The sequence below is a fragment of the Schistocerca piceifrons genome, chromosome 2 (assembly GCF_021461385.2).
Source record: "Schistocerca piceifrons isolate TAMUIC-IGC-003096 chromosome 2, iqSchPice1.1, whole genome shotgun sequence".
NCBI lineage: Eukaryota > Metazoa > Arthropoda > Insecta > Orthoptera > Acrididae > Schistocerca > Schistocerca piceifrons.
Genome location: NC_060139.1, coordinates 475,635,228 through 475,923,585, shown reverse-complemented (window position 1 = coordinate 475,923,585; position 288,358 = coordinate 475,635,228). Strand labels below are relative to the sequence as shown.

Here is a 288,358-nt window from a genome sequence, read left to right as displayed (position 1 = left end):
CAGGTGTAGATGCATACATGTTGCCATTGTGTAACAAAACAGCCTGTAAATTAGTTTTAGATGACAATAAACAGCCTCCAGTTTTCCTTTTTGTATTCAATACCAAACTCAGCATATACATGCCTAGCATGTCTGGGAATGTCTGAGCAGTACACTAAATCACCTTCTTGTTGAAAAAACTTGTAAAACTGCTGCTCACTCTTGCTAGGCATGTATATGCTGGTTCCAGCTGCCTATAAGTTCTTTTCTTTTAATCTAGAGCCAAGCAATTCAGCTTTTTCTTTCGTTAAGTCCAGATCCCTAACTAAATCGTTAAGCTCGGTCTGAGTAAACAATTTGGGCTCTAGACTTTCTGTATTACAATGGAATTCATCATCATCTGGCTCGTCTAAATCACATTGTACATCAGAAAATATTTCTGTTGGAATAAATCGTCTGGTGGTTCAGGAACCGGCAAATCTACACCCTAGTGGTCGGATGGCGGACGGAAGGTTAGGGTAGCTTATTACCTTCTTGTTTTTCGAATTATGACCAGTAATGTCAACGCTAAAGAAAGTAGCAATCATCAGAATGATTTCTTGGCTCCCTCCATATCATCGGAACAGCAAATCTAAAGGCTTTTTTTTTCCTTTTTGGACCATTTTCTCAGATCTCCAACACACACATAACATACCTTATGCGGTGCCCAAGATTTATCTTGATCATCAAGTTTAGTTCCACAGTATGATAGATAAACTTTTTTCACAAAATCTGTAATGTTTCTTTGGTGTTTTTAAGCACAAATTCACCACAACTATAACAAATTATCTGTCAGCAGAGTTTTTTCAACCACGATTAGACATTGTACTGAGCACATGTACAGGAAACGGGAACGTGAGGTTAGGTTGACAGTAAACAAAACCCCATCTGTTAACACAAAAGTTGAATCGACTTTTTTGCCAGAAAACGTTTTCCAGCAGTGCTACCAACGTCATCTACATTCACTACACCTCCTTTTTAAATATATAAAATGTGTTAAATTCTTTAAAAAATCGCTAAAATGTGAAGAAATGGTGGGTGACACAGTTTTTTTAAGTATCATATTTGGATTTCCCACCCTAAAAAACATAATAATATGGTATTTTCAGCAAAAAAGTTTTCCATCGTTGGTCTGTGTTATTATTACAACAGAAGGTTGGTTCAAATAGCTCTGAGCACTATGGGCCTTAACTTCTGAGGTCATCAGTGCCTAGAACTTAGAACTACTTAAACCTAACTAAGGACATCACACACATCCATGCCCGAGGCAGGATTCGAACCTGCGACCGTAGCGGTCGCGCGGTTCCAGACCGTAGCGCCTAGAACCGATCGGCCACGATAGAAAGTATTCATACAATCTGTTAATGCTGCAGAACAGCAGACACAAGAAACCTTACAATATGTGTTAAGATACTTAATGTGGGCCTGTTTGGTAGCATACATGCAGTCGATTTCCCCTCGCTACATTTGCTAGTGGAACAGGCAAGGGAATGAGTAGTAGTGGTACAAGGTACCCTCGCCCATGTACCGTATGGTGGCAAGTGGCGTATGTATGTGGATGTACTGCTGTCACTTTGCTTCATGGTTTTTAGGAAGGATAACTGTTGCTAAGCCTTCAAATGAGTTCGTATCTCCGTAAATCTACCTTCATGTAATTTTTACGATATATGTTGTGAGAAATCAATATATTATCAGGCGCATTTAGGAACGTACGCGCACGGAATTTTAACAGCACCTCTCTTGGAGTGTCTGCCTCTGGAGTTGGATATTTTCATTACTCTTTCGCGCTCCCTCTATTTCTCTTTCAGTCCTACCTGGTAATGGCCCCAGACTGAATAGTAATTTTCAAATATTTATCGAACACTAAGCTACGTTCTTTGCAGGGTGAGTTATAGCGAACACAGCGAGGGGCAGCGGAGGGCGGTTACCCCTCTCGGCCACCATCATCCAACCCCTAGAAAATTCATCGTCTTCGAAAACTGAAGACCTACGAGGGCTATCCACAAAGTACATTACGTTTTGGTTCAAAATGGCTCTGAGCACTATGGGGCTTAACATCTGTGGTCATCAGTCCCCTAGAACTTAGAACTACTTAAACCTAACTAAGGACAGCACACACATCAATGCCCGAGGCAGGATTCGAACCTGCGACCGTAGCGGTCACGCGGTTCCACACTGAAGCGCCTAGAACCGCACGGCCACACCGGCCGGCCATTACGTTTTGGAATTAAAAATAAATAAAGTATTGGAAATTTTTTTTATTATATACAGATGAAAGCCACACTCAAATACTACTTTTCTACATAGTTGCCATTTAAATTAAGGCACTTATCGTAGCGATGGACGAGCTTGGAAATTCCTTCGTCGTAAAATTCGGCCGCCTACGCCTTCAACCACGTGGTTACCCCTTCTTGAAGCTGTGCGTCGTCATCGAAACGCTGCATAGCCAACCACTTCTTCATTGCTGGGAATAAGTGGAAGTCGCTCGGTGCCAGGTCGGTACTGTACGGCGGATGAGGAAACAACACCCACTTAAAAGATTCGAGAACTTCACGAGTGGCATTTGCCGTGTGAGCCCGTGCGTTGTCGTGAATCAGCAAGATCTTTGAACCCAACTTTCCCCTGCGCTTGTTTTGTATTGCTCTTCTGAGGTTGTGCAGAGTTTGGCAATACCTTTGAGAGTTTATTGTAGTGCCTCTTTCCAGGAAATCCCCAAAAATCGCACATTTTCTGTCCCAAAAGACAGTCGTATTATTTAAGTATCGGTTTGAAGAAAGTCAGAACAGGTAACATATGTTGATTTTGATAACTGAAGAAAACTTCATAAGCTGCCGAATTGACTGTCGCAGTTGAAAACGCTGTCAGCACCAAAACTAAACGAAGGCAGCTCAGGAGCAGGGAATTTCAGGGCGAGCTGGAATTCCAAAACTACTCATTGGTGATGCAAATCCCCGTACGAGGGAAATTCTTAAAACCTGGACCATGGAGCAATGAAAAAGTGTCATATGGTCGGGTGAGTCTTGTTTCACATCGTTTCCAACTTCTGACCGAATTTACTTTCGTAGAATGAAACACGACAGGAGTTCGGTGATGATTTGGGCAGCCATATACTGGTATACCATGGGCACGAGGTTGCTCTGCAAAGCCGCATTACTGCCAGGTATTACGTGGCCGTGCAGGCAAATCAGGTCGTACGTTGTTTGTTTTTCACACAGCTCGCATCGCCCCGACTTGTTTGGTCAGCACGAGGATGAATTGTCGCATCTCTTCTGGCCACAACAGTCACCATATCCCAAAATCATTGACACTTTGTCGTCTATTTTGAAAAGAAGTACCGTGATCGCTACCCACCTTCATCATTGTTACCGGGGCTTCCCACTATTTTGCAAGAGGAGTGGTATAAGATTCCCTTGGAAACTATACAGGACCTGTTCATTCCGAGACGACTGGAACCCGTTTTAAATGTCAACGGTTTGCCTACACTGCGTAAGGTATGGTAGTGTGTTGTGTTTCTGCTGTTCAGATATTTTTCTCTACCCCTGCATCTGAATTTTATTTTGTCTTACACACTGTGTGGCTGAACATAACTTGTTGTATGTAAAAAGGGTTTGTCACACTTTGAAGGGGAGATGTGTAGGACATACCAGATAGCACTGCGATACAGGTAATTCCTGGAAAAAGAGTTTTGCTTCCTGGGACAGCTTTTGTGTTCATAAGCGTGAGTGTTTCGCTTTATGTAGATCTTTCATACAAATGTCCTCCAGATTGCGACCCACGCAAAATTGTTTATGAACTTCCTGCGTTTGGAGCGACAATATTCTGGAACTTATAAAAGTCAATAAAAATGAATAAAGAGGATTTGGTGTTAGATGATCTTTATTATTATTATTACTTTTCTTATGGTAGTGTAAATTTGCGCTCACTTTCATGCAAAAATGACATTCACCTTTTGCATTATGGTGATGTATCGCGTGAGGTGGAACGTGCTCACATCTACGTTTTGCCTGTGCAATTGACGGTTAGCAGAGAAAATACTAACTTTAAAGTTGTAAGCTGTCATTCTGTATTAACTGAAAACTGATTCAACAGTTGCTCGTTCTGAGCGATAATTGAGAGATTACCATCCCGGAACCAAACCGTCAATCAGGCAAACAATTTCCATACCATGCAGTCGTAATGATATGCCCAACATGTAACAACAAGTATTGGTATTAAATATTGATTCTTCATCTAAAATAATGAAAATACATTCATTTTCTCATGAATGTTTCCGTCGTATATTAAGTAAAGAAACATGCATGTGCCATAGTCTGATTGAGCTGTACCTACAAAGTTTCACTTTAGCAGCTGCACAAGTTGGCTGACTAAGTCGTGTTAGAACAATTATGTGTGATATCAGATTCGCGACTAGAGAGAGTGTGCTCTTTTACACAGACATTATTCAGATAAAGGAGTCGCGGAAAGGACTGCTGATGCATCGGATGCAGGTTGTGTAAGAGAGACAGCCTTGCAGAGGTGTTAGAATTTCTCCTCTCTGTGTTAAGTATTCTTCACGTCAAATTAGGACAGCTTTAACGATGAGTAAACCTGACAATTTACAAAAGAAAGAAGACAATGAGCACTTGAAGTCCACGGCGTTCTTCCCATGTGTGAGCAGCATTTCATCTGAACTAGGCAGGATCCTTAAGAAACTTGATGTTAAGGTAACCTTCCGGCCACCTACAGAAACCTGTGCTGTTATCGGCTTGGCAAAAGACGATCTACGTTTGGAAAAGCCCGTAGTCTACAGAATATCATGTCAATTTACCAAAGCCTACATTGGTCAGACTATGTGCACATACGTGAGAGATGCATGGAATAAGATCAGCACACTCGCCATTTGCACCCGAGTAAAGCAGCCATAGCCGAAAATTGTATCTCCACAGGACATTCTATGCATTATTCTTGGCCACGACGAGATCCTGCTGGGATTCGATTATCTGTGAAATTATGTTTGGCCGAAAATCTTATTAATCGTGGCGGTGGTTTTCTACTTGATATGGCTTGGGACCCGTTGATTCAGAAAGGTAAAAGTTTACGCGTATTGACATGCAGTGGCAAATAATTTTCTTTTACGGCTGCTTGAAAACCTATCTGCATGTGCCATCGCGTCAGTTTTCCAGTACAAAGTAGTGCAAAACACTCACCTCAAAATGGCTGAATGGTTGTCAGCCAAAATATCGTGGCAAGATGACGTCATCCGGTTACAAACCCGAAACATCGTGGAACGAGGTTGGGAAATATTGCACCCTGGGTGACTATTATTGCACGGTTCTGCACCTTTCGGTCACGTCTTGCGGGAACCCAGAGAAAACCACAAACGGAGCCTTCATCCTTGATCGATTATGTGTGTTGCTGGTTTTATGCCCTGTATAAATACTGAACAGTGAAAATCGTTTGAAGTTTTTTTACACAGTTCTGTTTTTCAGATCGGAAATTTTGAATTCCGGTGCTACTCACATAGCGTACATCCATACAATGTTGCCTTCGGGCTGATTCACATAAGGACTACAATTTCGTATGAATAATGCACATTTTCAATTTCGTTGATTTGCATAAATACATATATGTGAGATTCACCCTTGAAAAGTTCGTAGGCAATTATTTGTTCAGGTCTTATGAGTGAAGGACGAGAATTTACTTTTACAAAATTTTGCAAGTGACACTGGTTTTGTAGAATGTTGGTTTTTCACAATTCAATCATTCTCCGTCATAACTGTTACCATTGATATTATCGGAATCATCTGTTCTGTCATCGGCGAATAATTTTCTTGTTTAACCAGTCAAAGGTATGATATCTTGCTGTCTCAAAAAGCTTCAGGATGGTTACGGGGAAACAGCTATCGAAAAATGCCACCCAGCACAGCCGACTACGGTTTTACCTGAAACACTCGAATGACAAGTGCTAGAAAGTAATCAAGGTAAAAACTTCCTTAAAGTTAAATATGGGTTTTAGTATGACGTTACTGGAGACAGGACTACTGTCTCTCCAAAATTCCTTACTCTAACTTCAACTGGAATCGGGGGATTTTTGATATAGGAGCCTGTGACGTAAACCTTATGATACAGTTACTGCCACGCTTTGTACACTGTTTATTTGCCCTCTGCTCTCCTTCAAATGACGACTCTCAGCTTAACTTGTACATGATAGACTACTCGTACTTCCACAAGTGCAGTTATTGAGCTTCCTTGCAGTGTCTTAATCGCAATGCTACACAGAATATTTTCAAAAGAAGGTGACGAGCTCAAACAGTTCAAGCACCATTGCGGTTGTCGTCTCCCTGTTCTGTTGTGCACAGTAGTTTGCGTGGTCACAGTGGTTGAATGTGGAAAATTTTAGCATAACTTTCATGACACTTTAGTATTGGTGTTCATGGTTAAATGTCACACTGAAGATTCGTGAGTTTACAAGATCATGGCACTAGTGTAACGTAAGTGAACATTCACGGTTTTAAGCATGAGTAGCCGAAGTTCTCCCATTTGCTGGTTCAGTCAATCCACAGTTTATTCACAAGTGTTTGACTCAGTTAATGCACATATGTGTATACTGTCAATCAGCGTATAAGTCAAAACGATTCACACCGCATCTCCACAATACAACATTTGACTGCCTCCCAGGTCGCATGCGATTTTATTCCTTACATATGAAACAGTAGTACGAAAAGCAGTAAATAGTAGTAAATCAACGTAATCATTAGCATCTCTGCTTCGCGAACTTGATTCCATGGGCATTTTCCTTCCCACGATTTTGATACTCCGCAGTTTGCAATATCTACCACAGTATAACACCAAAGGGAACATACCGAGTACACAACAGGTAGCTACCACTTTGCTTATGAGTGGTCAACGGCATGAAAAGTGCTAAAACAACTTACCCCATCTGTGGAGAGGAGCCTGGCCAGTGCGTGTGATTGTGTGTGGTCTGTTGCAGTGTCGCTCACGGCCGGTTCTGGCGTCAGGGTGGAAGGTAGCCAGCCGTGCGCGGCGCGCTGGTACAACTACTCGAGCTTCGTGTGCGTCTGCAACGCCACCTACTGCGACGCTTCGCCGCCCAGGCCAGCGCTCGCCGTCGGTGGCATCGCACACTACACCTCCTCTCGCTGTGGCCAGCGGCTGACACTGCGCTTGCACAACTTCACGGATGCAACCGGTGAGTACTGAGATGCGTTGCGAATGTGTCTCATGTATAGGGACGTTGGAGTACATTAGGTATCGATACTAATAGTGCGGGCACAAAATAACTTTACCGGCACCGGCACAGATGCTGCAGTAGTGGAGAGAACAGCATGCGGCCGGTTCTCGCTAGGAGCAGCCGTGCAGGAGAGTTAGAACCAGTGGCAGGATTTCGGTACACGTGACCTTTTTTGGGCCTTGCAGCAAAACACGGTTTTATCATGTGGAACCGTTTCCACACGGCGCGCCGTAGGTTCTTGCCATCGGTCATAGATAGTCTGAGCACAACTTCAGGTGTGTCCACAGCGGCTATGCGCATTCTCGGCGAAGAGCTGTAGCAGATGTGCTGGTCATGTGAATTATTTAGCATTCATTTTGAAGAAAAAACTGTGATTCTTTCCCGCCATACAGCCTGATATGTTCACTCGATAGAGGTCTGAATTTCTTTTCATTATTCATCACAGTTACAGTGGTGCACGAAATGAAGTAAATCACTGCACGAAATTTTAAGAGTTAGCAGAGCTAAAAACGCATTGCATAGACTTTTCATCTGGTACATTTTAGGCCATACATTGCTGCATAAGAAATGTTGCCAATATATTTAAATTATATTTGAAGTTGAGAGCAAAACAATACCCCCCTCCATTCTCAAGATTTTGGACTGCATATTTGTAAGATGGGTCACGTGTGGTGGGCCCATTACCCTCTCTTGTTTATCGGGAATCATTTAGTCATAGAACTCGACTTATTTCTTAAACAGTTAGAGATTCCGAAATAAGATTTTTATGCAAATGATACCACTCAAAGAGATATGTATGATTAATACTCGACAATATTTTATTCAACGGGATGTGAACGTGACTATAGGTTTTCTTCTGTTGAACAATGTACATTTCTTAACAGCTTTTAGTACCTCATCAAAGAATAATGCAGTAGCATGGGACACATTAATATTTACAATATTCTATGTTGGCTACTCAGCTTTAAAAGAAACCTGTTTGTTGTTATTGCTCAAGATATAATCGCTCTGTAATTACAATTTTCAACTATTTCAGTTTGCATTGAGACCTTTTCTTTATTTACAACCTTCTACAGTTTCCTTCCAAATTCCAGCTTACCCTTCTTCATTTATTTCTGGCTTACCACCTCCGATCTTGATATTCAAAAAAATGTTCAAATGTGTGTGAGATATTATGGGACTTAACTGCTAAGGTCATCAGTCCCTAAGCTTACACGCTACTTAACCTAAATTATCCTAAGGACAAACACACACACACCCATGCCCGAGGGAGGACTCGAACCTCCGCCGGAACCAGCCACACAGTCCATGACTGCAGCGCCCTAGACCGCTGGGATAATCCCGCGCGGCATTGATATTCATACAACTGCTTCTCTTTACTCCAAAAGTATTTCTAATTTTATTTTCCCGTCTACGACATCTATCTTTGCCAAGCATGCTTTCACATCCTTGTATTTATCCTTCGCAATTATTACATTGTCATTTTGCTCTTTCTGATAATCTCAGTTTTTAAACGTCTGTATTCCCTTTTGCCTATTTCATTTGCTGGTCATTTAAATTCAATACCTCATGCGTTATTGAAGGATTTCTACACTACCTTTTCCCACTTTCATTCTCTACTGCCTTAAATATTACAATCTCAAAACTACTCATTCATCTTCATCCCCGATTTTAGTCAATTGTTGCCTAAAGATCTATTTGAGATCCCCGATCACCTCTAGGTTCTTAACTTTTCCAAGGTCACATCTCTTTTATTTCCAACGAACGGCATATTTCGCTTTAAGTACAAGTTATTTGCTGCACTATTTATTTATTTACTCGTATTGGTACAATTTTCACGACAAGCTCGTTTCGGCGATTTGTCGTTATAAAGTGTAGGTCCTAGCTGGTATGACGTGGTTATATGGCGTTACAGAGAGTAAATGTCGATTTCTTTTTGTTATGATACGATCTTGTTATTTATATGATTATTTTTAATTGCGTGACCTTGTAGAGTTATTTTTTTACAGCTTTTCTGACAACTTCATCTCCAAGCCGTCAAAAATAGCTTTACGAGACCACACAGATTAAAACTAAGTGTAGTAAGCTTCCACGTACGCAATCTTTTTCACTGATTTGAAACGAAATGTCAGCGATGATTAAATTAGGTTCTTTGCAAAATGCTATCAGGTGGCTTCCCCATTAATTCGTTTCCCCGAGCCCACGTTCTCGTAATGTTTTTCCTTCTCTACATTTTCCCACTACCGAATTCCAGGCTCACATCGCATTTTAATTTTTGTCTATTACGTGAATAACTTCTTTTATCTCACTATAAAAGCTTTCACTCTCTTCATCATCTGTGGTGTTAGTAGGTATGTAAACTTATACTCCTGTGTTTGGTGTTGGCTCTGTGTGTGCCATGGGCTATGATAATATTAATGGCAGTTTAAAGATGGAGTACAGTTTTGTAGTACTGCTTTAGTGACTGTTTCAATAACTAACACTTGCAGAGTTGTTAAAGTACGTGGTCCTAATAAAGGAAATACTGAGAAGCAACTTTCAGGCATTTAGAATTAAAAAAAAAGCACCGCTTGAAAAGTATGTTGTATCATTACAGTAAAATTCATTTAGAGACTGTAAAGTGCAGCATTGGAAACTGTTATGTCAAAGCAAGCTGTTGTTCTGGAGTGATCGGTTTTCTAAATATTGTCTAGTTCCTGTCGCACTGTTTCGTTTTCTATACGGTCTGTTCTTGGGTTGCCTTTCGTTCATAGAAATTTCATTTCTGCATTTTGTGTTTTACCAAATGTTGTTTTTGTACGTAGGTACCCAGCATTATGTACTATGAAGAGGCGCTGGAAGAACTAGTTGTATAAAATTCTACTCTAATTTCTCGTCTTATCTTATTTTTAAATACATCATAAATGATGCCACATATATTTCCAAATCGTCAATTTTACATCTCGATTTTAATTACTGTAGAGGCAAATTTGACATCCTAAATAAATGAAGGACTACACTCATTTTAAGATTTTTGATGAGGCCGGACCTTTTTTCCCAGAAAGCCATCACTTACTCTTGATTTTAGAAACCTCAACGTCACGTTGTTTACAAAGCTGTCCAAGTGGTTCAGTGCTGTGAAAATTGTGAATTGCAAAAGCGCTCAAGGCAATACTGACTCTGCATCGCGTCTTAGAAGGCAATTTGAAAAAAGGTAAACCCACATTTATAACATTGTGGTTTCTGATAATGTTTGAAATTTTGAAGTAACGAAGGTGGTTTATAACTACTATAGAAACCAACGTAAACCATTTCCTGTGTTATTCGTCCTCCGCAAGGAGCGTAGAATAAAACTAAGCAGGGGAAATTCGGAAAAGAAATTGATGTTCGCGGATAATTAATAAAAACGTTAAGGTTTGTCAATTGCGATGGTATAAGTCTTGCAAATTGGAGGTTTGAATTCCTGTTGTCGTAGTGTCCTTGCACTTGCACATTTCGTAACCTGCGGAAAGCAGCGGACTGGTACTGCCAACCACAGTCGACTTCCGGTCCTACCTACACCTCTGTGCCTCATCACAGAGTGCATGCGCCTACAAGGTGCATACGGCAGCCAGAACAATACCACCACGAACAAATATAAACACCGAGGTCGCCACCATGTTCTCAACCCGGCATGAACAAAGATAAGCCGAGATAACTTAACTTTGTGTTTTGCCTTACGGCAGGTCTTGTCATGGAGGAAGCCTCGTCAGAGATCCACCGCATGAGCGTCTAGGGAAGTGATGCCAGTGGTGGGTTCCCGTTGCCTTCCACTGATGATGATGAAACTATAGCGGAGAAAATCTCCGACCCAGCCGTGAATCGAACCCGGGCCCCTTGGCATGACAGACCGCCGCGCTGACCACTCAGCTATCGGGGCGGACAGCCGAGATAAGATTGTTTTTTATTATGACTGTTACACCCTATCTGCCTCAGACTGGAATGCATACCGCAGAGACAGGCTGGACAGTGAAGGGGGAAGCGTGTTTATAGCGATAAAAAGTGCAATAGTATCGAAGGAAATTGACGGAGATCCGAAATGTGAAATAATTTGGGTGAAGGTCACGGTTAAAGCAGGCTCAAACATGGTAATTCGATGTCTCTATAGACCTCCTGGCTCAGAAGCTGTGGTGGCAGGGCACCTGAAGGAAAATTTGGAAAATATTTCGAGTAGATTTCCAGACCATGTTATAGTTCTGGGTGGAGATTTTAATTTTCCAGATATAGACTGGGAGACTCAAACGTTTATAATGGGTGGCAGGGACAAAGAATCCAGTGAAATTTTTTTAAGTGCATTATCTGAAAACTACCTTGAGCAGTTAAACAGATAACTTACTAGACCTTCTGGTGACAAACAGACCCGAACTATTTGAAACAGTTAACGCAGAACAGGGAATCAGCGATCATAAAGCGGTTACTGCATCGATGATTTCAGCCGGAAATATAAATATTAAAAAAGGTAGGAAGATTTTTCTGTTTATCAAAAGTGACAAAAAGTAGATTTCAGAGTTCTTGACAGCTCAACACAAAAATTTTGTCTCAAGTACAGATACTGCTGAGAATCAGTGGACGAAGTTCAAAACCATCGTACAATATGCATTAGATGAGTATGCGCCAAGCAAGATCGTAAGAGATGGAAAAGAGCCACCGTGGTATAACAACCGAGTTAGAAAACTGCTGCGGAAGCAAAGGGAACTTCACAGAAAACATAAACATAGCCAAAGCCTTGCAGACAAACAAAAATTACACGAAGCGAAATGTAGTGCGAGGAGGCCTATGCGAGAGGCGTTCAATGAATTCGAAAGTAAAGTTCTATGTACTGATCTGGCAGAAAATCCTAAGAAATTTTGGTCATATGTCAAAGCCGTAGGCGGATCAAAACAAAATGTCCAGACACTCTGTGACCAAACTGAAACAGACGATGACAGACTAAAGGCCGAAATACTAAATGTCTTTTTCCGAAGCTGTTTCGCAGAGGAAGACTGCACTGAATTTCTTCTCTAGACTGTCGCACAAATGAAAAAATGGTAGATATAGAAATAGATGACAGAAGGATAGAAAAACAATCAAAATCGCTCAAAAGCGGAAAGGCCGCTGGACCTGATGGCATACCAGTTCGATTTTACACAGAGAACGCGAAGGAACTTGCCCCCTTTCTTGCAGCGGTGTACCGTAGATCTCTAGAAGAGCGTAGCGTTCCAAAGGATTGGAAAAGGGCACAGATCATCCCCGTTTTCAAGAAGGGACGTCGAACAGATGTGCAGAATTATAGACCTATTTCTCTAACGTCGACCAGTTGTAGAATTTTGGAACTCGTATTATGTTCGAGTATAATGACTTTTTGAAGACTAGAAATCTACTCTGTAGGAATCAGCATGGGTTTCGAAAAAGACGATCGTGTGAAACAAAGCTCGCGCTATTCGTCCACGAGACTCAGAGGGCCATAGACACGGGTTCCCAGGTAGATGCCGTGTTTCTTGACTTCCGCAAGGCGTTTCATACAGTTCCCCACAGTCGTTTAATGAACAAAGTAAGAGCATATGGACTATCAGAGCAATTGTGTGATTGGACTGAGGAGTTTCTAGATAACAGAACTCAGCATGTCATTCTCAATGGAGAGAAGTCTTCCGAAATAAGAGTGCCGCAGGGGAGTGTCGTAGGACCGTTGCTATTCACAATACACATAAATGACCTTGTGGATAACATCGGAAGTTCACTGAGGCCTTTAGTGGATGATGCTGTAGTATATCGAGGGGTTGTAACAATGGAAAATTGTACTGAAATGCAGGAGGATCTGTAACGAATTGACGCATGGTGCAGGGAATAGGAATTGAATCTCAATGTAGACAAGCGTAATGTGCTGCGAATACATAGAAAGAAAGATCCTTTATCATTTAGCTACAATATAGCAGGTCAGCAACTGGAAGCAATTAATTCCATAAATTATCTGGGAGTAGGCATTAGGAGTGATTTAAAATGGAATGACCATATAAAATTAATCGTCGGTAAAGTAGATGCCAGACTGAGATTCATTGGAAGAATTTTATGGAAATGCAAACCGAAAGCAGAGGAAGTGGGTTACTGTACACTTGTTCGTCCACTGCTTGAATAATGCTCAGCAGTGTGGGATCCGCACCAGACAGGGTTGATAGAAGAAATAGAGAAGATCCAACAGAGAGCAAGACGCTTCGTTACAGGATCATTTAGTAATCGCGAAAGCGTTACGGAGATGATAGATATACTCCAGTGGCAGACTCTGCAGGGGAGACGCTCAGTAGCTCGGTACGGGCTTTTGTTGGAGTTTCGAGAACATACCTTCACCGAGGTGCCAAGCAGTATATTTGCTCCCTCCTACGTATATCTTGCGAAGAGACCACGAGGATAAAATCAGAGAGATTAGAGCCCACACAGAGGCATACCGACAATCTTTCTTTCCACGAACAATACGAGACTGGAATAGAAGGGAGAACCGATAGAGGTACTCAAAGTACTCTCCGCCACACACCATCAGGTGGGTTGCGGAGTGGGGATGTACATGTAGATGAAATGATAATGAGGACAACACAACACCCAGCCCCTGAGCGGAGAAAATCTCCGACCTAGCCGGGAATCGAACCCGGGCCTCTTGGCATGACAGTCCGCCGCGCTGACCACTCAGCTATGGGGGCGATAGCCGAGATAATATTGTTTTTTTATTATAATTGTCACACGCTATCTGCCTACAATGCGTTTTTTTAACTTTGAGAAAGTACTGTTCATCTCATACACTACCATATTTACTCTAGAGCAGCTAGGGCTTAAATTGTTCCTGGGTAGGAAAAACCAGAACTAGTGTGAGTTAATTGATACACAATATCTCACCTATGTTGATCAATTCTGTAGTCAAACTTACTCACGAACTTGCACATGCCAAGGAAGAACCTATGCGCATGCACATGAGTGCCAATAACAAAGTGCTTTCGCGAGAAGTATCCTCTTCCGAACGGCCCGTCCTACAAATGTTTGGGCCAGCCAATCAGGGGCTGGTACCCCATTAAACGCTACTCTAGCTTTTAATATAATTTTGGATTATCTGTGTCTTTTAAGAGCAATTAACCTTTCCATATGACTCAGGAGTTTGGTTTCCTTTGCCTATATGTCTCGAATTTAAGAAATAGTTTTTATATTCGGTAGGACATATACAATTTAAATGCAGGGCTGCTATTAGTTTTGGTGGACTCTGGTATTCCTTAGGCATGCACGGCCACCCAGACCGTTGCTTCCCTACTGCCATGCAATCAACGGCTGGGCCTGGCGCTATCCCATCCATCAGCTTTCCTTGGTTCACACTCCACCTGTCCATTCACAAAGAGCTACTGTTGCTCTTGAAATTCTCGGGCAGTTTGCCTGGCCGACAGTTTCCACTTTTGGCCCCACTTTCATATCATTTTTGAGTATAACCACAGTGGCTGACACTAAACTTGTTATCATTATAAATACGTGTTCCATTCCATTACACAATAACATTGTCGTTATGATGGAGACAACAAAGAACTTAAAGGATCAGTTAAACAGTATGGATAGTAGCTTGAAAAGAGGTTGTAGGGTTAATATCAATAGGAGTAAAACAAAATAGATGAATGACCTCAGACATTCAGGCTGAGTTAAACAAGGCCATGGGAGATCTTGACAGGTTAAGGAGGGAGAAGGGTAAAGAGAGGTGGGAAGTGTCAAGAGTCAACAGGAGGAACAGGCCAAGAACTTTGTCTGACACCTTCGAGGTGAATGTGGAAAATAGATTTGACCTGTTGCTTCAGTTAGAAGCTGGTGAGTCTCAAGCAGTTGCAGGTGTAGACAGGGCACAACAAACTTTCAGCAACAAATTGAAAAGTAAGAATGTAGGGAAATCAGTAAGGAGAAAGAAAGTGTTGTTGTTAGGTAGTTCCCATGGAAGATGTGCTGGCCAACTTTTGCAGGATGAACTGGGATCAGAATACCAGGTCACAAATTTTTTTAAACCTAGTGTTGGTCTGGAGCAGGTGAGAGAGGATTTAGGATCATATTGCAGAGATTTCACTAAGGAAGACACCGTGGTTATAGTGGGTGGAGCAGGTAATAGTATTGACAGAGATCCTGGGTACAGTATAGAGTGTGACCTGGCAAAGATTGAATTAGGATCGAAGCATACCAGTGTTGAGTTTGTACCTGTTCTTTGGCGCCATGACCGACCTCATTTGAACTCTTCAGTCAAGAGAGTTAATTTGGAGTTAGAACAGCTGCTAATGTCGGATGCAGGGTCAAACATTGGTGTGGTTCCTGTTGATTCTCACAATAAGTGTGATTATATTAGGCATGGCCTTCACATCAACAGAAGAGGGAAGGGTAAACTGGCTGGGAAAATAGCAGGAAAGTTAAAGGGAGGAGACACTGTCATGAGTGATAAAATACCAGAGGTTATAGGGTTCAGGAAAGACCCTTTTTAAGGGTAGGGAGGACACAAAGAAACCAAATTGTAAGAGAGGTTAGGACTGAGACAAACCTTCAGTTTGAGAAAGAAACCAAAAAACAATTCTAGCTTATTAGATCAGCATAAACAGCTATTGGTTAAGAATTTTCAACAGTCAGCAGATATTTCAACTCTAACCAATTTTAATTAAGTCAATGTGAAATGTCAGCTATCTTTACTGCATCAAAATATTCGAGGACTGCGAAATAAAATTAATGAATTAATTATCTGCATAGATGAATTAGAGCCCTCAAACCCAGCAGACACAATTGGCCTCCCTGAACATAATGTGACCACTGATATAGAACTTTTAAGTGTCACAGAGTTTAGGTTAGCATCTCAGTTTTGTAGAGTGGAAATGGAGAAAGCAGGAGTTGCCACATTCATCAGGAACTGTCACAAATTTAAGAACATAGACATTCATAAATTTTGCCTAGAACAGCATTTGGAAGCATGTGCAACAGAAGTAGAATTTCACAAAAAATTCATAATATTAAGTGTATATCAAACACCTGCAGGTAACTTTGATCTGTTCATAAACCACCTTGTAGCTGTACTGGCCCATTTAACAACCAAAAACAAAGAAATAGTGGTTGCTGGTGATTTCAGTGTAGATTTCCTTAAAGACTCTCCCAATAAGAACTTATTTGAGTTATTAACACTATCATTCAACTTAATTCCCACTGTAAAGCTCCCCACTAGGGTAACCAATTGCTCACAAACAGCCATTGACAATATCGTTATAGAAAAGTCCAATGAACAAAATTATTTAACAAAACAAATAGTCAATGGCCTCTATGACCATGACATGCAGTTTCTTCTGTTAAATATTAATACTGAACAGGATATAAAATCTGTTAAATCTGAGCTCAACAGGGTAATGAATAAGCCAAAAATTGATTATTTTAGGACACTCCTCAGAGACATTCACTGGACTGATGTTTGCAGTGCTGATGGCATGAATGAAAAATATTACATTTTTGCTAATAAAGCGCTTACCTTATTTGAACACTGTTTTCCCCCAAAACTAACCAAGGTTAGAGCATATTCTACAAAGAAGCCATGGATTACTCAAGGAATAGGCGTATTTTGTAAAACAAAAAGAAAACTATATCAGTCAATCCGAAACAGTTCTGATGTTGATGCTATAGCACATTACAAGAAATACTGCAAAATATTAAAGACTGTAATACGGACATCAAAGCAAGTATACTACAAGGAAAAGATAGTCATATCAGACAACAAAATAAAGACAATATGAGCTATAGTGAAGGAGGAGACTGGTAGAAACAGACATGAAGAGGGACAAATAGCATTAAAAGTAAATGATACATTGGTGCCAGATGTGTATAGTGTTGCAGAACTTTTTAACAAACATTTGATAACTGTTAGTGAAAAGATGGGGTTGTCAGGTTTTGTAGATGCTGTTATGGAATATCTCAGACCAGACAGTGAAGTAACTTCCATAATATGAATTTGACCCTCACTATCCCAGTATAAATATTGTCCATGATAAAATCATTAAAATCAAAAACATCTAGTGGGTATGATGAAATATCAACAAAGTTAATTAAAGAATGTGATTCTGAGTGAAGTAACATATTAAGCTATCAGTGTAACCTGTCGTTTATAAGTGGAACATTTCCTGAATTGGTGAAATATGCTGAAGTTAAGCCACTGTTTAAGAAAGGAGATAAAGAAACAGCATCAAATTTCTGTCCAATTTCACTTTTGCCAGCATTCTCAAAAATTTTAGAAACAGTAATGTACAATCAGCTTTATAACTATCTTATCTCAAATAACATACTGTCAAAGTCGCAGTTCGGATTTCTAAAGGGTTCTGATATTGAGAAGGCTATCTACACTTATAGTGAAAATGTGCTTAATTTATTAGACAAAAAATTGCAGGCAACTGGTATATTTTGTTATCTGTCAAAGACATTTGACTGTGTGAATAACAATATCCTTTTAAGTGAATTAGAATATTATGGTGTAACAGAAAATGCTGTAAAATGGTTCAAATCTTATATCTCTGGCATGAAACAAATGGTGTTATTAGGAAAGAGACATGTATTAAGCTATCAGGCATCATCCAGCTGGGAACAAATTACATGTGGGGTCCCACAAGGTTCCATTTTAGGGCCCCTACTTTTTCTTTTGTATATCAATGACTTTGTGTCGGTAACACTACGAGATACCAATTTCGTTTTGTTTGCCGATGATACAAACATTGCAATAAATAGCAAATCAAGTGAAGTCTTAGAAAGATCGCCTAATAAAATATTTGTGGACATTAATCACTGGTTCCTAGCCAATTCTTTGTCGCTAAACTTTGAAAAACACATTACATGCAGTTCATAACTTGTAAGGGGTGTCCCATGAGTATATGCCTAACATACAATGAGAAGCAGAGAGAAGAAGTGGACAGTGTTAAATTATTGGGATTACAGCTTGATAATAAATTCAACTGGGAGGAGCACACCATAGAACTGCTGAAGTGTCTTAACAAATCTCTATTTGCAATGCGAATTGTATCAGCCATAGGGGATATAAAAATGAAAAAGCTGGCATACTATGCTTACTTTCTTCCATAATGTCCTATGGGATTATTTCTTGGGGTAATTCATCAAGCCAAGATAAAGTTTTCTTGGCACAAAAACGTGCAGTAAGAGTTATATGCAGTGTGAACTCAAGAACATCCTGCAGAAGCCTGTTTAGGGAACTTGGGATACTAACTACTGCTTCCAAATACCTTTATTCCTTATTGATATTTGTCATTAAAAATATCTTTTTCAAACCAACTGCTCAATGCATGGAATCAATACCATAAATAAGAATAATATTCACAACGATTTAAAATCACTTACTCTTGTACAAAAAGGTGTGCATTATTCAGGAACACACATTTTCAATAACTTGCCAGCAGCCATAGAAAGCTTAACAACCAATGAAATTCAGTTTAAGAGAAGCCTAAAGGATTTATTGATGGCCAACTCCTTCTACTCCATTGGTGAATTTCAAAACTTCTGCACAGTTTTAGTGCAGTAATGTGTTCATTGTAAATAAGTGTGTGTGTGTGTTTATGTGTGTAAGTACAATCTAACTTCTGCACCATTTCAGCGCAGTAATGTGATCATTGTAAATAAGTATTATAGTAGTTCTATTACATGCTTATTACCTTATAAATAAAAAGACTTTTTTTTAATTTTAAATTCAGTGCATTAGTGTTTATAAAATGCTTCTTTCATATAGTTTTCATTAAAAAAATGGCGATCATTCCACTTGGGACCAGTGGAAGGTACATCAGTTTATTTGTTTCAGTTGTAAATATTTGTCATGTATTATTGTTTTTCTGACGTGTTCTACATCCTGGAGGACCTCCTCACTACAGATCAATTGGAATGAAAGTAAATCTAATCTCATCTAATCTAATATGATAATACTAGAGACATCAGATTAGTAAGTATGAATAGTAAACAAACTGACAATGGCAGAAACAAAAAGCATGTAAAATGCTGGCTTGCTACAGTAAGAAAATATTTTATGAACAGAAAAACATGTGAAACTTGTGAAATGTGGAGTTACAGAAGAATACTGAAGATTAGACTGGGTGCATTGGATGGCAAATGAAATAACACTGAATCGAATCAGGAAGAAGAAGTTGTGTGGCATGACTTGACTAATAGAAGGTATAGTGTTTACAGGACAAATCTTGAGTAATCAAGTTCAGTAATGGAGACACATACATATCGGGTAGTTACAATTAAAGTGCAGTTACTCACAGAGGACCAGTGTTGGCTATAATTACCATATGGCAACCAAACTTGGCAGTTATTCTAGAGCGTTAATGTAGAACCGATTTACGCCAAGGAAAAAATTGTTCCAATTTTGGCCAGCATGTGCTATTCTGGAGCTGTGACTGCAAGAATAATGTATAGAAATGTTTCCATTAGGAATGGGACGTCGGAAGGTCAAACAAGTGAGAAAAGGAAAATTTTGATTTTATTGTTGTCCGCTTCTTACACAATTATCTTAATGTGAGCATGGAAGATGTCGACGAGATACTGTACAGGGCCAGTATTGCACCTGGTGGCCAAAATTGGAACTTTTTTTCGGTTTAAATCGGTTCCACATTAGCTTATGTACACGTTTTAGTTCCGTACAATACGTACAGCCCACACTGGACCTCAGTTAATAGCTGTACTTTAATCATAACTTACTATGTAGGAATCAACATGGATTCCGGAAACAGCGATCGTGTGAGACCCAACTCGCCTTATTTGTTCATGAGACCCAGAAAATACTAGATACAGGCTCCCAGGTAGATGCTATTTTTCTTGACTTCCGGAAGGCGTTCGATACAGTTCCACACTGTCGCCTGATAAACAAAGTAAGAGCCTACGGAATATCAGACCAGCTGTGTGGCTGGATTGAAGATTTTTTAGCAAACAGAACACAGCATGTTGTTATCAATGGAGAGACGTCTACAGACGTTACAGTAACCTCTGGCGTGCCACAGGGGAGTGTTATGGGACCATTGCTTTTCACAATATATATAAATGACCTAGTAGATAGTGTCGGAAGTTCCATGCGGCTTTTCGCGGATGATGCTGTAGTATACAGAGAAGTTGCAGCATTAGAAAATTGTAGCGAAATGCAGGAAGATCTGCAGCGGATAGGCACTTGGTGCAGGGAGTGGCAACTGACCCTTAACATAGACAAATGTAATGTATTGCGAATACATAGAATGAAGGATCCTTTATTGTATGATTATATGATAGCGGAACAAACACTGGTAGCAGTTACTTCTGTAAAATATCTGGGAGTATGCGTGCGGAACGACTTGAAGTGGATGATCATATCAAATTAATTGTTGGTAAGGCGGGTACCAGGTTGAGATTCATTGGGAGAGTGCTTAGAAAATGTAGTCCATCAACAAAGGAGGTGGCTTACAAAACACTCGTTCGACCTATAATTGAGTATTGCTCATCAGTGTGGGATCCGTACCAGATCAGTTTGACGGAGGAGATAGAGAAGATCCAAAGAAGAGCAGCGCGTTTCGTCACAGGGTTATTTGGTAACCGTGTTAGCGTTACGGAGATGTTTAATAAACTCAAGTGGCAGACTCTGCAAGAGAGGCGTTCTGCATCGCGGTGTAGCTTGCTGTCCAGGTTTCGAGAGGGTGCGTTTCTGGATGAGGTATCGAATATATTGCTTCCCCCTACTTATACCTCCCGAGGAGATCACGAATGTAAAATTAGAGAGATTAGAGCGCGCACGGAGGCTTTCAGACAGTCGTTCTTCCCGCGAACCATACGCGACTGGAACAGGAAAGGGAGGTAATGACAGTGGCACGCAAAGTGCCCTCCGCCACACACCGTTGGGTGGCTTGCGGAGTATCAATGTAGATGTAGATGTATGTGTGTATGTGTGTGTGTGTGTGTGTGTGTGTGTGTGTGTGTGTGTGTGTGTGTGTGTGTGTTGGGTGGGGGGGAGGAAGGGAGTTTGTAAAAATTGTAGAGGGACGAAGAGCAGAGCTTGACTTCAGCGAACAGATTCAAAAAGGTGTTGCTTGCACTTGTTACACAGAGACGAAGAGGCTTAAACAGGCTAGACTAGCGCGAAAAGGAGTATCGAGCCAGTCTCCGGATGGAGACAACAAATCCGTACTGCTGATCATCCAGATAGAGATAACAAATCTTTACCGCTGATCACATGCAGCATGCCGGTCTTGCTGTAGTCCTGTTGTGTGGTTGCAGAGCTGCGGTCTGGAGCGGCGCGCCTACGGGTGGACACGAGCCAGCAGTTCCAGCAGATGCTGGGCTTTGGCGGCGGCATGACGGACTCCACAGCCTTCAACATCAGGGCGCTCAGCTCGACCACCCAGCAGCACCTGCTCAGGTAGGGCCAACCTCACTTAACAGGACTGCTCGTCTCGCATGTAACACACGCTGTGTGTCCCAGTTCCGTTAGGAGTGCTTGTGTGAGGTTCCAAACTGCAATGCCATCTCGTGGCGAGATGTGGCATTACGATCCTTGGAGTCTCGAAAACAAATGTGCGGAAGTCTACTGCAGCTGGCATCCTGGCCGCGAATGTAACAGTGAATCACTGATACCCGTCGGAAAATGGCAGTGGAGCACTGAGACAACATCAGGTTTTTTGAGTTCTCCAGCGTTTGAGGCCGAGGATTCGTCGAATGCAACACGAACACCGAGAGGCACGTTCCTGTGTACGAGATTTTGGCCAGCAAATGGACACACTTCTGGATTACCGGATCTGGCCCCAGCCGACTTCTGGTTGCTCCACAATTTGATGTTGGAAATGAAGCGATACCATTACGACGCAATTAAAGACTTCCAAGAACATTCTATTGCAGTACTAAATGCAACTCCAAAAAACGACCACAGTGACAGTTTCAAAACACTTTTAAAACGATCTCAGCTATGTTTTGACTCAAGGGGAGACTATCTTCAATAAATACGGCAATTTTGCAAAAATAATGCATAGCTTTTATTTTTCAGAGCCACAGTCCTAACGGAACTGTGACACACTGTGTTTTACGCAACAGCATACGCTCAGGTTCCAGTTAGAATGACAGAACAATCATATTTACACCAGCAATTAAAAGAAACATAGGTGTGCCGACGCAAATCATGGCACACTGTCGCTTCATCTCCATTTATTCACAGCGTAATACGTAAGAATCCATATTCTTATCTTAGCATTGATATATCTGTAAGGACAGGTGGAGATGCGGAACATAATAGTCACATCCCTCGCAGAACGTAAGGATAGTCTTACGACTTATTCAGTTCAGTCAAAATGGCAAACTCATTCATTGTACAAATATGGAACCGACATCGGCGTGATCTGAAAGAACTACACTATGATTTCATTTTAGTTTTATTTGCGGCGATAAATTATTAATACGTTACAGGGACAGTTTACGAAAATGCATTTTTTGACAACGTTACCGAATTTCCGACGTGTCGAAAACTTTTATGTTATTGAAGTTGAGTGTACACATCATGCAAACTAAATCTCATCACATTTTCATCTACTACAACTCGAACACTGTCAGAATTTCCTAATACGAGATAATTTCAGTAAAACGTGACGCTAAACGGTCCACTCTTACGTCACGTGCTAAGTGGCCGCCGTTTGGTCTCGTTACAAGAAACAGATGGTTAGGTTTACAAATTCTGATCCGGCTGCTTATTTCTAACAGAATAAAAAATATTTATTTGTTTTTATTATGATGAGAAAAGGTATCTTATTAAGAACGATACGAGAAACCGTATCTCGTTACTGCAGCTATTACATTGTTAAGAGCGATATTTGTGAGTAATATTTTCGTCTCGGCTGACCTCCTGGCTAACAGAACGACGAGGAATTTTTCCACTCGTAATTTTCAACGACCTTCCTTCTGACATTGTTTTGTACCACACAACAAATACTACTAACAACAAGTGAAATAATTCCTGAGAGCATAAAAAAGACATGAAGCAAAATCCTCCGTCAACTTCCCCTTCCACTGATTCCTTCGTACCTGTCAATCCTAAAGTAACTTTAAACAGATTATACGTTCGGCGTCTTTTGTAATCTGTAGCTTCACTTTTTCGTGGAGGTCTAAAATAGTCTGCCCTATGCAACCATTATTTTTTTCGGACACACATAATAGTTTAAGCTGGTACCTTTCATATGACAGTACTGTAGATAAGATGATTTCCTGTGAGTTTCTTCTCTTACCTCTAATAGACCAGGAAAATTGGGAATAATGGGGGAAAAAATTTATAAAGTTTTGAAACTTTGGGAAAACACTCTTCGGGGATAAGAAGTAGAAAACAGGAAAGTTCCCTTCCCTATCGGGGGAGCTTCCCTTTCCCCTACCCCCAATTGTAATTTATTTTACTTTTTCCAAACTTCAAGAAAAACGGTTCATTTACTACGACAGAAAATATTTCTGGTGAAATCTACTGAGAGATGGTCAAATGCATGTTTAAGCAAAGTTTATGAGTGCTAAAATTCGTAGGTAAAAGAAAGTGAATTTTCTTTTAAAACAGACGTTTATTTATGCAGAACAATTTTGCTTCATAGTCTTTTACTTTACATATATGCAACTTAAATTATTGGAATGAAAATCGTTTTTCGTGAGCATTACGAATTACTGTAAAACTAATCAACATTTACTTTTGTTGTAGTATATTTACAATCATATGTACAGCATGTTGACAGCGAAAATACCAGAATATCTATCAAACAAATAAATTCGTAAATATTTTTTTTACATAAAACAATCATCCAAATCTTCTGGCAAACCACTGCGAGGCACATTAGTCCAGCTTTGTCCACTTCAGTTTTTCCACATTGTTGTGCAATGTAGGTCAGCCTTCACTCTTCCGCACTTCCCTCCGCAGCCTTGAGTGCAGCCGCATGAAATCAGTAGCAGGCGGACGTTTCATGTGAATGGGGGAGAGGGACGAGTTTGATTCCCTCCAGCCTCAGTTTCTGGGATCCTAGCTGTTCCTCAGCCATTGCTGGACTTGTAGGTAAACTCGATAAGAATGGAGGCGTCGTGCATCAGTGGTGGGTGGCAAACGAGAGACTATGACAGCATTGTTTGTCTGACCCACAAGCACATTAAAACATTTAAATTGAATGGCTTTTAAGTTATCATCAAGACTCTCTACTATTTTTGTGTAGTGAGAGAGTATAAATTTCTCTCCTGCTTTTGCAATGGTATCAGGAGAGGAAGCAGGATCTTCGAATTCCTGTGGAATATTGTGAAGTTCTGAATACCGGTTGACTAAAGTGCTGTCGCAATCACTTACAGCATGAAGAAACAGTATTGAATTCTTGCATTCATGAACGAGTGAGGACTTACACGTCTCTTTAGAACTGTAACACCCTGTTGTGATGCTACCTTTACCTTTCTTCATCAGGTTTATGTCTCTGTCATCTGGAGCAAGAGCGATAAGTAGCACAAGGAGGTATACATCTTGACCCACTGTAACCACTTGCTAGTAAAATTTTGAGGCGTTTATTGCTTTTGTAACAATTTCGACATCTGCATTGTCGTCCGCAATCCTGGCTTCTGAACCAAAACGTGGTGGATAAGATACCCTCCGTCTATAACACAGAGTCCGCCCCCGGTAGCTGAGTGGTCAGCGCGACAGAATGTCAATCCTAAGGGCCCGCTGAGGGACTGGGTATTGTGTTGTCCTAATCATCATCATTTCATCCCCATTGACGCGCAAGTCGCCGAAGTGGCGTCAAATCAAAAGACTTGCACCCAGTGAACGGTCCACCCGACGGGGGGCCCTAGTCACACGACATCATATTACAAAGAACTTCGATTGATTATTGTCAACATTCCTTTCAGATGCTTGATTGAAAAGATTGTACAGCGACGACTGTGTTTTTGTTTTCCTCATCAATCCACTGCTGTCAAACAGAGACACTGGTACATCCGATAATTCGTAAGAGAAGGAATCCTTTAAATCATCAGTACAATGAAACGTGCACAGTATTCTCTGAAATAACTGCATTGTATTTACTTCAGTTATATTTTTTTCAAGCCTAACAGTTAACATGTACATTGTCCTAACCATGCTGGATCGCTTAAGCTTCATAGAACGAAATTTTGGCGAGACATTAACTATCATTCGAAGAGCTTCTTCACCGACAGACATAGATTTGTAGCAGTTTACATCCTGAGAAGCTACTAATCCAGATCCTAATGAATACAATTGCTCCTTATAAGCAAATGGAGTATGTAGTTGCAACCATAGCGGAAATGTTCTGCAAATTTTGTCGACAATTTCTATTCTCCCACTCCTCAGTTCGACATGTTGATCACTCGAAACCCAGTGTAAATTGCAGAACTGTTCTATAGCTTCACATATGTCATGGGCTATTGGTATACCGCAAAATCCATCGGTTCAACACACTAACGATGAAACCTCTTCCGTGTGAAACACCACCAACACTCTTCAGGTTCTTCATAAGCGTTTGTTCTATCGTCATGTCGGTCCATAGTTCACACCAATACTTATCAGAGCGTCGAACCTTGAAGAAACTGTCCATGGTGAATTTATCGAACTCTGCGGGTTTCATGGTTTCTTTCAGTTTTTCCATGTCCTGGAGGCACAAAAGATCCTTAGCATAAGGAAAGCGTCCAGTAGCAAGGAATATTGGGAGCATAGCTCTCACACATTCTATATGGAGCTCCCAATTCCCCATACGCTCTGCTTGGATGAAACGCAATGACAAGATGACAGGATGAATGTATTGTATCCATAACTGGGAAGTTTTCCCTCTTTGCTTAATAGCATCCATTGTGTAGAACAATTTATTTTTCAGCTTTTCAATCACTTGAACTTTTTCCAAATCGCCGATAGATGCACCGTTTCCACTCTTATCAGCAATACAGTCTTTAATGTGTAGCTTCTCCTTCTCTATGGCCGCCAATTCCTCCAGTATTATGACGGAAAGAGCACACATGAATTCAGACTGAGCCTGAATCGCCCTCGTGTATGTTCGACCAGAAAGTACGTGGGGAACAGAAACTGCAGCATATACAGTCTCCAAAAGTTGAGAGAGTCCACTGTCTCTCATTAAGGACCCTATGACTCCTAGAAAAGACATTATCAAGTGAAAACCTCGTAATCGAATGACTACATTAGTGAATAGCTCATTCCCTCCAATATCCTTCGCTGCAAATATATCTTTAGCTTTCGTGTGGAGTGGTTGATCAAATGTCACGATACATGTTTGCTGTGTGGTCTTCTTACTCTCCGTGATGTCATTAGTAAAAGCAATTAAAATAGTGTTATAATCTGTGGGCGGGTTGTTAATGATTGGAAGCGCTAATACATTTGATTTCGTATAAAGTTCTCCAATTGTGATTTTCTCCATAAAACGTTGCCACGCAGGATTAGAAAGCTGTAAAAACTTTCCCATCATTCAAGTAAAGTCGTGATTGGTAGGTACTGTTGCTTTAGTGAATGACTGTTCTGAGTAGACATTTTGCAAACAATTTCTTCAATTCCAGCTCTATTCTGCCTCCGGAATGTTGGCAGACTAATTTTTTGGGCAGTAGATCTTGCCGTGACAGAGAGTTTCGTCACTTTCTGATGTTCGATCACTCTCCCTGGAGACATACACCTGATTCCACCCATAGCATGGAATGTACCTTTGCCCGTCATTGTTGCAATATTGAAGTCAGAATTATAGAAAACGAACTGTGAGAACGAATTATTTGAAATATTTGATTTCCAGAATTCAACGGCAGAAGCCTCAAATAAAGCCACAGTGCTATATGAAGAGCAGAAACCCACATTCGGGACAATTTCAACAACGTTTTTTGATCCTACTTACAAAACAAGTACTCTGAAAGACCAAGTTGCAGTGGTGAGATAAAATGAACGAGGCCTGGTAGCTGACACAATCGCATGGGATATTGCTGTACATTTTTTTTTATAGCGGACTGTTCACTACCTTTCTTTTTTCGACAAAACCACACCATTCACAAATTCGTGAAAGGTGCCAGAAACCATAACTGCAGCATTCTCTGTCAGGTCATTGATATCTGGATAATTGGCAATACTATAAGGAGTCAATCTTATATCTTCATAGATGATAGGTGCTGCTGCTTCTACTATTCTCTTTCTCCCATCTTTTTCATTAACAGCTCGTTCATTGTACCATCAATTCAAAAGTTTGTGGCCACTGCCACGAAAACATACAACGGGGGTATTTTTGGCGTTGTGGCAAACAAGACTCCATCAACGAAGTATTCAGTCCCTTTATTTTTCAGAGCTTTTATAATCATTGTCTCTCCTTCTGGGGGACATTCATTAACTTTCTGCAACAAATCAAGCAGTGAAAATTGACATTCGTCTGAACTATTTATAAATTTTCATAATTCTTGAATAGCGGCATCAAAGTAGGTATCTTGAGGGCGGTCTCTCTTTCGAACAGAGGAGGGGTTCGAAGCTAATTTAGCACAGCAATCTTGGTGATAACGGGCTTCTGCAGCTACTAAAAACAAAACGCTGTTGATGCGATCGGCAACCTTTCTACCGAAATCATCAATGCTTTTCTCTGTTTTCTCAAGCAGCGAATGTTTCACAGTTAAAGAGCGAAGTTCAAACACTCCACGTGTTTTTTTTTCCCGCACATATGAAACAGTCTTTTTAGAAACCGAATGGATAAGAGGAAGCGAATCTCAAACTTTTATCATCTGCTTGTGCAACATTCTGATTAATTAGTTTTCTTATATTACGTTCCTTAATATATCACGTCGACATACCTTATGAACTTCAATCAGTCCAGCGTTCTGTAGAAGATTATGAGTCCCATCCTTCTGTTCCTCGCTGACGCGTATCAGAATTTTCGAGCCCTTCATCACTATTGATATCTCTCCTTCCGAAACAGATTTACCACTAATAAAACAGATAGTAGGGTACAGCATCATTGTTTTCTCAGTCCAGAGAAAAGAAATGAGACTAAGAACAAGCACTTCATAGCACCACAAACTGACGAATAATGTCACAAAAACAGGACTCTCTGGCACTACTTTGATAGTTCACAACATTAACTCAACTGAACTGGACACTGGGTAAGGAGAAATGCCACCGACAGTAGTGGTACGGGAGCGCTGAGTGAAGGGGAACGGGAACGAGAACTTGACGTTTTCACTGTTGGCACTTGCTCCTCATACAACAGTACTGATCGCAAATGGAATATCATCAAGTAGAATATACAGGGTGTTACAAAAAGGTAAGGCCAAACTTTCAGGAAACATTCCTCGCACACAAATAAAGAAAAGATGTTATGTGGACATGTTTCCATGTTAGAGCTCATTTTAGTTTCATCAGTATGTACTGTACTTCCCCGATTCACCGCCATGATTTCATACGGGATACACTACCTGTGCTGCTAGAACATGTGCCTTTACAAGTACGACACAACATGTGGTTCATGCACGATGGAGCTCCTGCACATTTCAGTCGAAGTGTTCGTACGCTTCTCAACAACAGATTCGGTGACCGATGGATTGATAGAGGCGTACCAATTCCATGGCCTCCACGCTCCCCTGTCCTCAACCCTCTTGACTTTCATTTATGGGGGCATTTGAAAGCTCTTGTCTACGCAACCCCGGCGCCAAATGTACTCTTCGTGCTCGTATTGTGGACGGCTGTGATACAATACGCCATTCTCCAGGGCTGCATCAGCGCATCAGGGATTCCATGCGACGGAGGGTGGCTGAGTGTATCCTCGCTAACGGAGGACATTTTGAACATTTCCTGTAACAAAGTGTTTGAAGTCACGCTGGTACTTTCTGTTGCTGTGTGTTTCCATTCCATGATTAATGTGATTTGAGAGAAGTAATGAAATGAGCTCTAACATGGAAAGTAAACGTTTCCGGACACATGTCCACATAACGTATTTTCTTTCTTTGTGTGTGAGTAATGTTTCCTGAAAGTTTGGCCGTACCTTTTTGTAACACCCTGTATAGGCTACGAAATATTTCCATACACTTGATTACGGTTTTCATTTAAATATTTTGCTAAGCAACAAAAACTGCGAACCATTAGGCCTAAATTAACAGAATTCTATTCCAATTGTTATACCTCAAATACCATTCGTATAAATGAAAAGATCTTTTATGTGTACAATTTAGCGAGAAATGTATTTAGTCTACTAATAAGAGCTCTGTTCGAAAACGGAGCGTTTTTGCGTATAAATTTAAAAAACCGTACAAATTGACTTTAGGAGGGGATAAAAGGGGGACGCGCCTTCCCGATCAAGGGGAACTTTTCTGTTTCTTATTACTGTACCCCACATGAGTATTTTCTCGAAGTTTCAAAACATTATAAATTTTTCCCCCATTTGCTGATTTTCTTACTAATTTGTCTGGGGTATAAGTCCACCCAGCGCGCCAGCGCTCCTGTAATTCTATTGTGTGATTACAGAGCTGCAGTCCAGGACATAGTTGACATTTCCTTTAACTATTCTAAAATTGCTACCAAATAGGAGAGAATGTCATAAATGGAAGAGTAAAGATAGGATGCAGCAGCTTTCATGAACCATAAAGTTTGCAGAACCTAGCTTCTGATGTGCCTGCATAGGAAAATTTGTGTATATTACAAGTTATGCGTTGAGACATTGAGTCAGGAACTTAACATACAGCTATCATACAAAACAGAGGGCTACTCAGTGAAAAACAGCAAGATGCACGATTTCATTCACCTTGGTGACACAGGAGAAAAAAAGCAAATAGATGAGGGAACAAACTGGAGTGGAAGAGATAGTTCTGAGTGTAATGCAAATTAAATGAAGATGGACAGGACAACTAGTCAGGTGAATCGGTGGCAGATGGACCAAGGAAATGGTTTACTGCTTTGATGAAGATAAAAATTGGAACGGCAACCTAATGGAAGCTGCGTGTATCACATCACAAAGATACGGGAGCCACATGCATTCATATCGCTGACGATGATAACGCGTGGAGAAGACTAGAAGCGACCCTTATCCAGCAGTGTATGTCATCTAGCTGGTGATCATGATGATGATGGAGTCGAGAAATATCGGAGCGTAAAAAATGAAACTTATCTAGTCATGACCAAACCATAATCAAACCATTTTTTGTTTCACCCTTCAGAAATTTAAGTTTTACCACAGACGATAGTTATTGCCTGGTTGTGAACCTCAGCTGTAGCATGGAACGCAGCAGAAATGTTGCTCTACATTTAAAATGTGGGTAGCGGCTGGTCGTCATAAATATTTGAGGACGCCATTTAAAACATAGTTTGATGAAATTACAATGACCCTGATGAACTAAAACATTATGGGCACCTACTTAATGGCGTGTTTGTTCACTTTTGGAACGCAATACAGCAGCGATTCTGCCCGATGTGGATTCGACAAGTCGTTAGTAGATTTTTCGGAGGTATGTGGCACCAGCTGTCTATACGCCATTACTGTAAATTACGTGCTCGTGGTTTGAAGATATGGAACTAGGGTCCGACTGTGTCTCCGATATGTTCATTCGGGTTCTTATAAGGCGCATTTGCTGGCCAGGACATCAACGTGGATTCAGTTTCATGTATCTCGAACACTGTAGGACTGTTCTGCGCGTGTAGCACCTAGAGCTATTCTGCTGAGTCATGACATCGCCGTTGGGAAACACATCAAGCGTGAAGGCACGCAGGTGGTCCGCAGTAATTTACACGTAGTCCTCATCTGTCATGCTGCCTTCGATTACTATCATGGAAGCACAGGTGAGTGTCTCCCACAGTATAACACCGCCCCCACTGCGTATCCTGTTAGGACCAACGACCTGGTGTAACGAAATTCATCCGTCCAAGCGACACATTTCCCGGGCCGCAGTTCAATCTCTATGATTACGTGCTCACGGGAATCGTTATTGACGATGTCCTTGAATCACCTGTTGCTGAACCACATGTTTAACAATGTGCGCTGAACGATGTATTCCGAAACACGTAACGCCTGGAACAGTGTTGTTCTCTATCGTCAGATCTGCCAAAGAACGGCGCCTATTCAGCTTTACCCATCGGCACACATCTGTGATGACACATGGTGATCCGCAACGCAGTCGCCTAGTCGTGGTTTCACCGACCTTCAGTCACTTTCCTTAGATGTCCACGACGGTAACAAGCGAACAACGGATCAGCTTCGCCGTTCCCGAAATGTTCGTTACCATGTGTGGGGCCGTAACAATCTGCCCTTTGTCAGCGTCGTTAACGTCAGTGGTTTATCTCGAATTGTGACTCATATCGCCGCTAGAAAAATTCACCGTTCCTCTTTCCTCAGGTTATACGACTTATATATTTTTCTTACCTTGTCACTTGCTCGCTGCATTGATCATATAACCAATCAAACTGAGACACCCTTCGCTTTTTAGCCTCTTGGGTTGCTGCTGAAGTATCACGTGCCTTTGCGGGTTCAGTCAAATCTGAGGTCGTTCACAATGTTAACATGCTTTAATTGTTGCATACAGGGTGCTTTTTCCCACCGTGTACAAACTCTGAGAGGATATGGAACAAAAAAGGCCTATGAACTTATGTCCGAAAATGGATGATTTCCATGGTAGAGATCGTTTATTCAATCCCTCACTGTTACAGAGACTGCAGTCTAATATGTACTCTACCATGCAGCCAAGGTTACAATATATGTTGAAAATGGTTTCGATGCTCCTCCACCCATGAGTGTACACACTGTAGCACTTTCTGTCTCACACGAATCGGCCAGGCTGCATCCGAATAGTATCTAACACAGCATGAATACGCTGCTGCAGAGTCTCAACATCTGGAATGGGCTCTGCATGCACGATACTTTTGAGATGGCCCCATAACCAGAAATCGCACGGGTTGAGATTCAGAGAAAGAGCAGGCCATGAAACTGGACCCTCTCCTCCGATCCACTGACCATGGGAAGACACGATTCGGGTGCATCCGGACGTTAATGGCGAAGTGGGCTGGAGCACCATCATGTACTAGCTACATAACCCTTCGAATCGTCAGTGGCACGTATTCTAGCATGGGAGGCAAAGTCACTTGCAAGAGATGCCGATAATTCCGGCCTGTTAGGCGATGTAGAAGGAAGACTGGTTCCAAAATATGGTCGTCAATTATACCTGCCCAGACATCAGACGTCTACCGATGCTGATGATTCGCTGTCACCATACCATGGGGGTTCTGCATACTATCCCTCAGATGACTGTTAGGAAAGTTGAAGATACCACTCCGTGTAAAGGTACATTGCATTGCGTTGTGACTTGTTAGCCAGCTCAAAATGGTTCAAATGGCTCTGAGCGCTATGGGACTTAAACATCTGAGGTCATCAGTCCCCTAGAACTTAGAACTACTCAAACCTAACTAACCTAAGGACATCACACACATCCATGCCCGAGGCAGGATTCGAACCTGCGACCGTAGCGGTCACGCGGCTCCAGACTGTAGCGCCTAGAACCGCTCGGTCACTCTGGCCGACTAACCTCTATGTGTGTCAAAGGCAGGGTAGCGAGTAACGCGTCTTCATTGTGAGTTATGTCTATGGCAAAACTAGACCTCACGCCCCTCAATTTTTGTCACTGTGTACACCAGAATTATGCATTGTGGTGTACACAGTGACAAAAATTGAGGGGCGTGAGGTCAAGTTTTGCAAAAGAATACTTTATTGTTTGAAAGTAATCAGGGTAACAAAGAAAAAATTAATTACTGATGTCAGAGAAAACTGAAATGTTTTACGAACAGCTGCTGCTATTTATATGAATGAACTGTCAAAAACATCAAATCACAGCATAAATTTAGACTAATATGCTTTGTCTTTATCTGTATACTCATACGAGTAACACAATACCGGTCCATATTTAATTACATTATACGAGGTGCGGCTGGAAAAAAACCGGACTGATGCTGGAAAAAACATTTATTTACAATTATTTACAATTTCATGTTATCTCCTTCAATGTACTCTCCTCCTCGGTCTCTACACCGCTCCATACGAATTTTCCACTGTTCATAGCAATGCTGCAGATCATTTTCGGTAAGTCCATACATTACTTCCGTCGCTTTTTCTTTTACTGCTTCAACAGTGTCAAATCTAGTTCCTTTCAAAGCTGATTTGACTTTAGGGAAAAGAAAAAAGTCACAGGGGGCCAAATCAGGTGAGTAGGGTGGATGATCTAAGATGGGAATGTTGTGTTTTGCCAAAAACGTCTTCACTGACAACGCACTGTGAGCTGGGGCATTGTCTTGGTGAAGGATCCATGACTTTTTTCTCCACAAATCGTTCCGTTTTCTCCGTTCTCGGTCACGTAGGGTAGCCAGGACGCTAATGTAGTAATGCTGATTCACTGTTTGTCCCTCTGGTACCCAATCAATGTGCACAATCCCTTTGATGTCAAAAAAAAAAAACAATCATCATTGCCTTGAATTTCGATTTTGACATTCGTGCTTTTTTTGTCGTGGAGAACCAGGAGTTTTCCAATGCATCGATTGGCGTTTAGTTTCGGGATCGTAAGTAAAAAAGCACGATTCATCGCAAGTAATAACATTTTGTAAGAAGGTGGGATCACTTTCAATGTTTTCCAGGATGTCAGAACAAATCATTCTTCGGCGTTCCTTCTGTTCAATTGCCCGCATCTCGTGGTCGTGCGGTAGCGTTCTCGCTTCCCACGCCCGGGTTCCCGGGTTCGATTCCCGGCGGGGTCAGGGATTTTCTCTGCCTCGTGATGGCTGGGTGTTGTGTGCTGTCCATAGGTTAGTTAGGTTTAAGTAGTTCTAAGTTCTAGGGGACTGATGACCATAGCTGTTAAGTCCCATATTGCTCAGAGCCATTTGAACCATTTTTTTCTGTTCAATTGTGAGACACATTGGAACCATTTTTGAACACACTTTGTTCATGTTGAAACTTTCATGAAGAATCTGCCTAACACTTTCCTTGTCAACTCCTGTTAACTCAGACACTGCTCTGATTGTTAAACGGCGATCTTGTCGAACAAGTTTACCGATTTTTTCAATGTTTGCATCAGTTTTTGCTGACAATGGTCTGCCAGTGCGAATGTCATCACTGGTGTCTTCGCGGCCATCTTTAAATCGTTTAAACCACTCAAACACTTGTGTTCGCGATAAACAATCATCGCCGTACACTTGTTGTAACATTACAAACGTTTCACTTGCAGATTTTCCTAGTTTGAAACAAAATTTGATGTTAACACGCTGTTCTTTCTGTACACTCAACATTTTCCGACGCACAGACAAAACGTCAACTACTTAAAACAGACGCCACGGGCAGACTGAGTGCAGGAGGCAGGTGAAACTCGAGCAGTAGGCGGAGCGAGAGTCACGTGACAGGCCACGTGACTTTCAGCGTTATTGTACTCGTTTTATTGTTTCACCAGTACTAGTCCGGTTTTTTTCTAGCCACACCTCGTATTTAATGCTTTCTGAGCGAAACATAAAAACAAAGGAGAATACTTAAGAGAAGCTGTCAAATCTTTTGCGAAATGATTTACCTAAGGCTGCAGTCTCAGTAGAGCGGCACGACACAGCAACGGCAGCGCGGTACGGTGATCACAGCAGCACTGGCGAGGCGAAGCGGTGCTGCGCAGTGCATGTGATTATGCACTGAAGCGCCAAAGAAACTGGTCTAGGCATGTGTATTCAAACACAGAGATATGTAAACAGGCAGAATACGGCGCTGCGGTCGGCAACGCCTATATGAGACAATAAGTTCAAAATTGGCTCTGAGCGCTATGGGACTTAACACCTGAGGTCATCAGTCCCCTAGAACGTAGAAGTACTTAAAGCTAACTAACCTAAGAACATCATCCACATGCATGCCCGAGGCAGGATTCGCACCTGCGACCGTAGCGGTGGCGCGGTTCCGGACTGAAGCGCCTAGAACCGCCCGGCTACCGCGGCCGGCAGACAATAAGAGTCTGGCTCAATTGCTAGATCGGTTACTGCTGCTACAATGGCAGGTTATCAAGATTTAAGTGAGTTTGAACGTGGTGTTATAGTCGGCGCACGAGCGATGGGACTCAGCATCTCCGAGATAGCGAGGAAGTGGGGATTTTCCTGTACGACCATTTCACGAGTGTACCGTGAATATCAGGAACCCGGTAAAACATCAAATCTCCGACATCGCTGCGGCAGGAAAAAGATCCTGCAAGAACGGGACCAACGACGACTGAAGAGAATCGTTCAAAGTGACAGAAGTGCACAAAGTGCTGCCGATTTCAGTGCTGGGCCATCAACAAGTGTCGCCGTGCAAACCATTCAACGAAACATCATCGATATGGGCTTTCGGAGCCGAAGGTCCACTCGTGTACCCTTGATGACTGCACGACACAAAGCTTTACGCTTTATTCCTCGCCTGGATCTGTCAACACCGACAATGGACTGTTGATGACTGCAAACATCTTGTCTGGTCAGACGAGCCTCGTTTCAAATTGTATTGAGCGGGTGGACGTGTACATGTATGGAGACGACCTCATGAATCCATGGGTCCTGCATATCAGCAGGGGACCGTTGAAGCCGGTGGAGGCCCTGTAACGCTGTGGGGCGTGTGCAGTTGGAGCGATGTGACACCCCACACGTCCAGAACTGCTACAGAGTGGCTCCAGGAACACTCTTCTGAGTTTAACACTTCCGCTAGCCATCAAACTCCCCAGACATGAGCATTATTGAGCATATCTAGGAGATCTCCACCGACTCGTACTCTTACGGATGTATGGAGAGACCTGCAGGATTCATGATATCAATCCCCTCCAGCACTACTTCAGACATTAGTCGAGTCCATGTCGTGTCGTGCTGCGGCACTTCTGCGTGCTCGCGTGGGCCCTAAACGATATTCGGAGGTTCTACCGGTTTCTTTGGCGCTTCAGTGCAGCACCGCTGCAAGCGGCGTGGCGCGGCACAGAGCGGCGCCGAGCGAATCAGGCACGGCTGTTTCTCGGAGCGGTGACCAGAGCGTTCGAGTGACTTCGGGTACGTTCGGGCAAAGCCGGCAGCATTCGGCCGTTGTTGTGGGTAGCAGAGTGAGCACTGTTGCTGGCGCTTGTGTTGCTTTTTTTGTACTGCTGAGAAAATAATATCAGCAGAAGCTTTGATAGCAGCTATTTTTACTTGGCGTCCTTTATGGGACCAGCGGAACAACTATCATCCCAACTGATTTGTTTTGGATAAGTTATGAGATGAGGTGATAGCAGAATTACAGATTGGAAGTACAGAATACATTTCATTAATCTCTCATTCCTTCCATTATCTTAAAACGAGAGGCGACAAAAAAGTTGAAGTAGCACACATGAGAATCACATGAAAATCCTGTTTCATTACCTGAGAAAAGGCTTACAGAACTGTCTCATTTGAACAGCTCCATTTGAAGGTCTGTTGAAGTTTCGTCCTGTCTGATAAATGACTTGAATAGGACGCCCAATGTATACTGAATGTTGCTCGTCAACACTAAGGGATCTTTGTAGGTCAATGACACCGTTATGGAGAACATTTACATTTCAAAATATCGTCCGCAAATTGTGGGGAAGTTTCTATTGGCTTCCAAAATACGCTCCATTTAGCACTTATTGTTCCAAAAGCACATTCTATTAATCACCGTGGCCAGGAAAAGCGTTTGTTGAAATACTAATTCCATGGATCTAAGAGACCTTGACTGTAATATTTGATAAAATACCTCTACAGTGGATATGCCTAATCCCCAGCGAATACAAAAGGCAAAACAACTGATTCTTTGGTATTGGAGAGTCTGGCAGTATATTAGGCTCCCCTTCTTGCTACAAGCGAAATTCCACAGCATCGATTATAATAAATTTCCCCTGATAACTTGAATGAAAACTTTTATAACTATAAAACATTCACCAGAAATTTATGGGCATTTTTCTGTTAACATCGCTAAGTACCGCTGGAAAGTACTGTATGTTATATAAATCATTTACAGTAACTAACTAGCTCTTTATTTACATGAAGTGTTGAGTGCTATTGACAAGGGATTTCAGATCGATTGCGTATTTATGGATTTCCGGAAGGCTTTTGACACTGTACCACACAAGCGGCTCGTAGTGAAATTGCGTGCTTACGGAAAATCGTCTCAGTTATGTGACTGGATTTGTAATTTCCTGTCAGAGAGGTCACAGTTCGTAGTAATTGACCGAAAGGCATCGAGTAAAACAGAAGTTATTTCTAGCGTTCCCCAAGGTAGTGTTATAGGCCCTTTGCTCTTCCTTATCTATATAAACGAGATAATCTCATCAGAAGACCAAAACAAACTGTAAAACGATTTAGAAAAGATATCTGAATGGTGCGAAAAGTGGCAGTTGACCCTAAATAATGAAAAGTGTGAGGTCATCCACATGAATGCTAAAAGGAACTCGTTAAACTTCGGTTACACGATAAATAAGTCTAATCTAAAAGCCGTAAATTCAACTATCCTATCTGGTACGGATCCCACACTGGTGAGCGGTATTCAAGTGGGCGAACAAGTGTACTGTAACCTACTTCCTTTCTTTTCGGACTGCATTTCCTTAGGATTCTTCCAATGAATCTCAGTCTGGCATCTTCTTTACCGACGATTAATTTTATATGGCCATTCCATTTTAAATCACTCCTAATGCCTACTCCCAGATAATTTATGGAATTAACTGCTTCCAGTCTGGACCCGCATGACCGCTACGGTCGCAGGTTCGAATCCTGCCTCGGGCATGGAGGTGTGTGATGTCCTTAGGTTAGTTAGGTTTAAGTAGTTCTAAGTTCTAGGGGACTGATGACCTCAGAAGTTAAGTCCCATAGTGCTCAGAGCCATTTGAACCAAGTGAGACGCCAATAGAGAGTTAAAAGTTCACTGTTTAACTTAGAATCGTGGATGTCACTCAGTAGCCTCCTTGTATCACTAACGCAAGAGCTTCTCAGCCGCTGTACATGATTTCGAGCGTCATTTAAAGGCACGTCAAATGTTTCGCTAATCTGCTATAACTCTTACTTTTAGACCGATCAGTTCATAAAAAATTTGAACGTTCCTTTTTCAATTTCATTTTTAAATTTTTGTTATTAATTTGTCTATCGACTATTTACGCAGGTTTTCAACGCTACTACAGCCATAGCACCTGGTAGCACTTGTTGGTAACAGTAATATCAAGCTATGTGTTGAGGCTTTTTATGTAGCATGTGAACTGAAGTTTGTTTACTCTTAATATCACATATACGTTGTGATTGTACTCTCATCACAAATCCATTTTGACAGACGTTCTGGAGATGGATTACACCCAAAATGCGTCAGTAAATATAATTTTTAACAATAAATCTGTTGATTTTGGCCACCCAACGAAACAGTGATACAAGGTCGGCTCTGAGTCCCGTCCTTAGCGAGTGTAACACAACTCTCCGAGGAGACTTTGAGTTCAGTCACAGAAACTGCCAAGGATTTGTCTCAGAGAGAGGACTGAAGTGTCATGGACTCGGCTGCATTAGGGAACACGAACAGCCATTTGAAAGAGGGGTGGTGTCCGTTCTTTGAAAAGACGACGTCAAGTATCAGAACGTAGGTGTGCTGACCATATGCCACTCCAGCACTGACAGCAAAGATGCCTGAGGCATTGCTGTAGGGAGGGTCTGACGGAACGTCAAAGTTATAGATAGACTGGTTGTTACTACAGTGGGTTCATGGAAGTGGGCTGATGGCTGAACAGTTTTACCACTGTTTGCGATTTATGCTCCGCTTCCCTGTCAGTCATGCGATGCAGTACATTGCTGGTTAGGATTGGTTGATTTGGGGGAAGGGACCAGACATCGGGGTCATCGGTCCTAGGCGGGTAGCACTGCTTTCTGCCAGGTGCGTTGACAGGCGGCGCTGTGTTGCAGGAGTTACTTCGGAAACAGCGATGGCAGCTCGCGGTACTCGCTGGTGCGCGTGCCCATGGGTGGCACCGACTTCTCGGTGCGCAACTACACGTACGACGACAGCAAGACTCCTGACCCGTCCCTAAAGAACTTTAGTCTCCAGCCGGAAGACATCGAATACAAGGTAATTTATACGATTATATGTACCTGCTTTACACTTAAGAATCAAGACTTCAGTTCCACGATCATCATAGCTTGTACACACTCGTGCTCATAAATTAAGGATAATAGCAGAATGTGGTGCCACACAACATGGCACTACACAAAACTGGGGCTAATAGCATAGGCACATAGGGAACACACACGCACAGATCTGTAAGTAAACGGTATTAGTGATGAGTTGAGAGAAACGTCCCGAAACACATGTGCTACAAAACGCCACTGTTTCCTGCGCATGTACCCGACATCAATATGGGATATGATCACCATGCACACGAACACAGGTCGCACAACGGGCTGGTATATTCTGGATCAGGTGGTCGAGCAGCTACTGGGGTATAGCCTCCCATTCTTGCACCAGTGCCTGTCGGAGCTCCAGAAGTCTCGTAGAGGTTTACAAATGTGCAGCGATACGTAGACCGAGAGCATCCCAGACGTGCTCGATGGGGTTTAGGTCTGGAGAAAAGGCAGGCCACTCCATTCGCCTGATATCTTCTATTTCAAGGTACTCCTCCACGATGGCAGCTCGGTGGGGCCGTGCATTAACATCCATCACGAGGAAGGCCCGACCCACTGTACCCCTGAAAAGGCGGACATACTGATGAAAAATGATGTCTCGATACACCTGACCTGTTACAGCTCCTCTTTCAAAGACATGTAGCGGTGCACGTGCACCAATTATAATCACACCCCACACCATCAAACCACGACCTCCATACAGATCCCTTTCAAGGACATTAAGGGGTTTTTATCTGGTTCCTGGTTCACGCCAGATGAAAACCCGGCGAGAATCACTGTTCACACTATACCTGGACTCGTCCGTGAACATAACCTGGGACCACTGTTCCAACGACCACGTACTGTGTTCCTGACACCAGGCTTTACGGGCTCTCCTGTGATCAGGGGCCAGTGGAATGCACCTTGCAGGTCTCTGGCCGAATAAACCATCTATGTTCAGTCCTCTGTGCACTGTGTGTCTGGAGACAACTGTTCCAGTTCCAGGTCCCGAGAAAAGCTACCTGCAGTACTCTCTGGCCGTCTGCGGTGGTGTTGTACACTGTAGACGTCCCGCATGTAGCGCCTGGACACGTTTCCTGAGTGCTGGAATCGTTGAGCTATTTTCAACACACAATCACCATCAGCACGTCTGAAAACGTCTGCACACTTACTCGCTGCACCGTACTCTGACATGCACCAACACACCTCTGCATATGTGGACTGCTGCCAGCGCCACCGTGCGACGACAAATGCACCACATGGTCATACCCCGATGTGATTTAAACCCCTAAAACCGCCCACCAGAGCGTTATTTCACCATGTATCAGCAGTATCTTAATTTATGATTTCTGAACGAATCATAAGTTGACTTTTGAATGCGTGCATAGCGCACATGACGCCTTTGCCAGGGGAATCTCTGCAGCATCTAGAAAAAAAAAAAAAAAAAACTTTACCGCAGACAGAAGAGGACGGGGCCATAAGAGCTGAACCGAATAAACTCGAAAGCGTCATTGCAAATTGTTGTTATTTATGTGGTTGATTGGGTGTGCGAATGATAAAGACTTACTGTAATTATTAGCGAAATCCACAGATTCACACCACCAGATTGGAAATAAACGACTAACAGGAATAACAGGTAAGAAAGATTACATAATATTTTCTCCGTGTATCGAAGAAAATGAAATTTTGACAGAAACGTTTTGCCAGATGGCTACACTACTAAGGGCCAATTGTACCGACCCAGTTAGGAGACGGTTAGTTCTGTTCTCGGAACAATGTGGATAATGTGTCGTATGAACACGTAATAACGCCTAAATGGAGAATAAACGCGGGATAACTGATCCGGTGATCCTAACAGCGTTAGTAAAGTTAGCCAGAGAGTGAATTTTGACAGTGGCAGGAATAGTTAAAGAATTAGTGATAACAAGATTGGTTTTTAGAACCAGGAAGGGGAAGAAACGGGGACATCACATAAATTATATGGAAGAATACAACAATTCCTAATTTACGAGGGTCGTTCAATAAGTAACGTCCCACTTTTTTTTTCTCAGAACGTATTTATTGTTAAGAGTCAGAATATGGTGGCATTATACATCAACATGTCTTGTACATGTCCTATTTTTCTACGTAGTCTGCATCACGTTCTATGGCCGTACGCCAACGTTGAGGAAAAGCATGTATTCCCTGCTGGTAAAAGCTCCTGCCCTGGAGGTGTAGCCATGTTTTCAATACAGGACTGATACTCTCCTCATCTTCGAAGTGTGTTCCCCGTAGAGAATCTTTAAGCGGTTCAAAGAGGCGGAATTCCGAGACCCATGAAAAACAGAAGATAGATGATAGACGAAATGAATTAGCAATTTAATACCTAGCAAAGGACTATCGGAGAAGGAAACGAACCGTAGAAAGTCTGATCTAGGAATAAAAGGAAAAGTGCTGGTAAAACTTTACTACAAGGATAGAGGAACATTGTCATGGAAGTAGTAAAATACTATACAAAGCACTACAGAATAAACGAAATGAATATGCAAATGTCCTTGCGCTAGAAACAGAAGACAGTAACGTAATATGAACAGAGGAAACCATCAGGATGAAATGAGAAAAGTACTTCAACATGCTGCTACATGGAAGGCGGACAACAAAACCATCAATGACTGTAGAGTAATTAATGAGGTCCAACCAAAGGACATCCATTAACATGGCGTGAGGTTGGAACAGTATTTCGGAGCATGCAGAATGAAAAGTCGACCGGCTTTGATGATCTCAGCTCAGACATGATAAAGGCAGCTGGAATATTAGGCTTAAATTGGCTGTATAGAGTGTTATCAGTGTTTGGAAAGAAAACAAAATCCCAGAAGATTGGAGTGAAGGAGTCATCATCCTTCTGTTAAGAAAGGGCAATCGACGAAAATGTGGAAATTACAGAGGCGTCACGCTGCTGTCACACACCCTGAGTTCACCACCGGCAATGGAGGGTGAGGCTTGGACAATGCCAGCCACTCATGCTGGTGAAACGTCAGTAAAATCATTAGATGAACGTCGGCCCAGGAACCCGAGACAGAAGCCAATAGGCAGTTTGCCTATGAATTATCTTAGAAGACAGGCTAAAGGAAGAGAAAGCTACGATTACAGCATCTGTGGATTTAGATAAAGCTTTCAACACTACTGATTAGATTACCGTCTTCCAAATTCTTAAGTTCGCAAGCGTAAAATATAGGGAGCGAAATCTTATCTACAACTCGTACAGAAACCAGTGTACAGTTTTATGAGCCAGAGGACATGAAAATAAAGCAGCAGTAGAGAAAGAAATGAGAAAGGGTTGAGGTCTGCTTCTGATGTTATTCAAATTGTACATAGAGCAATCAGTAAAGTAAAGCAAGGTGGAGTTTGGAAAGGAAGTTAGTGTTCAAGGAAAATAAATAAGAATGACCCTGTAATTCTGTCAGGGAAGGCAAATGATTTGGAAAGGCAGCTGAACGGAATGGATAGTATCTCGAAAAGAGGGTGTAAACTGGGCATTAAGATAAGCAAGACAAGGATAATGGAGTAATGTCCAATTAAATCAGGCGTTGCTAAGAGAGTGAGATTAGAAAATGAAATAGTAAAACTAATAAGTTTTGCTGTTTTAGCAGCAAAATAACTGATGATGGTTGAAGTAGGGAAGATATAAAATGCAGCTTGACAATAGCAAGGAAAGAATTCCTGAAAAAGAGAAGTTTGTTAACACAGAATGTAAATTTAAGTATTAGGAAGTCTTCATTGAAGGCTGCGGTGTAACCTTGCGCAGAAGTGAAACTTGGACGGTGAACACTTCAAACAAAAAGACAAGAAAATTTTGAAATGCAGCATTACAGAAAAATGCGGAAGATTAGATGGCTCGAATAACTGACGAAGAAGTACTGTATCGAACTGAAGAAGAAAGAAATTTATAGCACACTTCAACTAAATGAAGGGACTATTTGATAGGAAATATCCAGGATATCAAGGAATAGTCAGTTTGATAATGGAGCGAAGTGTGGGGATAGAAACTGTAGCCTCAGATACACTAAACGGGTTCAAATGGATGTTTGTGTCAGTAGTTATGCAGATATGAAGGGGCTTGGACAGTACAGACTAGCGGGGTGAGGTGCATCAAACAAGTCGTCAGACTGAAGACTACAACAACAACACTGAGTATGTGACACGACGTATCATATCTGGGTACGAGTGACGGATCTTTATCTGGAGCGGGTTTTGGTTTTCACGCACTGTGTTGTGAAAGTGAGGCGAGGGGAAGGTGTGGGGGTATAAGCGGTCCGCAAAGGCGGCGTGGCCGTGTACTTCCGTCAACTTTCAAACGCGGCGGACGTGACGTCAGTTCCGACGTCAGCACACAAAGGCTAGATTTATATTATTTGCATCTGCAGACCTGCAGAACAGACCACTGTAGGTAGAGAGATGCACGATATATCGTCTTAAAGAGGAAGTAAAAACGATTCTGCTGATATATGTATATGCTCTGTAATTAATATGCGAGGGAACTTTCAACTGAGAATATGTATCTAACTGAAATTTAATAAATAATTAATAACTTTTAAAATTTTGTGGTAACAAAGAGATCGTATCATGCTAAAGAGGGAGTAAAAATGATTCTGCTTATATGTAGGTGTTGTTGTGGTCTTCAGTCCTGAGACTGGTTTGATGCAGCTCTCCATGCTACTCTATCCTGTGCAAGCTTCTTCATCACCCAGTATCTACTGCAACCTACATCCTTCTGAATCTGTTTAGCGTATTCATCTCTTGGTCTCCCTCTACGATTTTTACCCTCCACACTGCCCTCCAATGCTAAATTTGTGATCCCTTGATGTCTCAGAACATGTCCTACCAACCGATCCCTTCTTCTTGTCAAGTTGTGCAACAAGCTCCTCTTCTCCCCAATCCTATTCAATACCTCCTTATTAGTTATATGATCTACCCATCTAATCTTCAGCATTCTTCTGTAGCACCACATTTCGAAAGCTTCTATTCTCTTCTTGTCCAAACTAGTTATCGTCCATGTTTCACTTCCATACATGGCTACGCTCCATACAAATACTTTCAGAAACGACTTCCTGACACTTAAATCAATACTCGATGTTAACAAATTTCTCTTCTTCAGAAACGTTTTCCTTGCCATTGCCAGTCTACATTTTATATCCTCTCTACTTCGACCATCATCAGTTATTTTGCTCCCCAAATAGCAAAACTCCTTTACTACTTTAAGTGTCTCATTTCCTAATCTAATTCCCTCAGCATCACCCGACTTAATTCGACTACATTCCATTATCCTTGTTTTGATTTTATTGATGTTCATCTTATACCCTAGTTGCAAGACACTGTCCATTCCGTTCAACTGCTCTTCCAAGTCCTTTGCTGTCTCTGACAGAATTACAATGCCATCGGCAAACCTCAAAGTTTTTATTTCTTCTCCCTGGATTTTAATACCTACTTCAAATTTTTCTTTTGTTTCCTTCACTGCTTGCTCAATATACAGATTAAATAACATCGGGGATAGGCTACAACCCTGTCTCACTCCCTTCCCAACCACTGCTTCCCTTTCATGCCCCTCAACTCTTATAACTGCCATCTGGTTTCTGTACAAATTGTAAATAGCCTTTCGCTCCCTGTAGTTTACCCCTGCCACCTTCAGAATTTGAAAAAGAGTATTCCAGTCAACATTGTGAAAAGCTTTCTCTAAGTCTACAAATGCTAGAAACGTAGGTTTGCCTTTCCTTATTGTAGCTTCTAAGATAAGTCGTAGTGTCAGTATTGCCTCACGTGTTCCAATATTTCTACGGAATCCAAACTGATCTTCCCCGAGGTCGGCTTCTACCAGTTTTTCCATTCGTCTGTAGAGAATACGCGTCACTATTTTGCATCCGTGACTTATTAAACTGATTGTTCGGTAATTTTCACATATGTCAGCACCTGCTTTCTTTGGGATCGGAATTATTATATTCTTCTTGAAGTCTGAGGGTATTTCGCCTGTCTCATACATCTTGCTCACCAGATGGTAGAGTTTTGTCAGGACTGGCTCTCCCAAGGCCGTCAGTAGTTCTAATGGAATGTTGTCTACTCCCGGGGCCTTGTTTCGACTCAGGTCTTTCAGTGCTCTGTCAAACTCTTCACGCAGTATCGTATCTCCCATTTCATCTTCATCTACATCCTCTTCCATTTCCATAATATTGTCCTCAAGTACATTGCCCTTGTATAGGCCCTCTATATACTCCCTCCACTTTTCTGCTTTCCCTTCTTTGCTTAGAACTGGGCTTCCATCTGAACTCTTGATATTCATACACGTGGTTCTCTGTTCTCCAAAGATCTCTTTAATTTTCCTGTAGGCAGTATCTATCTTACCCCTCATGAGATAACCCTCCACATCCTTACATTTGTCCTCTAGCCATCCCTGCTTAGCCATTTTGCACTTCCTGTCGATCTCGTTTTTGAGACGTTTGTATTCCTTTCTGCCTGCTTCATTTACTGCATTTTTTATTTTCTCCTTTCATCAATTAAATTCAGTATTTCTTCTGTTACCCAAGGATTTCTACTAGCCCACGTCTTTTTACCTACTAGGTCCTCTGCTGCCTTCACTACTTCATCTCTCAAAGCTACCCATTCTTCTTCTATTGTATTTCTTTCTCCCATTCCTGTCAATTGTTCCCTTATGCTCTCCCTGAAACTCTGTACAACCCGTGGTTCTTGCAGTTTATCCAGGTCCCATCTCCTTAATTTCCCACCTTTTTGCAGTTTCTTCAGTTTTAATCTACAGTTCATAACCAATAGATTGTGATCAGAGTCCACATCTGCCCCTGTAAATGTCTTACAATTTAAAACCTGGTTCCTAAATCTCTGTCTTACCATTATGTAATCTATCTGAAACCTGTCAGTATCTCCAGGCTTCTTCCATGTATACAACCCTCTTTTATGATTCTTGAACCAAGTGTTAGCTATGATTAAGTTGTGCTCTGTGCAAAATTCTATCAGGGGGCTTCCTCTTTCATTTCTTAGCCCCAATCCATATTCACCTACTACGTTTCCTTCTCTCCCTTTTCCTACTACTGAATTCCAGTCACCCATGACCATTAAATTTTCGTCTCCCTTCACTATCTGAATAATTTCTTTTATTTCATCATACATTTCTTCAATTTCTTCGTCATCTGCAGAGCTAGTTGGCATATAAACTTGTACTACTGTAGTAGACATGGGCTTCGTGTCTATCTTGGCCACAATAATGCGTTCGCTATGCTGTTTGTAGTAGCTTACCCGCACTCCTATTTTTTTATTCATCATTAAACCGACTCCTGCATTACCCCTATTTGATTTTGTATTTATAAACCTGTATTCACCTGACCAGAAATCTTGTTCCTCCTGCCACCGAACTTCACTAATTCCCACTATATCTAACTTTAACCTATCCATTTCCCTTTTTAAATTTTCTAACCTACCTGCCCGATTAATGGATCTAACATTGCACGCTCCGATCCGTAGAACGCCAGTTTTCTTTCTCCTGATAACAACGTCCTCTTGAGTAGTCCCTGCCCAGAGATCCGAATGGGGGACTATTTTACCTCCGGAATATTTTACCCAAGAGGACGCCATCATCATTTAAACCTACAGTAAAGCTGCATGCCCTCGGGAAAAATTACGGCCGTAGTTTCCCCTTGCTTTCAGCCGTTCGCAGTACCAGCACAGCAAGGCTGCTTTAGTTAGTGTTATAAGGCCAGATCAGTCAATCATCCAGACTGTTGCCCCTGCAACTACTGAAAAGGCTGCTGCCCCTCTTCAGGAACCACACGTTTGTCTGGCCTCTCAACAGATACCCCTCCGTTGTGGTTGCACCTACGGTACGGCTATCTGTATCACTGAGGCACGCAAGCCTCCCCACCAACGGCAAGGTCCATGGTTCTTGGGGGGGGGGGGGGGTATGTAGGTATGCTTTGTAATTAATATATGTGGGAACTTACAGTGCCGAGAATGTGTATTTAATAAATAATTAATAAATTCTAAAATTTTTGTGGTAATAAAGAGATCGACTTATCAAGCTGTAGCGGTCTTCAGTACACATCAACTGTGCAGTAGCTTAAATAATTAGCCTGCAAGATACGTGTTATTTAACTTTTGATTTAACTCGCCAGATAATTTAATACAGGACACGTAAACGATTGGCAAGGCACTATGTATTGGCAGACTTGATTACACATCATATATTATATGTTGTTTGTAAGATTTATATTTACAATTGTTCTTTTTAATTGTTTATTAATTTTCATAGTTTTGCCCATAATTACTAAAGTAAGACAGCTATGTCAGTTATGACTGCAGCAGTGGAAAGAACAGGAAAATTCTTATTAGAAAGTAATGCTATGTATGTTTGTACTGTAATAACATAGTGGAGAGATCATAAATTGTGTGTGTTTGTGTCTGCGTGTAGTTTGGATTAAAAGTGTGGCAGCCACCTTGCTCGTTCATACTGTCATACTGTTCAGATTTGAGTTGAAGAACCTGTGCTTGTCTAAGTGGTGATCCAGCCACACACTTTTCTCTAGGTGAAATTTTTGCCTCGTCGTTCGTTAAACTCTGAAATATTTCGTGTGGGTTCAGTGGCCTCTTGGCGTTTTTTACTGTGGTCAGGATTCTGTTTTATTTCTGCTGGTTGTTCTGTAGAACTTGTATGTTAGCATGAGAAGTTGATTTGCGCTTTGAAGTAGTTGGACAGAGCCTGATTTTTAATTCATTTAGCCAGTGCGGATTTAACTCGTTACTGATATGCACGTAGGGTCATAGCGTTTTGTGTCCATTAGACTTTTATTTATTTGAGTTAATGCGGGGTTTGGCTTCGATAAAATTTAGCTGTGAACACTGTCTTTCTTTCCTAGGTACCTCATTTATTTTCATGGAGTTTGTTTGCTAATTACTGTAATTGCGGTTTGAGCTGATTTTAGTGCATGTAATTATGTAGTAGCTTATCATAAACTATGAATAATTGTATGAGTTATGAACAGTAAAATTTATTTGATAAACTTAACCAACTGTGACTGGGAAACAGTATTATCGATTGGATGTATCTACACTCAACCTAAAATAAATTTACGATAATGATGTTGGCCGAAGCAATGAGTATAATTTTTACTGGCGCCATCATTCGATCCTGAGTCACCCGCACACTGTATGCGTCTCAGGAACATCAACTGTATATGGCAAAAATTAATTTGTTTTCCGATTAAGACGTCACAGACAAGTTTACTTTATTCTTATTAAAATATCGACCAAGAACTGTGAGAGAATCAATTAACCCCATAGCAGACAACGAGGAACCGATTCGCTGCTGTCGTTCACAGTTCTTATTGTCACAAGTACTTAACAGTGTGCCTACCAGCCAGTTTCTGTGCTCACAGCGCTTCCAGAAATGCATAAGATGAAGTTTACTCTCGAATTTAATCCTCATTTTGTGGATGAGACGCAAATCACGTACAATAGAAGCAGGTAAATATTTCTGGCCAGGCCAACTTAGCACTAGCAATAATGGTAATAACGAAAAACAAATGCTTAGCACTGGCTTGTAAGAAATGCTAAAGGGTACTGAAGAAACGTGTTGGAGAGTATAGCAAGGTATTTAACCAATATCTGTCTCCATAAAGTATGTGAGTTTGTTTTCTATGTTGTTCTCATTGAGTGTATGCTGTTGTTGCCGTTGTCGTATTCTGAACCGCGAAGCTTACAAATGAGCAGGTGTTCTGCGTTGTCAGTGTTGGAATACCCAGCGTGTTAAACATGACAGGTGCGCCACTTACAGTTTGGATTGTGGCTGAAACAAACTGTCAGACACAGTACTACAGCAGTTATCTCTGATTGCAGATTCCACTGATACTGGCGGCTCAGAGGCTAGCGGGCAACGGATTGAAGGTACACGCGTTGCCCTGGTCGGCACCCAGATGGATGAAAGTCTACAACGGAACGAACGGCGTCAGCTGGCTACAGTCCAAATACTACCAGACCTGGGCAGACTACTTCGCCAAGTAAGATTTACCAGGATGCAGTGGAGTGCACGTTGCGTTGCTGTAATTCCGTAGCAATCAAAATGGGGATGTACTCTGCTTAAACTGTCGAGTCATACGGATGTTTTCACCTCCTGACTTTTACCTGTACGATGTAGGCAGCTTATGACGTATATAACATCACGTGTGCTGTTAACATTTGAGTTTAAGAAGACTTATTCGCAACCTCTACGCGTGTCACTCATTGTTGTTATGGTAAATGTATGGCCGGTGAATAACAATAACAACACTCAATAACCATTCGAATTATCATAAAAATTACAACAGTGGAAAAGTCAAGAATTTCCAAAAGCCGCATAGCTGTTTGAAGGTTCTTCATTCGCAACTACCGGTTTCACGGCAGTATAGAGGAAGCTTCAGGTTTACAGTGGCTATATTTCCCTATATTTCCCACCTCTTGGGACGTTATCCTCGTTAAAAGTCAAACCACAATTGTGGGTGGTCGTAAGAAAATTGAGTGCAAAAATGGTTCAAATGGCTCTGAGCACTATGGGACTTAACATCTGAGGTCATCAGTCCCCTAGAACTTAGAACTACTTAAACCTAATTAACCTAAGGACATCACACAAATCCGTGCCCGAGGAAGGATTCGAACCTGCGACCGTAGCAGTTGCGCGGTTCCGGACTGAAGCTCAGGCACCGCGGCCGGCAAAATTGAGTGCATCCAAAAGGTATACAAAGCATGACTGCCGAATGAGCCAGGCTGGATGACACGAAGTAGGATATAGTATTATAAGATCCGGAAGACACCAACTGTATAAAACCAGTGAAATAAAACTTAAAATCCCGTGTAATGCGCGTACTTCCGCCGTATTGCTAACAGGCCGATGAGGTGTAAGAAGCCCGTGGAGGCCAGCAGTACGCTGGAAGGCGGAAGGGCACAGTGCCGACGAGGATGTGATGACACAGGATTTCGAGAAGAAGGGGTAGTATGTCTGGAACGCTGAAGTTTACCAACAGTTCACCTGTCTCTACGGCCAGAATTTGCCGTAGGTGGTCTACCGATACAGTTGCAAATAACTACATTGAGAAATGGGGAGTAGCGACTACCACCGATGTCCGACGTGGAGGCCGAGTATGATGGTATGTGGTGGCGATTCAGTAGACACAGATGGACAATTAAATTACAGTTGCCAACCTGGTAATATGTAACGCACACTATCGCTTTCGTGACGGATTCAAATATATGTTCCTCAACAATCGTAACACAGTTGTGGAGAACTGTTTTGATGTATTGGTTTCCCGGAGGTATGAGTGGCCGGAGGAGAGCTGGAGACAAGCTGACGGATGCCCAAGACTGGACAGTAGGATCTCATTTGGTTCACTGGCGAGATACGATGGCGAACATCTGAAGGGGCCCTCACTTCATCGCATGTAAATATCGCCAGCATGAGCACACCTCTAAGAGCCACCTGCTTGGTGCCATATTTCAAAGTGTGATGCATCACGTCATGTACTCGTACCCTGACGGTGGTGTGTACCCACGTGTACCCATCGGTCAGATGTTCAAAGATCCAATGGTGCTATTCCTGCGTCCATGGTAGTGCTCATGGCTTGCGGTGTGCAGTGAGCTGGGGTGGAGTGCATGCAGAGTAACTTCGCTGGAGCTCCACAGAAGGTGCATCCAAGGATAGGGCAGTGTTAGTGATGGGGCTCCGTTACAAACGAAAACCAAGCTGTAGCGGAGGTGCAGTTGCCATTCGACGCCTGTGCCTCGCATACCTTGCAAGTTACAGTTAGCATGAGCATTAATAAGTTGTCAGTACGACCAATAATTCGACAAATATGTGTAAAATACAGGCAGCGAAACGTTACATACAACTTGTACAGAAATCAGACGGCATTTATAAGAGTCTAAGAGCATGAAAGCGAAGCAGTGGTTGAGATGGGAATTATACAGGATTGTCGTCTATCCTCAATGTTATTCAATCTCTACATTGACCAAGCCATAAAGGAAACAAAAAGAAAAATTTGGAACATAAATTAAAGTTTAAGGAGAAGAAATAAAAACTTTGATGTTTGTTGATGACACTGTACTTCTGAATGAGTAGCAAAGGACTTGGAAGACCAGTTCAACAGAACACACCGTGTCTTGAAAGGAGTATAGAAGATGAATATCGATTAAAGAGAAACAAAAATAATGGAATGTAGTCGAATTAAATCAGGCGGTGCTGAGGGAATTAGATTAGGAAATGAGACACTAAAAGTTTTTGATGAGTTTTGCTATTCGGGTTGTAAAATAAATGGTGACGGCCAAAATAGAGACGGTATAAAATGTAGACTGGAAATGGCAAGAAGAGTGTATATGAAGAAGAGAAATTTGTTTAACATCGAATATAAATTTAAGTGTTAGCACAACTTTTCTGAAGGTACTTATCTGGAGTCTAGCATTGTATGGAGGTAAGACGTGAACGATTAGCAGTTCAGACAAGGAGGGACTAGAAACTTTTGAAATATGGTGCTCTAGAATAATTCCGAAGATGAGATGGGTAGATCGCGTAGATATGAGAAAGTACAGAACAGTAAAGCAAAGAAATGTGTTTCATAAGTTGACTAAAATTATACTTTATTTCGAAACGATGAATCACATGAAAATAAACTCACTTTCTACATGCATTATGTGAATGTAGGCATTTTACTGAAATGAGTCAAAAACTTTCTCAGGATCCACAGGTCCTAGACCAAGCAGTAATTTATACTGATTTCTCCATTCTCTGTGCTTTTGGTGACAATTTAGTGAATATCTTGTACACTGAACGGCTTGTACATCTTAGAGTCGAGGATGATAGCTCTGAGTTTTTTAATGCCTGGTCTGTCTCCATTTCTAGAGAGAGGAATGCTTATACTAATATACAATTTTCTTACAATAAATTTCCTCCTCATAGACCCTGTAAAGGATTTCGCAAGTTCCTTTTTGTGATACTTTACTCACAAGTTTTGGTAATTTTGTTGAAGCAGCACCGCCTCCAGTTTCTTTCCGTTTCTTAATACCTTGGATAGCTCTCATTGTTCACTGTCTGTGTACAGGACATATTACTATTATTCATGCAAAACCTGTGATTATTAAGCATTCTTCATGCCGAATTGTGTGTTAACCGTTTCCGTAAGGAATTGCTGTCCTACAATAACTTCCGTAGGTAATATCGCTAACGTACACTTGCATTGTCACTCGACTCGAAAGGAGCCGGCCGAAGTGGCCGTGCGGTTAAAGGCGCTGCAGTCTGGAACCGCAAGACCGCTACGGTCGCAGGTTCGAATCCTGCCTCGGGCATGGATGTTTGTGATGTCCTTAGGTTAGTTAGGTTTAACTAGTTCTAAGTTCTAGGGGACTAATGACCTCAGCAGTTGAGTCCCATAGTGCTCAGAGCCATTTGAACCATTTTTCGACTCGAAAGGAGGCGGCAAAATTCTAATGGAGAAGAAACAATTGTCCGGTATTTCATCGCCTATGGAGCGCGACATGGCCATATCGGACTGCGCACTCATGTGAGTTGTAATCCAGATTCTCGGCAGTGTTTCATGGGGTAAGCAGTTATGATGATGATGACGACGATGGTGGTAAGGGTGTGGTGGTGTGGGTGCGCGACAACAAGCCCTTTAGCGCCCGTACTAGAGTTACATGAAACAAGTGATGTTAAAAGTAACGGAATAATAAAACTTTAACTACACAAGCACACAAGGAACAGCAGTCAGTGCCTTTCTTTATCTTTGCTCTGAAGGGGCGGCCACCTCAAATGACTGTCGGCTGCAGACCTGGACACTTTGAGTGTTGTACTACACAGTGTGGGACCACAGACTGCAAACACCATAGGTTCAGGGTAGTTCTTTGCAATCAGGTTTATGTGCTTATATGCAATGCAACGAAAATTTTGTCTGAAGAGGAAAATGAGGAAGTAAAAAGTCTTTGAAACTGTGCTTGAGAAGGCTGTACGAACAACTAGCTATTCCACTCGCTCAATGAAGAGAGTAATTCATAGTTACAAGTACTTCCCAAGGCTTCACTACTTCGTAAAAATGCAGAACAAGGAAAAGAATATCTTATCTTTAGGTAGTATAAACGAACTGTTCTCAGGGGCTGACAGTCTGGGTTCCATGTCAGACAAGCTCTTCATTATTCATTTTCAGTAAAGCTGTCAGTGACAGTGTCCGCTATACTACATTTTTACTAGTTTTTTGTTTTATGAAATTTCCTTCCATCGGCCTTTGGTTGGATTTGTTTTGCTTTACGCGACTATTTCTTTTCCCGTAAGTTAGCGAGGATCTACTGTCTTTGAACGTCTATATTTGTCGAATTACTGGTCATAATGGCATAACCTGTTAGTAAGATCGTTTGCTGACTCAGTACCTTTAGCTTACAGGTGAAATGAAATGTCGTGGGGCGAGAGCCTCCCAGCGGGTACATCTGATTGCCTGGTGCAAGTCTTTTGAGGTGACGCCACTTCGACGACTGGCTCTTCGATGAGGATGAAATGATGATGATGAAGGCGAAACAAAGACCCAGTCCCTGAGCGGAGAAAATCTCCAACCCAGTCGGGAATCGAACACGGGCCCCCCATCATGACAAGCCGGATCGCTGTCTGCTCACTTAGGGTCGCGGACAGCATACAGGTCATGCGAGATATGTGTCTGAGCATAAGCTTTAGAACAGCAGATCCCCTACTGTCCGGTGGTTGTTTACAACTGAGCCCCCATCTCTAGCGTCGGCCACTCCCCTACCGCGCCAACTGCACAGATTGAGGCCAAGTTGCTTTGTGCGCACCACTCTACCAGCAAATTTAGGAAATTGCCAACCACGCGAATTTATAATTGATTTGGACGCTTACAAGTCTACGAACGAGTTCATGCTATCATCCTCGTCCAATTAGAGCTTGCGGTATGTGTCTAACAATACGTTGTCTATGTGAAGTTGAACTTCAACGTTTCTTCTTCCGCATGAAAAAGTGCTCCTCTTTACTCTATACCAATGTTCGGCATCTCTTGGACCTAATTTGTGTCCATTTGAGAGAACAATGACATCGCGACGTTTGATCCACAGTGAAAAAAAATTGCGCCCTGTAGGTAGATAAATGAATGCAATGCTCCTGAAGTTGCCTAGCAGAGATTTCTAGTGGAACGTAGGCTCTACTATCATTCTTTTAGCTTTCAGTGAGCACAGAACAGGAGACAGATAAAACAGACGACCCAGCACTTTCTTCCACACAGAATACTTTGTGTTTTTGAGTTGTCGAGAGTACGAAGCTAGGTCACATATGGCATAATGTCCATTACAAATTTTCGTTATTGTTCATGTTATACCGATTATGTATTACAGTTAGCAAAAATATCACCTAATAACAACTAATGCCCTACAAACAAACCTGTTGGAGGAACATCCGCAACTGAGCATTATATCAGATATTGAAAATACCGCTGCAGTTGTAAAGTTCTTTTATTATGCATGCTCCGCCCTCGTAGGCAGCTCACACGTCCACTACGGCGCTCGGGGGTCACAGCACAAAGTGTAATCGTCCTGGTGTTCTTTGTATATCTATCCACCCAGGCAGTCGTCCGTGGTACTGTCTGATGTCACGTTCGCATTGGCATAGGTTTCGCAGCACCTAGCCCGACCGGCCGTTATGGAATAATTTTAAAATTTTTATGAATTTTTTTGTTTTTATGTGTATTGCTGGTTGTAAAAATTATGTCCCGTCTCTTGCTGTTTCAGTACAACACTGAAGGCGTGTGATAATAAAAGAACTTTGCAACTGTAGCGGTATTTTCAACAAAAAAAAAAAGTTCAAATGTGTGTGAAATCTTATGGGACTTAACTGCTAAGGTCATCAGTCCCTAAGCTTACACACTACTTAACCTAAATTATCCTAAGGACAAACACACACACCCATGCCCGAGGGAGGACTCGAATCTCCGCCGGGACCAGCAGCACAGTCTGTGACTGCAGCGCCCTAAATCGCTCGGCTAATCCCGCGCGGCGTATTTTCAACATCTGAGATAATGCACTCTTAGTATTTTGCATGTAGAGACATGGCGGCGTATAGAGGAACGCCCTGTGGTGGGACGAGTTCAGTTTGTCGTCAGTTGTTAGTTGCTAGTGAGCACGCAGCTTTACATATATCTCAAATGCGTGAGTCGTTCGGAGCCGAACGGCGGACATTTTTCATGTGCAAAGTTCAGTTTTTATTTAAACAGTGATTTTAAATGCAGTAAAAACCGAATTCTAGTAACTTCCACCACCATCAGCGTCATAATCATCGGGAAATAAACAGTTTTTCGTTTGTTACTCTCTAGGGTATTTTGGTCGACCGATCTTTCCTTTGGCCGTCTATCTTCCTGCTTCCATTTTGGATTATATTTCAGCTGTGACTGTATATAACTTTTGTAAGGTGTCGCTTGCGCTATTTTTAAAATGCAGTTTGGTTGTGTTACATAGACCTAGTAGTTTATGTAGCTTTGTACTCACGTGATAATCTGACAAGCAGTAATATCAAACCCCAAACACACCAAGGGACAATCATCGTCAGAGCAGGCAGGAGAAGGGGGACGGCTGTGGTCAGCTGGACACTGACCAGCAGGGGTGAGCCAACGCCGAGGCCTTTCGGCTCAGGCATGACGTCATGCACTTTAGGATACGCAGTCAGTGGTAACTCACACTGAGGCGGAGTTGATGAACTAACACTGCTTTGGCGAATGATAAATAAGGACGAAAGTTCGCCACGATGATTCATCTGATATGAAGTAAGTTCCTGAGAATAAAATTATTTCCTATTAAGACTAGCCGCAAGCATTAATTTTTCAAATATATTGCATCAGACGTAAAACAGACAGCGTCATTATACAGAGCTTTCACCCGAGTGGATAGCTGAGCGCATTAACGGACTTCTGGGCCGCTGGAAAGCCCCGGATCGAATCTGCCTCGCGGATTAACGAGAACGGGCGATGTGTGGTTTTTAGGCGGTGTTCCACATCCAATTACGTGAACACCAGGCTAGTACCCATTTCCCGCCTCAGATACACACAACGCAAACATTCCGACACAGTGGGAGCGGTGGCGTCGGGAAGGATACCAGCTGCCACTGACACTGTCAAAACCCGTATAACAATGCCGACCCAATACAGGAATGGAAAAAGATGAGGAAGAAGAACAAGACGATTGTACTGAAGTTTTATGTGCACTCATTTCATTTCGCCACCACAACATTTATGTAACATTGACGGAGTAAACAAATATACAAAATTTACAACCTCTGTTTTTAAATAATATTCTGAAAATTAAACAACCAATGTCCACCAACTACAACACTATGGCAATACATGAGATTTAGTTGCGTAATTAAATGTACCGTAGATAAATGACAAAATAGAGATCAGTGGGTTAGTAAAAATATGCAAAATATTATGTGTAATACCGTTCATTTTTACAAAATAGTTTTGATGTGGACTATTTGCACTGCAATTCAACTCACACTCATGAGCCAAAACGTTACGATCACTACCTGAATAGTGAGTTGTTCCACCTTTAGAACGCAATACAGCAGCGATTTGAGTGGCATGGATTCGAAAATAGCTGCTAGATTTTTGGAGGCAGCTGGCACCATATTTCTACATAAAGGTCACACAGTTCCCGTAAACTGCCGGTGACGGTTGGTTTGTGGATGTAGGGCTGACGCCCAATACTGTCCCAGATATCTTCAGTCAGGTTGAGATCAGGCTGACCAAGACATCAACGTGGGTTCACCATCGTGCTCCTCAAACCACTGAAGCAAGATCCTGACCATGTGACACGAACGAACTTCTTGTAGGGGACAAAATAATCAAGCAACTAAAATTATGCCCATTTTTTTCAGTTTCTCTGTTTGAAATATAGCCTTCCGAAACAGTTTTCAGTTTTTTATCGTTACCTGTTCTTTACTATTTCTGCACCTAGTCATTCTGCATTTTTCAGCAGTTGTTAAGCAAAATGTTGCTACTCGTCCACGCAATGTATTCCTATAGTCCTACTGGCGAGTGTCATAGGGTTCTATCAAAAATGCATTGACCGCAACACAGTCAAGATGTGATGTTTAAAGCTTTGCCGGCGTACAGTCAAGATGACTGGCATTGACATGGAGAGGTGCGGCAGGGAATTAGAATGTTTGCAGGCTACATCTGTTTTTACGAGTTACAGTTTGTTTATGGGAACTGTTATTATAGACAAAATTTTGTAGTACGCTGCATGCATTTCCAAACAATGTGGATGACGGTCCTTTGATAATAAGAAAAATATGCATCTCTCTCACTGGTTTGACTTTTACCACAAATCGAAATTCCAGTGCCATACACGAGACCATCGGTAACTACTTAAAAATAAATTTACTTACCGTACAATGATAGGAACGAAATTGTCCCTCTTGATTGCAGATATCCACTTCGTATGCGTGTCTTCATCGGTTGGGTGTATGAAAATGTGAACTCGTCTTAATTACTCGAACATACGGGTAAACGACACCTGTTCAATAGTCTAAACAGTAATACTCAATTGCTGAGGATAGTGTAATCCTGTGCAGTACTGTGAATTACAGAATAAAAAAATGATTTAGCATACGATTTACGTATAACCAATAAACAGTCCTGAATGAGATTTTCACTCTACAGCGGACTGTGCGCTGATATGAAACTTCCTGGCAGATTAAAACTGTGTGCCGGACCGAGACTCGAACTCGGGAACTTTGCCTTTCGCGGGCAAGTGCTCTACCAACTTTTTTTTTTATAAAAACGTTTATTTAAAAAAACAATGTTACACATTCCAAATACATACTAAGTTATACATACATGAAGTTATTTAAACAAACGGTCTGATCATTTCAATTACGCTGACGTTAAGGAAAGACAACAGAAGATTGTGTTACTGGCTAAATTACCAGAAAGAATTAAGTTAAACATCAAGAAAATTTTTTTTAAAGACATTCAAACTTCAGCCTGAAGAAGTAAAATCTGCAGTTTGAATTACATGAGCTCCAATCTTTACAGAAGCATAATTAATTCTTTATAATGGATATCAGCAAGTTGATGGGATAATTGTAAATATAAAACAATTTAATAATCATATTAGATAATTTCTGACATACTTGAGAATGGCGGAAAGGAGATATATAATAAAGTTGACTAGCCTTCCAACTACACTTTCTGGACATTAATTGAATCTTAAGTATTTGAAGTGATTAGATCTATATAATCAGTCTTTCACTGCGAAACTGACTTACACATCACAGTGCAAGAATGAACAAGGCAATGTGCCAGCCATTGAATATTACATCTATCAGATAGAATCTTATGGTTTTAACCAATTGATAAGTACATTTCTATAAAAACTGTCTATTTCCAAATTTCTAGTATAAGCCAATAATGCACCTTTAATGTTTTGTGTTTTGACACTATTAGACACGCACTCTCTTTGTCACATAAGTTCTGTACATTAGCTTATAAATTTCAAAAACTACTCTCAGAAATAGAAAAAGCACACATCAAAAATATACTGTAAAATCTTAAATAGTATCCTTAAGGCAACTACAATACATCACTGTCAACACAGTCTTCTTTTTTATATTAACCAATGCCCATTCTTTCAAATACAATTTTTAACATATTACCGAACTTTTTCTTGTGATTCGAATACCTTCTAATTTTGTGGAACTCACACAGCATGTGTACCTTGAACTCTATGACGCTGTCGAATCCTAATTTGTTAAGGACGTAGTTAACAAAATTTCCCAGCAACCAGTACACAGCGTTATTTTTTGCTTCTGGGAAATAGCGTGCTTCAGGCCTGTGTATCAATGACAGCGATATATACTCAGGGGATGTTCTTCTAATCAGAGCTATTTGCTCCCGGATCCACTTCCATCTATTCATGTGCCCACTGCAAGTATATCTATGAATTACTGTGTCAACTAGATGGCATTGTTGACATAAATTCGTTTCACAGAGTCCGATTGCGTTCAGTCTTTCATTGGTGCTAACTATGTTGTTAACTGTCTTGTACCATGACGTTTTTATATTAGACGTGAGCACATTAGAACTAATGTTTTTCCAAATCTCAGTTCACTCAATGTTTGGAAACTGTCGTTCTATTTTGTTCCTTCCTTCGCTTTTCTTTCGTTCCCACATTATGGCTGTCGATGTTAAAGTTTCGGTACTGCCTGAGTTCGACACTGACATCACTAAACCCAACATAGAAAATCCTCACGTGCTGTAAGCGACTGTTGATAGTCTGCACGTCAATCGGGGGAAGAACGCTTGGAGGTTTAATGATCTCGAAAAGTTGGCTGGTTACGCTTCCTCGCGAGTCTCTTATTAAATTAACTTGCCTTTTGATAAAAAGAGCAGAGGCTTTATCCGTTATATCAGTTAATGCTAGTCCACCATTTTTTGGATCTAATATGGCTACTTTAGCAGGTACTCTGAACACTTCACCTCTCCACAAAAAGTTGGTGATTTTGGACATTATTCTCCTCGCTAGCATTCTCGGTATTGGAAACAGCTGGGCAGTATAATAAGCCTTAGCAAGGATGCATGAGTTGATATACTGTGTTCTTTGAACTTGGTTCATATATCGAGTTAAATTCTCTACAATGGCTCCTTGCACTTTATCTGCTCCAACTATCCAATTTAAAGCCGTCATTTTCATAGGGCATGCTGTCAGGGTGATCCCAAGTGTTTTATGTTGTCGGACTAATTTTGCCCACTCGACGTTGATATTATCAAAACCTCTGAGATTTAACATCTTACTTTTTTTTCGTTTGCATAGGCTCCAGATGCTCTACAGTACGAATCAATCACTGTTGCTAGCGTGGTTACCTCGTCATTATTCCTTATAATGACCCCCATATCGTCAGCATAGGCTCTTATAACTGTTTTATTTCCTGATAATGTTAAGCCTTTTAATCTAGCATGGACATGTCGGAGGAAAGGTTCCAGCGAAGTGGCGAAGAGCGACATGGATTGTTGACAATTCACCGCTATTTTAGCATTTATTCCAGTTGCTATGTTCTTAATCAACTGTATGACTCTATCGTTGAAACCTATTTTCTTCAATGTCTGTAGAAGATATTCATGATTTACTACATCGAACGCTTTATAAAAATCCAAACACAAAAGAAGCACACTTTATGTTTGTTATAGAAGTTATTGCAATGATATCCCTGAATTCCGCTAGATTTTGAAAAATGGTTTTGCCTTGCGCACAGTTCTGATGTTGACTAATAATTTTATCTGTAAGGCATGAAATTCTCTTGTTTATTATTCTAGCTATTAATTTATAATCATAATTCAACAGTGAAACTGGACGAAAATTATTTAAATCTTTGTTTCCATTATTTTTTGGCACCAGAACAATTTTACTCTCCTTAAACTCAGCCGGAATCATTTTACCCTGAATAACCTCATTTACAATGTCCGTGATTTTCGCACCTACTATTAGCCAGTAACGGATGTAAAACTCTGCTGGCAGACCATCCGGTCCTGGGGATTTTTTTGGTGGTGAGGCGCACAGAGTCTCATACACGTCTTCTTCACTGGCAACCTCGAGAAAATTTTCGTTGCCATCTTCTGTCAGCTGTGGGGCTAGGATGTCAAGGAATTCTTCCAAGGAAGCATCACCACTTTGATGTACAGATTATAGCTCGCAATAATAGCGATAAATCTCGTCTATGATATCCTGCTGGGTTCTGAGAATCGTACCGTGTTTTGTTCGAATTTCATCAATAAAAGTCCTTCTCCTGTTTTTCGTATGCTTCACTAAATGATATAGGGAAGTAGTTTCATCTTCTGACACCGAATTTGCCTTCGATTTTGTTTTCAACCCTTCCATTTCACTTCTCTTGATATTAAGTAACTTGGCTTTGACTTTTTTGATGTCTGCTATCCGAAGTGAGGAACCTGCTGAGACATGATCGTATAGATCTCTCAAAACGGAATAGTAATACTCTATAGTGCATTTCATTTCCCTTGCGCTCTGGGCACTGTATTGAATAAGAACTTTCCTCAACTTCGGCTTTGCCATTTTAACCCACCAGTCAATAGCAGTGGCATATCTACTACGGGCTCGCGGGCATATTTCCCATGTTTCTTTAAGCAGATCTTCTAAATCATTATTTACTAACAAGGAAGTGTTCGAATTCCACCGATTCTTGAATCGGCGAACCGGCTGTCTTGTTAGATTTATGCAAGCTACATCTACTTTAGTCACGGAAGTTTTAAGATTTTTAGAAGTGTATAGTCTATCAATCCTACGTGATGTTGCCGTGACATAAGTGAACTCAACAGTGGAGGGATATTTGATTTCCCATATATCCTTTAATTCTAAACCAGTAACTAGTTGTTTTAGTTCACTTGAGAAATTAAAATTAGGTAACTGATCTTTTCGATTTAAAACACAATTAAAATCACCTCCAAGTAATAACTGTCTTGGCGGTTTCTTTAACAAGTATAACAGGTCATGATGAGAACTTCCTGAAGGGGCTTACAAGTTGATGATAGTCACATCTTAGATATTTAGTCCTATTCCCGTTCCGGATTCCAGTCGTTCCACCTCTCTTACTGTAATCCCTCCCCTCAGCAAAATAGCTGCTCCAACACTTGTTTCTGGAGACACATTTATGTAACTGACAAGACCGGGAATAACCAAATCCGAAATTAGAAGTTCTTGTAACAGGGCAATATCAGTCGCGGATTCGTACAAAAATTTCCATAAGGGCCGATAATTTCAAACCAGTCGTGATTTTATTTATGTTTATAGTGGTGACAGAATTAGATTGCGTCATTGTTCTGTATGCAGTTGTTTTGATGAACTAATTTAGTTTCCTGTGGTTCAGGGTTCAGTTAAGCTGTAACAGTTTTCTCGGAAGGCTGAACATGGAATAACACTTAAATCAGTTTATTAGTTACTGTCCCGTTTTTTTCTACTTCTGATGTTTTCTCTTGTACCGCAAGCAGACTGATTTCCTGGTGAACTTTCTGATTTTTCCTCCAGTGATTCGTGTACGACCGTTTCGGACTGAACATTCTTTGGGCTCGGATCGCCCCTACCGGATTTTCCCTCCCCTTGGTTACGGGCTACATTCTCATTTGGTTGCGTCGGTATTTTACTTCGCGGCTTATCTGGAGCAGCGGCAGACGCTTTCGCAATTTCGGTTGCCGGCGCCTGCCCTTAGGTGTTGACCGTGATTTCAGTTTGACCACCACTTCCTCATTCTTTATTAATTTCACTCACTTCCTGATCGAGGGAAACAAATGGAGACTGCAGTTTTGCAACCTCTCCCTGAATTTGTTTATTAACAAATAGATTCTGATCTTTGCAATCGGCTACTGCACCTGTTGTTTCTTGCAAATTAATGCTGCTTACACCCCCTTCATTTTCTGGTACCGTATGTGTATTATTTTTCTGTTCATTAGTTTCCATTCGCATTTTGCCTTCAGGTTCCTCTGCCTCCTCATCGCACTGTTTTTGCTTGCGAGGTGAGTGAGTGGGACAAGACAGCTCGTCCTCTGAACAACTATCAGATATCTCCAGAGGTCGTTTTCTCGGTTACGTTTCAGTTTCACGAATAGTGGCAACAGGGTTTCCTTTTGTTGTTAACGGGGGAAATTGACTGTTATCGTGAAGGGAGACATCAGCTTGGCCCGCTGCGTTAACATCCTCAACCAGTTGTTCCGTGCTATTCTTTGGTGACAGAGCATTTAAGGTAAGCTTCTGACGCTGTATCAAATTACTTTTAAGAACAACAGTTCACCGTGGACATTTCTGTCTGAAGTCGCCGATTTCGTTACATATATGACATGTAGCTTCCTGACATGTATAAACAATTTGTGCCTTATACCCACAAACAGTTATGTGAGACGGAATATTCGTCTTAACGTCCATCTCCACACAGCGGACACCGTTAAAACACTGCAGTTTAAAGCGAGGCGACTATCTTTCATTTGCAATTGATTTAACGTCTCTGTAGTTTGAAAGAGCTTCCTTAATCTTATCATTTTCAATTTCAATGGGAAGATTCAAGACACGAACGGTTTTGTAATGAATGTCCGCTCTATAGATGGAAACCGTACTTTTATAGCCATTTCTATGCACAAAATCTACTTCATAGCCCCACTTTCGTAATACTTTATCATCAGTCGAAGCACTGATTAACTTGACAGAAACACAGTATTTTTCCTGATCCAGTTGCCAAGTATGAACGGTTTCAGAATTTAGACCAATTACCTGTGTAATCCAGTCATCCATTTCCAGGAATGTCGGCTGAACAGGACGGGATTCCTTGTCAAAAGCAAATACCAGAATATTCTTCCTGAGGTTTGTAGCCATGGTTAATCCAGCGAAGCAATTTCTGTTAAACAACCGAAATTCCAAGTAGCAGCAGCAAGACCAGAAAGAGCGGTCAGACCACAAGGGATAGGAACGAACACGGAGATTAACGGACGGACGGCACTCGGCGAAGCACAAGTACAGCGATGTAAACACTGAAGTGCAGCGCAACAGATAACAGCGGCCACTCGCGAGCGCGCCTGAAACGGAACTGTACTGAGCTGCCCAAGCACGACTCACGCCCCAGGTAGAGGCACTGGTATAGCACTTGTACGTGAAAGGCAAAGGTCCCGAGTTCGAGTCTCGGTCCGGCACACAGTTTTAATTTGCCAGGAAGTTTAATAAACAGTCCTATTAAACTGCATCTTCCCGTACTGCGCATACTGTTCGTCCAAAGCACGTGGTGTCACTCTCTGCTTTCGAGACAGCTGCATGGCCTTGTTCTCGAAATGGGGTTGGCTGAGCGCCTGGCCGTCCGCGGTGGTCTCGCGGTTGAGGCGCTCAGTCCGGAACCGCGCGACTGCTACGGTCGCAGGTTCGAATCCTGCCTCGGGCATGGATGTGTGTGATGTCCTTAGGTTAGTTAAGTTTAAGTTAGGTTTAAGTTCTAGGGGAATGTGACCTCAGATGTTAAGTCTCATAGTGCTCACAGCCATTCGAACCATTTTGCTGAGCGCCTGACTTGGTGCTCCTCTCGAGAACGCATCAGCGAACTAAGTACGACTGCTCTGGACACGACAGCAGATGTCCTTCCGAGTGAGCCAGGTTTATGACGAGGATTGCACGACCTGATCAGAGAGTCAATGAAAAGGCTGACTATGCCTGGGAGACGATAACCATTGTAATGACCACTTGTCGCCGGCAGGTTCCTGAAGGAGTACGCGCAGCTCGGCGTGGACATGTGGGCCGTGTCGCTGCAGAACGAGCCCTCGTCCGGATCCGTCGCCAACTACGGCGTCAACAACATGGGATGGAGTGCACAGTGGCTGCGCCGCTTCCTCGAAGACTTCCTGGGTCCCACGCTGCGGAGCGACTCCTCTCTGGCCGACACAGACATTATCATCGGGGAGGACTTACGCGACTACTTGTACTGGTCCGAAGAGGTGAGTCTCGTGCTTCTCTCTGTCGCCCGCGTCAGTACTTCTAGTTGCCATTCTTCGAATGGTGGCAGTAATGGTGTCGGATATAACGCAGGTCACACAGGCCTAAAAGCAACATACACTATTGGCCATTAAAATTGCTATACCAAGACGAAATGCAGATGATAAACGGGTATTCATTCGACAAATATATTATTCTAGAACTGACATGTCATTACATTTTCACACAATTTGGGTGCATAGATTCTGAGAAATCAGTACCTAGAACAACCACCTCTGGCCGTAATAACGGCCTTGATACGTCTGGGCATTGAGTCAAACAGAGCTTGGATGGGGTGTACAGGTACAGCTGCCCATGCAGCTTCAACACAATACCACAGTTCATCAAGGGTATGTGCGTGGCGTATTGTGACGAGCCAGTTGCTCGGCCACCATTGACCGGACGTTTTCAGTTGGTGAGAGATCTGGAGAATGTGCTCGCAAGGGCAGCAGTCGAACATTTTCTGTATCCAGAAAGGCCCGTACAGGACCTGAAACATTTGAATGTAACGTCTACTGTTCAAAGTGCCGTCAATGCGAACAAGAGGTGTCCGAGACGTGTAACCAATGGCACCCCATACCATCACGCCGGGTGATACGCCAGTATGGCGATGAAGAATACACGCTTCCAATGTGCGTTCACTGCGAAGTCGCCAAACACGGATGTGACCATCATGATGCTGTAAACAGAACCTGCGTTCATCCAAAAAAATGACGGTTTGCCATTCGTACACCCAGGTTCGTCGTTGAGTACACCATTGCAGGCGCTCCTGTCTGTGATGCAGCGTCAAGTGTAACCGCAGCCATGGTCTCCGAGCTGATGCTCCATGCTGCTGCAAACGTCGTCGAACTGTTCGTGCAGATGGTTGTTGTCTTGCAAACGTCCCCATCTGTCGACTCAGGGATCGAGACGTGGCTGCACGATCCATTACAGTCATGCGGATGAGATGCCTACCATCTCGACTGCTTGTGATGCGAGGCTGTTGGGATCCAGCACGGCGTTCCGTATTACCCTCCCGAACACACCGACTCCATATTCTGCTAACAGTCATTGGATCTCGACCAACGCGAGCAGCAATGTCGCGATACGATAAGCCGCAATCGCGATAGGCTACAAACCCGGCCTTTATCAAAGTCGGAAACGTGATGGTACGCATTTCTCCTCCTTACAGGTGCACCACAACCACGTTTCACCAGGCAACGCAGGTCAACTGCTGTTTGTGTATGAGAAACCGGTTGGAAACTTTCCTCATGTCAACACGTTGTAAGTGTCGCCACTGGCGCTAACCTTATGTGAATGCTCTGAAAAGCTAATCATTTGCATATCACAGCATCTTCTTCCTGTCGGTTAAATTTCGCGTCTGTAGCACGTCATCTTCGTGGTGTAGCAATTTTAATGGGAAATAGTGTATATCGATGCAGGAGGAGTAGTTTTGCGGTTGAAATTTAAAAGTAAAACTTCATATGAAAGATTAGAAATTCACACCAGTGATGGTCTTGCTTCATAATATATACTGTTCGTGGAAAAAAAAATTACCTATCAAACTATCTTACTTCTTACCGAGGGCTGCCTCGAGTTTTTAATCCACCAAGATATCCTTACTACGGTTCCTAACTCCGTGGGTATTATGCCATGCTGCTAGTACAGTTTTATAATGGGATAAGTTTCAGAATTTATTTAAGGCATTCTTCATCCCAGCACTTCTCCCAGAGCTGCTAGTCTTGATTCATATGCAGAGAGTCGCACTGAGCTGTGTGTTTCTTGGAACATTCGCACAATATCTTGGTGTGATGGAGATTGGTCAAAATATTTACAAAAGTAGTGGAACTTTTCAGTGACTATAAGTTTAACCGTTTACATCAATACCTAGATTGCGTTGCGTTTAAAATAAATAATATATTGAAGCTCACGCTCTCTCCTCCTCTGTATTCCTTACACTCATAAAAGCAAAAAAAAAACAAAAAACAAAAAAAAAAAAGCACCACTCACATATCACATATACACAAGAAAATCATTACAGACTTCTTCTTTTTCTCTGTTATTTATTACGTTTTTATTTTATGGCCTTCATTGGACCACTCTTGTCAATTATGTAAAGGTTTACAAAGGTTGTTGTTATTCTATAATACAATACGGCTCAATAATAATTCAATAAGAAATTGAATAGTTCAGTAGCTATAGAGGGATTGTCATTATTTATTATTATATGAAGGGTGTTTTGCTCTCTTGTCTGCTTAATACTTCTTCATCCTTCCGGATATTTTCTTTCTTTCTTCGTCTGAGATCACTCTTCCTGTAGCCCTTCTATTGATCTTAGTTTGTAAACTGTTTTGTGTTTCTTGCAGTATTTTTTTTTCCCATCTGGTTTGGTTTTTAAGTCGTCTACTGTAATTGGGAGTTCTCCTCTATCATCCTTAATTTCTGTGATCCATTTAATGTTGCTCTTACTATTTCACAATTTTTCTATTATTCCTCTTCTAATTTTGTTTCCTAGTGTTCCCATCAGACATGCAAGGAATGAGATACTCTTCCTCCTTATCGTCCTCATTACTGGTTCTATTTATTTGTACACCGTTTCATTTGAAGCTATTCTCCAGTGCCTTTTTTCTTTATATTGTTTATTTATGCATGTCCTAATTATTCTTCTTTCTATATTTAGTACTTCGTCAATTTCTTCTGTGTTAGTTGTTTTGAAGATGGTTTCGGCTGTGTAAGCTATTTCTGGTTGTGTAACTGTTTTATAATGTTTTAATTTTGCGTCTGTGGATAGAAGTTTTTGTTGTATGTATTTTTGGTAATGTAATTTGCTTTGTTCATCTTCTTTGTTCCGTTTTGCCATGACGTTTTCTCGTTTGGATTGTAAGTTACAGTTTCACTTAAATATTTTGATTTTTTGTTCTCCTGTTGTAATTTTGTTTACAAATGCTGGGTTAGTAGCATAATCTCTGTTTTTTTTCAAATGATATTCTAAGACCAGTTTTTTGTGCTATTTCTTGTAGTGGTTTAACCTGTTGTCTGGTTTCTTGAACATTGTTGTCTAGGAGAGTAAGATCATCTGCAAGTCCCAAGCAGTTCAAACTTGTATTGCTTTTAGCACTTCCAATTCTTATTTTATTTGTGTTAACCTTGTACCATTTTCTCATTATGTATTGCACGACAGAGCTGAACAATAATGGTGATAGACAGTCACGTTGTCGTAAGCCTGTTTTTATAAGGAATGTTCAACAACTGCTCCTCTAAAGTTGACCTTCGATTTGGCGTTGGTTAGAGTAAGTCCTATTAATTTAATTAGTTTGGAAGGATTTCCAGATTCCTTAAAATTTTTGGTGCTGAAGGTGTAAGGAGGCAGTCATATGGCTTCTTAACATCCACAAATGATATAGCTAGAAGGTTGTTCCATTTCATGTAGTATACCATAATCGATTTTAAACTAATGACCTGCCATGCACAGTTTCTCCATGGTCTGAGATCTGCTAGGTATTACCCTAACTCCATTTCTAGTTGACCCTTGTGCCTTCCATATAGGATCATGGATAAAATCTTGTATGTACAATCTTGGTGAGAGATTCCTCTGTAGTCGTCTGGACTGTTCTTATACCCCTTCTTGATCAGTGAGGGTATGATGGCCATGGTCCAATGTTGAGGGAATTGTTCTGTTATCCAAATTTTTGTTAGAGTGTTGCATAAGGAGATCCTTACACAACACATAATATTAATACTTGTTTCACAGATCATGAATATGACATTTCTTAATGACGTGGAACTGTGTCACTTGAATATTTCCACATTTCAACAAAAATCTTATCCTCTCCAAATTCCTTATAATTTATTTGTCCTTTGAAGACTCTTTTACTTCTTGGAAAGTTGGGGGAGGGGGGCTCTAATTTCTTAGTTTCTGTATTAATTGGGGTAGGTACGTCAATTTGTAAGAGTTCTTTCGGTTCATCACAATACAAAAGTTTATTAAATGATTTTACCATGATTTCAGCATTTTCTTTGTTACTGAGTGCCATTCTTCCATCTTCATATGTTAGTATTAGCGTTGGGGTCTCATACTGTTGCAGTTATTTCCCACAGATTTTATAGTGGTTCCTGGAATTGCTTTTGTGGTAATTATTTTCTGTAGAGTTAATTATATCTTTATGGAATCCCCTCTTAATTCTCCCAAACTAGTGTGTAAATTTTTTTTCCTTCAGTTTTGAGGTTGATGGCATTTTCTTCTGTTTTATGTGTCTTTCTTATGGAATTTGTCACATTCGAGAGGCCATGATGCATGTTTTCTTCGTGGGTTTAAAGTAGCTAGATTCTCTGCTTGTTTATTGAGACTTGGTAGCAGTTCTTCCAAGTTATCTGTTACTTTAATGGTTTTTGTTTATTTGTTATTATTTGTAATTTTTAATTAGCTGGTGTAAGTCTTGTTTTATTGGTCTTTTCATTCTTTTTCTCTAATGGAATCAATCTGATTTTAATTTTAACTAAGTAATGCGGCCTGAGCCTGTGTCTACTCTTCTCAATACTTAAACATTGTACGTTTCCTTATGAAAATTTTTGTCTATACAGACAGGGTCTAGCTGTCACTCCCCCCTTCTTCCAGTCTGTGTGTTTCCATGTTTTTGAAGTTTATCTCGCTTTCTCTTGACATATGTTGATTTAGATATAAGGTTGTGTTCTCTGCAGAGAAATATTTTCTCTAATACTGATAGCAGTGGAACTCTGATAGTACTTAAGTAATTCTTTTTGTTAAGATCTCCAGTGTTATTTTCATTCTTGTTAAATGTTTGACCAACCGCTGTCCCCCTCCACAATGGATCAACAGAGACACAATGGATCTACAGAGAAAGTGAAATTTCTTTTGAAGAAACTATCCACTATTTTTCTTCACAAATTATGTCAAGAATTGTTCAATAAATGCACGAGACAAACATTTGTAAAATAATGTGAACTCCATTTTCCAATTACATCTTTGTATTTCCTTTCTTTTCCCAGCTGGACGTTGAAGTCTCCCAATACGATTTTTACATTTGTTGTATTTATTCTGTTCACAGTTTGTTCGAGAAGGTCCCAAAATTTATCTACCTCTTTTTTGTTGTTGTTAGAATTTTTTTCATTTATAGGGGCATGGGCATTTATAATTGGGTAGTTTTGTTCATTTTTTAAAAGACACTGTGGCAATTGTTCGTGATATTGCTTGAAAATCAGTTATTGAATCAATTATTTTTATGTTCACTATAAATCCTGTTCGGAAGTGGAGACATTGCTTCATAACCCTCTGTCCTGGTTTCCCATTATAAATTCTATATCCCTGTGATTCGAACGGGTCCTCTATCGTGTTTATCATTTCTTGGAGCCCCGCTATTGAAACGTTTGGTTTATTAAATCATCAGTGAAATTCTTCAGTTTCCTGGTCTTAAGTAGTAAATTTATGTTGGTTATGCTGAATCTTCTTTTTGTGTGTTAGTGTGCATTTGGGGGAATGGAATTGCTTCAAGTCATTGCTGTCCTCTAGTTGGCTTCCTACCGAATCCGATGTAGCCTTTACCTGCCTTTTTGGGTTGGACGGTGGCATTTTTTCCCTAAAAGACATTTCCATATTTTATTTTCAAAGGTAATTAACCTCAGCTTGGGCAATCTCCGTTTACGACACCGGTTGTTTATCGCAGAAGGTGTGTTTGGTCTGCGAGAGGTATTCTATTTCACCACTGTGGACGCACCATGTAGAAGTATCACCTCTCCTCCTGCTAAGGCATCGTAGTAGGTTGATGGCTTCTTTTTCTTTAATTGCTTTTGTTGTCCGTCTGTAAGCTGGTGATAATTTTTTGTAATGTCATGATTTGCTCCTCTCTGTGGCATAGTGACAGTCAACAAGGGATATCATTTTCACTTTTCACTATCAAATTCATGCAACTACTGCCGTTTTAACATTTTTGATCACCTGTTAGCAACAAATGTCCTTTTCGTATCGATGGCTGATTAAACTGTTGTCTGTAGGAGGTTGACATACAGATTTGAATGTAAAAGGTGGTTATAATTAAAGTTAAACTTTCAAATCGCTGTAGAAGTAACACCACTGGTCAGAAAGACGTCAAATTGCAAAGGAATATTATCAGAGCTGGAAGAAAACTTAGGGCAGAAGAAAATTAAATACTTGCAAAATGTAGCAATAGATGGTGCTGTAAGCATCATAATTTAATAGTGGTCCACTACAAACAACAAAGGAAACATACAACAATGCGCTTGACTTTAAACAAACTGTACTACTCAGTGTGCATGGGTGTACTGTTAGTTATGTATACCCATCCACCACGGCAATGTAATATCACAAAGAATGGGAAAAATTGGTTTTTAATTGTCCTGAGGCCAAAACCGCATAAGAAGCATCGATCACATCGGTTTTTAATTGTCCTGAGGCCAAAAATCACAATAAAGCATCAATCAAAATCAAATCGGATTATTAATTTCCGTGTGGCTGGTGCAAAACATGCTCAATATGCTGTACACCGTTTTCTGCAACAAGCTGAAATCGAGAAACAACATGATCCACACAACTGATCGAAGTTTTCCGGCATAGTGACGATCAGTCAAGTTTGCAATCGGAAAACTGAACACAACATCTTTCAGATAGCCCCACAGCCAGAAGTCACACGGATTAAGATCAGGTGATCGGGATGGCGAGGTTGTAGGGAAATGGCGGCTTCTAATTCTAGCATTTCCAAAATGGCGCTTCAGCAGCTGCTGGATTTCCAATGTGCGGAGGTGCGCCATCTTGCGTAAAAATGATACCATCCACACATCCACGCTTTTGGAGCGCTGGAACCATTTGGTTACGCAAAAGACACTCATAGTGCTTACCAGTGCCAGTACAGGTAACAGGACCGGAAGCACCTGTCTCATCGTAAAAATATGGCCTTATGATAAATGATGCCATAAACCCGCACCACACAGTGATCTTTTCAGGATGAAGTGGTACTGGTTGATTCGAGTGTGGATTTTCCGTTGTCCATATCTGACAATTTTGTGTATTGGCGTATCCTGTAAGAGAGAACTGGGCTTCGTCTGTCCACAAAATCTTCCACGGCCAATCGTTGTCCACTTCCATGGGAGCAAGAAATTCTAAAGCAAAGGTCTCTCTTGCTGCGAGGTCAACAGAAAGCAAGCCGTGCACATGGGTAATTTTGAATGGATAGCAAAGAAGGATGTTTCGTAGAATTTTACGCACTGTGCTCACGGGTATGTCCAGTGTTCGGGCAATTCTCCGTGCACTACACGTTCGCACACTACCACTCTTTTCCTCTTGCTTTGCTGTGACCACTGCTTCCATTGGCGCCGAATCAATTAGCTTCCTCTCTCTACCAGGTTACACACCAAAAGAACCCGTCTTTTCGAATTTCCAAATAATTTTCTCCACACCCACGGCAGATATCGGACCAACGCCTTTTTTCAAACCCTTCAGTGTCCGGAACTTATGCAGAGCGACGTATGCACAGTCATCATTCTTGTAATACAGCTTTACAAGCAGAGCGCGATCCTGCATTGAGAGCCATGGTGAACGTCGCAGAAGCGAAAGGAGGAAAAGCCATGTACCCGCGTGTTTATACCAACTTCAATGGGTCGTGTGCATTACAGGTGTTTTCATTTACGCAATCTGACACATACATCGCCATCTATTGATCAATTTTCACACTATTTTTTTCTTCTGCCATACGATTTCCCCCTTCTCCGATAATATTCTGTTGCAATTTGACGTAATTCTGACCAGTGGTGTTATTTCTGCAGCCTTTTGAAAGTTTAACTTTAATTGTAATCACCCTGTATACACCTCATGATATACCTACTACTCATTTTTCTTTAATGAATGTTTTGTGTCCGAGTACTAAATTGCTTCCAGATAGTTATCATTGTAAGATTAAGCAAAAAAGTTCACCAAACAGTTTGACGGTGCTACAGCCTCCAGTGTCATTCACAGATAAGGTTGCCAAATTTAATTGCTTAATGGCTCGATAAGGAGCAAGTTGACCGAACTGGAGTATTGGAAGGTTAATGGTTTGTAAAAAGTTTTTGAAGTTACTGAGCAACAGTCATACAATATTTTTTAAAGGAACATATCACCATTTGCCTTCTTTATTGTTTGGTGTTTATTTGAGTACAACCCAGGTTTCGGCCTTTTATGCCGTTTTCAAGTGTTTGATTTTATGCCTTTAACATATATTGCAGGACACTTGACATATTAACAACTTACATTTGGCTATAAATTAAGAAAAATATTGGCTCTCCATGAAATGTCAGATGTAAAATCACCATCTTGTAAAAGATTAACAAATAGTCGTGGGAGTACGTAATATTTAGTAAAAATAGACTTACGCTTGTAAATAATAGATGAGGGTTTTTCGTTGCAGCGGAATGTTCTCACGAAATTTCAATAGCCGACTTTCTCCTCCGAATGCGAGAATATTTTGTTTATGCCGACCTACATAGGGAGAAACGATCATCACCATAAAGTAAGCGAAATCAGAGCTCGCACGGAAAGACATAGGTGTTCGTTTTTTCCGCCTGCTGTACGGGATTGGAATAATAGAGAATTATTGTGAAGGTGGTTCGATGAAGCTTCTGCCAGACTCTTAAATGTGATTCGCAGAGTATCTATGTAGACGCAGTCGTAGCACATGTCCTTAAAACGTTTTCAGGACAAGTGCTCGTCTTTTATTTACCACCGTAAGCCTGTTTTTACTAAATATGACGTGCTCCCACGATCATTACTGATCTGTTACAAGATGGTGAATTTACGTCTGGCATTTCGTGGGGAATCAATACTCTTCTTGATTTATGGCCAACTTTGAGCTTGACAGCGTGTCAAGTGTCCGCAGTATGCCGAAACCTGGATTGTACCCAAATGAAAAGTAAAGCATTCAAATGGCCGTGTGCTCCTTTAAAAAAATAAATAAATAAATAAAAATAAAAAAGAATACTTCGACGGTGGGCCTTTATTCCTGTACATCATGTTGTGTCTAGACAAGACAGCCTAGACACAATGAGAGGAAGCCGAAAGGCACGCGTTTAGCTAAAGCAGGATGGCGTGAGGTCTGAAACAGGATACGTAATGAATGCTATAAAGAAAAGTACGTAGCTTCTGGAATACTTAACGTTAATCCATCCTTTTGGTACATCTGGAGATTGTGGCGATACAAGTGAGACTCTTTTGATACATGCAATGTTACTAATGGCGCCTTGCTAGGTCGTAGCCATTGACTTAGCTGAAGGCTATTCTAACTATTTGCTCTGCAAATGAGCGAGGCTTCGTCAGTGTGCATCGCTAGCTACGTCGTCCGTACAACTGGGGCGAGTGCTATCCCGTATCTCGAGACCTGCCTTGTGGTGGCGCTCGGTCTGCGATCACACAGTGGCGACACGCGGGTCCGACATGTACTAATGGACCGCGGCCGATTTAAAACTACCACCTAGCAAGTGTGGTGTCTGGCGGTGACACCACACATCATTCGTATGTTTTTTATTTGACATTTTATTTTTGGGCCGGCCGGTGTCGCTGAGCGGTTCTAGGCGCTACAGTCTGGAACCACGCGACCGCTACGGTCGCAGGTTCGAATCCTGCCTCGGGCATGGATGTCTGTGATGTCCTTAGGTTAGTTGGGTTTAAGTAGGTCTAAGTTGTAGGTGACTGATGACCTCCGGTGTTAAGTCCCATAGAGCTCAGAGGCATTTGAACCAGTTATTTCATTGTTGGGCACAACATCGTGTTGAACACATATGGCCTCAATTATGCACACTTCTGCGTAAATTTACCAACATGTCTGTAAAGTGTTAAATTATGTGGTCTGAGGACGTTCTTCCATGCACTGTCGATATAAATTTACCATTTGTGGTTAGGATTCCAGTACATTATGCTTCTGAGTGCTGTCCTCACACACATACATTGGTTAAAGATATTTAAAAATTTTCTTCTGCCCACTGCATGACATCGCGAGTGACACATTTATCTGTGCTAAAGTCCAATAGCATTCTCCTCCTCTGGTGCTCCATTGCCAATGTCTTGTGTGCTGGTAAATGGACAGCTTCACCATTGGCTGCATCAAGTCCAGTTATCTCTTTTAATACCTTTAAATTACTCTAAAATCCCTTTGTCGGTTATTATATTTTTGTAGGCACATACAGTTATTGAATATTCAGCACTATATATTTTACATTTCCTTCACGTTATCTCTTTTGCTTCGTTAAAAATACTAGAATATTGTTTTGAGTTTTAAATTATTTTCATTTATCGACGAATATTCCACCACTGAGAATCCACCTATGCTTCTGGACCCTAACCTCATCTCCATTGCCCATTCCACAGTCCTTACCCTATAAGACGTTCTCGAGGCACAGCAGGATATTCCAGTGCACAAGTGAATGAGAGAGAGAGAATGAGCTGCTGCGTTACTGGAATCTTCCTGACGTCCAGCTCACAGCTGCTTCAAAACAATGCTTGTGGCCCGCAGATCCTGGAGGGCGAGGCTGCGCAGCGCCTGACTAGCGCCGTGGCGGTACACTGGTACGCCGACAGCTTCACCAGCCCCACCATGCTGGACGACCTGCACCGGAACCATAGCGACCTCTCCATCTTCTACACAGAGTCCTGCTACGGTAAGGGAGCCCTCGGCTGGAAGCCCAAGTAACTGAAATGTCAACGGGCGAATTGTAGGTCTGCTTTAGTAATGATCATCAGTTTAATAGTCTACGCCTGGTAATCGACAATATAGATTTCGGAATCTCCTAATTGTCCCTGTCGTAAGTTGCTCGTTTTATAGGTGAAATAACTGCCAAACAAACGTTTTCTTATAGTCACAGACACTGGCGTTTCGTAAAATTACGTCAAACCTACGTTTCTAGCATTTGTAGACTTAGAGAAAGCTTTTGACAATGTTGACTGGAATACTCTCTTTCAAATTCTGAAGGTGGCAGGGATAAAATACAGGGAGCGAAAGGCTATTTAAAATTTGTACAGAAACCAGATGGCAGTTATAAGAGTCAAGGGACATGAAAGGGAAGCAGTGGTTGGGAAGGGAGTGAGACAGGGTTGTAGCCTCTCCCCGTTGCTATTCAATCTGTATATTGAGCAAGCAGTAAAGGAAACGAAAGAAAAGTTCGGAGTAGGTATTAAAATCCATGGAGAAGAAATAGAAACTTTGAGGTTCGCCGATGACATTGTAGTTCTGTCAGAGACAGCAATGGATTTGGAAGAGCAGTTGAACGGAATGGACAGTGTCTTGAAAGGGGGGTATAAGATGAACATCAACAAAAGCAAAACAAGGATAATGGAATGTAGTCGAATTAAGTCGGGTGATGCTGAGGGAATTAGGAAATGAGACACTTAAATTAGTAAAGGAGTTTTGCTATTTGGGGAGCAAAATGAGAGGATATAAAATGTAGACTGGCAATGGCAAGGAAAGCGTTTCTGAAGAAGAGAAATTTGTTAACATCGAGTATTGATTTAAGTGTCAGGAAGTCGTTTCTGAAAGTATTTGTATGGAGTGTAGCTATGTATGGAAGTGAAACATGGACGATAAATAGTTTAGACAAGAAGAGAATAGAAGCTTTCGAAATGTTGTGCTACATAAGAATGCTGAAGATTAGATGGGTAGATCATATAACTAATGAGGAGGTATTGAATAGGATTGGGGAGAAGAGGAGCTTGTTGCACAACTTGACAAGAAGAAGGGATCGGTTGGTAGGACATGTTCTGAGGCATCAAGGGATCACCAATTTAGTACTGGAGGGCAGAGTGGAGGGTAAAAATCGTAGAGGGAGACCAAGAGATGAATACACTAAGCAGATTCAGAAGGATGTAGGCTGCAGTAGGTACTGGGAGATGAAGACGCTTGCACGGGATAGAGTAACATGGAGAGCTGCATCAAACCAGTCTCAGGACTGAAGACCACAACAACAACGCGTCAAATAAACATACACAATAAAATTCTGTCCTGTCCTTATGTATTTGTTTATGTCAAATCTCTTTCTTATTACTTTTATGACAACTACTTACAGACAGTTGTGTGACGGAGGTAAAAATAAATCCGGATTCTGAGTGCTATTCAGTAGAGCACTCATGTCTCTAATCGTGAACTGGATATTGAGGCTTGTGCACACTCTTCAGGATGCCAACACATCTCAAAGCATCGTTTAAAGCTTTGACTGCATTATCACTTTACCACAGAAAGAGTAGTCAGTGTGGAAAGTTAAGCGCCGATTTATCGTAAAGCACAGTGACGTCATCATAACGTTCCGCCGCTATTATGAGGCACGAGACGTTAAAGATATGCCTCGCAGTGATCGCCCGCGTCACCAACACCAACTGATTACCTCTACTCACAGATTACAGCCCGTATGTAACCGGAACAGAATGAGACAGAACTTGCTTCTATCCTTTTTAGGAGGGTGCTGCGGGGAAACAGTCAGTACGTGACCATCTCCATACTATCAACATGATATGTTTGGTCTTTGTATCCACTACAAACGATAGTACACTGTAGAAACCCTTCCCCTAGCAGCGCAGTGCGAGAAGATGATGGGTAGCGAAAGTATCTGAAGTTTCAGAAATTGATTATCTGTGGTGACACCAATATAAATTTTGTGTATGGTGGTGCAAGAAAGGACGTTGGTAGAACTCCTAAATTCATATGATCTGATGCAGACTGTGTTTCTTTTTCGAACTAGGGTGCAGGGGAGCAGAAGCACAGCCACGGACAACATTTTTATTCATTCTTCATTACTAGATAGGCGTTCTGTTAGTAAAAGGGTGAATGGCCTTTCAGACCATGATTCACAAATTTCAACACTAAAAGGCTTTTGTACTCAAACAAATGTCTCATATGATTATAGTTTATCCAACAGCAACAGCGAGTTTTTTAAACCTCGTCAAGGAACAAGAGTGGCAGGATGTTTATAATGCCGATAACATAAATGACAAATATAATGCTTTCCTTAACACATTTCTCATGCACTTTGAGAGGTGCTCTCCATTAGAACGTTCTAAATGGGGTACTAGCAGTAAAAGGCTGCCTGGGCGACTGACTACTGAGATAAGGATATATGGTAATGTAGAACAAAGTGGGAATTATATGTTAGAAGTAGTCACACTCAAGCTACAGTAACCTATTACAAACAGTACTGTATGGTGCTTAAAAATGTTATTAGGAAGACAAAGAGTATGTGGTACCCAAATAGAGTAACTAATTCACAGAATAAAATTAAAACCATATGGTCAGTTCTGAAGGAAGTGTCTGGTCAGCAGCACAGGGTCGACGATATAAAGTCAGTTCGTAGTAAAAATATTTCTGTTACTGATAAATCAGATATATGTACAGTATTTAACAATCTTTTCTGAACAATGCTGGTGAATTAAATAAAAATTTAGTTGCTAAAGGGAATCATATAACTCTCTTGGCAAATGCCTTCCGGAGATCGATGTCTGAAATCCTCTGTGATACAGACAAGAGGGAGTTTGAGTTAATAATTAAATAACTGAAGACTAAGAACTGTCATGGATGTGATGGAGTGCCTAGCTGAATATTAAAGTACCGCGCTGCACATGTGAGCCCTGTATTTAGCCATATTTGTAATTTTTCCTTTAGGAATGGTCAGTTTGCTGAACGATTAAAGTAGTCAGTAATAAAGCTGCTTTATGAAAAAGGAGAAAGGGATAATGTAGACAATTTTAGACCTATTTCTATGCCATCAGTGTTTGCTAATGTTATTGAAAAGTCTGTGTATCTGAGGGTAATTGATCATTTTATATCAAATAATTTGCTATCAAGTGTACAGTTCGGCTCTAAGGGTTGTTTAATAACTGAAAATGCTATGTTCTCTTTTCTCTGTGAGATCCTGGATGGTTTAAACAAAAGGTTTGGAACGCTGGGCATATTTTTTGATTTAACTAAGGCGTCTGATTGTGTTGATCACAAAATGTTGCTCTAGAAGTTGAAACATTATGGAACATGGGGAGTAGCTTTGGTTCACCTCTTACTTTAGCAACAGACAGCAAAAAGTCATTATTCACAGTGTTGAGAATGGCTGTGATGTGGGGTCTGAGTGGGCTACAGTCAAATGGGGATCAGCGTTGGGGCCACTACTGTTCCTTATTTATATAAATGATATGGCCTCTAGTATTATGGCTAACTGTAAAATATTTCTGTTTGCTGATGAAACTAGCTTGGTAGTAAAGGATGTTGTGTGCAGTTTATGACCTAAGTTCATAGCTTGTAGAAAATAAACTAACGCTAAATCACAGTAAGACTCAGTTCTTACAGTTCCTAACACAATTTCAACAAAATATGACGTTTTAGTTTCACAGTATGGGCATATGATTAGTGAGACTGAACAGTTCAAATTTCTAGGTTTTCAGATAGATAGTAAACTCGTGGAAAGCCCTCGTTCAGAATCTTGTTAAAAGACTTAATGCTGCCGTTTTTACTATTCGAACTATATCTGAAGTAAGTGATCGCTCGACAGCAAAATTAGTCTATTTTGCTTATTTTCATTCGCTTATGTCGTATGGTATTATATTTTGGGGTAACTCTTCCCATTCTAAAAGGATATTTTTGGCTCTGAAACGGGCGGTTCGGGCAATAAGTAGTGTAAGTTCACGAACCTCTTGTCGACCTCTGTTCAGGAGTCTGGGTATTTTGACATTGGCCTCTCAATATATTTATCCCTTACTGTCATTTCTTGTTGATAATATTAACTTATTCTCAAAAATAAGCAGCTTTAACTCAGTTAACACTCCGCAGAAATCCAACCTGCATTTGGATCGGACTTTCTTAACTCTTGTGAAGAAAGGCGTGCAGTATACTGCTGCTTCCATTTTCAATAAGCTACCACAAGAATTCAAAAATCTTAGCAGTAATCTTTAGGCTTTCAAATCGAAACTGAAGAGTTCAAAAATGTTCAAATATGTGTGCAACCCTACGGGACCCAACTGCCAAGGTCATCAGTCCCTAAGCTTACACACTACTTAACCTAAAGTATCCTAAGGACAAACACACACACACCCATGGCCGAGGGAGGACTCGAACCTCCGCCGGGACCAGCCGCACAGTCCATGACTGCAGCGCCTTAGCCCGCTCGGCTAATCCCGCGCGGCGAAACTGAAGAGTTTCCACGTGGATCACACCTATTCTGTCGAGGAGTTCCTTCAAAAATTAAGCTGATTCTTGTTGCATTGTTGACTGCGTTTAAGTGAACTTATGGCTTCACTTTTTTCTGGTTCATAAACATTTTATTTTTATCTGTTATTACTTTTATGTTGTAATTTCATGTTCCATGACAATGACCTTGGAAGTCCGCCCCGATAGCTGAATTGGTCAGCGTGACGGACTGCCGTCCTCAGGGGCCCGGGTTCGATTCCCAGCTGGGTCGGGGATTTTCTCCGCTCAGGGACTGGGTGTTGGGCTGTCTTCATCATCATTCCATCCCCATCCGACGCGCAGGCCGCCCAATGTGGCATCGAATGTAATAAGACCTGCACAAAGGCGGCCGGACCTACCCCGTAAGGGGCATCCCGGCCAATGACGCCAAACGCTCATTTCATTTCCATGACCTTGTAGATATGCTCCTCAACTTTTTCCTACGGAACTTGATATGCAAATAAATAAAAAAAACTCCTGGGTCAATTTCATAATTGAAGACATGAGGGCCACCGATTATTGTGATCACTTCCAACGTACAGAAAGGCAAATACCATCTAGGTTAGGTCTTACTTATTTTATTTGATAACACTTTATTTAGGTTATACTCAGATCCATTCATTTCGAATTACTGCAAAGTGCCGGTCGGCATTTGGCAAATACGCCTAAACAGTATTTGTCTGTGTACGCCTGGGTCACTGGCAGAGGATTTTCGCCACTGGTAAGTACAGGATTTATCTGACGCCTGATGATCATCGGAGAAGAGCGTGGAGGCTGCAAGGTTCCAATGTAAGCGTCAACCATTACCAAGCGTCCACCGGCAACGTGGGTCAGTCATGTTTTGCACCAGTACCGTAAACGGATGTAGGTCTGCTCTTGTACCTATCGAAGCAGGTAAAGCAGATGCCAGACTGAGATTCATTGGAAGAATCCTAAGGAAATGCAATCCGAAAACAAAGGAAGTAGGTTACAGTACACTTGTTCACTCACTGCTTGAATACTGCTCAGCAATGTGGGATCCGTATGAGATAGGGTTGATGGAAGAGATAGAGAAGATCCAACGGAGAGCAGCGCTCCTCGTTACAGGATCATTTAGTAATAGCGAAAACGTTACGGAGATGATAGATAAACTCTAGTGGAAGACTCTGCAGGAGAGACGCTCAGTAGCTCGGTACGGGCTTTTGTTGAATTTTCGAGAACGTACCTTCACCGAGGAGTCAAGCAGTATATTGCTCCCTCCTACGTATATCTCACGAAGAGACCATGGGGATAAAATCAGAGAGATTAGAGCCCCCACAGAGGCATGCCGACAATCTTTCTTTCCACGAACAATACGAGACTGGAATAGAAGGGAGAACCGATAGATGTACTCAAAGTACCCTCCGCCACACACCATCAGGTGGCTTGCGGAGTATGGATATAGATGTAGATGTAGAAGCTAACTTGAAATATGTGCAGTATCGCGATAGTGTCCTCCAACTCACCGTCTAGCTCTGTACATGAGTTAGTCTTTCAAGACTAATGTTCAGACGCTTGCAAGCCTGTCATCTTCTTCCTTCACACCTCAGCACTCAGTAGAATGGAATTACCTGCGGTATCTGCCGACATACGCTCAACTAACCACCTGCTGAAAGATGCAGAGCATCGTCGCAGAAATCCTCCCCACTCATTGGATGAGCTCAGGACACCCACAATCGGAAAGTGGCACAGGCTTAAAGAGCAACGTTCGAACACCTTGTGGACAGCACACTAACGAGGATCGCAGCATGTCGCCATTCAGTGAGGAGGGGGGGGGGGGGGGGGGAGAGCAATGCAGAATTTAACGTTACCCACCAGGAGATTTTGTTTTACTAGATTAACAAATTTGCGCCTAAAAATTGCATTTATTTTGGTCATTGTTTCCTATTATTTCACATTAAAATATGTTTTCATATAGTAAGGGCTATTCCTTCATCCTGTGCTCTCTTTGAATCTGAGCCAACACACATTCGCAGCTATTCAGTAGGTGCAAAACTGTTTTTGAGCTGCTTGTTTGGTCTACGAGTACGTCAAATGCAGTGCAAGGAGTGGTAAAAATTACGTTTGCAGACAGTTGATTAGGTACGTTGAAACAAGGTACTTACTATAAGAAAGAATGGGTTCGATGACTTGTGTTACTTATCTAGAGTTTAAAGAAGGTGCTAAAAGGCCTTAATGATCAGATTAGATATCTGAACTACTTTATGTGGCTGCTTGCACAGTATTAGATGTTTTATAAATGTATGGAAACAATGGTAGATCTCATGGTCAGTGGTTCATATACTTTCTCAGTTTTTTGTCAAACCTAAGGAATCCATTATATAATTGACCATCCCACGTCGACAGTCATACTTCCTGTCTCAATGTTGGAAATTTTGAAATGCTACTGCTGCAATATCGTGTCAGTGGTAAGGATTAGTCAAAATGTAATAATTTCTATTACATAAGAAACTAGAATAGACTGTATTAATGTTTCATAATTATATTTATTTTATATTTTGTTGTGAACCGCCTTTCGACTTTATAGACCATCGTCAGACGCCTTACGCCGGCTGTGTATTTAAGTTTCTAGTACGTCTATGATCCTCCAAGTAGCGACTGAGTATTCCATAAATACTACGACTATTATTTCATTTTCTTCAACCAATCTCACATCTCATACGGTAGCTGAAACTTCTAGTTTCTTATCCCAAGTCATTTATTACCGTCACTTTTTAATCCCACAAAATTTGTAAAAGTGGTGTTTTCGAAACATTTAGCAACACAGTAAATATTTTTAATATTTTATGTAAGTGCAAAGTAACATAGATTTATAATTGTTTGGATAGAATGCTTCTTTAATTCACTCGCTCATTGGTTTCAAAGGTGGCAACCGAGTCATAACCGATACAGTCTGGCATCTGTATGCTCTAGCGGCATCGTTTTTGTCTCATGCTTGCCTCTTTGTCGTGGTTCAGAGAAATGATACGGTGGAAAATTCTTTCGTTATTTCATCAGACTCATGTAAGTCTAACAACACATTAAGCATTACGTGAAACACATTAAGCATTACATGGTATAAAAATCAGAAGGACGAGCCAGCTGTTTGCCTCAGACTTGACGGCCACTGACGACGTGCTCTTGTGTTGCAGGTCCCTTCATGGGAGGCGGGTACCCTGCGGTGAGGCTGGGATCGTGGGAACGGGCAGAGAACTACACCAGCGACATCATACAGGTAAAATACGCTGTCTGAGAGCGCTGCACTCCTACATACATAGTGCAGGAAAGTACCAGCCACATAGCAAGCGAAGCGCTAAACCTGTTTACATTAGTGGTGGGTATTTTATGTAGACCATAACCGCTCTGAATAAAAATGCTGACACCATGTTCAAGAGTGGTATAGGTGCATCGGGCTTCAACTTTTCAAAGACACAGAAAATAATAGGCTACAGTATTTCACACAATATATAAATGAACAGCAAGTTTTTTATAACTTTTTCTACGACTTAGCGGTCTCAGAGAAATACCCGCTAGAAAGCACTGAGGAAGTGTTTGACTGTGGACTTAATACTAAATCAACCGTCGCAGGGCTCGCCCAGAGAACGGAGACTATAAGTGTTAAGTTGTTTGTACTGCTGTCGGATGTCCAGCTGGGTGCAGTCGTTTTCGTAAGACGATGTTTTCACTGAATACCTTGGCGTCATCTTCAGGTGATACCTTTGGAATGAGTATCTTACCTTCTTTATACTCCTATCGTCCCCAACTCTTCCTCCACTACCGGTCACGCACCGCGACAGGTTGGATGGTGTCGCCGATGGTAGGCGCGAAATCTTGTCCTTCCGTACTCCTGTGGCCTAAGTCGGTTGCGAAAGTTGCACTCGGTTGACTCTAAAGCAGATGGCAGACTTCAATTAATTGGCAGGATGCTGCGAAAATACAGTCAGTTGCTGGGGCTCCTTTTAAATGTGTGGTCATGGTCCATGAATATGTTTTTTTCCTGACGTTTCGTCCAGAACCACGTTGGACAGGGGTACTTCTGGTTCCACTGAGACTTGCAACTAGTCTGCAGACTCAGCGAAAACACGACTATCTCTGAATGTGTCAATGCAGGCCTGGACGGAATGTGAAAAACAAAACAGTTTCATGGATTACTACCATACAGCCAGGAAGTAACCAGCAACTAAGACAACGAGCCACGAGGGCCTTAGTCATAAGACCAAAATGCGATATACAAAGGAGATCCGTTCTAACACTAACGTGACCCATCCTAGAATATTGCTTGTGGGTCCCATTCACATTACCATTTTACTTCACCTCCACTTTCCTGAGAGCTGTATTGCCCTACTGTGAGGAGAAGACTTAAAGGTCCAGTCGTGTTTGGTCTTTCCTGGTGAGTTGCCTTCTGTGTGCTGCGCAGGTGATAAACCACTGGACGTCCGCCTGGGAGGACTGGAACATGGTGGTGAACACTGAAGGCGGCCCTAATTGGATCGGCAACTACGCGGACGCGTCCATCGTGGCAAACGTGACGGCGGACGAGTTCTACAAGCAGCCCATGTACTACGCCATCGCGCACTTCTCGCGCTTCGTGCCGCGCGGATCCAGGCGTGTCAAACTCCAGATGGACGCCGACGCCAACTCCACCGACGTCGAGAGCGTCGCCTTCCTCACTCCTCAGGATGACGTCGTCGTAGTCCTGCAAAACAAGTACGTCGCAACTCTCTCTGCAACCTGAGGTCCATTCTGCAAGTGCACACAGTTGCATACTGGGCTGGTTGTGCTCCTTTACTCTCTCACATTTGCCAAGTGTTGCCCATTATTTTGTGCCTTTGTCACATAAGCATCAAAATAGTTGTTGCTGGATTTTTGGACAAACTGACATGGCATTCGTTCATTCCCTGTGCTTTGAGCTGACCTATCTTCCAAATCTACATGATCGTCTTCACGGCACAAGAGAATAATCGCTGCTTCGTGTACTGTGGAATTACAAAGCAGTTACTATTTTAGCATGTTGCGGCACTCTGGCAAGTCCTACCACCTATCCTTCCTTGTCGACCCTCTGGTTCAGAATCACAATGGACGTCTTCTGCATTAACCAAATAGGATGTCTAACCACTGGTCATACAGTAACCTATAGAGTTCATCGAACCCTATAAATTAGTTTCAAAGGCCTACGAGCAGTAACTGATTTACTGCTTGCCTGATGTTCCCACATCAAATATACACTGATAAGCCGGAACATTATGACCACTGCCCACCACAATGTTGTGTGCTGCCTGGTGGCTCTGAGGGCGCGTGACGTGGTACGAGAAGTATACGAGGTGCGACAATAAAGTAATGAGACTAATATGAAAAAAATGTTGCTTACTGTTTTAGTCAAGTTTACTGTTGTCTCCTTCAAAGTACACCCCTTCTGATTGCACACACTTTTTCCAGCGCTTCTGCCACAGATGGTAACATTTCAGGAACTCATCTTCCGCAATATCCTCCAAGACCCTCGTCACAGCTCTTTGGACATCTTGTGTTTTCTGAAAATGGTGTCCCTCGACCGCCGTCATGACTCTTGGAAATAGAAAAAAGTCGCACGGAGCAATATCAGGGAACAAGGTGGCTGTGGTAGTACTGAAATTTGTTTTGAGGTTAAAAATTGCTGTACTGACAGAGAAGTGTGGGATGGCTCATTAACGTGATGCAGAATCCAATTATCAGCAATGTTGGCACGGACACGAAGAACTCTTTTACGAAGTCTTTCTAAAATTTCTTTGTAGTAATATTGGTTAACTGTTTGGCCAGGAGGCACCCACTCTTTTTGAACAATTCCCTTGGAATCTAAGAAGCACACAAGCATGCATTTCACTTTTGACTTTGACATGTGAGCTTTTTTTGGTCTGGGTGATCCCTTTGAGCACCATTTCGAACGTTGGTGTTTTGTCTCTGGATCGTACTGAAAAATCCAACTTTCATCACCAGTGATAACAGGGCTCAACAATTCTGGATTGATTTCCGTTTGTTCTAACAGATCGGCTGCCACATTTTTCCATGTTTCTCGCTGTTCTGGTGTGAGATTTTTGGGGACTGTTTTTGTACAAATCTTTCTCACACCAAGATCTTCAGTTATTATTAGATCGATTGATGTTCAGTTCTTCTGCAATCATTTTCACGCATAATCTTCGATCAGATCGTACGAGTTCACGCATCCTGGCCAAGTTGACATCCATCTGTGAGGTTGATGGTCGTCCATTGCGGTCTTCATCTTCAACATTCGTTCTTCGTTCACTAGACGTTTTATGCCAATGAAAAACTTGAGCTCTTGGCGTAACCTCCTCTCCAAAAGCCTTCTGAAGCTTGCCGTAAGTTGTCGTAGCGTTTTCACCCAATTTAAAGCAAAAAGAAATGGCATCCCGTATCTCGGAAGCGGCGAAGCCGGACAGTTGTGGTAATGTCGTGAGCATCTATGGAAACTGGTCGAAGAATGCTGAAACCACGAGTAGGCGACGGTAAGTTGGAGGCTTGCCCGCTCTTTACAGCAGGATAGGCGGCGATCTGTGGCAGATCTGGCGGTAGAGTACAGTGCTGGCGCAGGCACGAGTATTTTGGAGCACATCATACAGCGCACAGTGTTGAAAATGGTGTTCTGCAGCAGATGTTCCCGTGTTGACCCAACAACACCGTCAATTATTATAACAGTGGGCACGAGATCATTGAGATATGACCATGGATCAACGGAATCGATTCGCCTGGCGGGATGAAACCCCTTTGTTGTGAAACCAGGTCGACGGTCATGCCCAGATACTCCGTCATCCAGGCTGAACGGCTGCTCGAAACATGCAGCGCACCCCAGAGGCAGGCCAGTGAGAGCAATATTATGTTATGAGACACATTCACTTGGGCTTCCAAGGGACCTGCGGTGGTAATCGAAGACACCATGACAGGTAGGGACTACGTGAACATTATTAGGGACCATCTTAACCCCTTATGCTTGATTTCTTCCCCACCAGCGGTGGCATCTTTCAGCAGGCTAACTGTCCCTGCCACAAGGCCATAATCGTGGTGAAATGGTTTTGGGAGCATGATAGTGAACTCATGTTGATGTCTTGACCATCAAATTCGGCTTTTCTGAATTCGATGAAACCTATTTGGGACCTATCGGGTGCCAGGTCCGCCCCGAAAACCAACCGCCCGTACATTACGGGAAGATTGTGATATGTGCATAGGCATCTCGTGGCACAAATCTCTGGAAACACATCAAGTACTTGTCGAATCTATGGCACCCAGAATCACTGCTGAATTGCGTCCTAGAGGTGAATCACACGCTTTTAAGTAGGTGGTCATAATGTTTTGGGTTATCAATGTACATCATACATCACTATCACGATATCTAACCTCTCTCTCTGTCGCTCTCTCTTACTGAGTGATATTTCTAGTTATATTCCATCAGAAGTCATTCAATTCTCTCCGTTGGATCTGTGTGACGGGAAAGACATCTATGTTGTTGGCCCATAGTGATCTGAGACATCTGATCGAATTATACTGGAATGCTGCAAGCCCCTTCAGTGAGCCTCTTTTCATTCCTCTGGAATCTTTAAATCTGCAAATGGAGGGAGTTAATTACCTTGATGACATACATATTATCACAGTGATAGGATGTGGTGTGTTCATTTCCTCTTCTTAATTTTCTTATAATCCAACTTGGTGCTGGGTACTTCCAGTCGTTTTCTGGGCTTACTTTAGGAGCAAATAGTGCTATGAACATGAGACTTGTGGTACATAGCGAGGCCTGGTGAAACTACCCACTAGGGCCGTGCGTCTGGCCTTTTGAAGAAGCAAGAACAACGACAGCTGGGGAAGCTACCTCCTGCCCAGGACATGAAAGTCACTTGGATGGATAGTGTGCTGGCGGACAAGCCGTTACCCATTTATGACAATCAGTGAGTGCCGAATATAAAAAAGGCTTCATGACAGAAAACTTAACTCTGCCATAAGGCGATAGGCACTGGGAACTGAGGGAGTGAGACACCTGGGGAGAGAAACATGTCTTGGCGTTCATAAAAAAAACTCGAAAATAGCTCTGAGCTGACGCTGTAGCAGAGTCGACTAGTAGCCTCGTAGCAAGCTTTTTGCGTTTTCACGGGATCTGTAATGTGAGGCTAGTTGATGGTACAATGAGCACTGATCGGCGTGTTACTTGTGACGTCATTTGGGTTTAACTCATGGCAGCAGGCTCTTTAGAAAGGAAGAAAATATATGAGATTTGTTGGTGTGTTGGCGTTTCGGCAATTTTGGGCAAGAAACCCTTCCTATGAAGCAATTACGCTATTTGGAGGTGTTGCCAAATTTTTAGAAAACTGATGGGCACATAGTGTTGCCGGGGAGGCCGCAGTAAGCTTCGTTTTAGAGACACAAAATGGGGCCGATGGGAAGACGTGGATGAGGACAGTCATGTCCAGGATGAGGAAGACATGCGCCAGTTGAGAGATGTGGAGACTAGATTGCGGCTGCACGCTCTGAAGTCGTGCAGTCTCTGTGTCTCAGCCCTGTTCAGAGTTCAGAAAAGACTATGGGAACCCTGGCTTACAGCTACAGCATATTAGGGAAACCAGAACGGTTCTGTTCGATTGCAAGATAGCTGCCACTGGCTCATTTGTCAGCACTTCCCTAGTTCTGTAGAATCTTGGGGTATTAGTTCTAGTCAAACTGTCACTCTGGTCATCATAGTCAGGGTACTGTGCCTGTATCACAGAAGCAGATCCAAGATTGGTGTAACTCCACCTCTTTTAGTAACTTAGCCAACTCATTGCATTAGTTAGCAATACGTATAGCAAGTTTGTAACGTTTTTGTCTTTATAATTATGTTTCATTGCTTTGATATTCATATATTTTTGACAATAAGTCACAGTATTACTGAGTTCATTATCAGAACTCTTTAATTGCAGAACAGGGAATCAGTGATCATAAGGCTGTTGCAGCATCCCTGAATATGGAAGTTAATAGGAATATAAAAAAAAGGGAGGAAGGTTTATCTGTTTAGCAAGAGTAATAGAAGGCAGATTTCAGACTACCTAACACATCAAAACGAAAATTTCTGTTCCGACACTGACAATGTTGAGTGTTTATGGAAAAAGTTCAAGGCAATCGTAAAATGCGTTTTAGACAGGTACGTGCCGAGTAAAACTGTGAGGGACGGGAAAAACCCACCGTGGTGCAACAACAAAGTTAGGAAACTACTGCGAAAGCAAAGAGAGCTTCACTCCAAGTTTAAACGCAGCCAAAACCTCTCAGACAAACAGAAGCTAAACGATGTCAAAGTTAGCGTAAGGAGGGCTATGCGTGAAGCGTTCAGTGAATTCGAAAGTAAAATTCTATGTACCGACTTGACAGAAAATCCTAGGAAGTTCTGGTCTTACGTTAAATCAGTAAGTGGCTCGAAACAGCATATCCAGACACTCCGGGATGATGATGGCATTGAAACAGAGGATGACACGCGTAAAGCTGAAATACTAAACACCTTTTTCCAAAGCTGTTTCACAGAGGAAGACCGCACTGCAGTTCCTTCTCTAAATCCTCGCACCAACGAAAAAATGGCTAACATCGAAATAAGTGTCCAAGGAATAGAAAAGCAACTGGAATCACTCAATAGAGGAAAGTCCACTGGACCTGACGGGATACCAATTCGATTCTACACAGAGTACGCGAAAGAACTTGTCCCCCTTCTAACAGCCGTGTACCGCAAGTCTCTAGAGGAACGGAGGGTTCCAAATGATTGGAAAAGAGCACAGGTAGTCCCAGTCTTCAAGAAGGGTCGTCGAGCAGATGCGCAAAACTATAGACCTATATCTCTGACGTCGATCTGTTGTAGAATTTTAGAACATGTTTTTTGCTCGAGTATCATGTCGTTTTTGGAAACCCAGAATCTACTATGTAGGAATCAACATGGATTCCGGAAACAGCGATCGTGTGAGACCCAACTCGCTTTATTTGTTCATGACACCCAGAAAATATTAGATACAGACTCCCAGGTAGATGCTATTTTTCTTGACTTCCGGAAGGCCTTCGATACAGTTCCGCACTGTCGCCTGATAAACAAAGTAAGAGCCTACGGAATATCAGACCAGCTGTGTGGCTGGATTGAAGAGTTTTTAGCAAACAGAATACAGCATGTTGTTATCAATGGAGAGACGTCTACAGACGTTAAAGTAACCTCTGGCGTGCCACAGGGGAGTGTTATGGGACCATTGCTTTTCACAATATATATAAATGACCTAGTAGATAGTGTCGGAAGTTCCATGCGGCTTTTCGCGGATGATGCTGTAGTATACAGAGAAGTTGCAGCATTAGAAAATTGTAGCGAAATGCAGGAAGATCTGCAGCGGATAGGCACTTGGTGCAGGGAGTGGCAACTGTCCCTTAACATAGACAAATGTAATGTATTGCGAATACATAGAAAGAAGGATCCTTTATTGTATGATTATATGATAACGGAACAAACACTGGTAGCAGTTACTTCTGTAAAATATCTGGGAGTCTGCGTTCGGAACGATTTGAAGTGGAATGATCATATAAAATTAATTGTTGGTAAGGCGGGTACCAGGCTGAGATTCATTGGGAGAGTGCTTAGAAAATGTAGTCCATCAACAAAGGAGGTGGCTTACAAAACACTCGTTCGACCTATAATTGAGTATTGCTCATCAGTGTGGGATCCGTACCAGATCAGTTTGACGGAGGAGATAGGGAAGATCCAAAGAAGAGCGGCGCGTTTCGTCACAGGGTTATTTGGTAACCGTGATAGCGTTACGGAGATGTTTAATAAACTCAAGTGGCAGACTCTGCAAGAGAGGCGCTCTGCATCGCGGTGTAGCTTGCTCGCCAGGTTTCGAGAGGGTGCGTTTCTGGATGAGGTATCGAATATATTGCTTCCCCCTACTTATACCTCCCGAGGAGATCACGAATGTAAAATTAGAGAGATTAGAGCGCGCACGGAGGCTTTCAGAGAGTCGTTCTTCCCGCGAACCATACGCGACTGGAACAGGAAAGGGAGGTAATGACAGTGGCACGTAAAGTGCCCTCCGCCACACACCGTTGGGTGGCTTGCGGAGTATAAATGTAGATGTAAATGTAGATGTAGATGTAGAACCAATTCCTTTAAATGATGATATTATGTAAACTCCCCACCTTCAGATTCTTCGCTAGGGCCAATCATTTACAGCATTAGTAAATCCGTTGTGCACAGTAAAATTAGCATTGGGTCTCAAAGGTGTGTCTCATTCTCGACGATTTCAAATTCAGAGAGATGTTACATTTCTCTCTCACTTGCAGGGCTTTACAATAAGACTTACGATGTAATCTTAACTCTGACCAAACTTCTCGGCGAGTTCTACAGAACATGTCACTATTGTGCGTTTTCAGATATAACATTGGCTCAGTAGACAACTGAAGGGGTTTATTGTGAGATGACCGTTGTGTACAGAGAGTGGCGCGTTTTAAAAACTACTTTCTTTCGAAATAGCAATCCGTATAGATAACTTTCTGAGTAAATGTTACTGGAGCACGGATATTATGACTCTACGTACAGTGGGGTGACGTCGCCTCTATAAGAAGAATTACCCGCACCCTCATTGCAAACATTTTTGCCGTTGGTCACTACTGTAAAGACGTGAACAAAGACCATTAGAGACACTTAATTATTTACATTATACTTTGGTGAAGAACAAGATCGAGGGTTTATGTATATCAGCATGGCGTGTGATTGTTATGCAACTAGTCTCTGTAATTCTTAGCTCGATGGCTGTACTTCACAAGTAATTACTAAGAAAGTAGGCTTGTACGCTGCAAGCAGTACATACTTAATACGCTCTCACCTAGGGTCATCTTTTAAATGACGCAGATATCCTTGTGAACATAGTGTAGTGGCTGAAAGCTTTGTTTTTTCAGCGTAAGTGTTACAGATATTTCTTATATACTGATGAGCCAAATATTATGACTATCTGGTTAATAGCTTGTTCGTTCGTTTTGGGACGAAATACATCACTGATTCGGGGCATAACGGATTCGACAGTTTGCTAGTAGTTTGTGGAGGTATGAGACATTGGATGTCCTTGGACAGGTCATGTAATATGCGCAAAGAAAGGGCCACTGATTTGCATACGTAGTGATGGCACCCTATAGCGACCCAAATGGCTCACATAGGATTTAAATCAGGCGATTTTGGTCGCCGAGACATTAACGTTAGTTCACTATAATGCCCCTCAAACAACTATAGCGCGGTTCTGCCTCCGAGACACGGACAATTATACTGCTGAAAGATGACATCGCCATCGGGGAAGGCATAAAGCACGAAGGAATTCAGGTGGTTATCAGTTGTCAGCACTTACTCGATTACTACCACAGGTCATATGCAAGCGCAGGAGACTGTCTCCTATAGCATAATACTCCTCCCACCAGCCTGCGGGAGATGACGGTCGACCTAGTACGGCAAAAATGTGATTCACACGAGGAGCCGACACTTTTATCGATCGACGGTCGAAAGACAATGGTCCCTTCCCCACTGCCATTGTAACTGACGATGTGGTTGGATCAACATGTGAAGACGTAGGGGTGGTCTGCTGCAGAGCTCCATGTTCAACTATGTGCGGTAAGCGGTGTGCTCCGAAACACTTGTGCATGCACCAGCACTTGTGCTCTTTCGGCAGAGATGCCACAGATCACCATCTATCCTGATTTACAGAGCAGACAGGCCTTCAAACCGCACGTTCTGTGAAGATTCGTGGACGTCCAATCATTTAGCGCCTAGTACGAGGGTGGTTTGGAAAGTTCTAGGAACGGAATAGAAACAAAAAGTACTTACATCACTGAAACTTATTATTTTTCAGTGTAGTCTCCTTGTAGATCGATGCACTCGGTCCAACGATGTTCCAGTGCCTTGATCCCATTCCCATCTCGAAAATGAGTTTCCTCCATGTCTGCAAAAATAGTTGTCAACTCCAGCTATCAATTTTTAGTTTAAAGTGAATCTTCGTCCACCAAGAAAAATTTCCAGTTTTGCGAAGAGACGGAAGACTGACGGAGCCATATCAAGTGAATAAGGCGGGTGTGGGAACAATTCACTCCTTAGTTCGTGTAATTTTGCCATGGCGACGGCACATGTGTGCTGGCGCGCGTCAAGAGCCACAGCACCCATCTTGCAGATAATTTTTTCGTTTCTAATTCTTGTGATATACCCTTTCAGATTACATCTGGCAAGAGTGAGCAATTTCACGTACTTTCAATCGACGGTCCTCCATAGCCATTTGTGCACTTTTGCAATGATTTCTAGAGTAGTGTCATATCTTGGCCGACCACTGCGAGGATCATCATCTAAGCCAGTGGTTCCCAACAGGTGGTCCGCGGACACCCAGGGGTCCGCGAGCTATGCCAGAGGGGTCCGCAAGGTGCTATTAGAATAAAAAAATATATTAAATATATTTCGTATGATAACAGATTTTTTGTTTTGGCCGCTTCCTGCATGAGCAGAGCTTTAGCGAACGCTAACTTCTGCGTCTAGCGCCTTCCCGTCGGAGCACAAAAAATGCGAATATTTTCCTGTTTATTCAAAAGAATCCGACTGAAGAGTAGGGTAGCAGCTGCCTCATTTTACCATTCTCAGTACCTTTAATAATGTTTTCCAAAAATGTTCTCATGCAAACATGTTCGCGCTTTTTTAACATGAAACTCACATCAGACTCCCATATGGTCCCCTAACTGTAACTCAATCACACCCCCTAGACCATCGCTGTAGGTCGCTCATACCCATGCTCACCCAGTTACACTCCCCTCACTCACTCACCAGTCCAATTCACTGTCAGTATCTCTTTGTGTGTCTCCGTCATTGTCTCGTGCGTCACAGCTTCATTCTGTCCTACTTCTACATTCTCTCACTGTCATTACGTTTCTATTGATCTCTCTTACTGTTAATATCTCATACCTTCCTTCCTACAACTGCTGTCTCTTGTCACAGAACTGTTTCTCCCTCTTCCTGGTTGTCATTGTCATACACTCTGTCTCTCATTATCACTCGCTCTCATCCACTTCCATTTTCTCTTTCCCTTAATCCTCCCCCCACCCCTGGTACCGTCTCCATCACTCTTTTCCTAGCACTGTTCTGTGACGTTCCACTGCCACTGTGTCCCTCTCTCTCACATATACTGCCAGTGTCTCCTTGGTTCTTTCTATGACACAGGCACTGTCTGTTATCTTCCAGTATTTATTACTCTCCATCTCTTTACCATTGCCACTGTCTTCTCCTGTCCCAGCATAAAAAGCGGGTCTGCAGCTCACACTGTACATAAATGATTTGTTTCATACTGTTAATTTTAGAACAATAATTTAATCTCTTATTTACCATTACAATTAAACTTTTTACTAAAATTGCTAAACAACACAGCTGCAGTTTAAAGTGATCTCTTCTTTTAGTCAAGTTGTGTCACAATTTTTTTTTCTCCAGTTCGAATCAGTACCTCCTCGTTTGCAGTTCGATCTACGCATCAGATCTTCAGGATTCTTCTACAGTACCATATTTTAAAAGCTTCTATCTTCGTCTCGCGTGAACTGATCGCACGCGCTTCACTACTGTCATACAAGGCTACAGCCCGAATAAATACCTTCAGAAAAGACCTCCAAACACTTTCGTTGATAGTAGGTGATTAAAATTCTTCTTTTTCAGAAATGTTTTTCTTGGTATATCCAGTCTGCTCTTTATGACCTCTCCACCTGGTGATGGTCTTAGTCCAGCTCTGCGTATTCTGCCTTCAGTCTGGGACATTTTTCCCGACGATGGATGACTTAACTGAGACCTTGTTTGTAGAAGTCTGTATTTTGGCTGTTTAGGAAACCTTCTACCAAGAAAATCACCTCGTCGCCATTCTGCAAGTACATACCATACAATAATTCCTTTAGTGAACGAAAGAGGATGAAGTCATTGGAATCCATGTCAGGAGAACACGGGGAGTGAGAGATAATTTGGTATCTCAGAGAAGCAGCATGTGTGATCCTGTAGTGTGCAGAATAAGCTAGGGAGCTATCGTGGAGAATGTCGCCCCTTGGAAAGTTTCCTACGATACTTCGTCCTTACAGCCTCCCATGATCTCATAAGATTTCGGTAGCTTGCTTCTCTCATGGTTCGTCCTTTTCCAGTTACATCTGCCAGCACCACACCATGGCACTCCCAAAAACCACTCGCCATCGCGTTTCTCGATGACAGCTGAGTCATCGCCGATTCCGGCGGTGGTGAATCCACTGCTTGGTTAGCTCCCACAGAACCCACCGGGTGGCGATGTTCATCACGTTCGAGATCTCGTGTAAGGCGATGAAGTCTAATCCACTGGTGATTTTTCCACTGTCACGTGAATTATGAGGCGCCGATCTCCTAGCACCAGGTCTTCCATTTTATCTTGCGATTCCCGCTTCTTCACACAGAGATGGACTGCCGCTTCGTTCAGACTTGTCTGATCTCATTCGAAGCGACTGCTCCACTTACCCACTGTTTCATACAATTATGCACTTTCACCATACACGTCCACCGGCATATCATGTATTGTTGCAGCGGTATTCCCTATTAATGCAGAAAACTACTTTGTGGACATACACCACTGAGTTAGGGAGATACACCAATTTGTTTTGGCTGTTCTGGTGGTTCAAGTATTTCAGTGTGTACCACAACTGCAGACAGACACATACAAAAAAACGAAAATATGAGTTATATAACTTGATTTTTAGAAGCGATAATTAAAACTATAAGCTTTTGACAATGTTGTCTGGAATACTCTGTTTCAAATTATGAAGGTGGCAGGGGTAAAATACAGGGAGCGAAAGGCTATTTACAATTTGTACAGAAACCAGATGGCAATTACAAGAGTCGAGGGGCATGAAAGGGAAGCAGTGGTTGGGAAAAGAGTGAGACAGGGTGGTAGCCTCTCCCTGTTGTTATTCAATCTGTATATTGAGCAAGCAGTAAAGGAAACAAAAGAAAAATTCGGAGTAGGTATGAAAATCCATGAAGAAGAAATAAAAACTTTGAGGTTCGTCGACGACATTGTAATTCTGTCAGAGACAGCAAAAGACTTGGAAGAGCAGTTGAACGGAATGGACACTGTCTTGAAAGGAGGATATAAGATATAGTCGAATTGAGTCGGGTGATGCTGAGGGAATTAGATTAGGAAATAAGACACTTAAAGTAGTAAAGGAGTTTTGCTATTTGGGGAGCAAAATTACTGATGATGGTCGAAGTAGAGAGGATATAAAATGTAGACTGGCAATGGCTAGGAAAGCGTTTCTGAAGAAGAGAAATTTGTTAACATCGAGTATAGATTTAAGTGTCAGGAAGTCGTTCCTGAAAGTATTTGTATGGAGTGAAGCTGTGTATGGAAGTGAAACATGGACGATATATAGTTTGGACAAGAAGAGAATAGAAGCATCTGAGGCATCAAGCGATCACCAATTTAGCACTGGAGCGCAGCGTGGAGGGTGCAGTAGGTACTGAGAGATGAAGAAGCTTGCACACGTTAGAGTAGCATGGAGAGCTGCATCAAACCAGTCTCACGACTGAAGACCACAACAACAACAATTAAAACTGTATGTCTACTCCTCTTAAAGTTATAAGTCGTTGTAAGCTCGCTGCAGGATATACACAGTAGAGATACAAACAACACAAAATATTTTTTGCTTACATTGGCAGAAGCATAACCACAAGATAGACTGTAAAGTCTGTAGCTTACACCAAGGAAGCAATTATTTTAATTATCTGCATATCTTCTGATAAAGTACTGCAATAATGTCGTTTGTAAAAATTCGCTGCTTCAGGCACTGCCACACTCATTGAAATGGGGTTTATAGTCAGAAACCAATAATCCTTGTTCACGTACAGCTGATCGAAAATTTGTTAGCTAAGTGATTGGAATGTAGGTGTCTGCAAGGGCACCACAGTTCTCTGTTCATAGAGCAGAGTCCTGCATCCGGATGTTGTAGAGATCAGTGCCCATTCGTACCTCTGTTGGATGTTGTAGAGATCAGTGCCCATTCGTACCTCTGCGTGGCAGGCTGTGTGCTGACCCCGTTGTTTGTGTGTTGTCAGGCAGGGGACGCGGCGCTCCGTGGTGGTGTCGGACCCCCAGCTGGGAGAGGCGTCGCTGTCGCTGCCCGCACACTCCATGCACACGCTCGTCTACCAGAGAGCCGGCAACACTGTGTGAAAACCGCTTCTGCACCACAGCACTCTTCAAACACACTTGTATTACAGACCAAATAAATACACACCTACTGAAAAATCTGTGTTTCTATGTTGCACTGAAACTTCCAACAATCCTCCTACTTTGTACAGCTAACGCTTTGTGGTTTACCTTGAAACTTGGTAGAGTCTCTCTTTCCTTACTGTTCGTTGTGTTTGGCCACTGTACACAACGAAGACGTCGTCACAGTGAGAACGACAACTTAGGTATTCAGCTGGCACTATGAGGACTTAACATCTGAGGTCATCAGACCTCTAGACTTAGAACTACTTAAACCTAACTAACCTAAGGACATCACATACATCCATGCCCGAGGCAGAATTCGGACGTGCGACCGTAGCAGCAGCGCCAACTTAGGTATATAACAAGTTATATTTGTTATTTTTGGTTCACCTAAGCATGGAAATGTTGTAGGACAATTAAGAGATCTGTAAATACAAGTAAAATCTGAGTGTAATAGATTTTATTTGCTCTTAATGATGGACAAAACTCATGCAAAATGCTCAGACAGCAAATCTCTGTAAAGTCTCTATAGAAATTACAAAAGATGCTGATGCTGTGGGGCAAAACCAGATTACACTGAAGATTTTATGGAGAATACACAAGATTTCCTCCCCTATTACAAAGACGACACAAATTGCGTAGCAGAACAAGTAAACTGCGAGCTGCTCAGAATATGTATCGTGTTACCACAACTACGGCACTTACATTTCCCCTGAATCAGCTATGGCGTGCCAATCAGCATCATTAACTGGGCCAGGGGACTAAAAGCCCAGAAATATTGGTCTCCGACCTCAACCTCCAACTTTCCAGAAAACTCCGCATGGAGTGGACCCCTCAATGATGTTGCCTATATGACGAAGGAAAATGTCGCTCATGTCACGAAATACAGGGAAACACAGTAGAAGCTTCCCTCTCTTGGCATACAAAATGCACGTTAATGAGTAACAGGTTGATAATGGCTTGGAGCTGTGTTCCACCAACTGCCCAATCTTCAAATGGGTCTGAGCACTATGGGACTTAACATCTGTGGTCATCAGTCCCCTAGAACTTAGAACTACTTAAACCTAACTAACCTAAGGACATTACACACATCCATGCCCGAGGCAGGATTCGAACCTGCGACCGTAGCAATCGCGCGGTTCCGGACTGAGCGCCTAGAACCGCTAGACCACCGCGGCCGGCAACTGCTCAATCTCTTGGCGCCAACTACAATGGTGAGGTTAACTCATTTGGTTGGATACATAAAAGTTTTGGAGTCAAAGTAACAGACTTTCTCATGCTGATTGGATGGCACCATGGGATCTCATCGTTTAACATCTATATAGAAAAGGCAAAGTGTCATGCTCAATTATTCTCTCAATACAGCAGTGACTGCAGGGTGGTCTCTGCCCTCAGCGAAGGCCAGCTGTAGCCAACAAAAGAACAGACCCACTTCAGTTAAACTGCTCATCTCCGTAGTGACGCTTCCCCACCTAACGAGACTCATTGATCGCCTTCTGTTGACAAGAAGGAACCAGAGATCACACTAGGGGAGCACCTTCCCAGTGAGAGAAAGGCAATTCTTTCCTCCCAAGCAAACATGGCCAGTACTTTCAATAAAACAACCACAAAATAGTGCACCAAAATGAAGCATTTCTGCGTAGCTGTATTCTACAATCATATCGCAACCTGTTCGGTAATAGGTGTGGTTGCATTATGGAGAGAAAGTGGGGTCAGGCAAGATTCAACTAAGAGTCAGAGGTTAAAAATAGAATAGGTATTGAAGAGTAAAGAGAAATATGAGGAGAGGCTAAGAGTGAAGGAGATAGTGAAACATAGAGCAGCATGGAAGTACTGGGCAGGGATGAGTGAGACAGAAGTAGAGGGAAGGAGGCGAGAGACAGAGAGGGAGAGAGAGCAAGAGAGAGAGAGAGAGAGACAGAGAGAGAATTAGAAACAGAGAAGTCAAGAAAGGGGAGGAGTGGGAGGCTGTGTGACGATCAACTGTATCGTCACGAAACACCATTGCCACGTAAAGCAGAGGTTGTGTGTTGGTCACTTTTCAGCCATGGGCGCGTGGAAATTGCGAAAGTTCTGGAACAAAGGATGTCTTTTATAAATGGTTTTCCATGTCCTCCCCATCTACAGTTCTGGAACAAAGATCAGTTTTTCACTAATCACCCTATTATTACACTGAGTGGTTTTCAAGTCACCCCCTCTCCCTCCCCCCCCCACTGGATTCCTCAGTTCTGGAAAGAAGGCTACCTCTCAGGCATAGGTCAATTGCCCTGTGTACCAAATGATAGAAAATTCAAAATTTGGTGGGAAATTCAAATACCAATTGTGATAGTAGATTTCCCCACCCTCACTCCTAGGATGCCAATGTGGAAGTAGGGCTGTTGTCCTATGTATAAATTGATGGGGAATTTAAGGGGCTCCGGAACGCCCTATACTTGCAATGTTAAAATAACGCTTATAAATTACATCTTTCCTCACAAAGTATTTGAGGTAGGAAGTTGAACTTTTTACAGATTATTTATTGGAATATGGGCTACAACTTAACACAGGGATTTTACAAAATTTTAGTTCAGTTATTAAAGATTTTTTTTCAATTGTAATGAAAATTCACAACATTTTTTTGCAATTTTTTATTTATATATTCAAAAATATACAGTTTTTTGGAAAAAGTCTGTGTTAAATTATGCAGAAGGTACTGTGTAACATTTACTGAAAGTTTGAAACAAATATGTTTGGAAGATCCTTAGAAAACATGCAATTAGTATGAGAAAATAAAAGTTTTGGGAATCGAGCGACAAAGATTGGATTAACTTTTTAGTGCATTCCAGGTCCATAGGATGGATTATCTTCATCCTCTGCAAACTCCTCCTCCAGCTTCCTCTTGTTCCTCCTCCTGTTTACTCTTGCTTGTATTTCTAGACTCTTTACAGCCCTGTCTGCAGCCCGAAGGCGTTCCTTGTCTAAAGCATGCATCGCTCGTACCATGTTAGAACCTATCTTCATTCCCATATTTCTAAATACCTTGCACCTTACAATGTTGCCATCATTGAAAGTCGCAACAGCATCATACACACCAAAGTGAAGTGTTTCTATTCCAACAAATACAGTCTTGGGCATTCTCGACCATATAACACTATTTACACTTTCATTGGGGTTTTGAGTTTTTCCGTGAATACACTTTTTCAACAGTTCAGGTGCTGCTAAGTCTCTGAAAATAGGTTTTATCACCTCCATTATTGCATGAGGCAGACTATGCTTATGAGTGTACACTTCACCAGTTAGCAATCCTTTGTTATATTTACACCAACTGTCTTCTTCTTTGGGACACAAGCTATGTTGGGGATTTTCATCGGTTGAAGAAGTATGAAAAAAAAAGAGCCCAAACAGTCTTCTTCATTTCGTCGACACTTTGTGTGTTTTGCCTAATAGCCATTCCATAATAGTTCTGTATTTTGTCAATTACACTGTCAGTTAACCTTCCCTTCCAATCCAACCCTTTTCCATCACTGAGTTTTTGTTTTTTGTACGAAGCTTTCAGTCGCCAAAGTCTTGTTCCCATTCGCTTCTGTACGTGTCCAATACACTCAAATTTCTGCACTACATCATCATCACCATAGGGCTTCAGTCCTTGAACATGTTTAAAACTTTTAGAATCGCCGTCACCAAGGTAATTAACATATCGCACTTTATCACACGCCTCAGAACGCTGGAATATACTGGCAACACCAGCCACTTCCATTCCTCCACTACTGCCACTACAGTTAGCTTTGCAATTATTTTCATGTGTACCTTCATATTTTTGTGGACATCTACAATACTTTAATATTACTGCTACATCTAAAACTTTCCATGTATACATACTGGTGGCAGATACTACATCATGAAGAGATGTGTGTCCCCGTTTATGCCAGGTACCATCGAACGCTGCAGTCAAATCTCTGTTACCATTATTTTCCATTACTGCCTCTTCCACAGCGTTCTTCATAGATTCTATACAGACATCTTCTACTTTAGACCCTATTAATTTATTATAGGTCGTAAACTTGGTTGGGGGATTTGGAAGATTAATGATGCCACAGAAAATTGCACCTGCAGTAGCACCCTTACCAACTGAACGCAAGGAATAAACAAATCTAATGTTGTGTTCGTAGATTTTGCTACCTTTTCATCAGTTGCAGTTACTGCAACACTATTCCAAAAGGTGGTCATGTATGAACACTTATCACATTTCAGTTGTATTTCACTAGCAAGTCCTACATGCTTTATTATGGAGAGTTCCAGACCAACTTCACTACAATGAATACATCTTACACAGTTTGAAAAAATTCCTTTGAGAACCGACATATCAAATATTTCATTCACATCCGATTCGCCCATAAAACATTCATAGTTTTCACTCATTGAACCAAGCTTCTTCTGTGAAGTATTTTCTTTCCCACTTTGACTGCTATGGGCAGGTGTACTTGAGAGGTTAGGTTCACTCACTTGGGTATCGTCTTTATTGTTTACAGTAATAACACATACCTTTGGCTTTCCAACATTTCTCCTTTTCTTAAAAGCCTTCAGAGGATTTCTAATAACTTTACTTTTACTCATTATTATACTTCAACAAAACAGAGACTCAAGAAACAAAATTAATTACGAATATTTTCGAGATAACGACAGAGTAAATAAACATGAAACAATCGACAATCACACCAGCGATATATATTGAACCATCACAGGTTAGCCACAACACATACTTTATCTCACATCACTAAAATGTACCTGATGAACACGGACGTTAATAATAACACCATTTGACAGCAGTTTAACAGCGCCACAGTGGGTCACACCCATGTAGAACACATTTCAAAAAAAATTTAAAAATAGTTGTAGTCTTCGGAATTGAATAAATTATATATCTATTAAAAGGTAATAGTCTGCAGATTCAGAAAACGCAAAAAAGTAAAAATTGAACTTTTCATGATTTTGAGCCTTTCCGGCGCCCCTTAAATATCTAGGGTGTTGCACCACCGTGCTGGAATTGAAGATGGCTGACCTGGAACACTGGTTCAGAGTCTAAGACACAGATGAACAAGATGGCCATTCGACATGGCCGACCCGGAATACTGCCACAGGCTCTATGACATCACAATCCAAGATGATGATTCAAGATATCTCACTTGGAATACTGGTACAGTCTCTATGATGTCAAAATTTACTGGGTTTCTCCTAAAGGTAAACGATGATTTTTTCCCTGCAGGTATATGCCTGCCTGTTACACACAATATGCTTTTGACCCTGTGGTTCTGGAACAAAGGGTATTGTCCCCCCACATCACCTAACCCCCCCCCCCCTTCCTTGTACCAGTTCTAGCACAAAGGGCGTTTGTCTCCTCTGCAGGTCCAGGGCTGTCTGTTAGACAAAGGATGCCAATCTGAGCCTGACTATATGTAAAAAAATTTTCACCCTACAGGTAATAACCAATCTCTGACCAACCTTCATCTATACGAAAAACCACTAAACATGTTTACCATAAGCTATTATTCACTCAGAAATGGAGGGACATGTAGTCCTAGTTGTCACATCATTTGTTCTAATTGTAGAATTCAAGATGGCCACCAGGTATCCCCTGACATTACCCACTGCCTGCCCCAAGCTAAGGTCCAGCTGCCCAGAGTTTAAAACAATTCCCCCAAATCTCTGACATCACAGTTTAAACAATTAAGTTCCCTCATTTCTCCCTAAGTTTGGATTTGATGTGTTCTAGGTTTAAGTCCACCTGCGCTTTGGTTAAACGAGTGCTGGTATTAGTCTAGTAATGCTTCTATCTTTATTGAAATACACACCTATCAATAGTTGCAAAATTCAAGATTACTTTATTAGTCGAGTAGTCTGCCACCATATCTTCTGTCGGCCTCCACGTTAGCATACTAACAGTCAAGTCACTGCTCGACACTACTGTTACCAGGGGCCTGGCAGTGGCAAGCCATCAGCCACTGGGTCACATAAGACATATGAGACCCACTCACCTGGAGTTGTGGCGCTACCCACTAGTAATAGCCCTGTGCACAGAGATGTAAGACACATACTAATGATTCGATAATCTAATGCAAAGAGGAGTACAGAGCCAAGTTGCTGAGTCACCATGCACTACTGACACCACCTGACAGTTGAGCAGGACTAAGTTATCAACCGCCAATTCCTGCTGCTAATATGCAGTTGTCATGGCACATCACCACCTCTAACATCACACCCCACAAGGTACAAGTTAAAATTACAGGAAACCAATAAGTATGCCATCAGTAGATATCTGCTTTAGCTCATATTGAAAAACGATAGAAAGTGGATCATGGCAAACTCACACGTGTCATACACACTATCTTATTTCAAACAAACGTACTGCAGAGAAATTTAAAAAAAAGCTTGAGGGGCAGGTGTACACTTGTCCTGTCAGAAAACTCTTGCAAATAACTCTGAATCCGAAAAAAAAAAAAATGTTTTCAGCTACTAAACTTGTAAGACGCGTGTGGCATGACCCTCTGCTGGTCCAGCCTGCTTCCCCACCAATGTCACAGCATGTAGCTGTGATATTGGGTACGTAAACCTTTATGTCCATTAAGCTGTTTTGTCATGCTACTGGCCTTAATAGTTACCTAAGAGTACATAGTAGTTATGATCTCGGTACAGTATAAAAGGGATGCATTGGTATAACACATTACTAAGTATTTTTGGAATGAAAGTACTCAGAAAATGACAACTAATGTGATGATCCATACAACAGTGTTCATCTAGAATCATGTAATACATTTTAAAGAGACAATCTGATAAAAAGAAGGCATCAAAGTGGTATGGAAGTTTGTGGACGTTTGTTTCTGAAACTTTTATGCTAAACATTACAGGACCTAGAGATGAGACAGGCTGCAGAATGATTCACATCTCACATAAGGACCTTCATTATGTATTGTTACTCAATGGTTTGACATGTTTTATGCAAAGTATACTGACAGCAGACGTTTCTTCTGAATTGCAACTTAGATTCTGTGTTACATAAGATGAGAACGTTGCTGATGGAATTGATCTCTTAAGAATTTGTCATACAATCCATCCTTCAATGCATAATGTTATCAAATAATTTCGAAATCAAAATAGTATACCACTAATCATCATCATCATCATCATCATCATCATTTAAGACTGATTATGCCTTTCAGCGTTCAGTCTGGGGCATAGCCCTCCTTATAAAATTCCTCCATGATCCCCTATTCAGTGCTAACATTGGTGCCTCTTCTGATGTTAAACCTATTACTTCAAAATCATTCTTAACCGAATCCAGGTACCTTCTCCTTGGTCTGCCCCGACTCCTCCTACCCTCTACAGCTGAACCCATGATTCTCTTGGGTAACCTTGCTTCTCCCATGCGTGTAACATGACCCCACCATCTAAGCCTGTTCGCCCCAACTGCTACATCTATGGAGTTCATTCACAGTTTTTCTTTGATTTTCTCATTGTGGACACCCTCCTGCCATTGTTCCCATCTACTAGTACCTGCAATCATCCTAGCTACTTTCATATCCGTAACCTCAACCTTATTGATAAAGTAACCCGAATCCACCCAGCTTTCGCTCCCGTACAACAAAGTTGGTCGAAAGATTGAACGGTGCACAGATAACTTAGTCTTGGTACTGACTTCCTTCTTGCAGAAGAGAGTAGATCGTAGCTGAGTACTCACTGCATTAGCTTTGCTACACCTCGCTTCCAGTTCTTTCACTATGTTGCCATCCTGTGAGAACATGCATCCTAAGTACTTGAAACCGTCCACCTGTTCCAACTTTGTTCCTCCTATTTGGCACTCAATCCGTTTATATCTCTTTCCCACTGACATTACTTTCGTTTTGGAGATGCTAATCTTCATACCATAGTCCTTACATTTCTGATATAGCTCTGAAATATTACTTTGCAAACTTTCAATAGAATCTGCCATCACAACTAAGTCATCCGCATATGCAAGACTGCTTATTTTGTGTTCACATATCTTAATTCACCCAGCCAGTCTATTGTTTTCAACTTATGATCCATAAATAATATGAACAACAGTGTAGACAGGTTGCAGCCTTGTCTTAGCCCTGAAACTACTCTGAACCATGAACTCAATTTAGCGTCAACTCTAACTGCTGCCTGTCTATCCATGTAAAGACCTTTAATTGCTTGCAAAAGTTTGCCTCCTATTCCATAATCTCGTAGAATAGACAATAACTTCCTCCTAGGAACCCGGTCATATGCCTTTTCTAGATCTATAAAGCATAGATACAATTCCCTGTTCCACTCATAACACTTCTCCATTATTTGCCATAAGCTAAAGATCTGGTCCTGACAACCTCTAAGAGGCCTAAACCCACACTGATTTTCATCCAATTGGTCCTCAACTAATACTCGCACTTTCCTTTCAACAATAACTGAGAAGATTTTACCCACAACGCTGATTAAAGGGATACCTCTGTAGTTGTTACAATCTTTTCTGTTTCCATGTTTAAAGATTGGTGTGATTATTGCTTTTGTCCAGTCTGATGGAACCTGTCCCGACTGCCAGGCCATTTCAATTATCCTGTGTAGCCATTTAAGACCTGACATTCCACTGTATTTTATGAGTTCCGACTTAATTTCATCCACCCCAGTTGCTTTATTGCACTGCAATCTATTGAACATTTCCTCCACTTCCTCAAATGTGATCCTATTTCCATCATCATTCCTATCCCATTCTACCTCGAAATCTGAAACATTACTGATCGTATTTTCACCTACATTTAGCAACTCTTCAAAATATTCCCTCCATCTGCCCAAAGCATCCACAGGATTCACCAGCAGTTTTCCTGACCTGTCCAAAATACTTGTCATTTCCTTCTTACCTCCCTTTCGAAGACTGCTAATTACACTCCAGAATGGTTTTCCAGCAGCTTGACCCATAGTCTCCAACCTGTTTCCAAAGTCTTCCCAAGATATCTTCTTGGATGCTGCAATTATCTGTCTGGCTTTGTTTCTTTCTTCAACATAACTTTCTCTGTCTACCTGAGTTCTAGTATGTAGCCATTTTTGATACGCCTTCTTTTTCCTTTTACAGGCTGCCTTGACTGTGTCATTCCACCAAGCTGTTTGCTTCATCCTACTTTTACACACTACTGTTCCAAGACATTCTTTAGCCACTTCTAGTACTGTGTCCCTGTACCTTGTCCATTCCTTTTCCAATGACTTTGATTGACTACATTCAACTAACTGGTACCTTTCTGAGAGCGCTGTTATGTACTTGTGCCTGATTTCCTTATCCTGAAGTTTCTTCACTCTTATCCTCCTTCATATGGACTTGACCTCCTGCACTTTCGGCCTCACAATCCCAATTTCACTGCAGATTAAATAATGATCAGTGTCATCAAAGAATCCCCTGAATACACGTGTGTCCCTCACAACCTTCCTGAATTCCTGATCTGTTATTATATAGTCAATTACAGATCTGGTTCCCCTGCCTTCCCACGTATATCGGTGAATGTTCTTATGTTTAAAAAAGGAGTTTGTGATTACTAAGCCCATACTGGCACAGAAATCCAAGAGTTGTTTCCCGTTCCTGTTGGCCTCCATATCCTCTCCAAATTTACCCATAACATTTTCATACCCTTCTGTTCGATTTCCAATCCTGGCGTTAAAATCACCCATGAGCAGAACACTGTCCTTGTCCTTTACTCTAACAACTACATCACTGAGTTCCTCATAAAAACTATCCATCTTATCTTAGTGTACCACTGTAACTGCAAAAGGTTTCCATTGAGCCGAGATCAATGAAGTTAGTACCCCCCATTAAGGACAACAAGCTATATGCTCGAACTCTTCAATCCATTCACAAATCTGAGATTATATTCTGAATTTTGCTCATGAGGTGACATCTCAGAACTGTAGTGGACACTGACCATAGGTTGGGGACATGAATTTCTTCTCTGTTATTCACACGCAACATTCCAACACAGTAAACCACTTAGATGAAACATGCTGTTTCTAATTTAAACTTCCTTATACCGTTACCCTACAGGTAAATGGAGACAGCTTCCACACATGCAGCATATAATCTTTCTACCAATGTACCATTTGCAAGTGGAATAGGAAAGAGCATGACTAGCAGTGGTATATTCTCCTCAGTGTTTCGTAGGAAGTCTTGCAGTGGAGTATGCATAGTCGCTTTAATAAGGTTTAAGGCTTAGCTGCAACAGCATGAGAGCCCTTAACACCACACACACCACAGCTCATCACACACACCATATCTCACTGTACACCATACATCACACATTACAGCACATGACAACAAATACACATCACACAGAAACACCACAACACACCACAAGCCTCACTACACACAGTATCACACCACACACAATACAAACACACAACTCACAAAATAACACAGCCTACCAAAGACAGCACATCCCAGGCCGAACCACACAACGCACAACATACAGAGACAACACATCACACACAACATACCTCAGACACTACATACACAACACCCACCAAACACACTACACATCACACACCACCTGCATCACACACCACACACCAAGCAAAACGGAACACACCACACATCATACTACAAACCACAAACAACACCCACACCACAAATTACACACACCACTCATTTGACATACTACAAAACAACAAAACGCAAACAGCTTTCACCACACAACACCACAAACTATTGTACAATAAAATTTTCTATAATAGTTCAAAAGGATTCAAATGGCTCTAAGTACTATGGGACTTAACATCTGAGGTCATCAGTCCCCTAGACTTAGAACTACTTAAATGTAACTAACCTAAGGACATCACACACAGCCATGCCTGAGGCAGGATTCCAACCTGCGACTGTAGCAGCAGTGTGGTTCTGGGCTGAAGCGCCTAGATCCGCTCGGCCAAAGGGGTCGGCTCTATAATAGTTCACACAGATGTGTCGGTCATGTGGATTAGTTGATAAAGTATTATTGGTTGTAGTACTAGAAGTAGATTCAACAGATTCAAAGATTAGGTCCCAAGGCGAATTCAGTGAGGTGTTAGTAGCAGATTCATAATATGATAATGACGCTGATGGAACTGGTGCAGTCTGCGTGGCTCCAAATATTGGAATTCAAGATGGGGATGCAATATGGTGTTCTATGATGTCATCAATGATGTTAGAATCCAAGGTGGCGATCCAAGATGGTGGGCTTGAGGATATAGGTTCAGCCTGCAATGTTGTCAAAATAGTTCTTCTATCTGTGGCACTACAGTCATCTGGCCCTACCATTCACCCTCAGCATCCAGGCTTACTAGCCGCCAAGTGGATCTCCACTTGCGTTCTGTAGTCAATAGGGTAAAAGTTGACGATCATTAGAAATGTCATCAGGTTTGTACCCTCTCCAGACAGAAGAAAATGGCTTGTACAGTCAGTTGTAGTTATTAAATCATTGCTCTCTCTTATTGTTCATTATTCGTTTTGCGTTTATGTATATGTGTGTGTTTTCATGTCTTCTTTTATTTCACCCTATTTTCATCAGGTACCTAATGTATCTGGTACATTTGAGCAGCGGCAGCAACAAAAACCTTGTAACCACATAGAGAAGCACCCTAATGCACATCGTGACTGATTGGAGTCTAAAGCAGGTAGACATGGAAAGGTGTTTACAGTCTTCGACCCCCCACTATGTTCACTGCCTGCACTACTCAGCGAATCATAAATTCATTATAGAATACTTTTGTTCTACATTACATGTCAATTGCCCACCAAAAGACCAAAGCATGTTAATGCTGGTTTAGCGCCTAACACAGACTTCAAAGTTTCAGTAGAAATAGTCTCTGGTGGGGTACAAAAGTATAGTTCAGTGATATAGATCGAAAGCGAGCTGAAATAGACTGAGGATTGCATAACAACCGAGTACAATCCATTCCCTTAAGACGTCAGTATCATCAGCAGCGACAACATATCCATTATCAACGTGTTTGGGGGTGAGACAATGGAGTTAAGATATCAAGACCATTACAATGTGCATATTTAAAACATCCAACACTCACGAACCTACATGGCACATACACTGCAGTATGGATCACCACTGAGAGAAGCATTCGTATAAACAGAAATTCGTTACAAGCAGAGCTTACAGATGGCATTCCTAAGTCTATTAATCCTTCAACTGGTTGTATGAATTACATTCTGAATTTAAAGCATATAAAATAGTTATTTGTGAACTGTTGTAGAATGATGAATAGCATTACTTTAGAAAAATAAGAATGACAACATTTTGTTAACATGGTGATTTATTTTTCTCAGTTCACAAAGTACATAATGTACAGTAACAATGTACTAAAGTTTTATCAAAATATATAATAATTAACAATATTTTTTACAAGTTGTGATACGTTTAATTTTATCATACACAGGTAACATGAGACTTAAGAGAACAGATGATGGAGAGAGAGTTGTACTTGTTCATACATGTCAGAGAAATTTTACAGTTCAGTTGTTACTAAGTCGAAAAGGCTTAGACATTCGTGGCCTCCACTGTCATGTTCCGTTTATATGACAGTACATTTGGTGTTTTAGGACTAACAACCGTTAGAGATTCCTGAAGTTTGAGGTTAGTTGTAACACTTGCTGTAATTAATACTTCTTTATCGCAACATATATTATCTATAAAGTATTTTCATAAAATTGTCTTCATATATGACTTCTACGGCATTCATGCAGCACAGGAAGGAAACATTTGGACAGGCATTCGATACTCCTATCAGAGGGACTATGGTCACAGGGCACAAGTTTCCATGGACAAATACATGCAGTATGATGGGCAAAATACCAAGCAATTGATGTTTAAACCAGTTCAAATTCTTCTTTTTCTTCTTCAAACTGTGTATTCTTCTTTTCCTTCTTCTTTTCTAATTAGGCGTACTCAAAAATCCAAGATGATAACACCTCCTATGGAAGATCGATGATGCTATACAAAACCATCTGGTGTACACCCCATTCCATGACATTTGATTAATCACAATCACGTGTAACTTGAACAATATGTACCAAAAATACCACAAGCGAACCACACAAAGTGTTTGTGGCAAGGAGAGAGACTGTTCCTTGCGTAATATTTCATTTGGATAGTACAATGCTTTAGTAGAAACGTATAGTGTGGTGTTATACTCGAACTCGATTTTTGATATGGTAGTACAATATAGTAAAGCACTATCCCTGAGTGTGACAGCATGATTATACAGTCTAAGATAGAATGACAACCGCAAGGAGGAGTATCTCTCCCTGCCACAAACAGGTTGTGTAGTTCACTTGTTCATACTTTAACTGAGATCTCTTTGATACACATAATTCCAGTTATACATTATTGTGATTCATCATATCCCATGGTATAGGGCAGATGGGTATATATAGGATCAATCATCTGCCACTCGAAATGTTGTCATCTTCGATTTAAGCCCAGAACACAAGTTTTGCTTTGCCTATCAATAATAATAATAATAATAATAATAATAACAAGAAGAAGAAGAAGAAGAAAATGCAGTTTACAGAAGAAGAAAAATCTGAGTCAGTTTAAACACTAATTGCTTGTGGTTCTGCCTATTGTGCTGCACCTATTGGTCCATGGGAATAGGTAGCCTGTGATCATAGTCACTTTGATAGATGTATGAAAGACCTGTGCAAATTTTTGTCGCCTTTACTGGGTGAATGCCACAGATGCCATGTACGGAGTTTATTTTATGAATTTTTTTTTATAGATCCTATATGTTGGTACAGAGACATATCAATGTCAGTAAGAGATGCAGCTAGCATTATATTTCAGGAACATATAGTGGTTGTTAGTTCTAAGATATCAAGCGTATTGTCATATGAACAGTATGTGACTGTGAAGGCCATAAATGTGCTAAGCCTCTTCGCTAGAGCAACAACTGAACGATAAAATCTCTCTGACAATGCAAATGTATGAACAGTGTAAGTATATGTATTACAAGTTCTAAAAGATGTTATTTATTGTGATATACTTTAATACAACTCTTACACACACACACACACACATATATATATATATATATATATATATATATATATATATATATATAGTCAAAATCACAAATTTATGTGAACACTGTTTGAGAGGAAGCATTTTCTCAGAGCAGAGTTTTCGTTATACAGAGTCTCAACCTGACCACCAGCACAATTAATGCACCCAAACCAAGAGTAAACTTTGGTGCCAGGACAAATATCTTTGGAGAAACGTTGGATATCATGTGTTTTATTCTGTCCTTGAATTCTTCAAAGTGTCTCACTTTTGCATTGTATACACACTCCTTGATAATACCCCATAACCAGAAGTGACAGGGCGTGAAATCTAGAGATTGAGGAGGCCATAAAAACAGTCTGTCATGATCTATCCAATGGTATGGACACATTTGATCAAGGTAAGCGTGAGCAGAATGAGCAATGGGGCGCTGCACCATCATGTTGGAAACACCCTTCTCTTCTAAGCTGTAGGGGGATGCTATCAATGGCAAACTCTTCCAGTATTTACATGTAGTCACGTGCAGTTGCCATTCAAGTTTTAAAGAAAAATGGCACCAGTACACCAGTAACAGTCACGGCCTGCCAAACATTCATGCCCACAAACGATCTGTGGATTTTCAGCACCCCAGAAAATTGTGTCACGACGATTTAGATGACCACTGATATGAATGGTAACTTGGTAACTGAAAATAATTTGTCTAATAATGACTGACTGCATTTGTGACGTTTCTGCCAGAAGCTTACAGCTATCTACTCATATCTGTTTCTGCTGAGCAGTCAAACATTGAACGATTTGTAAGTAATATGGTTGCATATCAAGGTCCATGGATAGAATTTGGTTTACTGTACTCTATGAAATCTTTGTTTCCGTGCTGCAACGTCTCGTCGATTTTGATGGATGCTGTACTATGGTCTCCTGCACTATAACGATATTTACTTCACTTACTTTGCTCATACCCCTAGATACCCCACCCCTTATGTTACCACTTAGAAATCCTCTGGAAATGCTATATTTCCTACGTATCTTATGTGTAACGCAAGACATAATTTGTGTGAGGAATCACTTAAAAATGCAGTGCTAGCCTGGACAATGGAACGAATTCTGTTTCTAGTCATGATGGTTGGAAACTTCCTGGCAAATCAAAACTGTGTGCTGGACCGAGAACTCGGGACCTTTGCTTTTCGCGGGCAAGTGCTCTACCAACTCAGCTACCCAAGCATGACTCACACCCCGTCCTCACAGCTTTACTTCTGCCAGTACCTCGCCTCCTACCTTCCAAGCTTTACAGAAGCTCTCCTACGAACCTTGCAGAACTAGCACTCCTGAAAGATTGGATACTGCGGAGACATGGTTTAGCCACAGCCTTGGAGATGTTTCTAGTACGAAATTTTCACTCTACAGCGGAGTGTGCGCTGATATGAAACTTCCTGGCAGATCAAAACTGTGTGTCGGACCGAGACTCGAACTCGGGACCTTTTTTTGTTTTGATCTGCCAGGAAGTTCGCTGTCTGGCGGCGGCGGGACGAAGCCTCTCTGTCGTTTCTAGATCCCCGGTTTAGTACAGTACAAGTATGTACCCCTTGTCTCTGTTAAAATTGTTGTTGTTTATTCTAATTTCGCCCTCTTCTTTCATAAAAGAAAGCCAGTATGATGCTGTTTGACACAAAACTCTAGTTCTTTTCAAACTGAATTTTCGGCCCGTTTTCTAGATAATGTTCAGTAATGGCTACTTTTCAAGTTCCCTTTATCTGATACAGCACGAATGCTCTGCACAACGCTCGTCAACAGTGCGTATCGTTTGATCTACGTAAATACTGCCACTTTCGCAGGGTACATCGTACACGCCAGGAACTCGAAGACTCTGTTATCTGTGAGGGGGGGGGGGGGGGGGCGGAAGACTGCTCTCGGTCCACGTCTCTTCAGAACATACCCTACGTTGCCAGCAGTCACTCCACAGTATGGAAGGAATGCAGCTCTTTGGCCTCTTCCGCCTATTCACGAGGCTTTAACCATTTCTTCCTTGCTGTAACCATTTTCTCTGAAAACGCATTTCAAATGCTGAAATTCGTTACACTAGATGGTCGTCGTCAGAAATAATCTTTGCCCTGCGTACTAACGTGTTCATTACCACTTTCTTGTGTACAGGGGGGGGGGGGGGGGTGAAAACTGGTGGCGTTTCGGTACCGCTCAGCGCGCATAGATTTCCTATACACTGAATGACCAAGCTGTCCTCCTGCCTTCCGTTAAAACAAAATATCGAAGAACGGAAGCTTGCCGTCCTTCTCCAACTCGGCAGTAAATTTAATGTTGGAACGGACACCGTTCATGTGCTCGACGAACTGCTGCAGTGCATTTTCACCATGAGGCCATATCAAGAACGTGCCGGCAAACTACCATAGGAAGCAAGATGGCCGCAAACTAGCAGAGTTAAGAGCTCGCTCCTCAAAGGGTTCCATGATGAAGTTTGCGACGGCCGGAGACAGTGGAGTCCCATGGCTGTGCCATCCGTTACCTCACAATATTCGTTGCGGTACATAAAGAACGTTGTCATTAACGCGTGGCGGAATAGCTTGACGATCTCAGGTGGGATCTGTTGGGATAAAAGATGCAGCACGTCTTGTACCGGCATTCTCCTAAAAAGTGACACGACACCCAGACTAACCATTATGTAATTTTGGCGTATTTTTATTTTCTTGAGGGTCTCAACGATGGCTGCGAGTTAACAACGTGGTGTCCCTAAAGTCCCAGTGTGGATACTAACAACCCTGACAGGATGCCGCGAAATGACGCGGCTTGTAAACCGAGAAGTTTTTATTGAAGCATGCCACCGCGAAAGATTCCGAGAACACACCCTTAATGCCTGTCGACAACTTTCCAAGACTGTTTCCTCACCAAGTGCAATGCCTGCCGGGAATCAATTGATATCTAAATCTGAAGCTATCCCTTAATCTTTCAAAACACTTATCCCCTATGCTATTATCTTCCCGCTGCAGACCTTGTCAGACGCTGTATCCACTCAGATCCCAAACTAATCAATTTATCCACTCCACCCTATACTCCAACAACATGCCCTTCTCCTTCTAGGAGAATCCTGTGCAAATTCGTGAACAAGACACACTCATGCCAACGGCAAATATGAAGATACATCAGAAATCTTACTAAAGGCAAAGAAACGGAGGACTAGCACAAATTTCACCTGCCTGAACACCACACTACTCGTAAACTACTCTAAGTGAAGGGAAACCTCCCACTGTCTCACCGACGACAACCCTGCTACCTATTACCCATTCCTACTCAACAATATACTTCTGCCTGATAATTTAAGCGAAGCTAACTATCTGGGAACCTACCTCTTCATTGCTCCTTATTCAGGATAGTTCATGAACACACCGATACTTCTGTCCCATGTCTTATTCCTATCTTACAGTGTCTAGACGACATACCACAAACACAACGTAACACACCAACTGCAGCACAAAACAGAAAAGCTTTCTCACAAAAAAAAAAAACTCTGTACTCAATCACAATTGTATCGTCTATAGACACTTGTAGTAATGCCCGAAGTTTGAAACCCAGAGGGAAATTTAATAATTCAAGTGGAACATATACCCATATTGAAAAGTGTGGAGAAATTCAAAATAAACATGGAGACATTCTGCAGAAAAATACAGAAATTCGCAGAAGCACATTTGTCCTTCTGGGGGAAGACTTGTGCAGTGCCTCAGAAGAAGTAGGGGAAATGTACGCAATGACTGCTGCATTGTTCATAGAAAAACCACAGTTCTGTCATAAACCCATCTTTCTTATACTGGGTGTACATTTTAACCGAAGACATGGAAATATCTCGAAAGCTACACATCGGATGAAAAAATATTATAATTCCAATTTGTTTGTCTCGGAGGGGGGACATCCAATGATACCACAGTCGACCCCCCGACTCACCCCCCCCCCCGCCCCCCACCCCCTCTGTGAGGGTGGCGGGGGGCAACTTTGAAATATTCAATGGGAACCCCGTTTTTTACTGCAGATTACGATTCTACGGCAAAATCTACATACGTTTTGTCTGAAGCATTTTCTTCGTTTCGCCACAGATGACGCTGTAATCGGAACATTAGAAATGGGTACACAATCGTAATTTACGACTTGCTACTCAATGGCTCTTGAATACCCAACGGCGCGTGGGATCCCATCTCCATGCTGCGATGGTAGGACAGGCCAGTATTTCATAACTTCTCACTGGAAGCCCCATTCGCAACGTTGTATTCTTCCGACATGTCGAACAGGGGACAGGTTGACAAGCCAAAGTGGCCGTGGTTCGAGGCTAACACTACTCTACTTTTCCAATTACAGGAAGTGTTCAGACGTAGTACCGCCAACTTCAGTACACTTTCCTAATGACCGTACACAGGACAGAAGCAGATCTGCGTGGATGTCAGCACAGGCATTTCCGATGCAGTGATGTCTTCATGGCCTGCTGGCACAACTTATCTTTCAAATATCTCCACAGAATGAAATTCGGAAAAGGCAACGGTCATGTTGACACCACATACGTTGTCGAACGTACAGGGTGATATCCTGCAGTAGTACCGGTTGTTCCTGTTCCAAATCCGTTCGATATTTGCACCCATTCAACTTGCCGTCTATAAATTACGGACCACTAAGTTTGTTTCCTATGATGCCACACCATACGTTAACCGACTACAGGCGTTGATGGTTAATTTTCCGTAACTAGAAGGGATTGTCCACACTCCAGTAATGAATGTTATGCCGGTTAACGCTACCATGGTTTGTGAATGTAGACTTATGGGAAAATAGTATCTCGGCAAAGAACGTAGGGTTGTTTGCATTCGTTGACATGCCGATTCACAAAACACTATCCGATTATGCAAATCGGCGCCATGAAGTTCTTGATGCAGTGACACGTGATATGAATGATACTTATGATGGTGCAGTATTGTGACAATTCTATCTACGGACATGTCGGAATCGCAGTGTGATTGCCGGACGCTTAACCGTGGGTTATGGTCCAATGCGACTAGTACAGCTATTTTATCAGCTTCTCCTGTAACACGTTTGCTTCGTTTCCTTTTGCCGGTTTCTAGGCTGTCGATAGGTGTAAAGGTATTCACAATCGTGTAAAAGAGACAACGAGAGCGAGCTTTCAATAGAAAACGCTCGGCGTACAAGGCAACATTTCTTCTACATTCTCAGGATCATTTCAGTTCTTTCTTTCGTGATTGCGGTATTCATTGTCCATATGCACGAATGTTCTCCAAATGATAGGTAAGTGTACAGACCATAAAACTGCGCAAGTATCGAAATGTGTAGAGCTGCTATCTATTCTACGTCTGTACGATACCTGAGCTCCGGTCGCAGAGTACCGCCTGCTATGACGCATCATAGTTCGCGACACGGCCACGTTGGCGCCACGAGTAGTCCGCTGTTCGATATGACAGAGGAGCAGAAAGCCGCGAATCCGGTTTCCAGTTGGAAGTTATGAAATACTGACCTGTCCTCAACTCTTATGGAGCAAGGTTAAACTTGCGAGTTACAAACTGTGCGCTATTTCGAGTAGCCGCCGACGGGATGCCACACTGGACTCGTATTCGGGAGAACGACGGTTCGAACCTGCGTCCGGCCATCCTGAATTAAGTTTTCCATCATTTCCCGAAATGCCTTCAGGCAAATGGCAGGACGGTTCCTCTGAAAGGTCACGGCCGATTTCCTTCTCCATCCTTTCCTCATCCGACTTGTGCTCCGTCTCTAATGGCCTCTTTGTCGATGGAACGTTAAACACTGATCTCCTCCTCTTCTTCGTACGCTCTCAGCATGGAGGTGGGGTCCCAAGCGCCATATTCAAGGTTTCCACGCTAGCTAGCAGAGGCTGTTGACCATCTGGCGCTTTCAGAGCCAGTGCGATGAGATGCCGATGCAGAAATCGCTCACGACAAAAAAATGGTTCATATGGCTCTGAGCACTGTGGTCATCAGTCCCCTAGAACTTAGAACTAGTTAAACCCAACTAACCTAAGGACATCACACACTTCCATGTCCGAGGCAGGATTCGAATCTGCGACCGTAGCGGTCACGCGGTTCCAAACTGAAGCGCCTAGAACCGCACGGCCACACCGGCCGGCCGCACACGACACCAGCAAAGGGATACATAGGGAAAGTACATTTATTCTGGTGCGAAACAAGTAACGGTTATTAACACATACTTGCAAAGAAAAATTGCCTTTTGCCTCTCAGACATTAGGAGGAATTTACGGGTAGTAAATACTATTTTACAATAATCTTACAATGCCAGGAAACGCTGATACTAATAAACAAAAGAATAACTTTGGCATAACCGAGGATGTACGATCTTATACGAACTATACCGATTGTATGCTCAAGTTATAAACTGTGCGCTATTTCGAGTAGTCGCCGACGGGATGCCTTTTGATCTAGCCACGCGGTAGACCACACAGTCGTACCGTTAATAGTTAGCTTACAATCAGTGTAAACAAATTCATTTGACGGTGTTTCTTAAATGAACGCACCATAATAGCACAACACGTAAAAATTATTAACCAAAAAATTTCCTCCCCTTCATGATGTAAAAAATAAACAGTAATACTGCACTTTCAGAATCCGAGGCCACTACTACGACTCTGAAAGGGGACATAAAACTTCGCGAGCACCTCCACGTAATAGATAGAAAGAATTCCTGCGCTGTGGTTCATTAAGTCAGTTCGAGGATGGACTGGCTAAATTGTCGCAAAACTCTGGTGCGAAAGCGTGGCCAGCTATAATACACGTCCTTTGTACCACCACCTACGGACTCATCGGCTAAACTGAGACATTACTGTAGCTTTAGTACGAGTGAGGATTTCTTGTACGTACCACCCGCCGTGTTAAATGAGACTGGATGAGAGTTGCTTCAACAGTGCTGGAAACAGTTTTAGGTACTCCTGATCGTTTGCATGCTGATCACTGGAATAAGGTCGTCCATCATGCTAAGTCTTTTGTTCTTGAAAATCATGACATTCTTGTTCATCGACATACACTACTGGCCATTAAAATTGCTACACCACGAAGATGACGTGCTACAGACGCGAAATTTAACCGACAGGAAGAAGATGCTGTGATATGGAAATGATTAGCTTTTCAGAGCCTTCACACAAGGTTGGCGCCGGCGGCGACACCTACAACGTGCTGACATGAGGAAAGTTTCCAACCGATTCCTCATACACAAACAGCAGTTGACCGGCGTTGCCTGGCGAAACGTTGTTGTGATGCCACGTGTAAGGAGGAGAAATGGGTACCATCACGTTTCCGACTTTGATAAAGGTCGGATTGTAGCCTATCGCGATTGCGGTTTATCGTATCGCGACATTGCTGCTCGCGTTGGTCGAGATCCAATGACTGTTAGCAGAATATGCAATCGGTGTGTTCAGGAGGGCAATACGGAACGCCGTGCTGGATCCCAACGGCCTCGTATCACTAGCAGTCGAGGTGACGGGTATCTTATCCGCATGGCTGTAACGGATCGCGCAGCCACGTCTCTATCCCTGAGTCAACAGATGGGTTCGTTTGCAAGACAACAACCATCTGCACGAACAGTCCGACGACGTTTGTAGCAGCATGGACTATCAGCTCGGAGACCATGGCTGCCGTTACCCTTGACGCTGCATCACAGACAGGAGCGCCTGCGATGGTGTACTCAACGACGAACCAGGGTGCACGAATGGCAAAACGTCATTTTTTCGGATGGGTCCAGGTTCTGTTTACAGCATCATGATGGTCGCATCCGTGTTTGGCGACATCGCGGTGAACGCACATTGGAAGCGTGTATTCGTCATCGCCATACTGGCGTATCACCCGGCGTGATGTTATGGGGTGCCATTGGTTACACGTCTCGGTCACCTATTGTTCGCATTGACGGCACTTTGAACAGTGGACGTTACATTTTAGATGTGTTACGATCAGTGGCTCTACCCTTCATTCGATCCCTGCGAAACCCTATATTTCAGTAGGATAATGCACGACCGCATGTTGCAGGTCCTGTACGGGCCTTTCTGGATACAGAAAATGTTCGACTGCTGCCCTGGCCAGCGCATTATCCGGATCTCTAACCAACTGAAAACGTCTGGTCAATGGTGGCCGAGCAACTGGCACGACACAATACGTCAGTCACCACTCATGATGAATTGTGGTATCGTGTTGAAGCTGCATGGCCAACTATACCTGTACACGCCATCCAAGCTCTGTATCAAGCGTATCAAGGCCGTTATTACGGCCAGAGGTGGTTGTTCTGGGTACTGATTTCTCAGGATCTATGCACCCAAAGTGCGTGAAAATATAATCACATGTCAGTTCTAGTATAATATATTTGTCCAATGAATACCCGTTTATCATCTTAATGTCTGCTTGGTGTAGCAATTTTAATGACCAGTAGTGTATGACTTCCCATAGTGAGGATAAGCTCCTAGCTACCAGTAGGCAAATTCGCAGTGTTGCCACTGAGAGTACAGCAGAACGAAGAGGCTAGGAATTCGATCCAGCACAACCTAGCGGCCATCCACCAGCAGCTATTCAACTTATCGGCTACTTTAAAGATGACAAAGACGTTGCAAATTGTGTTGTATAACACCCATGTAACTCAGGAGCACATCAGCACTCTGCAGTCCATCATTTAACTAGGACCACACCAAACGTTTAGTTCTAGTCTAGTGCCTGGCGTGCAAGAGGCACGTCTTAACAAATATTTTGTTTCAATTGTCGACACCCATACAAATGATCTATCCCATCCGTGAATCAACTCTGTCTTAATATTACTCAGCCGCTAAGGTACAAGTGTCTCGATTTTCCAGTACTTAAAATGCGGAGATCTCTTCACCTGTCTCTTGTGCTAGCTGTGAGCTTGAGTGTTTCCGACTTCGCAGTTTTTCCGTAGCCTGGACCGCTGCGCGGAAATATCTTCTTTCGCAGACGAAGTAAATCTTAATCGTTAGCAAAGGACGCCAAGTCTTTTCTGTTATGCAGCACACTGAATTTCATTCTTGTTCACGTAAATCGTGATATGTGCTCCACTTTTCCACGTTGGTGTCACGGACTGAGAATCCACTCATTTCCTTACGGGAACAGAGACACGCACTTGCTCTCACACAGTTTTATCAGGGCTGCATGCTCCTCTGTTCGTGTCCATGGGCTATAACTTACTGTACACTGCACCACGGGCAACTGTGTTATAGTCATGATTTCGTGTCTCAGACCTATAGAGTTATTTTAACTGGCAATGGTCTTTTATATAACAGTTCCATCTGCGTCTTCATCGCTCCCTCTGTAAGGTTGTCTCCTTATTTAACATATATGTAAAATGCTAGTATAGAATCTATTCTATTGTGATTAAACGAGTTACTTGTTGTACAATCTGACAGCTGGCATATGCTACCTAACCACTGAAATGACCGTCTAATTCATCCAACTGATGAACTTTTAGCCCATGAACGAGGGAAAATTACTGTTGATCGTTGGACCTTAGCTTGGGGCAGGCAGTGGGTAATGTCAGATCCCACACATGTGTTCGATCGGGTTCAGATCTAGCGAGTTGGGGGGGGGGGGGGGGGGAGCAAATCAATTGGAATTCACCACTGTGTTCCTCGAATCACTCCATCACACTCCTGGCCTTGTGCCATGGTGCATTATCTTGCTGAAAAATACCACTGCCGTCGGGAAACAAGATCTCCATGCAGGGGTGTACGTGGAATGCAACCAGTGTGCGATACTTCTTCGATGTCATTGTGCCTTGTAAGAGCTCCACTCGACCCATGGATGCCCATGTGAGTGTTCCCCAGGGCACAACGGAGAAGCCCCCAGCTTGTCTCCGTCCTGCAGTGCAGGAGTAATGGAGCTGTTCCCCTGGAAGACGATGCATTCGCACCCTCCCGTCTGCATAACGGGGATTCATCAGCCCATGCCACACTCTGCCACTGCGCCAACGTCCAGTGCCGATGGTCACGTGACCATTTCAGTTGTGGTTGCCGATGTCGTGGTGTTAACATCGGCACAGGCATGGGCCGTCGGTTGCGGAGGCCAGTCGTTAGGAGTGTTCGGTGTAGTGTGTTCAGTCACACTGGTACTCTGCCCAACATTAAAGCGTGATGTTATTCCCGCCACAGTTCGGCGCATGACCTGTTTTACGAGCATGCCCAGCCTACGGCGTCCGACATCTGTGATGACGGGTGACCGCCCACCACTACGACGTCTGGATGTGGTTTCACGTTGGTTTTGCCACGTGTTGAAGACAGACCCCACAGCACTCCCGACAAGTCGTGCAGTTGCCGAAATGCTCGTGCCGAATCTCCAGGCTATCATAATCTGCCCTCTGTCACATAGATCATCTGTCTTCCCCATGGTACATACGGACAGCATGCTCACTAACAGTACATGTGTTGTGCGTGTGTCTGACTAGCAGTCATTCCTCGCCAGGTGATGGGCTTATGTCGACAGTAGGCCGGTGGTCATAATGTTCTGGATGATCAGAGTGCTACAAACCAGTCATCACTAGAGTAATAAAGTATATACACTCACAGTCCAAGGGAATCCGTCAATATGCTGATGAAAACCGTTTCTAAATCCCTACAATAGTCTCTGAGATTAGCCTTCACATACAGACAGAAAAAATGACGAATAACTTTAATTTAGTAATACGTTCAGATTTACACTACATGGATCGCTGCTAAATACGTCAATGTATTGCAACGCCAGGCGATGAAAATCTTGTGTGAATAATGACATAATGGCGCGAACGTTAATGAGAATGATGGGCAAATCAGTAACAGCTCTATGTTGACCGCGTATAAATGCTTATAACAGTTATTGCTGTTTTGGTCTTCCGTGCATTGTTATTGTTCTACTTTATTGTTTCCGAATCAGTTCCATTCTCTCTTTGTAAGATACCATGATCCACGAACCACGCTCAAAAGGGAGAAGGAAGGAAGGTGGGGGTATAACGTGCCGCCGACAACTACGTCATGGAGACGGAGGAGAAACTCGGATTAGGAAAGAATAGGGAGAGAAAGCGATCGTTGGTCTTCAAAGGAACCGTCCCGGAATTCGCTTTAAGAGAGTCAAGAAATTAACGGAAAACCTAAAGGTGCATGACAGACTGGGGATTCGAGCCGTCGCACTGCTGAACACGAGTGCAGTGTCTGACCACGGCACCACCTAGCTCGTTAAAGATAACGTCTACCTGACACAATACGTGACTGGTCGCCTGACGACATGGAACACTCAGCTAAATTTCTTTTTTTTTTCGTCTATGATCATAAAATCGTTTGGCCCTTAGACTACTGGTTTCGGCCAGCGATGACCATCTTCAGATCTATTTCATAGCATGTCTTAATATAATGCAGCCATAGTGGCAACATCAATAGATCTAAAGATGGTCATTGCTGACCGAAATCGTAGTCTAAGGACCAACCAATTTTGGGATCACAGACGGAAATAAAAGAAATTTATCGGACACTTTCTGGATCATTGTTCTACTCGCGACTATGTTGAAGCTTGTATCACTCAGATAACATTCTTGTAGGCCTTCCAAACGCTTGTGTAGGGATCGCTTATCCCCATACAGCTGATCGATTGGCTAAAAATTATCTTCAGACCAGTTTTTCATGTATTAGTGTATGTACGTTGACAGATACTAACTGTGAAATGATTATCTGGTTTTTATAAATATTCAGAGATTTTGGTCGCTAATACGAGGCAACAAGAAATTTTAAAGGCGAAAGATTTTGCCTAAAACAAGGTTTCGAGACTTAACTAGGAATAGCCTTCACATTCATCGCTACATTATTCTCCTTTCGCATTTCATAATACCTAACTGCCAGTTTTTCGATTTCGCCGCGTTTGTCGTGTACGCATTGTCAGCGAGCCGTTATCCTTGTTTCTGTGCCAGGGCACGTGTGCCCGCTAGCCGCAGTGCATCGGCGTTCAGCGAGTGTGGCGGACGGCTCTGGGATCGCAACAACACGGCAGCATGGCGGCCGCTCTTCTGACGGCCGCAGTCTTACTGGTGGCTCTGAATGTCGGTAAGTGGTGCCAACGTGCGGGACACTGCGCTGGAACAAAAATGTTCAAATGTGTGTGAAATCTTATGGGACTTAACTGCTAAGGTCATCAGTCCCTAAACTTACACACTACTTAACGTAAATTATCCTAAGGACACACACACACACACACACACACACACACACACACACACACACACACACACACACACATCCGAGAGAGACTCGAACCTCCGCCGGGACCAGCCACACAGTCCATGACTGCAGCCCCTTAGACCGCTCGGCTAACCCCGCGCGGCTGCGCTGGAACGAACCTTCCTCAGAGATCAAATCTTTGTACTGGGTACTACACAGATTATTTTATATGAAGTAATTACAAATTAACAATTTCAGTTTCTTCCTTTATGCATACTGTGAAACCTTATATCTTTTCAAATTTTATGATTCTAGGTCAAAGGGCAGTCGGTATTCTCATAACACGCGAGACTAGTGTTTCCCAACCTTTCTTAGACCGTTACCCCTGAGTGCAATCAGAGGTCAGATAGTACCCCTTCTGTCGTCTGTTGCTACCCTCTCCCACATTATCGCCAACTTTAGCATGCAACTAAACTATAGACTGAAAGATTTTTCTTTCTTTCTTTCTTTTTATTTTGCCGGCCGCGGTGGTCTCGCGGTTCTAGGCGCGCAGTCAGGAACCGTGCGACTGTTACGGTCGCAGGTTCGAATCCTGCCTCGGGCATGGATGTGTGTGATGTCCTTAGGTTAGTTAGGTTTAAGTAGTTCTAAGTTCTAGGGGACTGATGACCACAGCAGTTGAGTCCCATAGTGCTCAGAGCCATTTGAACCATTTTTATTTTTAAAATGATGAAAGATGAAATTTAGTTTGTGTTTGTGTGTGTACGGGGTTTTGTGTGTGTCTGTGTACGTGTGCGTGTGTCAGAACAAATGACGAAGGAATTCGTGGTGCATCGCAAGTGCTACCCACAACTCCTTCTCAGAAAAGAAAGCTAACTATCCACAGTCGTGGTAGACACTTACTACGAAACATACTTCCCTTGTACTAACTCCTCTCCATTGCGGGACTTGCTTTACCTTCACACTGCAGCCCCATTTAAAATCAAACAAGTTCAGATGTGTGCGCTATACTTACTGTTCGTAAATCACTTGGTTGCTGCACTCCTTACTTCCGAAATGGCAGAAATTGGGCGACTTCAGGCTGTTAATGCTTTGTGTCCAGCGACTCTAATAATAATAATGGTAATAATAATAATAATGATAATGATAATGATAATAATACAGCTGTGTACAGCACTGTAGTAGCCCTTATGTAGTTACTACAGTGTCGTGCTCACAAATAATTCATTTATCTGTTTCGAAGCGAGTAGTGAAGAAATTTCTGGATTACTGCAGGTACTATCTATAACTTGGAGCAGACGTTTGCTTGAGATGTTTAGTATTGTTGCGCATATATCTCACTTTTATCATCAGCGATGTACGGGACACAGCACAAAATATGTGTGGACTATACGAGGAGCCTGTAATCTCCACCGCATTAATGCTACTAGTTGAGAAAAAATAATTATTAATAACTTATATAATCAATATTAATTGTGATGATAGTAATGATCTTTTGAAAATTTAGTATCTTGACTGAAACATAATCGAATTGTTTAGTTTTTACCCCTAAAGAAATTCATTTTATCTCTCAAGGGATAATTACTCTCATATTGGGAGCCACTGCGCTTGACCAATATTTGTAGATCTACTGCTGTCCTTGTCGGACAAAAAATTTATCATTTTTCATTTGCGTAACTGGTTTACATCTTGCCCTGAACTAACGGATTGCCAGTTCCCTCCCTTAAAATTACGTAATTTTCAGCTCCATGGCAGATTAAAACTGTGCGCCGGGCCAGGACTCGAACACGTAATCTTTACCTTGCGCGAGTGAGTCCTCTACCGACTGAGCTATGCAAGCTCCACTGGCGATCACCCACAATATACTTACGAAAGACCTCAGGTTCGAGGCCCGGTGTGGACCCCAGTTTCAGTGTTCCAGGAAATTTAAAACCTGTGCGGAGGCCGACAGAGAATGAATATTACTCTGGGAACTCAGGTCTCTGTCCATCTATTTGTATTCTGTCTCCTTCACTATAACGCAGTGCTCAGGTGTACATCCGATAGCTGACAAACTTGTTCTGTTTCTTGCGTCCTTTACAACACGCCTCTTTAAATATCGTCAGATTTCCTTTTATATATATGATTTTGTTTTAGTTAAAATACTGAAAAAAATTACCTGGTGTAATTTTAATGTATGTGAGTTCGGTCGCACAGCTCTGGGGTTTGCCGTTTTGTATACACAGTGCTTAGTCAGATATCACACTTACTCACCTCGTGAATATCAGACTGAATTGTGGACTTGACATTATGTTTTGTCACGTGTAGCAAAGAAATATACTGTAGTTTTGAGTACGTGTCTGATTCAACAGCCTCAGCCTGTAGAAGGATAGTCTAAATTCAGTGTCAATTGAGTGAGTACATTAAGTAAGCCGGCCGCGGTGGTCTAGCGGTTCTAGGCGCGCAGTCCGGAACCGCGCGGCTGCTTCGGTCGCAGGTTCGAATCCTGCCTCGTGCATGGATGTGTGTGATGTCCTTAGGTTAGTTAGGTTTAAGTAGTTCTAAGTTCTAGGGGACTGATGACCACAGATGTTAAGTCCCATAGTGCTCAGAGCCATTTGAACCATTTTGAACATTAAGTGAGGTGTAGATAAGGTTCAAATACACAAAAGCGCCAAAGAAACTGTTATAGGCATGCGTATTCAAATACAGAAATCTGTAAACAGACAAAATACGGCTCTGCGGTCGGCAACGCCTATATAAGACAAAAATTTTGGCGCAGTTGTTAGATCGGTACTGCTGCTACAATGACAGGTTATCAAGATTTAAGTGAATTTGAACGTGGTGTTATAGTCGGCGCACCAGCGATGGGACACACCATCTCCGAGGCAGTGATGATGTGGGAATTTTCCTATACCACCAATTAGTCGGAATGCACAATGAACATTAATGGATGCTGGTGATCAGACAGGACGCTTAAATGCTTGTCATCCGTCAGAATCGTTTTTAGACGTGTCAGGGCTCCCATATCACTGCAGCTGCACACGCCCCACACCATTACAGAGACTCCACCAGCTTGGACAGTCCACTGCTGACATGTAGGGTTAATGGATTCATAAGGTTGTCTTCATACCTGTGCGCGTCTATCCGTTCGATACAGTTTGAAACGAGGCTCGTCCGACCTGGCAACGTGTATCCAGTTATCAACAGTCCAATGTCGCTGTTGACAGACTCAGGCGAGACGTAGAGCTTCGAGTCGTGCAGTCACCAAGAGTACACAAGTGGGACTTCGGCTCCGAAAACCGATTTCAATGATGTTTCGTTGAATGGTTCGCAAACTGACATTTGTTGACGGCTCTTGATGGACCAGCAATGAAATCTGCAGCAATTTGCGGAAGGGTTGCACTTCTGTCATGTTGAACGATTCTGTTCAGTTGTCGTTAGTCCCGTTCTTGCATGATATTTTTCCAGCCACAGCGATGTCGGAGATGTGTTTTACCGGATTACTGATTTTCATGGTACACTCGTGAAATGGTCTTACGGGAAAATCCCCACCTCGTAGAAGCTGGTTCCCAGCGGTCGTGCGCTGACTATAACACCGCGATCAAACTCACTTAAATCTTGATCATCTGCCATTTTAGCAGCAGTCACCGATCTAACAACTGTGTCAGACACTTGTTGTCTTACATGGGCGTTGCCGACCGCAGCGCCGCATTCTGCCTGTTTACATATCTCTGTATTTGGGTATGCATGGCTATATCAGTTTCCTTAGCGCTTCAGTGTAATAGCATGGGGTTACAGAAACTCGTCTCTGTGTTTTACGCTTACGTTAATTGGGTCTTAGGAGTCGTTTTATAAACCAATGTCTATGCTCTTTTTCACTTTCAGTGTAAATACGCGAAGTACCGTTAAGAGCAGACCAGTTCAAATGGCTCTGAGCACTATGGGACTTAAGATCTGTGGTCATCAGTCCCCTAGAACTTAGAACTACTTAAACCTAAGTAACCTAAGGACATCACACACATCCATGCCCGAGGCAGGATTCGAACCTGCGACCGTAGCAGTCGCGCGGTTCCGGACTGAGCACCTTAACCGCGAGACCACCGCGGCCGGCGAGAAGACCAGTAAGTAAGTCCAGAGCCTCATTTTCGTATCACCACCATGTGTACCTCCACAGCAAGACAGTCGTCAAATTTCTACCAACCACAGAGGCCCGAAAAATCTCAGCTCCCCGTCTCACTGCTGCAGGCTGCGGCTTGCGTGCTACGGACGGATGACCTCAAATCCCGCGTCACCTCTGATTTGAGTGTGAGCTTCAAAATACACTACTGGCCATTAAAATCGCTACACGAAGAAGAAATGCGGATGATAAACGTGTTTTCATTGGAGAAATGTATTATACCAGAACTGACATGTGATTACAATTTCACTCAATTTGGGTGCATAGATCCTGAGAAATGATTACCCAGAAGACCCACCTCTGGCCGTAATAACGGCCTTGGTACGCCTGGGCATTGAGTCAAACAGAGCTTGGATGGCGTGTACAGGTACAACTGCCCATGCAGCTTCAACACGATACCACAGTTCATCAAGAGTAGTGATTGGCGTATTGTGACGACGAGCCGGTTGCTCGGCCAGAATGTGCTGGCCAGGGCAGCAGTCGAACATTTTCTGTATCCAGAAAGGGCCGTACAGGACCTGGAACATGCGGTCGTGGATTATCCTGCTGAATGTAGGGTTTCGCAGGGATCGAATGAAGGGTAGAGTCACTGATCGTAACACATCTGATCTGTAACGTCCACTGTTCAAAGTGCCGTCAATGCGAACAATAGGTGACCGAGACGTGTAACCAATGGCACCCCATAACATCACGCCGGGTGATACGCCAGTATGGCGATGACGAATACACGCTTCCAATGTGCGTTCACCGCGATGTCGCCAAACACGGATGCGACCATCATGATGCTGTAAACAGAACCTGGACCCATCCGAAAAAATGACGTTTTGCCATTCGTGCACCCTGGTTCGTCGTTGAGTACACCATCGCAGGCGCTCCTGTCTGTGATGCAGCGTCAAGGGTAACGGCAGCCATGGTCTCCGAGCTGATTGTCCATGCTGCTACAAACGTCGTCGGACTGTTCGTGCAGATGGTTGTTGTCTTGCAAACGAACCCACCTGTTGACTCAGGGATAGAGACGTGGCTGCACGATCCGTTACAGCCATGCGGATAAGATGCCTGTCATCTCGACTGCTAGTGATACAAGGCCGTTGGGATCCAGCACGGCGTTCCGTATTACCCTCCTGAACCCACCTATTCCACATTCTGCTAACAGTCATTGGATCTCGACCAACGCGAGCAGCAATGTCGCGATACGATAAACCACAATCGCGATAGGCTACAATCCGACCTTTATCAAAGCCGGAAACGTAATGGTACGCATTTCTCCTCCTTACGCGAGGCATCACAACAACGTTTCACCAGGCAACACCGGTCAACTGCTGTTTGTGTATGAGAAATCGGTTGGAAACTTTCCTCATGTGAGCACGTTGTAGGTGTCGCCGCCGGCGCCAACCTTGTGTGAAGGCTCTGAAAAGCTAATCATTTCCATATCACAGCATCTTCTTCCTGTCGGTTAAATTTCGCGTCTGTAGCACGTCATTTTCTTGGTGTCGCAATTTTAGTGGCCAGTAGTGTAAGTATTTTTTGACCCACGCCGGATTATGGCATATAGACTGGTGGCAAATGTGGGGGTCCGCGCTTCGATACCTGGCTGAGTACCTAGACTATGAAGTAAGGTGCCTCAGAGTATGAAAGATGAGATTTTATCTTAGGAAAAACTAGTTGCAGAGTTACGAGAGCGACGCGAGCAGCCCGCTGCGGTAATCTACGGAAGACGCCTCCTCAGCAGTTGCGACATCGCGGTCAGGGTCGCCGTCTCCCCGAGTCAGCAGCACAGAGTTCCGACGTTACGCCTGCACGAGACGCCGACGCTGCTCGATCAACAGACACAAATTGTCCTGTCTGACGCAACCAGCAAATAGTCTTGTCTGTCACATTAAGTTAATTCCTAGAGCTTTCTGTGGAATACAGATGTACTTAGAGAACGTGTAGAGAATTGTGATCTAGCACATGAACTTACGCCGAGCTATTGCAGTAGTACGCTAATAAAATTTGTAGCAACTATAAGAGTGGGATCCGTACGAAGGAAACTTCACCAGCAGACTAAAGTTCGCGTTCTTGGCTTGCTAGAAGAAACTGAGATGCTGTATAACTTGAAACATAACCCAGTGTTCACATTAAACGATCAAACTACACTTATGCTCATGTTACGAATATAAATAAATACGAATTCCTTAAACGCTTCTGCCGCATCTCCAGGTCTGACTTCTCAAGTTTCCATGGTTACCTTGTGTCGCAACTACGAGGATGAGTCAAATGAAAACATTAAATATGTAATAACAAATCGAAATTTCGCGCCGTTATCCTGTAAGTTGGTAAGCGCGTTACGAACAGCGTGCAGAATGGCAGGACAGTGCAGATGCACACATACCGTCTCAGTATCGGTATAAAGATGGCCGTCCCACTTGCGACTTGCACCAGGGAAATTCATCGACGAATGAAAGTTCAGTACGGTGATGCATGTTTGTCACAGCAGCAAGTCTACGGATGGAGTAGGAAATTCGCAAATGGTGTGACTTCAGTGGAAGACGTTCCTCGTCCAGGCCAGGCACAACGAGTGTGACTCCACAGAACATTGCAGCAGTTGAAGCCATAGTGAAGGAAAACCGCCGAGTGACACTGAATGACACTGCAGCATGTTTACGGATTAGTCATGGGTCAGCACACCAAATTGTGCATGATTTGCTCCAGTTCCACAAAGTGTCTGTAAGATGGGTGCCACGGCAGCTGACTCCAGAAATGAGAGAACGACGTGTTCATGCTTGTGAAGGACTTCTTCGGCGCTTTGAACGAGAAGGTGATGGCTTCCTTGCAAGAATCGTTACTGGGGACGTAACCTGGGTTCACTACCACCAACCGGAAACGAAGAGAGCGAGCAAGGAATGGCACCATTCCTCATCACCAAAACCAAAGAAGTTTCTAACAGAACCATCAGCAGGGAAGGTTATGCTGACTCTCTTGGGACGAAGAAGTCGTCATTTTGGAGCACTGCATGTCTAGAGGGACCACTGTCACCAGTGCATCATACACAGATCTAAGAACCTTCAACATCGCAGCGCGTCAGGAATCGTTGGTTAATATATTAAAAAACTAGAAACCCGCCTCGATTGCGTAAAAGGCACCTAGTGTTAACCTAGGTTTCGGCGTAGATAACTATACCTTCTTCAGAACAATAAAACCCACAAGTGCCTAAGTAGACCTTTGTCAATGATTAAAAGAACAAAAATGGTTCAAATGGTTCTGAGCACTATGCGATTGAACTGCTGTAGTCATCAGTCCCCTAGAACTTAGAACTACTTAAATCTAACTAACCTAAGGACATCACACACATCCATGCCCGAGGCAGGATTCGAACCTGCGACCGTAGCGGTCACGCGGTTCCAGACTGTAGCTCCTAGAACCGCACAGCCACTCCGGCCGGCGATTAAAAGAACACCATAGCTAAACATTTATAAACGAAAAAAGGGAAAACACAAACAGTACGTATGTAAAAAGTCTAAACCACTACTTAATGGTGTAACCTCCACCTCACACCGGCCTATGTTCGCTGGGCCGTGATCCGCCATAAACTGCAACTACGAATGGTCCATTGGTAGCTGGTCCGCATATCACAGCACCTTCTTCCTGTCGGTTAAATTTCGCGTCTGTAGCACGTCATTTCGTGGTGTAGCAATTTTAATGTCCAGTAGTGTATTTAGTCTCCTTGAGATATGAGAACGGAGGGGTAACGTAGCGTTCCTTTGCAGAAGGGAGCCATGTTGCCACTGAGCTAGCTAGGTCGCACTATTAAGCCCTAACTGTGGTATTGTTGATTAACAGAGTGATTCATAAAGTCAGATACGAGATTAGTTATTGACTCTGTGTGGAATGGCCCTCCTGCTATCAAATAATGAATTTGACAGCCCGTTGTTACGCCATCAGTCAGAATCGTTCAGATTATTCATCTGAAATGACAACGAAATATCAAGTGAAATTAGCACGACAATTATGAACCACACCAGCAGGTAAATTGACTGTCGTGTAGTTGCAAAACGCATTCTACAATGTTTCCAGTTCGCCATTTCACTAGCGACGGGAGGAATTCGTTTGCTCAGCCGTCGTGCTAAGCTGGCTAGCATCTGTGGAGCTCACCTTTCGAAGACGTGGCTGCACCGCCTGTCATCGCGTTTACTGGCAGCAGAAATTCTGAACCATTGCCCAATGATGTTGATCTAAAATCTTAGTTACGAATAATATGAAGACTCATCGACTGTAGATCAGACATAATAAAGTGCAGGCGAATTATTTAGACGGCCCTTCTCTTCAGTAGTTGTAATTATTTTTACACCGAACTGAGAAAGTCATTAGCTAGACACGATTTACTTGTTTTTGTTTTCCATTACCAGCCTTCATTATCCTGTAAAGATTACGAGGGGATGTAACTTTCTCTTCTTCTTATCATTATGAACTTACGACTAACTTTTCTTAAGAACACTTTCATTGTATGACATACGGATTCAAATCAACGAAGCGATATGGGCTCAAAAACTCTCAAAGAAAAGAGCCTTGCGAATGTGTGCGAAGCAAATTAAATTCGTGCTCCTGTTAACACGAAGGAAGCGGCATCAACATATTTAAAAAGGAGCATAAAAAGCTGAGAGTATTGTCTCTATTGTGCGAAATACGTCTTCATTAAGCGACACTGCTACACTCTACAATAATCAGAATAACGAACAGTATCATGTGCTTTTATTAATTACAGTATGATCGCTGATACCGATTTGTCAGTGAAAGCGAAATGTCTGTGATGAATGGCCGTGTCAACATACAGTGCATTTCAGACGGAGGGAAACCAAAGTATCAGTAAGAGGTCCATCAGTCTCTGAGGCTAGGTGTCTACGCAGCGCAACTGGCGATGTTCGCTTTACCATTAGTTCCGGATTTTTCATACTAGCGAAGCCTCTACGGTATCAGAAACTTCATACAGGAATCAACATACTGTAATTGTTAAAACAGATCATTGCATTACATAGTACTCTACTTTTAGCCGAATATAGCTGAGTCGGTGACCCTAGTTTTAATTTCATTTCATCTTCTCATGACATGCAGAATGAGTCCGAACTGCTCTAAAAGTAGTGTTGCCTACGTTGTGAAAGCTGGAAGACCATATTGTATCGGCTGACAATTAGAACTGTATGCAATCACGCGCCAAGCTCTTCATTGTCGTACGGGATCGTCTCTTTCTAGCAACTTGTTGCTTACTGCCGCAATTCGTCGCTTGCTGCAGTTGCTGTGGTAATCCCCAGGGCCGCTTCGAGACGACTTTTCCCCACGAGCGACTAGTCATTAGGCGTGCATTCTCATCAATGTCACTTTTCGCTACCAACTGTGATATGCATAATATACAAATCCTCTATTGGTGAGACAGGGGCGCCGCAAGCGCCCGCTACTGATTTGACGGTCCTGCACTCAAATTTCTCTGCCGTGCCGCCTGTGGCGCCCCTCTCAGCTTGGCAGACCAAGCGGTGACTTGTGTCGCTTCCTCCTTAAACCGCCCCTGTTAATTCCGTAGATAATTTGCATAACAAATGATGCCGTCTGGCACACAAATGAAATGATGGTGAAGGTCAGTATGATACAATTTGATAAATAATTAGTTCACTGCCACCTATCCTTCAATGCTCAGAATTTTACTGAAAGTTGGCACGTCCTGCATGAACGTTCCAAAGAGCGTAATACATTTTTGTAGACACATTTCCGTCTGCACCTCACTTTTGATGCGATACCTCGACTTCACAAGTTGGCTCCTATTTGCAAAAGCTCAAACCAACCGCCGAAAGCCGAGTTACTGGCTGCTCCTCAGTGTTTTATCATACTAGAAAATGCCTAGTGTATTCTAACTATTGCAAAGTTTCATTATAAAACTTCTACACAGGAATTTTCACCTCCGACAATTTTTGTGACCCAATTATATTTTCATTTCGAAACCAGAAAAGGAGGGAGTCGATTTGTTTGAGATGTAGTTTAACACAAGAATGATGAAAATTGTCTGATAAGATAAAAAATGAGTAGCTTAGCTGCAGAAACGACGACGAGAGGAGTACGTGGAAAATGTTAACTAAAACAGGGTGGCGGAAGAAGTGTTACGGTGGTAAGACAGAACATCCTTGGCATTAGAGTGCAAAAGCTGTAGGGGAGGACAGATATTGAAATACATGCATCATACACCCGAAAACGTTTAGTGCAAATGGAGACGTGTGCACAGTCCAAGAAGTCTGAATCAAATCATTCTGACGACTGGTGGCAACAGAAGACTTCATTACAGAACTGTATACTACCGTAAATTGCAGTTGTCTGAAGACTGGTTTGATACAGTTCTCTACTCTAATCCAACAAGTCCGTTATCTCTACATAACTGCTCCAACTTGCTGCCACTTGCACCATTGCACCATATTTAAATCGCGGTCTTTCTCAACTGCTTTTCCCCTCTTGCCCTCCCCCACCTTCCATCCACTACCGAAGTACATTTCCTTAATGCTTCATGATGTGTCCTGACAAACGGTCCCTGCTTTTAGTCAAGTTGTGAAGTAAATATCTTTCCTTCCCAAATCGACTCAGTACTTCCGCATTATCTGATACATCCTTCAAATCTTCAGCATTCTTCTGAAGCACCACATTTCAAAAGCTTATGTTTCCTTCTTGTCTGAATCACGTTTCAGTGCTGTTCAAGAATACACTTCAGAAAAACATCTTCTGAAAAGACGTTCCAACATTTAAATTTGTATTGGTTGTAAACTAGTTTCTCATTTCCAGAAAAGTTTTTCATGCTATTGCACCCCACTTTTTCTGTTCTCCTTACATCAGCATCTTCATTTATTTTGCTGCCTAAATAACAAAACTACTACTTTTAGTGCCCAACTTCCTAATCTAATTCCCTCAACATCCCTAGATTTATTTCGACTAAATTTGAGTATCCTTGCCCTACTTCTTTTAATATTTATCCTATCTCCTCTTTTCATGATGCTATACTCCCATCCAACTGTTCCTGTAAGTCTTTTTCTGTTAGTGACAGGATTACAGTATCATCGGCCAAACTCAAAGCTTTTTTTATCTGAACTTTAATTTACTTTATACATTTCCCCCTGGTATCCTTGATTGGTTGCTCAATGCACAGAAGTAGTAGGGCATGGGGGGTATCAGCATATTTTGTTAGTGTGGGTTGCATACATTCAGGGGTAAGCATACATTCAGGGCCCAACTCAATTGATTTATTGCCCTCTCCCACTCCCCTTAACCTCTCGTTCTGTTAATTGGTTTATAACCCCCTGGAAATTGATTTATAATCCCCTGGGGATAATCTCTCCTTCTGAGGAACCCACAGCCATCCAATCCTGCTTCTTCCATCCCACCCCTTTTCCCTCCTCTTCACTGATGCAAGCACCCTTTTGATATCAAATTAATTTCTAATTATTTTTATCGGTCAATTAATTAGCTCCTTTCCCTCTGGCATATCCCCAAGCTGTCATTTCCCATTGCCCCACTCCCCCTTCCATCGCCCACCTGGAATTCAGTGGGAAAAGGACTCAATCGGTGCTAGGGAGGAAGGATTTCATGACATTATAAAACTCAGTTTGTGGGGGTCGACTCTCTTTATTTGGTGGGAAAAGCTCACATCCAGCATCTAAATGTCCTAATTACGTCATTACACTGCTGGACCGAGCGAGGTGGCCCAGTGGTTACCACACTGGACTCACATTTTGGAGGGGGATGGTTCAAACCCATGTCTGGCCATCCTGATTTAGATTTTCTGTGATTTCCCTATAACGCTTCAGGTAAATGCCAGGATGGTTTCCATGAAAGGGCACAGCCGACTTCCTTCTGTATCCATCCCTAATACATCCCTAATACTATGGGACTGACGACCTCGGTGTTTGGTCCCCGTCCTCAAATCAACCAACCAACCAACACTGCTGCAGATTGGAAGTGTTATCTTGTTGGAATATTTTAGTGTATGTGTTCACCTTGACATGTGGGGATCCACTGCGCTAGCGCACAATTCCACCACCAAAGGACATCCCAACCCCATCCCTCATCCCTCCCTCAAAAACTCTCCCAGAAAAAATCGGTGGCAAAAAGGCAATCTGTGCTGGAGAGGATCTCAAGACATGAAATTCTGATCAATGTCAGTAATATGTTGGTGTATAGTCTTCATTTAACCAGTCTGTGGCCAACAAGGATCCCCCACTTGGGTAGTGCTCACATCTGTACCCTCACCCCCATTTCCCATGATGTAATAACTGTAAGCACTGAGGAATAGAAATAAGAGCAGTACAGTAACTGCCATTTAGGGTCTTCCACACAGGTATCATCCAGGCGCCGCCACAGAGGTCAAAACCCGTCCAGTGTCCTAACTTCAGATCAAGATACTAAATACTGCTGACTATGGACTGGATGTCAGCCTCCTTCGATCTCGCACCCCTGAACAATGCATGAAGTGGTGGCAACTTTTTGATATTGGTACCTGGGAAATTCCTATCAAAACACATGGTCACATGCTTCATCTCTCTCCCTCTCTGAGCAGCAAATGTGTGTTGTGTACAACGAACAACGAAAACCCCTCGGTTCTCCTGAACAAAGTAGTGAATACCTGGTAAATCACCAATTGCGGATGTCTTGCAGATATTCTCCCACTCTAACAGACTGATTGACAAATTAACTAAATTAGATGTCCTCTATGGAATCCTACTGGTGGACACTAGGATTCGACCCTGCAATTGCCTGGTTTCATACGCTTCTGGTTTTTCTGCCCCTTTTCTCGTGTTGGAGGATACTGGCACAGTTACATCGTTTGACAGGACATCCATCACGTTGGGGGTAGCTGAGAATTCCAAATCTCAGCTCAATTGCATGCTATGTCCTTAAAGAATCTGTGGAGGGTTTTGATAGGTGTGTGTGTTCATATTGCCATTATTGGAAACAATAAATTCACCAGTCGGATATTTGATGTTGGAAACGGTGCTGCGTAAAATGATAGTTGGAATTTAAAATTGTAGTGTGAATTTACACTGTTACAATTGTGGAATTCCCAACCACTAAAGGTCTGCTAAGTGTATTTTATAAAGCACTATAGCATTCCTAAATTTCTTTTCTCAGATGCACCAGGATAAAGAAAGAGGAGGGCAGGGTCTACCCTCAGTAATAGTACAGTAATAACAACAAATACCACTACAAGACAGAGTGCTTGCAATGTACTGAGAAGCACTAAACCACGATCCTAGTAGTCGTCAAGGCTAGATGCATGAGATCATTGATAACACTCATACATGTGCCCCACTCAGTTCCTAGATGTTCACACTCAGTGCGCACATCCCCTTGTACACCACCAGTTCAACACTCAGTGGCTGGAGAAAACTGCAACTGTGACTGCATCAACAGTTGTGGACATATGTGTCTGCCATAGTGCACCATCCCTGCCACGGAGGGCATATGGGGATGACTGCAGTGGTAGCAACTCGACTGTTATCAATACGTCCAGTGCCAACACTTGGCAGTTATCGATATTGAATCACTCAGTTTTACTCAGAGAATACATGCAATATACGCAACTACAAAGACAGCCCCACGCATAATGAGCATTAGTTCACTATTCAGCTATATAGAGAGCGCCATGAGGGCCACTGCAAGGACTTGGTTCCCTCGCAAGAACCGACTAGTTGGCCAGCTGGAACGTTTCTTTGTACCCTCCGCTCGTGAGAAATGTCAATTTTTTTCCAGTATCTGGCTACCTCTACCACGGACCTAGCTAGCCAGCAGAGTTGTTCACATATTTATCACTGTAATTACAGTTAAATGTTACGATTGAGACACCAGTCTGGTGACATTCGACAGTGAGCGAAGTGTCGGGAATCTCCTGATGGCTCTGGCTCTGGGATGAATCTCACGTTGAAATATCAATATCTATGTCCTCCTAATGTCTGGACATAATTTTCCACCAAGAATTTTTGCGGCTATAGATTCATTGGTCTCGCTGTTTTCCATATCAAATCTATAGTATTTTTCTTTGCACATATTGGAACACTGACCACAGTAACTTTACATCGCCGGCCGAAGTGGCCGTGCGGTTAAAGGCGCTGCAGTCTGGAACCGCAAGACCGCTATGGTCGCAGGTTCGAATCCTGCCTCGGGCATGGATGTTTGTGATGTCCTTAGGTTAGTTAGGTTTAACTAGTTCTAAGTTCTAGGGGACTAATGACCTCAGCAGTTGAGTCCCATAGTGCTCAGAGCCATTTGAACCATTTGAACTTTACATCCCAACACATAATTTACAAGCCTGCTGATCACAGCGAATCTATCACACATTCCCTACTAAGTATAATGCTTCGCCAATGACAGAATGCTGGTGGTACCAAACAATATTGAGCGAAAATCCGAGGTGGATAGATGTGCTCCATTTGTTTTCCTTGCGAATGGTACCCGTGTGTGTTCGGAAGTGAGACATAATCGTCGACTAGGTATTAAAAATCTGATCGCAAAGGTTATGTGACTGTCACCCTGCATAAAAAGCAATCTTGGTTTTACAGGCACATAAAAGTATCGCTAACGATATCCATGTTACGAATGAAATGCTCTTCCACACAAATACTGTGACATTGAATTCCGACAGTGATCGTGGGGGTATGTATTAAAAGACCGAAACTGCAGGTGCACGTCGCCGGCGGTGTAAGCTCGTAATACTGTTACCCTCATCACGAAATTATATTTGCAGCTTACTCATGCTGCTGCTACATTATGTGAAGTGTTTGGACACCTGACTGAAAGTGACTTTCAAGTTCGTGGTGCCCTCCATCGGCAATGCTGGGATTCAATATGATGTTGCCCACCCTTAGCCTTGATGACAGCTTCCACTGTCGCAAGCTTACGTTCAATCAGGTGCTGGAAGGTTTCTTGGTGAATGGCAGCCCATTCTTCATGGAATTCTGCACTGACGAGAGGTATCGACGTCGGTCATTGAGGCCTACACGAAGTCAGAGTTCCAAAACAAGCCAAAAGTAAGAAAATGTCGTGTAACTAGGGTCTCCCGTCGGTTAGACTGTTTGCCGGCTGCAAGTCCTTCGATTTGACGCCACTTCGGCGACTTGCGCGTCGATGGGGATGAATGATGATGGTGATTAGGACAACACGACACCCAGTCCCTGAGCGGAGAATATCTCCGACCCAGCTGGGAATCGAACCCAGGCCCTTGGGATTGACATTCTGTCGCGCTGGCCACTCAGCTACAGAGGACGGACAAGCCAAAGGTATTCTATAGGATTCAAGTCGGACTCTGTGCAGGCCAGGCCACTCCGCCACAGGCCGTGCATTATGAACAGGTGCCCGATCGTATTGAAAGATTCAGTTGCCATCCCTGAATTGCCCTTCAACAGTGTGAAGCAAGGAGGTAGGCCTGTGCTGTGACGGTGCCATGGAAAACAACAAGGGGTGCAAGCCACCTCCATGATAAACACGACCACACCATAACACCACCGCCTCCGAATTTTACTGTTGGCAGTACACACGCTGGCAGATGACATTCACTGGGCATTTGCCATACCCACACCCTGCCATGGGATCGTTATATTGTGTACCGTGATTCGTCACTCCACACAACGTTTTTTCCAGTGTTCAATCGTCCAACGTGTACGCTCCTTACACCAAGCGAGGCGTTGTTTGGCATTTACCGGCATGATGTGTGGCTTATGAGCACCCGCTCGACCATAAAATCCAAGTTTTCTCACCGACTGCCTAACTTTTTCAGACCTATCCGCTAATGAGCCCATACAGCAAAACTCCGGCATAATTTTAGACAGTCCCTCTGCATCTTGTAACTGTTCCTCAGCCTCTGCCCCACCTCCATGCAACTTTGCCCTTGTGATCATTCCAGTTTATGTTGGAACCAAACAGAAGTCAGAGAGCACTATATATACCACCTTCTGCATCTCATGGAGAAACAGCGTGAACTGAGTTAATACAACAGGACGATGTTTTGACAACACAGTGGAAATGGGAACAAGTTGTCGTAGCTCCACCAATGGTGTACAATGTGCAAGGCCAGCGCCAAACGAAACTTTCTCCTGTAACACTAGGTGATAGAAAAGACAGTATGAGCAGTTATGGTGCTGCTTCTTGTTGGGAAAATTAGGGAGACTTCATATCATATGGGATTTGGAAGAAGGGTGAAGATTTTGCAACTGCTTTGAAGTTCATTTCCAAACTACATAGAGGTACTGCAGTCTGAAGTAGATCTGCGCCTCTCAGGGTGCATTGATGTCTGTCACCAAACATTCTCTCCCTCCTCATTATTTTGTACCATCCAACAAACAACAACTAAGAACTATAAAATCTTCACAAATGTCACCTGGTAGAGAACTTGATGAAATATTACTGTGTCCCTCTATTCTAATGTATCGAAAACAAATACCATCTGTATGCCAACATCAATCGTATGTGGCGATCCTATTAAATATACAGGTGTTGGTTCGTTGGAGCAGGTGGCCAGTGATCAAAGTTGCTTGCACAGACCAGTGTAAGATTTCATCTCCTCTACTATAGGAGGACCATATCCCACAGATTATCAATCACAACAGAGGGTTCCTTTCATAAGTAGTTTGATACATTGTTTTTCTGCTGCAACATGCTGTTTTTCCACCACGACTTCGAGGTCTGTTTCAGGTGCTAAACCAACATTAACGCATTTCAATTCATTGGCTCCCATAGAAAGCTGTAAATAGCATGGTGTAAACTATGCAGCTCCTACAACATACAGGATGGTTGAAATAAAAGAGGAGGTTTTTCTTATTGACAAAAGTATGGAGGACATCACATCATATGGAGTTTGTAGCATTATCGAGTGCTTGCGAACAACTGTCTGAAGGTGATTATCCCCCCATTTAACCTCATCTTCCACAGTGACAGGGTAGCCGATGTCTTGGTCTTCCTTTTTCCCAAGTGATCATGAGGATTGATTCCTCATATTGGTGGTGCATATTGCACCCAGGTACGTCATCACTGTTTTGGTGTCCCAGGTGGTAGTCATCCTCACATCCAAACCTTTGGAAACTCCGTTTTTCATTTTTATGACTTACAGTGCATAACTACATGTGGAACAAGGAGGTATTCTGCAGGACTTAAACCCATGGAGCATGGATAGTATGCACTGTCAGTTGTCAATCCCATCAGTGGAGTAATGGAATGATTTTATACACCAAGCTGAGCAGGTATATACTGCCATCTATCCACATTTTTTGTCATATTTTCAATTTTACGTATTTTCCACCAGTTTTCGTATTTTTACCATATTTTCCGTAGTTTCATTGCATTTTACTCAACGCATTTTACTCTAAACCACGATTCTCGAGAGTCGCCATGTCAACAAAACGTCTCATAGCGTTGATCTCGTGATCCTATCAGCATGGTTCTCATTTTCTGTATCATTGCTAAACCACCCCCTTCGTTACTCTGTAAGGATCATATACATGTGGACACATCGCAAATCCTGTTGCACAACCTACATTACATGATACAAATACTGTTTCTTAGTGCAGGGAATAGTCATCAGCAGAGAGGAGTTGCAAAAACTACGTTCCTTATCTGAAACACTTCATGAACTCTTTAAGATTTGATTACGATTTGCCAATTTCCCCATGTGGATGGTGTCAAAAAGGATTCTCGCATTCGTGGGATAAAGCTGGATATTCCAAACTCTAGTACTCAGACCTCTATTTCGAAACGAACTACCCCTTCATTGAGCTAAGGGCTAAGGACCCTGAGCAAAACTCTGTATGGCTTTTCTAAGCATCTCGCAACTCTTTTTCTGTCTTTAACCAACCCTCCCTGCAACACTGTCTCTGATCTAGTTTGAAACTGACTTGATGTAGGAGGGTACTGTACCCAATACATTCAACATCCCGTGAAGGAGCAGAATGAGCCAAGTTCCACGCAATCAATACCCTTCGATATTATGGTTTTTCAGAGAGTGTAACGCCTGTTCCAAACATGTGCTGACTGGCGCTAGAGATGTAGAACGCTTCTTCATTCAAGTACTGTAAGTGCCGTTCTGCGAAAACTGCTCTGCACCAATCTCACTCAAATCACCTGTCCAATTACATGCTATCTTTCTAGAAGCCTGCATGGTGAAGAGTTTAACACTCCTTATTGGTATACAGTGCGAGTCACTAACTATGGACATCTAGAATAACTCCGAAAGTATGATAGTAGCTGAAAAGTATGTGGGACAGATGTTGCATGGGACAACGGGTGCCATAATAAGACGTTGGTTTTTTGTTGCTATATGGGTTCGCATCAGAGATATAAAGGTCAACTTTGTTTTCTTAAATGGGATGGTATAGTTTGATACTTATTTTCTGATATCGGCTATCGAGACGAATCCAATGATGCGTGACAGTAAGGTCTTTGAAGGTCAACGATGGACACAAAGGTGGCTTCAACGTCCATTTACAGAAGGTGTTCGAAGTGATGGCCACTGGAATCAATGCAGTGTTTCAATCTTCTTATCATGGATTGAGTGGAATTCCTTATCACTTCGGCACTTGTCGAAGCACATGCTCTGACAATTCTCTCTTTTATATCGTGCAAATAGTAAATATTCGCCGAATACGATCTGTCCATCAAACGAGGCATTGACATGTAAACACCATTCGACGGTTTCGCAGTGTAACACTAACAGGAATGGTAAGACTAGTATTGTCGATTCAAGCGAATGTGAATGATGTATCCCTTCGAAGAACAAGTCGATTGCTTCTCATTTACGGACAACGCCAACGAAATTCAGTGAGAGCTAGAGACTTATACGCTGAAAGATATCCTCAACGTACTTACCCTGCGCGTAATACATTTAAATATGTGTATGGTAAATTGAGAACAACTCGATCTTTAATGCATTGGAAACATATCTGGAAAAGGAAAGATACTAACGAGGGAACGGAAATTGGTAATCTTGCCACAGTGGTTCGAGATCCTTGTGTTAGTTCACGTCTAATTGCAAGAGAATCTGGCATGAGCCAGAGTAGCGTCGTTCGTGTTCTGCATTGCCATACATATCATCCTTACCATATCATTCTCCACCAAGAATTAACTGGTACGGATTGTATGCGTCGCATTGAAGTCTATCGATGGGCTTAACTTCAGATTCAGAGGAAGGAAAATTTATTTATTTGATTTTATTTACTGATGAGGCTCAACTGAAAATCCTTGTTGGCTGCGGCAAGTTGCACGCCAAAGCCGTGATGGGTGAATGTATGTTGTGAGATTCTGGAGGACAGAATTATAGGCCCCTATTTCATCGAAGGGAATCTTAGTGGTAGGAAGTACATCACATTCCTGCAAGAAACATGAAGTCTGTTATCGGAAAAAATACCTTTAGGAGCAAGGAACAGAATGTGGTATCAACACGATGGGTGTCCGACACATTTTTCGCTGAAATGAGCTATAGAGACAATTCCCAAATCGTTGAATTGGACGCAGAGAAGATGTGTCGTGGCTGGCTCGTTCGCCAAGCTTGACGCCTCTGGATTTTTTTCTTGTGGAGAATCGTAAAAGACATTGCTTATAAAGACATACCAACTACACCTGAAGATATGCGAGAGAGTATTGTCAGAGTATGTGCTTCGATAAGTGCTGATATGATAAGGAATACCATTCAATCCATGATAAGATTGCAGCACTGCATTGATACCAATGGTCGTTACTTCGAACACCTTCGGTAAATGGACGCCCATGCCATCTTTGTGACCTTCGTTGACCTTCAAAGATCTTACTGTTACACAGAATCCCATTAAAAAAAATGTTGATCTTCGTATCTCTAAAGCGACCCCACCTGGCAACAGAAACTCAACATCATATTATGGCCCTGTTGTCCCATGCAACTTTTTTCCCACAAACTTTTGAGCTCCTATCATACTTTCGGAGTTATTCTAGGTAGCAATAGAATAGTTAGTGACTCACCCTGTATAGCAGGTATGAGCCTGATACATTTGAAAATGTTGTGGTGATATAACAGGTGACTAAGACAAAGAAGAAGAAAAAGAAGAAGCATTTGAGCTGTACATGGTGGAGCTCTAAACAGAAAGAGTTTGAAACATTTTATCTAAATCACTTGTGCAATCAATTCTGTAGTATTGTTGCAGCATCTGGATTCCATTCCAAGAAGATGCAGGAAAGAGAGAAACGATCATAGAACATAAACATAAACGGATAGCAGTGGGGTTTGATATGTGAAATTACACGCCATGCCACACTACCTCCATGAACAGAACACACCCTTGCAATACCGTGTCTCTAACTTAGGATGACTGCAGTTATGAAACTGCTGACTCAATTTTTGCCCACGATGTGGCAGAGAGATGGAATACTTCACATATATCTTCATTCATCTAGAGGAGGGTGTTGAAATAGACTTTCCATCGATGGACACTATTCCTCGCACATGTGTTGAAAGTCCTCCGCTGACTGTGGTATGGATAGGTTTGCTTTCAACGATTGTATGTAGATAACACTATAATTCAAACATAGAACACCCAATTATATACAAGTCAAATGTAAGTTATACTACAAACCAGACACAGCCTGAGAGAACAATGGAAAAAAATGGCTAAATGCGTGATAAATGACCACAACATCCCCCTCTCTGTAGAATGCATCATGGGTCTACCTCATGGGTCTATCCATAAATCATACCTTGTTACAACACCTCTCAACCGATTACTCCATCTACTCTCTATCATCCTTTAACACAGATCCATGTCAATTTAGAGGCAGATGGTTCTCTTTTGCAGGAGAGCAACAAAGACAACAGTCAATTTGTATGTATTCCGGTTACCTCAACAGACACACTGCAGCATGCTAAAAACTATGCAGCAACTGTTCTATATGGTATTTGTTAGCTTACACCGTACAGTTGTGAGTGGTAGAGAGTACAGCACATTGCAAATACTGTTTGTTAGGGTTTGAAACACCTAAACAGTCTTGCACAGTCTCAAACACATGATCCATTCTGTAGTTGTATATTACAGTCCCCAACTGGTAATGCAACCCTCTTTAGCTAAGGCCACTTTATATAATTCTATAAGGTGGTTGCCAATAACTTTGGGGTCACACATGGACTTGTGATCCGGCGTACATAAATTTATTACACTACATCTGGTGGTCATCCACGTTAAACAATCTGTTCCAGCTACCTTATAACTGTCTACGAAAAATGACTGTTTCCCTATTTCTTGGTGCTTCTATGTAACCTTTTTCTCATATTCCTCTTGCTGTAACATACCCATTTCCATGTACAAGATTTTCCTGCACCAAAAAGACTTAAGAGACTTGTAAGTACTCCGTCATTCTTCTTCAATTTCTCCAGATTTTGACATATTTTCTATCAAGTTATATGTATTTTTCGACACTTTTCGTAATTTTACCGATTTTATGTCACTTTTGTTAATGTGATCATGACATCACTTCTCGTCACATATTCTAAAATTGCCTTTAAATGTAGTACAGTTGTCAACATCTAGCGCAACTGCGCTGTTTTTCTTTGTGTGTGTGCCTGTGGCTGTTTATCATGGTGGCAAGGAAGGCCCAGGTCATACGCAGACCCTACCGCTTGTGAATCCACCTTCAGTTACCACTCTGGACACATAGCGAGTAGTCCGCAGCTCGTGGTCGTGCGGTAGCGTTCTCGCTTCTCACGGCCGGGTTCCCGGGTTCGATTCCCGGCGGGGTCAGGGATTTTGTCTACCTCGTGATGACTGGGTGTTGTGTGATGTCCTTAGGTTAGTTAGGTTTACGTAGTTCTAAGTTCTGTGGGACTGATGACCATAGACGTTAAGTCGCATAGTGCTCAGAGCCATAGCGAGTAGATTCACCTTGGAAACCTATCCCAGCTGTAATGTATGGTGGATCCACCTCCAAACCATATCCCAGCCATAACACATGGTGGATCCACTTCTGAACTCTATCCCCAGCCATAATGCACGTTGCATCTACCTCCATACACTATCATGACCATAATGTGTGGCGGATCAGACCCACCTTTATCCTTGACATAACACGAGGTGGATTCACCTCTGAGCTCTATCCTGATCCTGTCCCAAATCCATCCTGTGCCATGGGAGCTGGTTCTTTCCTGCAGCCAATGGACTAAGTCCCGGTGGTGGTCCTTGCAGTGCTCTCTGGATGGCTGAATAGTGAACTAATACTCAGTATGCATTGAGCTGTCTCTGCGATCATGGGTCTTGTATGCACTGTACGTACTGTAGCGTTATGTGTGTGTGTGTGTGATGAAGATGTAATGATGTTTTGTGTGTAACTTGGTGAGAGAGTCAGAGATTGATAGAATTATCTTATAGTAACAAGTCACTAAATACGTGACATTCTTTGGACATGGAGCAGCAGATTAATTTATTTGAGATTGGTAGGACTCAACATTATCATTTCCGCATGTTTTCATGACAGCTATGCAGTCATACCCGGATCGACACTAAGGGACGAAAAGATTTACTGACTTTTAAAGAAATCAACACTACATAATTGAAAAGGATTATTTCAGAAATGATAGGAAATCGATAATTATCCTCTTGCCTCAATGCTGCGTTCGGTCCATCAGCGTGATCGTAATTTCTGGAGATAAACTGATGCAAAATGATTAACATTCAAATAATGAGGAGATGGACGTACTGAAGGATAATTTGTCTAAATAAGCACACTTCATATATAACACACGTTTTTTAATGCTACGTACCTTTTTATATTACAGTTACAATAGCTGGTGCGTATTAACAAAAGCTTTGCACATCACAGGCAGTACTCCAGATTAATGTCCTCTTTATGGTGCCTGCTCGTAATTATTTACATAAAACTATATGTTTACTGATTGAGAAGACAATTAGCACATTTACAGACTATTTTGCACAAATTATAAAATACAGATTGCGGAACGCAGCAAGTCCGCGTCCGGCTTTCATGGAATAGAAACAGTAGAAGGTGAAGCGCTCAAGGCCTCATTTGTCTTGAAAAAAACAGAATTCTTTTTATATCGTTTATCGACACGTGTACACAGAGATTTACAGCCGCTGCGCAGGAGCGGCAAAGATAAAGAATAATAGATTCTGTCGCTGCTATGCGACGGAGCATTTCTTTTACATTACAATTGTTTGATAACTTCAGGCCATCAGGCGTTTACTATTGAGCGTATACTAATGTTTTTACCAATATTACATGGGCAACGGAGAATCCGCATAACTTCCATGAAACACGATCTCACGATCAGAAGATTATAGAGTTTGGTGTGCAATGGCTGCGTGTCGCATTATTGGTCCTATCTTCTGTCATCAGATGCTGACTTCGGCACATTACATTGCAAACCTTTTTAAACCACTTGTGGCAACATTAACGGAGAAGGAAAAGACCTGTAGATACTTCCAACGGGATGGAGCAGCCGTCCATACAGCCGGTCGAACCTTTGAGCACATTTACACAATCTTCACGCCTGGCAGAGTTATTAGCAGAGCCCAGTCCGGTCGTGGTCCTAGCTGGCCGCCCAGGTCACCTTATCTGCCAGTGTGCGATTCCTTTTCTTGGGGAACCCGCAGGTGTTAGGTGTATCGCAACAACCCTCATAGTCTTCGAGAACTGCAACAGAACATTCCGGATGAGATTACAGCAATTCCAACAGTACAGCTTTGATTAACCTTCAGCAACTTTCTGACCAGGGCCCAAAAGAGCCATGAGATCAATGGTAGTCACTTTCAACATTTTCTATAGTCATGTTGTCCTGGCGGGAAGGAGCGCCTGGTCCCCGGCACGAATCCGACCGGCGGAGTTGTGTCGAGGACCGGTGAACCGGCCAGTCTGTGGATGGTTTTTAGGCGGTTTTCCATCTGCACCGGCGAATGCGGGCCGGTTGTCCTTATTCCGCCTCAGCTACACTATGTCGGCGATTGCTGCGCAAACAAGCTCTCGACGTACGCGTACACCACCATTACTCTACCACGCAAACATAGGGGTTACACTCGCCTGGTGTGAGACGTTCCGTGGGGGAGTCAACCCGGAGGGGTGAAGTGGACTGCGGTAGTCGTCGTGGGGTTGTGGACGACTACGGCTGCGGCGGGGACGGAGCCTCTCCGTCGTTTCTAGGTTCCCAGTTAACATACAATACAATAGTCAAGTTGTGTATTTCCTTTCCTCTACTGTGTTTCTTTGCACGCTCTAACTCTGTTCTCCAGGCCACTTTTATGTGCCCCACCCTGCACAGTGTTAAAGTGGAAGTTAGATTGCTATAAAAAATGTGAACTTTCACCAAGTAGAATGCAAAAATGTTTGCAATGAAAACAGTTGGTGTTCTGCAAAGTTCTCTTCCTTTTACTATATGTGTGTGTGAATTCCTAAGGGACCAAACTGCTAAGGTCATCGGTCCATAGACTCACACACTACTTAAACTAACTTATGCTGAGAACAACACACACACCTATGCCCGAGGGAGGACTCTCAGTCCGTGACATGCGGCCTTAGACCGCGCGGCCACTCCGCGCAGCCTTTATGCTATTTGAAATAGGTGACATCGACCAGGTCATCTGGAAAGAAAGACAGTGTCATTTAACTGAAAATTTTACCAATCTCTGATTTTTGAACTGGCATTTACCGCCAATTTCAGCATTTTACAAGCGTTGTTGCTAAAAGCAAGTAAATGAAGTAAGGCAACTCGATTTCTGTTATCGAGCAAAGTCTTGATGAAAATTTAGTTTCAATGTAATCAACAAGTATTTGGAGATATCTGAGCTTAAAGTGAAAAGTGTTCCCTGTGAACTAAGTAATTACCTGTTCCTGAGCAAATGCTTCCAAAAATGATCACAAAGCATTTAACGCTTCCTTCAAATACATGTGTAGCAGCAGTGGAATGAAGGAAATAACAGCAATAATTACAGTAATAAACGAATTATCCGGTTACTCCATACTCTGCAGTGGTATTTCTTGAATTAATCAATTTGTTGAAATAATGAAAATCTCAAAATAGCTTCGAATTGCAGCTATGATGGCTAGTCCCATTCGCATGAGATTAGCATAATTCCCGTTTCAGCAGCTTGCTTATATTTAAGCAGTTAATAGAGACTCGGATTTTCTCCACCGTGTCTAATTTGTATGCTAAGCGCATCTCTCATTACAAGACAAGCCGCAGGGTGATAAGTGTTGGTGAAGTGGTCTGGTACAGTGATCCTAGTATGATAGGTGCTAGGTATGGGTTCGATTCCCACTTCGGGCGTCCGTTTTTAATAGGTACGAACAGATCTACTTAAACTCTGGTAAAGCCAAATGAAGGATGTCAGGTTGCCCAATACTTCACAATCCATGTTAAACATTATATCCCCTAGATACCAACTGGGCAGAGTCGGTTCATGTTGGGCCATAACACAGGCTGAATTCGTGGCAGACTAAAACTCTGTCAAGAGTAAGCTTTCTTAGATTAGAAATTTTGTTTTATTTAATAAGCCAATGGTCATTTAAGGTCACAGGGCTTTTCTTCTGTTTGAACCTGAGACGTTGTAAATTTTGGAGCTGGACTGTCATTCAGATTCGGATCTCCTCTTTCGCTGTGTTTCACCATCTCGACCATTTCGTTTCCTTCAAGATTGCAAATTCCTCGAGGTCCCCACGAAAGGGATGTATCTGGGTCGAATCCTGGTCCAGCGCAAAAATACTTAAAATTTCGTTTCAAACCCTAACATATGCACACCGAACTACATGTGCATAATAATTTCACTTTTAATGTATTTTCATGTGTCACCAACAATTGCGATGGGTGTCGTTATTTCTAGTCAAATGTACAACTGTTTTACTACTGATGAGCAAACAATTGATACTCAGTGTCTATTAGTGGACAGAAAACAACGGCGGTAGGTGCTGGGTTCGGTTCCTGACCAGGTAATAACAACTGTACCCTCTTTTCAGATTCGGACATCTCACTGCTGGTAAAAAATTAGATGTCTAATATATGATTTTACTTAGTTAACAATCTGATTACTTGCTAGGTACGAATCCACGTCTCAAAACTTTACTTCTTGGCTTGGTAATCGCCGTAAGGGGCGCCGTGAGCTCAGCCACCCTTGCGTGAGCATTATTAGGTGAAATTTATTGCAGAATTCAATTAACTTTCCTCCTCTCTCACTAATGGTACCAAGCCCATAATCTCCCGTAACCTTTTCAGTTACAGACCACAAGTCTAAATTGTATTCATTAGAATATCCAGCTTACAACGGCAGAAGAGAAAGATGACTTCCTTTCGGTTCTAGATGTTGTAGTCAGTGGACGCATCACCGGAGCAGCCTGTTTACCTTAAGCCCATACATGTAGGCGTATATTTACAGGTGTCTAGCTGCCACTACTTTCACAAATTATGGGCATGCTTCGTAACTGGTGCACCGGCCAGATGTTGCGTCTGATGGAGACAGCCTTGCAAAGGAGCTAGAACACCTACGGTTGGTGCTAAAAGATAATGAATATTATTCACATCAAATAAGGTCACTTTTACTGTACCATTTATAAAATAAAGAAGCTAATTACCTGTTCAGTCCCAGGGCATTACAGGCAATATTTCATCAAAATTAGGCAACATGTTAAAGAAACCTTTGGTTCAGCTAAAAGTACCTGTGCTCTTCTTGGATCGGCAAAGGGTGATGAAAGTCGCGTGGAACACCATTACCACAGTCCCGTAAGTCAGCCATAACCGAATATTGTATCTCCAAACGATATTTTATGGATTATTCAGCCACGAAAATCTTGGCCACGACAAGATTAATCTGGGATTCAACTATTAAGGTATTTATGGAAGAAAGTTTGGCAGAAAACCTTATTAACTGTGACTGTGGCTTTCTAACTGCTAACGCTTGGGACCTGTCAATTTCTCAGATATTTTCAGAAAAACATAATTTGACTGCTAGTCACATGTCCAGCGATAGTAAACTTTTTTATTTGGACAGAGAGCGTGTATGGAATAAGGCCACTGCGTACGTTGCTGCGTGCAATAGACGGAGTAATTTTCGACAGAGGGTGAAACATTCGACTGTGTGCCGCCTTGCGTTGAAAACCTGGGTCCATGCCACTGAGCGAGGTGGCGCAGTGGTTAGCACACTGGGCTCGCATTCGGGAGGACAGCGATTCAAACCCACGCCCGACCATCCCGATTTAGGTTTTGCGTGGTTTCCGTAAACACTCCAGGTAAATGCCGGGGTGGTTCCTTTGAAAGGGCAGTGCCGATTTCCTTCGCCATCCTTGACGCAATCCGAGCTTGTGCTCCGTCTCTAATGACTCAAAGTTAAATTCAGTCTTCGTTCCTTCCTTCTTATGTGCATGCACCACCACGCTAATTATGGAGTGTGAAGGCAGTGAGTGCAGCAGCAATCTCCACTAACTGTTTCATGATGTATGAAACCGAAGGAAAAGAAACAGCCTTTGTAGTGAATATAAAACTGTACGCAAAATTATTATATTTCAACTTAAACTGCAACTTACAACTGATCCTGTCATCTAAGAACCAGTATAATATTAATAAAAGATTAAGAAATAGCATTTCGTATCGATTGTTATTATTACCTTTTTTATGGTAGAGTAAATTCGTATCTACTCCTACGGAAAAAAGTTGTGTTGGTGCATGAGTTCGTAGCGTTTTTCCATAAATTTAATAAACACAGCAGACACACAAACAGCGACTATAGTCGCCATTAATATATTCTACTTCACTATTTACAACAGTCCGCCAACGCTGGGAAAACTTTTCGACTCCGCGACTGTAGAAATCTCGTGTAGAACTCGGCGAACCATGTTCGGAGCACATTTTCATCCGGAAAGGAAGTTCCGTGAAGGTTGTTCGATAGTGGGAAAGATGAAAATCCTGGGGGCCAAGATTTGTTGAATAAGGTGGACGTGGAATGACTTCCCAACGCGACTCCTATGTATTTTTTTCTGTCAGTCCAGCAGAATGCGGGGGCGTTGTCGTGGAGTAGCATCGCTTCACTAGACTTCCTGGTCGTTGTTCTAGGACTGCGTCTGCAGGACGTCCGGGTTGTTTACATCAAATGTCAGCAATGATGGTTAAACCTCGAAGAAGCAGTTCGTAGTATACTACACCATCGATGCCCTCCAAATGCATATCATTATCTTTTGTCGATGCGCGCAGGTCTATGTATGGTGAGTTGCTGCCTTGTTTGGGCTCAGCCATTCCTTTACTTTCCGTGTGTTAGCACAATAACACCATTTTTTGTCACCACTAATGACACGGGGTGGAAATGATCGATTTTGTTCACGAGTCAATTGACGACGAGCAAGCACAGATGCACATATGGCCACCCACTGATTTTCATGATTTTGGCTTAGGGCACGCGGAATTCATACACCCGATTTTCGAAACCATTGCATGTATACGTCGCACGATGGTGCAATGGTCACATATCATCACATTTTCCACTTCTTGAATACAATGACGTGGGTCATTGTGGATTAACGCGTTTCATTAAACCCTGAAGATCTTTCTAAACGTAGAGAATCACTAAAGTCAAAATGATCCTCCTCAAAACGCGAAAACTGTTTCCTTACCGTGCTCTCTTCAATGGCATTATCTCCATACACGGTGCAAATGTTTCTGTTTCCATCTGCTATTGTCATCCGGCTACTGAAATCAAACAGAAGAATAAGTCGGGAATATTCGATTTCTCCACTTGGCGTCAACAGCTTCACTCACTGTTGCCATATGAAAAAATGACAACATATATACTCAGATGTTAAAAATGAGCTACAAATAAAACTGACAATCGATAAATACACACATAACAACCGGAATACCAACATGCAAAACAAAAGCCCTACGTACCTATGCACCACCCTAATTGGCGTTACACGAGAGATCATGTGGTACACAAAGTGCCTACGTATATATTTCTCCTGTCCAGTGTCTGTAACGAAAAGCATGAATACTGAATATTAAATCTGCAGTTTAAATAACGAAAATACGTTCTTTCTCTCGCCATTATTTCCACAGTTTGTTAATTCAGTACAGGCACTTACATGTGGCAATGTCTGGTTCGATCATAACTATAAAATTTCAATTTAAAAGTTGCACAAGATGGCTGATTAAGCCGCATTAGAACCATAAGTACGTGTGATCAGTATCAGATTGATAACCAAAGTGAGTCAGCTCTTTTGCAGATAAATTATTCAGTAAAAGATACCATAAAAAAAGAATGGCTGACAGTGATTAAAATTGCGTGTGCTCAGCATGTTTGTTACCATCTTACTCAAAGAGTACTCATACTCGCAACTGTATGATTTAATCTTAGTGGTATTAGAAACTAAATTATTCGCTTTATATTATGATAAAGTATACTGTATACTGCATTCGACCCGCAGTTGGTTATTTGCAAGTTCCAGGGATCTTCATTATGTGGAATGAGACAATTTTTTCGATTACTTCATTTTCTCATTGAAAAATATAATCATTTACATAATTATCCTAAGTTACTTTCTTTCCTCATTAAAAGAAATATTACAGATGACTTAAAATTCACAGCATTTCACACGCAGTGATTGGAATTTCAGCTTTTGCAGTGATTTATACTCTATTACGTTTAACTCCCCCCCTCCCCCCTCCCCATCTCTCTCTCTCTCTCTCTCTCTCTCAGTGGAGTAGTCGCGCGGTTTGAGGCGTCATATCACGGACTGTGTGGCCCTTCCCGCCAGATGTTCGAGTCCTCCTTCGGGCATGGGTGTTTGTGTTGTTCTTAGCATAATTTAGTTCAAGTTAAAGCAGTGTGTAAGTCCCTAAACAGTTTGGTGCCTTAGGTATTCACACACATTTGAACATTTTTTTCTCTCTCAACACACACACACACACACACACACACACAATACTCGTTCACATATGGGTTAATAGGTCTACTTCAGTTTGCTGTATATTTATTGTCATTACATTAACACTCATTGTTTTGCAAGGGTCGCAATAATTTAATAGTTATAGCATGTGGTAATGCATAGAAGATACTAAACAACATGAGACAGGCCACTGATAAAGCGGAGGATGCACCATACTCAGTCATAATGTTGTAATTAGCACCTCCAAAAACGCTATTTTATGATAATTATCTTCTTGGGGATGTCGGCCACGTATATAGCTAAATAAGAGGCTGTTATGTAATTAATTTTTCTTTAGTTGCAGGCACATGTTTGCAGTCCTGGTACATGAAATGCCCCACATCACAGTACCACAGCACGCTGCTAGAGGAAGCAAAAGATGAAGCAGCCAACTGATAAACTGGGGATGTGCTGTGACGCATTATTTTGACTCCTCTAGCAGCGCGCTATCACGGTGTAGTGCGGTGATTTCAATGGGGATTTGATAAAATGCAGATTGTCTGTGCCATTTTGTTGTGGCTGCACTAGCAGTGTGTTACGACAATGTGGTGTGGGGATTTCAATGTCTGCTACGACTTTATACAAATATCTGCTAACAAACCAAAATTATTTATGTAGCTCTGCTTTTTCGTGGTGCTGATTAAAAATTTATGACCAACCCTTTTACTTCATTGTGTATCATGTTTAATTATTGGAAAACTTTCTTTGCACATGGTTTCAATAGCCCGCAGTTTACAATATCTGAAGGAGCATGAAGTCAAAGAGACCATACCAAATACGGACACACATTACAAGTAACCACCACGTTGATTGTCAGTGGGTAAAGCCAACGGAAAGTGTCGAAACAATTTATTCCGCTTGTGCAGAGTAGCTCAGGCAGTGTGTGTGATTGTGTGTGGTGTGTTGCAGTGTGGTTTGCGTCCGGCGCCGGCACCAGAGTGGAAGGTGGCCAGCCGTGCGCCGTGCGCTGGTACAACTACTCGAGCTTCGTGTGCGTCTGCAACGCCACCTACTGCGACGCGCCGCCCTCGAGACCAGCGCTCAGCAATGGCGGCATCGCGCACTACACCTCCTCGCGCTGTGGACAGAGGTTGTCGCTGCGCTTGCGCAGTTTCAAGAATCCAGCAGGTGAGTGCTACGATGCTTTGTAAACGTCTCTCACGCGCTGGGACGTTATAGTACAGTATGTACTGACAGTAATAGTGTGCGGTCAAAATAACTCGACCTGTGCTTGCACAGACAGGGTGGATGGAGAGAGCACATCTTAATAGTGGGTACGGCCCCCTCGTAGCAGGAGAAATAACGTTCTGACAGCTGAAGCCTACGCACAAGCACGTATCTCGCACAATTTTGTAAGCTTCAGTTAGCGAGTCTGCAAACGGTCGTATTAACAGATATGTCAATATGACCAGTAATTTGACGAATACGGCCATTCAGAGTTAATAGATTTCCATTAGAGTGCCGTAAAATTGGAAATATATGGTAAGGTCTTATGGGACCAAACCGCTGAGGTGATCGGTCGCTAAGCTCACACACTACTTAATCTAACTTACACTAACTTACGCTAAGGACAACACACACACCCATGCCCGAGGGAGGACTCGAACCTGGAGAAGCCGCGCGGACCGTGACAAGGTGCCCTGGACAGCGCGGCTCCCGTAACGTAAATATGTGTGTTAATAATAGATAAACCAAAGAAAAACAAATCCATCCATGTGCTTCCACGAGGAAATCTCTTTCAATAAAGAAGGGGTAAAAGCTGTAGGGCAGCGGACAACTTCACTTGTCCCTCCCCCCCCCCCCCCCTCTTGAATCTGACAGAGCGAAGTGGCACAATGGTTAACACAATGGACTCGCATTCTGGAGCACAATGGTTCCAGTCTGCGTCCAAATGTGGTTTCTCTGCGATTTCCCTAAATCGCTTCAGGCAAATACCAATAAGATTGGAAGGGCACGGCCGATGACTGGCCCTGTATCCTGGAAACAATCGGAGCTTGTGCTTCATCTCTAATGACCTCGATGTTGACGGGACGTTAAACCCTAATCTTTCTTCGTCCCTTCCCCTTAAGTCAGGAGTACAGAGTTATCACTCACTGCAGAAATTTCATACATTTCCAGAAGTGGTTTCTCGTGATTCTGCTGAACCTCACCTATGAAATATAGTTCCCGTGGCACCACACGTCTCCGAGCTGACCAACACTTTTGCATCAAAAATAAGTATTTTAGAATTTTGTACCCCTCTCTCCTCTGGATAAACTTCTGTGTATACTCATGCTCACTACTAAACTGACAATCTAAAATAAAGAGAATACATCATGAGGAAATTATGTGTCAGTCATCTGACAACCTCTTCGTCAATACCAACTGAATAAAAAAAAAAATTCTTGTCCTTCTTCTGTGTCTTTTCTGAAGTACTGATGCCTGGGGAAGTACTTGTAGCTACATTTTCATTCTCCTTCAATCTATTTATTGTGCAGCTGGAAAAGCTAGCAGTCCCTGCAACCTTAACAAGCGCATTTTTAATAAGATTATTACTTCCTCGTTTCCCTCTTCTGCTCCTCCTCCTCCTTCTTTTTCTTGTACTTCTTCTTCTGCACTTCATGGATTAGCCATTTGGCCTGCCCCATCTCTTCAAATCGTCTCTTCATCTGTTCTTATATCTTACAACATCCCTTCTCGTGCCAGTTTTAAGATAAAGCTACTTTGGAAAGGCGTTTACTGTCCATTATTGTATGTACTTATTCTAGGTGGCGGAATTTGGTTATCTTTCAGATGACTATGTTTTTTTAATTTCTGTCAGGCTGTTTTGTTTTTTTGTGTGGGCTGTTCTTGAGGAGTCTTGTTTTCTTCCTAGAAATTTCATTTATACACTTTGTATTTTATCAAATATTCTTTTTGTGGGTACCTAGCATTCTCTCCCATGAAGAAGTGTTTGTAGAGCTGATTATATAAAATTTTACTCTCATTTCTTGTCTGATTTTATTTTTAAATATATTATGAATGGTGCCACATACATTTCCAGATCTAGCGAATCTAGATCTTCATTACTGTGTAGCTAAATTTGACTTTATAGATAACTGAAGGAGTACATTTTTCTAAAATCACATCATCCACAATACTTTTGGACTGGACCAGATCTTTTCCCCAGGACACCATCACTTCAATCTTGATTTTAGAAAAGTTAACATCACATAGTTTACAAAGGTAATTCAGGTGGGGCTTGTACGTCGTATTTTGTTGTAGTTACACTATTAAGACGCCTTCTGCATGGACTAAAACACTTAACAAGGTGTCGTTTGATTAGTCTAATACATTTTTGTATGTGTTGCCACCAGTTTAGGATTATATCGTTAATGTGTAATATATTAAAAAAGTGTTTGATATTGGACATCTTTTTCATATTCCTTTGTTTATTGAAATTTCTTGTATTCATGTTTCATATGTATTAATTATAATATTTTCGGCTTTTGTGGGCTTTTTATGACCATTACTAAGTTTCTGGAGTATCCATTGCTTTCCATACAATCCAAATTTTATTTCTGTTCTCACTGTCAGCTGCTGTGACCAGAACCTTAAATGATATCTTTGCTTTTATGCTATATTCTTGTGTTTTCTCTGTTACTTCTTGGAGAGTAAAAGAAAAAAACTGTGATGGATCTTACTTACGTAAATCCTGTCTGTTCTTCACTAATGAGAGTTTCTGAAATTAAATTGACTACTTCTTACTATCGAATATAACTTTGCAAGATTCGTCTGGAGTCAAGTTTGGAATTGAAATTGCCACTAGGCTATGGCTACAGAGAAGCTATGTCTCTGATCTGAATTGTGTAAGCCGACCGGTGTGGCCGTGCGGTTCTAGGCGCTTCAGTCTGGAACCGCGTGACCGCTACGGTGCCTCGGGCATGGATGTATGTGATGTCCTTAGGTTAGTTAGGTTTAAGTAGTTCTAAGTTCTATGGGACTGATGACCACAGATGTTAAGTCCCATAGTGCTCAGAGCCATTTGAATTTGGTAATCCCTCTAGATATGCATATATCTCGCCACCTAATCAGATGTAGTACGCAAACTTTGCGCAACGGAAACTGTTGGGAAACTGATGGCCCTGAAAAGTTAGTCATGAGTGTGGTCCTTGACAAAATTAATACTAATTAGGGAGTTCATCTAACTAACGAAATTAAAGATGGATTCACTTTTACCAACATTTATTGACATAAAATTGACAAGGAAAACCTAAACATGATTTGTACTAAATGTCAACTTCTATAAGCCAAAAGTAAGAGACAAGAATTCGTCTAATATTCAGTTGCCGTAAATCAATATTGGGTGACAAAGTCTGTTGGAAGGGTAAGGGAAGCATCTGTTATTAACTCGCGTTCCGCCGGAAATAATTAAACACACGATTTGGAACTGGACATGATTACTGCATCCATCATGAAGGGGAAAAGGAAAATATATTCAGGAGCCCATATACTTAAGTCACAAGCGAATCAACGTGTATAACGTAATTTGCGACAAGATCCCTTCAAATTTAGAGCAACCACACCTTATACTACTCAGCACTATCAACCCACAATCTGTTTTGCCTCATGAGCTTATCATCATGTGGTTGTACGAGGGCACTCTAGGTGATTGTAGGGGATGAAGTCACAGCTGCTGTCGAAATGCCTCAGAAGTCGTACCGTGAAGAAATGCCCTCAGCAGAATGACGGCGAGTGACGCTCAGCACAGACGAGTGGAATCCAAGAGCGACTCTCCTCAGTGCTCTACGTGGAGAAGCCGTCACTATCTATCTATCCGCCAATCTGCAAGGCTGTTGTATGAGCTCCCATTGCGATACTGCATAACTACCTTGCCTTTCCACTCCCGAAGTCGCTGAATTCGGCAAATTTGAACAAAATGACCATGTAGTACAGACGTCCACTCTCGAAAAATGTTGCGGCTCTGATCTGCGCGAGTTAACTCAAGTTCCAATTTCCTGAAAAAAATGGCGCTTGACTCCCAATCTGTCTGTTATTACGGTCTCTGACCATTTAAAAATGTGCTGCACGCTGTGCGACAGGGGGGGGGGGGGGGGGGGGGGTTGGGTTCAACAACTCCCTCTACTGGTGCCACAAAGTCGTGGTGGCACATCCTCAAAATCGAGCTGTACGTTCCACAACTTTTACCCTCCCAGGTACCCGGCGATGGTACCTGTCGACTCGGCTGTCCAGAATCGGCTCTTTTATGACCAGCACCCAGCCTGCGGCTAGCTGTTGCTACGGGGGGCAACTTGGATGAATAGATCGGACAGTAAAGAAACACACAGAACGCTGCAGGTTTTAGCAATTATTTTATTTCATGCTTCTGTGAACATATTTGCGCACCGTCTGCCAGACGCGACCTAGATCGCCAGAAACCGACTCCCTACATCGTCACAGTGATGCCTTGTTCGCGGTGCGTGCTGATGGCCACTGTATTTCGATTTAGTGCAAACATGATGAACCCCTCTTCTCGACAAGCTCCAAGGGTCCACAACAAGAAATCAATTTTTAACTACCGGTTCTGCCGAGTTTGCAGAATGTCTGAAAGGGCCTGTGCTTTATTAACTCAGATAGTGCGCATGTTTTATTTGCAAATTGCCGTAAATCCTGATATAACAGTGAATTTAATCATTGTAACTTCTTGTCTACACAATATACCTAGTGATTTTTTTTTGTAGTGCAACTAAAAAATGTTAAAATGTGTGTGAAATCTTATGATACTTAACTAATAAGGTCATCAGTCCCTAAGCTTACACACTACTCAACCTAAATTATCCTAAGGACAAACACACACACCCATGCCTGAAGGAGGACTCGAACCTCTGCCGGGATAGGTCGCACAGTCGATGACTGAAGCGTCTGAGACCGCTAGGCTAATCCCGCGCGGCTATAGAGCAACAGAAAACCATATTTCGATATAGATAAAACTGAGCCATCACCATCTAAAAATCTTATACCACTCGTTAAGGGCGTGCGCTTTTGAAAATATAGAAATTTACAATGTGCGAGAGTCATTCATGGACTATTTCAATAGCCCCGCAGTAGCGGTAGTGCGGCAAAATAATCAGGTTATTAGTACCTATGAGAATGGCTATTTCTCGTTGCATAAAGTTAAATGTAACTGCGGTGCACATTGCTATTATATCTCACAAATGGGATGGACGCATTATTATTCTTATCTGAAATCTGAAAAAATTCTCCGATTTATTTCCAAGCATCATCTTTATCGTTTTGATCTTTATACACAGAGATGGCTACATCAAAAATGCATGACAACTAGGACACTACCTCCACTAGTTTTTCATGTTCTACAACTGTAAGCCGGCCGCGGTGGTCTCGCGGTTCTAGGCGCGCAGTCCGGAGCCGCGCGACTGCTGCGCTCGCAAGTTCGAATCCTGCCTCGGGCATGGATGTGTGTGATGTCCTTAGGTTAGTTAGGTTTAAGTAGTTCTAAGTTCTAGGGGACTTATGACCTAAGATGTTGAGTCCCATAGTGCTCAGAGCCATTACAACTGTAAAAAGACACTTTTCTAGCAGACATTGTCGGAGACTAGTTCTGTAACAGCAGTGTACTGTAAGCTGCAGCTGCAGGTGTGGCTATACTCTACCGTAATTTTTGAAAGTATAACGTTGCTGATTAAATAAAGAATCTACTTACCAAGCGGCGGCAAGAGAACTCACTTATAAATGTATTAAGGTTTACACGCTTTCGGAGCCAGTGGCTCCGTCTTCTGGCAGAAGGGCTGAAGGAGAAGGAAGAGGGGTGGAGGAAAGAGACTGGTGAGGGTCAAGAAAAGGGTTAGAGTTCAGAAAAGTGGTCTAGAGCCCCGATCATGGGAGAATTAGCGGACGGGATGAGAAGGAAAGACTGATTGTTGGGGACTGAACTGGACGAGATTTGAAAACCTGACAGCTGAAAAGAGGAAGGCAGGATAGTACGCAAACCAGGGATTACTGCCAAACCATCGTGCAGGACTTAATAAGAAGGGAAGGTTAATTGCAGGGCAGGAAATAAAATAGGTAGAAAATAAAAACGAAGTGAAGAAAGGAGTGGTTACTGTGAAAAAATGTTAAGCCCAAAGAAATTAACGCAAATTAAGGCCAGGTGGGTGGCGAGAACGAAGGACGTGATGTACCTCTAGTTCCCACCTATGGAGTTCTGAGAAATTAGTGTTTGGGGGAAGAATCCAGATGGCCCATGTGGTGAAACAGACACCAAGGTCACGGCTGTCATGTTGTAGAGCATGCTCTGCAACAGGATATTGTTTGTTGCCAGTATACATCCTCTGCCTATGCCCATTCGTGGTAACTGATAATTTGGCGGTAGTCACGCCGATGTAAAAGACTGAACAGTGTTTACATAAGAGCTAGTATATAACATGTAATTTCACAGGTGGCTCTCCCTTTGACAGTAAATGTTTTCTCATTACAGGGCTGGTATAGGTGGTGGTAGGAGGGTGCGTAAGGCAAGTCTTACATTCAATACAGTTCAAATGGCTCTGAGAACTGAGATCATCAGTCCCCTAGAACTTAGAACTACTTAAACCTAACTAACCTAAGGACGTCACACACATCGATGTCCGAGGAAAGATTCGAACGTGCGACCGTAGCAGTTGCGCGGTTCCGGACTGAAGCGCCTAGAACCGCTCGACCACAGCGGCCGACTTTGGATACAGTCACAGCGATAGAAGCCATAGGGTAGGGAGATGGGCGCGGAAGGAGCATATGGCCTGACAAGGATATTTCGGAGATTGCGAGGGCGGCGGAAAGCTAATGTGGCTTTGGTGGGCAAAATGTCAAACAGAAGGGACCTCATTTACAGGCATGATTTTAGGAAGTCATAGACTTGTCGAAATAGCTGATTACTACACTCAAGACTAGAATAATACTGAGTGATATGTACTCCCTAGTTGTTTTCTGGAGGGGTCAGCAGTACTAAGATCGGATGTGATGGTCCAGGAAATCTGCTTTTGAGCTGTATTGGTGGGGTAATTATGTCCAAAGAAGGCTACGGTGAGAATGGTGGTACTGCTGTAAAGAGTTTGCATCTGAACAAATACATTTGTCTCGAGTGCCAAAGTTGTATGGGAGAGAATACTTCACATGGATGGCATGTGAAATGGCAACTGTCAAAATGAAAGTAATGTTGTTTGTTAAAAGTTTTAATACGAATAAAAGTGTGGAGCTGACAGTGAGTGAGGATTAGACCAACGACAAGGAAAGTAACATGGGATTTGGGGTTGGACCATGTGAAATTTAATTAGGGGAATCTATTTAGAAAATCAAGAAATTTTAATAGGTAAGCCTCACCATGAGTCCATATGGCAAAGATGTCATCAACAACTCTAAACCAAACCAGGGGCTGGAGGCTTATGGATCCCAGGAAAGCCCCCTTCAAGCGACCTACGAAAGGGTAGGCATAGGAAGGGGCCATTCTGGTTCCGATGGCTGCGCCCCTGATCTGTTTGTAAGTCTAACCCACAAAGGTAAAGCAGTAGTAAGTATAAAGTTGATTAAGATGAGCAGTTACGGTGCCATAGGTTAGGAATCAGGTGAGGAAGTGTTCAGCAGCAGAAAGATCATGTAAATGTGGGATGTTGATACAGAGGGCATCAGTGGCAATAAATGATGACAAGCAAGGTGTGTGGTGGGAATGGTACGGCGACAGATTATATATTAGAGCTTGACTTCAGCAAGCAGATTCAGATGGGTGTAGGTGGCGCTTTCTACATATAGGTGAAGAGGCTCAAAAAGCATAGGCATGTGTGGAAAGACTAGAGACAACAATAACAACAGACAGGCAAACAAAGCCATCCAGCTGACACACGCAGATGCCAGTCGTGCTGTAGCCCTGTTGTGTGGTCGCAGAGCTGCAGTCTGGAGCGGCACGCCTACGGGTGGATACAAGCCAGCAGTTCCAGCGGATGCTGGGCTTCGGCGGCGGTATGTCGGACTCCACCGCCATCAACATCAGGGCCCTCAGCTCAGCAACCCAGCAGCAGCTGCTCAGGTAGGGCCAACCTCACTTACATGCACTACTTGTCTCGCTCAGCTCTAGGCTGGGCTGCCAGAAAATCGTATTTACACCGGGAATGAAAAGAAACAGAGATGTGCCAACGAAAATCGACACCGTTTAATTACAGCGTCATCTGAATATCTAAACTGCTTCCCAGTACTTGGTTCCCCAGGCTCGGTTCTCTGTTGCCTATTTAATAGCTTCCAGCGCCATCAAAAATCAGATTTTCAATATTTATTGCAATTATTACACGAATTAAAAATTTTTAAATGCTGCCATAATCTACTCAGTAGCCCTTCCTTTGCATTCTGTGCTGAGTGCGGCTTCGTTATGGCTGTAATGCTGGCTACATGCTGGTGCCTGTGCTTAAAGACGCGTTCTGTCCGATATAAAATACGTATCACCCGATTTTAAGAAAATTATTAGGTGACAAAATTTTATTTTTGCACATCTTACAGCCTGATATCTTCACTCGACAAAGAGCTGAATTTCTTTTCGTTACCCATCGTATTTACTGTTCTGCATCAATTTGAATAAAATATTGCCTGTACAAAGAGATGGCGTTCCGACCTATTTGAAATACTTGTCATCAGATTTTTCGAAAACTGTTTGGCGAAAAAAATTGAGTTTTTCGTGTCTTGCAGCCTGGTATCTTCGCTCCATAAAGAACTGAAATTCTTTTTGGAACCCGTCATACTCACTGCGCTGTATCAAATTAAGTAAAACATGGCAAAAAATTTTAAAGAGTTCCCAGAGGTAAAAAGGGATTGCGTGAACTTTGCATACGGTTGGTTTTAGCTCGTACATTGCAATAAATGTAACGTAGATATGATATTGAAATTTTATTTGAAACTGGGAGAAGAACTATATCTCATTTCGTCCACGAGTTATTGGGTCTCCATATCAGATGGACAGTAGGGCGCCCAGTTCCATCCATGCGGACTTATCAGCTGCTGTGAAATGCTTTTTAAGAAAACGACTAGGTGAAAATTTTTTATCCTTGTACATCTTACAGTCTAACATTTTTAAATCAAAAAGGACTGAATTTCTTTTCATTATATGCCGTAATAACTGTGGTGCATCAACAAAGTAAAACATTGCGCGAAATTTAAAAAAAAATTGCAAAGGAAAAAATACATTGCATAAACTTTTCGGATGATTGATTTTAGCTCATACATTGCAGTGAATGAGATGAGATATCGAAATCTTATTTAAAATTGAGAGCAAAATAATAGTTCTTTGCATTATCGAGTTATTATGTGTAAGTCACAGTGGCAAACACATTTAGTGAAACACCCTGTATATACTGATCAGTCAGAACATTGTGACCACCGATCTACTGTTGATATAAACTCACCACCCACCTCCTGTCGATATAAGCTCGTCCAGGTAATAGCAGCGTCAACTGGCGAGAAATGACCGCTAGTCAGACACATGCGCGGTGTACGGTGTGTCAGTGAGCGTCCTGTCCGTGTGTAGAGTAGGAAGGCTAGTGATCTGCCTGCGTTTGACCAAGGACAGACTGCGATGGCCCGGAGGCTCGGCACGAGCATTTTGGAAACTGCACGACCTGTCGGGTGTTCGAGGAGTGCTGTGGTGAGTGTCTTCAACACGTGGCGAACTGTGACGGAACTAACATCAGACTTTAACAGCGGACAGGGTACAAGTGTGTCTGAACACACAGTGCACAGAACACTCTTAACGATGAGCCTCCATAGCCGAAGACCCAAGCATGTGCCAATGTTAACATCACTACATAGGCAACTACGACTGAAATCGGCACATGACCATCGGCAGTGGACATTGGTGCTGTGGTAGAACGTTTCATGGTCTGATGAATCCCGATACCTCCTTCATCAAACTGATGGGAGTGCACGGATCTCTCGTCTTCCTTCACACCTGTATTATGGGAGGGAGAAAAGCTGGTGGCGGCTCCATTATGCTGTGGAGATCATTAACATGGGCATCTTCGGGTCCAATGGAGGTCGCGCAAGGCACCATGATGCCCAGGGAGTATGGTACACTGGTTGCAGACCAAGTACACCCCTTTATGACGATCATGTTCCTCGAAGGCAGTGACATTTTTCAACGAGATAATGTACAATGCCACAAGGCCAGGAGTGTGATGGAATGGTTCGAGGAAGACACTGGCGAATTCCAGTTGATGTGCTGCCCCCCCCCCCCCCCGCCCCCCCCCCGCAATTCGCCACATCTGAACCCGATCGATCACATCTGAGATGTGACAAAACGTGGCTTCAGAGCTCATCGCTCCCTTCCCCAGAATTTGCAGGAATTAGGTGACTTGTGTGTGCAGATGTGGTGCCAACTCCGACTGATCAGTGTGTATACAAGATGTTTCACACTTTTAGAGGTTGTAAAGGGAACGTAGGAGATCAAGTTTTACGTAGGAACTGATGTGCGGAAATAGTCTGTATTCATGTTACAAGGAAAACAAGAGCTACTCAGTCGCGTACCATATGTTTCATGTTTGCCTATCATGGTAGGCTATCCACATTCATGAATGGTACGATAACGCGATATCACCTGATGTGCTATGTTGCCATCTGCCTTATTTCCAAGCTTCTTGATGATGCGTCAGATATATTTCAGTGACTAGTACTGCAGTAACATGGTGCCTGACTAAACGTTCGAAGAGTGCACCGATATGTTGTTAATTGACTGTGAAGGTCAACGACTGTACCACGAGTACTTTCCAAGTCATGTGACTCCATCTTGTCCCATATTTGCCAGAGTAGAACGACTGCAGCAAGGTGGGAAATTCACAAGCGATAGAGCAAACTGTGGTGCTGCAAGAAGGCGGCACCCTATGGTACTGGAAGAGGAAGTTACTCATCCCATGGAAGAGGAAGTGCCTCGTCCAGGTGAAGAGAACCCATCGACGAGCACTCGAGCCATTGCACGTGACTTGCATGTGTCTTACTCGTCTGTCTGGCGTGTTCTGCATGAACACCAATTGCACTCATATTACCTCCAGAAGGCACACGCCATGCTCCTTTCAATTTCTGTACGTTGTTCTTACACCGTTGTGTGGATATTCTTCAGTTTCCAGGACGAATTTTATTCACCGACGAAGGGCACTTCAACAGGGTAGGTATTTTGAACGCTCGAAATTGCGAGATTTGTAATCAAGTACACTCCAAATCCACGTGTACACGAATATTTCAGCACACTTTCGGCATCGATGTCTGGGCAGGTATTTGCGATGGTCGTGTGATTGCGCCATACATACTTCCTCCCCACCTAATGGGTGCCAGGTACTTGATATTCCTGCAAAAACTACTGGTAGAGTTTTTGGAAGATGTACCGTTGGAAATTCGGCATTAATTATAGTTTCAGCACGAAGGCGCTGCAGTACATTTTGCAGTTCGCGTCTGAACGTAATCTGTGGTGAAAGGTGGATTAGTTGAGGCGTACCACACGCTTGACCACCAGGGTCCCCAGATTTAATCCCTTTAGACTTTTTCTTGTGGGGCCGCATGAAGAGACTTTTTTACAAGTCTAGTCATAGGAAGATCTATTTGCCCGGATCAAGGCTTCGCAGAACTGATTAATCATACACCACATATACTGGGAGGGCGTTTTTCTCGGCCAGTTTCTGTTGAAAAAATGCAAAATTTGTTGTGCTAAATCGTGAAATATTTACGATTCAGCCCCTATAGTTTCATGAAGCTCCAATAGGTGACGGCGCAATTTGTAGCCTTCAGTTTGGCGTCTGTAAATGAGGTGGGTTTCAAACAGAGAGCTGTCATTGAATTTCTTTTGCTGAAATCCACAACACTGCATATACTCGTAAGGATAATATAACGTTTACGGAGACGTGGCGATGAACAAAAGCATTCTGAGTCATTGCGCGCAAACCTGACCGATCTGTAGCGTGCCGGCCGGCTGCACACAGCTGTGACTCCTGCATTGTTGGCACGTGTGACACTCTCATTCGAGGTGATCGATGGATCACAATCAAACACCTTGCTGCACAACTGGCCTTACACAAGTCTACGCCGCCGAGAGGAGCCCATAAAGCTTCATAGGAGTCATCCGCCCTACAGCCCAGATCTCGCATCTGCTGACCTCCATCGGTTTGGCCCAAGGAAGGATGCACTCTGTGGGAAGCAGTACGTGGATCATGGGGAGGCGACTGATGCAGCAAGACATTGGCTCCGACATCAAAATGGTTCAAATGGCTCTGAGCACTATGGGACTTAACATCTGAGGTCATCAGTCCCCTAGAACTTAGAACTACTTGAACCTAACTAACCTAAGGACATCACACACATCCATGCACGAGGCAGGATTCAAATCTGCGACCCTAGCAGCAGCGCGGATCCGGACTGAAGCGCCTAGAACCACTCGGCCACTTCGGACGGCTGCTCCGACATCGATCAGTAGAGTGGTACCATGTGGGCGTGCAGGACCTCCAAGTAAGGGGGTGCAAGGCCGTCGCATTGGGCGGAGATTATGTTGAAAAATAGGTTTTTTGTAACCAAAAGAGGAGTAATGAGATGGGGTTTTGGAATCCAGAATAAAACCACCTTTGTTATCTCCGAAACTTATGCCTCATCTCCACATCCTGGCGTATGAGCACTCCACAAAAGGTTAAGTCCTTTTTTCTTCAGCAATGTTAGATTTGCCATTGTTGTATGGTGCTGGCTCTCGACTGTATGAGTTACGGTTGGTTTGTGACTGTCCCAGCATACTCACCACTATCCTTCTTCTCCACTTACCATCTCTTCTGACATGAATGACATGATTTTTTGAAGAACTTTTGTTTTTACACATTTGACCATTGTTTTTAACTTTTCTTCTAAGAGTTTGCTCCTGCTATTTTTACAATTTTTGGAATAGAATTTTTGGTCAAACGTTTGAGGCAAGCGGAAACAAGCCCCCTAGGAGTAACACAATGGATTTTGTACGCATCTCAATAGTCACACCAATTAGGAAGTGGAAAGAGGGGCTATCAAACAGACCAGCACTAGATTTAGTTTTCCACAGAAAAATTTGGTTTTTTGAAACTAATCTGGGTAATTAGAAAAATCTTACTTACAATTTGGGGGAAACTTTCTGCCCGAATCTTCGTAGCCATCAAAGAGTAGGAAATAGACGAACGGGGTACCAAAACTGACCAGCGTGAGTGTTAGGAGTCTTAGTTTTGCAGAAAAAGGTTTAATTTTTTGAAACTAATAATGGTAATTAAGGAAAACTTATTTGTGTTTGTCCGAATTTTTATGGCCAGACTAAGTGTGCGCAATCGACAAATGGGGTATCAAAATGATCAGCATGATGTCTAATTTTGGAAAATAATATTTAATTGCTTAAAATAATAACAGTAATTAAGAAAAACTTAATCAGTGATTCGAGGTAAATTTATAGAATGAACGTTTGTCCAAATTTTCATTGCCAATAGAAGAATGGGAAATAGACAAGCGTGGTATCAAAGTGACTTAATTGTGTAGAAGTTGAGATTATACGCTCATGACCATAATGCTCACATTTACACATGTCCTGAAGGCAAGAAATTTTCAACAATGAATCTGTTGATTTTAGCCACCAAATAAAGCAATGATGTAAAACCTGGTTTGAGTAGAGTTTCATAGCGAGGGAAACGCAGCGCTCTGAAGAGATTTTTAACTGAGTCACAGAAACCGTGAAATATTTGTCTAGGTTAGAGGGCTGAAGCTTGATGGACTCAGCTACTGAATAGCTGTTATAAAGAGAGGTGGTGTCCGCTGTTGATGACGTCAAGGAATCAGGATATACCTATGCTGACCATATGCCACTCTGGCACTTCTATCCAAGGAGACCTTAGCAAGGGATGAAGGAAGGTCTCGTGGAAGGTCAGAATTTGACATACTGTTTGTTGGGTCAAGCGATTTAGTGTGCATGTTTAGTAGGTTCTTGGAACAGGTCTGGTGACTGTTTTTAACACCATTTGCCATTTATGCTTCTCTTCTCCCCCAGTCACGTGATGCAATACATTGGTGTGTAGAACTGCTCGCTGCCAGGTGTGTTGACAGGCTGCTCTGTGTTGCAGGAGCTACTTCGGGAGCAGCGACGGCAGCTCACAGTACTCCCTGATCCGTCTGCCCATGGGTGGCACCGACTTCTCCGTACGCAACTACACGTACGATGACAGCAGTAAGCCTGACCCGTCCCTGAAGAACTTTGCTCTCCAGCCGGAAGACATCGAATACAAGGTAATTTGTATTATTGTGTTCCGGCATTGGACCTAGGAATCACGACTTCAGCTGCACATTGATGAAAGTTTGTGTTGAACCCTGTTTCTGCAGTACGTCACGCACCTGTCTGTAGAGTTCCTTAAGTATATGATGTAAAAATAGAAATCGTTTTTATTTTCAAAGTAATATCAAGGAAAGCGCTTTGTTTCTATATGATTATTAACAGGTTTCTTCAGTTATGGACACACAATTGAGATAATGCATGAAATTTATTTTCCGAAATGTGAGAATTTATTTGGGATTATTGCTGGTAAGTCACGTCTCACTTCCGCCGAAAGTCAAGACTGATCTACGCAGTTGTTTCACGTAAAAGGCATATTCCTTAACAAAAAGTATTGAAGACTCTAGCCCACATTTAACTATGATATGACAATAAAGATGGTTCGCTTAAATAATTTGAGTAACTGTGAAATGTGACGTAACTGTTTTCTTTGTGCACTTTTCTTCCCTTATATTGCATGAATTACATTTTTTATCCGATGAGCGATATACAAAATATGTATCCACCCCTGCCGCAAAAAGATCGCAATTTCAGAAATATCGTCCTTGAGGCGGGAAAACGACTCTACAACTTGTCCTGAAAATATCCCACAAAGGTTCGTTTTTAATATGAGTGGGGGATTAGAGGGTGCTGGGGGTGTGGGGTGGAGGTGAGAGCTGTTATAAGCGCCGTAGTATTACTTCATTGTGTTCATTAATCCAGTCTCGAACAATTCCAAACATATGCATGGAGGCATTATCGTTTTGGTATATATGCTATGCATTGTAGAACACACTTTGTGGCATTGTGTGAAAAGAGTTACACAGTTCTTTGACATATCCTACCGTGTAACCTATCTACAACATGTAGACAAGATCACAGAGTGACGCTGCGTCTCACAGCGTCAATGAATACCCACCATGATTCACTATAGTATGAAGAGAGTGATCATGATAGCCTCCCGCTGTGGTGGTCCAAACATAAACACAGCTATTGGTCAAGACTGGAGTGACTATTCGTTTGGTGATGACGTTCTCCCAACATTGTTCTGTCCATCTGAATGCTAGCAGCATCAATTTCGTCGCTTCAGGGCATTGTGAAATTAATGATTTTGAAACAGAGGTTCTGCTGTCAATGTTTGTAGTTCGCCGTTCACGTTGGGTAGTTTTTGATTATACAGCTTCCTGCACATGTGTTTTCACATCAGTTTGTCTCTTGCTTTCCTGACACAATCTACCTCTAAGTCCTATTGTCCTCATCAGCCAGGTTCGAATTTCAGCCAGACGATGGTTTCCCTAGTTTACTGAATGTAGGCCGTCATTGCATTGTGCATGATACTTCTCCAGAAATCATTAAGGGTGGCCGTTTACGTGCTGAGGACCTTTCAGGATGGATCTCAACAATCATGGAATCAGAGAGCTCAGCCATCTTGAAATTTTAACACTGCAATATATTCTTTGTTGTGACCACTCTGACTGATAGTGATAGGCTGATCTGTTTACGTCCTTGCCTGCTGGTTGGTATGGAACACTGGAGGGTGGGATTATACGACAGGTTTCCCTTGAGCACTGCTGTTGATGTGTCGTTAGTTGAGGTGGTCGGTAACGGATAATCATATATCAATGAAAACTTAATACTTTACAAGTTTTGGTATAACGTGTACACTTAATAACTGAAATATACATAATTTTGAAGTGCTGTAGGTAATTTTGTGGTGTTGAGTTACATACAATGAGAATAATGTCCTTGATAGAAACAAGTAGCGTTTAATGCTGACATGAGTTCGAAGACGAGCAGAATCTGGGCGAAGACTCTTCAGTGCGTCTACTTGAAAAGATGCGCCGGCTAATCAGAGTCACAGGCAGTAAGTGACGTCATGGAATTTAGCTTCCAATGGTGCTGCGTAGGCTTGGCACCACACACCGGCGAACAACGAGCGATGGAAGTTGATCTTTCCGGAGGTGCCCTGGTGAGGAGGTTTAAGTATGCTGTCTCTCACGTAGCTATGTGCAGCGCATGGCGTGCTGGGTGCGGTTGACACACCGTATATTCTGTAGTTAGATGACAGATGTTCATATCAGTATACTCGATCGACAAAAAAGATTCTATCAGAACCTATCTGCGTCCTCTGGTTTGGAGCCGAATGGAAGGTTTAAACGAGAGGCTCAGACGAATCTGTAACGATATTGGATGCGGGTTTCTCGACCGGAGAACTAGACTTCCATTGGAGAACTAGACTTCCATTAGGTAGAGAACTAGACTTCCATTAGGAGATCAGGCGTACACTACACGCAGGAAGCAGTTACTAAGATAGTGGAGTACGTTTGGTGTGCACGTGTGAGTGTTTAGGAAAGAGATATACCTCTACAGGCCTGATACGATACGTTCATTTTTCTTATAGGTAAGAATGCTGTCCCCATTAAGTAAACAGAGCAGCACCTGCAGGAGGGTCTATGATAAGCTCCCAGAACTAATCTCATAAATAAATGATAGCATTTCTCACATAGTACTACTAACAGATGTAAACAGCAATGAAAATCGAAATTCAAATTGGAAAGTATATCGCGAAGGTAGATTGAAAGCCGTAGGCGTATTTGTAACTATAAAAAACACAATAATATTTAGCAGGGTGCCGAATGTGAAATAATTTGGGTGAAGGAGGATTAATCTTGGGGATTGGATGCTCTTATAGACACGCGTCTCAGGCGGAGTAATGGCGGTACATTTAAGGGAAAGCTTCGAGAAAATTTTAAGTAAATTTCCTGGTCATCTTACTAGTTTTTGTTGGAGATGTAAACTTACGAGCTACAGACCGAGAGACTCGAGTGATAAAGGCAGGTAGTACGGAAAGAGAATTATGTGAAATTGTGCTAAATGCTTTATCCGAAAATTGCCTTCATCAGATAATTAGAGAAAATAGTCGTGAAGACAACATATTAGATTTCCTGGCCACCAACAGGGCCGAGCTTTTCGACTCAGTACAAAAAAGGGTATCAGTCATGTTAAGGCCGTTACAGTATCACTGAACACGCCTGTAAATGTAAGTGTAAAGAAAGGCAGGGAGATATTTGAGGTTAGAAAGAGCTACAAGAAACCAAGTTCGTATTACCTGAGTGATACACGAAAATTATATCTCCAGAACTGACAACAATGAGCATAAATGGAGAAAGCGGAAGAGCGTTGTATATTGTGCTGTAGACAGGTATGTCCTGAGAAAAGCTGTGAGAGATGGGAAAGACCTGCCATGGCTCAACAGCCAGATTAGAAAGCCGCTACGACAGCGGAGAGAGCTTCAAAGTCTCATAAACAAACAAAAACTGAACGAAACCAAAATTAGCGGAGGGAAAGCCCGTATCTCTAATGTCAGTCTGTTATAGAATTCTGGAGCATGTTTTATATTCATATTTTAGGATTTTATGGAGACCGGAAACCTTCTCTGTTAGAATCAACATGCGTTCTGAAAACCCATCGAGCTCTGTTCGCCCAAGAGACCCAGAGAACAGTAGATATTGGCGTCCACGTTGATGTAGTGTTCCATGGCTTCTCGAAGGCCTTCGATACAGTTCCAGTCTGTCGCCTAATGATCGAAATATCAGACCTGCTATGTGACTGGATTGAAGAGTTTCTAGCAAACAGACACAGCATATCATCAGACGTAAAACTTGAAAAGTGGGAAGCCACTTTGAATGCTTCTGTACGTTTGATATAAGATTAGCACTAATTAGGGGATAACGATGGAATCGAATACGATGATTATGTTTTATTAATATGAATTGGATTACAGTACTTCGTATGAAATACATGTGACATGGTGGAGGTTATAATGGCCGCCTAGTCGTAGATATTGCTATAATCGCACTATTTCACTCCCATTTACGGAGCTTGTTAGCACTTGATGTTAGGTTGGCGCCATTAAAATGCATTGTGGTAATCGCTGCTGCTTGTTGGATCGCTGCTGTGTCTCGATGCTGATGCTGGCTCTAAATCTGGTTGTCTAGGGGTAAAATCACGAGGTCCCGTGTTTTTGATGTGCTTTTGATGATAAATAACGAGCGAAACCAACAAATATTTAAACTTCAAATATTTATTACTCTGGTGGCCATCTTAATTCCACTGTCCACCAAAGACAATGATACAACACAAAGTAGTACTTCTTTTACATGTTCTTTGAACTGTTTATCCACCTCGAACAATAACACACATACACACTTTACCAAAGTGACATTCCGACTGCGCTCCCAACCCTTCTTGCTGCTTGTATTTATACCCTTGTCATAGAACTACTAAAAAGAGATATAGTTTATAAGTCACAGGTACATCTGTTATTGTAATTTGTGCAGAAAAGTTATTATTTTGTATCAAGTGACATAATTTAACAGGTTATTAAAATGACAGACAGATTTTTTGACTTGACAGAATAATTATTTGTTACAAAAAGGCAGTTGTTTAGAAGTTTGTCAATTGACTTCGCTAATTTGCATAAATAAGTAAATAACATGAATTATTAAGAATTACATTGGTTTTCGTCTAAAATAGGAGTGTTTAGGTGAATACTGAGTGAAAAGGCTCCTAGTGAACAAATAGGTTTCACTGGGTGATTTTTATTTAAGGAGAACCAAAATACGTAAGTTGGCCACTATTTTTCGTACTTCATATTAATTATTTAAGATGAGTTTAGTGTTTTTACATGATGACATTTGCTGCATCAGTGATCAAGCGATATTAACTTTTGTGTGGTCAGTTATTCAGCATAATTTAATGGGTTGACTGTTTATGGAGACATGTTATACAATCATTGTTAACATATTCAATAATTTTTCTATAATCATAAATACTCATTAAACTGGTTGAATTTGGAGAGTATCACATACTTCGGCAAAGTAAAACCTTTAATAGGTTCCATTGCAATACCCTCCTCGGGTAATATCATTTACAGAATGCTAATGATATTAGCCGACTAGGACAAATGTGTCAAATGGCAAAAATTTGGAAAAGTTCAACTTTAATAAATTTTTTGTTTTACTAGGCATAATGTGTATGTACACAATGACTGTTACACCGTTTCAAAATGACTTTTTCCTGCAAATATTTTAGTTTTGTTGTTTCAAATGTACTTTGGGTTATGACTCTCAGTATGACAGCATAATAAAAATATTTAGTAATATATGAAAGCCAAAAAAATGGTATAATCTTTGCTTCCAGTGAGCCACATGGAAAATGATCAAAAACAGACACAAATATATTACATACTATGTTAAGATGCATAAAAAATTGCATGTAAATTATTTCAAAGTCAGCTCTCATTGAGTCACAGAATAATCAAGATAATAGAAGGAATATAAATATATTACATAGATGGACAGGTCATATGTCCATAAGAAAATATTGCAACTGTCTGCTCTTTTTGAGCCACATAATGGAAATGAAAACAAAGAACATAGTTATAAGTATGGACATGATATATACACACAAACACTAGACAAGTCACATGTATGAATATAATATGCATTTGAAAAAAAGTTTTTTAAATATTGTCTCCCATTGAGACACATAGTCAAGATAGTCCAAGAACATATTAATACCAAAATTGCACACTTAAATTGGTCACAACATAACACAAATATCAAACTTGATTAACATCTGATTAGCTGTAGAAAATTTTACACAAATCTTATGCCTAAGAAAAGAATAGAAACAAAATGATGGGTCTTGCACAACAATTTTTACATTGTCTTTTATATTTGGTGCAAGTATCTCCCATATTCAAAAATACAAAAAAAAGTAATAAATGTTTGTCACCTCTTTGGGTGCATGGTTAAACTTGCCCATTGCAAGGTAAGAAGATGTCTCAAAATTTAATATTCAATAGTGACAATAAAAATATAAAAACATTCTCTCAGAGATCTGGAACTTTTCCAGGGTCTATAGGATGAGTGGTAGTTGCTGTTTGACACACCCAGTAAAAATCTTTGCTGGTAAAATACTTTACAGAAAATGGGTAAGTAACTGTATTCAAAAAGGAAAATGTGCTTAATCATGTTTATATGGTGTCCATTCAGTGATGTTTCTTAATCCAAATAACCTTCTTGATCTGGGAAAGATAAGTCTATATGCATTAGGATGCGGGCTTTCTTTTATTTCAAATGGACCAATGTAAATATCAAAAAACTTCTTAAGTTCAGCTGACAATAATTTTGATTTCTCTTGTGTCTTGACAAGTACAAGGTCCCCTGGTTTGAACTGTGTAGCTTTTCCTTTAGCTGCATGTCTCCTTTTTCTTGATTCCCCTTATTTTTTCATGGTTTCCCGTACACAGTCTTCTCTTTCTTGGGGTGACATAATTTTGCAAGGTGGGTACTCTATGTTTTCAGTGAAGAAACTAGTGGGGTATTGGTTGTACATTATTTATTGTGGGGAAAATCCAGTGGAAGAGTGCTGTGAGCTGTTCATTATTTCTTCATAACTATTTATGTACTCTAACCAACTAGTGTGGTTCTGGCTACAGTAGGTTCTGCACAGTCTTCCAATCTCTCTCATGTATCTTGCAGCTGGGTTGCTTGACGGGTGGTAAGCAGATATTAAAATGTGTTTAATTCCTGTGTCTTCAATAAAAGTTTTCCAGTATTTAGAGGTGAACTGGGACCCATTGTCTGAAAGTATTGCCTTTGGTTTTCCCACAGTGTTGAAATAATTACTTGTAATTTTTGAAACTATCTGTTTGCTGGTAGCTTTCCTCATGGGATAAAGCTTTATAAATATGGAGAAGATATATATCATGACATAAATATAACTGTAATCCCTCCTTGTCTTGGGTAACGGTCCGTAGATGCTGGTTGCAATGAGATCGAGTTTATTTCTGGGTAATATGTTCTGAATTATTCCCCTGGTTGTTTGGTTAGTAACTTTTACCCTCTGACATCTGTCACATGTTGATAACTTTTTCTTTACTCTTCTGCTAATGTTGTAAAAATAAATGTTCTCCTGTACTTTCTGAATACACTTAGTGGTGACACAGTGGCCAAAGCTTTCATGTACATAAGTAATGAGTGTATCTATTTGTTGCTCAGGCCAACACAGTTTCCAATAGTCTAAATCCGGTTTAGGTCTTCTGAATAGTATCCCCTTATGTACTTTATAGTATGCTTCTACCTTCTCTCCCACAGTTTTTCCTATGTAACTTTTGACTAGTTTCCAGTTTCATCGTGGTTCTGAAACCTCCTAATGTTTTTTGGATTCCAAGATGGCCGCCGTGTAAGTGATGCCGGAAACTATTTCCAGAAAGTTAAGTGATTTAGACAGGAATATCATTTAGTTTAACACCGACAACAAATTAAATACGTGCATTAGTGTACCGTTTAGTCTGGTCGTTAAAGGTTTCACTTTTCTTTGCACAATTTTTCAGAAAACACGAAAAGATCGTCACTTCGCGAAGTCGCATTTAGGCTTAAATTTTGTAAACGTGTTTGTTTCTTGTTTCACGGTAATTTGTCTAGTTTATCGGTAACAAATAAGTAAACTACCGTAAATAGCGCATAACTTCATTGTTTTAATTCAGATTTCAGAAAAACAGCGTAACTTTAGATCAGAAACTTGCTTACATACATTTGTTTATAGGCCTAATTCTCGTAACGTTTTTGGAGAATCAAACTTAAAGTATCTCGTTTAATTGTCCTCGTAACGTTTTTGGAGAATCAAACTTAAAGTATCTCATTTAATTGTCCTTTTTTTCATTCCATCGAGTGAAATATATAATAAATAGCATATATCTTCATTGTCTTAACACAGATCTCAGAAAAAAAGCGGCATTTTAAATCAGAAACTTGCTTATATACATTTGTGAATAGGCTTCATTCTTGTAACGTCTTTTTTTGGTTTTCGGTAATTTAATTGATTTATTCTAGCTAAAGTAGAATTGTTAGTTCCGGGGTTTGGTGTGATGGATGCAGTAGTTTTTTTCATTGGGGGGACTGCAGTGGCGTGGGTGTCGGGAAAATGGATCAGGCTCATCAGTGGTTATGTAGGATTTGCAGCAGAGATACGAAGATAGTGGAACAGGAGGGGAAAATTGCTGCCCTTCAGGCTAAGCTATATCAGGCTAGGGAAGATCTGGACAGGTTAAGGACGGAGAAGGGCAAAGAGAGGTGGGAAGTGGCAACAGGTAACAGAAGGAACAGGCCTAGAACTAAGTCTGACAGTTTTGTGGTGAATGTCAAAAATAAGTTTGCCCTGTTACTTCAGTTAGAAACTGATGAGCCTCAAGCAGAGGTAGGTGTAGACAGGACACAACAAACTTTCAATAGGAAAGTCATCGAAAAGGAAGAAAGTTTTGTTGTTAGGCAGTTCTCATGCCAGAGGTGTAGGTCAACTTCTGCGGGAGGAATTAGGACCAGAATACCAGGTCACAAATTGTTTCACATCAAGTGCTAGTCTGGATCAGGTGACATAGGATTTAGGTTCACTCTGTAAAGGATTTACCAGGGAAGACACCGTGGTTATTGTGGGAGGGCCAGGGAACAGTATCGACAGAGATCCTGGGTACAGTATAGAGTGTGACCTGGTAAAGATTGCGTCGGCATCGAGACACACCAATGTTGAATTTGTATCTGTCCTGAGACGCCATGACCGGCCTCATTTGAACTCTTCTGTTGGGAGAGTTAATTTGGAGTTGGAACGGCCGCTTGGATCGGGTGCGGGAGCTCATATTGGTGTGGTTCCTGTTGATTCTCTCAGTAGGTGGGACTATACCAGGCACAGCCTACATCTCAACAGGAAAGGGAAGGGTAAACTAGCTGGAGTAATAGCAGGAAATGTAACGGGGGAAGGTACTGCCATGAATGGTAAAATACCAGTGGTTACAGGTGTTGGAGCAGCACCTTTTTTAGGATAGGTAAGACAGAAAGATGTCAAGTTCTACGAGAGGTCAGGATTGAAACAAATCTTCAGTTTAGGAAAGAAATTAAAGAGCACAATTCTAGCACATTGGATCACAAATCACAGCTGTCAATTATAAATTTTCACCAATCACCAGGAATTTTATCTCCAACAACTTGTATCTTGGTCCTAGGTAATTGCATTGATGAATTAAAATCACCCAACCCAGCTGACATAATCTGCCTCTCTGAACACCATGTGACCACTGGTATAGGAACTAGGCCCAAGCACAATGAGAAACTCAGACAGGAGAGTACTGCAAATGTTAGAATAAGGAAAGGTTCTCATAAAATTATAATTAAAAATAATGTAGGTATATTTCATCAAAATATTGGGAGTTTAAAGAATAAAATAGATGAGCTTCTGGTTTGTTTAGAAGATTTAGAAGCTGAGGATGAAATAGATATACTTTGCCTATCTGAGCATCACATTGTTACTGATATGGATAAGGTAAATGTAAGTGGATATAAGCTCTCTGCACATATAATTGGAGAAAATATGGAGAAAGGAGGAGTTGCCGTATGTGTCAAAAGTTATCATTGTGCAAAAAGTATAGAAACAAAAAAGTTTTGTGTAGAGAAACATACAGAAACATGTGCCTGGGAGCTTAAATTAAATAAAGGCACATTTATAATTGTAACTGTATATAGGTCCCCATAGACAAATTTTCATCTATTTCTGAAGAATTTGGACTCCTTGTTGTGCTATCTGTCAGACAGGGGGAAGAGGGTAATAGGAAAAATGACCTTGAAGTATTACTCGGTTCTTTCAATTTGAAACCCATTATTGATTTTCCTACTCGGGTGGTAAAGGATAGCAGCTCACTGATAGATAACTATTTTATAGACCAAGATAAGTTTAACCAGATAAATGCCCAGCCTGTTGAGAATGGTCGTTTTGATCATGGTGCACAGCTAGTTACAATATATGACATAGCTCCATTCAGCAGTACTAAACAGTCCTCCAAAGTAGTACATTCAGCCAACGATTTAACAATTGCAAATTTCAGGGAAAGCCTACAGCAGTTAGACTGGGATGAGGTGTACCATGAACCTGATACCAATTTAAAATATAATTTATTACACGACACTTTTGTAAATGCATTTGAAAACTGCTTCCCCAAGAAAATAGTTAAGTATACTCATAAGAAAACATGCAACAAACCATGGCTTACTAAGGGTATAAAAATATCTTGTTACCGGAAAAGGGAAATGTATATGACAGCAAGAAAGAGTATTGACCCAGAAACTATCAAACATTATAAAAACTACTGTGCTATATTAAGAAAAGTTATTAAAAATCCAGAAGTATGTGTATCATGTCTGAAATAAGCAACTCTAATAATAAAATTAAAACAATTTGGAATATTATTAAAGGAGAAACAGGTCAACCAAGAGCACAGGAAGACAGTATTACCATCAAATTGAATGAAAACTTTATGAACAAAAAGTCAGAAGTTGAAAATATTTTTAATAATCATTTTCTAAATGTTGTGGATATAGTAGAATCCAGGTGTTCATTAGCAGATGCTAGGCAGTTAATGGAAGAGGCCATACCTATGCAATTTGATACAACTGAAATCTCACCCACTTCTCCCTCTGAAATTAGGAAAATAACAAACTTGCTTAAAAGCAAACACTCACATGGAATTGATGGCATTTTCAGCAAAATACTAAAAGCTTGAAACTTCCTGGCAGATCTCATTCTGGATACTAAAAGCTTGTTCTCAACAGATAAGTAAGATTCTCAGCCACCTGTGTAATAGCTCTCTGGAACAGGGCATTTTCCCTGATAGACTGAAATAAGTTATTGTTATACCTTTGCATAGAAAAGGGGATATAGCTGATGTCAACAATTACAAGAGTAGCTTCACATATCTGTAAAAATGAAGTACTAACAAAATGTCAGTTTGGTTTCCAGAAAGGTTTTTCAACAGAAAATGCCATATATGCTTTCACCAATGAAATTTTGAATGATCTGAATGACTGAACACCACCAATTGGGATTTTTTGTGATCTCTCAAAGGCTTTTGATTGTCTAAATCATGAAATTCTGCTAGACAAGCTCAAGTATTGTGGCATGAGTGGGACAGTGCACAAATGGTTTAATTCGTACCTAACTGGAGGAGTGCAGAAAGTTGAAATAAGCAGTTCTCGTAATATGCAAAGATCAGCACATTCCTCAAACTGGGGAACTATCAAGAATGGGGTTCCACAAGGGTCAGTCTTTGGTCCTTTGTTGTTCTTAATATATATTAATGATTTGCCATCCTAAATTCATGAAGAGGCAAAGTTAGTTCTATTTGCTGATGATACAAGTATAGTAATCACTCCTGACAAACAAGAATTAACTGATGAAATTGTCAATAATGTCTTTCAGAAAATTACTAAGTGGTTCCTTGTAAACGGACTCTCACTGAATTTTGATAAGACACAGTACATACAGTTCCGTACAGTAAATGGTATGACACCATTAATAAAAATAGACCTTAATCAGAAGCATATAGCTAAGGTAGAATATTCAAAATTTTTAAGTGAGTCCAACGATGAGAGATTAAATTGGAAGAAACACATTGATGGTCTGCTGAAACGTTTGAGTTCAGCTACTTATGCAATAAGGGTCATTGCAAATTTTGGTGATAAACATCTTAGTAAATTAGCTTACTACGCGAATTTTCACTCATTTCTTGCATATGGCGTATATTTTGGGGTAATTCATCACTGAGGAATAAAGTATTTATTGCACAAAAGTGTGTAATCAGAATAATAGCTGGAGTCCTCCCAAGATCATCCTGCAGACATTTATTTAAGGATCTAGGGATATTCACAGTAGCTTCTCAGTATATATACTCTCTTATGAAATTTGTTATTAACAACCAAACCCAATTGAAAAGTAATAGCAGTGTGCATAACTACAATGCTAGGAGAAAGGATGATCTTCACTATTCAAGATTAAATCTAACTATGGCACAGAAGGGGGTAAATTATACTGCCACTAAAGTATTTGGTCACTTACTAAATAGTATCAAAAATTAAAAAAAACAAAAAAATAAAAAAGTTGTTATATTAACTTAATTAAGTTGTTAAATTAACTTGATTATGTCATGTACTGGCAAATTTGACTCATTCCACATCATTACGAAATATCGTACTCATGATTCATAGAACTAGTATTAATCTAATCTAATCTAATCTGTTACAGATTTCTTGTATTTCCTTTTCCTCTTTAATGCCCTTTAGATACTTAATTTTGAAAATTTTCTCCTCTTCTCCACTACTTCCTTCCAAATCACTTCACAAAGGTAGTCATGATAAAGCGTGTGCTACCACATTTAGTTTTCCCTGAACGTACCTTACTTCGTAATCAAACTGCTGGAGAAACATGGCCCATCTGGTGTGTCTGTTATGGTATAACCTGCACTCTTGAAGATAGCTTAATGCTTTGTGGTCTGTCTGTACTATTACTTTATGTCCCAAGAGGTAATTTCTAAATTTTGTAAAACCCCAATGAATAGCTAGTAATTCCTTTTCTATCACTGTGTAGTGTTTCTCATGTTTTTGCAGAATTCTGCTGGCAAATGCGATTGTTTGGTGTTCCATTTTTCCAATTACTTCCTTTTCTTGAAATAAATGTACTCCTAAACCTGCATTGCTGCTGTCAGTAGCTAGCCAGAAAGGACTTGACATATCTGGTCTATGTAGAAGTTGGCTGTTGCATAGTAGCGTTTTAATTTTGTTAAAAGCATCTTCACATTCTGGTGTCCAATCCCACACTACATTTTTCTTAAGCAAGTTATACAAACAAACTGCATTTAATGCTTGATTACTGACGAATTTTCTGTAAAACACTGTGAAAAATGATTTGAGTTGTTTCTTATTTCTAGGTGTTGGAAAATTTTATAAGGCTTTAATTTTGTCTTTGTCTGGCAATATCCCTTGTTCTGTAATGATGTGTCCCAAAAATTTTAACTCCTCTAGTCCAAATTTACATTTTTCTAATTTTAATGTCATTCCTCCCTTTCTGAGTTTCAATACCTCCCTTAATAATTCAAGGTGTTCTTCCCACGTTTTCCCAGTGATTAAAATGTCATCTACATAAATGGTTAAGTTTGAACTAGTTTCATGACCAAGTACAAAATCTAATGCTCTGATGAACTCTGCAACTGATACATTGAGACCAAATGGCACGACTGTATACTGATAACATTTACCATTATATAGAAAGGCTGTATATTTTCTCGAATCAGGACTAAGTTTAACTTGATGAAAACCAGCGGTGAGATCTAGGCTTGTCATGTGTTTGACACACCCAAATTTACCTAACAGCTCATCTATACTTTCTGGGTGGTCGTTTTCTCTGATGAGATACTTGTTCAGATGTCTGGAGTCTAATACAATCCTAACACTATTGTCTCCCTTTTTTGCAATGACCAACAGGTTGTTATAGGCACTGCAACTTCTTTCTATAACTTCCCAATTTTCCATTTTTTGTATTTCTTTTTCCACAGCATCTCTTTTTACAAATGGTATTCCATATGGTTTTATAAAGAAAGGTTCATGAGGTTGTAATCTCCCCACGGAAAATTACCCTCGACCACGCAATAATTAATAATGGTCAACCAAATCATCCACATGTATTTACGTTTGAAAAGTATCTGATCAGATTTTCTAGTAATATATGCGCCGACAGCTCGTCGACGCCAAGGTATTTTTCTAGTACGTTTATTCTTTGGAACAACAGAGGTACAGAAATGTATGCTCCATGGTTATTATAGAGAGAGAGAGGAACAGCTTCGGAAGTATCGGTTGGAAGATTGTCGGATTGCTAAAGGAGATTTATTTACTCTTCTTCGCGCTAAAGCGAGCTAGGAAAGTTTGTGCCGCTAGCGTGATAGATAAAGAGAAAGAAAAACCTGTAAAAGAAAATTCCATGAGACTTGGAACCAACAGAAAACGGAACATGTACGGAAATGGATTCAATATACAATTTTCCTCAGAAATAAGGTTTGTGACCATTTTATTCTAGAGTGAATGACGAATGAGTTCTCTGTGTGAACCATTGATGATTGTCTGGGCCCTGTAATTAATTGGGAAGTTTCAGCTGTGACGAAGAGAGCCTGCAATCTCTGAGTTTTTTGAAATCGTCCAAAAAGGCTTCGTCCACATCTGAAATTTTAGATCTGTCGTAAACTGAACGAATTGTTCAAACGATCGATTTTCCCAACTGAATGCAGCGCTTAATAATAATAACAAATGTAAAGATCTTTTCTAGCAAGCCAGCCGCTGAATATTAAGACGAAGGGCTCCACCAGAGATTCTACTAGGCTGATTTCACGTAAATAATATATTTAAACTGTACACAGATAAAGGACAGAGAGAGAGAGAGAGAGAGAGAGAGAGAGAGAGAGAGAGAGAGAGAGAGAGTGAGAGAATCCTCCATTAGCATAATTGTTTCTCTGTCTTTTCACGGATCAGCCTAACTAGAAAACACGAAGCCCTGACTTTATTGTACCGATTTATGTGTGAGAGGGAAAGAGCGATAAAGGCGACAGATACACTTCTGTACAGACAAAACATTACACCAAGTTAGCGGCAAGCTGCATTCACATAGACTTTCATCATTTACAAAAGCAGAGTAGAATTCATTATAATGGCCAATCCGTGACAGGACACGTTTTTGGACGTTGTTAAAATAATTTTGTTCTCTGTTTCATGTGAACTACGACGAGACAACTTAAATTTGAACATTTAGTAATTGTGTTCATGCCAGACGTAGTTTGATTGACCTGCCCTAGTTGCATTTACCTGTATAAGTACTATAAGAAAGTAGCCACAGAAGTATTCTTGTGTGACGGGAGATATATACATATTGACTGTAGAACATTTATATGGTTTTAACTAGGGCAATGTTTAAGATGAGTCAAGCAGAGCAGAGCAACACGCAACAGCCTTCAGCTGTGAGCACGGATAATAGTGATGTAGTAAGAAGTGTTGTAGAACCGATCGCTACAGATAGTGCAGTAGAACGCCCGGTAGACACGGCTGGAGATGTAACAGCAAGTATGCAACATGGATTAGATCCATTAGTAATTATCATGAGACAGATGCAGATGATAACCGAGAGCATGAATAATATGAAAACCGACATTAATGCGAAGTTAGCCTCAGTTACCGAGGGGCAAAATGATTTGAATGCGAAATTAGCCTCAGTTACTGAGGGGCAGGAAAATCTGAAAGCTGAGATTAAGCAGCAGTTACATGACAGTTTTTCCGAATTAGAGCAGCGGATAGAGGCGAAGACAAAGGAACTTAAAGATCAGGCCGAACAGATGGAACGAAAATTAACTGCACAAATAGAATTGGTTAAAGCTCAATGTGAGGAATCTACTCAACGCGTACGTGTAGAAATGAAGGAGTATGTGGCTATTAAGATAGATACCGTACGGGAACAGGTGGAAATGGTTCCGCAATTAGTACAAAAGCAAGATGCCATGTCATGTGCAATTGCGCAACTTCCTGAATTGGCACGTACGCAGACGAACCTAAAGGAAAGTGTTGAACATCTGACCGAACGTCAAGACGTTATAGACCACCAAATTAATGTATTAACGGGTAAATTATCCGAAATCACATTAGAAAACAAAAGGCTAATGTGTGAAAACGTTGAGCAAAATGTTAAAGCAGCATGCCAGAGTCTATGCGGCAAACAGGAAGAGAATTTGTTTGCGAAAGGCCTTGAGGAAGTGCGACAGCAGTTAGGTGCTGATTTCGAGCATTGGAAACAAACGATAGAAGAGTCGATACGCGTTTCACAACAAGGCTCAGAACAAATGAATACCGGCCAGCAGCAGAAGTTGGCAGCGTCTGTAGAGCCAGTTACTGCACATTCGCACACGATACCGACTTGTCTGAGTAACTCGAATATTAAATTGCCACGAGCTAGTTGTTCGCGTGAAGTTTTATCTGACGGAGATTACGAAAGCCTTTGCCATGCCGAAGAAAAAATGATAAAGCATCGGCAATTCCAGATTTTTAACACTGACAAAAGGGGGGTCCATCCGATTGTTTTTATCCGAAGTTTTAGAGGGGTGCTACCCAGAAATTGGTCGGAGTGGCAGAAAATCGGTTTCGTGACTGGGTATATACAAGGTTCGGGGGCGATCTGGGCCTCGGACATGACTTCTGTTTGCTCGACATATGACGATTTTGAGAAAGCGTTTTTAGCAAAATTCTGGTCAGAAGGGGTACAGGAACGCCTAAGGCAGGAGGTGCTCTACCCAGAGCCTTTCTCTTTTTCAAAAGGAAGCCTTAGGAAGTATTTTGAAAAATATATAAACAAAACTAGATATTGGGACAGACCTATGCCTTTGCCAGACATAATAAACATACTTAAGGTAAGATTACCAACTAACATCCGGAATCAATTAATTTACGGGAACGATAAAGACTTGGAGTCGTTCCTCACGACGTTAGATCATATAGACATTATAGAAGAGAGCAACCAGAAAGCCCGTAACAGCAGATTCCAATATAGGGAGATAGAACCTCCGCCAAATGATAGGCAAGGGAACGCACAGAGATCGATAAATAGTGGAGAAACCCCTCAAAATCTCAATAATAATACCGGCAATAGTCTTGCGAGGGGCTATCCAAAGAACAACAGGAATGGGAAACGATACAATCCCGTATGGGGGAACGAAAGGAATTTCAGACCGCAAGCCTGGAACAATAACAGTAATAGAAAGTGGAATCAACCGGGGGGAATAGATTCAAATAACCAACATCAGTGGGGACGGACATCTACGAATCAACCGGTAATTACCGAAGTGACGGACGATGTCAACCACCAGGCGAATCAAAATCCAACAAACTTGTAAGGACCCACTCGTGCCCCGGAGGAGCGGTCAACAATTGGTTGAGGGGAAACAGGATATGTGTACCCATGCTAACGTATAATGATGGACGATTACTGGCAGATGAATTGACCGAGGACTTAGAACTCCAAGATGAGGATAAGGAACAGGTGGCAGTAGCCGAAGTGCAAGTCATTTTGGAGAGTGTACCTATAGTGGCGGTTTTGGACACAGCTGCAACCACGAATGTTATTTCGGAGGCTCTATTCAACAAGATCAGAAATAAAAGACGAGTACCAATTTTTCCAGTTCAAAATTGCAGAATAATAGGCGCCGTTGGGGCTAGATCGGCTAATGTAAAAGTGCAATCACTACTTCGTGTAGAAGTCGGAAATTTAGCAATATTAAGCACATTCCTTGTTGTAAAAAATTTGGTGGTAGACTGCATTATAGAAGTCGACAGCCTACGTCAATACGGATGCAGAATAGATTTTAAAACAGGAAAAATTTGGTTAAATGTAAATAAACAAGAAATTGAGTTGGACTTGTTGAAAAAGGAAAGCCTTACCAGAAAATATAATAGTGGGATCAGTGTGCAAGTAATCAGGACTGCACAAAATTCTAAACAGCACGTAAATAATGAGTTCCAAGTCAAAGGAGACTTCGGTCAATTAGTGTATGAGAAGTTAAAGGAATCCGACTGCATTATTGAAGAGCAGAAGAAGCAGCTCAAAGAATTATTATTAGTGTATGAAAACGTGTTTGACGAAAGGCCAGGAGTTACTAAGGGATACATATGCCATCTCTACGTTAAGCCACACGAAACGTATTGTAGAACTTTCTATCCTGTTCCCTGGAGGTTAAAGGCTCAAGTTCAAAAAGAAATAGATCGCATGTTGAAATGGGGTTTGATCGAACCCTCTACAAGCCCATACTGCTCCCTATTGTTGGTCGTGCCAAAAGCAAAATGAACGCTCGTAAAAAACATAACAATAAACTGTGTGTGTAGTGATAGAAACCTTTAAATTGAAATAGTTAATCAGTGACATAGAGTACAGTAATAGTGACTAACTATTATTATCGAGTGTTGTAAAGAAGATAGTGGAGATAGGCTTCACCTGTGGTTTGGGTGAACATAGAACTTTAGCATTGCTAATGTCATCAAGAATGATTAAGGATCTAACTGACCTTCAAGAAGAATTAAATGTTTCCCGCAAATGACGCGGAATAATCAAAAGAGGTTCCGAGTGAATATTCATATATAATCTCATGTGAACGCTTACATGTGTAAACGTGTGAAGGGATGTGTTGTGGTAGTGAATCGTGAGTGACGGTTAACGCCGCAAAGATAATTTCCCGCGCAAAACAGTTGACGTCGGCGCGAGAATTAAAATCGATATAGACGATACAGATATGCTTTGTAAGAGACTCGCACCAAACGCGAGGATAAACTGATTCATGTTGAACTCTAAAAGGAATAGGTGTTATAATTAGAAGTTAAGAGTTTTTAATTTATTAATGAATGATTAAAGAAAGTAATATTCATAGATTCAGTAGTAATGTAATGGTTCGTGTTCGTTTGGGAATTTTGTGTGAAAAATCCATTTCCATATATGAGCATGGATGAACACCGTATGAATCAGAGAGTAATTGAAAGAAACGAATCCGCATTCCTCAATGCTAATAACTTTTACATTTCAGCACTCAAGTGAAGAAATATGTGTATTTAGAATAAAAGGTTTTGAGTATAGCTAAATTATATGACTTATCAAGGAAATATGGATGATGTCTTGGTATAAAATGAACTACACTTTCCATTATTCGATGATTTGAATCCAAAATCTATAGTAAGTTACATGAATCCTTTAAATTACGAAGAACAAATCAGTAATAGAAAATGTGTTAGAACTTTTGGACTTATAAGCACAAGTGGGGAGGCAAAGTCAAAAGGAGTATTCAAAAGGGAGTAAATCGGACGATGCTTTTGGCAACATCATTAGTTAATGGTTGAATTCCTTGAAGTACGTCGTAACAAAAAGGATCCATGAAGCCATAAGGATTTTGCTTTCAAAAAGGAGAATCTTGGACGGTGCAACCTAATCAGTTCTCTTACAGGAAGAGTTTTCCTTTTGGTCATTGCTAATTCTTTTGGAATGAATGTTGCATGTGAATTCGAGTATCCCTGTTCCTTCTACTCTTCCCATTGTGGGCCGCGTAGAAGATCAACTACAGAGGGGGCCGCGTAGAAGACCGACTACAAATGTGGACGTCGGGGACATGCAAGACCTGGGGGAGTTTAGCACCGCCAGATATTGTACCAGGAGCAAGATTGTAAAACGAGAATTCACGTTATTTATTGTAAAACGTTTTTTTTGCTAGAGGCACAAACCACTCTTCTCCAAATCGTGATACAAATTGATCCCTGTCTTTCCTTTAGAGATCTAATTCAAAATTATATTTCTTTTCTTCTATAGGCTTTCCTATCTTCTATGTACCGTAGGCTGGTGGTCTAGGCTTAAGAGGTTTTCCAAGGTTTCCCTGCTTAAGAAAGTTCCCGAATGGGTAGACCCTGACATCAGTTCATGAAAGATCATCTTCCTTGGTTGTGCACAGCAAATATAACACCTAGATGCACGTAAAAGCAATACAGCCGCGGTACCGGTCTCTTCATTTCTTCTGTCTTCAACATTTCTTTTCTTTGTCTGTCTCAAATATAATATTCTTTTTCAGTCGGAGGACTGACAATCATCACTTCCGGGTTATCCACGCTAATAGATAGTTCGCGAAGTGTGTTCGGTGAATCAAAATTGAGCTCACAAACTTCGCTCGCTGCGAGGGGCATTGTAATCTCCCCACGGAAAATTACCCTCGACCATGCAATAATTAATAATGGTCAACCAAATCATCCACATGTATTTACGTTTGAAAAGTATCTGATCAGATTTTCTAGTAATATATGCGCCGACAGCTCGTCGACGCCAAGGTATTTTTCTAGTACGTTTATTCTTTGGAACAACAGAGGTACAGAAATGTATGCTCCATGGTTATTATAGAGAGAGAGAGGAACAGCTTCGGAAGTATCGGTTGGAAGATTGTCGGATTGCTAAAGGAGATTTATTTACTCTTCTTCGCGCTAAAGCGAGCTAGGAAAGTTTGTGCCGCTAGCGTGATAGATAAAGAGAAAGAAAAACCTGTAAAAGAAAATTCCATGAGACTTGGAACCAACAGAAAACGGAACATGTACGGAAATGGATTCAATATACAATTTTCCTCAGAAATAAGGTTTGTGACCATTTTATTCTAGAGTGAATGACGAATGGGTTCTCTGTGTGAACCATTGATGATTGTCTGGGCCCTGTAATTAATTGGGAAGTTTCAGCTGTGACGAAGAGAGCCTGCAATCTCTGAGTTTTTTGAAATCGTCCAAAAAGGCTTCGTCCACATCTGAAATTTTAGATCTGTCGTAAACTGAACGAATTGTTCAAACGATCGATTTTCCCAACTGAATGCAGCGCTTAATAATAATAACAAATGTAAAGATCTTTTCTAGCAAGCCAGCCGCTGAATATTAAGACGAAGGGCTCCACCAGAGATTCTACTAGGCTGATTTCACGTAAATAATATATTTAAACTGTACACAGATAAAGGACAGAGAGAGAGAGAGAGAGAGAGAGAGAGAGAGAGAGAGAGAGAGAGAGAGAGAGTGAGAGAATCCTCCATTAGCATAATTGTTTCTCTGTCTTTTCACGGATCAGCCTAACTAGAAAACACGAAGCCCTGACTTTATTGTACCGATTTATGTGTGAGAGGGAAAGAGCGATAAAGGCGACAGATACACTTCTGTACAGACAAAACATTACACCAAGTTAGCGGCAAGCTGCATTCACATAGACTTTCATCATTTACAAAAGCAGAGTAGAATTCATTATAAGGTTTTAACTGTAATTTACATTGATAATATTTGCACTCTACCAGGTCTGTCATCAAACACATCTTGGAATTCCCATAATAACTCTTTTAATTTTTCATTCTGTGTACTATTTAGGCTTTCAGCTTCCTCCAGTTTTTTCTCTAGTCATCTACTACTAAGCATCCATGTTCAAAATTTGGGTTATCTATTTTAAAAGTAAGTAACACTTGTTTCTTAACTACCTTACTGGCTCTGCCTGTAGCTCCTTTCACTTTTACTCCAATAACTGGCATCTCAGGAAAATGTTGAGAATTTCTGAGCTTATCTCTAAGTCTAGAAGTGATGGCAGAAACAGGACTTCTTGTGTCTACTAACACTCTTCCTTCCCACTTGTCAATGTTTATTTTAACATATGGACAACTCAGCTCAACATCTTTGTCTATTTGAGTATTTTCAAACAATAGATCATTTTCAAATTATTTAGTTCCTGAGTCTAATGCCTCTTTCCTACACTTAGACACATCCGTCTCTGTTTGCAAAGCATTGAAATTTAAATATAAACCTTCGTTTTCATCTGTTCCTCTTAACACTGTGTTGCCACTTAACAAACTACTTTTTTCACTCCAATTTTTATGAAGTCCACTACGGATTCTTATCCACCATATAGGATACAAGGTTGCACTTACCTTTGCTAATTATTTCCAAAAGGCATCTTTGTTTATACAGTTTCCATAGTTGTTCCACAAAACTTCTAAAAACATTTCCCCTTTTTCTTGAAAACACACATTTACATTCCATCCCTTTATATTTTCTTTAATATTATTATTATTATTATTCTCATTGATTAGTGTTTCATAGTTCCCAATAGGAAATAGCTTGTCATCAGTTACACATTCCCTAGCCTGCATTTCACTTAAATTAACCATGTTATTACCATATTTGTCACATCACTTACCTTTACCTCATCATCGCTTTTCAATTCTACAAATACTTTTATTTCTTCCTCCACACGCTCATCAATAACATCACTTGACTTAGGATCATTATTTAAATGTCCCTCTATTACTTCTTCCTCCTTCTCCACAACAACCCCATCTTCAGCTTCCCCCCTATGTATGTGAATCTCAGCAATTGAGTCTTTGGCTCCATTAAACACTTCATCATCCCCTTTCTTATCAAATAAACCCCCCAAAATAGATTCTATTTGTGATGTGTCTGACTTGTTATTAACACTAGTATCTTTTTCAGCTCAACTATGGAACTCTGCAATACCTTCAACTTCTGTACTTTCACTAACTACCTGTGCTTGAACACTGTTTTTATTAACTGTATCACTTTTACTCATAGTATCACAAAACCTTTTATTAAATTCTAATTTATTCATTCTAACAACATCAGTATTTTCATAGCACTTACTCTTTACATTGTATCCTCTCCTTTTCCAGTATCGGTTATGTGTTGTCCTGTCGTAATATTGTCTAGCCCCAAAACTATGGACATCTAGTGGGGCTGTTCACCGTTTCCTGGCTGGTTCCCTCGGTCTGTCTGTAGTTGTTTTGTTCACTAGTTTCAACAAACCCCCTTCTATCTTGTTCTCTTCCCCAAAACCTATTTCTATCATTCCTGTTATCTCTCCTCCATCCTCCCGCATGTGTATTGTTTCTGAAATCATTTTCATATCTCCCCTATTTGGAGCATTATTTCCAAAATTTTCAAAGTCTCTCCTCCCATAATAATCTCTATTTACATTCCTGTTTCACCCCCCATACTGGTTGTTGCCAGAACCAAAACTTTGGTTATTTTCTCTTTCCAAGGCCCTATCTAATCTATCTACAAATTTCAGGAACTCTTCCATTGAATCATCTGGTCCATGGACCAATTCCCACTGCAGTCTCTCTGGTAACCTTCTTTTTAAAACGTCAATTTGTGTCAAAATACCAAAAGAGTTATTCAAGTGAGCAAGTTTTTTCAATTGATCTCTGCAAAATTTTTGCATTCCCCCAACTTTCCATCTATACACTGGTCCATTTAGAAATTCTGACTTTAATCTGGCTTGTATGGATTGTGACCAAAATTTACAAATAAATTTAGCTTCAAAATCTTCAAAAGTATTCCAAGAATCATTATTCTTGTTTGCCCAGGATAGGGCTTCCCCTTCTAGAAACCTTTTTACTAACTTAATTTTTATGTTATCTGACATTCCTACTACAAACATATCCTGACATTGGTGAATAAAGCCAATAGGGTACAGATTTTCACCAGGAAAGCATTTCACTTGGATGTGCCCATACATTGTATTTTGATTGTAAAACATTTGTTTGGACCTCAATGTGTCTTCCAATTGTGTATATTTAGTGTGTATATTTTCTACATCTGTATCTACATTAGTGGTATACAGGTTGTATTCTTGTTTAAGGTTTTCTGATGTCTTGTTTATTCTCTGATCTAATCTTTCTACTTCAGTTTCTACTCTGTTGTTGATTGCAGCAATGCTGTCTGTGTTAGCTTGTATGTTTTCATTTAAACTTTCAACTTTAACTTGAAATTCTTTTCTGAAGTGTATCGACTGTTCTCTAGTGTCCTTACTGAGGGTAGTTTTAATTTCCTCACACTTCTCATTGAGATGAGTACTTAATAGATCAAAATTCAAACTTAACTTATCCAGTCTGTCTGTGATTTCTTTAAATTTCAAACTTACTTGTTCACTCGATTGTTTAAGTTGCGAGCTTATTTGAGTTGCAAACTCTGTTAGCCACTCTGCTAAGTTTAAATGTTCACCATCCCCTGGTTCAATTTTTACATTTCCTACGATCTCATCACTCTCAGGTAGAGACATGTTAACTATTCATTTTTTTAAATGACAATAACAACAAATTACCTTGCCTTTTTTTGTATCTCTGCTATGATATCGTGGTCGATGTTCCTTGTTGGCTTTCTTCACTTTTATTCGGTTTTATCGAAGCTGAAGTCTTGACTGATGAATTCCATTGACATAATCCAGATGTTAATCTTCTGAGTGGTGTGATAATAATTTTTCGTAGTCGCACACACACGTTTTTTCACTTTGAAATATTTTCCCTGTTGCCACACTGCACAAATAAACGTTTTTGTAGTGCTAAGCACTTACGAAATTTATCGCTGCACTATTATCATCGGCACACTGAAAGATCCCTGACGAGCCCCCACTTTTTATGATGGTTTACGGAGCTTGTTAGCACTTGATGTTAGGTTGGCGCCATTAAAATGCATTGTGGTAATCGCTGCTGCTTGTTGGATCGCTGCTGTTTCTCGATGCTGATGCTGGCTCTAAATCTGGTTGTCTAAGGGTAAAATCACGAGGTCCCGTGTTTTTGATGTGCTTTTGATGATAAATAACGAGCGAAACCAACAAATATTTAAACTTCAAATATTTATTACTCTGGTGGCCATCTTAATTCCACTGTCCACCAAAGACAATGACACAACACAAAGTAGTACTTCTTTTACACGTTCTTTGCATTGTTTATCCACCTCGAACAATAACACACATACACACTTTACCAACGTGACGTTCCGACTGTGCTCCCAACCCTTCTTGCTGCTTGTATGTATACCCTTGTCAAAGAACTACTAAAAAGAGATATAGTTTATAAGTCACATGTACATCTGTTATTGTAATTTGTGCAGAAAAGTTATTAATTTATATCAAGTGACATAATTTAACAGGTTATTAAAATGACAGACAGATTTTTTGACTTGACAGAATAATTCTTTGTTACAAAAAGGCAATTTTTTAGAAGTTTGTCAATCGACTTCTCTAATTTGCATAAATAAGTAAATAACATGAATTATTAAGAATGATATTGGTTTTCGTCTAAAATATGAGTGTTTAGGTGAATACTGAGTGAAAAGGCTCCTAGTGAACAAATAGGTTTCACTGGGTGATTTTTATTTAAGGAGATCCAAAATACTTAAGTTGGCCACTATTTTTCGTACTTCATATTACTTATTTAAGATGAGTTTAGTGTTTTTACATGATGACATTTGCTGTATCAGTGATCAAGCGATATTAACTTTTGTGTGGTAAGTTATTCAGTATACTTTAATGGGTTGATTGTTTATGGAGACATGTTATGCAATCATTGTTAACATACACAATAACTTTTCTATAATCATAAATACTCGTTAAACTGGTTGAATTTGGAGGGTATCGCATTCTTCGGTAAAGTAAAACCTTTAATAGGTTCCGTTACAAGGTCTTCCTTGTTTTTCTCTATGCTACCTGTGTGTGTGTGGGAATGGGAGGCACGCTGGATCTGGGACAAGCATGACAGTACAGAGATAACGAAAATAGCGGCCGTCGGACTTTGGCGCAGGTGTACAGTCTCTGATGTTGGCTCCATGAAAGTCACCACGCTAGGTCAGCCATGGGAACGTCAGCTATTGTGCATTTATAACCGAGCTCTGCCCTACAGCCGAGATGAGACCAGGGAAGTGCCTTTGTCAACAGTAGGATGACACTTTCTCGTGGTCTGAAGAGTGCTTCCAAGAGATAACAAACTTGCTCTTTGCTAAACAAACACAGCTTGCAGAAAAATAATAGCCTAGCCTCAGGCACAGTTTTTATTTTCAGAGACTAGCTGCTGGGTGTGAAAACAGGCAAGAGGTAAAACTGTTTGTGACATTGTGCAGCAACTTTCTGGAAGAGGGGCGAATAGAAAAGTCATTGACATTTTATTGCGGTACATATTTCTTGGCAGAATTTTCGTATATGAAAAAATGTCGCCATTGGCCAACTGAGTGTTCATATTCTGCGATTCCTGTTTGACGAAAATTGATAGCAACCTGTGAGGTTGAGCTAAAAATCTGAGAGTTCACTGGAAGATGGGGAGGTGTGCACATCAGTAGTGTTTATTCAGAGACGGAGAGCCATGAACATTTGGAGTGCACCTTAGGACACGAGCGGATTCAGAGTTTGTGTCGACAGAAGTTCTACAGAGCCACATGCACGATGGTGGCGTTAGTTTATTTCAAAGAATTTCACATAGAGGACATTTGTAAAATCATGTGATATTCTTCCATAGTCATATTCGCTCAATGCGTGGTTTAACTGAGTAAATTAATGTGATACTGCAAAGCTTGTTTCTGTTGACACATGTCGTTCATGTCAAATTTATTTCTTTGTAATTCTCCACTTTGGGATCCATACCTAGGGCCATATATTCTTTGCATTATCCATTGCACTGTGCAAAATTCACACATCTTGAATCTTAAAGATGTGTCAGATCTCAAATTTCTGGGTCACGGTAAAAATTTTTACACGCAAAGAGGTTTTCAAAGTAGCTTGGAGCATACCCCAAGGGAGTGTTAGAGGAGCATTACTTTTCACCGTATATACACAAATCATCTAGTGGAAATTGTAGCAAGTCCTATGTCCCTTCTTACATACAGAGATATTACAACTCTAGAATATTGTACGGAAATGCAGAAAGACCTGCAGAGTATTAACACTTGGCGCAGGAACTGGCAGTTGACCTTTAACTATCTAATGTACAATTTCTGTAGGTTAACTCATTCAGCATTACAGGAAAAACACTACAAAAGATATAGTGTAACATCAATGAAAGACCCAAAGGTCCAAAAAGAATCTGCCCTCAGATGTATGCTCCACAGATTAAACACAGTGTCACGTGACCTACGTAACTATACTAAGGAGCTGGAAGTAATTATTCAAACAGCAAAAAATAACAGATACTGAGAATTCCTAGTAACATAACCGAACAAGAAAATCCAGAAAAAACATAAAAATAAAAAACAAAATACCACACAAATTCAGAGAGCCACAAGATTCACCAGAAACATACACACACACACACACACACACACACACACACACACACACAAACACACTAATATCACCATCACTACGCAGCAAGGGTTTGACACAGAAACTAACAAAACAAGCTAGTACACAGTCACATACGGAAACAAACTGATACACAGAATTGGGAACATCCTCAAACAAAAGTAATGACCCTTTACAGAAGTGTCTAAAACGGGAGAGTACACAGAATTGGGAACATTCTCAAAAAAAGTAATGACTCTTTACAGAAGTGTCTAAAATAGGACGATCACACTCACATGTACCAAAAATCTGGCGTTTGCCAATTCCAGTAAGAACTGTGATGCTCTATACTTAGGGCAGACACGCAGAACTTTTGAAATAAGCTATAAAGAACACAAAAAACAGCATGGAAATACGGTATCAGCCATGAAACATTTGCGGGACATCTCCGGCAAGAAGCCCACCGTGCTACACAATAGAAAAGAACATAAAAATAGCCTAATTCAGTAACAAGAAGCACCTCCTAAACCTACAAGACTTCCAAATTTAAAAAGCAATAATAGAGAAGAAATACATAATAAATGACCAGACAAACGCCAGATATCAGGTGTTATTTAAACAAGTAAAACGTAGTGTAGAGAAAGAACAATCCCCTACACCATAAAGTAGTATCACAAACTAGGCAATATCCCCCACTCTAGATCAACTACCAATGTACTGGTGTGCTCCCTGCCGCCGATGGATAAGCAGCTGCAGCAGCAAGTCGTATACTCCTAGCTCACTCATTTGTTACATAGTTTAATTCTTAATTTCTTTGCGTGTTTTTGGTACTTTCATTGTTTAATTCATAAATTTCGGGCGTATTATAGTATTTGAGAGTTGTAGCATCGCGTTTTAGTACCTGAATAGTGTAAATTCGCGTAGTCGTTTGTCTTATGTTTTTGTTTTGAACGGCCAGTGTCGGTTGGTCACAGTCAGTGTGCTCCCTGCCGCCATTGGATAAGCAGCTGCAGCAGCAAATCGTATACTCCTAGCTCACTCATTTGTTACATAGTTTAATTCTTAATTTCTTTGCGTGGTTTTGGTACTTGCATTGTTTAATTCATAAATTTCGGGCGTATTATAGTATTTGAGAGTTGTAGCATCACGTTTTAGTACCTGAATAGTGTAAATTCACGTAGTCGTTTGTCTTATGTTTTTGTTTTGAACGGCCAGTGTCGGTTGGTCACAGCCAGTGTGCTCCCTGCCGCCGTTGGATAAGCAGCTGCAGCAGCAAGTCGTATACTCCTAGCTCACTCATTTGTTACATAGTTTAATTCTTAATTTCTTTGCGTGTTTTTGGTACTTGCATTGTTTAATTCATAAATTTCTGGCGTATTATAGTATTTGAGAGTGTAGCATCGCGTTTTAGTACCTGAATAGTGTAAATTCGCGTAGTCTCCTTCCGCCGCCGAGCAGTGTCAGCAGTGCGCAAGTAGCGGCATTACTGCATTTACTAGGCAATCTTGTATTTTAATAACCGTTTAAATTTTGTCGATTTGTTTGCGCTCTCTGTAGATTAGTTCAGACGTTCTTTGCAAAACAGTTTTTAGCATGGATAGGGACTGCAACTGCTGTGTTCGGATGCAGGCTGAGTTGGCATCCCTTCGCCCCCAGCTTCAGGCAGTGTTGGCTTCGGTCACACAGCTTGAGGCTGTTGCCAATGGGCACCACTGTGGGGGTCCGGATGGGGGTTTGTCGGGGACGGCCAGCTCGTCCCACGCATCCCCTGATCGGACTACGACTGTGGTTGCCCGGGATACTGCCCGCATCGAGGCTGATCCCTCACCTGTGGTAGAGTGGGAGGTCGTCTCAAGGTGTGGCAGGGGGCGAAAGACATTCCGGAGGGGGGAACGGAAAGCCTCTCCAGTTTGTCTGACGAACCGGTTTCAGGCTCTGTCTCAGGGTGATACTGATCTTCGGCCTGACATGGCTGCTTGTCCTGTTCCAGAGGTTGCCCCTCAGTCTGCAAGAGCCAGGCAGTCGCAGAGGGTGGGCTTACTGGTAGTTGGGAGCTCCAACGTCAAGTGCGTAATGGGGCCCCTTAGGGAAATGGCAGCAAGAGAGGGGAAGAAAACCAATGTGCACTCCGTGTGCATACCGGGGGGAGTCATTCCAGATGTGGAAAGGGTCCTTCCGGATGCCATGAAGGGTACAGGGTGCATCCATCTGCAGGTGGTCGCTCATGTCGGCACCAATGATGTGTGTCGCTATGGATCGGAGGAAATCCTCTCTGGCTTCTGGCGGCTATCTGATTTGGTGAAGACTGCCAGTCTCGCTAGCGGGATGAAAGCAGAGCTCACCATCTGCAGCATCGTCGACAGGACTGACTGCGGACCTTTGGTACAGAGCCGAGTGGAGGGTCTGAATCAGAGGCTGAGACGGTTCTGCGACCGTGTGGGCTGCAGATTCCTCGACTTGCGCCATAGGGTGGTGGGGTTTCGGGTTCCGCTGGATAGGTCAGGAGTCCACTACACGCAACAAGCGGCTACACGGGTAGCAGGGGTTGTGTGGCGTGGGCTGGGCGGTTTTTTAGGTTAGATGGCCTTGGGCAAGTACAGAAAGGGCAACAGCCTCAACGGGTGCGGGGCAAAGTCAGGACATGCGGGGACCAAGCAGCAATCGGTATTGTAATTGTCAACTGTCGAAGCTGCGTTGGTAAAGTACCAGAACTTCAAGCGCTGATAGAAAGCACCGAAGCTGAAATCGTTATAGGTACAGAAAGCTGGCTTAAGCCAGAGATAAATTCTGCCGAAATTTTTACAAAGGTACAGACGGTGTTTAGAAAGGATAGATTGCATGCAACCGGTGGTGGAGTGTTCGTCGCTGTTAGTAGTAGTTTATCCTGTAGTGAAGTAGAAGTGGATAGTTCCTGTGAATTATTATGGGTGGAGGTTACACTCAACAACCGAACTAGGTTAATAATTGGCTCCTTTTACCGACCTCCCGACTCAGCAGCATTAGTGGCAGAACAACTGAGAGAAAATTTGGAATACATTTCACATAAATTTTCTCAGCATGTTATAGTCTTAGGTGGAGATTTCAATTTACCAGATATAGACTGGGACACTCAGATGTTTAGGACGGGTGGTAGGGACAGAGCATCGAGTGACATTATACTGAGTGCACTATCCGAAAATTACCTCGAGCAATTAAACAGAGAACCGACTCGTGGAGATAACATCTTGGACCTACTGATAACAAACAGACCCGAACTTTTCGACTCTGTATGTACAGAACAGGGAATCAGTGATCATAAGGCCGTTGCAGCATCCCTGAATATGGAAGTTAATAGAAATATAAAAAAAGGGAGGAAGGTTTATCTGTTTAGCAAGAGTAATATATGGCAGATTTCAGACTACCTAACAGATCAAAACGAAAATTTCTGTTCCGACACTGACAATGTTGAGTGTTTATGGAAAAAGTTCAAGGCAATCGTAAAATGCGTTTTAGACAGGTACGTGCCGAGTAAAACTGTGAGGGACGGGAAAAACCCACCGTGGTACAACAGCAAAGTTAGGAAACTACTGCGAAAGCAAAGAAAGCTTCACTCCAAGTTTAAACGCAGCCAAAACCTCTCAGACAAACAGAAGCTAAACGATGTCAAAGTTAGCGTAAGGAGGGCTATGCGTGAAGCGTTCAGTGAATTCGAAAGTAAAATTCTATGTACCGACTTGACAGAAAATCCTAGGAAGTTCTGGTCTTACGTTAAATCAGTAAGTGGCTCGAAACAGCATATCCAGACACTACGGGATGATGATGGCATTGAAACAGAGGATGACACGCGTAAAGCTGAAATACTAAACACCTTTTTCCAAAGCTGTTTCACAGAGGAAGACCGCACTGCAGTTCCTTCTCTAAATCCTCGCACAAACGAAAAAATGGCTGACATCGAAATAAGTGTCCAAGGAATAGAAAAGCAACTGGAATCACTCAATAGAGGAAAGTCCACTGGACCTGACCGGATACCAATTCGATTCTACACAGAGTACGCGAAAGAACTTGCCCCCCTTCTAACAGCCGTGTACCGCAAGTCTCTAGAGGAACGGAGGGTTCCAAATGATTGGAAAAGAGCACAGATAGTCCCAGTCTTCAAGAAGGGTCGTCGAACAGATGCGCAAAACTATAGACCTATATCTCTGACGTCGATCTGTTGTAGAATTTTAGAACATGTTTTTTGCTCGAGTATCATGTCGTTTTTGGAAACCCAGAATCTACTATGTAGGAATCAACATGGATTCCAGAAACAGCGATCGTGTGAGACCCAACTCGCTTTATTTGTTCATGAGACCCAGAAAATATTAGATACAGGCTCCCAGGTAGATGCTATTTTTCTTGACTTTCGGAAGGCGTTCGATACAGTTCGGCACTGTCGCCTGATAAACAAAATAAGAGCCTACGGAATATCAGACCAGCTGTGTGGCTGGATTGAAGAGTTTTTAGCAAACAGAACACAGTATGTTGTTATCAATGGAGAGACGTCTACAGACGTTAAAGTAATCTCTGGCGTGCCACAGGGGAGTGTTATGGGACCATTGCTTTTCACAATATATATAAATGACCTAGTAGATAGTGTCGGAAGTTCCATGCGGCTTTTCGCGGATGATGCTGTAGTATACAGAGAAGTTGCAGCATTAGAAAATTGTAGCGAAATGCAGGAAGATCTGCAGCGGATAGGCACTTGGTGCAGGGAGTGGCAACTGTCCCTTAACATAGACAAATGTAATGTATTGCGAATACATAGAAAGAAGGATCCTTTATTGTATGATTATATGATAGCGGAACAAACACTGGTAGCAGTTACTTCTGTAAAATATCTGGGAGTATGCGTGCGGGACACCGAGCGAGGTGGCGCAGTGGTTAGACACTGGACTCGCATTCGGGAGGACGACGGTTCAATCCCGCGTCCGTCCATCCTGATTTAGGTTTTCCGTAATTTCCCTAAATCACTCCAGGCAAATGCCGGGATGGTTCCTCTGAAAGGGCACGGCCGACTTCCTTCCCCATCCTTCCCTAATCCGATGAGACCGATGACCACGCTGTCTGGTCTCCTTCCCCAAACCAACCAAACAACCAACCTATGCGTGCGGAACGATTTGAAGTGGAATGATCATATAAAATTAATTGTTGGTAAGGCGGGTACCAGGTTGAGATTCATTGGGAGAGTGCTTAGAAAATGTAGTCCATCAACAAAGGAGGTGGCTTACAAAACACTCGTTCGACCTATACTTGAGTATTGCTCATCAGTGTGGGATCCGTACCAGATCGGTTTGACGGAGGAGATAGAGAAGATCCAAAGAAGAGCGGCGTGTTTCGTCACAGGGTTATTTGGTAACCGTGATAGCGTTACGAAGATGTTTAATAAACTCAAGTGGCAGACTCTGCAAGAGAGGCGCTCTGCATCGCGGTGTAGCTTGCTCGCCAGGTTTCGAGAGGGTGCGTTTCTGGATGAGGTATCGAATATATTGCTTCCCCCTACTTATACCTCCCGAGGAGATTACGAATGTAAAATTAGAGAGATTAGAGCGCGCACGGAGGCTTTCAGACAGTCGTTCTTCCCGCGGACCATACGCGACTGGAACAGGAAACGGAGGTAATGACAGTGGCACGTAAAGTGCCCTCCGCCACACACCGTTGGGTGGCTTGCGGTGTATAAATGTAGATGTAGAATAAAGCAATAGCACACTCAGTAATTAAGACATGTGAGCGCCCCTTACAAAAACACACACACACGCGCGCGCGCGCACACACACACACACACACACACACACACACACACACACACACACAAAGGTCACTCACCTCCACTTAAATGAAAAAATTGCTCGCACACACACACACACACACACACACACACACACACACACACACACACACACACACGCTGCCCTCCCTCCCCACACACACACGCACATACACAACCTGGAGAAAAATGTAAACACACATACATTCAAACAAGGACTATCACCCTCACTTAAATGAAAAAAATAAAAAGAATCGTACATACAGACACAGATAAACAAACAAGGACAATCACCCACACTTTAATTTATAAAATTAAAATAAAAAAGTCCTACACACACACACACACATACACACACACACACAGACAGACAGGCAGGCGGGCAGAATGAGTGAGTGAGTGAGTGTGTGTGAGAGAGAGAGAGAGAGAGAAAGCAAGAACAGACGCTCCCATCAGTATCAAAACTACGCATCACGCAGTAGCAAAACAAAACACACCAAATGCCGAGATGATGGTGATTCTTCACAACAAAAAAATGTGGATATGTTTCATGTTAGTGAAAATGTTGGGAGCGAAAACTTAACACGTATATGTAGACGAACAGAAATAATGACGTAAACAAGAAAAAAACCATGAGTAACGATAGTAATTAATACTGTTTATAGTAGTAATTTAAAACATGCGAACAGTTCATGATATAAACAAACAAAATGCTAAGACAAAAAAAAGTTATCGTTACAGTGACCACTGAAGATGCCTCAGAATAAAGAGAAATGTGTTTCGTCTTAATAAAGCTTTCATTACAGATGGAAAAACGGTAGTTAATCTATACAACTTGTGTATGTGCAACTGCAGAAAAAAAGAGGCCGAAGGAGAATGAAGACAGCATGTAAAAGTAACGTACTGCGCGGAAATATGTAGAAGACCCATTATAGTATGATTACATATATGCAGAACAATCACTGGAGCCGTCCCATATGTCAAATATCTTGCACTTTATGTACTGATCTATTTAAAGTGGGAGGACCACATAAAACTAATCGCAGGTGATGCCTGACTGAGGTTCACTGGAAGAAACCCCAGGAAATGTAACCCACCCACAAAACCTTCTTTCGACCAATACTTGAATATAGAAACGGCTTGGCAGATTCAAACGTGTGCCGGACTGGGACTCGAACCTAAGAGCTCTGATTTTTGCGAGCAAGTACTGAACCGACTGAGTTATCCAATCTTGCTTAAGAAAGTACGTTTGTCTATGTAGCCAGACTTATAACCGAAGATTTCCTCATCGGCAGAGCACATCACGATGTGCTCTACAAAAGTTATCAATAGACATAAAATTAATTTTTGAGCGTAACCCAGGAAAAATATACCAGTACTATATTATGTAGTAATGAATTCCAGAAAACACTGATTTTAATGTCAGATTTTTCACAAATTGTGTGTTTACGTATTACTGTGCTTTATCTTTTAAAGTTCCAAGCAATTGTTGTTGTTGTGATCTTCAGTACAGAGACTGGTTTGATGCAGCTCTCCATGCTACTCTATCCTGTGCAAGCTGCTTCATCTCCCAGTACCTACTGCAACCTACATCCTTCTGAATCTGTTTAGTGTATTCATCTCTTGGTCTCCTTCTACGATTTTTACCCTCCACCCTGCCCTCCAATACTAAATTGGTGATCCCTTGATGCCTCAGAATATGTCCTACCAATCGATCCATTCTTCTAGTCAACTTGTGCCACAAATTTATCTTCTCCCCAATTCTATTCAGTACCTCCTCATTGGTTATGTGATCTACCCATCTAATCTTCAGCATCCTTCTGTAGCACCACATTTCGAAAGCATCTACTCTCTTTTTGTTTAAACTATTTATCGTCCACGTTTCACTTCCATACATGGCTACGCTCCATATAAGTACATTCAGAAAAGACTTCCTGACTCTTAAATCTATACTCGATGTTAACAAATTTCTCTTCTTCAGAAACGCTTTCCTTGCCATTGCCGGTCTACGTTTTATATCCACTCTACTTCGACTATCATTAATTATTTTGCGCCCCAAATAGCAAAACTCATTTACTACTTTAAGCGTCTCATTTCCTAATCTAATACCCTCAGCATCACCCGATTTAAGAGAGAATATTGAAAGAGAGTATTCCAGTCAACATTGTCAAAAGATTTATCTAAGTCTACAAATGCTAGAAACGTCAGTTTGCCTTTCCTTAATCTATTTTATAAGATACGTCGTAGGGTCAGTATTGCCTCGCATGATCCAGCATTTCTACGGAATCCAAACTGATCTTCCCCGAGGTCGTATTCTACCAGTTTTCCATTCGTCTGTAAAGAATTCGTGTTAGTATTTTGCAGCCATGGCTTATTAAACTGATAGTTCGGTAATTTTCACAGTTGTCAACCCCTGCTTTCTTTGGGATTGGAGTTATTATATTCTTCTTGAAGTCCGAGGGTATTTCACCTGTCTCATATATCTTGCTGACTAGATGGTAGAGTTTTGTCAGGTCTGGCTCTCCCAAGGCTATCAGTAGTTCTAATGGAATGTTGTCTACTCCCGGGGCCTTGTTTCGAACCGAGCGAGGTGGCACAGTGGTTAGCACACTGGACTCGCATTCGGGAGGACGACGGTTCAATCCCGTCTCCGGCCATCCTGATTTAGGTTTTCCGTGATTTCCCTAAATCGTTTCAGGCAAATGCCGGGATGGTTCCTTTGAAAGGGCACGGCCGATTTCCTTCCCAATCCTTCCCTAACCTGAGCTTGCGCTCCGTCTCTAATGACCTCGTTGTCGACGGGACGTTAAACACTAACCACCACCACCTTGTTTCGACTCAGGTCTTTCAGTGCTCTGTCAAACTCTTCACGCAGTATCATATCTCCCATTTCATCTTCATCTACATCCTCTTCCATTTCCATAATATTGTCCTCAAGAACATCGGTTTTGTATAAACCCTCTATATACTCCTTCCGCCTAGCAATATCTGATCCGAAATTGTTAGATCTTTATTGCGTTAGCAAGCAGATCTACATATATGTATCACATTGTGAAGTCGTTCTCTTCTGGAAACATAGAAATGTAGTAGGCTTCAGAATCATGACTAATGATTCGTACCTAGTGTTTGTTAGTCATGTCATACGAGTGTATCGAGTACTATGTGCAATGATCAAGTGGGCCCAATCGTAATTAAATCAGTTAAGGAACTGCAGTTCCTTCACAAGAGAGCTAGAAATGCGGTTTGTCTGCGAAGGAGTGTTCTTATGAAACGACTACATGACCTGCAATGGAATCCGTGTCAGCGTGAACTGCTTGGTCACCTCGGGTGCCTGCAGAAAGGGCAATGTGAATGGTCAGCGGCTTCTTTGATTTCCTGGAGAGTGCAGTAGAATGCTGCAAAATCTTTCAAACTCCTGATAACTAGAAGTGTGTAGAGTTAGCATCGCTCCCACTGTAATGCTGGTGGACACACGCGACACGCGTTTTAAGCTCGCTTCGCGCACGCTTGTGACTTCGAGAGCTACACGAAAGAAAGGCTGCGGCGCGTACGTTACACTAGATGATACTACATGTCTTACGAGTACCAGCAGTCACGTCCGGCGGGGAGAGAGTAAAATTTCAGCCGAGTTTGATAATTCTTGTCTGCGCCTTTAAATGCAAGAAAGCTCTCGATATCACACGAAAACCTTCAGACCTATAGTGGGTACCTTTTCATCCACATATTGATTTCACGTGAGCGCTACATGGAGCTGAGCGTTCTCTAAGTATCACGGGCAAGTAGCTTAGCGTGACGTCACAAGTTCGTAGTTCTCGTGGACCCAGGCATGACATGACGCGGCATGGCATGGCATGGCACGAAGCGACGCGACGCGACGCGTCCACTTCGGGCTACTTTCGGCACCAGCACTTCTGACACCGTGACAGCACTGCGGTAGGCGGGTTCCTTACGGACTACTTACCGTATTTTACTTTCAGGGCCGTGCAACGGGTAGAGTGTTTTGTGTTTGACTGCGATAAATTTTATCAGTGAACACTGAAATGCCTGGGCCAGCAGGACAGAGCGGATTAGGTTGTGGAAAGGGGCGAAAATGAGTTGCTGCCAGTTGCACTCAGCATACAAACTTTATATATCAACACACAATATTACAACAAGGATGCAAAACACTCAAAACTTTACTCGACCTCCTTTAATTAACTTTAGATCGGGCTGTAGGCCACACTCAAAATCCAAGACACAAGACCTAAGCAAGAAATTGAAATACAAGGTTCTTCTTGAGGTTTCACCCAAAAATATTTTCTAAATCTTCAATCTAAACAGGTTGAAGGCCTTAGCAATTTAATTTTAATGGAACTTGGCTGGAGGCTGCATATTAAGCAATAAGAAGAGTTTCAATCAAAAGCCAGAAGGCCTTATCTTAAAACCTTTAATGCAAAATTCGGCTGAAGGCCCCATACAAAAGTACTACAATCTTATGCCTTAAGGGTAAGTCAAGAACACATTAAAACTCGGCTGAAGGCCGCACATCAGCAAATAATTTAACGGTTTAAGCCCTAAAAAGAAGACTTTCAATTTTAAAAGGCAGAAGGCAGTATCTTAAAAGATTTCATATAAAATTCGGCTGAAGGCACCTATAAAGAATAACAATCTCATGCCTTAAGGGAAAGACAAGAACATTAATTTAAGAGACATTGATACTCAGCTGAAGGCCACACATCAACCAAATAACTAATACCCAGACAGGGAAATTACTATGTAACACACAAGGTACGGCGCTGAGAAGTTTCCAAGGGTCTGGGTGGGACTGTAACACTAACGCCTCCTTAGGTGAGACGGGCAGCCTGTCCAACGACTTCTTAATCTGAAGGCAACCCAACCGACAGACAGCCGACCGACCAATCAACAAAATCTGTTCCGCTAAACGCAACCAGCAAAACGGCCACAAGATTTCAATATAACGACACACAGAATATTGGCGCCCACAACGGCCAACAACACCTCAGCTGTCGAACTACATGCCACGCTGGACAGCAACAACACGACGAGGAAAATACACTACCGAAAATTACGTCAACGACCAGGGCAGGTAAACGGAACTTCAACGGCGACAAGGCAGAAAATACCGCTGGTCAACTTCAATAATAGGGAATAAATTAAGTTAAGCCCCACAGGAAGACAGCTGCAATCTTGGCCGACTTGAATACACCGCCAGCGGCCCTGGCCAGAGTACGCACGACAGAGACTTCCTTGCTGCTCCACGCCAACCGACCAACTGGTCACACACCGCCCAGCCGAAAATATATCCGCCACACCAAAGATAGTACAGCAATTCTAGTATCGATACACGCTGCTACTGCCACTCGCGGAGAGGACAGCAACATTATCACGATAACCGCAGGAGAAATAAAACCACAGGACTGCAACCAGGGTCTAACCCAAGACAAGCATGACTCGAGCCAACCACGGCTCAAACACTGCGTTTTTCAGGTATTTCATTTATTTTATTTTTATATGGTGTGTTTGCTAATCACTATATATTTTTGGGTTTTTCATTTTATGGTATGTTGTTTCACACATCATTAAAACATGACTGACAAAAATCTCCTTCATTGTGTAGGTACCCGTAATGTATGATTTATCCAATCAAAAAAAAAAAAAAAAAAAAAAAATAAATAAATAAATAAATGTAAAGAGTATGAAATGTATGATTATGCGACTGTATTGGCTTCATTCTTCATGGCAACATATTATGATCCAAGACTATAAAACTGCTTTAATAGACTGCTTATCTGTTGCATACAATGTATTTCAAATTCATATTGCATCATTCTTAGGTATTCCAGTGACCGCTGTGGCAGAGCGGTTCTAGGCGCTAGTCCGGAACCGCGCTGCTGCTGCGGTCGCAGGATCGAATCCTGCCTCGGGCATGGATGTGTGTGATATCCTTAGGTTAGTTACTTTTAAGTAGTTCTAAGTCTAAGGGACTGATGACCTCAGATGTTAAGTCCCATAGCGCTTAGAGGCATTTGAACCATTTATTAACTTCTTTCACATACGTTATGGAAATAATTCCCATTCTGAAGTCGTGTTCCGTGGGGATTTCAGATATTTTCTGCAGTGGTCAGGTCTGTTTTATTTCTGCCGGTTGTTCAGCAGAACTAATATTTTAAAGTGGGAATTTGATTTGGACTCCTATATCTAAATTCACATAGTTACTTCGCAAGCCAGCGTACGACCCGAGGTGGAGGGTACCCTGTACCACTATTTGTCATTTCCTTTCCTGTTCCACTCCCAAATAGAGATAGGGAAGAACAACTGTCGATATGCCTCCGTATGAGCCCTAATTTCTCGAATCTTATCATCATTGTCCTTAGGCGCCATATATGTTGGAGGCAGTACAGCTGTTCGGCAATCAGCTTCAAATCCCGGTTCTCTAAATTTTCTCAATAGTGTTTCTCGGAAAGAACGTTACTCGAAAAGAACGTTACCTCCCGTCCAAGGATTCCCATATGAGTTACCGATGCATCTCCGTAACACTTTCATGTTGTTCGAACTTATCGGTAACAAATCGAACAGCCCGCCTACGAATTTTTTCGGTAGCTGCTTTTAATACGATTTGGCACGGATTCCAAACACTGAAGCAGTACTCAAGAATAGGTCGCACCAGTGTCCTACACGCGATCTCCTTTACAGATGAACCACTCTTTCCTAGAATTCTTCCAATAAACCATTTCATATCGCTTTGCAACGTTAAGCCAAGATATTTAAACGGCTTGACTGTGTCAAGCAGGACACTAGTAATATCGGAACATTACAGGTTTGTTATTCCTACTCATCAGCACCAACTTACATTTTTCCACATTAGAACCAGCTATCTCTTCACAGACGTATGAACCTCTACTAACCTTTGCTTGCTGTCATTTATGCGTCCTCTTTTGAATCGAGAGTGCAATAGCCTCTGCTTCCTCGGCATCTTCCGAATTTAGTTATTAAACCGTAGTGAGTCCTTGCCAGCCGTTATCCACTTACTAGGCAGATAACTCTCCAGTCTACGATTTACAATCTACTTACACTTTTCCATAATTCCTCTATGCCCATCTCACTGGAGCTAAGTGATGTCAGTTCACAGTGTAAGTGAGATGCTAACAATTGCTTATCTGATCTATTTAGGAGAAAAACTCTCCTAAACTTCTTGACTGATTTGTTAACTTTCGTAACCATAGTTGCTATAAATGACATCATGATCGCTAATCTCCGTTTCTATACTGAAATTGTCGATAAGGTCTGGCCTGTAGCTGCAAGATGGAAGACGTTCCTATTGCGTGTGGGCTGCCGAGCTAGCTCCTCAAGAGAATTTTCAGAAAACGTGTTAAGAAGTACTTCGTATGACTGGCTGTCTGTACCTCCCGCAATGAATCCATAGACATCCGAATCTATACTCGTTAGGTTAAAGTCACCTCCAGCTCTTACTGCACGATCTGGGTATTTCCGCTCTACTGACCGTTGACTTCCTTTCAGTGACTCTAGAACTGTTACAGCGGAGTCGGATGGCTGGTAAAAAATCCAACAATTGATTTCGTTTCATCTACACCCGTTACACGCGACCAGATAACTTCACTGTCACATTCAAATTCTGCCTCAATAGAGACGTATTTTTCTCAACTGCAGTGAACACTTCTCCTCTTGTGGTCTCTAATCTGTCTTTCCCTTATATGTTCCATGACTCGCTAAATATCTCAGAGTTTACCACTTTGCATTTGAGCCAACTCTCGGTCCCAATAATAATTTGAGAGAGAGAATTATCCTGGAGGGCAGTAAATTCGGCAACTAATTAGTTGCACTAAGTATAATTTTTAACTCAGTTCACCAGTGGGGACTTACTCATCATTAAATGGCGGCGTGTCCATTGGGGTTCTATATATGTGAGTTAATGCAACACTGACTGTTTTCCCCAGCTATTTTATTTATTTTATTTTTATATCAAAATTTTACCGTGATTATTTTTATATAGTGTATTTGCTAATTACTATATTTGGGTATCAAGGTATTTCAGTGCATTTACTTATTGACAGCTTACCACCACCCTGCGAATAATAGTGTGATTTATGAACAATAAACTTTATTTGTTAAATTTAACCAGTTGCAGCTGGAAATATTTATTCGAATTCATTGCTCCTGCGATCATCTTTACATTAATTTGTTTTGTGATTGATACGTCAGGGACCAGTTCATTATTTGTTATTTACTTAAAAAGCGATCGAGAACTGTTAGAGAACCAATCATCCCCGTATTAGACAACGAGAAACCATTTTACTATAGTCGTTCACTGTCCTTTTACTACTGTGCTTACAACCCATTATCTGTGTTCCCAGTGCCTCCAGAAGGCTAAGGTTGCGACTAGTATTTCATCCTCAGCTTTTGTAAGTGACAGAAGTCAAGAACAAAACAAGCAGATAAATATCTCATGCCAAATTAGCACAAATAATAATGGCAACAGAAGGAAACAGGCGTTTGCCACTCTCTTATAACTAGTATTGAAGGGTATCGACGGAACATGTTGGAGAGTGTAGCATCGCAAAGCATGTAAATTTGTTTCTCTATGTTGTTCTTAATAAGGGAATGCTGTTGATACTGTTGAATTGTTGTGAACGACAAAGCCGAGAAGTGAGCAGGTGTTTTGCAATATCGCTGTTGGAATAACCAGCGTCTTAAGTAGAACTAACATTCAGTTACAGTTCATATTTAGGCTAACAATCTGTCACGCGTAGTACCATAGTAGTGATCTCTGGTTGCAGATTCCACTGCTACTGTTGGCTCAGAGACTATCGGGCAACGGGCTGAAGATACACGCAGCACCCTGGTCGGCTCCCAGATGGATGAAAGCCCACAACGGGACGATCGGCATTAGCTGGCTACAATCCAGATACTACCAGACGTGGGCCAACTACTTCGTCAAGTAAGGTTTACCAAGATACAGCAAAGTGTGCGTTGTTATCATTTCACAGCAATCAAAATGGGTACTTTGAACTGTTGAGCCATGTCGTTATTTTCACTTCCTGGATTTTACCTATATAGCTTGCAGCTCATGGCGTATGTACATCATGTGTGCTGCTAATGTAGGTGTGTAAATAGACTTGACACGCCATTTTCATGGATGTCACTCATTGATCTTTTGATAAATGTATGATCGTAGGATTTCCACGACGCTGAAGTTCGCAGACTGTTCGCCTGCCTGTAGGGTCAGAATATATCGTAGGTGGACTGATGACACAGTAGCAAACAATATCTTGAGAATATCAAATTCTTGTCGGGTTCCCAGCCGGATGTTGCAACATCTTAAGGACGTGTGCAATAATAACGGCTATAAGGACCAACAAATTCGACGTGCTTTTGAGTTTGGACCTCTGTCTGAACCTTCTGAAGACACTTCAGGTCTGTGGCTTTTCTTCCGTATGCTGGGAATGTGTCCGCCAAGACAGGAAGACTTTTGAAGAAATATGAGATCAGATGTGTTTTTCGTCCGCCAGCTAAGATACGAGCACTTCTTGGCTCTGTCAAAGATGATTTAGTTTTAAGGAAGTCTGGCGCTTACAAAATACCGTGTTAGTGCGGGAAAATTTACATTGGCCAAACTATTTGTACCGTCAACGACAGGTGTGTTGAACATCATCGCCATACGCGATTATTACAACCAGATAAATCTGCGGTGGCTGAGCATTGCCTTACAGAGGGACACAGGATGCTATACAATGAGACGCAAGTAGCTGCAAATGATTCACGGCACTGGGATTGTGTGTTACAAGACTCTGTTGAAATCAGACTAGCAGATAATATCATTAATCGAGATAATGGATTCCCGCTAAGTGAAAAGTGGAATCCTGTTTTATCAGATATGAAGAAACAACGGCAACTGAATCGGCTGGCTATGAATAATCATTTGTAACGATATATCGTTTTCAACAGTATTCACCACCGTAGGCGCTGCTACTCTTTTTGCGACAGGGGGCAGCAGGAATGATTGAGCGCGTGCGCACTGCATGTAGCGCATGCGCTGTTGTACTTCCGATGCATATAAAGGTGCAGTCATTTGCGAGTGTAATCAGTTATCGGCGGGAGGAGCGTAGCTTTTCTCACCTGATGATGGCGGCCAGGTGGACCTCTGAAATATTGTGCTCAGATGACAGTTGATCCGGTCGGAAACCCGACAACAATTTGATATACTAATACGCCGGGGAAGTCTACATAGTCACAATATCTTGAGAAATGGGTAGTAACAATTGCCAGTGATGTCGGAGGTGAAGGCCGAGTATCCGTGGTGGCCGCCCAACAGACAAACAGGTGAATTAGAGACACCAACTTAGTGGTGTGTAACGCCCGATATCGCTTTGATGGCGGTATCATATCCATGATATGTTCCTCAGCAACTATGGCAAAGTACTGGAGAACTGTGGTGATGTATTGCTTTCCTGAAGGTATGGGTGATCTAAGGAGTACTGTAGACAAAGTAACGGGTGCCCACAACTAGACAGTAGCGTCTGGTATAGTTCGCTGACGACAGTCAATGGCAGACATATTCAGGGGCCGTCACAGCATCCGACGTAAATATCACCAATATGGGCACATGTATAGGACCGGAGAGATTGATGCATCATATCGTGTAGTTTTGCATGTACTCATACGCTGCCGTTGGCGTGTTTGTTCATGTGTCCATCGGTCAGATCTTCAAAGATTCAGTGCTGCTGTTCCTGAGTCCATGACAATGACTGTGGCCTGTGGTGTACAATAAGCTGAGGTAGCGTGCACGCAAAGTAACTTGATACGTAGCACCACAGAAGGTGAGTTCGAGGCTGGGACAATGGTAGTTGTAGGGGCTCCGTTGTGAATGATCGCTGAGCGGTAGAGGAGTTGCAGTTCGGCAGATGAAAGTGGTGCTCAAACGCTTATCTCGCATATCTTCTATGCTACAATTAGCTAAACTACAAAAAACTGTAAGAGTGTCAACAAGTTATGCCGGTATGATCAACAATTCGACAAAATAGACGCTGAGAGTCAACAGCTTCTCATAAGAATACCGTAAGAGAAATTCTGGTAACCAGAATCGAGCGAGAGCTGAGAGCTCCTACCGACGACATTAATGGGAAATCGCTTTTACTACTCGAAGTAGTAAAGAGGGTACGTCGGTTATGCAAGTGTTCTTGGCGCATAGTACCCGTAACAATTAAGACATCAAGGTAACGGGTGCAAGCTGGAATGGACGTCGTTAACTGTTCAAGGTATCTCTGGAAGATCGTTAGAGCAGAAGAGATCGCAAAAGACAAACGCTTGTATTTGTGTAAGCCAAAAGGTGTACTGATGACAACAACGCGTTGTAATTCCTCATCGACTGGAATCTATAAATAAGCATTAGCAAGGTCTACTTTAAATAAACATCGACCTCCAACAAGTTTGATAGGAGGTCTTCTTGATGTGACAGGTAGGTTTCCACTAGATAGCAGGAACTGACATCGAATTACAATCTCCATAAAGCCAAGGGGAGTATATTGGCTTCTGGACCAGAACCAGGGGTGTGACCCAAGCACTAATTTTGACCAGCGTCTTGAAGGCGATCGAGTTTGAGCTTAAAGGACGTCTGTAAGGAGACTGGAAGGGGAGGTGCTCGATAGAAACGGGGCACCAAATCTGGACGTATAGAAAAATGTGCCTCAAAATTGGTGGCACACACCAGGCTAGTGTCAAACAAGGACGCGAGAGAGGCACAAAGGTCATCAAGTTCCTGGAAGGGTACTGTGTCCGAGACGACCTGAACTTCGTCTGTGATGGAGAACCCAAACAGCGAGAAAGCATCCAGGCTGAAAATGTTGCCAGCTAAATGACCGTTGACAGTATACAGCGTTAGTTGCCGTGTAACCATCTTGTATGTTGCCGTCGCGGCTCATTGACCTCCGAGGGGAATAGAGCTGTCCCCATATGCAACCAACTTGCGAGAGGGCGGGCCAAAGCTGGGTTACCGAGGCGAGCGTATGTCGGGACACTGACCAGAGAAACCGTCGCTCCCGTGTGGACTTGGAAACGAACGTCCTGACGAGAAATCGTGAGATCAGTAAACAATTTGGAGCCGCAAGGATATCCCTGGGGAACGATGGCCTGAAGTTGATGCACATTCCGTGATGCAAGTTAGAAGTAGGATTTGACTGACGTGATGTCTGCCAGCAGACACTTTGGAGATGTCCATCCTTTCCACAATGAGTGTAGTGAGCCATGCGATCAGGACAGTCTGCACATTGATGCGTCAGAAAACAGTCAGGACAAGAAGGCAGACCCTGCTGTTTGCGCCGAAAAAGCTGGACTGGCTGCTCAGAGGTCATTGACACGTCTTAATGTGAGAAATCAAGATGCCCCGTCGGGAAGAAGGTTTGCGAGAATTCCGTCCCCTTGGCGGTGGTTGAACCGCTGCAACCTGGGGACGAACCATACAACGTTCATTTGCTGCCTGCGCGATCTCGAAATAGTGCGCGATTTTTAGTATGTCATCCAAGGAAGGATTGTTTAGCTTTAAGACTGCAGTATGAACTTCTGGATCGGGAGGCAGTTGGATCACTACGTCACGAATCAGGGAATCGACGTATGAGGTTTCGCAAGGCGGGCTGGCACAGGCGAAATCGCGACGACGGCTCAGCCCTCGCAAATCCACTGAGCGATAAGACTGACCCACTTGCCTGGATACTGATGGAGCTCAAGGAGCGATGCGGCAACGTGGAACCATTGCGAATAATAGTTCGATAAGAACGAAAATATTCCCTCGAAAGTGAGTGCAACCGCGTTTGGGAGTGGAGTCAACTTCTTAAATAAGAAACATGTCTCCGGGGAAGTGCAACAAAGAAAGAGCGACCGTTGGAGTGCGTCATCTGAAACCCAAAAAGCGGCGAAGTGTTATTTCAGCCGCTGCAAATACGTGTTCCACTCCACCGTGGTATCGTTAAACGGTGGAAATGCGGGTGGGTGGGACTCCGCCTGTGATGTGACCACAGTCTGGACGGGTTGTGAACCTTGTAGCTGTAATTGTCCTGATTTTCCTGACGCAAAAGGTTCGTTTGATGCTGGAACTGCTGTTGCAATTGCTGCTACAGGAGCAGCTGTTGCTGTTCCACGAGCTATACATGTTTTGCACCCGTAATTCACTGTTAACCTTTTGCCTCGTCGCCAATCCTAGTAGCCGGAATCGATGGTGACCATAGAGCATCAGCCGACGGGCCGATGACGTCAATGGGGAATAGCCGGTACAGCTCAGATACACACAACTGGGACGACTGACTGCACAGACCACACGGCGAAATACCACGACCAGGTAGCCAAACCAAATCGGATACCAACTATCAGCGACCAGAGCAACGATGAATAGAGAAACGACCGCGAGCGCTGTCGGAACAAGACTGCGATGGAGCCCCTGCGATGCCGACTTTATAGGGCCACCTTGAGCGCCGATAGGCCATGGCCGGCGCGTAACGCTGTGGCAGTCACAGTAGCGCTAGCAGATTACAGGGGCGCCTCGTAACGGCTGTCGTCTACGTCCTTGCCTTCTGGCGGGCTCTCAAAATTGTCGGACCAGGATACCTGAGAAATAGTCTCGTAACAAGGAACCAACCAAAGCAAAAGAAGACATACCACGAGATGCAACAAAGATATGTCACAAAGTAAATTGGGTTTGAAAAATGCAGTGTAGTGGACAGTGCCACTTACTACAATACTGGGAATGGAAAATGAGGAACAGGGGGCATGTGTGCAGCAATATGACGTAACGACAAAAGTTTCTTCTGGTTCTTCAGCATCTTAACAAATTAGTGAGGCCTTGGAACATAGATGTAGCTGTGTTTTCCCCTCTTATTTTTTATTCTCTTTGTTGAGCGACTGGAACAGCTAGTGGTTCCTGCAGCGCTCTGAACAATACATTCTAAAGAGATTTTTGCTTTCTCGTTTGCTTGTCCCAACAAAAGTTTAATAGTGTTGCATACAAGCGCACGTGCCTGATTATGAAGAATTTTCCCTACACCAACAGTGAGAGAAGGCTGCGGTGCTGCGCCACGCAGTAAAGAGCCGGCAACGAGAGCGCTCGCAGTGTGCGGGTTGGCAGGCGGCAGTCAGCTAAGGCGACCGCTCTAGAGGAACAACGAGGCAGAGTCGCCCAGCACTGACGACAAGAATGCGTTTCTGCTCCAGTGCCACGTCATTCAGCACGAACTGCACACGTACAGGGTGGTCCATCTGATGTTTCGGATGAGATTGTATCGAAAACTATACATCTGGTAAAAATAGTGAGCAAGACAAGTTCGTAAGCTCAAAGGGGGACATCAAATGATACTACACGTGACCCCCAGACCCCCCCCCCCTCCACTGGGTGGGGCGGGGGCAACTTTTAAATCTTAAATGGAAACTCCCACTTTTTATTGCAGATTAGGATTCTCCATAAAAAAGTGATCAAGTTTTCTCTGAAACATTTTTAAACCATTGACAGATGACGCCGAAATCGAGAAAAAAGTAAAATGGGGGGGGGGGGGGGAACTGTGATTTATTTAGAATGATCCGAGAAAGACGCATCAGATCGGTACAAAATGTGAACCAATTCTCTCATTATGCCAAATTAAGCTATTTTTTTACAAAATGTATCCTACGCGCCACAGTTTTTGATGGAGGGAGGCGGAATGGTATTAAATTCTCGTTAGGGAACTCTTCACAATTGCATTACTCACCCGACTGTGGCGATACTGTGGCCAAACTGCGAACTATGGCTCAGTATAAAGGTCGGTGGAATGCGATTAGACGTCACTTCACTTTCAGATTGTGAACCGTAAACATCAACTGACGAAAGTAAATTATTCTTTAGCGAAACATGGCTCACTATCCTCCTACAGATATTGTTGATATGATGTTAATTTTAGCTGCGCAATGGTATCCGGATCGTTTCCCAAACAGACGACATCCAACCGAAAACATTATTCGAAATTGCACTCGAAATGGATTCATGCACCGTCCACCTCGTCATCGCGAATACAATGAAAATGACGCCCGTACCCTTACCGTTCTCGCCTGTGTTCAGTTGGATCCCGAAATTAGTAGTCGTGCGATTCAGAGACAAACTGGAATACCGAGATCAACTGTTTTGAGAATTTTGAAGGCCCATAAATATCACATGTATCGTATCTGACTGACACATGCATTAACGCCCAAATTTTATGCAAATACACTTGCATTTCTGCCAATGGGCCTTGGAAATGATAAGTGCTGACAATAATTTTTTTAGATACGTTATGTTCACCGATGAAGCCACATTCAAAAACAATGGCGAATTAAATAGCCATGATTTTCATTATTGGTCCCCTGTCAATACACACTGGCACAGACCCGTTGACAATCAACACAAATGGTCGTTTGTGGTCTGGTGTGCAATTTTAAACGGTTTCTTGATAGGACCGTATTTTTTTGACCAACATGTTACTGAGGAATCTTATTTACAACTTCTCCACGATGATTTGTTGTAGTTAAAAGAAGATGTTGATTTAGAAACTAGGCAACGAATGTGGTTCCAACAGGACAGCAGCTCCCCATCATGCTAAAAACGTGCAGAACGTTTTAAGTTTACGGTACCCTGCTAGGTGGATAGGACTCGGCGGACCAATTCAGTGGCCTCCACGTTCACCAGATCTAACATCTCCTGATTTTTTCTTCTGGGGTTATTTAAAAAATATTCTTCATGAAAGACAGCCCCAACCAGAAACGAAATGGAGCAACGCATTCGAAGAGCGTGTGCAGCCATACCACGGGATGTACTGCTCAAAACTGTGGACAACTTTCGCAGGCGAATGACTTCATGCATTGAAGCAAATGGGGATAATTTTGAACAATTTCTTGGAAGCTAATTTCATTAATTAAGCACCCCAAATTGTGAGAGGCAAGGGGGCTCACACTAATGAAACACCGCAACATGTGAGAGGCAAGGGGACTAACATTAATGAAGCATTCTACTACGTCCACGTCGTTGTTTCTGGGTAACGCTAAAAGTGGGATACAGTACATTTTGTACAAAAACAGCTTAATTTGGCGTAACGAAAGAATTGGTGCACATTTTTTTATCGATTTGATGTGTCTTTCTCTGATAATTCTAAATAAATCAGAGTTCTTCACCAATTTTACTTTTTTCTCGATTTCAGCGCCATCTGTCAATGGTTTAAAAAATATTTCAGATAAAACTTGATTACTTTTTTATAGAGAATTAGAATCTGAAATAAAAAATGGGGGTTTACATTTAAGATTTAAATGTTGCCCCCCGCCACACGCAAGGGGGCGGGGGCTGGGGGTCACTTGTAGTGTCATTTGATGTCCGCCTCTGAGCTTACGAACTGGTCTTACCCACTATTTTTACCCGATGTATAATTTTCGAGATAATCTTACCCGAAACTTCAGACGGGCCACCATGTATAAGGTAGTGCTATCTCAGGACCACAGGGGGAAGTGCTTCTAGATATCATGGCTGCTCGCCGTCTGTGCGAGGGACATTCGGTAAGTAATGTAACACATTTGTTTCTCAAAATACCTTGGTTTTATTCAGGATCACAATACATCATATGGTTCACCATTCTTTTGGCTACAAAACCTTATTTTTCAACATAATCTCCGGTCAGTGCGGCTGCACTACGCTACCTTACCGGGAGGACCTGTGCTCCCGCCTTGGACCACACTACTCGTTGACGTCAGAGCCAACGTCATGCTGCGTCAGTAATTCCTTTTCGTTCGGAGGAGAGGTGGTGTGGTGTGGCTCCATTCCATGGATTGCCGATTTGTTTCGGGTACGAAGTGATGAACCCATGTTCCATCGCCTGTGACGATGTTCAACAAAAAATTGTCACTGTCAGCTTCATATCGCGCAAGCAATTCCGCACAGACGCTCCTTCGTTGCTCTGTAACCTTCTGATAGGCGGCGAGGGAACCAGTGGACACACACCTCTGAGTACACTACCTGGTGGACAAGTGTGTCAGAGCTACCAACAGAGACGTCCAGTTGAGTAGGGAAGAGTTTCACTCTGATACGTCGATCACCTCGAATGAGAGTGTCTTCACGTTCCAACTAGAGGTGTACAAATTCCCCTTGCAGCCTGCTTGCCCCTAGCTCCTCTGCAACCATTCATGCAGGTCAGCCTGCCGCGACGTAAACACAAGAGTACGCATGTACTGAGGCATAGTGGGTAATGCGACCGACTTGGGCTCCCGCAAGCCCGGGCTACCTAGGTTCCCGCAGGCCTGCCAAGCTTCACGGGACCCGCTCAGCTTGCTGCGCCTGACAACAGGTTTCGCTGTCAAGCTACCGTGACTAAAGTAGCCCGCAGTTCATTTATGGTAACGGTGGGGACAGCACAATGAATAGGTCGGACTTCAGTGAGATTGAAAAAAAATTGACAACTGGCGAATACATGCTGGTAACGAAACAGAGCACAAGTGCCGTATAGGAAACGTTTTCGTGTGCTTATGAGGCCGCTTCAAATAAATCGGTAGGTGTGTCTCAATTCAAACTATGTAAAAAGCTCTTAAGTACTTATTCAGGAACCTCGAGTATGTTACGACATGTGTGCGAATTTGACAAGCAGTTGCCTTACTCCGTAAATATCTTGAAAGAGGACAAAGATTTAGTGGCCGAAAAGGGCGTTGAAATGTGTGCTAAGGACCTGAGACCATTTAGCAGTATAGAGGGAGAAGGATTTCACGGTAACCCGCAAACGATGTCAAAATCTTTTGTAAGGTACTCTATTCCATGCACTGTCCGAAATATTATACAGACAGTGATGTTCCTCTTGATGGTCAAGTGTGCAAAATTTCTTCAAGATCGGAATAAAACTGTAGGTTAGTGTAGAAGTGTGTAAGTAAAGTACCCTCCGCCATGCACCATTCAGAATTTTAAGCAGACAGCGCCCTTCATCCTGCTTTGAGTATCAAGTATGCCAAATTTCATCAAGATCGGAATAAAAACGTACAATTTGTCGAATTCCGTTATGTAAAGTAACCGCTGCCATGCACCCTGCGAAATTTTAAGTAGACTGTGACCTTCCTCTTGGTTTCAAGGTATAGTGTACAAAATTTCATCAAGATTATATGCAATACAAACACACGGACACAATGAAAACACACTTTCAGTTTTTCTCAAATTTTCCAATTTTTCGGTCGATTTTCGAAAAATTTTATTTCATAAAAACCTTGTCCTGAGAATTAGGAACACAGCAAAAAAAAAATAAAAAATTGCCGAATTGGTCCAGCCGTTCTCGAGTTTTACGCTTATCAACGCATTTGGCAATTCATTTTTATTTATATAGATAATAAGCCCGAAATATATGCGTAAAGGAAGAATGTACAAATAAAACCCAATATTTTTTGACCTGAAATTAATATATAGATGTTAGAGTTTGTCTTTTGGTGCTCACGTAAAATAAAAACTTTTAATTAACGTTCATAGTATGACAATGAAGCGCGCAGACTAAACGGCTGCGTAGCACAGCTCAGCGGTAATAGGGGCAGGCAGGCAAGTTTCCCGCAGCCTGCCCGGGTTGGGTTCTGCTTGGCTTGGCTGGGAGTGAAGCAGCCTGCCCGTTCTGTTGACAACGCGCGGCGGCCTGCCCGCCTGGCCACCGGGCAAGCATGGGCGGGTTAAAAGCGGAACATGTACACCTCTGGTTCCAACATTGCGGGGATCAGAGCTGTTCGTGGCGAGCCGGCACGCGGGAAATTGGACAGGTTTGCGCGACCTTGTTGCGATGATGACAGACGCCTTGTCCAACGACTCACCGTGCTTCTTTTCACTGGCAGGTCTCCGTAGACATTCAGCCTATGTATATCTGCCATTCTCTGGTTTTCCGCCAAAAGAAACTCAATGACACACTTCTACTTCGAACGCACCAACGTTACAGACGCCATTATTTCGAAGGCTACGTATAGCGCCGCCACCTATAGTAACATCATCAAACTACAGGGGCTGAAGTAGAATATTGCAGGATGGCCCACAAAAAAATCCACATTTTTCAAACTAAAGTGCCCTAGGAAAGAAATGTGTTGACTTATTGAACGACTCTGGTAGTTGACCTGCATTAAATTAGTGAATTATTTCCAGCACTGTGATCTGTTCGACTTCCGTTATAGTTAATGAGAGTTGGTGGTTACCTTTGCAGCCAATGCAAAACATAATGTCCAAGACAGTTCTGACTGGTGGCGAAGGATGTCCCCTAATCGAATTACTCACGATACACTGTAACACAGTAGCAGTACATAAGAGATGCAGCGTCTCATTGTTCCGACACGTAGCATCTAGCTGTTGAAATGCACCGCCATAGAGCGTGTCGTCCTTCTTATGTCTGTCAGTACCAATCCAGGTGATTTCGATTCATTGTTGTGGCAGTAGCGCTCTCTGCAGCACAATTGCTATGCCTAATTCAATAGTGGGCGCACAACAGCGTAACTGTTTACTAGTCAGCGAGGACAGCGAAAGCCGGCCGCGGTGGTCTAGCGGTTCTAGGCGCTCAGTCCGGAACCGTGCGACAGCTACGGTCGCAGGTTCGAATCCTGCCTCGGGCATGGATGTGTGCAATGTCCTTAGGTTAGTTAGGTTTAAGCAGTTCTAAGTTCTAGGGGACTGATGACCACAGATGTTAAGTCCCATAGTGCTCAGAGCCATTTGAACCATTTGAGGACAGCGAAAGGTTTTATACAACTTACACAGAAACGAGATGGTGGATATAAGAGTCAAAGATAATGAAATGGAAGCAGTGGGTGAGGACGGAGTGGAACAGGGTTGCAGCCTGTCCCTGATGTTATTCGATCTGTACACTGAGCAGGTAGTAAAGAAAGCAAAGAAAAATTTGGAAAAGTAATTAATATTCATGGAGAAGAAATAAAAGCTTTGAGGTTTTCTGATGACACTGTAAATTTGTAAGACACAGCAAAGGACTTGAAAGAGTAGTGGAATGAGTTGCATAGAGTCTTGGAAGGAAGACAGAAGAGGAAATCAATAGAAGGAAAACAAAAATAAGCGGATGTAGTCTAATTAAACCAGATGATGGTGAGAGAATTACACAAGGAAGTGAAACACTAAAGGCAGTAACGAATTTTGGCCTTCGTACAGTAAAATAACATATGATAGCCGAAGTAGAGAGGATATAAAACGTAGAACTGCAATGGCAAAACAGCTATTCTGAAGAAGAGGAATTTTGTTACCAGCGAATTTAAATTCAAGTTTTAAGAAGTCTTTTCTGAAGGTATTTGTCTGGCGTATAGCTTTGCACGAAAGTGAAACTGACCTGTAAGCAGTTCAGACAAGAAGAGAACAGAAGGTTTTGAAACTTTGTGCTACGGAAGAAAACTGAAGATTAGATGGGCAGATCGCCAAACTAATGAGAAAGTAAAACTTTGAACATAGCTGCTAAGGTTCAGTGACCGTGTCAGAATTATATTAGAACAAATAAGCCCTCGGTCACACATATTAAGTCAAAATTGACGAGGTTTCGACACTACTATGAGCGTCCTCTTCAGAATTAAACTAACTGTTCTAAAACATATTAGGTATATAATAAATTAATAAAATTAAAGTTTGCACTGAATGGAAAGAGATGCAGCACCTACAAGTCACATTTTAAAAAATCTAAGCCGGAAAGGAGACGTCATGAATAGTTGTAAATAAGATGGCGAGCTGCTAAGGGCTGCTCCTACTTGAGTGAACAAGGGTTGCAACAAGACTGAGGTGCCCATGTTAGAAAGTGTGGGCAAGTAAACATGGTGTTGCTACGAGTGCCATCTAGTAGCCGCAGAAACAACTACGCTACTGTACATTCAAAATTAGACACAAGAAATTGTGATGCAGCTGAGTCAGGCATAACGTAAGCACTAATAATAATAGGATGAAGTTACATATTTATCTGCTTTAAACAGAGATAGATTTTGTGACGTAAAAAAAGTCAGTTATTACATACAAGAAAACAACAAAGATGTAACAGGAAAACAACATTTCCGTAAACTGCATGAGGAAATCTGAATCAAAGATCGAGCAAAGGCTTCATACAGTCGAGAAAGTTTTTATTTCCAGCTGCAGCTGTTCGTTGAGAATGAGGCCATCATGACGAGAGAGATGTTTGAAAATCTCCAATTCCTCTAAAACATCTAACCTACGCCCCTTCTTTTCGGTATGCAGAATATTGCTATCGCCTATGGTTTTAGGCACGTGTCCAGTAATTAAGAGATGATGGGCAAAGGATGAATTTAGGGGATTGGTGCCGTTCTTTCTCAAAAGATGTTCTTTATATCTGATGGTGAAAGCACGTCCAGTTTTCCCTATATAATACGAGGAGCAGGTATCACAGATAATCTTATAAACGCCAGAACTTTCTGTAGGGGAACGAATGGATTTCAAATTATCTCTTCAGATTATTATTAGTAGAGAAGGCAACATTGCAGTTGTATTTGTTGCGAAGCATGCGCTGAATCTGACAGGAAATGGGTCCTACGAAAGGAATAGAAAAACGTTTTTTTTGGGTTAATTTCAGTGCATGAGGTGTTGAGTGTGGTAGTTCTTACAGTTTTCTCTTTTAGGACTTCGCCCACTATGTTAGGCGTATATTCATTATTGACTGCTATTGTTTTAAGTAAATTAATCTCCTCATTAAACTTTTCTGTTGAAAGTGGTATAGAGATGGCTCGGTGGAAGGTAGAGTGAAAAAAGGCCATTTTTTGAAACTGTGGATGAAAAGAGGAAGCAGGCACGATTTGGTCAGTATACATTTCTTTTCGAAAAATAATGAAAGTGATGTTATTGTCTTCTATTGTAAGCGTCAAGTCTAAATAATGTAATTGGCCGTTTTCGTTTTCGAGTTCAATAGTGAAAGAAATTTTTTCATGGAGGTCGTTAAAAAGTTTAAATATATGATCAATTCTATCGGCGGGACCGTTATAGATGACTGGAATATCATCAACGTATCTTGTGTTAGAAAAGATACCTAGTGAAGCGGCTGAGACACGGTTAAACAGCTTTTCTTTCAGGGAATTGATAAAGATGTCGCCAAGGATGCCGGCTAAAGGGTTTCCCATAGCGAGCCCATCAGACTGCTGGTACAGTTGTCCGTTGAATTCAAAGTAGTTGTACTTGACAACGACATTAATGAGATTCATAAAATCGGTAATCTGTTCATCTGATAGATCTTTTTTAAATTGACGTAAATTTTCTTCAACAGTGATGAGCGTCTCATGTACCGGGACATCGGTATAGAGATTTTTAATATCTAAGGAAAAGAGTTTGAACTGCATACTAAGTTTTGAATATTTTGGACCAAAACGTGGCTGTTAGGAACGGAATAATTATTTTCGAAAACGAAAGATTTTTTCAGAGTTTCGTGTAGAAATCGGGCCAAATCGTGATATGCGCTATTCATGCTATTGGAGATTGGACGTATTGGATGATTAGGATTATGAATTTTGAACTGGGACCGAAGTTTAGGGGGCTGAGGGTTCATATTGTGAGAAGTTTTTTTTGGAAAGGTTTTATAAGAAATTTTGCATTGTTAATGGCTGACCTCACTTCTTTCTGTAATTTGGGAGTCGGATCATCATGCAGCTCCGATAGTATTGGAACAAGGCCGGTACCATTCCAATGCCAGTACCATTCCGAAGTACCGTTATCCATTATGGCGGCCATGACGTCTTTCATAACACCACCACCATTCCAAAGCACCGTTATTCAACAGCAACAAGGTCGCACCCAGTGTATCCACCACGTGGTGCGTGTCTAGTCCCTATTGCCGTGGTGCGGTGCGAGAGAGAGAGAGATAGCGTCATCTCCCTCTGTCACACCCCCGCGCCTACATACACGCGCTAGGCAGGACCTATATAAATCAGTGCACGGCCCACCTCACTCTCACATTGCTCATATACTTCGTTCGTCCAGTACTTGTCACGTCTTCGTAATTAAACGTGCAAAAATGAAACGTTCACGATCCGCTACTGGCAGCAGCAGCAGCAGCAAACGTGCTCATGTGGACGAAGTTCCCTCGTGGTTCTCGTCTGCTGTCCCGCTCGTCGTCAGCTGGCCAGTCACCGCCAGAACGTGTAACTGCACTCACTAAGGATACGATATTTTATACATGATTACTTATTGCCTAAGCCACTTCCTCTTACGTCATCACGTACAATTAACCAAAATTATAGAAACAATCATGAAGGTCTTTTCCAGTGGATAAAATAAACGTTTATTAATTTAGTCATCCCATCACCACATGGTCTCTAACTACTAATTTCTCTATTTCTAGCCCGCATCTCGTGGTCGTGGGGTAGCGTTCTCGCTTCCCACGCCCGGGTTCCCGGGTTCGATTCCCGGCGGAGTCAGGGATTTTCTCTGCCTCGTGATGGCTGGGTGTTGTGTGCTGTCCTTAGGTTAGTTAGGTTTAAGTAGTTCTAAGTTCTAGGGGACTTATGACCACAGCAGTTGAGTCCCATAGTGCTCAGAGCCATTTTCTCTATTTCTACTTTCTACAGTTGACGTCAACATGATACTACTACATACCGTGACCTTTTATAGTGAACTCCTTTCTCTGGCGTCGCTCAGTTACTGCTATTATCTGCGAACAATTAAAAACATCTATTGCACGTTATTGTAGGTTACTCTAACTCCGAATTTCTCCGATACACCTTTGATGTTGTGCTTGTTTGACTGGTTGTGGAGTGATACAACGATAGTGCATGCAGGAAATAAGAGGTGGAATTAAAAACCCTGAATGATCTCGCCTAGAAGAACTGCTAGAAGGAAGATAGCTAATTGTGAAAGCTATAAAAGAGATAGTTCACAGGAAAAAATTAGATATGTATTGGAATTCGAGAACATATCTTCTACGTAACTATCAAATTAACGGCTGGAGAAAGAATTATAACAGTCCAATGAAGATTTAAATTATAAAACAAAAGTTGAATTGGATGTTATTTAAAGAAGGAGTGGTTTTCTGTGTGTGAATGTACGTGCAATAATTAATAATGTTTGAGAATGTACTATGCTTTCTGTTTCGCTACCCTGGAAAAAGCCCTGAGAAGATTTCCATTTACGATGATCTCTTTGTAACGGCAGTGGGTAATTCTGTAACCTTGAAAAGTATCTGTAACTAGGTTCAAAATGGTTCAAATGGCTCTGAGCACTATGTGACTCAACATCTTAGGTCATAAGTCCCCTAGAACTTAGAACTACTTAAACTTAACTAACCTAAGGACATCACACACACCCATGCCCGAGGCAGGATTCGAACCTGCGACCGTAGCATTCCCGCGGTTCCGGACTGCAGCGCCAGAACCACTAGACCACCGCGGCCGGCTGGAACTAGGTAGCTGAAAGCATAGCGACCCCCTGTTTGACTTCGAGGTCCTACATTGCCTGTTTTATTCTCTTTCGTATATCTAACACACTTATCGTGCTCAGGGGCTTATTGCTCCAGTATAAAAACTACAGAACACCACATGTAGATTGACTTTTTCTGTGTGCAGAAAGGCTCATCACTGGAATACGACAGCAGGCTGATATGGAGAGCTTCTGAATTACCAATGCAAGCTGGTATTCCATCAGTTTTAAACTCTACAAACGGTTGTTATGTTATTGTCAGAACTTCACCTACAACTCCTCTGTACTGGGATAGAATACCACAGTATTCTAAATCCAGAAAAAGAATATAATAGAATACTATAGCTGGGAACATGATGGATCGTGTGCTCTGACCCTGTGCAAGACCCTCTGACTGTATTAAACACCATCTAACTGTATTTACAATGTGCTCCATTCTGGTGTGTGCCAATTGCTTCCGTGTGGTGTCACTTACCGAATAACTTACAAATAAAGCGCTGTGTGACGTTCAGCAACGTTTCTGTCGTTTGTACACTATTTTATTAGTAGACCTGTAACTATTCTATGTCTGCATATGGCTTTAAGAAGTTAAATACGATACGTAAGTGCTATATAAGAACAGGGGAACATTGTCATCCATAACGCCGCCCACGACACAGCCTGTCCGTCACGATTTGGCACTCTGTCACACACAGACATCGTGGAATTTATCATTAAATTATCCCATTACGTTATTATTCGCCACCATTTCTTTGCGAAATACGCTACGATGCCATTAATTTCTGCACGCCACACGTGGTATTCACGTACTATTCTGCCTCCCGAAACTACGCTGTAAATCAACGATAATGGGTTTGAGACGCTTAACCGCCACACAGCATTCATATTGAGTAGTTCTATAAAGTTTTCCTAGGTGGAGCGTAATGTTCGCTTGGAGGAGAAATAACGAATGTAAAACAACACCTAGGATACCTAGGATTATACACTGAAGCGCCAAAGAAACTGGTATAGGCATGTGTATTCAAATAGAGTGATATGTAAACAGGCAGAATACGACGCTGCGGTCCTCAACGCCTATATAAGACAAGTGTCTGGCGCTGTTATTAGATCGGTTACTGCTGCTACAAAGGCAGGTTATCACAATTTAAGTGAGTTTCAACGTGGTGTCATGAGCGGCGCACGAGCGATGGAACACAGCATCTCCGATGAAGTGGGGATTTTCCTGTACAATCATTTCACAAGTGTTCTGTGAATATCAGGAATCCGGTAAAACATCAAATCTCTGACATCGCTGCGGCTGGAAAAAGATCCTGCAAGAATGAAACCAGTTACACAGTACAACTATATATCTATGTGCCAAATCACAAATACAGCAGTGACCAAAGTTATTGGTAGCCACGTTATAGCTCTTATGAACGGTCTAGATATGCGACTATGGGAAATTTTTACGTGTTCCTTGGCTAAAGAATATGATATTACCAGGCTGGAGACCATTACAGAATTGACTGTGTGTTTGATTCTTGCGCAAGACTGTTTAGGTATGTACACATTGACTTGTATCTTTTCGTCTCTATTTTCTGTGTATTACGACGTTGATATCTTCGTCTTTGCAAAGCGGTAATGTAATGCTGTCACACTGAAGAGCTGAAGTACCATACCTAGTAATATTTACAGTCATTTTCTTTAAGCTTTGCTTATTGGAGGTCCAAACATGAACAACGTGGTTGAGGACTTGAAATTTAGCATGTAATTCTGCTGAGGCAGCATCGAGGTTGGCAGAATCTCTACCGTCATTTCCAGCTGTGACCCACAAAATGTTAGAACACAACTATTTCCACATCTACATCTACATGTCTGTACACTGTAGAGAACAGCATCACTTTGAAGAGAGTTGTGGAATTTGGTTAGCGTTTATAGCAATGGAAGGTGGTAATACAATGTCTTGCATTAGGCTTAGCGGAAATATCTTTGCAAGTGCATGGTGTATGAAATCGAACTTTTGTGTAGGTCTTTCTTATGTTGCAATAAATATGCATTCAGTTTACATTCAGCAAAATGTAATTTTTAGAGCCTTACTGAACGTGTAAAGTGTGAAGCGTCGCGCAATAAATGGTAGTTTGTGACATTTATTTTAAGTTGTGTCATTAATTTCCAAGACACTGACACTGACATTGCTACTGTTTTTGGTCAAGTGTTGTAAACAGTCCAGTCTACGTGATATGGTGTAATAGAAACACCTGATTCCTTCCTTCCCTATTAAGACAACTGTGATTTTCTTGTGTTTGTAGTAATGTGGTTGAGTACAGGTTTGATTTTCGGAAGCCTTGGTTTCCCAAACTACAGCTGCACAGATTGAATTCCCACGTTCTGTATTTAGATACTGCTGCAGCATAAAAATTACAATTTTCCATGCATTTTAGAATATTGTGCCATAATATTGTCTACACCTACATATACATCTATATCTACGTGATTACTCTGATATTCACGAAAAGTGCCTGGCAGAGGGTTCAATGAACCACCTTCAAGCTGCCTCTCTACCGTTCCTCTCTCGAACGGCACGCGACAAAATGATCACCTAAATTTTTCTGTGCGTGCCCTGATTTCTCTTATTTTATCGTGATATCTCCCTATGTAGGTGGGTGCCAACAGAATGTTTTCGCAATCGGAGGAGAAAACTGGTGATTGAAATTTCATGAGAAGACCCTGTCGCAACGAAAAACGCCTTTGTTTTAATGATTGCCACTCATTTCACGTATCATGTCTGTGACACTATCTCCCCTATTTCGCGATAATACAAAACGAGCTGCCCTTCTTTGTACTTTTTCGATGACATCCGTCAGTCCCAGCTGATGCGGATCCCACACCGCACAGCAATACTCCACAATAGGGCGGACAAGCGTGGTGTAAGCAGTCTCTTTAGTAGACCTGTTGCACCTTCAAAGTGTTCTGCCAATGAATCGCAGTCTTTGGTTTGCTCTACCCACAACAATATCTATGTTATCGTTCTAACTTAGCGTATCTGTAATTGTAATCCCTAAGTATTTAGTTGAATTTACAGCCTTCAGATTTGTGTGACTTATCGCGTAATCGAAATTTAGCTGATTTCTTTTAGTACTCATGTGAATAACTTCACACTTTTCTTTATTCAGGGTCAATTGCCACTTTTCGCAACATGCAGATACATTATCTAAATCATTTTGCAAGTCGTTTTGATCATCTGATGACTTTACAAGACAGTAAATGACAATATCATCTGCAAACAATCTAAGGCGGCTACTCGGATTGTCTTCTATGTCGTTAATATAGATCAGATTAGATTAGATTAATACTAGTTCCATGGATCATGAATACGATATTTCGTAATGATGTGGAACGAGTCAAATTTTCCAATACATGGCATAATTAAGTTAATTTAACAACATAATTAAGTTAATATAACAACTTTTTTATTTTTTTTAATTTTTTATAATTTTTTTGTTTGTTTTTTCTCTTAATTTATATCTAAAAATTCCTCTATGGAGTAGAAGGAGTTGTCATTCAGAAGTTCTTTTAATTTCTTCTTAAATACTTGTTGGTTATCTGTCAGACTCTTGAAACTATTTGGTAAGTGACCAAAGACTTTAGTGGCAGTATAATTCACCCCATTCTGTGCCAAAGTTAGATTAAATCTTGAATAGTGAAGATCATCCTTTCTCCTAGTATTGTAGTTATGCTCACTGCTATTACTTTTCAATTGGGTTTGGTCGTTAATAACAAATTTCATAAGAGAGTACATATACTGAGAAATTACTGTGAATATCCCTAGATCCTTAAATAAATGTCTGCAGGATGATCTTTGGTGGACTCCAGCTATTATTCTGATTACACGCTTTTGTGCAATAAATACTTTATTCCTCAGTGATGAATTACCACAAAATATGATGCCATATGCAAGCAATGAGTGAAAATAGGCGTAGTAAGCTAATTTACTAAGATGTTTATCACCAAAATTTGCTATGACCCTTATTGCATAAGTAGCTGAACTCAAACGTTTCAGCAGATCATCAATGTGTTTCTTCCAATTTAATCTCTCATCAATGGACACACCTAAAAATTTTGAATATTCTACCTTAGCTATATGCTTCTGATTGAGGTCTATATTTATTAATGGCGTCATACCATTTACTGTACAGAACTGTATGTACTGTGTCTTATCAAAATTCAGTGAGAGTCCGTTTACTAGGAACCACTTAGTAATTTTCTGAAAGACATTATTGACAATTTCATCAGTTAATTCTTGTTTGTCAGGTGTGATTACTATACTTGTATCAATAGCAAATAGAACAAACTTTGCCTCTTCATGAATATAGAATGGCAAGTCATTAATATACACTCCTGGAAATTGAAATAAGAACACCGTGAATTCATTGTCCCAGGAAGGTACTACTTTATTGACACATTCCTGGGGTCAGATACATCACATGATCACACTGACAGAACCACAGGCACATAGACACAGGCAACAGAGCATGCACAATGTCGGCACTAGTACAGTGTATATCCACCCTTCGCAGCAATGCAGGCTGCTATTCTCCCATGGAGACGATCGTAGAGATGCTGGATGTAGTCCTGTGGAACGGCTTGCCATGCCATTTCCACCTGGCGCCTCAGTTGGACCAGCGTTCGTGCTGGGCGTGCAGACCGCGTGAGACGACGCTTCATCCAGTCCCAAACATGCTCAATGGGGGACAGATCCGGAGATCTTGCTGGCCAGGGTAGTTGACTTACACATTCTAGAGCACGTTGGGTGGTACGGGATACATGCGGACGTGCATTGTCCTGTTGGAACAGCAAGTTCCCTTGCCGGTCTAGGAATGGTAGAACGATGGGTTCGATGACGGTTTGGATGTACCGTGCACTATTCAGTGTCCCCTCGACGATCACCAGTGGTGTACGGCCAGTGTAGGAGATCGCTCCCCACACCATGATGCCGGGTGTTGGCCCTGTGTGCCTCGGCCGTATGCAGTCCCGATTGTGGCGCTCACCTGCACGGCGCCAAACACGCATACGACCATCATTGGCACCAAGGCAGAAGCGCCTCTCATCGCTGAAGACGACACGTCTCCATTCGTCCCTCCATTCACGCCTGTCGCGACACCACTGGAGGCGGGCTGCACGATGTTGGGGCGTGAGCGGAAGACGGCCTAACGGTGTGCGGGACCGTAGCCCAGCTTCATGGAGACGGTTTCGAATGGTCCTCGCCGATACCCCAGGAGCAACAGTGTCCCTAATTTGCTGGGAAGTGGCGGTGTGGTCCCCTACGGCACTGCGTAGGATCCTACGGTCTTGGCGTGCATCCGTGCGTCGCTGCGGTCCGGTCCCAGGTCGACGGGCACGTGCACCTTCCGCCAACCACTGGCGACAACATCGATGTACTGCGGAGACCTCACGCCCCACGTGTTGAGCAATTCGGCGGTACGTCCACCCGGCCTCCCGCATACCCACTATACGCCCTCGCTCAAAGTCCGTCAACTGCACATACGGTTCACGTCCACGCTGTCGCGGCATGCTACCAGTGTTAAAGACTGCGATGGAGCTCCGTATGCCACGGCAAACTGGCTGACACTGACGGCGGCGGTGCACAAATGCTGCGCAGCTAGCGCCATTCGACGGCCAACACCGCGGTTCCTGGTGTGTCCGCTGTGCCGTGCGTGTGATCATTGCTTGTACAGCCCTCTCGCAGTGTCCGGAGCAAGTATGGTGGGTCTGACACACCGGTGTCAATGTGTTCTTTTTTCCATTTCCAGGAGTGTATATTAAGAACAACAAAGGACCCAAAACCGACCCTTGTGGAACCCCATTCTTCATAGTTCCCCAGTTTGAGGATTGTGCTGATCTTTGCATATTATGAGAACTGCTTATTTCAACTTTCTGCACTCTTCCAGTTAGGTACGAATTAAACCATTTGTGCACTGTCCCACTCATGCCACAATACTTGAGCTTGTCTAGCAGAATTTCATGATTTACACAATCAAAAGCCTTTGAGAGATCACAAAAAATCCCAATGGGTGGTGTTCGGTTATTCAGATCATTTTCTGTTGAAACACCTTTCTGGAAACCAAACTGACATTTTGTTAGTACTTCATTTTTACAGATATGTGAAGCTACTCTTGAATACATTACTTCCTCAAAAATTTTGGATAAAGCTGTTAGAAGGGAGATTGGATGGTAAATGTTGACATCAGATCTATCCACTTTTTTATGCAAAGGTATAACAATAGCACATTTCAGTCTATCAGGGAAAATGCCCTGTTCCAGAGAGCTATTACACAGGTGGCTGAGAATCTTACTTGTCTGTTGAGAACAGGCTTTTAGTATGTTGCTGGAAATGCCATCAATTCTATGTGAATTTTTGCTTTTAAGCAAGTTTATTATTTTCATAATTTGAGAGGGAGAAGTGGGTGAGATTTCAATTGTATCAAATTGCATAGGTATGGCCACTTCCATTAACAGCCTAGCATCTTCTGACGAACACCTGGATCCTACTATATCCACAACATTTAGAAAATGATTATTAAAAATATTTTCAACTTCTGACTTTTTGTTCATAAAGTTTTCATTCAATTTGATGGTAATTCCGTCTTCCTGTGCTCTTGGTTGACCTGTTTCTCTTTTAATAATATTCCAAATTGTTTTAATTTTATTATTAGAGTTTCTGATTTAAGACATGATACGCATACTTCTGGATTTTTAATAACTTTTCTTAATATAGCACGGTAGTTTTTATAATGTTTGATAGTTCCTGGGTCACTACTCTTTCTTGCTGTCATATACATTTCCCTTTTCCGGTTACAAGATATTTTTGTACTCTTAGTAAGCCATGGTTTGTTACATGGTTTCTTACGAGTATATTTAACTATTTTCTTGGGGAAGCAGTTTTCAAATGCATTTACAAAAGTGTCACGAAATAAATTATATTTTAAATTGGCATCAGATTCACGGTACACCTCATCCCAGTCTAACTGCTGTAGGCTTTCCCTGAAATTTGCAATTGTTAAATCGTTGACTGAGCGTACTACTTTGGAGGACTGTTTACTACTGCAGTAAGAATAGAGGGCCTATAACACTTCCTTGGGGAACGCCGGATATTACTTCTGTTTTACTCGATGACTTTCCGTCTATTACTACGAACTATGACCTTTCTGACAGGAAATCACGAATCCAGTCGCACAACTGAGGCGATACTCCGTAGACACGCAGTTTACTTAGAAGACGCTTTTGGGAAACAGCGTTGAAAGCCTTGTGGAAATCTAAAAATATGGAATCAATTTGACATCTCCTGTCGATAACACTTATTACTTCATGAGTACAAAGAGCTAGTTGTGGTTCACAAGAACGATATTTTCTGAAACCGTGCTGACTACGTTTCTTCTGGGTACTTCATAATGCTCGATTACAGCATATATTCCAAAACCCTACTGCAAATTCACGTTAGTGATAGAGGACTGTAATTCAGCGGATTACTCCTACTTCCCTTTTTGGGTATTGGTGTGACTTGAGCAATTTTCCAGTCTTTAGGTGGTTGTATATAATTGCTAAATATGGAGCTATTTAAGAGCATACTCTGAGACTAACCTGACTAGTATACAATCTGGACCGGAGGCATTGCCTTTATCAAGTGATTTTAGCTGCTTCGTTACTCCGAGGATATCTACTTCTACGTTTCTCATCTTGGCAGATGTTCTTGATTTGAATTCAGGAATATTTACTTCGTCTTCTTTGGTGAAGGAGTTTCGGAAAACCGTGTTTACTAACTCTGCTTTAGTGGCCCTGTCATCAGTGACTTCACCGTTGTTATCGCGCAGTCAAGGTATTGACTGCGTGTTGCTACTGGTGTGCTTTATGTATAACCAGAATCTCTTTGGGTTTTCTGCCAGATTTCGAGACAGAGTAGCGTTGTGGAAATTATTAAAAGCATCTCCCATAGAAGTACGCGACATATTTTGAACTTTTGTAAAACTTTGCCAATCTTGGGGATTTAGCATTCTTTTAAATTTGGCATGCTTTTTTTACTGCTTCTGCAACAACCGTCTGACCCGTTTTGTGTACCATGGGGAATCAGTGGCATCACTTATTAATTCATGTGGTATATATCTCTCAAGTGCCGTCGATACTATTTCTTTGAAAACATTCCACAACTTTTCTACACTTACGTGATCAGATCGGATCGGACGGAATGAAGACTGTCTCTTACAAAGGCGTTGAGAGCATTTTTATCAGCTTTTTTAAATAGATATACTTTGCGTTTCTTTTTGATGGTTGTAGGTGTTACGGTATTCAGCCTAGCAGCAACTGCCTTGTGGTCGCTAATCCCTGTATTCGTCAGAATACTCACTATTTGGCGAGGATTATTTGTTACTAAAAGGTCAAGCATGGTTTCGCAACCATTTACGCTTCGAGTGGGATCATGAAGTAATTGTTCAAAATAATAATAATAAGCATTCAGTACAATTTAGGATGACGTTTTATGCCTGCCGCCGGCTTTAAACGTATAATCTTTCCAGCATATCGAGGGTAGATTGAAGTCACCACCGACTATAGCTGTATGAGCGGGGTACTTATTTGAAATGAGACTCAAGTTTTCTTTGAACTGTTCAGCAACTATATCTTCCGAGTCGGGGGGTCGGTAAAACGATTCAATTAATAGTTTTGTTCGATTGTCAGGTATAACCTCCACCCATACTACACTCCTGGAAATGGAAAAAAGAACACATTGACACCGGTGTGTCAGACCCACCATACTTGCTCCGGACACTGCGAGAGGGCTGTACAAGCAATGATCACACGCACGGCACAGCGGACACACCAGGAACCGCGGTGTCGGCCGTCGAATGTCGCTAGCTGCGCAGCATTTGTGCACCGCCGCCGTCAGTGTCAGCCAGTTTGCCGTGGCATACGGAGCTCCATCGCAGTCTTTAACACTGGTAGCATGCCGCGACAGCGTGGACGTGAACCGTATGTGCAGTTGACGGACTTTGAGCGAGGGCGTATAGTGGGCATGCGGGAGGCCGGGTGGACGTACCGCCGAATTGCTCAACACGTGGGGCGTGAGGTCTCCACAGTACATCGATGTTGTCGCCAGTGGTCGGCGGAAGGTGCACGTGCCCGTCGACCTGGGACCGGACCGCAGCGACGCACGGATGCACGCCAAGACCGTAGGATCCTACGCAGTGCCGTAGGGGACCGCACCGCCACTTCCCAGCAAATTAGGGACACTGTTGCTCCTGGGGTATCGGCGAGGACCATTCGCAACCGTCTCCATGAAGCTGGGCTACGGTCCCGCACACCGTTAGGCCGTCTTCCGCTCACGCCCCAACATCGTGCAGCCCGCCTCCAGTGGTGTCGCGACAGGCGTGAATGGAGGGACGAATGGAGACGTGTCGTCTTCAGCGATGAGAGGCGCTTCTGCCTTGGTGCCAATGATGGTCGTATGCGTGTTTGGCGCCGTGCAGGTGAGCGCCACAATCAGGACTGCATACGACCGAGGCACACAGGGCCAACACCCGGCATCATGGTGTGGGGAGCGATCTCCTACACTGGCCGTACACCACTGGTGATCGTCGAGGGGACACTGAATAGTGCACGGTACATCCAAACCGTCATCGAACCCATCGTTCTACCATTCCTAGACCGGCAAGGGAACTTGCTGTTCCAACAGGACAATGCACGTCCGCATGTATCCCGTGCCACCCAACGTGCTCTAGAAGGTGTAAGTCAACTACCCTGGCCAGCAAGATCTCCGGATCTGTCCCCCATTGAGCATTTTTGGGGACTGGATGAAGCGTCGTCTCACGCGGTCTGCACGTCCAGCACGAACGCTGGTCCAACTGAGGCGCCAGGTGGAAATGGCGTGGCAAGCCGTTCCACAGGACTACATCCAGCATCTGTACGATCGTCTCCATGGGAGAATAGCAGCCTGCATTGCTGCGAAAGGTGGATATACACTGTACTAGTGCCGACATTGTGCATGCTCTGTTGCCTGTGTCTATGTGCCTGTGGTTCTGTCAGTGTGATCATGTGATGTATCTGACCCCAGGAATGTGTCAATAAAGTTTCCCCTTCCTGGGACAATGAATTCACGGTGTTCTTATTTCAATTTCCAAGAGTGTATTTCACACGAACTATCGACTTCAATTTCGCTACAAGGCAAACTACATCTGACAGCAACAAATACTCCACCACCAACTCTATTTAATCTATCCTTTCTGAACACTGTTACATCGTTTGAAAAAATTTCGGCTGAACCTATTTCCGGCTTTAGCCAGCTCTCTGTACCTACAACTATTTGAGCTTCAGTGCTTTCTATTAGGGCTTGGAGCTCTCGTTCTTTCCCAAAACAGCTACGACAATTTGCAGCTACAATACCAATCGTTTCTACAACTACCTTACTGTGTTTTACCTGCCCACTTTTAAACGGACGTCCCTTCTGTGGTTCCCTGAGACCCTCTAACCTAAAAACCCGCCCAGTCCCTTCCACACAGCCCCCACTACCCGCGTAGAAGCCTCCTGTGTGTAGCAGACTCCTGACCTACTAAGCGGAACCCGGAAACCCATCATCAGATGGCGAAAGTCAAGGAATCTGCAGCCTACACGACCACAGAACCACCTGAGCCTCTGATTTAGACACTCCACTCGACTCTACACCGAAGGATCACAGTCGGTTCTATCGACGATGCTGCAGATGATGAGCTCCGCCTTAATCTCGGAAGCAAGACTGGCAGTCCTTACCACTTCCGCTAGCCGCCCGAAACCAGACAGAATCTGCTCCGACCCAAAGCGACACACGTCATTGGTACCGACATGAGCTACCACCTTCAGTTGGATGCACCCTGTACTCTTCATGGCATCCAGAAGCAGCCTTTCCACATCCGTAACGATTCCCCCCGGAATGCACACAGAGTGTACACTGGCTTGCTTCCCCTTCTTGACAGCCATGTTCCTAAGGGGCCCCATCACACGCCTAACATTGGAGCTCCCAACTACCAGCAAACCCACCCTCTGTTAATGCCCAGACCTTGCGGGCCAAGAAACTTCCTTCGGAACAGGGTGGACGACTGCATCTGGCTCAGAGACATCGTCAGCCACAGATAACGCCCAAAACCTGTTCGTCAAATGAACTGGGGAGGCCCTACGATCGGTCTCTTGGAAAGTTTTTCACTGACTGCCAGACTCCCACTTGACCACAGGTGAGTGGTCAACCTCAGTGCAGGCAGTACCCGGGGCAGCCACAGCACTGGACTGATCAGAGGACACGTGGGACGTGCTCGACATCCCTTGCATCCCCATGTTCAATTCCCCACAGTGACGCCCCTTGGCAGAAGCCTCAAGCTGTGTGACAGAAGCCAAAGCAGCCTGGAGCTGTGAGCGAAGGGTCGCCAATTCAGTTCGCACCTGTACACAACAATCATGGTTCCTATCCATTACTGCAGTCCTGTTTGAAGCTCATAAAAATATGCAACAAGTGAACGGTATACTCGCCTTATTAGTAGCAGCAACTAGCGCTGCTCTTGCTGACGGCCTAACTGACACTGTGACTTCATAGTTGTGGATAACAAAATAGTCTATAAGTCTTAGAGAACCTTATAACTATAGTTGTGATTGCAATCTGCTGTTATTGTATGTAGCCTTCTGTAGGTCTGTGTCATTTGTAATAATGGCAATAGCTGCCAATCAACAGCATTGTTTAATTTTTCCTATTGATGACGTGATGCTTTATCTTTCTTCCTCCAAAAATAGTGCTTGAGAACAATTTAAATGCTAAAACATTTAATTTGAGAGTGTCTTTTGAGTTACATCAAGAGCAAGCCTAATTAGATACATTCTGTCTGTGCATTTGGTTGTGTGCTTGCATGGTTAGTGTAGAATTTGGCTAACATGTATTTTTCTGCAGTTATAAGCCTGGTTGGATTAGTATTTTTACAATATCGAATTTTGAACCCTAACGTTTAAAATGTCATCTGTTATTAGACATGGAAAACTTACACTGGAGAACATAATTTATGATAATGGATAGTAATTTGGCAAACATGTGTATATGCGAAAATAAACTCACACATTCTTTTATATAGTAGATATAATGTTGCAGTACTGTGATGTCATATTAACTGATTTGACGCTTACAGCGTTTCTTCATCTTTTAACCTCAACTAGGTCCTGGATATTCGGTGTAAATATCGCACATTTAATGCTGTCTACGCATTTTGCATAACAGTTTAGAACTTTTCAACATCTTAGATGTGGAAAATAATTTATTTATGAGCCTCTTGTCTTTTTAACCAGTGTAGTTATGTGCTGACAGTGAGAACTGCTACTCATGGTTCAAAGAACGAATTATCCACATTTCTACAGTGCAGCCATCTATTGGTGGCAGTAGTAACCTAAAAAAGAATTGTAATACAATGATTGAACATCGCTCGTTTTCTACATCGCGGCCATTTGCTGGTGACTGGAGCAACTGGGATGAGCCATTTCGCGTTTTCAGGGTTTGTGGGATAGTATTTGAGGCAAAGCTCATTTTCAACAAATACGAATTCCTAATTTGTTATTTGTTGTTGGTGGCTTTTAAATTTTTGTAGAGAAATACACTGTCTACTCGCTCCAGTACCACATGATAAATGATAGATAGCTTCATATGAAATTTACTAACGTGACTGGCGGGGCCGTCTTTAAACGAGTTTTTGATAGTTAGTACTGAAAATTTAACTGCCACGTTCTTCGGAAGTTCTGATACTTGATCGCATTTGGTTGCCAAGTGGGGGTGATCAAGGTAAGGTGTGTGGAGGCCCTTCCTTACCATTCTCCTCCATAGCCCTTTCATGGGGCTAGATTTGATGATTCCTGCAGTGGCCTTGGACGTAAGGATATGCTGATGTTGCTGACAGCAAAATAACGAATGCATAGTTGCGTCATTTCACAGTAGCTGAAAGTGCTGACGTATGCTTCATCAGCGTTTCCCGCCTGTTCTTTCGCTGCCCTACTACTGGTGGTAATGTATGGCTGTGTGCACACTATGAGGCATTTAGTGTCCATTCTATCATATTATGAGACGAGTGTGGATAAAAGTCATTGATTAATAAATATTTAACTACAATGGAAAGTACAAAAACGTGTTGAAGAATAACTTACTTGCATACAGAAAACATCACTCTGCACTTGTTATGATGGGGAAGCCACTTCAGTCTGGCGACCTGCACACTTTAAGTGAAACACTACTAGTGTAGCACCGCAGTCTTGAAGCGCCACAGGTGAAGAGGTAGTTCTTAAGCAGGCTCACGTAACTTCAAGCAGTGCTATCAAAATTTTCTCTGAAGAGGGGAGAGAGGAAGCAAAAATCTCTCAAAAAACGGAGCTTTAGAAGGTTCAAATGGAGCCTCTACGACTAGCTTTGTTTCCTCCCCCTCAAATACCGCGCTGATTCTGAAGGTAGGGGCCAAGTTGCTTTGTGCGCACTCTGCCAGCAGGTATAGAAAACCGCTAACCAAGTGAATTTATAATTAGTATGGAAGGGTACGAGTGAGTCCATACAACAACCCCGTCCAGTTAGGGCTTGCGGTATGTGTTTAATTATCTAATTGTTTCTTGCCTGTTAGAGAGAAAGTGCTCCCATTTAATTTGTTATGGTGCTGGCATCTCTCGGGTCCTATATGTACCCCTATCTCTTTGAGAGAATAAAGATGGGCGATGTCTGTTGTTGTTGTTGTTAGAGAGAATAAAGATGGGCGATGTCTGTTGTTGTTGTTGTTGTGGTCTTCAGTCCCGACACTGGTTTGATGCAGCTCGCCATGCTACTCGATCTTGTGCAAGCTTCGTCATCTCCCAGTACTTACTGCAGCCTACGTCCTTCTGAATCTGCTTAGCGTATTCAACTCTTGGTCTCCCTCTACGATTTTTACTCTCCACGCTGCCCTCCAGTACTAAATTGGTGATCCCTTGATGGCTCAGAACATGTCCTACCAACCGATCCCTTCTTCTAGTCAAGCTGTGCCACAAACTCCTCTTCTCCCCAATTCCATTCAATACCTCCTCGTTAGTTATGTGATCTACCCATCTAATCTTCAGCACTCTTCTGTAGCACCACATTTCGAAAGCTTCTATTCTCTTCTTGTCCAAATTATTTATCGTCCATGTTTCACTTCCATACATGGCTACACTCCATACAAATACTTTCAGAAACGACTTCCTGACACTTAAATATATACTCGATGTTAACAAATTTCTCTTCTTCAGAAACGCTTTCCTTGCCATTGCCAGTCTACATTTTATATCCTCTCTACTTCGAACCATCATCAGTTATTTTGCTCCCCAAATAGCAAAACTCCTTTACTACTTTAAGTGTCTCATTGCCTAATCTAATTCCCTCAGCATCACCCGACTTAATTCGACTGCATTCCATTATCGTCGTTTTGCTTTGTTGGTGTTCATCTTATACCCTTCTTTCAAGACACTGTCCATTCCGTTCAACTGCTCTTCCAAGTCCTTTGCTGCGATGTCTGTTGCAAGCTGGAAAATTTTGCGTACTGCAGGTACACTAATGTATCCAGTGGTCGAGCACTTGCCTAAGGGAGATGTCGAGTGGAGGTATTAGCTTTCGATGGACGTAGAGCAGTAGGCAGGTAAAACAGACGATCCGGTGCTTTCTTCCACACAGAATACTGTACGTCTTTGAGTTGAGGAGAATACAGTGCTATGTCTTCTTCTGCATAATATCTTTTGGAATATCTAGTTACTGCTAAAGTTGTACAGATTATGTACAACCGCTAGGCATGACAGGAAAAATTTGGAAGTAACATTTATTTATAGGCAAAGCAAACTTAGTGATTTGGCATGTGTTGGGTGAGAACGTATTAAGGAGGGTCATGATGTGGGGCGAGTTCAGTGAGTTGCCAGTTGCGAACTGTGTAAGGCGTCTAGAGCCAGACAGCTGGCTGTCATCACTATGAAGTACAGCTTTTCGTTAAACAGTGAGTTAAAAGGAAATACAGACTTATTTCAATAAACGTATACTTACTATTTTAAGAGCGTAAATTTTGTCGTCATTGTCATCATCATCATCGAGAACTGAACTATTTTTTGCTCGTTATGCTCTCAGTTATTTTGATCCATCTATCTTCTTTCTTCCCTAGTTTGAATTATATTTTATCAGTAACTTTAGACAGTTTCTGTAATGTGTATCTTGTGTTATTTTTAAAACGAAATTTGTTTGTGTGATATACATACTGTAGTTTATGTAGCTTTGTATTCACGTCATCACTTGATAGGTAAGTAACATTAAACCTCAGATAAAGGTAGGGACAATCATCGCTAAAACAGCAGCAAAGGTGGTATGGCTGTGGTGAGCTGAGCACTGACTGACAGCCAACTCCATGTAGAGACAAGGCCTTTCAGCTCAAGTACGATTTCATTCACTTCACAATAGGCAGTTGGTGGTAACTCAGATTCCAGCTAAGTTGCTGAACTACCACTACTTTTGTGACGATAAATAGGCACTAAATTTCTCCGTGATGATCTGTCTTATGCAAAGGACGTTCTTGAAAATTACACACTTTTACTGTTGAAACTAAGTGTAATCATTCCTTTTTTAAATGTAGTGCATTAGTGGTAAAACAGAGCGTCGTTGTACCTACGTTTTACCCGCTCGGCTAGACGAGAATGTTAAAAGGGTTAGCGCAGGCTGCACTACCCCAAATCGCATCCGCAACACGGGCTAACGACGTTGTTTTTAGGCGATTTGGCGCATCCAGCTATCTGAACATTAGGCTGATGCCAACGTCCCGCCTCATGCTCTCACATGATTTACTCTAGACACAGACTTGAGGGTTACATAAATACATAAATTCCGTCCCATGGGGAGTGGTCGCACCAGGAAGAGCACCAGCTATCGCTAACACTGTTAAAATACGCGTAACACTGCCGACCCTGTAGGTGCAAAGTAAGGAGAAAGGATGAGGAAGAGGAACAAGATTGTATCAAAGTTTTATTTGCTCTCTTTTCATTTTAATAAAACGACATTTATGTAAAATTGACACTGTGAACAAACATATAAAATTCATAACTTCTACTTGTAAAAAGTTCAGAAAATTCAGCTACAAATGTCGAACAAATGCAAGACTATTTCAGTACATGAGCTTTAACTGCATAATTAAACATACTGAAGGTAAATGTTAAAAATGAAAATCAATGGTTTTGTAAAAGTACACAAAGTATTATATATAACGTCGCTAATTTTTATAAAACAGTTTGAAGTGTAATATGTGCTGTTGCATATTGAAATTAATCTCAATACCAATAAAACACAGTCTTTATACTGTGAGCACAACAAAACAATCCATAAACATCTGTGCATCATGAATTGCATGAGAAGCTTATCTTTAATGAAGAAAATAACTGAGGCCATCTTTTATAATTATTAAGGAGCAGCAAACCCAAAGGCAAACATCCAAAACGGAGCTTCTTTATTTTCAGAGAAATACAATAGCGGAAGAATCCAAGTCCTAACATATCAAGATAAATATATCTCTACATACAAGTCTAGGTGAATAGACAATAATGACGATTGACAACCGGGCAGAAGACGATGGTGTGAAGGGTCTCGATTCCTCATAGTCTCGTTCTCCCTGGTGCGTGGATACAGAGTAAAGCTGTGAGTATTAAGTGATGAATGTAGGGGACTATGGTATGGATATGTAGACAGCGTGACAATTCGATGTTTGGGTCGGATCGAGAGGTGCGCACGGATAGCCGAATGGTTAAGGCGACCGCTCACGATAGGGGGGGAATCTGGGTTCCTGCCTCGGTGCAGCACAAATATTGATGTGTCACTAACATGTAGTACATCTATATTTAACACAGCTGATGCCAAGCAATTAGCGTTCAGCGAATTTATTTCGAAGCAAATATATCTCTTTCAGTCGTAAAGCTACCTTGAAAATAGCTCCTTCATAGCACCTGGCCAGCAAATATCAACACTTCTCACTCAATACTACACAATGGCAATATTGCAAAGTCAGTTTTTTAGCTTACAGTGATGAGCCGGAATATCACAACCACCAGCTTAACTGCGTGTTCGCGCACTTTTAGAACGCAATACAGTATGGATTCGACAAGTCCTTATCAGATTTTGTGAGGTACACGTGCTGTGCTGTGCTGCGAAGCGATCGCTATGGTTGTAAATAAAGAGCGCACTCCGTACGCTCCCATCACAGAGAAGACACTTCAATTACTCCAAGATCACCGGTTTCAACAGTCTTATGCTGCCATCGCACGATCTCACAAGACACATAAAGATAGTAACAAGGAAGGGCGACTACGATTAATTTCACCGATTCCATAACAAACAAAATTCCACATACCTTACGGAACATTTTATTAAATTGTTATATTACATTACATGAAGTCAAAGCATAAACGGCATTCTACACATATACACATCTTTACAAAAAAAACAGTTGATAAAATGCACGTACTTGGTAGAAGGCATGTTGTTGTGGTCTTCAGTCCTGAGACTGGTTTGATGCAGCTCTCCATGCTACTCTATCCTGTGCAAGCTTCTTCATCTCCCAGTACATGCTGCAGCCTACATCCTTCTGAATCTGCTTAGCGTATTCATCTCTTGGTCTCCCTCTACGATTTTTACCCTCCGCGCTGCCCTCCAGTACTAAATTGGTGATCCCTTGATACCTCAGAACATGTCCTACCAACCGATCCCAAAGTTGTGCCACAAACTTCTCTTTTTCCCCAATCCTATTCAGTACCTCCTCATTAGTTATGTGATCTACCCATCTAATCTTCAGCGTTCTTCTGTAGCACCACATTTCGAAAGCTTCTATTCTCTTCTTGTCCAAACTATTTATCGTCCATGTTTCACTTCCATACGTGGCTACACTCCATCCAAATACTTTCAGAAATGACTTCCTGACACTTAAATCTATACTCGATGTTAACAAATTTCTCTTCTTCAGAAACACTTTCCTTGCCATTGCCAGTCTACATTTTATATCCTCTCTACTTCGACCATCATCAGTTATTTTTCTCCCCAAATAGCAAAACTGCTTTACTGCTTTAAGTGTCTCATTTCCCAATCTAATTCCCTCAGCATCACCCGACTTAATTAGACTACATTCCATTATCCTCGTCTTGCTTTTGTTGATGTTCATCTTATATCCACTTTTCAAGACACTATCCATTCCGTTCAACTACTCTTCCAAGTCCTTTGCTGTCTCTGACAGAATTACAATGTCATCAGCGAACCTTAAAGTTTTTATTTCTTCTCCATGGATTTTAATACCTACCCCTAATTTTTCTTTTGTTGCCTTTACTGCTTGCTCAATATACAGATTGAACAACATCGGGGAGAGGCTACAACCCTGTCTCACTCCCCTCCCAACCAATGCTTCCCTTTCATGTCCCTCGACTCTTATAACTGCCCTCGGGTTTCTTACAAATTGTAAATAGCTTTTCGCTCCCTGTATTTTACCCCTGTCACCTTCAGAATTTGAAAGAGAGTATTCCAGTCAACATTGTCAAAAGCTTTCTCTAAGTCTACAAATGCTAGAAACGTAGGTTTGCCTTTTCTTAATCTAGCTTCTAAAATAAGTCGTAGGGTCAGTATTGCCTCACGTGTTCCCATATTTCTACGGAATCCAACCTGATCTTCCCCGAGGTCGACTTCTACCAGTTTTTCCATTCGTCTGTAAAGAATTCGCGTTAGTATTTTGCAGCCGTGACTTATTAAACTGATAGTTCGGTAATTTTCACATCTGTGAACGCCTGCTTTCTTTGGGGTTGGAATTATTATATTCTTCTTGAAGTCTGAGGGTATTTCGCCTGTCCTATACATTTTGCTCACCAGATGGTAGAGTTTTGTCAGGACTGGCTCTCCCAAGGCTGTCAGTAGTTCTAATGGAATGTTGTCAGATAAAATCCTCGTACAGTCCATGCGTGTTGGTCGCGAACATGACTAGCAAGCTTGCTGCACTGCACTGCGCTGCTGGAGGAGTGCTGGCATAGAAGCGGCAGACTCACTACATAGTTACCTATATCGCCGCTGGATGGCGGGCGTAGTACAAGCTAACTGATGCCAACGAACAGCGGTGTGTCAGAAATGAACGTCGATCTAACAGACTGCACAATATAAGAATTAGCAATGGCGCCTGACAAAACGTAGAAAATTCTGGAAGAGAAGACATCCTCTACGTACTGTATGACCTATTCACATACCTACTATTACGACACACTAATATATCTAATATTATTGTAGCCGTCTACATTACTTTTTACGGTATACAGGGCGAAGAAAAATTCACGCACTCGCACTTAACAGCGCAATTCCTCGCATACTAGTAATACAAACGTGTCTCTTACAAAATAACGGCCTACGTATATTTCCGGTAGTAAATGAACGTTAAAGATTGGCAGTTTGATAACCCTGTAATCACATGTGCTGTAACTACATGTCAGCATACAGCAGTAGTGCTGTGCGGCTGGTGCCGTGGATGGCGTTTTGGCTTAATGTGCTGGAGGTCGAGGGCTCGAATCGGGGTCGACGCGTATCTGTTTCTATTTGTCAGTTTCGTTTTCCCATATAGTTCTAACATTCTGCGTGGTGTCTGTTTGTTCCAAGTGGTGTCTCCCTACCACTTTCGCGTAACGACGCTCTGAGCGTGATTTTTAGGGAATTGACTAGCTTGAACCTGGGACCAGTTGCTGGTAAGGAGACGCCAGACCACACATGACATTTAGAGTTCAGAAGAGTTCAGTGAGACTAGCGATAATATAATCAAATACTTAATGATTTCAGAGTCAGCTCCACTGCACTCCCTGTAAAAGAATCTTAATACTAACTAAATTTAGTGGAAGGGGTTCAAGGCTTTCCTATTTTTAGTTAGCTGGTAAAATAACGTCGAAAAAGCAATTAAGTTTACCATTGGAATTTTTATTCTACTCACAAAACATTGTTTATAAATTGTACTACTGATAAAAGGAAATATTTTAATACAGTATGATAAAAACCAACTGCGTTCAACAAAAGTGTGAACGAATATTCCCTGAATGGGTTTCCAAGTTCTACACTCCTGGAAATTGAAATAAGAACACCGTGAATTCATTGTCCCAGGAAGGGGAAACTTTATTGACACATTCCTGGGGTCAGATACATCACATGATCACACTGACAGAACCACAGGCACATAGACACAGGCAACAGAGCATGCACAATGTCGGCACTAGTACAGTGCATATCCACCTTTCGCAGCAATGCAGGCTGCTATTCTCCCATGGAGACGATCGTAGAGATGCTGGATGTAGTTCTGTGGAACGGCTTGCCATGCCATTTCCACCTGGCGCCTCAGTTGGACCAGCGTTCGTGCTGGACGTGCAGACCGCGTGAGACGACGCTTCATCCAGCCCCAAACATGCTCAATGGGGGACAGATCCGGAGATCTTGCTGGCCAGGGTAGTTGACTTACACCTTCTAGAGCACGTTGGGTGGCACGGGATACATGCGGACGTGCATTGTCCTGTTGGAACAGCAAGTTCCCTTGCCGGTCTAGGAATGGTAGAACGATGGGTTCGATGACGATTTGGATGTACCGTGCACTATTCAGTGTCCCCTCGACGATCACCAGTGGTGTACGGCCAGTGTAGGAGATCGCTCCCCACACCATGATGCCGGGTGTTGGCCCTGTGTGCCTCGGTCGTATGCAGTCCTGATTGTGGCGCTCACCTGCACGGCGCCAAACACGCATACGACCATCATTGGCACCAAGGCAGAAGCGACTCTCATCGCTGAAGACCACACGTCTCCATTCGTTCCTCCATTCACGCCTGTCGCGACACCACTGGAGGCGGGCTGCACGATGTTGGGGCGTGAGCGGAAGACGGCCTAACGGTGTGCGGGACCGTAGCCCAGCTTCATGGAGACGGTTGCGAATGGTCCTCGCCGATACCCCAGGAGCAACAGTGTCCTAATTTGCTGGGAAGTGGCGGTGTGGTCCCCTGCGGCACTGCGTAGGATCCTACGGTCTTGGCGCGCATCCGTGCGTCGCTGCGGTCCGGTCCCAGGTCGACGGGCACGTGCACCTTCCGCCGACCACTGGCGACATCATCGATGTACTGTGGCGACCTCACGCCCCACGTCTTGAGCAATTCGGCGGTACGTCCACCCGGCCTCCCGCATGCCCACTATACGCCCTCGCTCAAAGTCCGTCAACTGCACATACGGTTCACGTCCACGCTGTCGCGGCATGCTACCAGTGTTAAAGACTGCGATGGAGCTCCGTATGCCACGGCAAACTGGCTGACACTGACGGCGGCGGTGCACAAATGCTGCGCAGCTAGCGCCATTCGACGGCCAACACCGCGGTTCCTGGTGTGTCCGCTGTGCCGTGCGTGTGATCATTGCTTGTACAGCCCTCTCGCAGTGTCCGGAGCAAGTATGGTGAGTCTGACACACCGGTGTCAATGTGTTCTTTTTTCAATTTCCAGGAGTGTATAATGGATCGAAGGATGACCTATGCAATATCAGATCTATAATCTAGGTTTAAATTAAGTTTCATAAAAGAGAAAACTATCAAGAATGATCTACAGTGACCCTCAATTATCTTTAATTACTTATTTAACTTGTCGTAAATTACAGTCGCTGATGTGGCCTCTCAGTAATAATATAACAGAAAAATCATCGCATTTCACATTTTAACTTCAAGTAGCAAATGTGAATACCACGAAGTTTAATTGGCGATCGACACTAGTATTTCGTAAAAAGGGGATGTAACAGATGATACGTCTGCAGTTGTGAGTGAACCTTATGCGCTCTTATGTGGCATTGTGTGTGTTCATTACCTTGTCAATGGTTAGGCAGCATCAGGGGCGGCGGGTGGCGCAGCTCCACACACCTCGCCGTCTTGGTAACAACTCTCTCAAACTTATCCTTACTACTGTTTACCGAAGTTGGTTTAAGAAAAAGGTATCTGGCTGTGTTTTCAACTGACCAATTAGCGTCTCAATATTAACCTTAAGCTCCGCCTACAAAAATTCTGCCCTTCCAATGAGAAACGTTATACTTTTCGTGGTGGGGCAATGTTTTTAGTGTTTGCTGTTTAACAGAGATGCGTATAGTCTCACACTAAAACTTGCAGCTGGTGTGGCCCTTTTAGTGTTATCGTAAGATGTATACTATTCTTCTGGAGGGCTCTATCTTTTAACATGGGCTGGGGATGGGCCTCCCGGTGGTCGGCCGGAGATGAGGGTGTCCCATTGTCCTTCTCTTATCGTAGGGCCTTCTAGCCTACACGGCTCTGCTCTCGGCTTCTGTTCTCGTTTCTCCCCTCGGGACTGCGTCTGTTTCACGGTGGGAAGGTATGACATGCATTTAGGCGTTCTTGTGTTAGTCTGTGGTATTCCATTTACTCACTCGTTGATCGCATTACTTTGGTTAATTTAATGTCAGGATTTATTTCGAGCTATGTGACATATTGCTGGATTTTCTATCATGTCAGGGTTTTCATGGAAAGTGTTGGATTTGCCTGACACCTTACTTGGCACTGTAGTAAACACGTTTATTAAGACACATGTATCTGACATTTACATAGTATATATTTGTAAATTATTTGCAAATCACTTTGCTAGCCCTACTGGTGATGTAAGGCCGTAACAAAATGTAATGGATCTGAACGCGGCAAGAATAATAGTTGGTACTAATCGATTAGACCACTGGGCGAGGGTACACAGGAAACAGATGGTGTGAAACAATTCACGTACGCGACGTGAAGAAGGCTTCTTTAAAAGCTGACCAGTGAAAACGGTTGTACATCCACTTCCGTATTCGCAGTATGTGAGAGCAAACGCTTTGTAGACGAAGCACTGTAATCGCTGTATTACGATTAAGACACCAAATAGTGGACCACACTGGCTACTCTTAGGAAAAAGAAAAACACACCTCGACCCAACATCGGACCCTTGACCTCCTGCATGCTAACTCAAAATGCTATTCACTGCAAAACCTGCACAGCACTAGCCCGTTGTACTGACAGAGATAATTTCCGTATATGTTATTGCACTGTTGCCAGACTGCCAATCTTTAACATCCATTTACTGCCGGATATATGTGCAGGGCGAAATTTTTTGTGCTGCTAGTGTTAAGGAACAGCGCTGGGAAGTCCGAGTGCTCGAATTTTTCTTCACCCTGTATATAATTTCGATTCACTCTTTAATGGACACCTCGTACCCAGTAACACTTGCATCTGATTTAGATGAGTACTGAAATAAGTTCAGCTCTGCTTGTTTTTTTCGGAACCCCCCTCTCCCATCCGTTTACGCTTTGACTTCATGTAATGTACCACGACAATTTTATAACAAGTTCCGTAAGGTATGTGAAATTTTGTTTTTTACATAATCGGTGAAATTAATTGCATTTCCACCCCCTCTTATTATCTTATGCTGTCCCTTAGATGAAATGATGCCAGCATGACTGTTGAAACTGGTAATATTGAAACAATAAAAATGTATTGACTGCGATTGCAGCGTATGAAGTGTGCTGTTCGTTTTCTTGGTAAATATCCGATGGTAGGTAGCAAAAGATGTCTGCACAAAGGTCACACAATAAGTTACCAGTGAACGGTGATTTGTGGACGTAGAGGTGACACCTAACAGTGTCCCACATATGTTCAAAAAATGGTTCAAATGGCTCTGAGTACAATGGGACTTAACGTCTATGGTCATCAGTCCCCTAGAACCTAGAACTACTTAAACCTAACTAACCTAAGGACATCACACACATCCATGCCCGAGGCAGGATTTGAACCTGCGACCGTAGCAGTCACGCGGCTCCGGACTGAGCGCCTAGAACCGCTGGACCACCGCGGCCGGCCCACATATGTTCAGTCGCTTAGAAATCAGGCGATTGTGGTGACCAAGACATGTACGTAATTCCATTACAGTGCTCCTCAAACTACTGAATCATGTGACACAAAAAAATGTATTGTAGTAGACTTCAAAATAAAGCAACAAAAATTACGCACCACTTTTTTTTCAGTTTCTCTGTTTAAAATACATCCTTTTGAAACAGTTTTCAATTTTGTATTGTTAGTGTTTCTACACCTACTCAATTTTGATTCTTCAGGAGTTATAGGCAAAATGATGAGACTCGTCCACACAATGTATGTCCACAATTGTACTGACGAATGTCATAGGATTCTACCAAATCTCATTGACTGCAATACAATCAAGACGACTGCCATTGAGGTGGAGAGGTGCGGCAGACAATTAGAATGTTTAGACAGTACAATAGTTTTTACAAGATAGAATTTGTTTATGGGAACTGTTGTTACAACCAAAATTTTGTACTACGCATGCATTTCAAAAAAATGCAAACGATAATCTTATAAAGAAAAATATGCTGTACTCTCACTGCTGTAACTCGTACTATGAATCGAACTTCCACTGCCACATATTAGAGCATCAACAAATGCTTAAAACCAAAATTACTTGCCGTAGAAAGCTAAGAAAGAAATTATTCCTCTTGATCTCAGCTACCCACTTCGTATGCAAATCTTGATCGGCCGAAAATAGAAAAATGGGAACTTTGTTGTTTCCGTATTAATTAGTGCAACACACTGGTGCATGATACCTGGTCAACGATCCAAATCGTAATATTAATTGCTAAAGACAGTGTAAGACTCTGATGTACTATGAATTACATAAGAGCAGAATGATACAGCAATCAATTTAAGGGGCGCCAATAAACAGTCCTGTGTAACTGTCATCTGCCCGGCCAGCGCAGCTGTTCGTCCGAGGCGTGTCGCGTCACTCCCTGCTTTCGAGACAGCTGCAGTGCCTCGTTCGTGAAGTGGGATTGGGTGAGCGCCTCACTTTTGCTCCACTCGAGAATGCATCCGCGAACTACGACCGCTCTGGACACAACAGCAGGTACCAATCCCAGTTAGCCACGCTTATGACAAGGACTGCACTGCCCGACAGATTAAAAGCAAAGCAATGAGTAAATGGATAGGCTGGCAGATTTAGGCAGAATGACGACAATCACTGTGATCGTCACTTGTCGCCGGCAGGTTCCTGAGGGAGTACTCGAGGCGCGGCGTGGACGTGTGGGCCGTGTCGCTGCAGAACGAGCCCACGTCCGGCGCCGTCGTCACCAACGGCCTCAACAGCATGGGCTGGAGTCCGCAGTGGCTGCGCCGCTTCCTCCAAGACTTCCTGGGCCCCACGCTGCAACGCTACTCCGATCTGGCCGACATAGACATCATCATCGGGGAGGACAATCGCGACTATTTGCACTGGTCCGAAGAGGTGGGTCTCTCTCTGTCTTCCGTGGCAGTACTTTTAGTTACTTCTCTACAAATGACGATAAAGATTATGTCGGATATAACGGACGTCATACAGGCCTAAAAGCAACACGTACTGGTACAACAGGACTAGACTGGGGTTGAAATTTAAATTAAATTTTAGTTTGGGAGTTTGGAACTATGTACGAGAGGTGGATCTGATTCACAATGACTACTTCTTATGCGTAAGAATATTACCTATCAAACTAACTTACCTCGTACTGAAGACTGCACGAGTTTTTAAGCCACCAAGACGTCTTCACTAGAACTCCTAACTCTGTGTACATTATGCCACGCTTCTTGAACAATTTCGTAATGTGAGACACTTTAGAATATTCACTACTGGCCATTAAAATTGCTACACAAAGAAGAAATGCAGATGATAAACGGGTATTCATTGGATAAATATATTATACTAGAACTGACAAGTGATTACATTTTCACGCAATTTGGGTACATAGATCCTCAGAAATCAGTACCCAAAACAACCACCTCTGGCCGTAATAACAGCCTTGATACGCTTGGGCATTGAGTCAAATAGAGCTTGGACGGCGTGTACAGGTACAGCTGCCCATGCAGCTTCAACACGATACCACAGTTCATTAAGAGTAGTGAATGGCGTATTGTGACGAGCCAGTTGCTCGGCCACCATTGACCAAACGTTTTCAATTGGTGAGAGATCTGGAGAATGTGCTGTACCCAGACAGACCCGTACAGGACCTGCAACATGCGGTCGTGATTTATCCTGCTGAAATGTAGGGTTTCGCAGGGATCGAATGAAGGGCAGAGCCACATGTCGTAACACATCTGAAATGTAACGTCCACTGTTCAAAGTGCCGTCAGTGCGAATAAGAGGTGACCGGAACGTGTAACCAATGGCACCCCATACCATCACGCCGGGTGATACGCCAGTATGGCGATGAAGAATACACGCTTCCAATGTGCGTTCACCGCGATGTCGCCAAACACGGATGCGACCATCATGATGCTGTAAACAGAGCCTGGATTCACCCGAAAAAATGACGTTTTGCCATTCGTGCACACAGGTTCGTCATTCAGTACACCATCACAGGCGCTCCTGTCTGTGATGCAGCGTCAAGGGTAACCGCAGCCGTGGTCTCCGAGCTGATAGTCCATGCTGCTGAAAACGTCGTCGAACTGTTCGTGCAAATGGTTGTTGTCTTGCAAACGTCCCCATCTGTTGACTCAGGGATTGAGACGTGGCTGCACGATCCGTTACAGCCATGCGGATAAGATGCCTGTCATCTCGACTGCTAGTGATACGAGGCCGTTGGGATCCAGCACGGCGTTCCGTATTACCCTCCTGAACCCACCGAATCCATAGTCTGCTAACAGGCATTGGATCTCGACCAACGCGAGCAGCAATGTCGCGATACGATAAACCGCAATCGCGATAGGCTACAATCCGAACTTTATCAATGGTACGCATTTCTCCTCCTTACACGAGGCATCACAACAACGTTTCACCAGGCAACGCCGGTCAACTGCTGTTTGTGTATGAGAAATCGGTTGGAAACTTTCCTCATGTCAGCACGTTGTAGGTGTCGCCACCGGCGCCAACCTTGTATGAATGCTCTGCATATCACAGCATCTTCTTCCTTTCGGTTAAATTTCGTGTCTGTAGCACGTCATCTTCGTGGTGTAGCAATTTTAATGGCCAGTAGTGTATTTAATCCATTTTTCATCCCATACTTCTCCCAGATCTGCTAGTCCTGTTTCATCACGATAGAGCCACAATATATTGTGTTTTTCTTGCAGCATTCTCACAATATCTTGCTGTGATGAAGAACGGTCACAATATTTACAAATAGGTCGTGCGGTAGCGTTCTCGCTTCTCACGCGCGGGTTCCCGGTTCGATTCCCGGCGGGGTCAGGGATTTTCTCTGCCTCGTGATGGCTGGGTGTTGTGTGCTGTCCTTAGGTTAGTTAGGTTTAAGTAGTTCTAAGTTCTAGGGGACTGATGACCATAGATGTTAAGTCCCATAGTGCTCAGAGCCATTTGAACCATTTACAAATATAATAGAATATTTCAGTGACTACAAAACTAACCGTTTCTCTCAATACCTATGCGCATCTGTAATTATCGGCTGAAGCACACGCTGTAAAGTTCACTTTCTTTGTATCTTTTACAGGCACACGTAGACACACACACACACACCTACACACACACACACACACACACACACACACACACTATCTCTTCACAAATTCATCAGTAACTGAAGGTGGCAAAAAATCATTACAGAATTCTTTTCTTTTTAATTACTTTTATTGTTTGCCTGCACCCGTAGCTCACCGAGGTGATAATGATAAAGTTTTGTGAGTGCATAATTTACTCCTTTCTGTGCCAAATCGACAGCTTCCAAGAAAGGAAATCATTTTTAATTCTTAGTATCAAACTTACATAATTTTTTTTTTGTTTTGGGTCATCAGTCTACTGACTGGTTTGATGCGGCCCGCCACGAATTCCTTTCCTGTGCTAACCTCTTCATCTCAGAGTAGCACTTGCAATCTACGTCCTCAATTATTTGCTTGACATATTCCAATCCCTGTCTTCCTCTACAGTTTTTGCCCTCTACAGCTCCCTCTAGTACCATGGAAGTTATTCCCTCATGTCTTAGCGGATGTCCTGTCATCCTATCCCTTCTCCTTATCAGTGTTTTCCACATATTCCTTTCCTCTCCGATTCTGCGTAGAACCTCCTCATTCCTTACCTTATCAGTCCACCTAATTTTCAACATTCGTCTATAGCACCACATCTCAAATGCTTCGATTCTCTTCTGTTCCGGTTTTCCCACAGTCCATGTTTCACTATCATACAATGCTGTACTCCAGACGTACATCCTCAGAAATTTCTTCCTCAAATTAAGGCCGGTATTTGATATTAGTAGACTTCTCTTGGCCAGAAATGCCTTTTTTGCCATAGCGAGTCTGCTTTTGATGTCCTCCTTGCTCCGTCCGTCATTGGTTATTTTACTGCCTAGGTAGCAGAATTCCTTAACTTCATTGACTTCGTGACCATCAATCCTGATGTTAAGTTTCTCGCTGTTCCCATTTCTACTACTTCTCATTACCTTCGTCTTTCTCCGCTTTACTCTCAAACCATACTGTGTACTCATTAGACTGTTCATTCCGTTCAGCAGATCATTTAATTCTTCTTCACTTTCACTCAGGATAGCAATGTCATCAGCGAATCGTATCATTGAAATCCTTTCACCTTGTATTTTAATTCCACTCCTGAACCTTTCTTTTATTTCCATCATTGCTTCCTCGATGTACAGATTGAAGAGTAGGGGCGAAAGGCTACAGCCTTGTCTTACACCCTTCTTAATACGAGCACTTCGTTCTTGATCGTCCACTCTTATTATTCCCTCTTGGTTGTTGTACATATTGTATATGACCCGTCTATCCCTATAGCTTAGCTCTACTTTTTTTCAGAATCTCGAACAGCTTGCACCATTTTATATTGTCGAACGGTTTTTCCAGGTCGACAAATCCTATGAAAGTGTCTTGATTTTTCTTTAGCCTTGCATCCATTATTAGCCGTAACTTCAGAATTGCCTCTCTCGTCCCTTTACCTTTCCTAAAGCCAAACTGATCGTCACCTAGCGCATTTTCAATTTTCTTTTCCATTCTTCTGTATATTATTCTTGTAAGCAGCTTCGATGCATGAGCTGTTAAGCTAATTGTGCGATTATTCTCGCACTTGTCAGCTCTTGCCGTCTTCGAAATTGTGTGGATGATGCTTTTCCGAAAGTCAGATGGTATATCGCCAGACTCATATATTCTACACACCAACGTGTATAGTCATTTTGTTGCCACTTCCCCCAATGATTTTAGAAATTCTGATGGAATGTTATCTATCCCTTCTGCCTTATTTGACCGTAAGTCCTCCAAAGCTCTTTTAAATTCCGATTCTAATACTGGATCCCCTATCTCTTCTAAATCGACTCCTGTTTCTTCTTCTATCACATCAGACAAATCTTCACCCTCATAGAGGCTTTCAATGTATTCTTTCCATCTATCTGCTCTCTCCTCTGCATTTAACAGTGAAATTCCCGTTGCACTCTTAATGTTACCACCGTTGATTTTAATGTCACCAGAGGTTGTTTTGACTTTCCTGTATGCTGAGTCTGTCCTTCCGACAATCATATCTTTTTCGATGTCTTCACATTTTTCCTGCAGCCATTTCGTCTTAGCTTCCCTGCACTTCCTATTTATTTCATTCCTCACCGACTTGTATTTCTGTATTCCTGATTTTCCCGGAACATGTTTGTACTTCCTCCTTTCATCAATCAACTGAAGTATTTCTTCTGTTACTTATGGTTTCTTCGCAGCTACCTTCTTTGTACCTATGATTTCCTTCCCAACTTCTGTGATGTCCGTTTTCAGAGATGTCCATTCCTCTTCAGTTTTACTGCCTACTGCGCTATTCCTTATTGCTGTATCTATAGCGTTAGAGAACTTCAAACGTATCTCGTCATTCCTTAGTACTTCCGTATCCCACTTCTTTGCGTATTGATTGATTCACATAACTACTGCCATTTTACAATTTTGACCACTTTGCCATTGTCTTCCTTTGCCCTTTATCCAGTATCCGGTCGCATTGGGACATTAACGGCAGTTTTGCACTTTGCTCCGTCTTTCTACAGTTCTTTTTCTATAACTGTTTTGTTCCAGTCTAGACTCCTTCTTCTTAAGCTCGTCTTTATTGAGTCAATCTATCTCGCTCTACTCTCCCTCGTAACCTCTTACCCTGGAACTTGTCCTCCATCATTCGTTTTGGTACTCTTCCATCTTCCGTTCTCTCTACATGTCCCCACCATTTTAACCTGTTGCTCTCAGTTCTCTCATTCAGCTTTTTTACATCAGTTTCGTTCCTAACAGTTTCATTTCTTACTCTGTCTCACCTCGCTTTCCGTAACATACTTTTTAGTATTTTTGTTTCACTCGCTTGGTTTCTACTCTCGCCTCTTCTTTCATTGTCCAGGTCATCGCTGAGTATCTCAGTATGGGTGTAAAGTACGTCTTGTAGAACACTACCCTGCACTTCATTGGCTCCTCCCATCCTCAGACCAAGCCCACTAAGCACACAAGGCTAACATCCCTTATCAGCAACAAATGTCGCAAGGAATTACGTAAAAGCATGTGGTTTCCTTTTCGTATGGTTCAAATTGTTCAAATGGCTCTGAGCACTGTGGGACTTAACGTCTTAGGTCATCAGTCCCCTAGAACTTAGAACTACTTAAACCTAACTAACCTAAGGACATCACACACATCCATGCCCGAGGCAGGATTCGAAACTGCGACCGTAGCAGTCCCGCGGTTCCGGACTGCAGCGCCTAGAACCGCACGGCCACCACAGCCGGCTCCTTTTCGTATAGTTGGTTGATCAAACTGTTGCCTTCAGGAGATTGATATATACTTTTGAATGCATAAACCGCGTGACAATTCTATTACTCATTTTTATTTAATGAATGCTTCGTAGAGTATAGCATTGCGTCGAGATAGTAATCCATATGCCATTAATGAACGAAACTACGAAATTCCAACTGTTCAACTGTTTGACAGCTTTATAATCACTAACTCGAGTGACGTGCGCAGGAAAAGATGCTGAAATTAGTTGTTAGATGGTTCGATGAGTACCAATATAGACCAGAATTGGAATACCTATTGAATAACTATTGAAGCTCATACGTCGTTGATTTGACATTTCATGGCAGCAACATCGTCTAAAACCCTTATAGCCTCAATTATACATGCACCAAAGTAAATTTACTGACGTATCTTTAAAGTGTTGAATTATGTACCTCTGAGAAAGTTCTTCCTTTTGCGCACTGTCAATATAAATTCACCACTGGTGGTTTGGATACTAATACATTATACTCCTGACTGCTGTCATCGCAGACTTGCGCTAGTGAAACAAATTTAGAGCTTTTCTTCTGTCCACTCCACGTCATCGTGATTGCTACGTCTATCTGTGCTGAATTCCGCCAGAATACACCACCTCTGGTGTACGATTGTTGATGGCCCTGCATGCTGGTTGAGGGACAGAGTTGCTACTGGCTGGGTGATGTCCACTCGTCTCTTTGAATACTTTTAAATTAATCTACAATCCCCATGTTGGGCTTTATATTTTGTAGAAACATACAGTTATAGATGGTTATGCACAACATATTTTAGAAATTTCTTTGACGTTATCTCTTTTGTTTTCGATATAATTATTAGAATGACTTTTTGCTCTTTAAATTGGTTTCATTTCCCTGCGAATATTCTACCGTTTAGAAGCCACTTCGGTTTCTGGACTTTAACCTCACCTCCATTACCCGTTCCCGAGTCTTCACACTATAAGGCAATCATGTTTCCAATGGACAAATGAGTGAGACAGAAAATGGGGCGTGGGGGGGGGGGGTCTCCCTAACGTCCAGCTCACAGCAACTGCTAAACTGTTACCGTATGGTAGTAAGAGGTGTGTTGCGGAAGTGTGTCAGAAACGTACGCGTGGCCTGCAGATCCTGGAGGGCGAGGCGGCGCCCCGGCTGACGAGCGGCGTGTCGCTGCACTGGTATAGGAATGACGTCACCGACCCCAGCATGCTGGATGAGCTACATTGGAAGCACAGCGACCTCTTCATCCTCTACACAGAGGCCTGCTACGGTAAGTGGACCCTCTGTGGGAAACTTGCACTGCTGTATTGTGAAGGAACGCGCCGAACCTGTTGTATTGTGAACGAACGCACTGGACCTGTTGCAGGCCTACTTTGGCGAGGGCTGTAAGTCGGTTCTTCTTCTAAGGTATTATTTTTTATTTTTCTCTTAATCACTTTTTATGATACAGTCATAACCGGTTTCGACCTTCAAAGGTCATCTTCATCTGCTATGGGTGGCACTTGATGAACAAGTGTTTGTGACTGTCGACGCATGAAGACTTGTTGATCAAATGCCCTCCTTAGCAATTGAAGATGCCCTTTGAAGGCCAAGTCGGTAATGATTGTATCCTAAAGACGTATTGAATCAAAATAAAAAAGTAAATCACTGTCTCCACAAACGAAATGTCCTTTTTTTCAGATTATTTTTCTCATAGTAACTGAGATCCTGGATTTCGGAGTGTGCCTAGCTCCCCGTCGCAGTTTTATACACAAAATAGCTGTCAAATGAATGTTTTCTTAAAGTCAGAGTATGAAACATCCCCTTAGAAAAATTAATGAATTACTGTGCTGATAAACCTCTACGTTATTTGATTTTCAAACAGCTGAGCAAAACTGGACGTACTCAGACATTACTCTCTTTACTTATTCTGATCATCACTAAACTGACACACAATATATTTAGAGCAACGCAATCTGACTTTCAAAAATCGCTACAAAACAATGGCCCTGACTAACAATAACCTATACTTTTCATGAATCACTTACCTCACAAAAATCTTCGTTACTCGAACTACTACAATGCAGCGAGCGCCAATACTGCCAGCTAAATAAAAGACTTTAACTACTGAACGCACTAACTACTGATAGCCATAGTTAGCAAATGAAAGATTTTGATAGAGAACAAACAAACTTTCAAAAGTCATTATATATATATATATATATATACACTCCTGGAAATTGAAATAAGAACACCGTGAATTCATTGTCCCAGGAAGGCGAAACTTTATTGACACATTCCTGGGGTCAGATACATCACATGATCACACTGACAGAACCACAGGCACATAGACACAGGCAACAGAGCATGCACAATGTCGGCACTAGTACAGTGTATATCCACCTTTCGCAGCAATGCAGGCTGCTATTCCCCCATGGAGACGATCGTAGAGATGCTGGATGTAGTCCTGTGGAACGGCTTGCCATACCATTTCCACCTGGCGCCTCAGTTGGACCAGCGTTCGTGCTGGACGTGCAGACCGCGTGAGACGACGCTTCATCCAGTCCCAAACATGCTCAATGGGGGACAGATCCGGAGATCTTGCTGGCCAGGGTAGTTGACTTACACCTTCTAGAGCACGTTGGGTGGCACGGGATACATGCGGACGTGCATTGTCCTGTTGGAACAGCAAGTTCCCTTGCCGGTCTAGGAATGGTAGAACGATGGGTTCGATGACGGTTTGGATGTACCGTGCACTATTCAGTGTCCCCTCGACGATCACCAGTGGTGTACGGCCAGTGTAGGAGATCGCTCCCCACACCATGATGCCGGGTGTTGGCCCTGTGTGCCTCGGTCGTATGCAGTCCTGATTGTGGCGCTCACCTGCACGGCGCCAAACACGCATACGACCATCATTGGCACCAAGGCAGAAGCGACTCTCATCGCTGAAGACGACACGGCTCCATTCGTCCCTCCATTCACGCCTGTCGCGACACCACTGGAGGCGGGCTGCACGATGTTGGGGCGTGAGCGGAAGACGGCCTAACGGTGTGCGGGACCGTAGCCCAGCTTCATGGAGACGGTTGCGAATGGTCCTCGCCGATACCCCAGGAGCAACAGTGTCCGTAATTTGCTGGGAAGTGGCGGTGCGGTCCCCTACGGTACTGCGTAGGATCCTACGGTCTTGGCGTACATCCGTGTGTCGCTGCGGTCCGGTTTCCAGGTCGACGGGCACGTGCACCTTCCGCCGACCACTGGCGACAACATCGATGTACTGTGGAGACCTCACGCCCCACGTGTCGAGCAATTCGGCGGAACGTCCACCCGGCCTCCCGCATGCCCACTATACGCCCTCGCTCAAATTCCGTCAACTGCACATACGGTTCACGTCCACGCTGTCGCGGCATGCTACCAGTGTTAAAGACTGCGATGGAGCTCCGTATGCCACGGCAAACTGGCTGACACTGACGGCGGCGGTGCACAAATGCTGCGCAGCTAGCGCCATTCGACGGCCAACACCGCGGTTCCTGGTGTGTCCGCTGTGCCGTGCGTGTGATCATTGCTTGTACAGCCCTCTCGCAGTGTCCGGAGCAAGTATGGTGGGTCTGACACACCGGTGTCAATGTGTTCTTTTTTCCATTTCCAGGAGTGTATATATATATCAGTTCATGATATCCAGTATTACAAATTTACTCTTTCTGGCGGACCCAAGTCCAGATCGTCCGCTCTTAAAATTCCGCCATCTCTCTCCCCACATCCACCACTGCTGGCGGCTCACCTCCAACTGCGCAACGCTACGCACTGTTCACATCCAGCTGCCCAACACTACAATAGCGAATATTCCAGCAATGCCAACCAGCCACAGACTGCACACAGCACAGCCAGTGATTTTCATAAAGAGCGCTACGTGGCGTTACCAAAATAAAAACCTAAACAGCCTACTTACACCTAAACAGCCTACTTACAAGAGGTACTGGTGTTTTGTACACTGATGCCAAATAAACAAGCCAACAAAAGTTCTCAACCGCTCTCATGCATAGTGTATGTTTTTTTGTCTGAAATCTCTTAGTCAGTTCTTTTTTTTTTTTGGCAGCAACAAATGGTTCAAATGCAGATCTGTGGCAACAGGAGTAGATCTCTTGGTTATTGGTTCAGCTAGTTTTTAAATTGTTTGCCAAACCGCAGGAAGTCTGACCATCCCACATCAACAGACGCACGTCCTGTTTGGATACTGGAAATGTTGTGTTGTTACCGCAGCAACAACGTGTCACCAACTACTCTTAATATTATTATTGTTGTTTCATTTTCTTCACCCACTCTGATGTATAGTTCGCTACATCAGACTAATCGTTTAATACCGCTACTGTCTTATCTTAAGCACTTTTTCATCCCTCGGAGTTTTTAAGAGTAGCTATTTTTGAATATTTTATGTGCATATTCAATTCAAAATTGCTTAGGTGTAGTGCAAAATATGAGTAAATCACTTAACCTTCACGAAATACGCCATGATAAATATGTAAACGTTTTATAAACTAGAAGAAAGAAACCGCTTTAGCATTCGAGTCATAAACCAGTGCACTGCCAAGTCTGTATTCTTCAGCAGTATTATTTCTATGTCGTGAACGTCTGCGTTTCATTTTACAGAACTCACTACCAGGAAATTATTTCTTTATTTCGTCACATTAATTTAAATCTAATAATACGTTAATAATTCTGTGACATAAATAATTTAAAGGAAGTGGCATTCCTTTTTCCTCACACTTGACGGCCACTGATGACTTTGTTTTGTGTTGCAGGTCCCTTCTTGGGTACCGGGTACCCAGCAGTGAGACTGGGATCGTGGGAACGAGCAGAGAACTACACCAGCGACATCATACAGGTAAAATACGCTATAGGCTTACGTTACGGTATATGAAAGTACCAGTGTGGTGGCAAGCGAAATGAAAAACATGTTTGCGGAAGGTGTGCATATTGTGTGTTAACAACTGACACGTTAACTAACAATTCTCACACCACGTTAAACAGCAAATTTAGCAACATCGGGCTTCAACTGGTCAAATATACCAAACCATTGTCTTCTACTGTTTCACGCAGGATAACGGTACCGTAACGTTGTGCCTTGGGATTTCTCTCTGTCACTACCAGCCGTGAGCTGGTGTCATACCCGATGTCCCCCCCCCCCCCCCCCCCGGGGCCCCGGACACACACGCACGCACACACACACACACACACACACACCATGGTGCCATTAATAACACGACTGACACTGGCACGGCACGAGGCATCACATAGCATGTTGCAAGGATATCATTTGCTGATCTTCGGATGGAAGGCTCTGATGTGAAAGGGTTACGGCGTTCCTCACTTGTGACAGTCAGACATGCTCGACCTGAAACTTGACGACGATTGTGCCTGCCGTCACGTTCCGATGGAGTCTATCACTGTGCCACTGTCAGACCCGAATGCCCTACAAATCTGGATATTTCACGACTATACTAGTCAGCCAGATGAAGATCTACACGAAAGAATTGTGTTTTATCTGCACACCCTACTTGTCCACGTAATCTTCATCCCGTTCTGTGGTCTTCCTCCAGCGCGAAACAAGGTCGTGAATTCCCTGTCGGTGCCCATCCTTCTCCTGGTGGCGGAGCCAGTGCTTCACTGTGTGAATCACGTCCTCATCATCCTCAAAATGTCGTCAACGAATCGCATCCTGTAATGTCCCAAACAAGTGGAAGTCTGAGGGTGCTAGGTCAGGGCTGTATGGTGGATGGGTTATGGCTCCCCAACCCTGTTTCACGATGTGTTCAGCAGTCCTCACACTCGTGGATCCACACTTCCTTTGCTGGTTGACAGATGCAGCGTCAACTGCCGAGACGGCAGAGTCTGTCCTCGCGAATGGCATCAGCTCGCTGAAATTGTCAGGTGTGACAGCCGTGGATGGTCTCCCCGACTGCTGCAAATCGTGGAGCTCCACAGAACCGTTTTCTTATGACCTCACCCTCCGTGCCCAGCGACTAACTGTACATCTGTTGACAGCAGATGCTCCATAGACTTTACAAAAGCATTTGTGAATATTCCCTACAGTTTCTTTGCTGCAGTGGGAAATTCAATGACTGTACGTTGTTTGTAACGTACATCACCTACAGAGGCCACTTTGAAACTGTCCTGCTGCTACGCTATCTGTCGAAAGTGACGAAAGCTTGGCGCACTCTCTCAGGAGACTTCAACTAATACATACGTAACGTCTCGCATTCGTAACATTCTTTTCGGCTGAGAAAAAAATTCAGTGTATTACTTTTTGGGAAACCCTTGTACAATAAGGCCCCTTTAAAACTCTGTCAGGTGCTGATAACGCTGACTCACACCAGTACGTGGCATCTATGTGTCCTTCACAGTTGTCAGTTAACATCTGATCCTGTTCACGTGCCTTATATATCCTATCAGACTTGCTAACTGCACTAAATACGAAAAAAGTAATAAGCAGTGGTGTCCGTTCTGCTGTCACAGTGCATTAAAATTCCTATCACTAAGTAACTGCCGATGTGTACGTGTACGAAGTTACATTGAGCCGGCCGGGATGGCCGAGCGGTTCTAGGCGCTACAGTCTGGAACCGCGCGACCGCTACGGTCGCAGGTTCGAATCCTGCCTCGGGCATGGATGTGTGTGATGTCCTTAGGTTAGTTAGGTTTAAGTAGTTCTAAGTTCTAGGGAACTGATGACCTCAGAAGTTAAGTCCCATAGTGCTCAGAGCCATTTGAACCATTTTGAAGTTACATTGACATTACATCGCTCTGTGTTTTCTCTGGTTTGATCAGACTGTGTACAAATGTAAACTGTTTTTTATGGAGATGCTACTGTGTGCACCTTGTACTTTTACAGGTGATAATTATCATAAATTTAGTTCTGAGTCAAACTGAGAAGTGTTTTTATTTTTCGCTCATCCTTCCAGTTGCCATACACAGTTTTAAATACCTCGATGTTTCATTACATAACTCCGAAGTTATTCCTAGGCAAACTGCTTCTCCATTCTTGTCTAGTAGTGCTGCTCCATAATTTTGTCGCCCGCTTTCGCGTCGTAGGGGCCATCCTATACAGCGTGTTAAAAAAAGGTACGGCCAAACTTTCAGGAAACATTCCTCACACACAAATAAAGAAAAGATGTTATGTGGACTTGTGTCCAGAAACGCTTAATTTCCATGTTAGAGCTCATTTTAGTTTCGTCAGTATGTACTGTACTTCCTCGATTCACCGCCAGTTGTCCCAATTGAAGGAAGGTAATGTTGACTTCGGTGCTTGTGTTGACATGCGACTCATTGCTCTACAGTACTAGCATCAAGCACATCAGTACGTAGCATCAACAGGTTAGTGTCCACCACGAACGTGGTTTTGCAGTCAGTGCAATGTTTACAAATGCGGAGTTGGCAGATGCCCATTTGATGTATGGATTAGCACGGGGCAATAACCGTGGCGCGGTACGTTTGTATCGAGACCGATTTCCAGAACGAAGGTGTCCCGACAGGAAGACGTTCGCAGCAATTTATCGGCGTGTTAGGGAGCACGGAATATTCCAGCCTATGACTCGCGACTGGGGAAGACCTAGAACGACGAGGACACCTGCAATGGACGAGACAATTCTTCGTGCAGTTGACGATAACCCTAAAGTCAGCGTCGGAGAAGTTGCTGCTGTACAAGGTAACGTTGACCACGTCACTGTATGGAGAGTGCTACGGGAGAACCAGTTGTTTCCGTACCATTTACAGCGTGTGCAGGCACGGGTACACTTCTGCGAATGGTTCATCCAACAATGTGTCAATCCTCATTTCAGTGCAAATGTTCTCTTTACGGATGAGGCTTCATTCCAACGTGATCAAATTGTAAATTTTCACAATCAACATGTGTGGGCTGACGAGAATCCGCACGCAATTATGCAATCACGTCATCGACACAGATTTTCTGTGAACGTTTGGGCAGGCACTGTTGGTGATGTCTTGATTGGGCCCCATGTTCTTCCACCTACGCTCAATGGAGCACGTTATCATGATTTCATACGGGATACTCTACCTGTGCTGCTAGAACATGTGCCTTTACAAGTACGACACATGTGGTTCATGCACGATGGGGCTTCTGCACATTTCAGTCGAAGTGTTCGTACGCTTCTCAACAACAGATTCGGTGACCGATGGATTGGTAGAGGAGGACCAATTCCATGGCCTCCACGCTCTCCTGACCTCAATCCTCTTGATTTTCATTTATGGGGGCATTTGAAAGCTCTTGTCTACGCAACCCCGGTACCAAATGCAGAGACTCTTCGTGCTCGTATTGTGGACGGCTGTGATACAATACGCCATTCTCCAGGGCTGCATCAGCGCATCAGGGATTCCATGCGACGGAGGGTGGATGCATGTATCCTCGTTAACGGAGGACATTTTGAACATTTCCTGTAACAAAGTATTTGAAGTCACGCTGGTACTTTCTGTTGCTGTGTGTTTCCATTTCATGATTAATGTGATTTGAAGAGAAGTAATAAAATGAACTCTAATATGGAAAGTAAGCGTTTCCGGACACATGTCCACATAACATATTTTCTTTCTTTGTGTGTGAGGAATGTTTCCTGAAAGTTTGGCCGTACCATTTTGTAACACCCAATATAATTCTTCCTGTACTAAACGTCGCAGCAGGGAATGTTGTCGGCTCAGTACAAGATATCAGCAGTAATTTATGTAGCTTTGTGTTAGTATATAACAGACTGCTTAAATGCTTTTCCACATCCACTTGGCGGGTTTGCCGCCGGATAACACTGTATAAGTCCCATAACTGTATAGCGTCTTCAGGTGATGGCACTGCAGTGTTCACAGTTACAGGGCGCCGAAACTCCGAAAAGCAGTATTTAGTGTTTTTGTTCTAGCCTTATTCAGCACACTTTCTAATATTTGCGTGTTCTGTTAACAACACTGCAACGTTTGAGATAACTGTCACTACTGATGTGCCCAGTAGAGAATATATTCTGTTAGAATCACTGAATTCTGACAGTGAAACTCCACTGGCAACCACAACAGGCTGAAGAACGTTTCTTGAAGATGATGCAGTGGATGCTAGCTCAGCTGTTCTCGACACTGTACAAGAGCTTTGGGAAGGAGGATGTTGCCCAGGTAGGTCAGTAAGTGAACTCCAGGAGGTCTGGTGCTACAGCGAGTACGATTACTGATTAAGTGAGCCGTGCACGATCGGTCACGCGAATGTTGATCAGAAATAATATAGAAACAAGGTAAACAGCTGTCTTTAACGTCTTGAATCGTTTCAAAATCGGAAGGGAGGAGTCAGTGAGAAGCTTTGTAACAGGAGATGACACTTTCATTGGTTTGAAGGTGAACAGAACAGACGACTGCTGGGTTCGCGGCACAGAATTCAAATTACGAATGTGTCGCTGGAGTTGCCGGTGGCGTCGGAGTGTGTCTGGGTCACGCATGTGGAGGAAGGCACGGTAGAGACGGCGGGATTCATGGAGAAGGAGGACGGCCTGTGGGGGTAAGGTAGGACTGTGGGGGTGGATGGCGACATTAGGGACGTGGGCCTCCACAGCCTCAGACAAGGTCTGCTGGAGAAAGGAGGCGGCATGGGTTACATCGTCAGGGTGGTGGTAGGGGAAGGGGTGGCTATTGACCTGGGTGGAGAGGGTAGCCCGGTAGGCATTCCAGTTGGCACAGGAATAGTCATGGACGTACTTTGGGGGAGGGTCATTACGAGGGTTGGGGCAGGGGCGACGACCGTCTGAAATGGTGAGGAGGACAGGGAGCTACCAATAGGCTCCAGGACATCCACCGTTATGCGGCCAAGGAGGTTAGGGGAGGAAAGGATAACATTGGGAGTGGAGTTGGATTCGGGATGGGTGTGCTGGGGGATGGGGATGAGGTCGCCTTGAAGGGAGGAGAGGAACCGATGCCGCCGCCGTAACTGGGCGGCGGAACGACTGTGGATGTTGAGGTCGGCGGCGATCACGTAGGAGGAGAAGGTACGGTCAATGTGGGGTCGGGAAGGAGAGGTTGGAGCTGAACTGGGATCTGGTGGTGGTGACCAATGGCAACTCTGCCACGTGCAATCGGGAGGGTATTATCAAGCGGTGAAGGAGGTAGGGCGACGTGTGGACGGTGTGGTGGGGTTGGAGGAAAGTTTCATTGAAGAGGAAGGCATCCACGTGGTGGGTGGCAAGGGTGTGCAGGAAGAGGTTCTTGTTGGCGGGAAGGGAGCGGATGTTGTTGAAAAGGATACGGTGCTGTCGTGCCATGACAGGAATTTAGACAAGGGTGTCAAGACGGGATAAGGTGAAATGGGCCTGGTTATAGGAGTAGGTGGCATACATTTTTAAGTGGAAAATGGAATGGGCGGCGAGGGAGACCTGTTGGTGGGTGTGAGGGCACTGGAAAGGGTGGATGTTTTGTAGGACAATGGTGAGGAACCTGATGATGTCCTCAGCGGTGGGGGGGGGGGACAAAGGGAATTGCCAGGAGGGGTGGGGGCGTCCAGAGGATGGACAGGGATGGTGAGTTCAGGAGTGGTCGGCGGGGGTCGGGCTTTACACTTTTGGGAGTAGGTGGGATGGGAGAGATTGCAGGTATTACAGGAGGGAGGGGATTGAAGGTTAGGGCACTGCCAGAGGAAGTGCGCTTGCCAACAATGCGGGCAGGTGGGGGCCCGCGGCACTCGGCTGTTGGGTGTGCGTTATAGCACAGACACCTCTGGCAGTGCAGGGAGTGAGGAGGGGAATGGGAGGGGTCGACCTTATAGCGCTGGTTGAAGAGGAGGGCACCCTCCTTCAGGAGATGCTCAATGGAGGGGGCGTCCTTGGAGAAAACCCGCATAAGGCGGGTGGGGCCGGCCGAGTTGAAAATGCGGCAGACCGCCCACACCTCCAGTGTGGGACGCGCCTTGAGCTCTGCCAACACCTCCTCCTCCATGATCGACGGACTGAGCCGAGTGATCACGGTGGTGAGGGTCAGCTGGCGACACGGGTGTTGGGGTTAGCGGGTAGGAAATGGAGAAGGAGCAGGGGTGAGGGAGGCATTGGGGCCAAAATGGGTGATAGGGAGGCGGGAGAGGATGTCAGTATGGAGGGTTGGACTGGGGGAGGAGATGAGAACGGAATCCCGTCTAGGAGTGAGGAGAGAGATGGGGGCACCAGGGAAGTGTTGGCGGAGGAGGAGGGAGAGATTCTGGGCCTCGAGAAGGGAAGGATCGGGACGGGAGAGGAGGTATTTGTATAAAGAGGGGGGGAGGAGGAGGAGGAGGAGGCGGGATGGGAGCTATAGGGAGGTGGCGGGAAGGGGCAGGTCCCGGCGTGGACGCAGCAGTCGGCGCTGGAGATGGTGACGGCGAAGGTGAAGGCGATGGCGACGGCGACGGTGGTGGCAGTGATGGCGAAGGCAATGGGGAGAGTTGGGCATGGGTAGTGGCCCGACGGGCCACCACCCTACCTGGAGTTGCAGTGACAGGCTGGGGGAGTGGGGGGAAAGGATCAGAGGGAGAGGAGCGGGAGGAAGAAGCTGGAGAGGGGGCGACAAAGAGCGAGGGCGAAGGGAGAGTGAGAAGAGGAGGGATGGAAAGAGGGGGGTGTGACTGGGCGCACCATGTAATGGTGGTGGTGGCGGCGGAGAGGGAAGTGTAAACTATGGCTGTGGTGGTAGTGGTGGTGGGGGCTGACATGACGACAGGGATAAACGAAAATGCACAGGACGAAAGGTAAAGGAAAAAACTGGGGACAGACGAAGACGAAGACGAAGCCGAAGACGAAGACGGATGAAGACCAGAGTCCGACGCTGCTGGCGCTGGCGACGGCTGGCAGGAATGCCGCAGCTGCCGCTGATGCTGCCGCGGACGGGGCCGGGGCCGCTGCTGCTGCTGCTGCTGCTGCTGCTGGAGGGCTGGCTGCCTGGCTGGACTGCTGCTGCTGGAGGGCTGGCTGTCTGGACCGCTGCTGCTCGGCTGGAGCGCTGCTGCTCGGCTGGCTGGCTGGCTGGCTGGCACCTGAAAACCTAGCGCTTCGATTAGTGCTGGAATGGCACAATCGAAGGGCGGTATCCTATCGCAGTATCGCAGGAGATGCCGGAGACTGTAAAAATTTCCGTACGCCATTAATAGGAACGGAGGCAATTAACCTTATCAAGCAGAAATTCATGCAGTTATTCATGGCTGAAAAAGAAAAGGCAAAGTTTATGCTGAAAAGTGATAATGTACAGCGTGATTGTAATTAAACTTTCAAAACGCTGTAGAAATAACACCACTGTTCGGAGTGACGTCAGATTGCAAGGGAATATTATCGGAAAATGGGGAAAACGTATGGGAGAAGGAAAAAATAGTGTGAAAATTGATCAATAGATGGCGCTGTATGTGTCAGAATACATAAATGAAAACACCTGTCATGGGCACGACCCATTGAAATTGGTATAAACATGCCAGGTACACGGCTTTTCCTCCTTTCGCGTCTGCGATGTTGGCCATGACTGTCTGAATGCAGGATCGCGCTCTGCTTGTAAAGCTATATTACAAAAATGATGACTGTGCACACGTCGCTCTGCAGAAGTTCCGGACACTAAAGGGTTTGAAAAAAGGCGATGGTCCGATGATTGCCGTGGGTCTGCAGAAAATGATTCAGAAATTCGAAAAGACTGGTTCTTTTGGTGTGCAACCTGGTAGAGAGAAGAAACGAATTGATTCGACGTCAGTCCGCCGCTCGTGGTCTCGCGGTAGCGTTCTCGCTTCCCGAGCACGGGGTCTCGGGTTCGATTCCCGGCGGGGTCAGGGATTTTCACCTGCCTCGAGATGACTGGGTGTTTGTGTTGTCCTCATCATTTCATCATCATCCAGGAAAGTGGCGAAATTGGACTGAGCAAAGATTGGATAATTGTACGGGCGCTGATAACCACGCAGTTGAGCGCCCCACAAATCAAACATCATCATCATCATCATAATGATTCGACGTCAGTGGAAGCAGTGGCCGTAGCAATGTAGGAGGGGACGAGTGGTGGTGTGCAAACGTGTAGTATACGGAGAATTGCCCGAACATTGGACATACCCGTGAGCGCGGTGCGTAAAATTCTACGAAACATCCATCTTTGCTAACCAGTCAAAACTACTCATGTGCACGAGTTGCTTCCTGTTGACTTGTCAGCAAGAGACCTTTGGTTTAGAATTTATTGCTCGCATGGAAGTGGACAATGAATGTCCGTGGAAGATTTTGTGGACAGACGAAGTCCACTTCCATGTGACAGGATATTTCAATACACAGGATTGTCGAATATGGGCAACGGAAAACCCACACGCAAATCAAGCAGTATCACTTCATCCTGGAAAGGTCACTTTGTGGTGTGGGTTTGCTGCATCATTTATCATAGGGCCATAGTTTTTTGAAGAGACAGGAGCTTCCGGTCCTGTTACCTGTACCGTCACTGGGAAGCGTTATGAGTGTCTTTCACGCAACCACGTTGTTCCAGGTCTCCAACAGAGTGGATGTGTGGTTGGGATCATTTTTATGCAAGGTGGCGCACCTCCACACATTGCAAATCCAGTTAAGCAGCTGCTAAAGCGCCATTTCGGAAATGCTAGAATTATCATCCACTATTTCCCTACAGCCTGGCTGTCCCGGCCACCTGTTCTTAATCTGCGTAATTTCTGGCTGTGGGGCTACCCGAAATATGTTGTGTTCAGTGTTCCGATTGCTAATTTACCTGCACTGAAGGCACGCATTACGCAACACATGCTGAACGTGACACCGGAAACACTTTGATCAGTTGCGTAACACGCTGTTTCTCGATTTCAACTTGTTGCAGAAAACGATGGCCAGCATATTGAGCCGGCCGCGGTGGACGAGCGGTTCTAGGCGCTTCAGTCCGGAACCACGCGACTGCTACGGTCGCAGGTTCGAATCCTGCCTTGGGCATGGATGTGTGTGATGTCGTTAGGTTAGTTAGGTTTAAATAGTTCTAAGTTCTAGGGGACTGATGACCTCAGATGTTAAGTCCCATAGTGCTCAGAGCCATTTGAACCATTTTGAACCACAACATATTGAACATGTTTTGTGCCAGTCACACGGAAATTAATAATCCAATCTGATTTTGATTGATGCTTTTTATGCGGTTTTTGGCCTCAGGACAATTAAAAACGAATGCGAGTGATGCTTTCTATCCGGATTTTAGCCTTAGGACAGTTAGAAACAGGTCTTTTCCCATCCGATGTGATATGACCTTATCATGGTGGATGGGCTTACGTAACTAACAGTATCACACCTGTACTCCCACGCACAACGAGTAGTACCGCTTGTTTAACGTCAAACGTACACCTTGGGCATTGTTATATGATTCATTTGTCATTTTTAGTCGACCACTATTAAATTATGATGCTTACAGCACCATCTATTGCTACATTTTGTGACTATTTGTTTTTCTTCTGCCATACGTTTTCCCCCTTCTCCGATAATATTCCTTTGCCATTCGATGTCATTCTGACAAGTGGTGTTATTTTTACAGTAGTTTGAAAGCTTAGTTGCACTCACCATCTACTTACGAGGATTGTGAGTGCATATTATGTACATATTCCTGTCATATTTTTTCCAAAATGAAAAAGGAATACATCAGAAGGCATTATTTTCTGACCAAACCTTGTAGATGGAGGGAAAGAGCTATCTTTCTGTATTTCACAAACACTCGATAGAGATTGACTGGATTTATATTGTTTCTTTTTCTTGGGTAGATTGGGGACAAATATTTAGTGACGTCACCACCCTTGCTTTATACATCCACTTGAATGAATCATCTATGGACCTCGTCGCAGCCATGTGCAGTCACTCTCCTTCAATTAAACTGATGATCCCAGTGCTACACTGCAACTTATCAAATAAAAGTTTTCTTAATAGTTGACTATGTGTAATATCTCTAATATTGACGGTATAATCTTCAGTTTGTGAGGCATTAGGACGCAGCAGACTCCACTTCAGAGTTCGACGTTTCGTTCCCTCCACGTGGATATTCTTCATGGCTCGAGAGATTTTACTGGATGGCGTGGCCTAACGACTCAGAAGTTTTTTCGTCAAGCATTCGAAAGAATGCAGACTTGTAACGAAGTCTATCCTTCTCTTTGTTTGTCAAATAGCTCACTGCAGTGGATATTATAAAACGATTTGAAGTGCAAAATAGGTCAAACCCAACTGTCCTGTCCTTCACAAGTACTTTCTTAGATTGTTAACGTATTATTTCTTCGAGTGTGGCGGCTTCATTCATGGAAGTTCTGTAACACCGTCCGAGGAGGCATTTACATCTTAGTACACACTAGCTGCGACCGCAGTCCCAAGTCAAAGATGCACTTCGTACCCCAATACATGAAATACAAAAATACAAAAGCCTTTTATAGTAAAAAAGTAGAGCGCCAAGGAGACATGGTGTGATGCCAATGGAAGTTTTTACACATCCACACCGTCAGCTGTTATGTAGGTGATCAGGTTTGCAATTCTTTTTGATAGGTAGAACGGCCAACAGAGTCCATTAGTGTTGTTCATGTTTAGTGTTGTTACCAGGCGTGGTAGGGTGCTTAAGGGGCTTGAACAACGTCAGCTATTAAGTGACAACTGTGAAATCCACAGGGATGCAGCGTTCTCGTGTGAGACAGCGTTATCAGCATTTGGCAGTTTTTGAAAGGGGCTCCATTGTGGGCTCTCGTTTGGCCTGCTGCTAGAATCATGCAATATTCAGATTTTTGGAGCATTTGGAAGTGACAGTGCCCTATGCTGTACTGCATGGGAACGTGAGAACAGGCATATGCGTTGTCGATGTTCCGGTGGACCCCCTGTGGGCACCACAGAGAAGGATCACCATAATGTGCAGGAAGCACATCGTAACCGTGTAATCTGTAGCTGCCATCGGCGAACAAGTTATCGGCTTTCTGAAATATTTTGTACCATCACACATAATTGGTCGCCATTTAGCAGCAGTAAGCACAGGGAATTACTGTCCAGTGTGTGGCCTGTCGTTAACACCACATCACAAACGGCTGCATTTGGAGTGGTGCCATGACTACAAATCGTAGACTGCTAATGAAGAATGGCGTGGTACGGTTTTCAGTGCTAGACCTCTGTTCTGCACTAGCATGGATGACCATTGTCGCTGGGTATGGTAGTGATCTGGAAAGCGGTCTCTTTCTTTCAATGTTTTGGAGATGCACAGTGGTGTCATGCCTGGCGTCATGTTTTTGTGAGCCGTCGGGTATGGTCTCAAGTTGTCGCGGCTAGTGAGTTGGGAAATCCGACAGTACAGCGGTCTGTCACGGACATCTTGCGTCCTGACGTGTTACCTGTCATGGGACAGTCTCATGGCGCGGTTTTTCAAGAAGACACAGCTCGTCCACACATGGAACATGTCTGCTTAGTGTTGATGTGCTCCCATGGCTAGCAAGATCCCCTGGTCTGGCTCCAATATAACGTGTCTGGGACCAGCTCAGATGTCAATTCCGTCCTAGTACCAGTGACAGTATCTAGGACATTAAAAATTTGCTGGAGAGATTGCCTCAGAAGCGGATAGAGAAGTTTATGACACCCTTCCCAGCTGAATCAGTACATGCATCCAGGACAGATGAGGTGAAGGTCATACTGATAAGTGGGTCCATACTGCCAAGTTCGTTGCTAATTTGGTTCAGTGTTGTAACTACTGAAATAACATCACATACCTCTCAATCTCTCAAGGTTCATTTAGTCTCCTCCTCCAATTCTGCGTGCTTCACTTTTTTTGTCAGGCAGTGTATATATATTCTGCTATCGAATATCGCCTTTATGATAGAAACTTCATGACAGTAATGACACGCAAATGTTTCGCCTTTCCGATACTGGAGTGGTGCGAAACTCCAGCGTTCGTGTCGGTCTAATTGGGCCACCAGGCAGCTGCCCACACCTGCCTATAAGGAGAATAGCAAACATGATACGCAAGAATATAGCCCAATATAACTGACATCCACCTTGTGTAGAAATTAAGGACATATCCTGAACTCAAACATAATGAAGTATGTCAAACAGGATGATTTCCACCATGCCAGTGAACATGGGTTCTGGAAACATCTGTCGTGCGAAACCCATCTCTAGTTTTTTTTTAAGAGACATTGTGGAAGCCACGGATTAGGTTGACGCAGTATATCTTGCCTCAGCACCATACAATTCAACTCATACAAATACCTGTGTGTCGCAATTTTTGGGTATGTGAAGTGGAATGAATACACAGGATCAGTCTTAGGGAAAGCACGTGCTATACTTGAATTCATTGGTAGGATATTGGGGAAACGCAACCAGTTCACAAAGGAGATTTCCGGAACTCGTGATCCATCCTAGAATATTTATCAAGTGTGTAGGACCCACACCAAATAATCATGTGACTGTGTCCTCACCTTATTGGTAGCAGTACTGCTATACTACAAGTACGAGACTAAGTCGTGTTTAATCTCCACTAGTGAGATGCGTTCTGTGTGTTGTGCAGGTGACGAACCACTGGACGTCCGGCTGGGAGGACTGGAACATGGTGGTGAACACCGAGGGCGGCCCCACCTGGATTGGAAACCACGCGGACGCGTCCATCGTGGCTAACGCGACGGCGGACGAGTTCTACAAGCAGCCCATGTACTACGCCATCGCCCACTTCTCGCGCTTCGTGCCGCGCGGATCACGGCGCGTCAGCCTCCAGATGGACGTCTACTCCAGCGACGTCGAGAGCGTCGCCTTCCTCACACCTCAAGATGACGTCGTCGTCGTCCTTCAGAACAAGTACGTCGGTACTCTCTCTGCAGTCTGAGCTCCACTCACACTGGGCTGGCTGTACTCCTCTACTCTCCCACTACATCAGTGGCGTGTGGTGCCAGTTGAACATTTGCGTCTGACGGGAGGCGTGCTAGTCTAGTGGGTGCGGTTGTGATGACCACTGCGTCCAGAAGGCATAACGGTCAGCGCACCTGCCTAATAAGAAGGAGGCGGTTCGAGTCCTGGTCCTGCACAAATGTTCTACTTGCCTCATTCATATAAATCAATGACCGCTGGGAGATAAGGTCTTAAATTACTTTGTGTGTTAATGACCGCTGGGAGATAAGGTCTTAAATTACTTTGTGTGTTAATACACAATAGATGTAGCATCAAAATGGTGTCTGTTCTTTCAGAGATGCCAGAAAGAACAGAAACCACATATTTCTCTCACAAGTGCCATGTATGGACGTCCGTCAGATGTACAAAACTGTGTTCTCATTCGATTGGCCATTAGTTTGAAATTTTATTACGTGAGCGTACAGAATGGTTGTTAACGATCTTTCCTTGGTGAGGGTCCACAGTTATATAGAATTCTTTTAAAGAAATATCCACCATTTGACCCTTAATTGTTCACTTATTTTACATAATCATGATTTCGGCTCTGTAGCCATTTTCAAGTGTATGTTGACATGTTAAAATTGGTCTGACCTGTTTGTGATGTATCATCGTAGAAAAAACGTATTTTTGACGACGAAATGTCACAGACATGACTGTGAAAATAAGTGACAATTAACACTCAAACGGCGGATATTTTTTCCAAAAAAAGGGAGAGAGAGATAAAGAGAGAGAAAGAGAGAGAGAGAGAGAGAGAGAGAGAGAGAGAGAGAGAATTGTACATTCTAATTGATTGTTTTCACACCACAATGTAATAGTGACTGCTTTGTGGCGTGGGGGATTAGAAAGTAGTTACAATTTCGGCATGTTCCAGCAAACCCTACGGCCTATCCTCCTACCACAAACCTCTGGTTCAGAGTTGCAATGGAAGTCTTCTGCACTGAATGAAGAGGATGTCTCTCCATTGCTCGTTCAGTAACCTATAGAGTTCATCAATCCCTATCAGTTACTTTCAAAGCACTGTGAATTATTATTTCCCTGAAGGTCTGACGTCTCAGAAAGATCGCTTACACAAGATCTGGGCGCATATAACCGCTTTCTTACTGAACGTCTTACTCTGTTATATTCGATTAGGAAGTCAGTCAATTTTCTCTGTTGGATTTATTTGATGTTGGTCTATTTTGTCCTAAGACCTTTGGCCAGATAATATAAGCTACCATATATTTTTAACTCACTCTGAACTCCGCAGCGAGTTCCATAGATTGGTGAAGTTACTCTGCCAGTCTCGGCATCATATGCAAGACACCACCGGAGGTTGTAAAAGTTTTACAGTATTTTTCCTGGTCAAGACAATATTTTAGGCAAATTTCTGGCTGGAGAATTCTGAAACTACCCTCAGCATTGATCATTATAGTAGTATTTTTCTGTCGTATAGTTAGAGAACTGCTAAAGTTACGCTCAGTTTGGACCACTGTGGTGGGAGTGCTTGTATTGCTGTAAGTGAAATTACGGCAAGCATCAGACGTCAGGTCTCCTCCAGAGCATGTTGTACCGACACGTTGATGGCTCATAAAATACTGTTAGATCGTCCAACAATTTGTGACTGTCGACTGAAGCTCTGGAGAATATGGATATAAATGGTTGTCATTACTCGTTTTACTGAAAACTATTGTGCACCTTTTTAAACTATTCTCTTTGAAAATAAAAATAATTTTCTGAAGCAATATTTTGGAAACACTGATACAATGAGGCTGCCTATAATGGTGTGACTTCGCCACTGTAACAAGTATTAACTGCATTCTCATTGTAAACGCATGGCTCTCCGATACTTCTTACTTGCCTTTGGTTCGGTAGTCACTAGCGATAAAGGTCAGCAGAAAGTCGATTGAGACACTGACTTATTTACATTAGTTGCTGAAGTTGTGTGAAGGAGAGGGAACCAAAATTACGTAACCGAGATTGCAATTAAACGGTCGGTAGTGAATCAAGAGTGTACTGAACAGCCAGCTGATGTCTAATAAACCAGATACAGCAGTTCGAGCACGTGATTCAGAGAGCGGTAATTGTGTGTCGAGCAGAACTCGGACTGTGGTGGTGGACAAGGTAGGCCTCAGGTATATCAGCTTTGCTTATGAATGCTATCGGCTAAAACAAGTCTCTCTAATTATTAGCTTCGTGGAAGTCCTTCGCAGGTAAAAGCAAAGGAAGTAGGCTATTAGGCTATGTGCACTGCAAGCAGTAGATTCTTAGTATGGTGTCACACTGCATTATCCTGTAAATGACGATGGTATCGTCAGTTGTGCAAATAGGCCAGTGATTGAAAGCTTTGCTTTTGCAGAGACTTGTTACAAATATTTCGTATTTCATCCATTAGAAAATTGTCCTGAAAGCTGGTCGCAATAAAAGCTAATGTTCAATTTTTGACGACAAATCATTGGGTTCTCGAAAGCCCATGACTATAAAAGCTATTGTTTAATTATTAACTACAGATCACTTTCTGCTGACTAAAGCATATTCCTCTATTCTTTAAGTTAAATTAACTATCCTTTGAGTGACTGATATGAAGCTCGATACAAGTTTCGAAATAGTTAGTGGGGATACCCGTGATAGATTCAATGCATCACTGAGTGCAGACTCTCAATATCATTGCACCATTAGCTGCCAATAAAAACCATGCCACAATATTTTAATCTATAAGCGAATACAGACATCTAGTGTTACCTTCAATTCTAGTCAGCAAATCTCAATATAATGTTTGAATAATTAATATACTGTTCTGCAGCCCAAACTTCCCACATTTGCCACCTCAGTGAATTGTTACCTGTCATTGTTTTTGTTTCAGGGAGTTGTTTTTCTTCAAACAGTCACGTAAGCCCTCTCTTATGCACTGCGTCTAATTTGTCAAAAATGCTATGGTCACTGGAACTCCTACTACTATGGTCACGCCTCCTGTCATCTCCATGCTGTGCTTTGGGCAAATCTCTCCCTTGGTTAACCAAGGTTGCTAGAACAACCCAGCTGTTGCTCAGCCAGGCTAGTGAGTGAGCCTTCTCACCCCACCAAGCGTTCCACACTGCCACCAAGGTCACCCTACTCTTCTGCTGTCTCCACGTTGTCTACCCTCTCTGTTTGATCATTACCTGCCAGTTTTGGCCATAATTTTTGGACACCAGACCTCGTTGTCTCTGTCCTCCCCGAGACACTATCTAGTTTAACGGATCGTGTGGAGTAGGCTGATCGGTATATTCCACATTGCCATTACTATGGGTGATACTGTGGTGTTTGTTGCATGGGTCAGGGCAGCGGGTCTCCAGGGCATGAGATGCACCACCCTAACGCTCTTCTGTGGACTCGTTCTTACATTTGGCTGTCTACCATCATTACTATACGCCTGATCTTTTATTTCTAAGAAACAAGCGTATTCTCGACTTTTTCTCGAGGTATTGTCACAAATTTTTTCCAAATATAAAATGTCAACATTCATTCTATACCCATAGCGTACAGTTCGATCGCCACGCCTCCGTCCAGATGATTAATATGTTTCGATCAGTATACACAGAACTCCTTTACCATACCATGATCTGACTGATCCTCAAGAAACCTTCGAGCAGTTCTCATTGGATTCCTCTCGTCGAAAATTCGCTTAGAAACATGTCCTCAAGCTCTATTAAATCGTTACTATCATTAGCCAGATCATTCACCAAACTAATGACATCTCCCTGGCAATGTCCTCCTAGAAAACAAATTTGTGCCTGAGCAGAGGAGGGCACTAGTAGCACGTCCATATATTCTTAGATGCACGTTTCTGTACGTATCGAAATAACTACATTTACAACAACGAATAAATGGATCTGCTGAAATAACAGGTGAATGTTGTGGCACAGTTCGTAACGACTATGAAATTTCCTTGTTTATAAATTATAGAGTGCAGCAATCAGTCGTCCTATTTAGATTTTATCGTGCAAATCCAGATTTCGGTTAGTAGCTGGCCATTCTCAATGCGCTGTTTCTTATTCTCAATGCATGTAAGTCCCTGTTGTTCGGGCGTCAGTCACAATTCTTTGGTAGTATTCAAAGAACTGTGAGTGACGCCCGAACAACAGGGACTTACATGCATTGAGAATAAAAAATAGCGCATTGAGAATGGCTAGCTACTAACCAAAATCTGGATTTGTATAACAAAATCTAATAAGGACGACTAATTGCTGCACTCTATAATTTATAAGTCTCATACAGTCGCTGAGTGCATCCAATTTCCGAATGGGAGGTAACCTGACGAATTTCCCTGTTGTTTTTCACCAAGTTCTCGTATACAGTATTATTATACACCGTCTGCACTGCTTGAAACGATTCGTGTGCCTTGGTCTCCGTGACCAGCAAGTTTCTCATGTGATTTACTTGTTCATACAACTTAGTTCTGTTATCAAGCATCATCTTGTTATGAATATTACTTAATTTTTGGTCTGCTGCTTTCTCATGTTCAAAATATTTTTGTGCTCCTTGCTCAATGAAAGTGCAATATTCAGTGTCATGTTCTTCCAGACTTTTCTGTATCTTTCCTTTAGCTTCCTTATCTCATGCTTAACTATTTTTCCAAACTTTATGAAGATGAGAATTTACTTTTGAAACCACTTTCTGTCAACTGTTCATGAATCTTCTGCACTAGTTCTACTCAGAATTTGACAAACTGCTATTCCTTGTCCCACATTACTTCCGATTGTAACTTCGTTATTTCTGTTGACAAATGAGAATTTACTACTTTACCTAACGTTTCATTGCCCTTTCTGATTTGGGTTTACAATTCCATCTTGAGAGTGTCTAATGTCTCATTACTCTTACTTATTTGGGCTTGCAGTTCCATCTTGAGATATCCTACCACTTCCATGAATGTCAACAGCGAAACATTTTGCCCATTCGGGTTTGCTTCTCGAACCAACTGCGTCTCCAACTGATTTTTGCTTAGTTGAGTATCATCAATGCCTGCCAGAGGTGAATTGCTCAAATTAATTTTCAGTTGTTCCACTTTCACTTGTTCCAAGTTATTTGGAGACTCTAAACCTATTTCCTTCTCACACAAAATTCTTATTGGGGATAGGTCTTCCTCAAGCCTGTCCATGTCAATTACACCTTCCATTTACTCTAGTGAAGTGTGATCTGCTGGTTCTCTATTAGAATTAGTCACTGTGTTCTCTGAAGTTACTAACACACCCAACACCTTGTAAAGCATATGAGAGCTTAACTTCGCACGTGGCTGGCGCCGCCTCATTTGCCACCTCGCCCTCTCTTGCGTAGACCTGACTGCCGCGCTGTTGCCCTCGGCCGCCACAGGCGCCCCACGTTACTCGGCCAACTGGCACCACCCACTGCCTCACGTATACGATCTCGTTTGGTGATGCTATGTGCTTCAGAGGAAGCCCACGACCTGTTGCTACGCTCTGACTTTTCTCTCCGTCTCCAGCTGCTACTGCTCAGTGTTGTGTTGCTCTACTCCTTCTACACTGTGTTAAAACTGTCTCACTACTCTCTCAGCAATATCTTTTTAACACAGCAGTGCACTACTTTGAAATTGCATTTTACTGTTCATAACGTTACTTGCGGGCAGGCGTGTCAATTAGCATCATATTAATTAAAATCGGGGAAGAATTAAAAAGGGGAAAGTAATAGGAAACCTTAATAACTGCACAGTATTACTAAGAACCAATATAATGAAAAGTAATAAAAAGCAAAGTAGCAAAGACCAAGCGGGACAGAAAGATATAGGTGCGCGTTTGTTTTTTAATACACATAAAAGAACATGTAACACATTATTGAGCTCTCTACCTTCAGTTATCGCGATCGGGATAGTCGATGAAAAAGTGGTACGCGACTGCGAAAGGAGATTATTTAAAGACTCTTCAAGCACGTTTAAAACACATTACGTGTGACGAAGTGATCAGAGACGTTTATTGTCGAGTGAAGTGAAAATGAATCCGACAACATAATTCGAACTTTGTGTTAGCTGGGAAAAATACTCTTGGGAAACTATTATGGTTATGGAACCCACGAAAGTTGTGCGCAACGGAAAGCTATAGTTTACGTAAATCTGCATTTTATAAAATGGTGAAACGCGTGTGCGCGGAACATTAATAGAATCTTATCCTTGGACGGTTGTGGGGGTAACTGACGCAAACAACGCACCAGCATAAAAAATAGTTCGCTTATTAACTACCAGATATCAATTAACGGGGACCTAAAACACTAAAAAAGGATAGGATCATCACCTCCAATCCCGATTCATATTTCATATTTAATTAGTGAAAAGAAAAGTGTTAATAAACAAACTACATTTCAATTTTATCCACGATTTTGGCTCCATTACGTAGTCTTGACTACACGATAAACAATATCTGTGGAAGTTGTATGCAACGTATCGTCATAATATTTAGCCAACCAATATTGTGGGACACCAAAAATGTAAATGCATGAAATTGTTCTTACAGCGGATGTATAATGTGTGAGTGCGACGAACTATACTGAGAAACTGAACATCCATTACGTACTTGCATGTTTATCTGCGAAAATGGTCCTTGTCGGTACATCAGCACAGAGTTAGAATAGAATCGCTGCAACATTGCAAACCATTCAGATTAATCGAACATCTAAATACGCATAATGCTGGTACCACCAGGATGTGTTCTTTCTCCTCACCCCAGTGGCAGCAATTGAATTAAGAGTCAGCCGGAAATACATTTAAATCAATTGACGACCATTGAGCTAGCGTCACGAATTTTCAAACGTCCACTGCCACGTATGAAGGCGAGTGACACCACGAGTGTTAACGTCGATCGAGTGGTGTCGTCGTGATCGTATTGAATGACAATGAGCGGTTACATGTTTCTTCACCAATATCCAAACCGCTTCTCAGATGCCTATGCACCACTTCGTAACTTATTCACTCTTTTCTCTAGTATGGCTCGTTACCTTTTTCGTGTCAAACAAAATGAAACACTTCAGTATGATATGAGAGAAAATAACGATGGTGCAAACTGTAACCAACAAGTACCACAAGTAAACTGCCTGTATCAGGAAGCTTGAATATAACGTGAGTGTGTTGATCTAGTGCGTAGGAGACCCAGCTTTTTGGTTCTGCGTCTTCGACGTTTCACCACAGAACCATGGTGTTCCACGTTCATATCAACATCGTTTAATTTTCATACTGAACCACCCTACACACCAAAGCAATTCAATATGTGGTTATAAAAAACTCAGGACGCTTCATAAGCAAATATATTCTCTGTTGGCAAGTTCTACATTGCTTTGGACGATGATGATAAACTTCCTCACTGCCGCGACGGGAGTGAGCATCAGCGCCAGATGTCGGCCTGCAGCTGTCTGCGCGTGCTGACCAATTGACCAATAATCCTCGAGCAGCGGTGCGTAACAAACTAAAACACGTAGGCATCACGTGCCACTTAGCACACAAAAGACAATATTTTCCAATTTTACAATCTCGTGAATCTCTTAAAGAGGATGTTGCTGTAGATTTCTAGAGAACAAATTTTTTTTCAAAGCTAGTAAAAGACACAGTATTACTGTATCTTTTGAAAACTCTAATGTGATCTGACATTGTCAGGCAGACCAAAGAACTGATAACGCTTTTTTCGACTTGAGCTTGACTTTTAAATTCCGTTGTCATACAAAATAACACCACGAGGCGCAGGATAAATCAATGAATTGCCCTCTCTACCTGGTGACTCTGCCAGTCCCCTACATGTTCACCCTTGAATGTGACGCACTTCTCCCAAGTATGGATGACTTACATGAGACATTGGTTTTAGAAGCCTCTATGTTGTCTCTTAAGGAAATGTTCCACCTCGAAAATCACCTCGTCGCCATTGTAGCAATACGAGCCCTGCAATAGGTTTTCTAAGGAAGCAAAGAGAATGAAGTCATTAGATGCCATCTCAGGACAAAATAGCATTAGCGATTGTGTCGTGTACATAATGAACTGGAGTGTTGTCGTGATGGAATGTTACCCTCCTTGGAAACATTCCTAAGACGCTTAGCCTTCAGAGTCTTGTCAAACCTTTCCAGGACATTTTGGTGCCCTACTCCTGTGACGGTTTGCCCTTTACGAGTTACATCTGTCATCTTCACACCGTGGCAATTCCAATAAAACACTCAGAATAACCTTGCCCATTGTGAGACCTTAACTTTTCCCGGCGAATTGAATGTTCGAACAACTTACGGGTTTGCTGCCGGGTGACGTCGTCGACCACCGCCGATATTTCGACAGGAGCCTTGAGAATGGCAGGGTGTGTTCCTGTCGAAATATCGGCGGTGGTCGACGACGTCACCCGGCAGCAAACCTGTAAGTTGTTCGAACATTCAATTCGCCGGGAAAAGCTAAGGTCTCACATTGTTTACCTCAACGGGGAGGAAATGTATCGTAGCTTGCGGAGGTTGGATAAACTTCGCAGCAGTAGAGTAAGGTTGGGATGTGCATTATCGTTTTTACTGAAGTGTCGAAATCATAGTGTGGTTCCAACGTTTGCTAAGGTTGTGCATCATATTAGTTCTCCTGCCGCCGATCGCATCAAGCAACGTGCTGGTTTAGCTCTTGTTCATGAAAGGATCCACTATACTCGCCGTCAATTAGATTTTGTTTCTAAGGAATTATTTCAGCTTCATTTAATGATGGCGTCTAATGTCTCTGAATTTTCTTGGGATTGGTGGACGGTGCCTCTTGGTCGCAGTATGACTGGAAATTTCAGTCTGCAACTGCTCGTCATTCGGCGAAGTTTAAACGTTTCCTTGGCTCAGTGTCTAATTCTAATTTTAATTCTCGACGTTCTGTGATCAATCTCACGGAGAAGACGTTTGACGACGCAGCTTTGTCTGTGCTGGGGAAAGGTTTGAACTTCGCACCGACGTCTAAGAGTTTACCAGTCGTTGATTTTATTAGTTCTATCGAACACGCTGTTTATACACTACCCTCCGAGGCTGCGGAAGAGGTTAGGAGGGAAGCTTGTCGCGTGTTGACTGGGGCCCGTCCACCCAAGTGTAATATTACAGCAGCTGAAGCGGCTGCTTTACGTTCACTCAGAATGGATCCTGATATTGTTATTTTACCTGCAGACAAGGGAAACGCCACCGTTTTGTTGGAGAAGAACGTTACATTCAAAAGATGCAGTTTCTACTTTCTGATTCGGCGTATCGCAAAATCGGTGCTGACCCTACTAAGAGTGTTGCGAGAAAGACCAATAGCCTCCTGAAGAAAAGTTCTTTGTCACAGGAGACTATCAAAAGTCTTAATTCTTACTGTGCTGTACCACCTCGATTATATGGCCTCCCTAAGGTCCATAAAGAGGCTGTCCCGTTGAGGCCTATTGTTTCTAATATTGGTGCTCCGACATATCGTGTAGCTAAACATCTTGCTAGTAGGTAGGTGTGAACACCACATTAAGAACTCTGTAGATTTCTTACGTCGATTGCAGGGATTACGTTTGAATGACTGATATTTTAGTCAGTTTTGATGTGGTTTCTCTTTTCACTCACGGTCCTCTCTGATTCGTTGCAACTAATTGAGGTTAAGCTTGGTGTCGAGTTAACAGATTTGTTTCGACATGTGCTGACTTCCACTTACTTTTTATTCAATGGTCAGTACTACGAACAGACTGATGGAGTTGCAATGGAAAGCCCGCTGTCACCTATTGTGGCCAATTTGTTTATGGAGGACTCTAAGGAACGTGCATTGGAGTCAGCGACTTTGAAACCTGCGTGTTTTTCAGATATGTAGACGATACTTATGTTGTTTGGCCTCATGGTAGTGAGAATTTAAATCGGTTTTTGGAACACCTGAGTTCGATCCACCCTAATATTCAGTTCACTATGGAGGTGGAAAAGAATGGAAGCCTTCCCTTCCTTGATGTGTTGGTCCAAAGGAAGACTGATGGTACGTTGGGACACTCTGTTTATAGGAAGCGTACTCACACTGACTTGTATCTGCGAGCTTATAGTTTTCACCATCCAGCTCAGCGTGAAGGAGTACTTCGTAGCTTGGTTCACAGGGCCCACATTATCTCAGACCCTGAAAGTTTGGCAGCTGAGCTATCACATCTTGAAGTCACCTTTCGTCAGAATGGTTATAGTGAGAGGCAGATCAAACGTGTGTTGCGCTATCAGCCATCTGTGCTACGGGTGAGTGACGATAGCAACGAGGTGGCACCTAGGTCTACGGCCTTTTTGCCTTACGCAGGAAGTATTTCCAACAGGAAATTTGATGTGAAATATGTTTTCCGACCACCTTCTAAGATTAAGGCCTTATTGGCGTCCGTAAAAGATGATCTTAGTTTGCGTAAGGCTGGAGTCTATCGTATTCCTTACACTTGTGGCATGTCATGTATTGGTCAGACAATCAGGACTGTGGAAGACCGGTGTATTGAACATAAGCGTCACACACGCTTACAACAGCCGAGCAAATCCGCAATTGGAGAACACTGCCTTGACACCGGGCATCCTATGGAATACAACAACACGGAGATTCTGGTTTGCACGTCCAGCTATTGGGATAGTGTTATTAAGGAAGCTGTTGAAATCAAACTATCAAGCAACCTTATTAACAGAGATGGTGGGTTTTGTTTAAATGCTGCTTGGAATCCGGCTCTGTCTCTCATCAAAAAACAGAGGGAAAGAGTTATTGCTACCTCACCTGTTGATTAGTCACTATCGATATTTCTGGTGTTGGTCATCTTTGTTTGTGTTGACGTTCTGTGTGTGGTATCTTCCTTGTTTCTCCTCTGTGAACCGAGGTATTAAATTTCCTTGCACATTTCTTCCTCCTTGCATTTGTGCCTTGAGAATGGCAGGGTGTGCTCCTGTCGAAATATCGGCGGTGGTCGACGACGTCACCCGGCAGCAAACCCGTAAGTTGTTCGAAACTTGCCCATCGATAGTTGCGTCATTGCTTTTCCCGGCGGTGGTGGTTCCACTGCTTGGTTTGCTCCTTTGTCTCGGTGTTGTGGGGATAGACCCGTCATTCGTTGATGGTAATAGGATGGCTAAAGGAGTTATCTGGATCGACAGGATAGGACTCAGCTACAACACAACAACTTCTGCATCTGTTCAGCTGGCTTTTTGATTGGCTGAAGGCAGTCGCAGGCGACCTTTATCATCTTCAAAACGTTGTGTAAGACTGTGACCTCTGACCCATTGGAGATTTTTCCATTATCACATCGATTGTGACATGCTGGTCGTCTAGCACCACGGCATGCACTTATCTTGCGATTCCCTGTTCTTCTCAGAGAGATGGTCTGCCCTATCGTTTTACATCGTTCAGAATTACCTCACTGGAAGCGTCTGCGACACTTAACCTCTGGCTGTTATAATGGTGCATTATTACTGTACTCTTCTATCATTACAGCATGGATTGTTGCGGCGTTGTTCCCCTTTTAATGCAGGAAACTAATTACCGGACGTTAGTCGACTTTATCAGTGCGCTTTGTCATTTTCTTCTGTCTCTTTTTGCAGCGTGCTCCGGTACTGTGGCGCAGGAATTTCATGTGTACCGTAAGTGCAGAGAGATACCTAGAAACAAACAAATATATCAATTATATAACTTTATTTTACGAAGTGATAATTAGAGCTACACTCCCAGAAAAAGTTAGTATAGAGGTTTCCAATTTACTCAAGATTTATTGTTGCAACATTGTTTATGGAGTACATGCGATGATAACACTGAGAGACCAATAGCATAAGTGGTTATGAGGCACCAGCTATCGATCCATACTGAGTGGCCCACATTCGTACGTGGTGCAGCCTCCACGGCGGCAATACAGGCGCTGATTCTGGCATCCAGTCGACCGTGCCGATAGCGAATACTGTCCTAGGATATATTACGCCACCGCCGGCCGCGGTGGCCTAGCGGTTCTAGGCGCTCAGTCCGAAACCGCACGACTGCTACGGTCGCAGGTTCGAATCCTGCCTCGGGCATGGATGTGTGTGATGTCCTTAGGTTAGTTAGGTTTAAGTAGATCTAAGTTCTAGGGGACTGATGACCACAGGTGTTAAGTCCCATAGTGCTCAGAGCCATTTGAACCATTTTTTATACTACGCCACCCTGTTGGACAGGTTCACGTAGTTCTGTAAGAGTTGTTGGCTGATGAGTCGCACAAGTCACTTCTCGTACCATCATATCCAGCACGTGCTCTATTTGGGACAAGTCCAGAGTCCACAGATTGTGCTTGTCGGGGAACATACCGCGCGTCCTGCAGAGCATGTTGAGTTCGACTGGCGGTGTGTGACCGAGCATTATCCTGTTGGAACTACGCATCACTTTCCTGTTGCAAGAATGGCAAAATAAAGCGTCTAACAATATTCTGCTTGTACTGAGGGCGGGTTAACGTCACCTCCAGGTTATCGCACCCGAGATCATAACGCCTGGGTTGTGACCAGTGTGTCTTGCACTATACGAGACAGTGCCGACCGCATCTACATCCTATACGCAGGCAAGCATCACTCGTGTGTAGGCAGAATCTATTTTCATCGCTGAAGACCACAGCGTGCCATTCCATTTTCGAAATGATCCTTTGGCGGCACCAGTCGACACGGCATGTCGAGTTTGTGGCGCGAGTGGAAGACGGGCTAAGGGACTGCGTGCTTGTAGTCCCAGTGCTAACAAAACGCTCGTGCTGACACGTCTGGGCACACAAGCTCTCTTACCTGTGCTGCAGTAGCTGTACGATCTGCCACTGCTGCCTTTACAATACGACGATCCTGATGGGCGTCTGTGCTGCGGGTACCTCCAGAAACTCGTCTACATGTGTGAGAATGTTCACGTGAGCACTGACACCAGCATCGTTGCACAACTGACGTTGCACGTCCAACTTGTGTGCAATTCTCCGAAAGGACCACAATTTGATCCTTTCCAAACTCGCTCAGTTGGCTGTAGGATGCACGCGTGCATCTTCGTGCCGTGATTGCCTTTTTGCTTCACACATCTGTACCACACTGAGTTTTCTGGGTGAGCATTCACTATTAGAGGGTAGAAACAGATGGCACTCTGGTAGCTATGCCACTACGCTATCTGTTGGCGAACTACGTTGAAACCATTATCAGTACATCCACTGTCGTCCAGGTGGCGTATACCATCACCGGATCAAAATCGTTGTCGTCTTTTCGGATGTACTAATTTTTTTTGCGGCAATGTATGTGACCACGGCTCATAATATTACAAATGTCAATCATTTCCTGCAGGATATATACAGTAAAGATGCAAACCAAAAAAAAAATATTTTTTTCCATTGGCAAAAACATAACCACAAGATATAATGTTAAGTCTGCAGCTTACGGGAAGGAACAAATTATTCTGGTTATGTGGGTATCTTCTAATGAGGTACTGCAATAAATCGTTTCTGACAATTCCCTGCTTCAGACACTGCCACACTTAATGAAATGTCGTTTACAGTCAGAAACCAATAATCATTGTTTATATGCAGCTGACCGAAAATTTATTAGCTAGCTACAACATGACAATCGATGTGGAATGCAGCAATCTGCAGGCGCACCAGAGTACTGTGCTCATAGAGCAGAGTCCTGCAACCGGATATTATACAGATCAGTGCCCATTGGTACCCCTGTTTGCATCGTAGGTTTGTTTGCGGACCAGGTTGTTTGTGTGTTGCCAGGCAGGGGACGCGGCGCTCCGTGGTGGTGTCGGACCCCCAGCTGGGAGAGGCGTCGCTGTCGCTGCCCGCACACTCCATGCACACGCTCGTCTACCGGCGATTCGGCAACACTGTCTGAAAGCCGCTTCTGCACCACAGCACTCTTCAAACACACTTGTATTACAGACCAAATAAACACACACCTACTGAAAAATCTGTGTTTCTATGTTGCACTGCAACTTCCAACAACCCTCCTACTTTGTACAGCTAACTCTTCGGACTGTATCTTCAAACTTCGTGGCGTCTCTCTTTATCTTTGAACTGATGTTGGTTGTGTGTGGCCTCTGCACACAATGAGGGAACCATCACAGTGAGAACAACAACTTAGAAGGGAAATTCTCCATCGTAGCCCTTTCTGACTTACTTGTAAAATGGGCCATTGGATAGCTCATCAAAAACTAAACACACA

General features: G+C 42.6%; 3 protein-coding genes across 3 annotated transcripts in view; all 3 read left to right on the top strand.

The window, feature by feature from the left end:
* LOC124776202 (lysosomal acid glucosylceramidase-like) overlaps positions 1 to 97,362 on the top strand; it is a 133,189-nt gene extending 35,827 nt beyond the window's left edge. Inside the window, exons 2-10 of the mRNA XM_047251036.1 lie at positions 6,989 to 7,207; positions 21,512 to 21,653; positions 39,156 to 39,318; positions 49,221 to 49,381; positions 64,624 to 64,861; positions 75,389 to 75,533; positions 83,221 to 83,303; positions 84,486 to 84,775; positions 97,170 to 97,362. Coding sequence (XP_047106992.1) covers positions 6,989 to 7,207; positions 21,512 to 21,653; positions 39,156 to 39,318; positions 49,221 to 49,381; positions 64,624 to 64,861; positions 75,389 to 75,533; positions 83,221 to 83,303; positions 84,486 to 84,775; positions 97,170 to 97,287 — 1,559 coding nt within the window. The 3' untranslated portion in view covers positions 97,288 to 97,362. The remainder of the gene's footprint in view (positions 1 to 6,988; positions 7,208 to 21,511; positions 21,654 to 39,155; positions 39,319 to 49,220; positions 49,382 to 64,623; positions 64,862 to 75,388; positions 75,534 to 83,220; positions 83,304 to 84,485; positions 84,776 to 97,169) is intronic.
* Positions 97,363 to 123,387: 26,025 nt separating this feature from the next.
* On the top strand, positions 123,388 to 210,176 carry LOC124775496 (lysosomal acid glucosylceramidase-like). The gene is made up of 5 exons (XM_047250330.1): positions 123,388 to 123,456; positions 154,556 to 154,774; positions 162,536 to 162,677; positions 168,733 to 168,895; positions 210,012 to 210,176. Exons 1-5 carry the CDS (start codon positions 123,405 to 123,407, stop codon positions 210,174 to 210,176), a joined length of 741 nt encoding a protein of 246 aa, XP_047106286.1. The 5' UTR covers positions 123,388 to 123,404.
* Positions 210,177 to 217,680: 7,504 nt separating this feature from the next.
* LOC124775495 (lysosomal acid glucosylceramidase-like) lies at positions 217,681 to 288,028 on the top strand. Its single transcript, XM_047250329.1, has 6 exons — positions 217,681 to 217,767; positions 250,711 to 250,948; positions 257,517 to 257,661; positions 261,167 to 261,249; positions 273,876 to 274,159; positions 287,911 to 288,028. The coding sequence occupies exons 2-6, from the start codon at positions 250,811 to 250,813 to the stop codon at positions 288,026 to 288,028; spliced, it is 768 nt and encodes a 255-aa protein (XP_047106285.1). The 5' UTR covers positions 217,681 to 217,767; positions 250,711 to 250,810.
* Positions 288,029 to 288,358: the final 330 nt, after the last annotated feature.

Coding starts and splice junctions, on each gene's coding strand:
- LOC124775496 (XM_047250330.1), top strand. CDS start 123,405: ATGGCGGCCGCTCTTCTGACGGCCGCAGTCTTACTGGTGGCTCTGAAT. Junction 123,457..154,555: donor ACTGGTGGCTCTGAATGTCG/GTAAGTGGTGCC, acceptor GGTGTGTTGCAG/TGTGGTTTGCGTCCGGCGCC. Junction 162,678..168,732: donor ACCCAGCAGCAGCTGCTCAG/GTAGGGCCAACC, acceptor TCTGTGTTGCAG/GAGCTACTTCGGGAGCAGCG.
- LOC124775495 (XM_047250329.1), top strand. CDS start 250,811: ATGGGCTGGAGTCCGCAGTGGCTGCGCCGCTTCCTCCAAGACTTCCTG. Junction 250,949..257,516: donor ATTTGCACTGGTCCGAAGAG/GTGGGTCTCTCT, acceptor CGTGGCCTGCAG/ATCCTGGAGGGCGAGGCGGC. Junction 274,160..287,910: donor GTCGTCGTCCTTCAGAACAA/GTACGTCGGTAC, acceptor GTGTGTTGCCAG/GCAGGGGACGCGGCGCTCCG.